This window comes from Acartia tonsa, chromosome 6 (genome assembly GCF_053477335.1).
Source record: "Acartia tonsa isolate MP-2025a chromosome 6, ASM5347733v1, whole genome shotgun sequence".
NCBI classification, from domain to species: Eukaryota; Metazoa; Arthropoda; class Copepoda; order Calanoida; family Acartiidae; genus Acartia; species Acartia tonsa.
The window spans coordinates 13,792,390-14,080,747 of record NC_137265.1 but is presented as its reverse complement, the minus strand read 5'-3'; the positions used below and the strand labels follow the sequence as shown (position 1 = coordinate 14,080,747).

The following is a 288,358-nucleotide window of genomic DNA, read 5'->3' as shown; positions in this document are numbered from 1 at the left end:
GTCCAAAAACAAAAAATCATCAAGTTTAAAATTGGCTTATAGACTTTCTGATTAGTAATATTGAGTCACTACTCTTTTAAAGTTATACCTAACTGCTACAGGAATCATCATGTAAAGTTTTAAAACTACAGGATGATGCTACCATTTTAAATTGACGACAAGAATATCCGTTATGGAATAACGCACCAACCCTGAATTTAGAAAAGCTTCGCTTTTAAAATCAAAATATGGTTATTAAGTGGGCAAAAAAATAATTGCTAAAGCTGCCCTTCGCGTCGAAACAAGGACACTTTGGTAAATAGTAGAGAATAATAATTTAATGGCAGGGATTAATGTGGCATTGGACTGTAAATTATACTGGTAACCAAGGTTTTTTTTAATAAAAATGCTCCTTTATTTGTTGGCTCAAAAATTTGGGTAATTCTTTATTATATTTAAACTTGATTGGTTAGTTCAAACTAGCAGTTTAATGACCATTGTCTTTTTTTATTTTTCAGTCACTATAAGGATTCTATATTTAAATGAGACTCGTCCACTGATGAACTATCTGACATACATTCATTTACACTTAAGGAGTAGCTAGAAATGTTAAAACTAACAAGGATGACAACATCCATAAAAGCGAAGCTCTGAAACGGTAGGACAAACGGACATTTAACACTTGTATAGTGTCAGAACTGAATAATCAGAATATAAATGAATAAGAGTCAAAGCAAAATTGTGAGTAAATATGTTGAAATACTTCTTGATACAGGATAATGTTTATGGACATACTTACATCTTAAGGACTTGATTATAGAGTTAGTTTTCTTATAATATTGTACTTTGTTGTCCCAGGAATCAGTATACCAAAAATCAGAATGATCGGATAATTAGATCACATAAAATTTGTTGTTAAATGTTTAAAATAGACGTACGGACATTCTGTTAATGAATATAGAGTTGCTACGCTTTCTCAATCGTACCTAACTACTACAGAAATAACCATGCACAGTTTGAAATTGATAGAACTATTCTAACATGCGTAAATTAACGAAAAAAGCTATCCGTCTCGAACGTACGGACGGACCGACCCTAATTATAAGAAAGCTTTGCTTTTAAAAATTATGGCTTTACTCATCGCCTTAAACCAAATCTGGCGTATAACAGTATAAACTGGTACAGACTAACACTGCATTTTTATTTAGTTTTTTAAATCGAAGATTTTCTTTAATACGGACCAGGCCTAGCTATTCTAACAATCAATTCTACAAAAAATCACGAATCCTTTGGAAGTTAGATGGGGGTATATCTTGTTTTTTTTTTCATATAACTGAAGAGGGGTGGGTAAAAAGGGAAGGAAAAGGGGAAGGGGGTGTGGGGAAATTTTCCTTTAGAATTGTTTGTTAGAATATCATTCCCTTTTCCCTGAATACGGACAAATTGTTGTTTGTATTTCACTGTTTGGTATCTTCATTGAATAAAAATCAAATATGAATAACAAATATATATTACAAATTTCATTATTCTAGAAATGTAACTCAATAAAACAGCCCATTGAGAAACTGCGTTTGGAAATTCAACTAAACAGAGAGAAATTCGATGAAACTCCTGGTAACGTTGTATATGTCGTTTTTTATTGTTAAGTTTGTGATACAATTTAAAGCCGATTGTCTCCTCTCAAAAAAATGACAATCGTTTTTTAATTGATTATGTAAGACACAGTTTCATTTTCAAAGTAGAAGACAATTGACAAGGGCGTCCATCCAAGCTTTTTCATTTGGGGGGAGAGGGGGGGAGTTCAAAATTCATTTTGGAGGGGGGGTGTATCTTTGTAACATATAGACAAGGACGTCCAAGCTTTTAATTTTTTTGGGGGGGTAATCAAATTCACTTGGGATGGGGTAATCACCCCTTTACCCCTCCCCCTATTGGACATCCTTGACAATTGACGTACATACCCAATTACGATAAAGAAAATTAAATTACCCCTTGGGTAGATTAAAATTATTTGTTGAAAAGTTTGGACATTGATAGTTTGAACCAACCAATCAAGAATTAATAAAAACTCCCAGAGTACTTTCAGCCATGGAATCAGAGGGCATATTAATAAAAATTTGGGTTACCAAAATAATTTATAATGCAATAATGCCCTCTCTGAGTTGTTGTCTTCTAAGAATTTCTATGTAGGATTAGGTTATGTAGACTTATCATGGAGGGAGGAAACTGTAAATTATACTGGTACCCAAAATTTTAAAAGCATGATCCGATATATTATTGGTTGTCTTTAAAACTTAGGGTACTTTTTATTAAATGTTGATTGGGTATAAAACTTTGAGTGTCTAAACTTTTCCACCAATGATTTTTATCTTCATAGGTAAGTTTATCTTAATTATGAGTGTCAATCCATTGTCTTATCCCTTTATGTCCCCTGAGTCTTACAAATAGTTATTTTCAACATCCATATAATCATAAGTGAACCATTTATACAGAATTTCTTAATTTATATCTAGACACTACCGGCTACGCCCCTAGAGGCCTCTAGGCGCACTTTTTAGATTTAAAAAGAAAAAAAGAAGAAACTAAATTTTGGGAGGTAATTTTTTCTAGGAGCGATTTCTCTTTGGAGGGTGGTGATACCTTCCCCAAAATAGTTAAAAACCTTCCGAGGACCTATGAGAAGCTAACCTGAAACGGAGAACCCTTTAGGTTCAGCGGTTAGCGAGATCCTTCCATACATACAACAAACAAACATATTGGCATACTGTAACTTTATTATAAGGATTTTGATTGTAAAATGTCATTTTTTAAACAGAGCTTAAATTTTCCATATATATAATTATACAGCAGACTTTAACTTGAAATGACAATTTTTTTTCTTTCTGGTTTGTTAATCTTTGCGTTTATGGATCATCCTTGTCTTGGTTAAATTATTAGTTTTACAAGTAGGGGAATATAAATTTAAAATTCTATTTTTGAGTTTCATTTTAAGACGTGATTATTGTGATGCTTCGCTTAAATATCTAGAAATCCACATTAATCCTGAGGTAAGAGTTGTCCACGCGTGAAATTAGAGATTTTACCGAAATTAGGATTCATAAAACTCCTTCATTAATAAAACATGAATTTAGGTTTCTTTGTAAGCCAAACTGCGCCCATTTTTTTAGTGGCGAAGCTACTCTATAAATCGAAATATCCGTTCGTCCGTCAATCCGTTGGAAATTTTTTGCTGGATACTTGATTTTCTCGGCTCCTATTTAAGATGGAAGGCTAAAAATTTTAGTTAAGACTCCAATTAACCTTCCCTACTCCTATACCTATAAAAAGCTTCACTATAAAGGAAAACCATATCGTTTTAGTTAATCGGTTAGAGAGCTTTAAAGCTACAGACATCCTCTTACTTTTATATGAGGATAATTTATGAAATAGCTACATTACCTATTATATAAAATTGTCTAAGAAATGATATATTTATCCAATTAAGTATGTGGTAATGGAAAAACCACACATAGAAAAGTATAAATAGATAAGATAAAAAGAAATATGGAAAAAAGGAGTAAGTACACTGACGAAAAAATATTTATCTATTTTTGAGGGAGGACATTGGATTGTAAATTTTATTAGATCTTCATTAGTTGATAAAAGCTAACATGTAGTGTCCAGTTCAAACTTCTCCATCAATAAGGGGGGGGGGGGGGGGTTAATGTAACCATCTCGTAATCAGTGAGCAAATGGCACTTTGAAGTCAAATTTTGATCTGGGATTTTGCATGAGTAATCCTTGGTAGGTCTATTTTCCCTAAATTGAACAAAAAGTTGGAAAAATAAGTAAAAATGTATTTTTTTTGTATCATTTCACATGATTTAAGGCAAAAATATGTTTGAAAAAGTCGATTCCTACATAATTTATGGCAGATTTGCCCTAAAAATAGCAAAAAAACGGCTAAACGGCTGAGCTGAGTCTATTTTCCCTAAATCGAACAAAAAGTTGAAAAAGTAACGGCTAACGGCTCAGCCGTTTAGCCGTTTTTTGGCTATTTTAGGGCAAATCTGCCATAAATTATGTAGGAATCAACTTTTTGAAACATATTTTTGCCTTAAATCATGTGAAATGATACAAAAAACATTTTTAGATTTCTAGTACCAGCAACTAGCCACTAGTGTCCTGGATAGGAAACAGTTTTTTTTTGACATACGTCTCACAAGACCTATGTAGTCATGACTGGGAGACAATGACGGTTCAGTACATGACTTTCGTTAAATCACAGCTGATCATTTTTGTGGCTTTTTTTGAAAATTACTTTTATACCCAAATTTTCATAGTTTTTCCTTCAAAAATCACAATTTTCTCACATTTTCAGCTTAGTTAACTAAAATTTACACAAGAAAAGTCTAATAAATACATTAATTATCATTAATAACAAAATCTTTAAGAATCTTGAATAATCTAAGATTTATAGTCTAGAAATGAAATAAGAGTTATTTGAAGTAAATATTTGAATTGATGTCTAAACAACTCTTGTAATTAACTTTTTAAAAAATATTTCATGTCCCTGTTGCATGCCTCATGACATATTATATTTTTAAAACAAGTTTCCTTGAAATATTAACAAGTTATCCTGCTCAATAATGATTCCTGGCTGATTTGGTGTCTCAACATCAAAACAATATCTGCTTAGAGTATAACATATATATCCACAACCACAGTTGCCATGTTTAAAGTCCTATATTACCATATATACCAGGCTACAATTAAATATACAACCAGTCCTTGGTTCAAAAGAGCTTAGTAGAAGGTTAATATTTTTAACAAGTGGAATTATCACTTGTAAGTGTTTGACATGAACTTGGAATCCGTGTAAAGACCAGTCTATAGCTGGTCTTGATTGAGTCTCTGCCTTTTGTACACACTGCTTGTCTTTACTACTGATTAAATGTCATAGTGAGAACCATGGAAAGTTTTACATAGGTGAACCTACAGAATGATTATAGATACATATTGGATTCTAAGCTGGATGAATAATTTGCAAGATAGTGTATTTAAGATAGTGTAAGAGCAGCTAACTGACAGGAAAGCACTTGGCTCATAGCTTGAAGAAAATAATAGTAGTTTATTACTAGAGTGAATGTGAATGCTGATTACATGATCATAACTGGATTTTATTCAAGTGTGATTTCCAATGGCGACTTTAAAATCCAATTTGAAAATAAACACAGGCAAGTTCTTTGTCCTAAGCAGATCAATACTACCCTTCCTAAAAGCTACCAGTAGTAAAGGGACCTAGGAAGGTGTTGAACAGGAAGACCAAAATGTAGGATTAGCAAAGCAAAAATAAAGGGCAGTTTGTCTATCAAGTGCTGTTAAATTTGGAATCATAGACCCACCTGACTTTCAATCAGCAGAGTAGGCGGAAACCATGGTGAATTTCTGAGTAATAGAGAATGAGAGGATATGAGCTCTTAGCTGAAGTAACTAAGGCAAGGGAGTCTTAAAGACCATGTAACTAGATGCATGGCAGTCTTGGCTTTCATTCATGGAAAGATCTCTCATGACAGTAGTTGGTTCATAGGAAACCAAAGGAAGTAAAAAGTAAGAATACTTGAAAGTTTATTCTGAATCTTGAGGTTATCCCTTTATATGGCAAAAGTCAAGCCACAAGTTCAATAGCAAACAAGTGCCATAAAGAAAGAGTCAAAAGTGTGTGAAATTGTTGAATAACAAACAAGGTCAGAATTCTAAACTGACTTCCATCAAGATTTATAGGCTGGGTGAAACATGTCAGCCGGCTAGAATAGAGGTCTGGCTATACCAGGGTGGAGAGAGGTACCCTGTTTAGTGGAAAGTATTATGAGGCATACTTATTTAAGTTGAAGGACAGGGACGGTAACTTTAACGTCTTTAAACAAGAAGTTTAACATGTGGATTGATAGGAGATAATGTTTTAGTGAAAGAAATTTGAGTGCAATACCTTTATGTTGTGGAGTTAAAGGCAAAGTCAGATAGATTGAATCATGTTAAAGCCAGGTGAAAGCCTATGGAGGCTAGAAGCAGTTCTGACAAGCAAATTTATTGTTGATCATTAATTCAAAATAATTAACTCTTACTCAATTTCTAGACTACAAATCTTATTCCATTGATTCTGAAAGATCTTGTTATAGGTGATAGCACAATCTTCAGTACAGCTGTTACTTATTATACTTTTCTTTCGTAAATTTAGGCTAACTAAGCAGCAAATGTGAGAAAATTGAGATTTTTTTGGGAAAAACTATGAAATTTTGGATAAAAAAGTAATTTTCAAAAAAATCCACAAAAATGATCAGCTGTGATTTAACGAAAGTCATGTACTGAACCGTCATTGTCTCCCGGTCATGACTACATAGGTCTTGTGAGACGTATGTCCAAAAAAACCTGTTTTCTATCCAGGACACCGGTGAGCGGCTAGAACCGTTTCAAAACGTTTTGGAGCAGCATAGAGTATTATGTGGAGATAGGTTTCGTGATGATTTCCCTTGAAAATAGTTTTAAAAATGGCTAAACTGCTGAGCCGCCAGCCGTTAGCCGTTACTTTTTTAACTTTTTGTTCGATTTAGGGAAAATAGACCTACCAAGGATTACTCATGCAAAATTTCAGATCTAAATTCGAATTGTAAGTGTCATTTGCTCACTGATTACGAGATGGTTGCATTAAACCCCCCCCCCCTTTAAATCTAGAAAAAGGTTAGTTTTGTCTATTATAATTGAGAGAGGATAAACATTAAGATTCCTGGTAAAAAATAAGTTTTAATTTGATTGCAGAACCTTTGTCTGAAAGTCTCAATACGGTAACTTCCTTTAGGCTAGGGCATTTCCTATAATCCTATTGTTAATGCCTTTATTATGTTGGAACCCAAGAGAAATGCTACATATCCAGGTATATTGGACAATAGACGATAAAATTACCCCTTTGAATTCGTGAAACAATTTGAACACTGCTAGTTTATATAACCCAATCATGATTTATTGAAATTCTCCTAATTTTTAAGCCACCAATAGAGATGATGTGTCTATAAAACATTGGGGACCAGTGTAATTTATCAGGGAGGAAATGAGGGGACAATGGATCTAAAATTCATATTTCTGACAGTCTTGGACTTTGGGTACCAGAACACATGCAACTTTGGGTACCAGCACAAAGAATGCCGCTAAAACAATTATTCCCAAAGCAGACGACTCTTACTGAACTAACTAATACAAATACTAGCAGACTATTTGAAAAAAGTTTATTTTGGTTTTTAAACAAAATAGTTTTCTTCTGAGAATAGGTGGGATACACCAGAAATTCTACTGTGATACTTCTGTATTCTAATCAACCCCTTATCAAATATGAAAACAAACCCCATTTATCTATAATACAAAGTAGAACGATGTCTGTCCGTCTGTCTGTCCGTCTGAAGCTTAAGATCTCAGTAACCACTGAACTGATTGGGCTCTACTCTTCAGGGAATATACCTACTAGTCCTGTAATGGTTTTAAGCTATTTTCTTGGGGGGTGGGACACCCCCAACCTCCCCAAAAAAATGAAAAGTACCCCCCCCCATAAAAAATTTTTTTTTACTTTTTCTTTTTGAATCTAAAATACGAAAAATTAGGTTGATCAAACCTCTTGGGGCAAGGCCCCTAGAGGCTAGGGGCGAAGCCGCTAGTGGTATTATATTGTAAGAAACTGCAAGTACTAAGGGCATACATTTTATGATAAATTACAGACTATTCACAGGAAAATAAGACAGGAAAACCTAATGTTAAATACTTTTCTTATACAAATCTAATCAAGATTGCTATATCTATATTTTTGGAATTTTCTAGATATATCTGGTTTTAAAGATATTGAGTTAGAACTCTAAAATTGAATTAATTGTCCCCTCCATTACTCCCTGGTAATTTATAGCCCAATGTCACCTCCCTCTATGTACAATCAGGGTGGGCATACAAAAAAACCACCCGAAAAAACCCACCCAGGGTTTTTTTTTAAAAAACCTAATAAAACCCCCATAAAAACCCTTAAAACCCTGGGTTTTCAAGGATTTTTGGGTTGGGTTTTTGGGTTGGGTTGGGCTGGGCTTTTTAAAAAAACCCTGGGTTTTTCCCCACCCTGTGTACAATACATACCTATCTCTATCTGCCTGGCATAAGATGGCTAAATTAGTAAATACACGTACTGTACTTGTCTTGAAGAAGCGTAGCACCTCTTTAACTAGGTTCTGTATGTACGTACGTCTCTTCCAATCTAGAAATGTACCGTTCTGTCAGCCACATAAAACTTTTAATATTTTTGGAAGGAGGGGTTATTGGACTTTAATTTATACTGGTACCCAAAGTTTAATAAACAACGAACATAACATTTATTATTTAACCTTGATTGGGTTGTTCAAACAAGCAGTGTCCAAACTTTTCAACCAAAAAAATTAATCTACAGAAGTTATAATTTTGTGTATCATTGGCGTTGTACATTAATTTATCGTTTATTGTCTTATACCTTAAATTAGATAGTATGAGCTTGTTATCGCTGCACTAATTATGAATATATTTGTCCTTGTGCATTATATGTGTAGAACATAAGTATTATTTATTTTATCTTAGATATAAGTATAAGTAATTTAATAATTTATTGTTTATACCCGTTTCTTTTAATCTCTTAAATTGCTGTACGAATTCAGTACAATTATTTTAATACTCTATATAAAGGAAATATAGTTTGTACAACCCAAGCAAGATTTGATATATTAGTACCCAAAGTTTTAAGCCAACGAATGAGAGCTTTTGATAAAACTTAGATAACCAGTAAAGTTTACCGTTTAATCTCTTCTTCCTCTCTGGATAATGTATATTAGGATACATAAGTTGGAAAGAATTTTAATGTTAGGAGGAGATTTTAAATCTGCATCAAATTTTAAGGATTTTTTTTTATAAAATTCGTTTTTTGTTTAATTCGTTATCTAAAAGCGGAAATACTTTTTAAGTTAATTATTTTGACCAATAGGATAGGAGGATTGGAAACTACCTGCGCTCTAATTGGGTGAATGATTTACGACACTTAAGCTTCTCCAATCAGAGCGCAGATTTTTTTAAATCCACCAATTACAGGTGTCAAAATTAGTTAACTTAAATTGTATTTCCGCTTTTAGATAAAAAATTATACAAAAAACAAATTTTATAAAAAATTCCTTAAAATTTGATGCAGATTTCAAATCTCCCCCTAATATTAAAATTCCTTCCAACTTATATATCCTAATGTACATATATCTTTGAAACTGCACACAGACAAACGAATTTGGTATTCACTTTTTTGCTTTCAGCAGGTTTAATTACTCAATTTTTATTGGTAGGATTGTCTTAGTTATTATTTAATTTGGTTCATTATTTACATATCCTTATTTACACTTTTGTTCTAAACAGGGAAGGGGGTGACATTGGTCTGTTTACTGGTTATCTTAGTTGTTGGCTCAAAACTTGTATTGAACTTGGATTAAAAGGGGTAGTTTCACGAAATGCATTTGAACTTAATTTAGTGAACCGCATATTTTATCCTGGTTAAATGGTTAAACTACATTTATATGGCATATATTTGAAATCGTCTTTTTAAATTACATATATCACAAAAATTTTCAGTTCTTGATATTTTAAAAACTACATGGTAGAAAATTGATTTTTTTCTCAAATATATGCTATATAAATGTAGTTTAACCCATTAACTAGGAAAAAATATGCGGTTCAATTAAATTAAGTTCAAATGCATTTCGTGAAACTACCCCTTTCAAACCAGTAATATTAATCTCTGCAGTGATAATTTTATTTATCGCGATAGGAATGTATTCTTTCGTCCATTATCTTATCCTTTAAGATTGCTGTATTTCTAAGATGTAATCTAATATTCATTCATTAAGATATTTTTAGTTAGGATATATAAAGAATTAATTATAATATTATCTTTTTATCCTTATTGGTTGTTTATTATACAAGGATGTATAAATTGCATATTAATCAATATCATGCCTTTTATAAAATTCTGTCTGTTAAAGGAAAGTGTAATCAATATTTTGTTCTATTACTGGTACTGTCGGCGTTTTCCTTCTTTCTTTGTGTTTTAGTTTTTTTTACTTTAGATTAGGTTAGATTGGGTGTATACAGGGTAGACTTGCACTGCAGGTATAGGCTCTGCAGGCCTTCCCTTCCCTTATTTCCAATATATAGAAAAAAGAAGGTGGGGAGGGGTGGTGCTTCTGTGCCCGTTAGTCACTGTTAGTGAAAGTACCAAACCGGCGGCCCTACACTCTAGGAATTCTGAGGAGGGAGTGCAGGTGGAGGTAAAAAGAATAAAACCACCCCACGACCAATAAGTAACTTTCCCAAAAATCCGTCATTAAAGAGATCTTTTGGTGCATATCTATTAATCTAATAAAGGAATTTTGTTATCTTTAAAGAAGCTTTGGTATTTTGTCGGGGATCCAAAGTTTTTAATTTACCTAACTCAACATAAAAAATAAGTTCAACGGTTGATATGCAATGGAAATTTTTCATTGTTCGATAAAACTGCATGAAATATTTGTTTTAATTAATGATTAATAATTAATTCATGTCCTTTGATTTTAGTGGCAAGAACAACTTCCTCCAAAGAAATTGAGACCTTCTAAATTACATAAATGTTTTATTAAACATACATAATAAGTCAAAAACCTTTTTAAAAAAATTTTTTTTTCACAAAACTATGGAGGGACAGGATATTGGAGTGTAAATTCCACATGTACCTACCGTTTTATCTTATTTGTAGGCTCAAAAGCTTTGATACTCTGATTAAATTATGGTTGGTTCTAACTATATAATATAAAAGTGTCAAAAGTTTTCAACCAATAATCTAATCTACAGAAAGGCAATTTTGTATATTATCATTCGGGATGTTTAACAATTTAATGTTTTCTCCCTAAAGATCCCCGCTCAAAGCATTAAGCATATAGAGAGATGGATAAACCCGAACTGTAAAGTCTTTTCGCAACTAATATTTTCTAATTTTAAATGTGTAAAATATTTTGTTTCAGACTTGACATTAAAATATGAAAAAATGTGAGCAAAAAGTGATACATTTTTATAATAATGGTGGACAAGTGATTTAAAAATAAATTAATATAACATAATTTTAATATACTGTCTTGGAAGTGAGAATATCAATTATGATAATAGGTTAGGATCCCTTAATTCTTTTGTTTAAGAATATTTATTAGTTTCAAAACTACAATAGTGTGTTCTATTAAGCTTAGCTTTCCTTACCATGGTCTGTATCTTTTGTGGATGTTGTTTTCTATAACACGGTTTGTGCATTGATGTTAAAGTTTTGAGACATGCATACTTTTTATTTGCATTAATTGTCAACCAAAAATAAAAGGGTACTATCCACGAATGAGAGCAAGTGATGCTAAGCACCTACCAGCATTGATCCATAGTATTTTTTTGGGAATATACTAGGTTTATGTTTAATATTTGGTTTATCACTAAAAAGTTGGGATTTACCATGGTTTTATATGAAAAAGCTTTGTTGAGTTCAAAGGACAAAATAAAATAACACGACAGAAAAGCATCAAATGTAAATTGCAAAAGTAGTTTAATTAAACTGTTTACAATAATACAATTTACCAACCCTTTTTCTAAATATACATTTTTAATAAAAATAATATACTTTTATGTCAAAGCTTTCGAAAAACAGTTTAAACTCATCAAAACAATTGATGATATTGCACTAAAAAATGCTTTACTTTTCAAAGTATTAAACATAAAACTAGTATATTCACTAAAAAAATTACTATAGATCAATGCTTGAAGGTGCTTATAATCACTTGCTCTCGTTCGTGGATAGTTCCCTTTATCCTTTTTTCATACAGTAAAGCTTGACTTCTAGGGAAGGAGAGGACAAAACAAAATCATCTTACTTCAATATCTACCTGCTACCAATGATAAAAGTTACTACATCATAATTAAGGGTTTATATATCATCCAAAAAGATTTAAGGGATCTTACCTCTTACAGTGAATTAACAAATACATGGAAGAAAACGATGGAATTCTATGGAACATTTGATTACATACAAGGAATAATATTATATCTTACTAAGCATATTCAAAACTAGACAGATTTTTTAAAGATGTTTGTTTTACTTTATTATTTACTTTTCTTCAATTTTGAGATTAACTTATTTAGTTAAGAAAAGACAGAAGAATATGGGTTCATATGAAATATGATTCTGTATTGCTTCAAATATTTTCTAACTGCATAAATGAATTGGTGTCTTTTTATGAAAGTTATTCTTTACCTACTTATATTATCTCAAAGAAGAAATATGTATACTTGTGATTATTTTGTAATTGTCTAAGCTCTATTGGTTATACTTCTGTTATTCCATCCATCTAATCAGACAGTCTTAATGTACTCATGCATCTGTAAAAATAAGGCAATTACTTCAATCAACACAAAACATACATTTTTTACAAAAAAATACATTACAAATGTAACATTAGGAACCATTTTGTATACAGATAAAAACAGGGATGACAACTTTAATATTCCATAAGTAGTAAAGCACTAAAATTTTCATGGAAGGACAAACAGACAAAATGAATTATAGGAAAAATGTGGAAAATAGTTGATAACATATGATAAAGTAATAGAAATACCGGAAAATATATAAAAAACATGGATATAAAAAATATTCAACAAATATTTCAGGAGTGTATATTCAATAGCAGATGATAAAATTGCATTTACCCTATCATTACGGACAGACAAACGGAATTATATATTAGCTTTGGTTTTTGATAATAATAAACATTTTTCTAGTTTGAACTGGGTTAATTATAGTTATTTCGTAACTATTATAAAAGATAAAGATGAATATTATTTATACAAAATTATAGTATCTTCACAGTGGAGATAAACAATAAAGCTAACAGAAGATATATAAATTAATGTGAAAACAGTTCTGAATTTATATGGTTATCAAAAGGCTTTCTGAAAATCAAATAATCCAGTGAAAATTAAAATTAAAAAGTAATTAATCAAGGGCCATCTTACAGGCTTTAACAGACAAAACTTTGGCTCTGAAATCATTTATATTGTTAAAATGTGTTAAATGGGTAAATCAAAATAATGAGATAGAATCATTTCTATGGCTTCAATTGCCAATTTGTGGGTATTACATGACCTCAAAGTAATGTTACAGATTAATATCTTAAAGTGATAAATGAAAGTGGTAGACATATTTTGGCTTATTTAGCCAATAATGTGGAGCTTTCAAAATTCTATATTAGATATTTTAAATCCTTTTTGAAAATAAATGAAGAAGAAAATTATGAAATAAAATTACAGTGAATAAAAGTGGATGAATAAGAATTACAAGTTTTGAAAGTTGTCAAGTATAATGAGCACACGCCAACAACAAAATGGAGAGGAAATACAATTTCTTGAACAAATACAAAATCAAAATGGTAAGCTTTTAAGTTCAATGCAGCTACTCTATAATTTTTGTGCATGTATGTGCTTTGTGATTTGATATGTAACATACACTTGTTTATTATTTCTTGTTGATTGATTGATTAGCCATAGTTTCTTAGGGTTTGGACCTAAGTAGTCATGGAGTAGGCTAAGAGACTTTTGTATATCAAGCCCAACATTCAAGCACATTATGACTTGACCTGTATATTAGGGTGGGTTCATATCGGAATTAGACAAAGCGGGGATATGCAACAGATAAAATTAACCTTAAAAACATTTCTGACCGAAAAAGAATTTTAAAAAATTGAGTTTAAGAACACGACCACTTAAAAATATAATTCATTACTTATTAGTATGCAAAGACGATATTCAAAAATTTTTTTGAATCAGAACTATGGATTCATGGTGCTCCCAGGAAAAGCCTTGAGGAGCTGAATCAGGAACTTTTGTCCGTTTCAAAATATCTCGTTCCTAGCCTTAGAAATCACTAAAAAACCAAAATAATTTAAGGTTTATTGAGAATTGTCCAATTTGTAGAGGTTTTTTAGATTTTCTCAGGCTAGGAACGAGATTTTTTGAAACGGACAAAAGTTCCTGACTCAGCTCCTCAAGGCCTTTCCAGGGAGCACCATGAAGCCATAGTTCTGATTCAATAAATTTTTGACTCCCGTTTAAAAATAGCTATACAATTGAATGTCTGGTCGTCAGCGGTTTTAAGACTTAGGATAAATTTTAAATCATCCAGAGGTGTATTATATCTATATAGATTGAGTGCAGATCCCCGCTTTGCCCTCAGAAAAAAAATGTCCAAAATCGACCCACCCTACTGTATATCATGAGAGCTACTCATTATTACCTCACCCTCGCCCAGTATGGCAGGTGTCCCAAATTAAGTCACCGTAATGAATGACGCTTACCACAGAGGAGCTTGGGATAAGGGTAGTATTGATATTATGTACGTGACTATTGAGTATCCAAACTTACTCAATAATCCCCTTCTTACACAACCAGGGGAAGTTGCGTGAATGTATTAAACTGAGAAATTAGAGTTGCCACACTGGGACTAGAACTCGAACTCTCATCACCGTAACTCAGTGCATTACCTCTGAGCTACGACGTCCCTTATTATTTCTTGTAATTCTGAAATTCTGAAAAGTTTGCTTGTTGTAATGTTTTGGCATATTTATACCTAAAGGGATAGTTCTACGAAGTGTATTTAAAGAGTTAAGGTACTTAGATTAGTGAACTTTTATATGTCTTAGTAGAATATATTAGGCATTGGATAGATATGATTATATGTTAAAGAATTTTTAACATTGACCAGACCAAATTTTTTTTATTTGACAATATCTAAAAAAGTTAAAGTGATTTGCCACATAAATTACATGAGAATGGTCTATTTTTTTCCAAATATGTATAGCCAAAACACCAATATGAGAGGATCTTTTTCCACATATTTCACAAGAGTTATAAAAAAATTGAACAGGGGTTCCCCTTGGGACAAGTTACTTAAAAAACATAAAAAATAACATCCGGTTCATTATAGGACAGGTTTTCTAGAGATTCTTTTTAAAAATATAAAGAAAACCGTCCGGTTTACTTACAATATACACATTATCTCACGCGGAAATACCAACTAACCATACAACAAATATATATATTTATATAAAAAGACCATTCTCATGTAATTTATGTAGCAAATCACTAACTTCTTTAGATATTGTCTAAAAAAAAGTTCGGTCAGGTCAATGTTAAAATTCTTTATCACAATCATATCTATCCAATGCCTGATATATTCTACTAAGACATATAAGAAGATCACTACTCTAAGTACTATACTAAATATTTTATTGGCAATTCTTTGTTGTTATGTGTATTTTGTTGTATAAAAAGTTTGAAGTTCTATTAACTAGTAAATGCTATCTAAAGTTGTATTTATGACAAAAAAGTTTTTGCCATATATAACATGCAACGAAGTTGAATATAGAAATGAAAAACTCATTTTTTAAGGAAAATCCCTGGTCAAATCTTTTAATTTTAATCAATAACTTTATATTATGCACTACTCAGTGGCGTGCGAACCGAAGGGGGCATTTGGGGCAATCGCCCCCCCCTAGCGACCAAAACGCCCCCCCCTAGCCACCGCCCCCCCTGCCCCCCCCTAAATGTTGAAAAATGCCCCATTTTGCCCCCCCCTGGTCAACAAAAATGCCCCTTTTTGCCCCCTACCCTACAAAAAGCAAAACTATCCCAGTTTCCAAAAAAAAGATCAAGAAATACTCAAAACAGACAGTTACTATTCATTTAACCTTACCAAATTTTTTAATTAGTGTAGAAATTAGGTTATAATCTTTTTTCACTGAACATAACAGACCAGGTAATAGGAAGTATTTTATTTTGTATATTATAAACTTTTTACCAAAGAAATTTTGTACATCCCCAATGATGATACACAAAATTACCCCTTATATAGATTACAATTAGTGGATGAAATGTATGGAAACTCGACTTAATTAACCAACCAATCAAAAGTCCCCAAAGTTGTTGAGCCAACAAATAAGAAAATTTTATATGAAATATTGGGGACTAGTGTAATAAATAGCCCAAAAACCCCTCCCTCCCTCCTATTTGAAGAAAAAAATTTGCGCTTCGCGCACTTCCAAATGGTTTCTGCTTTTTATCTTATTGTATATTTTGTTTTTATTTCTATAAAAACATTTGTAAACAACAAATATTTAATCAAAAAGTTATTTTATATAAAAAAGAAACAGCGTTGGTATTTATCTAAGCCTTTTTCTCAACACTGTATGTCTGTCTAAATGAATAAGTAATAACTATATATGATGTCATATTATTTTCAGGATAAGTTTATCATTTTTTTTGTGTACATTAAGAGATATAAGTTTTCCGGAATTTTAATGTAGGGAGTAGATTTGAAATCTGCATCAAATTTTAAGGATTTTTATAAAATTCGTTTTTTGTAAAATTCTTTATCTAAAAGCAAAAATACATTTTAAGTTAATTAATTTTGACCAATAGGATAGGTGGATTTTAAACTACCTGCGCTCTAATTGGTTGAATGATGTACGACATCCAATCAGAGCGCAGATTTTTTAAATCCACCAATCACAGATGCCAAAATTAATTAACTTAATTTGTATTTCCGCTTTTAGATAAAGAATTATACAAAAAACGAATTTTATAAAAAATCCTTAAAATTTGATGCAGATTTCAAATCTACTCCCTACATTACAATTCCGGAAAACTTATATCTCTTAGTGTACATACCCTTACAAAAAGACATGTTTTTTTATGGCAATTTTCATTAAAAACCCTTAAAACTAACTACACTCTATATTCCTAATTTGATAAAAATACGCCACTCTTGTTGTCTTTAATTGATTTTAGTTTAAAGGGGGAGTAAATATTTTTAGGTGCGCTTCACGCACCGCCCTTAAAAATCCTTGGAAACACCACAGAGTTAACAGAGTTTTAAAGTGCCATTTAAAGAGGGTAGGATATGTTGATATAACTTTTTAGCTTCTCTATAATTCACTATGGCTGTCAGTACGTAATGCTAAGGGGAAAATGTGATTTTTCAACTGCAATTAAAGATAGAAGGCTAAAACTTAATGTTAACATTCCCATCATTATGGAGTATAATTAACTATTAAAAATTCATGGATATCGGGCTGCTTTTCAGGACGTTTTTGGCTATTTTTGTATCTTTTAAATTTCGGGTATAGTCCCTTTTGTGACATTGCCTCTTAAGGTGCATTTCGTTGTATTTTCACAGTAGCTTTTTCCCTATTTATAGCTCCTGCGGGGCCAATTGCCTAACCCTGCGGGGAAATCACCTGACATAACTTAACCTAGAATAACCTATTAAAAGCTACTATGAAAATACAACGAAATGCCCCTTAAGAGGCGTTGCCACAAAAGAGACTATACCCCAAAGTTTTCCATATTTCTAAGAGCTTTTTATATCTGTAGATGAAAGGACAAGTAATTTTTTTTATTTTTTACATAGTTCTTTATATCTTTGGTTTTTATGGTACCTACGATAATTTTTTTTGTGGATTATAATATTAAAAAAAATATAATTTCTCGCTGTTTGGAGCATCCAGTATGTAATTTACTTTGACTGTCATCACACAACATACAGGAAAAAGGATTTGTGACTTTTTCTACCTAAAATATATATTTATTTCAACAGATGCTCTTTAAATCTACTTGTCTGTATTCTTATTAATGATTTTTTGAGCTTTGCTACTTAAAGATGTTGTCATCCATGTTGTCATACAATAAAGAAATATTTATAATCAGTTTTACATATTAATTTTTGGTAAATTATTTCCAAAATGAGTGTTTCTATCTCCCCCCCCCCCAAATTTTTTTTAATGGGGTTATTCATCCTTCCTGCAGAGATTTTATAACATCTCCTTCCACCCATAAAAAATGTTTTGTGGTGGGGGGGGGGGGGGGAAGGTTAACTTATCTTCTGTACTTTTTTTTCGAAGATGCTTTCTAGCTCCCTTCCCTTCGGTCATTGCAGGGTGGTGAGAAGGGATGGGGGAGAAGAGATGGGGGGGGGAAGAGATGGGGGATATAAATGGGAAATAGGGATGGGGAAGAAGGGATAAGGACTAGAAGGCCCATAATCAAATAATCCCACCCCTTAAAACGCCCTTATTTAAAATTAGTATATATAATCAAAATGCCCCCCCCTAAAGCAAAGTGCCCCCCCGGGGCACTTTGATTTAGGGGGGGGCAAAATTTTACAAAATCTTCAAAATGCCCCCCCCTAGACAAAGTGCTTCGCACGCCACTGGCACTACTACGTTAATTAAAATAGAAAAAACTTACAGTTCACTATTTTTTTTATAAATGCACTTCATGAAACTATCCCTTTACTCTAAAATTAGGGCCGATTAGCTGTCCATCATTGTATGTATAAGATATCAATATTTCTGTACTAAACTAACTATGAACATAAATGTCCTTGTCAATCAAGGATTGAAAATAATTTTATCATACTATTGTATTATATTTGAAAATTTAACATGAAAATGGATGAGATAAGCATATTTTGAGGATATTTTATAAGTATTTTAGCAAATATTAATAAAGGGGAATGATTTTTGTAGAGTTTCGTAATCTAGGATTAAGGGGGGGGGGGGAAGTTTTGACACATTTGCGTAAACAGGGAGTATAGGCTTTATCTTTGGACTGAGAGGATAGGTTATTAGGGATAAAATCATTCTTATATGATGAATTTTCCCAAGTTTTAAGATTTTTTGGATAGGCCTCCAGGTTCCGGAGCTCCAGGCCTCCAGGTCCTCTCTGTACGGGTAAAAATAAAAAAAATAATTTTTTTTGAACAGTTAGAAGTCAACCTATAAAACAAAATATGCATATTTTTGAATGTTATTCACATATTTGAAGAAAAAAATGCATATTTTGTTTCATAAGTTGACTTCTAACTCTTCAAAAAAAAATTTTTTTTTTCATTTTTACCTGTACAGAGAGGACCTGGGGGCCTGGAGCTCCGGAACCTGGAGGCCTATCCAAAAAATCTTAAAACTTGGGAAAATTATCATATAAGAATTATTTTATCCTTAATAACCTATACTCTCAGTCCAAAGATAAAGCCTATACTCCCTGTTTACGCAAATGTGTCAAAACTTCCCCCCCCCCCCCCCCTTAGAAACATTATATTGATATTAAAGCTTAATATTTAGTTTTCAATAAACCGGTTTTTGTGGCACATTTGAAATAAGAATTGATAATATTTCCCAGGAATTACATTGTAAAGAAGAGCCATATCGGTCCAGCTGTGATGAATATCCTTCAGTACATAAAGATACATAGATAGATATCCTGTTGCTTTAATATAAGAAAAAATATGAGAGCTTTCTGTGGTTTTTCAAAGTGCTCTAAATACCCTGATTACGAAATCTCTGCAAAAATGAGCTCCCCTACTTTAATATATTTTACATAAATATTAAATATGTATGTGTAACTAAATTAGCTTAACGAGATTTTGAGCTCAACATAAATTTACAAGAATATCATATATTCACAATTTTTATTTACATAACATCATCTTCACAAGAATTTGCTTTCTTTTTTTTACTCAAACCTTTATATCAGTGTTTCGAAGCCGGAGCCGGGATCCGTGAAGCTGCCATATTTTGCTGGAGCCGGAGCCGTAATTTTCGTTAAAAATTGCACCGGTTCCGGACTAGATAAATAAAGAGATTTTTTTTTTACAAATTATAATTTGTTAACTCTGTTTTGTCATGTACAAATGCCCTTTTTTTCAAGTCCATTTTATCAAAAATTGAACTTTTAAAGCCTTCAAAAGTCAAAAATAAAAAATATTTTTATGGGGAAAAAAATATGGCGAGTTTTTCTTGATTTTAGGTCGGAGCCGGAGCTGGAGCTGGACCCGGAGCCGCACCTAAATCAAACGGCTCCGAAACGCTGCTTTATATATATTTATACAATCTCATGTAATTGACACATCTTAACATTTTTATTAAAAGCTAGGTAATTTATGTATTTTCTAAGGATTATTTTTTTTCAAAGTGTCATACGGCAATTCCCCTTGATGTACCTTGTCTAGCACTGAAACCCCTATATTTTCAATTTTAGGAATACGGGTATTTTTTCCTTTTTTATTGCTTTAGTTCAGATCAGGTTAGGTTTTATTGTTTATTGAAAAGGCCTGCAGTGTATAGACAAATTTCAAGAATATAAGAGGGGGAAGGTTACAGGTTACATTTTGAGGGATAGCACATGTCGTACAAATTCGAACTGAGGTGGATTCTTAAAAAAATTTGCTCCACTAATCGCTTAGTGGGGCAAAATTGTTTTCGTGAAAAATCCTCCAAAATCACATCAAAAATCTACAAAAATTAAACAAAATCATAGAAGGGTTATTAACATAAGATTTTATTTAATTTTTGTAGATTTTTGATGTGATTTTGGTGGATTTTTCACGAAAACAATTTTGCCCAACTAAGCGATTAGGCAAATTTCTTTAAAGAATCCACCTCTGAAATGGATATTTTGTCCTTGTTTAGTGTATGTGTGTATATAGGTGTGTGTGTATGTGTGTATATAGGTGTGTGTATGTGTTTGTATGTGTATGTGTGTGTGTGTGTGTGTGTGTGTGTGTGTGTGTGTATTAATATGACCAAGTGTCCAAATATCTGTCTGTTTTGACATGAGAGCTGATTAAGGTACATGTTCATTAAAGATAATATTACCAAGGTACAATCTACAGTACTAATATTATATAAAAGAAGCAGGATGTTTGTCTGTCTATTTGTCTGTTTGTTTGTCTGTGTGTCCAGAAGGATCTCGCGAACCACTGAACCGATCGGGTGCTCCTTAACAGGGTAGCTTCTCATAGGTCCCGGGAAGGTTTATAACTATTTTCTTGGGGGGTGGGACACGCCCAACCACCCAAAAAATGAAAAATACCCCCCCAAAAAATTTTTTTTTTTAATTTTCTTTAAAATCTAAAACACGAAAATTTGGTTTGATAAAACCTCTTGGGGCAAAGCCCCTAGAGGCTAGGGGCGAAGCCGCTAGTATTATATAAAAGAAGCAGGATGTTTGTCTGTCTTTACCTTAAAAATCTTTTTTATTTATATAATTTCATGAAAAAAGTTCTCTTTAACAGATCTTTTTGCTTTTCAGTCGTCTAAACACTCCAAAAAATATAATAAATTGGTTTTTTTTTAGTTTACATAATATTATATTTCCCACAGATTTAAACAGGTTCTTACTGTGAAAAAAAAACATTTTCATATTTTTAAAAGATGAACAAAAATCTATGAAAATCATAGTAAATTATTTTTTATGCTCTTCAGTGCTAAAAATCCTGTATTTTATTTGCATATCTGCCTGTCTAAAAAAAATCATAATTATGATTTATATTCCTATATGTTTACTAATATATTCACATAATAGTAAGAGCTAGAACGGAAGGAAATATAAATTACAGAGTGGCTATATAATGATTTTATAAATGAAATTATGAATGCTTCACCTCAAAGATCCTTGCAAGCACATAACCCCCCCCCCCTCAAATTTTTTGGATAGATTAGTTTTTTTACCTTATCAGTTATCATACATGCAGTATACCATGGTTGGAATCTCGGGCCGACACCGCGTCATAAATAAAATGGTTCCTACTGCTACTATGTCAGGTGCGCGAAATAAATAGTAAGCGTAGGGGGAATTCCTTGGCCCTTAAACAGGCGCAACTCACTACCATGCACAGTTAGGACTTCTCAGACAAAAGTCGTGCAATCAAAGGGTTGGTTGTCTTATGGATGTTACTTAACCTAATATCCTTTGGTGTTAGAGTATCGCATTCCATTACATGTGGATGATGCTCTGGATTCTCTAAATTACTTAAATCGAAGGAGAATTCCGCCCTTACGATGTAATGGTAAATTACCATGTACCTAATATAATATAATCTAAATAAAAAAACTCCGCTAACTCGACCTCTTATATTCAATTTATATTGGCTGTTATAATGAGAAAGTTGGCCCAGTAGGTCTGCTGCGATACTTATGTAAATCATCATCTTTGTTTTTCATTATACACTTTATTATCATGACTACCTTATATACCTAAAATAAGATTAATATATAATAAATGTGCATATGGATGTGGTAATATTATTTTTCGTATTCATTCGAATCCGATTAATATCCGGTGGATTAGAACCGGTTCTGATCCATACGAAAAAACTATGTCTAGCATCGTAGTATATCCAGTTTTTCTACGAATATAAAAATGTACAATCATAAGGATAAAACCAGTTTTTTTTATCCCGTGCCTTCGGCATCACGGGGCTAAAAAAACTGGTTTTAACTTAAAATTGTACATTTTATATCCGCGGAGAGCTGTTTATAATACGATGCGAGAATAACTATTCTTTTACATTTATGTTATAAATATGATAATGATTCTGCACGCCACTTTTTGTATGTGATAATGTACGTATATTTACCTAATGATAAACATATCAAGATGTTGTCATATTTTTTTAGAGAATCAAACCACTCTACAAGCTATTCGTATTTATTTTATGATTAATGTGGAAGGGAAGGGTCATTGACTGTAATTTTTACTGGTACCCTAAGTTTTATAAACACTTTTTTACCATTTGTTGGCTTTATTATTTTAGGTACTTTTAGTTGAATCTTATTTCATTGATTCAAACTTGCAATGATTGTAATCCACTAAAGGGGTAATTTTGTTTGTTTTCATTGGGGATATACATCAATTTATCTTTGTAATTTATCATTTATTTTTTAATTTGTATCTCAATTCTTAATGGTTTTTGGACTTCACCTTCCTTGTTAATAATATTTTTTGTATTTACCTAATAAATATTGAATATTGAGAGATAATTACTTTTTTAGCTCCCACAGCTTTTATAAAATTTGCTCTGTTAGTTATATCAGAACGTAGATCTTAAGGGATAAGACAATGGTCGATAAATTAATATACATAAAATATGATAAAAATTACCCCTTTATAGAACAAAATTATTGGTTGAAACGTTTTAACCCTACCAATCAAAATACATTAATAAAAGTGCCCAAATCTATTAGTATCAACAATGTAATGCTACATCCTTCAAAAAATAAACCATTCAATGTCAAGACCTTTGTCTGAAGGCCCTAATATGTGATTTTTTGCTATTGCAAGATACACTTTTATCATATTAAGCTGTGCTGATGAGAATGTAAGTTGTTCTCATGTAAGAAATATTTTGTAATTATTATTGTAATATTACATTTGTAATTACATTTTCATTTTTTTTCTTTAAGAGAAAACTAATGACAAATGAATAATATATGTATATTTTTAAAAGTGAAGCTTTTCTATAATTAGGGTCGGTCCGTACGTCCGTCCGTCCGTAACGGATAGCTTTTTTAGTTAATTTAGGCATGTTAGAATTGTCCTATCGATTTCAAATTTTGCATGGTGATTCCTTTAGTAGTTAGGTACGAGTTAGAAAGCGTAGCAACTCTATAATCATTACAAAAATGTCCGTACGTCCATTTTAAATATGTTGATTTTTTTACTTTTTTAAACAAATTTTTATGTGATCTAATCATCTGGTTGATCTGATTTTCAGTATATTGATTCCTGGGAGAACAAAGTATAATGTTATAAGCGACGCAACTCTATAATCAAGTCCTAAAAATGTAAGTATGTCCATAAACATATCCTGTTTTAAAACAAATTTACTTACAATTTTGCTTCGACTCTTATACATTTATATTTTAATTATTCAGTTCTGACACTATATAAGTGTTAATGTCCGTTTGTCCTACCGTTTAGTGCTTCGCTTTTAGTAGCGAAGCTACTCTATAATTCACTTTGTCCGTCCGTCAGTCAGTCAGTCAGTCCGTCAGTCCGTCAGTCCGTAACGCTATGGGGGAAATGGAATTTACTCAGCTCCTATAAAAGATAGAATGCTGAAATTTTTTGACAACATTCCCATTCCTAAGGAGCACAATTGACTATAAAACATCGTTTGCGGTCGGATCGATTTTTAGCAGGTTTTAGGCTATTTTTATATTTTTCACATTTTTCTCCATATCTTCAGTGTTTATGGTCCGATTTTCAAAGATTTTTCAGTTAGAGATATCAAAATTAAATTTCCAGTCGTTTAAAGAAACAATCATGAAGGCCAGACTGCCTTTTTAGCAGGTTTTAGGCTATTTTTATATTTTTCACATTTTTCTCCATATCTTCAGTGTATGGTCCGATTTTCAAAATTTTTTCAGTTATAGATATCAAAATTAAATTTCCCGTCTTTTAAAGAAGACAACCATGACGGCCAGACTGCCTTTTCAGCAGGTTTTAGGCTGTTTTTTTTATATTTTTAACATTTTTCTCCATATCTTCAGTGTTTATAGTAAGATTTTCAAAATATTTTCAGTTGTAGATATCAAAATTAAATTTCCCGTCTATAAAGGAAATAACCATGACGGCCAGACTGCCTTTTTGGCAGGTTTTAGGCTATTTATAAATATATTTAACACTTTTTTCCATATCTTCAGTGTATATGGTCCGATTTTCCAAATTTTTAAAGTTTTTAAGGATTTAAAAATTTAATTTTTTGTCGTTTTAAGAAAACAACCATGGCGGCCAGACTGCCTTTTATCAGGTTTTTGGCTATTTTTATAAGTTTTACATATTTCGCAAGATCTTTGTTTATTTTGATCCAATTTTCAAACTTTTATGGGATATCTGTATCAAAATAATTTTTCCCATTGTTATAAGCATCTTTAATATAATTTACTTTGACCATCGTCATCATACAAAATAAAACAAGGTTTCATATTTATTTTATCCAATAAATCTATTCTTGATTTTAGTAAAAACCTTTTAAATCTACCTGTCCGTATTCCCATCTACGAATTTTTGTGCTTCGCTACTTATGGATGTTGTCATCCTTGTTCTGTATTTAAAGACAAATTCCTTTTTCTGTGTTTATACTGTCTTTTCTCAATTTTATAATTCGTTGATTCAAAAACTTTGATGACTTTAATAAAATCTTGATTGGTTGGTACATAATAGCAGTGTTCAAACTTTTCCACCAATATTTTTTTGCTACGGAGATTTAGTTTTTTATGTCATATTTGGTGGTATAAATTAATTGTCTTATCCCTTAAAATTACTCATTTTTATAGTCTATAGCATTTTTTATATTTCTTACAAAGAGTTATATATTACTTTGGCAGATTTTCTAATAAATAATTTTTATTCTTTAGATATATCTGTTGATGAAGCGGGTACGAGCACTGAAACCCTAGTCCCTGGAGCCTCGCTAAACCCTGCGGGGCACTCTCCTACCCCTGCGGGAGCCCCCAACCAGGAGAAGGATTCCAGAATCAAAGGGCCTAGCTACAACAAGGAACAAAACAAATTAGATTTATCCCAGCGCAGCTAGGGAGGGAGGAGACAATAGACTGTAAATAGCACTGGCATCCAAAGTTTTTTTACCACGTTTTTATTCGTTTTCTCATAACATTTGGGTACTTTGACTTTTGGAACCAACAAATTAAAATTCAAGTACTCAAAGATTTCGAGCTAACGAATAAGATAACTAGGTTATAAAACTTTGGGCACAGGTGTAATTCAAAGTCCATTGTCCCCTCCCTCGCTGAAAAATTTATAATTTGACATTGCTCTGCTTAATTAAAATTCTCTAAATAGTTAATGATATAAAATGATTAATTAGATCAAAATTTAACTAATTAGTAGGAATATATTTCAAGAACAGTTACCAAAATGAAATATTGATATATTTAAGCCTAAAAAGTTTCCATGTTCGTTAGCTCAAAACTTTGGGGATTTTCCTAAAATCTTCATTGATTGATTGGTTCAATCTGGTAGTGTTTAAAGTTTTCCCAAAATAATTTCAATATATTGAATGGCTAATTTTGTTTAACAGCAGAACAGTAAGGATGTGCATCAATTTACTCTCCATTGTATTATTCCTCAAGATCCCAGAGTAAATTATAGCAAAGAAATATTTAATCCACTTCAGATAAATTACCCATTATTTACTGGAAGGAAGGGGACATTGGGCTGTTTATTACTCTAGTCCTAAAAGTTTATAACAACGTTTTCTTATTAGTTTGCTTAAAACTTTGGAGACTTTTATAAGACCTTGATTGATTGGTTCAATTTAGTAGTGTCCAAACATTTCCGCCAATAAGTTTAATATGCTATATTAATGCGGGGTCCTATCCTTAAAGTTTGTTTTGTGACTTAGGGTGCAACAGCTTTATTTTTCAACGCCACCTCCATTGTAGCTGGCACTTCTTCTAAACAGGTAAACACAAAATATAAGAATCTCTGGTGGTTTCCTCCAAGTGCTTAGTCGAGCACCTAACACCCCCACCCCAACTTATTTTGAAATACATTTATTAAAGTTAGGGGAGGGGGAAGAGTAGTTTCTTTCCTGATGTTAATAGTTGCCTTAGTTAATTTAGGTTAGGTTAAATTGGTTAGCCCTGTATGCAGGGTTTTGGCACCACAGGGTTGGAGATAAATGCATAAAAAAATCCCCTCCCCATTTTTCAATTTATTTCAAAAGAAAGGTAATAAGGGGTTCTGTGCTTTGAAGAAAAGCACCGAATTTGTAGCTGCTAAAATGCTACACTATTAATAGAAAGGAAAATTTGTGACTATTACCTTAATATTTTTCCAAATGATTATTTGAATACCAATCCCTGTGTAAGTTTTTGCGTATGGAAAGCTCGAAAAAAGTACTGTTCTATATAAAGGCATTAAAAATGAGAAGCATAAAAGGATAAGGCTCATAAATGAAAATTATTATGCATTAAATGTTTCCGCCAGCAAAAATTTAGATCTAAATTTTCTCTGCACTAAATTAGGTTGTCAAATACTGTACCAAATAAGATCCCCAAAACAGCATGACCTATAGGTCTTCCATATCCTTCCATATATTTTTTTGAGGGAGGGGGGGGATTACACTATCTCTTTTTAAGATAATCTAAGAAAAAAGGTCGCACACCCTCTCCCAATCCCAATCCTTAAAAAATAAGAAAAATTAAAAAGAGTTTAACACTGTATACCTTATATTTCTGTTAAGGGATACATTTACTCTTGAGATTAGGCGGGCTGCCCTTTTCAAAATATGTTTATGTTTTCATGATATTTAACATATCTCTTTGTATGTGTGTTTTGGGGGGTGTGTGTGTGTGTGTGTGTGTGTGTGTGTGTGTGTGGGTAGGGATATTAAGGGATAAGACAATGAACTATAAATTGATTTACCTCCCTAAGGAAGATAATTAAATTTCAATTTGTCATTATTTAATTTCATACAGTTTTCATTTTATATAAGTGCCCAAGGTTTTTGAGCCTGCGAATAAGAAAACATTAAACATTGTTATAAAACTCTGTGTACCAGTGTAATTTATAGTCCAATGTCCCCTCCCTCCCTGGTATATGTTCGTAGGTGTTTATGTACTTTACATGCAAAATAGTATAAATTAGAGCAATATTGAAATTACAAGGACACTTCTCCAAAGTAGTAATAAAACAGAGTTTACTAACGAATAAGAATGACAAGCGAAGCTGGCACCATCCTAGTTCATAAGTGAGACTGACACTCCTCCTATTAGGAAAATGAACGAGTTCAAGGTAGACCCGCAGAGTTAGGGCCATCCGCAGGGATTAATTAAGGTTAGGTTAGGATAGATAGGGTTAGGTTGGGTAATATTGGATACTGGATAACTCTACTGGTTTGGGGCACTGCAGGTTTAGGCCCACAGGGGTAAGGCAAAGGAAAAAAACGCTCCCCTCCAGAGGAGAGGGTTATTTCGACCTATGGGGTTCAATCACGCTCCTCAATCAAAAGGTCCCCGCGAAGCTTAAAAATCAGATGGTCAGAAAAACGTACAGAAAAAAAGTCGTTGTGGCTTCTAAATAATGTTTGATATTAAATATTAAATTACTTTACATTTTTTAACGTTCGAATGTCTGACCGTCTGATTCGTTGTCTTTCTTGTTTTTGTAGTTTTAATAGCAATGTTCTTTTTGATCTAGCTTTGTGCACTTTAATTTGATTTATTCAAATATAAGATTTCCTATGAAAATAAATACATAACTAATATTTATTGTATTCTAAAAACTTCTCTATAATCAGGGTATATGTATATGAAATGTATGTTGTTTCTTAGTAATGGTCAGTTTTTTTTATGGTCAGCGTGATGATTCCTGTAACAGTTAGGTATAATATAGAAAGTAAAACATCTCATAATCAATCATACCAGAAATTCCATTTATTTCAAAACATTTTTAATACGATATGATTATCCTTTTCATCTGACATTCGGAATTCGACAATTCGCGATTAGTAACTATTTAGTCTTTAGATGCAAGTATGTCCGTATTAAGTATATTATTAACTAAAAAAAACTCAAATTAAATAAAAAATAAAATATAAGTTTAAGAAATATTAAAAAACATAATGTAATGTTAAGTCGCAATATTTGTAATTAGATAATACTTTCTTTAACTTGGTAGGTTTCACATTCACATACCTAGAAGTCTGATCATTAAATATATTTTTCAAAGGGAAAGTTTGACTGCATGCACAAGTTAAAAGAATACCATCTAACATATATAATTTTGTATTACCATAAATAGCCATCCATTAGGCACCACCAAAATAGTCATGACGCTGTTTTTATGAAAACAGGACAGCCATATAAGTTGCAAATATCAAAAAAACATGATTTTCAAGTCTTGATATTTTGGAAACTACCTGGTGTAAATTTTAAATCTTTCAAATATATGTCCTATAGATGTAGTTTTAATTATTTAACAGAAAAAAATATGCAGTTCACTAAATTCAAGTTTAAATGCACTTCGTGCATCTACCCCTTTATTAAAAGAAGGAAATGAATGATTTCAAGTATGCCATTTTTTAAGTTACTCAAAAATGTGTCATCCGTGATTGTTAAAGTTACCATTTAATAAAAACGTTGTTTATATAACTACAATAATATATCAATGTTTTATCAAAATTACATTCAATTGAAATAGTCTTCAATTTGATTAGGTTAAAAATGAGTATTTTAAAATTGCATTACACAAAAACAATATTTCAAGTATGACTTTGCAAAGGATTAATATCCGCTATTACCTGTTCTGAGCCATACTAGATTATCTGCTAGAACCTGTTCTGAGCCATACTAGATTATCCACTAGTACCTGTTCTGAGCCATACTAGATTATCCACTAGTACCTGTTCTGAGCCATACTAGATTATCCACTAGTACCTGTTCTGAGCCATACTAGATTATCCGCTAGAACCTGTTCTGAGCCATACTAGATTATCTGCTAGAACCTGTTCTGAGCCATACTAGATTATCCACTAGTACCTGTTCTGAGCCATACTAGATTATCCGCTAGAACCTGTTCTGTGCAATACTAGATTATCCGCTAGTACCTGTTCTGAGCCATACTAGATTATCTGCTAGAACCTGTTCTGAGCCTTACTAGATTATCCGCTAGAACCTGTTCTGAGCCAAACTAGATTATCCACTAGTACCATAGGGGCGTCGTAGCTCAGTGGTAACGCACTGAGTTACGGTGATGAGAGTTCGAGTTCTAGTCCCCATGTGGAAACTCGAATTTCTCAGTTGAATACATTCACACAACTTCCCCTGGTTGTGTAAGAAGGGGATTATTGAGTAAGTTTGGATACTTGATAGTCAAGTACATAATATCAGTACTATCCTTATCCCAAGCTCCTCTTCGGAGAGCGTCATTCATTACGGTGACTTAATTTGGGACACCTGCCATACTCGGCGAGGGTGAGGTAATAATGAGTAGCTCTCATGAGATAGCGGGTCAAGTCATAATGTGCTTGAACGTGGAGCTTGATAGTCCTAGTGGCTATATAAAAGTGTCTCAGCCTACTCCATGACTACTTAGGTCCAAACCCTAAGAGACTATGGCTAATCAAGAACAAGATCCACTAGTACCTGTTCTGAGCCATACTAGATTATCCACTAGTACCTGTTCTGAGCCATACTAGATTATCCGCTAGAACCTGTTCTGAGCCATACTAGATTATCTGCTAGAACCTGTTCTGAGCCATACTAGATTATCCACTAGTACCTATTCTGAGCCATACTAGATTATCCACTAGTACCTGTTCTGAGCCATACTAGATTATCCGCTAGAACCTGTTCTGAGCCATACTAGATTATCCACTAGTACCTGTTCTGAGCCATACTAGATTATCCGCTAGAACCTGTTCTGAGCCATACTATGTAGGTTATCCGCTAGAACCTGTAAAAATCACGAATTGTATAATGTATTTATGGAATACTAGAATATTATTAATAACGAGTTATGAACGCCCGGGCCTGCGGCTCTTGGGTCTCGGGAACAACAAAATTGAAATTAATCTAATAAATTTTTCATTTATGTTCGTGAAAGCTGTCTATAAAACAATGACATAAATAACTTATTCCCTAATTGATATTTTACAACTAGAAAATCTTGTTAAAATTATCTTTCTTTCATTTGTTAACAATATTAAATTTTTTTTGAGAATTAGACTCTGAGAACTTCAAGAAGTGACGTAATTCTTTTTATTCTTCTTTTTTCTCACAGTATATAATCAAAGTAAACTAGAATAATTATTTATCACATTGTTTCGTATTATATACAGTTTGCCGCGGATATTAAAAAAAAATGTAAGATTTTTACCAGCGTTGATAGTCCCGTGGGGCCGAAAGCCCGGGCTAACAAAACTAAAATTAATTTCATTATAATATTCATAGAAAATTTTCAGTAATACTGCTTTACATGATTTTTTAGTATAGCTGAAAACCGGTTCTAATCCAGCGGATAATAATCGGTTTCGAAGCAATTCTGGAAAAGTAATTAGAAATTTGATATTCAAATATTTAGATAATCTATGCAACTTTTATTGGGAAATAAAAATGTTAATTGGATTGTTACCATGCATTTTACAGGATAAGACAATGGATGATAGATTTATGTACATCCCCTGTGTCGATAAAACCCATTTTTTGCGGTTTTTGGGCCGTCACGCCCAAACGGTTTGAGATAATCTCACGGGACCTTTTGCCCGACCTAAGTCTGGTTATTTGTGAGGTCTAGGAAAAAAAACAGACTTACGCAAAAGATTATAATTATAATCTTTACACAGAAAAATGGCACGAGGTGAGGGTTTGAGGGGGCAAAATGAGCCGACCAGCGATTTTTGACGGCATGCAGCGACGTCGTGCTTCATCCAATCCGGGATTTTTTTTTTCCTAGACCTTACAAATAACCAGGCTTAGGTTGGGCAAAAGGTCCCGTGAGATTATCTCAAACCGTTTGGGCGTGGCGGGCCGAAAACAGCAAAAAATGCCCTAAAAATTGACCAGCCTGTCATTTCATCAAAGAAATCCATCAAAAAATCACAATTTGAAATTTTAATTAATTAATAACTTTTTTCTCATAAGAGATAATGACACAAGACTTTCACTTGGTGAAAATTCAGCATTGTGGGCCGCCTAGACTTTATATTTGGTGACCCTGGGGTGACGGGTTCAGTGCCCCCCACACCCACAAAGTGGGCATACTTTTGAAAATCACGTTTTTTCAGTTTTCCCCCTTAAAGGAGGGGAAGGAGTCGTTTCAGAGACTTCAAGCATCTCTTTGATGTTGAACAACTTTTTGAGGCAGACATTTCTTTAGTTATGTTTCATTCGCCTCCGGCTGACCGTTTAGCCGTTATTTGCCGCCGAAGGCGTGATTTTTGGCGATTTTTGCCGTTTCCGAGGTTTTAATGGACATTTAGGAGGGGAAAGAGTTGTCCAATCAAGTTGATGATGAAGTACATTTTTGTAGGCAATTGCATTGGCTAAATTTCATGTGAAGTTAAATTTTTTGTACCTCTAACCGGTTTTGCTCCAGCTGAATCGATTTACAGATACCCCCTAAAAACCGGAAAAAATCGGTTTTTCATAAAATTCACGGCCGGTTTTGGCCGGATCCGGCTCAAATTTTGCATGGAGTCATCCTTTGATATTCCCAACAGTTGATACTTGACTCAGCAAGATCCCAGAAAAGTGTGGTATATCTAGGGTAGGGGTACATTTTTTGGGGTAAATATTCTTTGGAGTGTGGTGATATCCTCCCCAAAATAGTAATAAACCTTTCCTGACTCTATGAGAAGCCTCACTATAAAGGAGAAACATATCGGTTCAGCGGTTAGTGATATCTTTTACTAAACAGACAGATAGGCAGACATCCTGTTACTTTTATATCAGGATAAGAATAATAAAACTGGCATATATTCTAAAAGGATGTAAGCAAATATGAAAGGAATTCAGGACGTGCAGCTTGGGAGGGGGAAGGGGTTAGTGGGGAATTAACAACCCCATTAGAAAGAAAATTGGAGATACTTGTAGTCCCTTTTTTATCCGCTAAGGTTAATCATTTTGTACTCCACTATTTCGCCCCCCCCCCCCTCATTATCACTTTATACTGTGCACGCGACTGAATGGATTATGTGTTTAAATTTGCTAGGTGTCAAAATATGTAAAATCTGTTTGATTTATTGTATTTGGTCTTTTAATATATACAAATATTATTTATTTCTTCCTTCGCATATCTTTATAATACAAAGTATAGTAATGTTTATCTGATTGTCTGTCTGAAGCACAAGATCTCAGCTACTTAAAAAACCGCAAATATTTTGGATATATTAAATGCTTTATAAATATCAAACCTACATAAAAGTTGCTTTTTTATTTAATTTTTCCGGGAAGGATATAGAGTATTGGAGTATAAATTATACTGGTACCCAAAAATAATCACTGATATAAACAATTAATGTGTGTGTAGCCATTGTTTTTTAGTGTTTTGACCTAAGAAGTCACGTTGAAGGACAAGACACTTTTGTATAGCCACTAAGGCCAGCTCAAGCTCCACGCTGAAGTACATTATAACTTGACCCGCTGTCTCAAAGAAGCAATTCGTTATTACCTAACCCTCGCCGAAATTGGCAGGTATCCCAAATTAAGTCACCGTTATGAATGACGCTCTCCGCAGAGGAGCTTGGGATAAGGGTTGTACTAACCACTCAATAATCTCCCTTCTTACACAACTGGGGGAATGTACTACGACTGAGAAATTCGGGTTACCACATGGAGACTTGAACTTGAACTCTCGACACCGTAACTCAGTTCGTTACCACTAAGCTACGACGCCCTTTCTAAACAATTGATGATTATATTATATGCTTCATTATTAATAATAAAACTAATATTAAAATTCTATTTTCTGGGTATAACTTTGAAAGCATTTGTGTTTAAGAATAATAGGGAAAACCAAATTGTTTAAAAGCTTGAATGGATAAAATTTTATTTATATAGGTATTTATTGTAAAAAAATGTGAAAATAGGATTTAAAGGTTTTAAGTATTATATGTTTTCTATAAGACTAAAACTTTTTGGCAAATGGTCGTTTATACTTTTTACAAAAGATGACATAACTTTATTGTCAATTTTTGTTGTTACTATACTTTTGAACATAATTATTCTTGTTATTTAGTAGCGTTTTTAGTAACGAAGCTACTCTATAATACACTTAATCCGTCTGTCGGTCCATAACGTTATTGCGGTAAATATTGTTTTATCGGCTACCATTTGAGATAGACTGCTGCTTTTTTTAATTCTAGCGGCTACGCCCCTAGAGGCCTCTTGTGGCACTCTAAATGTTTTTGTTTGTTAAAGTCTCTACGCTACTTCTTTCTCTTTATGTTACGTTGAAGTCTCCCATATATTTTTAAAGATTCGATTTTTTTGTCGTTTCTCTTGGGAGGGTGGTTGTACCCTCCCACAAAATAGTTATAAACCTTCCCAGAACCCATGAGAATCTACCCTGTCAAGGAGAACCCGATCGGTTCAGCGGTTAGCGAAATCCTTCGGTACAGACACAGAGACACACAGACACAAAGACAAACAAACATCCTGTTACTTTAGTATAAGGATACACCTTACTAAAAAGCAAAAACATCCTTTAATTTTCTCCACCTCTTATGAAAACTGAACAAATGCTCTAAAGCTTATTTCATCCGTTTTATGATTTCATGATTTTTTGGCGCTACGCTTCTTATGGATATTGTCATTCTTGTTACACTTTGTTCAGATATTGGATGATTGATTTACACCATCTAATTAGCTTATTTTTTGCTTTGAAATTTAATATGATACACTTAGCAAAATATTTTTTATTTTCCAAGTTATTACATTTGAGATCAAAGTAACCCTTAATTTGTTTTTAAATGTGTATTTTACAGACCAAATTATATTTAATACTACGAGAATATTTATTGGATTAATGACAACTATCCGTGGATATTAAAATGAGAAATTATGAGATTACAGTTAAAAAATCAAGATTGGTTTGTAAAAACTAGCAGCATCAATTTAAGGGGTGTACATTTTAATGTTAATCCTTTAACTTATCCCTCAAGATCTCTGATTTAGATTTGAATTTAAAGGGGGGGGGGGAGTAGACTTCTAGGGGTCAAAATAATATTCATAGAAATTGTTAGAGCAAATGTATTGCTTTGAAAGCAAGATTTTAATCAAAATATTTGAGAATTGTTTGTTTTCAAAAGTGTAAACAAAAATTTTCAATTTAGCAGCGCAGCAATAACTGATTAACTCCACAATATGGGGCAAAATCCAGGGCGGAAATTGCACCTCCCTCCTATTTTCCACCCCTCACAATGCTTTTAAATAAATATTGGTTTGTATATTGTTGCGCTTCTAGCCGTTCTATGGATATTATTGTTTCATAACAATTAGGAACAATTTTTCCTCTTAATACCCACTTACTCTGGTCTACATCCCCAAAACCAGTTTTACCCCCTAGTGTGCCCCTATATTAAGAGTAATAATCCATTTGAAGAGTAGTTGCGACACTTAGAAGGAAAATTAAAACTGTTGGCTGTATAAAAGGTTTAGAGTAATCCTTTTTTACAAGTTAATACAATGGTGAGTAGAATCTCTTAAATTGAATTTGGAATGTGGAATGTGGATCACCAATTTAAGTACCTTTTTAATGCCTTAAAAGAAACATTCTAACAATCAATGTAAACCCCCGGGGTAATTTTTTTTATATTTTCTCCAAACTATGCCATAACCAAGATGTTAAAAAGATCTTACAATTGGTGTTATGTAAAGAGACAAAAATAGTTAAAATAGGTATAAAACATGCATTACACAACTTATTACCAAGTACAGATAGGACTTACTCACAATTACAATTTATAAAAAAAAGTTGAATGTCTTCTTTAGTTGGGGTAAATTCTAATGGGTATAAAAGATCTTTAAAAATAGATTGGTTGGAATTTTGAAAATAATTAGATTTTCATATGTCTATCCTTCTATTGGTTCAAAGGAATGTTTTCCTCTGAAGTTTAAATAGAATTTAATTTTGCAAACTATATATACTTCTAAATAGAGATATATCACATAAATTAAAATTTTATGTACTAAGTTTTAACTTCTAATGTGTCACTTTGAAGAAACGGCGGTTCAAAATCGCCACTGCTGCCTAAAACCGTTACCTTACATGATTGAAATATTAAGAGCAAAGTGTCAAATGCAAATAAAATAAATCTCATTAAAGCAACTGTTAAGTCAATGTAAGCATTCCAATCCCATTTTTTGATCTTAGAAATCTTAAAGGTCGAAACGCAAAGTATCTACCTAAACTCTTTTAATGCATAGAAATTACTTTTAAAATCCACTTAAACGAAGGATAAACTGAGAGCCCATTTTAACCTACGTTTAAGCTCACATTGGAATGTATAATTACACTGGTACCGAACAACGTTATCTTATTTGTTGGATCATAAACTTTTGCATTTTTATGAAATTTTGTTCCATTAGTTTTAATCTACAAAACGGGTAATTTTGTGTTTAATCCTTGGGTACGAACATCAATTTCTTGTCCATTGTCTTATCCCTTAAGATCCCTGTGTACGTTTCTAATATATTAGAGTTGCAAGTGACAATATTGAGAAAGAAAAGATGCAAAAAAGAGGAAGAATATCAGGGACACAGGGATATGAAAATGGTGGATAAATAAATGCTCTACCAATAAAGGGGGGGGATAATGCAACCATCTCGTAATCAATGATGAAATGGCACTTAGAATTCGAATTTCGATCTATATTCTGCTTTTCAATGAAGCCCACTGCGTCATCAGCAAAGAGATTGATTAGGATCTCTTCACTGCATGAAACAAGGTCATTGATGAAAATTAAAAAAAGAATTGGTCCCAGGACTGACCCCTGGAGTACGCCAATGATAATGAATTCAATAGTAGAGGAGAAAAGGCCCTTAAAAAATACACGCTGCTTTCTATTTGCATAATAACTACGGAACCACTCGAGTGCAACCCCCCTTATCCCTGAATTCTCAAGTTTGCTAAAAAGGATGTCCCTATTTATCATGTCGAAACACTTCCTTATGTCCAAAAATATGGCCATACAGGAAGCGCTTCGACTGAGTGCTTGGGTGATCATTGTACTTAAGTTCAATACATTATGAAAGGTTGAGATCCCTTTCATGAAGCCAAACTGGCGATTGCTAAAAAAAGACCGATCCTCTAGAAACTTAACCAGCGTATCACAGACATATTTTTCGATGGGTTTGGAAAAGTTATCAATGAGACTAATGCCTCGATGATTATCTGCCTCGCTGAGTGAACCTGATTTGTGAAGGACAACTATTTTGGAAGTTTTCATTTTTTCAGGAAAAGTGCCATTTTGAAGTGATAAATTATAAACATGTGTTAGGGGAGTGGCAATGGTATCAGCACAGCGAGACAGAACATACATCGAGACATCATTGATGTCTGTGGAACGCTTAGGTTTGATGCTACGGATAATATTAATAACCTTGAAGGGGTACAACGGTTCAAAAAAGAGGGAGTCTTGACATGGGGGTGGTAAATATTCAAAAAAATTTTTGGGGGTGGAAGGAATTTCAGGCCTTAGGGAAGACCCAATCTGACTAAAATAACGATTGAATTCGTTAGCTATTTCTTGGTCATTTTCAATTTTGTTTGGGCCTACTTGAAGGTAAGTGCACTCAGGGGAAGATTTATTAAAACCAATGACTTCTTTAAGAGTTTTCCAAAGTTTTTTCCCATCCCCATTTGCATCTCTTATTTGTTTTCTATAATAATCAATCTTTGCTCTTCTCACTTGCCTATTATAATTATTCCTATAGACATTGTAAATACTTTCATTTTCAATTGTTTTGTCTTTTAAAAAGTTGCTGTACAATATATCTCTATGCAATCTACAACGCAATAAGTAATCTGACATGAAGGGTTGCTGGGGCTGGGTGCGTTTGTTTTTTCGTTTTTTTCTAACTGGGCACTTTTCATTATAAAGTTTCAAAAAGGTTAAAATAAAGTTATCATAAGCAATGTTTGTGTTGTCTTGACTTAAAACATGATTCCAGTTAGTGTGGTAGAGTGCATAGTTTAAGGCATCAAAGTTTTCATCATTCAATTCTCTTTTTTCAAAAAAATCTGGAAGTTTGGGTTTATTTACTTTGTCTATTCGGAATGAATTAATAATTGGCAAGTGATCGGAGATTTTTGAAGTTAAAACAAAAGATGACATTAGGTTTTGAATAAAATTCCCTACCCCGAATAAATCAAGAAGGGTTGCTGTGGTTCTAGTAACTCTAGTGGCTCTGGTAACAGTATTTATAATACCGTTAAAAGAAAAGGACTCAATAATTCTCATGGAATTGCTGTTTATATTACTTATTTTGAAAAGGTCAAAATTGAAATCTCCTACAATGAAGTATGGTATGTTTAGTGCTGCTATTCTATCAATTAAATCCAAGAAAAGTTCAAAAAATTCTTCGATTTCAGCATTACTTTGATTGGGTGGGCGGTAGCAGTTTAATAAACAAAACTTTAAGCCATTGTAGGAAATTTTTAAGCAAATAGATTCAAGAATATTTTCTTTAAATGAGAACTTATCAAATAATTTATCTACTTTATAATATCTGCTTACTAGAATACCCACCCCTCCCCCCCTATTATTTGCTCTGAGTTTGACATGCCAATCATAATTATTAATCCCATAGCAATCCATATTTGCATCCTTATTTAGCCATAATTCTTGGAAGCACAGAACATTTAAGTGGATATCTTGCTGCCTGAAGAAGTCTACAGTGGAGACAATATCGTTATATTTAGAGTGTAATGACTGACAATTAATACTAAAAATATTGAGAAGGTTTTCGTTGAATGTTTTCAATTTCTGTACAATTCCTTGTTCACTTGAAAAGACACAATTTATTCCGAATTCATTTTCGAAATCATTAAAGTAGTCACCGTAAATCGGGTTCATAAGGTTTAGACCAACGTTATCGTTCAAGTTACCGTTATCCTGGTTAATTTGTTCGTTAGGGAGGTTTGTCATAGTAGAGTTGGTCCAGGAGCACCGCAGGAGGAATCGTTTTAACGTCAAGTATGGACATCTGAAACACAGTAGATATTAATGGACAAATAAAGATAGTTAATATACAAAATATTATCGTTGAAACGAAAAAAATTACTATATTTACTATATTTATTCCGATTGCGTTTAGTTTATGTGTGTGTTGGGGGTGGCAACACATTTAAAAGCTAGTTTAGTTCCCCCTGCTCATTTTCATTCAAGTTCCATATATTTTATATGCTAATCAACAAAAACAGAGATATGATTGAGAACATAGTTTAAGTAAGAACATTAGTTTAATTCAATTCATTCAATTTTGAATAATAATCATTAATCTTTAATACACAGGTTATATAGTATTTCAACAGAAAATGATTAATTGAGAATGATTAATAGGCGATATTGACGTACGAACAATTATAAGTTAATTATAAGTTAAGTAGTATATATAATATTATAGAGTTCACGTCATATGGATCAAAATTAACTCAAAAGTCTTTAAAATATTCCGAAAATAATAAACTATGCTGAATGTCTTATGTTAGGTACCTTTTTTCGCCGTCTAAGATACTTAACTTCATGATGAGATTACCGCCTTTGTTGCTGTATGCTTAGTTTTATTGGCGGTGTCTCTCACTTCCTTGATTTCTCTGGATTTGGCCCTCGTGGCAACAGGATCAGAAGGTGCTGAGTCGACGGTAAATGTAGAAGATACAGAAGATGCAGGAGGTGCAGAGCATGCGGCGGCAGATGCGGCGGCAGGCGTGGCGGCGAGTGCGGCGGCGTGTGCGGCGGTAGGTGCGGCAGTAAATGCGGCAGGTACGGCGGCAGACGCGGCGGCAAGTGCGGCAGTAGATGCAGATGCGGCGGCGGTCACGGCGGCAGGTGCGGCGGTGAGCGCGGCGGCAGGAGCGGCAGTGAACTCAGCGGCAGCGGCGGCGGCGGGTGCGGCGGCGGGTGCGGCAGATGCAGACTGTGCGGCGGCGGCAGGTGCAACGGCGGCCTGTGCGGCACTAGGTGCGGCGGTTGCGGCGGTTGCAGTTGCGGCATTACGTGCGGCAGAGTCAATTGGAGGGAACACAGCCAGGTCCTTGAGAGCTGGGGCAGGGGCAGACGTTGAATTATGTTGAGCCGTGCTGGCTGGATGGGCAGTGATTGTACTAAACTGTCTGGGGAAGTCATCCTCTGTTAAATCAGCTTGGTTCGAAAAGAATGTTTTCCTTTCCTCAGGCGTTAGTTTGTTGAAACGGAGGATCGGCGGTGCTTCAGACAGAAAAAAATCCTCGCTTCCAGGTATGGGCAGAGCCATTTCCTTCAGGTCTTTGCCGAACGGGTTAAGGCAGCGTATCCAGCGGCTGCCGTTCTTGAGCTGAAATTGCACATATTGGCCAGCGACTTTGGCCCTTGAGATCTGGTTGGTGGCATATACGAAGGTCATTGTCTTCCTGTTGAGGTCTGACATATCTTGCTTGGCCTGTACAAATCTGTTGGGAAAGAACGGGACCGGTGACGCGTTAACTCTGGGGTTGAACCTCTTGATCTCGGCGTTGTAGCGGTCGAGCACAGCCTTCTTATTGTTCATCCACGCGTCGAGGTAGGATCTAGACATAAAACGAAAGATAAAAACAGGGATCTGGCCCTTTGTATATGGGAGCATATGAGCACGCTCAACGATATCACTAAAATGTGAAGGGATATATTCTAATTCCCCTCGTTTAACGGCGGTTTCAAGGGTGGGCCTTATAATGTTTCTGAATATAACAAACTCTGTGATATTTTCACGGCTCCATGGCTGCTGAAAGTTCACTATTCTACAACTCCAATCGCGACATCTTTGCTCTCTTATCGAGTTTTGTAGAAGTTGATACTTTACAAAATTTTCCCTCGACGACTCGACAGAGTTTAAATAGTCCTTTTGTTGTGTAATCGTAGTCCTAATCGCTTTTTGCTCACTTGCGACTAATTTAGCGTTGACGAAATTTTCAATACCTTCGATAGATTGTAACTTAACGTTTAAATCTGAGACTCTCGATTTAATATCATTTATTTCGGTTTTATGACTGGCAAAAGTACTATGGATAAGCTCGTCCCTTACCTTGGCTATATTCGCATCGTATTCACTAAACTTAACATCCAAAGCTGCGTCCAAATTTGTTTTAAATTTTGACCAATATTCTGGGTTGTCACACGTACTACAGGCCATGATGAAGTGAAGATGGCGGATCCGAGGGTGCTGAATGAGTGTGGGTAGGCTGACCAATAGTGGGACGCGTGAAAATGTTAGCCAATGGGAGAGCTTATTTGTCGGGAGTACTTTGCGCCGGTAGAATGTTGCCAGACCGATAAATTATCAAAAAGTTTTAGAGAGTGTTTTCACTATAAATTGTTCAGTAAAGCGATTAGGTTACACATAAATTCAGATTTTTTTAAAATTAATTCATTTAATGTTTTATTTTCACTTTTTTGTGTTAACAATTGACCGATACGTTAACACAAACACATTGCCAGGCCTAAATACGAGGTGCCCTCTGGCTACAGTGTCTTCCCTTTCCTCCAACTGCGGAGTGACCACGGGCAGTGGGGAGAGGGGAACCAGTTGAGAGAGAGGGGGAAGGTAGAACTGAGCTTAACACATGGGGTAGGGCGGGGAGAGCTTGCAAAATGCGTGTTCTCAGCCCGACTCTCTGAACTAAACTAGAACTAAATAAGATGGTTGGGGGGTGAGTTTGCTCTTAATTGTCCTAAAATCATTTAATGGACTGACATGGTTGCTGTTCGACAACATATACTTGTATTTTTGAAACTTTAAAATCAGATAATAAACAAAAGAATAAATTTCAATAACTTCTGGAGAATTTTAAAAATCTTTACATAAACAAAAAAATCATGTTATTATTGCTTTTCCCCTGTGACGGATGCATTTGCATATATACTTCCCGGGCCTGAGCTTTTATATAGTCTAATACTTAAATATTTACAAATTTTCTTATAGTTTTGAGCTTTTATATAGTAAAATACTTAAATAGCAACATATATACTTCCAGGCCTGAGCTTTTATATAGTCCAATACTTAAATAGTTGCATATATACTCTTAGGACTGAGCATTTATATAGTCTAATTAATAAATATCTACTTATATACTTTTATACTTGGGCTTTTATTTAGTTCAATACTTAATTATTTATCCAAGTCTAAATAACATATGTAATACAATATCTATCCCAAAATAAAACAACAATCAGATATTAGTCCAAGCTATGAATAAAACACGCAAACTGAAAATATCAAACAAATCATACAAAACATAACCAAAGACTTAAAAACCTGTATTTCAGGGATAAATATTGCATAACAGAATAAGATTTACATATATACTTCCAGGCCAGAGCTTTTATTAGTCTAATGCTTAAATATTTACAAATTTTATTATAGTTCTAAGCTTTTATATAGTTCAATACTTAAATATACTAGTCCTGAGCTTTTTTATTATCCAATTCTTAAATATCGAATCTGGCAAGACTGTCTAAAATCTAAATTTTTATGAATCTAATTTGGAATAATTCATTTATTATTGTATTAAATTGCAGAATTTAAGAATTGAACCTTGAGGTGAATATTAAAGAATCAATCAAAACTAAAAGGACTATGTTGTGAGTTTATGCATTTTTTAAGAATCAAACCTAGAAGGATTATATTGATAGTCCATGCATTTTTTTCTCTTAAGAATCGAACCTAGAATGACTATTTTGGTAGTGCATGCAAATATTGTGAAGAAGTTGCTTCAGGTTTTACACAATATTTATTCTACAGTTATTAAATTAGTTGATTGCAAGGAGGGGATATTACAACTTGAGAAAGATTTGTTTTGCATTTTTTAGCTTAAGATTATTATAAGAGAATGTAGAAAGGATTCTAAACTGTCTCAATGATCTTTATTTTGAAAGACATAAGCCCAGTTCACAAAAGACAAAGGTCAACCTCTGGAAATTCTAGGTCGACCTATAGAAGCTCTAGATTGACCGATTTTATAAAGGTATTTGTGGGTTGTACTTGTTTAGGTTGACCTACAGAAAAAATCGGTCGACCTTTAAAAGTTATTTGAGAACTGGGCTATAAATTTTGAGATATATAAATCTGTATGTGATAAAAACATTTTTATCCGTATGAAAAATTACTTCGCATTATCTGGGATTTGCCATGTCCGATCCCATTTACATCATATTTACTCAAATAGTGGTTTGTCTAGCGGTTTGTGTTTGTGTTCAATAAGATCTTAGAAACAAATATCTGCTTCGCCCCTAGCATCTAGGACCTCTTTTTTTCCAAGAGAGATATATAAAGCATAACAATCATAAAACAAATAAGAAGCTCGACTAAAAAGGGAAAGTTTATTGGTCTGCGAGATCTTAATCTTATATTATACTAGTGGCAACGCCAATAGAGGTCTCTAGGGGTAATTGAGGGAAGTGGAGAGGAGAAGTCGACCCTTCACTTTAATTTTTTTAAAAGAAAAAGTAAAACAATATTTATAAGTAATGGGTTTCCGTTGGCGATTTGTTTTAGTTATAAACCTTTGCTTGACATATAAGAAGCTTTACTGTAAAGATTCAGCAGTTTACAAAATCTTGATCTACACAAAGTCGAACATACATACAGATAGACATACAGTAAGATAGACATTCATACAGATAGACATATAGTTAGATAGACATACAGACAGATAGACATACAGTTAGATAGACATTCATACAGATAGACATATAGTTAGATAGACATACAGACAGATAGACATACAGTTAGATAGACATTCATACAGATAGACATATATTTAGATAGACATACAGACAGATAGACATACAGTTAGATAGACATACATGCAGATAGACATACATACAGACATCTTGACACTTTTTATCAAGTTTTACTTATTTTAGGAGAACAAAGAGGATGATATTTACAATGAAAAATTCAACAGAAAAATTATAATTTCTCAAACTAAGGTCAGTAGTTTATGATATCCGCAGGATTAGGACTGGTTCTAAGCCATATTGAAAAATTGTGTATCATATTATATTATATACATTTTTTTACGATTAATAATAAAAATATTGATACCAGTTTTGTTAGACCTGAATTGCCGAATGAGTAAATCTTATAGATTTTAATTTTACTATCCTTGGAATGCTGTTTATTAAACTAATGCGATAACTATTGCCAACATTTAAGTGGTCGGATGTTCATCTATGCATAAATTAAGGCCTCCAAAACTGGTATCACCATCATAATTTGATTATTTGAGATGCTCCAGCTTTAGGCAGTCTTAAGACTATTTTCCAAACATATCTTTTAAGTTTCTTTTACTTTTGCAGCTAGCAAATATTGGGGGGGGGGGGGCCCGGGGGGGGGCGGTGGTGTTAGGTTTGAAGATTAATTTAAAGGAATATTGATATTTAATCCAAAGATCTTATGGGATAATACAACGGATGGTAAATTAATATACACTCCCATTGATGCCAAACAAAATAATACCTTTTGTAGTTTAGTTATTGATTGAAAAGTTTGAAAACTATTAGTTTGTAACCAACTCATTACTATTTTAAAGAAGTCTCCCAGTTTTTAGCCAACAAATAAGATAACATGGTTATAAACCTTAGTTACCAGTGTATTTTAAAGTCCATTGATCCCTCCCTCCCTGTATTTAATCTGTATAGTTTAAATTCCAAAGTCAGCAAAGTGTATTTGCTTCCAAGTAGGAATAAATTATTTCCTTTTGTGTGTGTGGGTGTGTGTGTGTGTGTGTGTGTGTGTGTGTGTACGTGTGTGTGTATGTGTATGGGGTGTGTGTGTGTGAAATGTTTTATATTTCTTTATGAGTAAAATATCCTTTTTAGATAAAAGTTGTGTAATTTAATGTAATACGGTTTTATGTTTATTTAATTTAAGTAAGATCTCAATAATCTCATTTTAGAGCAGGTTCCAACTTCCATAAAATAAGTAGTTATAAGATATATTTTGCCAATTGGTCCGTATGTCCATATAAACTTTTAACTTTTGGAATAATGATTTCTAGAAAACAAGGTAAACTTTTTATGTAAAGCATCCTGAGGTGGATTCTTTAAAAAAAAGTTAGGATTGCTTAGTGAGGCAAAATTTAATTTGTTAAAAATCCTCCAAAATCACATAAAAATCTACAAAATTTAAACAAAATCTTATGTTAATAGCCCTTTTATGATTTTATTTAATTTTTGTACATTTTTTATGCAATTTTGAAGGTTTTTTCACACTAAAATTCAAAAAAAATTAGGGATGATTTTTTTGTTTTAATTAATATAAATTGATATCAAATGAGTTGCTACTCTATATTTGTTAATTTTCGTTTGTCCTTCCGTCTGGTATGAAAACTTTATATTTCTAAGGATATTGTGATCCTTGTCTGTAATGTAATTTTGTCCTAATTACTGTTATCTCCCAGAGCTAAATTTGTATTAATTGCTTTGTTTACTTAATTAGCCCTCAAAACAAACAATATATTTATTTACTTGCACGAGTTTTTTCTTGTAAAAAAAGAAATTATATTAAATTCAACTTAATGTTTTTAAAACTTGCAAGTAGCGAAGCTACTCTATAATTCCCTCTGTCATCGGTCTGTTGGTTATGCTAAATAAGACATTAATATAATAAACAATTCGTGATTTTACATTGATTATTAAATTCATTGGTGCTTGTTTACATGTGAAGACCGGAGCACCCAAACCCCCCCCCCCCCGCTTAGTTTTGACAAAAATCAAAAATAAGGGGGGGGGGGGGTAGTTTTTTAATGTCTGGAAAACGGCAAGGAGGAAAAAAGCAAGGCAAGGCAAGTGCTTGCTTACATGTGAAGACCGGAGCACCGAAACCCCCCCCCCCCCTCTTAATTTTGAAGAAAATCAAAAATAAGGGGAGGTAGTTTTTTCACTGTACAACACGCCAGAAAGTTGAGTGAGGTAAATCAAGAAAATCCAGTATACCAGAGGGGAAACCTTATAACAGGGATATTCATGTTTTGGAGCATAATTTCCTTATTTATTGACTGATTTTAGTAATTGATGTATCCCTGAACAGGTAGTCTTAAGGAGAATATATCAGAAGTTGTTAAGTTTGGATGGAAGAATTTTGTAATGAAAGCAAAAGTGGGGTAGAGGATAAGGGATGGGGTAGGAACCGGTTACAATAAATCCTAGAACTCTTGTCAGTGGATCAAATTCCACCGAAAAGTAAAGAAATTGTCCCCTTCCTTCCCTTTTTCCCCCTTTCCCCCTCAGTCCCCATGAAAACACTTCTGATATATTCTCCTTACCTGTTCAGGGATACATCAATTACTAAAATCAGTCAATAAATAAGGAAATTATGCCCCAAAACATGAATATCCCTGTAATAAGGTTTCCCCTCTGGCATACTGGATTTACTTGATTTACCTCATTCAACTTTCTGGCGTGTTGTACAGTGAAAAAACTACCCCCCCCCCCCCCCTTATTTTTGATTTTCTTCAAAATCAAGGGGGGGGGTTAAGTCTTTGCCTTGCCTTGCTTTTTTCCTCCTTGCCGTTTTCCAGACATTAAAAAACTACCCCCCCCCCCCTTATTTTTGATTTTTGTCAAAACTAAGCGGGGGGTGCTCCAGTCTACCACATGTAAGCAAGTACCAATTCATTTTTTTCTGATTTGTTGTGCTTCGCTTTTATGAATGTTGTCATTCTTTTTTTAATCAATATTCTGCTAATCCATTTCAACATAAGCAAGTAAAAGCCCTAATATTTTAGTCGCCATTGCTGCGCTATAAATGCAAGCTTTCATATTTGACTAATTAAGATTATATTGATGTATTTTAATTTAAGCAAATAAAGGGCCAAATTCAAATTATATATTATTGTTGTTATGCTACTAATTTATATTCTCAACCTAGTTTAATTAAGATTCTGCTAATGAATTTGAATATATGCAAGTGAAGGCCTTTATCTTAAGTTTATTCCCGAGATCTTGAGGGATAAGACAATGGATGATAATTTGTTATACAATATACATGCCCATTAATGATAAACAAAATTATTCCATCTTTAGATTAAAATTATTAATTAAAAAGATTTGTTACTTACAGTTTAAAACCATCTAATTACAAATGCAACAAAAATACCCAAAGTTTTGAGCTAAGGAAAAAGATAACGTGGTTATAAAACTTTGGATACCATTATAACTTGCAGTCCAATGTCTCCTTCCTCCCTGAGTTTATTCCCAATTTTCACTATGTATCGGTTTAACTTCCAACCTTATTCCACCTAACCCTTAGAAAAGGGATCATTAGGATGACTTTGTTTGTGTTTTGGATGTGTTTGTCTTTATACAGCAGAGCTGATTATTGGTCTTTGGTTCCACATATTACTTCTTTCTTGCCCCTCTTCACTCACATGACAAAAACAAAATATACCACCAGATATTCAATAAGGTTTCGTGATTTTTTGTAGAATTTTTGGTTAGACTGGCTACCCCTGCCCAAAACCCATTTTTAAAAATTTAGATTTTAAAAAAAGTAAACAAAATTTTTTTGGGATGGTTTTTTTTCTAGGGGCGATTTCTCTTCGGAGGGTGGTGATACCCTCCCCAAAAAAAGTTTTAAACCTTCCCGGGATCTATGAGAAACAACCCTGTTAAGTAGAACCCGATCAGTTCAGCGGTTAGCGAGATCCTTCGGTACAGGCAAACAAACAGACAAATATACAAACATCCTTTTACTTTTTTTAAAAAGGATTATGTTATATTCTTCCACAAAATATAAATAATTTTATTGCAGGCAAAATAGTTTTTCTTTCAAAATTACATACCCCTTTATCCATCTAAATTATCGAAAACCATAGTTCATTTTAGCTTTCATCTATTTAATAAACCTATATGTAATATTCCATTAGACTGTCAAAACCAATTTTTGATTAAACTATGGAATATTTCACAGATAGCGTAAAGTTACTATTTCTATCTATGAATGGAGGATGCCTAACAGAAATTCAAAATTAGATTGATCAGAATCGTCTGTCAGTTGATTGAGCTATCTTTGATTAACTCTATTCTTAGGAGGGGGGAGGGGGGCCTCTGAAACTCTTATTTTGATCTCGGAAACAATAAGAGATATAAAGCAAACCTTAATATCAAAGATGCACAAAATCCAAATAATGAAAATTTAAATTAATTTTATCGCTCATCAGAACACTGCCATTCTTAAAACTTTTACATGAATATTATATATGGTATAATAATTTGTAACTGCTTTTGTATAAACATTCCCTGGAACTATGAGAAGCTTCACTGCATTTGAGGACCTTATCGGTTCAGCGATTAGCGATATCCATTGGTTCAGACAAACACAGAAAGATCCTTTGACTATTTACAAGGCTACCTAAATGTAGAAAAGCTCCGATGTTTTTATAAGTAACTGAAATTGCTAAAATAATCAATCTTGTGAAGAAAAGTGAAAAGAATGTTTCTTTTTCTTTGAAGGAGCTTGATATTATTTTATACCCACAGATTTTAAGATATTAGCTCATAAAAACAAGGATGGTAATATCCACAAATAACGAAGCACTTAAAAGCATGGAACAATCAATCTCATATTCTTTCTATATATATCGCAAACTAGATTTTAAAGTAACTGACTTTTTTAACTAGTGGTAAAAATAAATTACTAAATCTTTAAAGTGGCTTGTATGTTCATAGATTTATTTTATATTTTTTAGTTAAATTAGTCAAAATGTAATATTAACTCGCGGAAAAAAGGGGAGGGGGATTTTCCCTCCACTTAACATTTTTTAAATAAAAAAAGTTTTTCTTTTGGAGGGGTCTTTTTTTCCTAGGGATAATTAATCTTGGGATGAGATAGGAGACCTCCCATAAAATAGGAAGAGACCCTCCACGGACCTATGAGAAGCCTTTTTGTAAAGAAGAACCGTATCGGTCCAGCAAGTAGCGAGATTCTTTGCTACAAACCCACAGAAAGATAGACATCCTGTTACTTTTATTCAAGGATTACATAATGATATTTATTTACATTTGTTGGCTTATTTTGCACTTCATGGATCTAATTTTGTTTATTTGCAACAATTCTTTTTACTGCAGCATATTATTTACTCATAATTTTTACCCCAGTTCTCAACTTTTCAATGCAAAAAAATAATCATCTTTATTCTCAGGCATTTAATGGATTGATTTTTATAAAAACAAATCAAGGATGATAAGATCAATAAAAACGAATCTCTCAAATCAGACGGTAGGACAATCGAACAGTATCACTTTTAGAGTATCATTTGCAGAATTTGAAATTGGTAATAGAGATGCTTTGCATATAATATTTTACCTGGTTGCCCTTGGAATCATTATTCCAAAAATCATGTGAACAGATGTATTGATTATAGAGTTGTAACGCTTTCTAAATCATACCCAACTGTTAAAGGAGTCATTATGCAAAGTTCAAACATGCCGAAATGAACGATAAGTGTTACATGTTTCAGACGGAGAGACGTACAGGCCGACCATAATTCTAGGAAAGCTTTGCTATATAAAGGGATATAGGGATTATTTTGGTATATTTTTATGAACACAGCATCTATTTTTGTAACCGTAGTTATTTTCCATAAGACACATGATCTTTTTTTTCACTAAGCCAAAAAAATTATAATGTTAAAAATGGACAAACTGAATTTCTAATAATAATCATGGGGTATTACTCTATTTGTAGATTATACTCAATTGTTATAGAAATCATCATGCAAAGTTTGAAATAGATAGGACAATTCGAACATGTCTACATTAATGACTAGAGTTGGGCTCGATATAATTATCTCGCTATTCAATGTTTTATTCACTTTCTTTTGGTTATCTGAATTCTGACTATTGACCTTATTCTTCCATTATCTTCTCCCTGACGATTTCTTTCTTAAAACTATTTTAGGATCTTAAAATTTATTATTTCAAAATATCGTCCTGAAAGGGTTAAAATGTTTAGTTAACTGTTAAATTTTAGTTCAATTTCTGACCACATTACGCACGTATTGCTAGTATCAAATCATTTAAAAACTAAGTTTTATTTTATTTACTATATTATAAATTTAAATTTTCTGTTTTATGGATAGAAATTTAATACTTCAATATAATTCAAATAGCAACATAAAATAAAATATATTTATTCTTCATACAGTAAAATAATGGGTCTTATCGTTCTGGTCAATGAGAGTTTATTACGGATTATTGGAGCACTGTGAGGTTTAAACATTTATCATTTGGAAAACTTGAGCTCAATTATAGACATTTATTTCCTATATAGATCTGTCATGGATCTTGATGCAATAAAGCAGGCTGTTTTGTAAATGTTAAAAATTGGAAGATTTCATTAAACAAAAGTTACCGCAAATATAATATTAACGATAAGAGCTATCTGTTACGGACTGACCCTAAATGTAGAAAAGCATTAACTTTCTTTTTAGAATTTCATTATATCATCAAGAATGGATTTTTTTGCTGCTCTAGTTACTTTTCTTTGTTAAGATTAGTTTAGAATTAAAGTTGACTTTTCTAAATTTAAAGTCTTGTATTATAAATTGTGAAACATAAATAGAAATACAGAATGTAATTTAGGTGTGGGGAAAAGTATTCTTTAGAATGTCAAAGGAAAATTATCAAATCCTTACAGTAAATAACAGGATGTCTATCTGTCTGAGTGTACAGAAGGATCTTGCTAATTGCTGCATCAGTATTGCTGCATCAGTATGCATCAGTGTAGCTTCTCATAGGTCGTGGCAATGTTTATAACTTTTTGGCGGTAGGGTTACCTTCAAACTCCCAAGAATATCACCCTAGAAAAAAGTTACACCCCACCCCCACCATTTTTTTTTATTTTGAAAAATAAAACTGAAATTGGGGCAGTCCACTTATCCCTGCTTCCTCCCTCTAGTGTCCCAAGAGTAGCCATCAGTATAATATAGAGTAGTAAGAAATTTTTGTCTGAAGCTTAAGATATCGGAAAGTGATAGTCCAAATAGGTTGTACTTTTTAGAGATTTTTTAAAGGATACAATCATTAATCACGGTACTAGCAATGTCCATTCTTTTCAACCGAAAATTTTAATCTACAGAAGTGGTAATTTTGTTGTATATCTATTTATCGTATATTCTCTTATACCTTAAGATCCATGCGTTGTTCTAAAGAGGAGTATGCATAAACGAGAGCAAGTGATTCTGGGCACCTTCCAGCAGTGATTCCAAATGTTTTTTTGATGAATATACTAGGGTTATGATTAATATCGTTATATCACTTTTTAAAAATAAGTTTCCCCATGGTCCTATATGAAATAAAAATTTTAAATGTTAGGCATTTTTTGACCATATATCATCACATGTTTTGTTGAGTTCAAACTGCTGTGACAAAAAAAGTAAACTTTAGCAATGATATTTGAAAAAAAGAGTTGGTAACTTGTAATTTTGTAAACAGTTTTATTAGTGTACTTTCGTAATTTACAGCATTTGATTATGTTTTGGAGTGTTATTTTATTTGAACCTTTGAACTCAACAAAACATTTGATGATATTTCATCCAAAAATGCTTAACATATCAAAGTTTTATTCGTAGAAAACCATTGGGAAACTTTTTTTCAGTTGGTATAACTATATCAAACATAACCCTAGTATATTCAGCAAAAAAAAATTTTGAACCACGGCTGGAAGGTGCTTAGAATCACTTGCTCTCGTTCGTGCATAGTCCCCTTAATTTTGAACATACCTATCCCTGTCTGGCACGCAAAGTAACTTGTCACATATCTAAAATTGAATCAAAAAAGTTGAGAATTTTGCGACAGAATATGTCTAGTTCAAGATTAGATATAAATCAGAGAGGGAGGGGACATTGGATAGTAAATTATGCTGGTATCCAAAGTTTTCTTAACATGATCTCTAAGTTCATTAGCTTGAAATCTTTAGATACCTTTATCAAATCTTGATTGGTTTGTTCAAACTAGCATTGTCCAAACTTTTCAATCAAGAATTATAATTTTGTTTATCATTACTGGGGATATGTACATCAATTTATTATCGTCCATTGTCTAATCCCAGAAGAGAAATTTTTTATTTTATTTTTTCTTCAATATTGAAGCACTGACATATATATTTTTTCGATGACTTGTTGTTGAGCTTGTACGGATGTTGTCATACCTGTTGCATTTAAAACGCATTACTTCAAAAAAATCATTCAGTGTAATAGCTAAAAGAATAATTTGAACACGCTATAATTGTTTGAAATATAACACTTTTGTAGTATGATTAATGCGTCGAATAATGAGTAGAAAAGCTACTCTGTGATTTAAACATGTCCGTCAGTGTCTTTCTGTTTTACTTACAGTTAATGGACACCCACCCCCACACCCCTCCTCTATTTCCATATGATTTATCATGCGTTTTGGAGGAACTTTTTTTTATAATGCGATACAGCTTCTGATTATTCAAAAAAACTTTTTTTCTGCTATTGGATGAAATCATTTATGTTGTCCTTATATAAAAGTAACAGGATGTCTGCCGGTAGCTTTTAAACTTTTATTAGGTCTATGGAAGTTATATAACTTTTTGGGGAACATCCAACCTCCCAAGAGAATTCAACCCCCTCCCCTAAAGGAAGAGTTTTGTTTACTTTTTTATTTCAAATCTAAAATATCAAATTGGAGGTTCGATTCCCCTAACAAAACCTTCCAACAAGTGGACATAAAGGTCTCTAGGGGCTTAGCCGCTAGTAATTTTTAAATTATTTTTATTTTTCAGGATGAGGAGCTTAAGGCAAATGAAAGAAGGCGACAAGAAAATAGACTTTGTCCATCGAGCTGGTTCATCTGTCCACATGAGCAGTAAGAATTTGTTAATCTGTCTATCTAATTGTCCATCTAGATGGTTCATCTGTCCATATGAACAGTATGTATTTGTCTATCATATGTCTATCTCTATGGTTTATCTGTCTATCTAAATGTCCATATAGCTGATTTATCTGTCCACATGAGCAGTAAGTATTTGTTAATATGTCTATATGTCTGGTCTTTCTGTCTATCTAATTGTCCATCTAGTTGGTTCATCTGTCCACATGAGCAGTGAGTAGTTGTCTATTATGTGTCTATCTAATTGTCCATCGAGCTGGTTCATCTGTCCACATGAGCAGTAATAGTTGTCTATCATATGTCTATATTTCTAGATTATATGTCTATCTAAATGTCTATATAGCTGGTTCATCTGTCCACATGAGCAGTAAGTATTATCTGATAAGTCTTTTTGTCAGTTTTATTTGTCTATTTAGCCGATTTATCCTTTTTACTCTTTTAAATATTTAGCTTTTTAGAAATCTAGTCGGTTTTGTTTCATGTCCATCTATTTGTGTTTTACATTAAAATAATTCTAGTTTTATTAAGCAGAATATTCCAGATGTCCAAGGGGGCAAGACTTTGGCCAATAGATTGATTTACTGTACATCCTCAATTATAATACACAAAATATTCCCTTCTGTATATTAAAATTAGTGGTTGAAATGTTTGTATTCTCCACTTGATTAACCAACCACTCAAAATTCAATGAAAACTCCCCAAAGTTGTTAAGCTAACGAATAAGAACAAGTTATTATAAAACTTTGCGGACTAATGTAATAAACAGACCAATGCCCCTCCCTCCCTAAGAATGTTCCCTTTTATTCTTACGTTTTTTAATAGCGAAGCTACTCTATAATTCCGAATGTCCGTCCGTCCGTAATTAATGAATTAAGGGAAACGTGATTTTCTCGGCTCCTATTCAAGATAGACAGCTGAAATTTTTAGTGAAGATTCCCACTATATATGCCCATCTAATATATACATTGTTTTGTCCGTCTGTTTGTTATTTGGGGTGCTAGATCGATTCCTATATTTTTACATTTTCGTGATTTTCTCAACTCCTTTTCAAGATAAAGAGCTGAAATTTAGGGATTAATAATTTTATATTCTACATATTTTCACCAAGTTTTATTAATATTTAATTATTAATTGGGGTGCTAGATCGATTCCTAGATTTTTTAGGTTTTCATGGTTTCTCAATTCCTATTCTGGATTGACGGTTGAAATTATCAGGGATTGAATACCTATGCTCATGTTCTACATATTTCCATCAAGTTTCATTAAGATTTGTCTATTAATTGCGATGCTAGATCGATTCCTAGAATTTTAACTTTTCATAATTATAAGGTTGCGTGATTTTAAAGGTGTGATGATTTCCATATTTTACCAATATTAATATTTATTATATGACACTGCTTTATAGTATTTACCGACCAGTATAATTTACAGTCCAATGCCCCCTCCCTCCCTTCAAATTTATTAAAATAAGGGGGGGGGGAAGTTCTGACACTTTTGCGTAAACGGTGAGTATAGGCTTTATCTTTGGACTGAGAGGATAGGTTATTAGGGATAAAATCATTCTTATATGATGAATTTCCCCCAGATTTAAGATTTTTTGGATAGGCCTCCAGGTTCCGGAGCTCCAGGCCTCCTGGTGGTCTCTGTACAGGTAAAATTGAAAAAAAAAATTTTTTTTTTTTAAGTTACAGGTCAACTTATAAAACAAAATATGCATCTTTTTTAATATTATTCACATATTTGAAGAAAAAATATGCATATTTTGTTTTATAAGTTGATTTTTAACTTTAAAATTTTTTATTTTTTTTTTCATTTTTACCTGTACAGAGACCACCTGGAGGCCTGGAGCTCTGGAACCTGGAGGCCTATCCAAAAAATCTTAAATCTGGGGGAAATTCATCATATAAGAATGATTTTATCCCTAATAACCTATCCTCTCAGTCCAAAGATAAAGCCTATACTCACCGTTTACGCAAATGTGTCAGAACTTCCCCCCCCCCCCCCTTGATCCTTAAGTTCCCACCAACTTAATAACAAGATAAGATTATTATTTACTAAAATATTATCTTTAAGAGAGAGAGAGAGATAGAGAGAAAAAAGGATGACAACGTCCATGACCACCAGTAGCGATGCACAAAAAAATTTAGGGAATGGCCAAAGTGAGTTATACAGCAGATCCTCAGTTGACATAACAAAGAAAAAACGAGATAAAAACTCAAAGAAAATCACGAAACCTTTAAAAAATAAGATTTATGTCAGATGGACAAAACAATCAGAAAATCACATTTCCTTACAGTCTTACGGTCTAACGTACTGACGCACATTCATACAACATGAATTATAGAGTAGCTTCGCTACTAAAAAATAAATAACGTCATTGCATTAATGAGAAAAATATTTTGATAAGAATTGTAAATAACAAATAATTGAAAAATATGTTTGGTATTTCAAGAATTATTGAAAATCAGAGAGGGAGGGTAGATATTGGACTGTAAATTACACCAGTACCCAAATTTTTAATACCCTCTCATTCGCTGGATTAAAAGTTTAATGACTTTAAAAGTTTATAAATGCGTGAAATTGCTACGCTTTCTAAGACGTACCCAACCATTGCAGGAATCACCATAAACCTTTATGAACACCTGACGTTTTAAAGGAATTAATAAATGTACTTAATTTAGGAAATGCGAGAGAATAAGTTGGAAATTATGCTTTTTGTGCTGCTGTCTTCCTCTTTGCTATCCATGCTATCTTACTAGGATACTAAGGTAATGTTATTAGATTTCTTTGCTATCCTTGCTATCTTACTAGGATACTCCGGTAATGTTATTAGATATCTCTGCTATCCTTGCTATCTTACTAGGATACTCAGGTAATGTTATTAGATATCTCTGCTATCCTTGCTATCTTACTAGGATACTCAGGTAATGTTATTAGATATCTCTGCTATCCTTGCTATCTTACTAGGATACTCAGGTAATGTTATTAGATATCTCTGCTATCCTTGCTATCTTACTAGGATACTCAGGTAATGTTATTAGATATCTCTGCTATCCTTGCTATCTTACTAGGATACTCAGGTAATGTTATTAGATATCTCTGCTATCCTTGCTATCTTACTAGGATACTCAGGTAATGTTATTAGATATCTCTGCTATCCTTGCTATCTTACTAGGATACTCCGGTAATGTTATTAGATATCTCTGCTATCCTTGCTCTCTTACCAGTATACTCAGGTAATGTTATTAGATATCTCTCCTATCCTTGCTATCTTACCAGGATACTCAGGTAAAATTATTAGATATCTTTGCTATTTTTGCTATCTTGCCAGGATACTCAGGTATAATTATTAGATATCTTTGCTATGTTACTAGGATACTCATGTATAATTATTAGATATCTTTGCTATCCTTGCTATCTTACTAGGATACTCAGGTAAAGTTATTAGATGTCTTAGCTATCTTAAAAGTATCAAGACATGTTGCTAAATAACATAGCTTAGGGAGGGATGGGAAATCATAGTGTAAATTACACTAGTACCAAAAGTTTATAACCTTCTTATATTATTAATATTATTTTCAGTAAACTTTTATTGGTTGATTACAAACTTGTAGTGTCCAAACTTTTCTACCAATAATTTAAATCTATAGAAGGGGTTTTTTCTTTCATCATCAAATATCATCCTATTGGCTTATCCTAAGATCACTGGATTTTGTTTCCAAAAACCTTGTATACATTTTATATCATAGAATGGGTTGGCTTTGAATGCAGTTTTGATATGCTTGAAATAAAGTTTCACTTTAAATATGTAATCTACATTCTTTATTGCCAACTCTAACAATATGTGCATTTTTTTCTTTTTATATTAAGAAAAAACATAGATTTTATTAAAAATGTATTTTGCTTTTCATTCCACTATAATCATGATCACTTTCATAATCAAAATTCATCTGTTATGACATTTGTCGCATTTTTAACCTCATTGCGATTTTTGAGTTTACATATTTTGCTCTTTGTTAAGTGTTTTCGGTGCGTTCCCCCAAAGTGCCTATCGAGCACTATTCCCCCGCCCCCTTTATGAGTAACCAATATAACCTAACCTAAACTGACCTAAAGTAATAAACAAACCAAACAAAAAAACCACCTCTTAGTTTTGATCTTAAAAATAAAACAAGGGGGGTTCAGTGCTCGAAAAGGAAATTGCTGTTTTCTCATTAAAATTTAAAAGTTTATCCCATTTTTGTTGAGATTATATTCATAATAGGATAATTATGTAAAAATACAAATTCTCGATCTTTACATCCTTTCATAAGGGTAACAGGATTTCCCATTTTTGATTTTTTATTTCCGTTTTCATACTTTTCCTTCTAAATTGTACCTTCATATGCTATATCAGATACAAACAGTAATATTAGCAGTAGGAAGAATTTCGTGGACAATTGCGCAACTCAATACCATGCACAGCTAGGACATCCAGATAAAGGTCATACAATCAAAGATTTTGATGCCTTCAATAGTTGAGATGTTTGTGTCTTTCATAGGTCTCGCTGTTAGCGACTGTTAAACAGCTAGGTGCAAGTTGATCTTTTTATTCTATTAAATGCTTTGATTATGTCAAAGAAGCATTATACATATTACTGTATATTTGGTGTAGTGTGAATACTTTATTAGGAGTTAAAAAAGAAGCTTTACTGTAAAAGAGAACTATATCGGATTAGCGAATTAACAAAATAATTTGCTACAGACAGCCACACAGAGAGACACACAGATATCCTAATATTTTATTAAAACAAACATGATTAATCAAACTTAAATGACAAAAATTTTTAATCCTTTTATGAAACTATTTATTTTTACAGTGACAGTAAAAGTTTTATGACTCAATAAAATGGTTGTTGCAAAAATTAACTGTTTATTGAAATATCTTTTAGTTCGAATCTACTCGATAATTGTTACCTTTTTAATCGGTCAGTATGTCCATTATATTTGATCGAATGTTAAAAATAAGGCTTGAAAATTTATCCATGTATAAGATTAACAGAATGTGAGTCTGTCTATCTGTCTGAGTACCGAAGGATATTACTAACCGCTGGAGTGAATTGGATCTCCTTTAAAAAATATTTTTTTTCTTTTTAATTTAAAATTAAAAGTGGAGGGTCCCCCTCTCCCCACCCACCCATTTCTTCAAGTGCCCCTAGAGGCCTTTAGGGGCATAGCAGCTTGTAAAAAAAGTGTTTAAATGTTTTTGTAGTTTTTTAAACTCTCATTAACCAAAAAATTGAGCTTGTTTTTCCAGTAATGGATATATGTTCTTGTTTTCATGGTTTTATGTTTTATTACTTTTATTAAACGTCAACTTTAAATTAAAACTTGTAAAATAATTTAAAAGTTGTTTCAGTTCAAATAAAAAGAATAAACTTTTCTTTTTATGCCTACTATATAAAACTGTTTATAGTCTTATTAATAGAATAAAACCTGCCAAACGATTTGTTGATTAAACATTATATCACATCTTGTTTTGTCATGTTCAAACTATTTTTGTGGAAATCTTCCAACATGTTTTATGACTTAAATATACATTATACATAAGTTACTATCAGGAAGGGAGGAGAAATTGGATTATAAATTATACTGGTACCCAAAGTTTTAAAGTTATGTTCACTCATTTGTTGTCTTAAAGAATATGTAGGTACAAGTTAACAGTGACCAAACTTTTCAACCTATAATTATAAACCACAGAAAGGGTATTTTATTATGGTAGGAGGTGTAAAGAGATTCTTCATTCATAGTTTTATCCATTATAACACTACATTTCATAAATAGCATACATCTTTATTTGGAGGACTCAAAATTATACAATTTGGTAAATAAGATAGATAGTTCTATAGCGCTTTTTAAATTGTAGGTTATTCTTGTTCAAATAATTTAAAACAACTCCCTCTCCTCAAAAATTACTAGCTACCTAAGTTAAAACTCCACACATAACACTTTGTGGTAAGATTGATGATAATAATCATCTATTGGCCTATACCCGTGACACTGTTTTGACTTGAGTCTTAAGGGGCATTGCAGAAAAATAGCTTTGAATCATCACAAGATATAAATATATACAAAGCTTAAAAGACTTTTCATTTGCTTTATACAATAAAATATTGCTATCTTACTTTTTAGATAATTTTTGCAATATTTTGTGGCCACACTGCAAATATAGTTTATACTTGATACCGTATGCAAATTATATGCAGATATTCTTTCCCCTCTAGCCTCTCTGTCACATTTATTCCAGGCATGAAATGGATATTTTATCCCTTGTGTAATATTGTATCCCTATTATAAGGTATATTCATCCCCCTCTAGCCTCTCTGTCACATTTATTCCAGGGATGAAATGGATATTCTATCCCTTGTGTAATATTGTATCCCTATTATAAGGGATATTCATCCCCCTCTAGCCTCTGTCACATTTATTCCAGGGGTGAAATGGATATTTTATCCCTTGTGTAATATTGTATCCCTATTATAAGGGATATTCATCCCCCTCTAGCCTCTGTCACATTTATTCCAGGGGTGAAATGGATATTTTATCCCTTGTGTAATATTGTATCCCTATTATAAGGTATATTCATCCCCCTCTAGCCTCTGTCACATTTATTCCAGGGGTGAAATGGATATTTTATCCCTTGTGTAATATTGTATCCCTATTATAAGGGATATTCATCCCCCTCTAGCCTCTGTCACATTTATTCCAGGGGTGAAATGGATATTTTATCCCTTGTGTAATATTGTATCCCTATTATAAGGGATATTCATCCCCCTCTAGCCTCTGTCACATTTATTCCAGGGGTGAAATGGATATTTTATCCCTTGTGTAATATTGTATCACTATTATAAGGGATACTCTTTCCCTTACAGCCTCTGTCACATTTATTCCAGTGATGAAATGGATATTCAATCCCTTGTGTAATATTGTATCACTATTATAAGGGATATTTTTTCCCCTCTAGAATATCTTTCACATGGCATTAGAATGTAAAATTAGTATGGGACCCTTTGAATAACGCTTTCTGGATTGCTGGCATAAAACTTGTAATACTTAGATTAAAGCTTGATTGGTTGGTTCAAATAGACATTATCCAAACTTTCCAACCAATAATCTTGGTTTTTTTCTGCGTCAATTCTTTATACTTATCCCTTACAGTCTTGTATTTTATGACTGTGACATATTAGAGGATAAAAAGGATTAAATATAGTACGTGCAGCGCAACCAGGAATTCAAGGAAAGAAACCCTGTAGAATTTTTGAATCTCGGTCCGACACCGCGTCATAACTAAAGACGTTAAAAATGGTCCCCACTGCTGCTATGTCAGATGCACGACGTAAATAGTTAGAGTGGGGGGAATGCCTTGGCCTAAAACAGGCGCAACTCGTTACCATGCACTGTTGGACCTTCTCAGGCAAAGGTCGTGCATCTCAGAGAGTTGGTTGTCTGATGGGCGAAATGATGCTTTACACCACAATCATAAACGGAGTATGTTTTAAGGTGCGCGGAGAGAGGTCTGGTACCCGAAGTGACACCAACCCCCTAGAGTCTCAACTCATAACTTTTACTTCTAACTATCGAAACTATTCAATTAATAAAATTAAACTCTTGAAATTTTAATTTTGTTTATCATTATTGGGGATGTACACCAATATACTTTCCAACTAAACTAATAAAATGATAATTTCTGCAGGAATTTTAAGATTCAGTAGATACATAGTAGAGACTTTATGTCAAAGGCCATGCAATTAAAGGATTGGTTGTTAAAATGCTAGATAAAGAGTAATTAAGTCTACATAGGAAATGCTTTAATTTCAAAGCTATTTATAAGATCTTAAGGGATATATATGCAAACATAGTTCATTTAATATAATCTTATTATTTTTTTCATGATTTACGTTATCCCTTTGTATTCCAGATTGCATCTCATACATCATCTTCTTTACTACATTAGTTTTTAGTAGCGAAGCTACTCTACAATTTACTTTGTCCGTCAGTCCGAAACGCTATGGGGGAAACGCGATTTTCAAGATAGACAGCTGAAATTTTTAGTGAAGATTCCTATGACATATGCCCATATAATCTATACATTGTTTTGTCCATCTGTCTGTTACTTGGGGTGCTAGATTTCTAGATTTTTAAGTTTTTGTGATTTTCTCAATTCTTATTCAAGGTAGATGGCTGAAACTTACTCCACTTATTTCAATCTGGTTTCATTAAGATTTGTCTATTAATTGCGTTGCTAGATCGATCTCTAGATTTTTAAGTTTCCTTGATTTTAGGTTGCGTGATTTAAAGGCTTCGTGATTTCCCTATTTTTATCAAGTTTAATGAATATTGTATGACACGGGTTTACAGTGATTTTTTTCCAGATATTTATTTATAATTTTTAAGCTTCGCTACTTGTCATCTTTGTTTTACTCTTTAATTATTCTGCATTAATCTGTTTTTTACAATTTTAGCAGACATTCCTAATAATTAAATCTAGGGGAGGGGGAAGGGGCATTGGGCTTAAAATTATACTGGTGAACAAATTAAATAAAAGCACTCTTACAATCATGCATTGGCTTAAACACTTTTTGTTAAATTTAAAATAGGTAATACAATCCTTATGCGTCCAACCTTTGGGAGTTACATAATCATTGTTGATTGTCTTATTCCTTAAGATCTCTGGTAAAATTAATCAGTATCTATTTGTTACTTTGGTCATTATTATCCTTGTTAAAACTCTTCTTAGGGCCATAAATATTTCATAAAATGGGGATGCAACTTTTTTCATATTCAAAAATAGATCAATGAAGATTAATTATGTGTCTTTCTCAAAAATTCTTTTAGAAAAATAAATTATTTTCGGAGATTATTGGATTTGATAAACATATTAATTACATGATTTAGTTGAACTTATTTTGGTTGCTTTTCCTCAATTTGCCTATCGAGTACTGAACCCCCACCCCTCTAGTTTTTCTTTCCCACACCTGCGAGGGACAAAACCCTGCGGTGATACCCATTACCCTGAGTGATAACAATTCACCTATACCTTACATCCCTTAATTTCAAACATTGAATAAATCCTAAAACATAAAATAAGTGGGAGTTAGAGGTTAGCCCACTAGTGAAATAAGTAATTTTTCCTAAATATGTTGTAAACTTTGTATACCTGTATAATTTACAGGTCAAAGTCTCTTCCCTCCATGAATATTCTTGTCTTTGCTTGAGACCTAATATATTTCCCTCCAGGGATTTTCCAGGCAGGGAAAGGACAATAGGAGTTAATTTAATCTTAACTCCAATCTTTCTTTCTATATTTAGGGCTCTAATAAGTATGCTGCACACAATGTTCTGGTGAATATTAATTTATCATTCATTGTCCTATTCCTGAACTCTCAAGGGAATTCACACTAGCACCATAATCTTTGACACAAAATTAAAGATTTTTCAAATTTTCTTCATTTAGTTTTCTTTTTGTTAAAAGAAAAAGTTTACCAAAATTCTTACTCCCAATATTCAATTTATTTGTAGGTCAGTATAAAAATTTTGTATTCATAGAATTGTTAGACAATATAGGATAAATTGATTATGAAAAGCTTGAACCAAACAATTATAATAAAAGAACATGAGAACCTGTTTCTAAAACTCAATATTTTTCAAGCCTTATAGTTTTTCTTAAGGATCTGTTAGGACAATGGGCAATAAATTGAAGTACATCCCCAACAATGTTGAACAAAATTACACCTCCGCAGAGTAAGATTATTGGTTGAAAAGTACCCAAAGTTTTTAAGCAAAGAAATAAAAGGAATTGTTTATAAAATTTTGGGTACGACTGTTATTTTCAGTCCAATCACCCCCCCCCCCCCTCCAGAATGTCCGTACGTCCATTTTAAACATGTTGATTTTTCTACTTTTTTAACAAAAAATTTTCAAGCAGTTTTTCAACAAATTTACTTACAATTTTGCTTCGACTCTTATACTTTTATATTCTGATTATTCAGTTCAGACACTATACAAATGTTAAAGTCCGTTTGTACTACCGTTTCAGTCCTTCGCTTTTATGGATGATGTCATCCTTGTTTTAAAGAAAACTTGTCTTAGCACCTTATTGCGCAATAAAGTTTGGTTATGTGGCTGAAATAGATAGCTTTCACGTGTGAAGGGATTCAGAAGAAAAAATAAGAAATAACTTAACCTGAAACTAAAACCACTCAGGGATCTTAAGGGATAAGACAATTTATGACAACAACAACCCCCCCCCTCTCCTTCACTAAGAGGGATATTTAAGCCTACAAATAGCAGAACGCGTTTATAATCTTTTGTGATCAGTATAATGTCTCCTACCCTTTACCACTAGAATTAATTTAATCTAACCTTCTTTTGTAAGTAATAGTTGCCTCGCCTCTAATCTCTCAGAGCGGAGCGGAAAGTCAGTAAAATAGCCTAAAACCACCCCAAGTCAATCATAAAGATCTCCTGAAAAGTACAACCTGGTTGGTCTAGTTTTTTTTGAGATTTTTAGCTTCAGACAAAAATACATTTAAACTTTATATTTTTTGATTTAAGAAATTTTTCAAAAACATTATTCCCCTTTTTTTAAAAAGAAAGACAACAACTATGTAACAAATTGAATATCAAAAAAAGGCTTTACTTTTTTCAATATTGTTTCTATTTGTAATTTTAATGAAATCCTTTTTAAAAGCGAAGCTTTTCTATAATTAGGGTCGGTCCGTCCGTCCGTCCGTCCGTACGTCCGTCCGTCCGTCCGTCCGTCCGTAACGGATAGCTTTTTTCGTTAATTTAGACATGTTAGAATTGTCCTATCGATTTCAAATTTTGCATGGTGATTCCTTTAGTAGTTAGGTACGATTTAGAAAGCGTAGCAACTCTATAATCATTACCAAAATGTCCGTACGTCCATTTTAAACATGTTGATTTTTTAACTTTTTTAAATAGCTTTTTTCGTTAATTTAGGAATGTTATAATTGTCCTATCGATTTAAAATTTTGCATGGTGATTCCTGTAATAGTTAGGTACGATTTAGAAAGCGTAGCAACTCTATAATCATTACCAAAATGTCCGTACGTCCATTTTAAACATGTTGATTTTTTTACTTTTTTAAATAGCTTTTTTCGTTAATTTAGGCATGTTATAATTGTCCTATCGATTTCAAATTTTGCATGGTGATTCCTGTAATAGATAGGTACGAGTTAGAAAGCGTAGCAACTCTAGAATCATTACCAGAATGTCCGTACGTCCATTTTAAACATGTTGATTTTTTTACATTTTTAACAACAAATTTGTATGTGACCTAATTATCTGATTGGTCTGATTTTTGGTATACTGATTCCTAGGACATCAAAGTACAATATTAAAAGCGAAGCAACTCTATAATCAAGTCCTAAAAATGTAAGTATGTCCATAATCATTATCCTGTATCAAGCAGTTTTTCAACAAATTTACTTACAATTTTGCTTTGACTCTTATACATTCGCATTCTGATTATTCAGTTCTGACATTATACAAGTCTTAATGTCCGTTTGTCCTTCCATTTCAGAGCTTCGCTTTTATGGATGTTGTCATCCTTGTTATCTGATGATTGTGAGTGGGCAAAGTAAACTATAAACTTGATAAGGTGTTCTTTTAGAAGAATAAAATAAATTACTGTTATCGCATCATTTTATAGACAGCTTTACGCGGATGTTAAAATGAAAAAATGTGAGATTAAAACTGTTATTAATATCATAATTTTTATTTTCTAATTGGTGAAAAATAGTCTGTAATTCGATGGTATACAAGATTTTTCGGGTATTGTCCTATCCACGACATCCCTCCATAAGGAGCGATTAGTCGTATTTTTAAAATGGCTTTTTATAGGTTATTTTAGGTTAGGTTAGGTTATAGTGTGTTAGGTGATTGCCCAACAGGGTTAGGTAATTGGCCCCGCAGGGTTAGAGCCCCCCGCAGGGGCTAGAAATAGGAGAAAAGCTACTGTGTAAAATACGAAGAATCGCTCCTTATGGAGGGATGTCGTGGAAAGGACTATACCCGATTTTTCAGTATGACTAAGAACAGGTTCTAATCCAGCTGATATCAATCGGTTTCGAAGCCATACTGGTAAAATAATTCAATCATAGTTTTCTTTCGTTCTATTTTATGGCTATTCCTGGTTGTTTTGATGAAACTCCACTTGAGATAGAACTTCATTTGAAATTGAAATCGGCACCAACATTATTCCTACACATTCAATAGGGGCGTGTACAGGGTTTTATCTAGGGTATTGATTGCACTTTTTGGTATGGCGTTTGATTAAACAATGAACGATATATTGATGTACATCCCAATTCCTGAACAACAAAATTGTAAATTAGAATTGTTGTTGAAAAGTTTGGAGAATACTAGTTTCAAACTAACTAATCAAAATTCATTAAAAAATTGATCCAATGAATAAAATAACGTGGTTATAAACTTTTGCCATTGGTATGATTTAAATTTCAATATCCCTCTCTGCTATTTATAGAAAACTACAGTCGACACAGAAAAATTTAAGATTAGTGCAAAAAGCATAAAAATAACAATATTCTACATCATAAAGAGACTCGCGATTACATCACTACATGCATCTAAAGACTCTTGAGACTTTTGAAATAACCAAAAAAGTATTATTATTATTCTATTGGAAGGGTGGTAGTACCTCCTCTAAAATAGCTGTAATACTTCAAAAATAATCATTTTGATGTTATTTTTTAGGAAAAAAAGTTCTAAAGAGCAAGAGTTAGAGAACCGAGATCTTGAGATCGGTAATGCTTCCAGAACTTCCAATGATTGTATCATATCACAGAACAGGGTGAGCAAATATTTTTTATCCTATTTAAAAATTGTAATATAATTTAATAATAAACTGAAAAGCTTACGTGCTTTTTGTGTCATACAGACGCATTTACATACCCTAATTGTTGAGCAGCTGCAATTGATATATTTTAACTTGGATGTTGCACCAGATTTTCATGTACTGGAATAAAGTGATACTCCAAGCTGGCTTAAATAACGTTACCTTCCATCCACCCTCCTCACCTCCTACTGAACGAACTAAATGACCCATAAGTAAAGTCCATGTTAGCAACCTACACTGTTAAAAATAATTTTTTTTTAGCATCAGATAATACTATATATTCTTCAAATTAATGTATAGTATCAATCCGTACGTTATAGGAAAAAAACCTTATTACAATACAAGGAAGATTCCAATACTGTATTGAGCAATACTTAGTGTTCTACGGAGTAACATGTAGTACTAAATAATGTATTTGTCTGTATAGTATTATCCAATACGCTCTTTGGAATAATATTCAATATGGTAGAAGTAAGTTTTTAATACTCTCCTTTGCAATTTTTGATATCCTCTATCATAATTTTTGATACTCTGTAGAGTATGAAACTTTTTTACTTTGGATGAAAGATCAGTTTATAATATATGATTATTATATGTACATATACATTTTGTTATATCAACAAACATGCCAAGCAGAGCAATAAAACATTAATTTAAATGTAAATTTAGTAAAAAAAATGACTTTAAAGATGTTTAGGACTAAACATGATCCTTAAAAATAAAAACTATGGTCAGTCATAATTACAAAAATCAAAACTATAAATCTGAGCATAAATAGTAACATTTCATCTTTGTCTAAAACGACCAAGCAAAAACACTTCCATGAGAGGTGTGCACCAATGGTGTCTGTTTCAATTATTCTTTACAGTACGGATTCGTACCCTAGAACGTATGAATAGTTACTATTTTAATAAACTATTCTCTTGCGTATTGTCTGATACGCTACAGCGTATGAAATAGTACTAAATTAAAAAACATTTCTACAGCGTATTTTCCAGTACACTAGAGTCTATCAAATAGTACTATTTTAATAAACATTTCTGTACCGTATTTTCCAGTATTCTAGAGCGTATCAATCGATACTAAAAAATGTATGGGTTCTGTATAGTAATAATTATTGTGTTATATAGTATTACATAGTGTTATATATTAATTATATAGTTGTAGCGTACTTACGGTTCCAATACTCTCCAGAGTATCAATTGATACTAAATAAAAAAATTATTTTTAACAGTGTATATTAAAAATAAATTTTTCCTGTCAATATATCCACGTATTCTATATCCGTCGTAGCTGCGCTACTAAAATGGAACTCATTGTAGTAGAATTTTGCTATACAATCCACATAACCTGCGCAGTTTCTTTTTTTATATGTTTCTGATTTACTTTTGTTATCTGGAATATGAAATTTCTTTTATATTTTTAGTTTGGTCAACTATGGGAGGAAGGCTCCAAAAATAACACTCCCAGGTAAATACTTCTTTTAAAGATTAAAATAGAGTTACAGACATTTTAATATAAACACGGTATGAGGGAAGTAATCTTTTATGAATAACAAGCGGGTTTCAATTTGGGTTTCCCTACCTCTTTTGATTTCAGTTTTGTTTAAAATAAAATTATCCTAGGCCCTAATAAAATAGCTTTAAACCATGGTATGGCTAGTAAGTGTTTTCCCTAAAAAGCAGATCCCAATCAGTTTAGCAGTTACCGAGAATTTAAGCTACAGACAGACATCGTAATTATCTAAATTACAAATTAAATATTTGATTCTCTTCAATACATTTCTATTTAATTTGCTGAAAATCAATTTTTGATTGAGAATTTATAAAAAAAAATTTATTTTATAATTTACAATGTACATATAAAATATGTAAAGTATAGGGGAGAAATTAGTACAAATCTCGTTTTTAAGATTTTTTATGCTCGTAAGAAATTTTCAAAAATTTCCAATTTTTTTCCTTTTTTTATGAGATATTTATCAATTTGTGAAGAAAAAAGTTTTAGCATTAAATAAATAATTAAAAATCGTCGAAATATTTTGTAGAAATACATCAAATGCTCTGTTATGAAAATAAAAGATTCATTAAAGTCTTGGTTAGATTTAAAAATAGTATTTGACAGAAATTTAATGTATGTTCTTCAGTAATTATTATATTACGAATTCTTTAACGAGTGTTGAGCACTCGGATTACGAGATTTTATAGGCCAACCCCCCCCCCCCACCCCCCTTTTCTCAAATGAATTCAATTACACAATTGTACCAAGTTAAAGAGAGAGAGCGAGCAAATTGCTGAATTATCAATAAATTTTTACAATTTTTAAATTTTAAGTAAAATTCATATTTTAAAATTCCAATATCTACATACAGGGAGGGAATTGATATTGGACTGAAAATTTTACTTGTACCTAAATTTCTTTTATTGGTTGAATTCTATTAAATCTCAATCTAGAAGTGTCCGAACTTTTTAACCAATATTTTTAATCTATAGAAGGCGTAATTTTGTTTATGATCTTTTGGGATGTAAATATACCTAAAGGTCTCTGAAAATCTACGTCTACACAGACAGGATGAAAATTGATTTAGAATTCTTATGTTAAAATAATGTTATATGTGGTTGTTTGTATGTACTTAAAACTCTTTCTAACGGCTCTTTCTTTGTTTCAAAACAATTCTTTAAAAAAAATTATATCCCAGGCATGAAATTTCTTTTTTGAAATATCATATAAAATTTTTACATGCTTCTTGACATAAGAATATTGGAATTCACATTATTTACCAAAAAATTTTACATTTTTATTCCAAACAAAAGTAATTATGAAGTTCCAATAATTACCACGTATATGTAAATTAAACTTAAACCTAAACACTGATAAAAAAAATGTAAGTCAACGAATTAAACCTTGTTTATCAACACTTTGGTTACCAGTATAATTTACAGTCCACATTGCCTTATTTCTAGAATAGTAAAGTCCCTGTGTGTAAATCTAAATATTACTATATTATCTTTGACAACTCCTTCAGCGAAGATAAAATAAAATTGGATGTGTCTACAAAATAACACAAAGTATAATATACCCCAGGAATCTTAAAGGATAAGTCAATGTGTGATAAAGTGATATACAATGTACTATACATACCCAATGATTAAAAACAAAATAACTGTAAATTATCATTGATTGAAAAGTTTGTACAATACTAGTTAAAAACCAACTAATCAAAGTCAATAAAAGTAACCAATTTTATTAAGTCAAAAAATATAATAGCGTCTTAAACTTCTGAGTTATTATGACGGGTTCATATTATTAAGATATGCCTTGGCCTAGAATATGCAAACTGAAGGTTTCGATAGTTCAAATAATATTTCCTTGCTTGCTGGCTAAAACAAAAATGTGTTCTAATGTAGAAACACTTGAAATTGGTTAGCTCAAGGCTTCTCACATTACAAAATGTTTCAAAGAAGAAGATAATCTTTAAATTTTTTATTACTCCTATTACTTTTATAGCATTAATGAAAGAAAATCGACCTATTGAATTTTGAGTGGTTAGCACAAACTTGCAGTGACTAGCAAGTTTAATTTACAGATGGGTAATTTTTGGTAATTTACAATGTACATCAATTTACCTCCATTTCCTATCCCTTAATATCCCTTAAAACTATTCTCAACAAAAGCTAATTTCTAGAAGTATCTTCAAAATATTGGTATCTCTAGAAGCCAAAATCTACCAAATTAACAAGGATGAAAACGTCATGTAGTAGCGAAGTGCAAAGAATCTTGGATTTACAAACGGACAAAATGAATTATAGAGCTACTGTTCATTGGTCAAAAAGAAAAGAAAAAGAAGATGTAACTTAAATTTGTATGTCTTGTTATATGACCAACATACAAAGTACTTAAGTTGTATAATGGATGCTCTTTAAAATGTGGCATTTTCAACAGAGAAATTAGGCATTCTTTCTTTAATAGCTTTACCGTTTGACAAACACTCGGACAGACAAGATAAATTATAGAGTAGCTTTGCTGCTAAAAATGAATGTACATAACTTTCTATGAAATAAAAAGAATGTTCTGATATATGGCTGGGAAATTATTAGATATTAGAAAATATTTACAAAATTTATCGGCGGTTCCTTTCATACAATATTGGTTATCTTTACCTAGGAATTCCATGGATCTTAAGGGATAGAACCATGGCAGATAAATTAATGTACATCCCAAATGTTAAGAATCAAAATTATCCCTTCTTTAGATCAAAATATTGGTTGAAAACTTTTGACCGTACTAGTTTGGAACTAACTAATCACAGTTCAATAAAAGTACCCAACGAATTAGATATGTGATTTTAAAACTTTGGGTACCAGCCCATTTAAGAGTCCAAATTCCACTTACTTCCTGAGGCATTCAGAGATAGGACAATAGAAGAAAAAAAAATCTTCCACCTAATGATTAGAAGTCATTTGAACATAACAATTTATTGGCCTATGCTATATACAAAATTTGTAATCTTTACCTAGAAATACAAGGGATTTTGAATTATAGGATAATACAAAATAAATTATTGTACATACATACCCAATGTTGAGAATCAGAATTACCCTTTCCTACAAAATAATTGTTTGAACAGTTTGGAACTAAACAAACACAGTTAAATGAATGTACCCAACGAATAAGATATAATACCGTGGTTTAAATCTTTGGGTAATAGTTTAATCTACAGTCCCCTTCCTCCCTGAGGAAACAAGGATGGCAACATCCATAAACGCGAAGCTCTGAAATGGAAGGACAAACGAACATTAACACTTGTAGATTGTCAAAACTGAATTAGCAGAATATTTATGCATCAGTACAAACAATTTTGTAAGTAAATTTGTTGCAAAACTACATAAATAGATGATACTGTTTAAGGACATACTTACATTTTTGGGACTTGTTTTTAGAGATGCTTCGCTTAACATTGTACCTTGTTGTAATAGGAATCGGTTTTCAAAAAATCAGAAGAATCGGATAATTTTAACATACAAAAATTTGTTGTCAAAAAAGTTAAAAATCGACATGTTTAAAATGGACATACGGACATTCTGTTAATGATTATAGAGTTGTTACGCTTTCTAAATTGTACCTAACTACTACAGGAATCATCATGCAAAGTTTGGAATCGATAGGACAATTCTAACCTGTTTGAATAACCGAAAAGAGCTAACTGTGACGTACGGACGGACCGACCCTAATTATAGAAAAGCTTCGCTTTTAAAAGGACATCCTTCTACTTTAAATAATGAAGAAAAATATAAAATGAAATGAAAAAGACCAACCTTAGGTATATTTGACTGTAAATAAAATAAATTACTTTTTCTCTTGTAAGAAAGATAAAGTAAATACAGTGGTTCTTTACTTTTACACATATATCACATATCTCCAGCAGAACAACTCTACAATAATCGACATATTATTACTTGGATGTTGTACTAGATTTTAATATAGTAATAATCGCAAATAGCTAAAACAACGTTTCCACAATCCACCTACTTAACCCATCCCCTCCCCTTCTACTGCATGCACGAACTGACCAATAAATGAGGTTTATATTAGCAAGCTATTGATGACAAATTATTGTAATCCACGAATATCCTATATCAATTTCTTCAGTTTTGCAGCAAAACAACTCTACAATGCCCACGTGTGTAGAGCATAAGCTTTCCAATGATAAGCGTATCATCGTTCTCCGATTTCTAGGTGTTTGGTATGTTTGTTATTTTAGAAGACTTGTTTTATCTAAAATCATTTTTTCCGCCTTTTCTTCGGATTTTGTTTTTATTAGATTTTTAAGCAGCATATATATGTATGAATCTGTAGGTATCTAAAAAGCTTTAAAGAGGGTGGTTCAAAAACTGCTTTCTTCTACCCGAAACCAGTGATATTAATGTCGTCTTATTTCTAGGAAGGGTGACCGGCCTGATTTACCTGACCACAGTATTGATGTTGTCTTCACCCAATCAGAAATTAATAAATTGGTAAGTTATTTTCTTTATCAATATAACTTGGAATGTTATTTGTTCAGTGCTAATCTGTCTGTTTGGTAATACACGTTTAATAATTTCATTCTACATACTTTTTTTTAATATTCTTGTCCTGGCCAGGTTTAAGCTTTTTATTTTGCTTATCGTTAAATACTTTGGTTGTTTAGTATTATACCTTTATTTGGTTTTAAACTAAAGTGTCAAAAATTATCCACCAAAAATTATCCTTAATCTATATAAGGGGTAATTTTATTTCTCTAATTAGAGGTGTACAGTTATAGTTCACTGAATATTAATCTTAAGCTTTTAATTACATAACTTATGTTAATTATTATGTTTTCTTAAGGTGCTAGATAAGTTAGAGAGGTGCTCTGGCTTTGACAACCTTAAAAATCCAAGTAAGTAATATCTTAGTAAGGATGCCAACATACAAAAGTAGCAAAGCACAAAACATATCAGTTTATCAATTATGTTTTTTAGCATAACTAAAAGACTGACGAAAATGTTGTATACTGATGCTATTTTGAAAGGGGTATCTTTACAAAAATAAGCAATCCATCTCAAATATTAGACGAGAAAATCACATGTCCTACTTAACGTTTCGTTGACGTATACAAAATTAATTATAAAGTAGTTTTACTTCTATAAAGTAGATACTTAAAAAATCCTTCTGTTGCTAAAAACTCTTGGGAACTTATATATATTTCAAGTGTGCAATTTTGTAACAGTTTGACTAAAGAATGGCGTTTAATACAAAAATAATACATGAAGTAATCTTATATCTTTTTATTGCTAATTTTAAGTTTATAAATTGCACTCTGGCTTAAACATTTTTTCAATGTACCCGAAACACTTTAATGCTTTATCTTAAAAATACAGAAATTTTTTTTTTTTTGGTGTAGAAAATATCGTATAGAAAAGCTACTTTAGTTATAAGTATTCCAATCGAAACCGATTAATATCCGCTGGATTCAAACCGTATCTAAAAAATCATTTATTGTTTCGTATTATAGACAATTTCAACGAATAATAAAATTGAAAGTCCTAAGATTTATATTGACCTGGTCTCTCGGCCCCTAGGGTTTACAAAACTGGAATTAATATTATCATTTTCATTTTACTAGCCTCGGAAATCTGTCTGTAATACAATGTGATAAATAAGTATTACAAAGCTTTTAATGACTGAATCGTTTTTGTTGGCAACTTACAAACAGTCGTTAGCAAAAATTAATGGGTTCTACTTCAGCATATTCAGGGATAAGACACTGGATAATAATTTATACACAGCAAATTATTTTAAACAAAATAACACCTAAGATTTAAATCATTGATGGAGAAATTGTAAAGCTGCTATTTTGTATTTACTAATCAAAATTTAAAAGGTGTTTTTAAAATTTTGGGTACCGGTATAATTTACAGTCAAATATTACCGTCCTCCCTGAGTCTTACTTAATACCAGGGATATAGAGATAGGACAATGGAATATGAATTAATCTTCCTAGCTTCCTCTTGAATTTTGTCTTTTTATCTTATAAACATATCCTCTTATGGAGAGAAATTGGTGTAGATTTATTTTAGACCATTTGTCCTATGGCACCCTGACTTACAAACATTAGTTTAATCTTTATACCTTTTATTTAAGGAGAGATCGAACATTGGATTGTAAATTATACTGGTACCCAAAGTTACTATAAAACACGTTCTCTCATTTGTTTGCTCAAAGACTTTACTAACTTGATTAGTTAATACAAATAAGCTGTGTTCATGATTTTTGGTTTCATCAATTAATTGTCCACTGTCTTATCCTTTATGATCCCTAGATTGTTAATATTCTTAGCTCTTTCCTGCTATCCTACTTTGCAGATTAATGTTCTGTTTAAAATTTGATTATTCAAGATATTCTTTTGATTCATTTAACCATTTCAATTTTAAAAATGGATTTATTTATACTTGGATCTTATGTGGTATTCGGCAGCCGTGAGCCATGTCTATGGCAACCCTGACCTGGGTTCGGAGAAGGGCCGAGGGCCCTCCCCCGAGTACTGGGGAAGGGGTCAGTCGACCCCCTTCCTATGCCTAAAATTAATGATAGATTTTGACAGCCTTATTATGGTTAAGCTGTATTGTTAATTCCCCCCACCCTTTCCAGGGATGGGGGATCATTATTGCCCAAACTGATTATTGTATATGTATTTATATAGTTTCTGTTTATGATTACTTATTCCAATCTGTGTATTTATTGTTTGTTGTATATAACTTTAGTAAACCTTAGACCCTGAATAAAGGAACAACTGAATAGACTCTGTTTGTTACTTAGTGATTGCTAGAGAAGCATAGCTTCTCTATAATATATGTGTCCACGTCTGTTCGCACTGCCGTAGTCATTTGAACTCGGGTGTCTGCCATTTTACCGAGGCGGATACCACAACTTTTGGTGACAGCTGTGTGAGATTACGGCAAACCACAAGTGTAGAGCAGACGCGCAGCTGAGGCTAAGGTACTCCCAGCAGTGAAACTGGCAAAACTGACACAAGCAACCTGAATTACCCACCCTGGATAGCAAGGTCTAACTCTGTATCCGGCAGTTGTGGAAGCGAAACCTAGCGAAAGACCACTAAGTGTGGCGGAACCCGAGCTGCGGAGAGTAGCGAAATCGGACGAGAGACTGCGGAGAGCAGCGAAACTTGACGGAGAACCGCGAGAAGCGCCGACATCTAACGGAGGATTGAGCGCTCAAGGGCTGAAACAGGCCTGCGGACGGGCTGAAACAGGCCAAATAAGTGCAAACAGCTGAAAATAGGCCAACATTTACTGCAAGAGATAGCAGGATCCGAACCAGCGGCGCTGCAGGAAGGGACATTCCCTGCCGCCACCAGCCGGATTCGGATACACGGCGCTGCAGGACGGGACATTCCCTGCCGCCGACGGGCTGAAACAAGCCAAATAGCTGCGAGCTGTGAGCGAAAATACGAGTGTAGTGTACCAAGCAGAAGAAAAACTACGTTAACTCCAAGTATCCTGAGAGGCTACAGCGCAGCCACCCATCTAGAAAAACAGATATTATATCAGATTTTAGGGATTACAACCCTGGTGTGAAAGCTGAACAATAGATTTATGGGCAAGGCTTGGTAAACAAATTTGTTGTGTATTGTGATAAAGCCAAAAATAGAACCTAGATGTAATATAACAATGCATTGGTAAACAATCTGACCCCAAGCCTTCAGCACGACAAATACACCCCCTTATCCCATCGGAAGGGGAGGGGCCCACCATAAATTGAAGCAAATACAATTAAGGTGACATAACAATAAGCCCAGGATTAAGGAAAAGGCACAATTACCTCACCACCCAGTTACTTCAAACCTGCAGCACCCCCCTCCCCATAGGGGGGAACAGACGGTTTTACCCCATCCCCTCACGCACTCCCCTTTCTACCCACACTTGAATAAGTCCGTCCACGGTGCGGAGATAGCGACCGGGAGAACAGAGCGCCATTTACGGGTCGCGCAGCGGAGCTTGGGACGCAACAAAAATTCAACGGACGAAGGAGATAAAGCGGACCAATGAGAGAGCAGATTGAGGGATAGATGCGCGTTTTACCTGTGTGCGCAATCTGACGGCGCGTAGGCGCATTGCAAGAAAAAAGAGATTCCACGCACGCACACACACCCCCACACACACACAGGAGCTGAGCTACTCCATAGCATACAACAGAGATATTTTCAGAAAAAAAGGGACATGCAAGCTCCTCCCTCCTATCTATAGTGTGATAAGGAAAACCAGCAGTTCAGACCCTCAACAACTATCTACACCTACCAGCCTACCTTACAGCTCAGAAGCTAGTGACAAGTATTCTAGTGTACACCTATTTTAGATCTTTGTAGTTTAAACTACCAACCTAGTGATAAACAGTGTTGGCTGCTAGGCTAGAAAGCCATAAGTGTAAACCACCTATAGTATTGACTTAAAACTTAGTGTCCCGCCGCTGAACCTTTGACCCGATGGAGCAGCCACAAGCGCAAGGAGGCGACCAGCTCCAAGGATGGCTCCAGGACGATCCCCAGCCGGCTCCAGCCGAGTACCGCAAGCTGATGCTGAGTAACCTGCCGGAGTACCGAGGACCGCCCAAGCAATCCTGGAATTCCCACATCCGGAGACTAGAAATGTCATGGGCGGCTTACCGTGTGCCCCCCCATGACACACTGAATCGCCGCAACGCCCTCTTACTATCCCTGGCGGGGCAAGCGGCGGAGATGGCCTCTCATCTGTTTGGAGAGGCAGGCCAAGCCTTGACATACGAACAAGTCAAGGCCGAGTGTGAAATGTTATTTCGTCCAGCCTATGAGTCTCAGACCCTGAAGCAAGCCTTCAGAGACTACAGGCAGCACTCGATAGAGCCTATACAAGCCTACATATCCACAAAGTGTGCGCTGTACCGGGAGGCCTACAGCCACGAAGACCTGGAGTTATTGATAGATGAACTAAATCGCGGCATTCGTAACGCTAATGTGAAACGCGTTATGATGGGTCATGAGATCGCCTCGGTACCTGAGTACACAAGGCGAGCCATGTTTACCGTGACCATGATCACCAAGCAGCTGAAGGAGGGTGTGTGCCTAGTGGACGCCACCGACGGGCTCACGGGATTGGCCAGCGTCCAGTTGCCCCAATACGATGAGTCGGAGCCAATGGAGATTGGTGCCTTGGCCTGGGCTTCAGCCTCAACCACTTGGGACCGGGGTTCGTGCAGCCAACCAACATTGCGGAGCCAGAAGTCCTGAGGCCTCAACCCTTCAGCCTCAACATGATGGGGCCTGCCAGACCGAGTCTACCCAGCAAGAGCGGAGGGGCGCTACCCAGCGCCACCGAGACAGTGTACGGGGAGGCCCTGGCGGCCGCTGAGCGAGAGAGGCGAGAGGCGCTAGCCAGCGCATCGGAGTCGATGTATGGGGCGCCATCCGGCGTCGCCACGTGGGAAGGACGAGAGGTGCGCCCCCGCACCCCCAAGCTGATGTCTGGGGCGGCAACCGCCGCCGCCACCTGCGAGGACTGGGGGGTGCTATCCAGCGCCCCCACACTGGTGCCTGTGGCGACAACCGTCGCCGCCACCGAGATACCTGGACCCTGGAATGAGCCAGCAGCCCCAGAGGGAGGGGTGACATCCGTCACCCCCAGTCAGCCCGCGCCACCAGCCAGCAGGGAGAGTCCAGCTATCCATCATCCAGCGCCACCAGCCAGCAGGGAGAGTCCAGCTATACACCATCCAGCGCCCCCTGCCAGCAGAGAGAGTCCAGCTGTCCACCATCCTCAACTGAGCCAGGATAAATTAAAATTGACAAATGTATTGTATCCAAAGTATTGTAACCCTCCAGCCTTGCCTGTGCCTCCCGCACCAGAGGCTGGGGAGATTGAGATTTGGGGTTATCAGGACTTGCCTGTGCCACATGCACCTGAGTTCCTAGGGCAGGGGAGGGATGTAATACAGGGCGAGCCTGTGCCACACGCACTCCAGCCCCATGCCACTGGGCATGCCATGGACAAGGGAAGGGACCCCTTGGGGCTAGGGGAGCCGACACCCAGGCAGGCACCAGTCGCCTGTCAGTCTGTCATTGGGGAGGGTATCGGGACGCCCCGGGCGTCCAAAGATAACACTCAATGGAAATTTATATCTAGCCAGGAGCAGCCCAGCAGTGTCCAGCCCCAAGAAGCAGTTGTGGCCCGAGCTGAGGATCCCCAGATGCGTGCGCGAGGTCGATGGCTGTCTGGTAGATTCTCACACTGGTGGATGGTCCTGTGGGGCCTACTGCTAGCAGCTGTGTGGCCTAAAACTAGCTATGTCTTGGTAGGGTGGGACTGTGCCAACCCCACCCATGTCACCGCCTACAACAAGGAGCAGATGTGTAGCAAGGAGCCGCTACACCAGGAGGTGCCCTTGGGCCATGAGATACATGTCCTGCAGCAAGTCAAGATTCGGGAGACCACGGGATATAGCTGTCAACTCGCAGTGTCCCAGTGGACATTTAGGTGTGGAGTCTGGGGCCACCTAAAGGTGACCTCAGTCCCCACCCTCATGCGGCCAACCAAGATTGACCCAGAAATGTGCCGAGACCTGGCCAGGAACCGAGTCTACACTCTGCCAGGCAAGACCCAGCCATTGACGTTTCAGCTGAACCACCCCCTGTTCTTTACCCTCGATATGGTGGGCGCATTGGTCAACAGCCCCGAGGGGGTGGGTTGTGAAGGGGAGGACGTCCATTTCGAAGGCCAGCTGTACCGCAATGAATTAGTGCTCCAGGAGCGACGGCTGCTGGTCAAGGAAGAGACCTACGTAGTCGAGAATGGACGGTGGAGTCCCAGTCTAACCACCTGACCCTAGAGTGTCCCCATTCCGAGCTGTCCTGTATCACTGGAGAGGCCACATACGTGTGGGACCACCTGGGGAGAGATTGCCCCTTGAGGCTGATCCGCAGCCTCCAGCCCAGCCTGGTGATGGATGCGTTCCTGGTTGACCATCAAGCCCAATTCTTCATCAACATGACTACCCCCACCTCAATAGTGAACTGCGACTTTGAGGCCCATGCCACCAACCACCCAGCATTGTTCGTGGCAGCCGACCCGGCCGCGGCAGCGTTGCCCAGAGTATCGGCCAGGGACGTGGATGTCCCCCTCCAGGCCCAGATACATGCAGGTTACATCGGATTTACCCTGGAAACTCGAATGAGAAGCGCAGCAGCAGAAGAAGTAGCGGCCAATTGCTGGAAGCTCCAGCAGCTAGACCCGGCCCATCCGGTGCGCGTCCAGGGGAGCACGTTCTCTGTTTTGAGGGGAGATGTATTGCTCCAGCTTACCTGCCAACGTAATAAGTACGTGGTCAGGGAGAGCAATGAATGTTGGGACAAGGTGCCGATGGAGCCCACAGGATTTGTAGATGCCGTGACAAAGGTGTATAGCAGCCATGCCACCAAAATTCCCTGCTCCTCCACCTACCCCCTAACTGTACACGCTGAGGAAGGATGGATAGAGCTAACTCCCGCACCTAAGAAGAGGCCGCCCCCGCTGGATACACCCAAGCAGCTGCTGACCGAGCCCTTGGATGACTTCAGCTCGGGAGGATTGTTTTTGCAGGCCGAGCTGAACGACTGGCAGCAGCTACTAGCGTTTCCAGCGTATAAGGCCGCCATGCTGACCGGCCTGTCGTATGGCTCATGCGTCCAGCAAGGTAGCTGTTCAGCCACCGGAGACCATGGGATCGTGTCCTACGATATTGACCGACTGGCGGAGGAAGGAGAAGCAACCCTGGATGTCTGGGCTGGGTTCAGACAGGCTATTCACGAGTGGGGAGATGGCGCAGCCATACTGTGTCTGCTGTTGTTGATCGTCAAGCTGCTGGGAGACTTAACTATCATTTCCCTGGCAGCCGCACAAGGAGGTGTACGAGCCGCCATGAACGCGATGTCACAAGTATTCCTGTACCACCCAACCTTGTATCGCAAGGCCTTGGCCAGAGCCAGGCTCACCCATGCCAATTCCGGGACTTTTCAGTGGACTGGGATGCCATTCCTATTGGCCGGGAAGCAGCCAAGGAGATGGTATCCATGCAATCAGCCGATAGTGGAAATGACCGCCCAGGCAGGCCTGGGCCACACTCTGGAAAGCCCCGCGGCCCCTCGGGAGGCCAGGCTGTCGCCCAGACGGTCAACCTGGTAGCCAGTGCCCCAGCCGCTGCCAACAACAACCAGAATGCCCCGTTGCTGACCGGTCCCGCAGCGGCTGCGCCCCATGCCAACCTGACACCCGCTGGCGCCGAGCTACGTGTCCAACAAAAGCCAGCCTCTACCTTCTATCCCACGTTGGGGGCCCATCAGCCCTGAAAATCACCACTAGGATTCCATTGAATCATTATCGCTTGTATATAATAGCCCCTAAGGAGCGGGCCGAAGGCCTCAACCACTGTCGGAAGTCTGGCAGGGAAACCCCCTCCCAGCCTTCCGAGGGGAGAGTTGTGGTATTCGGCAGCCGTGAGCCATATCTATGGCAACCCTGACCTGGGTTCGGAGAAGGGCCGAGGGCCCTCCCCCGAGTACTGGGGAAGGGGTCAGCCGACCCCCTCCCTATGCCTAAAATTAATGATAGATTTTGACAGCCTTATTATGGTTAAGCTGTATTGTTAATTCCCCCCACCCTTTCCAGGGATGGGGGATCATTATTGCCCAAACTGATTATTGTATATGTATTTATATTGATTCTGTTTATGATTACTTATTCCAATCTGTGTATTTATTGTTTGTTGTATATAACTTTAGTAAACCTTAGACCCTGAATAAAGGAACAACTGAATAGACTCTGTTTGTTACTTAGTGATTGCTAGAGAAGCATAGCTTCTCTATAATATATGTGTCCACGTCTGTTCGCACTGCCGTAGTCATTTGAACTCGGGTGTCTGCCATTTAACCGAGGCGGATACCACACTTACACCACAATTTCATGTTCGCTAATAAAGTGAACAACGCAGCTGGCTCAAATCACTATCTCCCCCTTTCACCCCAATTACCCTTTCCCATCCCCTCCTACTGGATTAATGAACTGACAAATAAATAACAGGGTAAATAGCAACCTAAATTGACTACAATTTCCCCCTGACATAATATCCACGCATATTTTACATCTATTAATGAAAATGTTAAATAATGGAATATAATGAAATTTAGAATTGAAAAGCAGAACAAAACTTATTTAATATTCAAAAGAAAAATGAAATTATCAAATGTAAAATGAAATGTACAAGAATTTCATATTCCTACAATTGAATAAGATTATATTTTTTATTTTGTTTTTTATAAATTTTGAAATTCTTTTAAGTTTCTTAAAATGATTATGCAAAATCTTTGTTTATTGGCTGATTAAAAAATATTGAGGCAAAAAATTTCTTAATTTCACTTATTAGCTTTTAAAATTTGGGAATTTAATCTTCATGAGGTTTTAATGCATGTAGTTATAAAAAACGTTTAGCTCCCAAAATTTGTATCTAAAAATATTATTCGGGGTTTACATCAATTTATTCTCTATTGTCATATCCCTTAAGATCCTTTTTTTCTTATGATTTATTTTTCTAGAAGTGGTGGAGAATAGTTTTGGTGTGACTGGAGTGGACAGTAGTGCTAATATCAAACAGAATAATTCATCCAGTTCATTACTTAATGTAAGTATTTTAATCATTTGTAAGTATTGAATTTGCCTGATATCTATATTTTTGGGAGGGGGTGTGATTTTTAGGGCTTAGGTCCCAATAGCCTAAAACCTTCCCTAGAATTATTTTAAATTTTCTTTCCTTGTAAATGTACGATTTTATATTTTACTACAAAATCCTCAAAGTTTTCCAATTAAATGTAAAATTAAGTTCTAACCCTTTCATTCAATTTAAATTCAACAATCTTCTGAAAAGCTGAAAGTTATCCCATTCACAAAACATCAGTTTAAATCTTTTTTCATACTTCTTCCTTTTATTAAAAATGTTATTTAATTTTAAGAGTTCTCCTGTGACCTTGCGACGAAGTGGGCAGCAGGTTCGAGTCCCCATCCATCCTTCTCCATCTGCAGTGGCTGTCCATCCTTCTGGAGCTATACCTGTCCATCCCTCGCCTGGAGGTACTCTGCAAGAACATGAAGTCTTCCAACAAGGTTGTAATTATTTTGCCTTAACTTCTTTGTGTAAACAAGGGCAATTTATTTAATAGCAGCATGTCTCTACATAGAAAAGACTGTAAGGCTTGATTTCTGTTTGTGCTTCTCCTAATTATCTTAACAAGCCATGATTTAAAACCCAACAAAAGTTTTAAATCTTAATTTTTAGGTGACTCACAGGCTGTCTGTAGTCAACCAGGAGCAGCCACCAGCAGTCACCCTGGGCACGCTAGCAGCTACCCTGGAACTGCTGGCAGTCCTGTGGACGCTTCCATGTTGGAACAACTACCTGGATCCTACACTATTCAATCAAGGAAACTATATTGTTTTACAAAAAAAGTGATTTATTTCAATAAGGATATCCTTTATTTCTTGTAATATTTTAGACATATGTATATTACATAGAGGCTTGTTTTATATTTGATACTGGGTAGTCCCGCATGTTTAAAGCACCGCACGTATTGGCCAGGGTATGGCATAGGAAAAAACATAGGAAAACCACCTACATATATATTCCAGCGCGCGGTAGGTACTTTAAGGGAATGCACCAACAAGTGTATTTATTAAAAACTTAAAAAACAATTAAAATATGTTCAGATCATCTTCTAGTGGTAACAGAGACTCAGACAAATACTTCAGCTGTGGTTAGTAGTATTTAGTGGTAGCAAAGCTACTCTATGAATAGAGTATGTTCGTACGTCTTATTTTTAATCAGTCTTGTTAACTGAATAATTTGTTATACTGTTCGTCCTTCTGTCTACTAAATCCAGTTTGATATTTGGAATAATACTGTGATGATTTTTTTGTAGCGATGATATTTAATAATTAGAGTTCTAGAGGCTTCTAAGGGCACTTAAGAGGAAAAAAGGGGGAGGAAGGTTAGCCTACCCTTTGATTTTAGTTTTGAAAATAAAGTGAGAGAAAAAATCTCTTTGGAGACACCCCTCCCAGTGCAAATTAAAGTTCTAAAATGCTATTGACGGAGTTGTAGAAAAACGATTTTCTATTTCTATTTAGATTCCTTAGATAACATATCAACCCTGACAAGTGGACAATATTTCTCTGCGCACCAGTCGGGCAAAAATCTGCCTGACAATTATTCCCCGACATATCAGGATAAACCCAGGGGACAACGGTTCAACAGCCTGCCTAATGACACAGGTTAGAATTTTTCTTCCTATGATCTTTGTGGATAAGACAATTGCCATTGACATAAAAACTATTCTGTTGACTAAAATTATTAGGGAAACATTAGGGATCAAAAAGATAAGACAATGGGCGATAAATTGTATACCCCTGATTACGATTGACAGTATTACCCCTTCTGTTGACTAGAATTATTGATGAACATTGAAGGTTTGAATTACCAAATCAAGACCCCAAAGTATATTAATGCAACGAATGAGAGAAAGTGGGAACTAGTACAATTTATAGTTCAACGTCCTCTCCTTTCTACCCTCCTTTCTGAAAAGAAGAAACATATCGGTTCATCGGTACACACAGACATCCTGTTACTTTTATATAATTACTAGCGGCTTCGCCCCTAGCCTCTAGGGGCGTTGCCCCAAGATGTTTAATTACATCTTCTATTACCTACCCCGCGGAAAAAAAGCGAACGGATCGTTACCTACCCAGCGAAAAAAAATGCGAACGGATCGCAATTTTTCGCGAATTAGCAAAATTCGTAAAAAAAAAATAGGGGAGGATTTTTTTCATTTTTGGGGTGGTTGGGGGTGTCCCACCCCCAAAGAAAATAGCTTAAACCACCACAGGACCAGTAGGTATAGTAAGAGTATAATCCGATCGGTTCATCAGTTACCGAGATCTTAAGGGACGGACAGACATCAAGCTACTTTCTATTATTGATATTTATTATTTTTAAGATTATCAAAAGAAAAGTTTGAACAATAAATTATTTCTCACATCGTATTATAAACAGCTTTCCACGGATGTAAAATGCACAATTATAGGATTAAAACAAGTTTTTTAGCTCCTAAATGGCGAAGGCACAGGCCAAAAAATTGGTTTTAATCTTATTGGTGTACATTTTTATATTCGTAGAAAACTGGATACAATAGACATAGTTTTTTCGTATGGATGAGAACCGGTTCTAATCCAACGGATATTAATCGGTTTCGAATAATTACGAGAAAATAACTTAATTGAATTCCCCTTCGCAAATATAATAAAAAACAAGGATGACAACATCCATAAAAGCGAAGCTCTGAAACGGTAGGACAAACGGTCATTAACACTTGTATAATGTCAGAACTGAATAATCAGAATGCGAATGTATAAGAGTCGAAGCAAAATTGTAAGTAAATTTGTTGAAAAACTGCTTGATACAGGATAATGATTATGGACATACTTACATTTGTAGGACTTGATTATAGAGTAAATTCGCTTATAATATTGTACTTTGTTGTTCCAGGAATCAGTATACCAAAAATCGGCCAATCGGATAATTAGGTCACATACAAATTTGTTGTTAAAAATGTAAAAAAAATCAACATGTTTAAAATGGACGAACGGACATTCTGGTAATGATTATAGAGTTGCTACGCTTTCTTACTCGTACCTAACTATTACAGGAATCACTATGCAAAATTTGAAATCGATAGAACAATTCTAACATGCCTAAATTAACGAAAAAAGCTATTTAAAAAAGTAAAAAAATCAACATGTTTCAAATGAACGTACGGACGTTTTGGTAATGATTATAGAGTTGCTACGCTTTCTAAATCGTACCTAACTACTAAAGGAATCACCATGCAAAATTTGAAATCGTTAGGACAATTTTAACATGTCTAAATTAACGAAAAAAGCTATCCGTGACGGACGGACGTACGGACGGACCGACCCTAATTATAGAAAAGCTTCGCTTTTAAAAAACTTTTATTCATTATTGTTGTGTAATATTAATACAAATACTAGAATTGTTTACATTATGCGGTACAACTTAATATTCCAACAAGGATGACAACATCCATAAAAGCGAAGCTCTGAAACGGTAGGACAAACGGACATTAACACTTGTATAATGTCAGAACTGAATAATCAGAATGCGAATGTATAAGAGTCAAAGCAAAATTGTAAGTAAATTTGTTGAAAAACTGCTTGATACAGAATAATGTTTATGGACATACTTACATTTTTAGGACTTTATTATAGAGTTGCTTCGCTTATGATATTGTACTTTGTTGTTCCATGAATCAGTATACAAAAAATCAGATCAATCAGATAATTAGTTCATATAAAAATTTGTTGTTAAAAAGTAAAAAAATCAACATGTTTAAAATGGACGTACGGACATTTTGGTAATGATTATAGAGTTGCTACGCTTTCTAAATCGTACCTAACTACTGCAGGAATCACCATGCAAAGTTTGAAATCGGTAGGACAATTCTAACATGCCTAAATTAACGAAAAAAGCTATCCGTTACGGACGGACGGATCGACCCTAATTATAGAAAAGGTTCGCTTTTAAAAATAAACATAGACCAAGGGATCAACTGTTTTCATATAACTACAATTTTTTCAGCGAAAAAATATATAACAACTTATATATTTCAATTATACTGTTGGAAAGTGAGGGGTTGCAACTTTTGTTAAGATACTCTGCATCTCAGAATTGCATTTTACTCAACCTTATTTCCTTACTTCTCTTTTCCTTCTTTTTAACAAAGCATTCTGCTGAAATAGAGTTTTCAATTGGATTTAATGTATGTATGTATAATTTAACAAGGATGACAACATCCATAAAAGCGAAGCACAGAAACGGTAAGACAAACGGACATTAATACTTGTATAGTGTCAGAACTGAATAATCAGAATATAAATGTATAAGAGTCAACGCAAAATTGCAAGTAAATTTGTTGAAAAACAGCTTGATTCAGGATAATGTTTATGGACATACTTACATTTTTAGGACTTGATTATAAAGTTGCTTCACTTATTACATTATACTTTGTTGTCCCAGGAATCAATACACCAAAAATCAGATCAATCGGATGATCAGATCACATAAAAATTTGTTGTTAAAAAAGTAAAAAAATCAACATGTTTAAAATGGACGTACGGACATTTTGGTGATGATTATAGAGTTGCTACGCTTTCTAAATCGTACCTAACTATTAAAGGAATCACCTTGCAAAATTTGAAATCGATAGGACAATTCTAACACGCCTAAATTAACGAAAAAAGCTATCCGTTACGGACGTACGGACGGACGTACGGACGTTCGGACGTACGGACGTACGGACGGACCGACCCTAATTATAGAAAAGCTTAGCTTTTAAAAATAGTTATTTATCTCATCTTACTATTGGACAACTTTCCGCGGATATTAGAATTTAAAATTATAAGATTGAAAACCACTTTAGTGCCGAAGGCCCCGGTTTAACAAAACTGGTATTAATATTCTGATTTATATTTTAAAATTTATAGAAAACTGGCTACAATACGATACGATACATGATTTTTCATTATGGCATTATGGTTCTAAACGAGCGGATATTAATCCATACAATCGACTTCCTTGCGATTTACAAATTTCCATGATTTTTGTTATTCCATAAAGTATCACATTTTTCATAACTGTTTGCCAAAAAATATCAGAAAGGGGACCTGAAACTGTAAATTAAACTGGTACTCAAAGTTTTATGGCAAGTTTTATCATTGACTTTGGGTACTTTTGTTGAATTTTCATAGGTTTGTTCCAAAATTGTTGTGTTTAAACTCTTCAAACAATAACTAAATCTATAAGAATGGTAACAATTGGGTATTTATTATGTATCAATTTATCGTCCATTGTCATATCCCTTTAAATCCCCGATTAAAGATGTGGGCTTGTTTTTTTATACGTTTTTTGGTTATTAGAAGTTTGAATAGAACAATAATTAGACAATTTAGTTTTATATAATTTCTTACAGCAAAGTTTACCTTAACTCGTTTAGATAAAATTTCCTCAATCAATCTTATTTTATAGTTTGTAAGACATAAGGCAAAGTAAAGTCAAATTAGTTAAAGATACATTGGTGCTTTTCCCCGAAGTACTTTTTGAGCAATGAAACCTCTCCCACTTATTTTTAAAACAAATTGAAAATAAACGGTGGGTAGTTTTATCCATGCCGATTATTAACTACCTATCCTTAAGTATTGAGAAATAAACGAAAAATTAACCCTCTCCCCCCCCCCCATCCCTCCTCAGAATTTATTTGTTTCCATGGGGAGAGGGTTTCAGTGTTCAACATTAACTTTAAGTGAAAACTCCGATTCATTTAAAGAAATGATAACATTTACTCATTTAACCAAATTTCTGGCTATTCTCCTTTCCCTGAACCTTCCTCCTATGATTTTAAGCTAGTTGCACGAATGCAAGATAACTTTTAACTTTTTTTCGAGATGGTTCGGAGATCTACTGATTCCAAATTCACAAAATGATTTTAAGCAGATAAATTTGAATCTTTACTGTGATTCTTAATAAGCTTGGAGGACTTGGGACCCGTCAATAGATTAAGGCCAACTGCTTTAAGATTGAAAGCACAATGGGAAATATCTGGTTTTTCCAGTCCATTGGACTGTAAATATCACTGGCACCCAAAGTTTTATAACCTCGTTACCTTGTTTATTGGCTTGGTTGAAAGTCGAACATGTTAAAAGCTGTGAATGCTAGATTATATCAGAACTTCTAATTTAGAGTTGAAATTCGAAAGCAAAACCTTTTTTCAAATTCCACTTTTTTTTACAACTGTTAAAAGTTCTCAAAGGATTTCTTAAGGCCCTAGGACATTCACCAATAAGATGAAGAGTTCATTTAATGTAGAGTATTTTTTAAAATATACTTTTTTACAGTGCTATTATAACAGACATTCAATTCTTAAAAAATAACGACTCGACCAGTAATCTAAAATTCCTATTTGTTTATGAAGATAAGCTACGCCATCTTCTTTGCTAAGGCATTTCCCCTGATATAACCATATATAATTGTGGATAGAGTTTATAAGTTGCTAAATAACATGTTTTGCTGGTTTTGTTGTAGGCTAAAAAAAGTTGTAAAAATATTATCTCTTCCATCTGTTTCCTGCTGCACTTGTCATAACACTAGACCCATTATTTCTGAAATAACATCAACAAACGGACGGACAAAATTAGTTACAGAGTAGATACTGATTGGTCACTAGAAAAGTCTCTTCTATCTATATGTCATATGTCAAAAATAAGTATTGGGGGAATAGTTCTGTATTCGCTAGACACTGAACCATGTTGGTCATGGGAATGTTTAATCTGATTGCATCCCTCATTGGCATGAGACAAACGACCACTAGCGGCTTTCATAGTGATCTAAATATTAGATTTTTTCTTATTTTTCTAGAAGGGCTTAAACACTCTAGCTTACGTCTAATATTGAAACCCTATAAAAGTGATTCTAGTTCTTCTCGTTCTTGCAGGGAGAAAAGGGGGCCATTGGATTGTAAATTATACTGGTATCTAAAGTTTTAAGAACACATTTACTATATTTGCTGACTTAACAACTTTGAGGAACTTTATCATATATTCTCGTATTTATAAATCCTAATATAGATTTACAAAAGTGGTAATATTGGATGGACATCAATTTTTTGGCAACTGTCCTATCCCTTTAGATACTGAGTTCGACTTTTATATTCGCCACATTTCCTTAAGATTTACTGTGAGGTTTAAGTCTTAAAGAACCCTTATTTTTAGATGTGATATTACTGTAGATAGATGTTTTTAGGAGTAACTTTGAGTGCACTTTCACTTTTCTTTCAATACTTTTATCATTCACACACTTGCACTTACATACACACACACACATGCGCTCACACACACACACCCTTACACACACACACACATATATGAAGAATCTATTCATACCTTTAAGAATGTATACCATTTAAAAATTTTCAAATTTTAACTAGTTCAAATTCCTCATTTTCCTTCACCAAAATGAAAAGCTTGACGTTCTTGGTCCCTGGATTTAAGTGAATTTTTAATCTATTGATCAAAGGCCTTGTAAAAGTCAAAGTGTCATAAATTGTTTGTTTTTAGAAATTGGTGACTCAAGTACAAGCTATGGCACACCACTTCGTAAAGATCATACCAAGTCAAATCAGGTAGCATTTTGATTAATCCTTTGCTGGGGGTGGGGGGGGGGGTATGTTGACCCTCGCCCCCTCCCTGCCTAGGTTTTATTACTTCTCATTCCAGTTGTGTGTGAGGAATGGATATAGGATATACGTGGATGTATTGACAGGGGAAAATTTATTGTCAATTTAGCTTGCTAATATGGACATCACTTATTGGTCATGTCATTCATTTAGTAGGAGGGGGGGGTGGAGGGGGTGGTAGGGAGGTTATCGTTAATTTAGGAAACTGCGAGCATCAATTTATAAGAGTACATGAAAATCCGGTGCAACATCCAAGTAATAATATATCGATTGTGTGAGGTAAAGTTAAAAAAATTCTTTTTTAGATTATTTTTATATTTCGTTTGGTTAACAGTTAGGCTCCCCCCCCCCCCCCTCCGGTATATAGTTAAATGAATACTACTCTACTACAATTAAAATAAATTTGTAGGTGTTGACGAGCTCTGTTTCGAGTCCCAGCAAATATTTCAGTGCCATGGACAGCAGATCTTCACAAAATACTCTTTTTGGCGCAGGTTTCATATTTACTTTTTTCACAATTACATCGTTTATGTGTCTATCTGTACGTCCGTAACAGCTACAGTGTGTTTTTTTTATGAGAACTTTTTTAAAAACAATTTTACCCCACTTGTAGTTATCAGAATTTAATGATTAATGGATTATTTTCTTCGAAATTTAAGGCAATTAATAGAACAACAAAAAAATATTTCAGTTTTTATTTAAAAAGTACAGTGAAATCTAAATTTCAAAACTTAGGTGTCAACATATAAAAATGGTTTTAGCGCATTTTTCTGAAAAAAATGGATTTTCTGTAGTCGACTTTGGGGGGCCAGTACTCCCTCCCTGGTTGAGATATGACCTTCAAACTTTGATATGTTCTAGTACATGTCCCTAATAGTATCTGTATACATTTTCAGCTCTATATCTCAACTTTGAAGTGTTTAGCTAAAAGGTTGATTATTTGAGCATAAGAAAAATGCGCTAAAACCATTTTTAGATGTTGACACCTAAGTTTTGAATTTTAGATTTTACTGTACTTTTTAAATAAAAACTGAAATATTTTTATTTCTATTAATTGCCTTAAAAAACGAAGAAAATAAGCCATTAATCATTAAATTCTTATAACCTTAAGTGGAATAAAATTGCTTTCAAAAAAGTTCTCATAAAAAAAAAACACTGTAGTTCTGTTAATTAATTTTGACATATTTGATCGATTTGAATACAGGTTTTTCTACGATAAGGTAGAATTTTTAAGCTTAGCATATTCTTTACGATTGTCTGTTTGTTAAAGCTTCGCTTTTATGGATTTTAACATCCTTATATCTGTATTTTTCAGTGACTTCGCTTGACATTTATAAGTTTCGAGGGAAGGGGGTGGGGGAGTTGTTGGGTTGTAAAACGAAAAGACCCATTTGACTTTTACATCTACATAAATCTGCTATCTTTCCTTCAGTCCTAACAGGGATATTTATTTGACACCTGAAGAAAAAAATTGTCCACTTCTTTCAAGTCGGACAAATTTTGAATGTCCATTTGTGATAAATTCACTTAGTGAAAAAGTCCCTGATACTTCTTAGTTATTTATTGAAATATATTACTTAACCTTATAGAATATTACTTAAAAGCTGTGTTTTCTATTTACATCTTGAAAATTAAATTACATTAAATTACACTAGTACCCAAAGTTTTATAATCAAGATATCTAAGTCAATTAATCCATAGTTATGAACTTTTAGAGGGTAATTATATTTATCATTATTGGGAGAGACATCAATTTATCGCCCGTTGTCCTATCCTTTTCAATTCCTGGTTGCAGAGAACATTTGATGCGGCGCTCTCAATTGCCATAATTGTCCTTGTTTGAATAATCACGTATTAAGATGTGCTGAAAATGGATTGCCTATTTCTTCAATAATTTCCAAATGTGTACAGCAGTAACCCAATTATTGCAAACGCTATTTTCAGCTACTCCGGCCAAAAGGAAAAGCGATATAATGTATAAACGATTTATGCATTATATATTCAAAATGTTTATTTTTAAATTTTTAATTTTTTGGGGAAGTTTGAAGCTTTTTTAGCTAGTAGCAAATATTGAGATAGGACGCGGATGTACACTTTCGGAAACTAAATTTCAGTACATCCGTATTGTGTGTAGAAACTTTTTGCAAAGTAGACACCATAAGAAAAAAGTATAAGAGGTTAACAACCACCCAAATTTCATTCTAGAAATTTCCCATCTTAAAATGTATATGCAGGAAGGAAGTATTTTTTTGACTATATGCAAATCGATCATAACCTATTCTTAAATGTAAATGTGAATAAAAAATACCTTGAATGTTTTTTTTCTCTATGGCAGACACAGAGACTGCTTCCGGTACAGAAACCAAACAGGAAATTAGCAACAACATCAGGGTTTTAAAGGGATAAGACAATTGGCGTTAATTTGATATACATTACCGAAGATAAGCAAATTATCCCTTCTGCAGATTAACGTTATTGGTTGAAAAGTTTGGTACCAACTATCAAAATTCATTTAAAGTACACAAAATTTCGGGTCAAATAAATACTTATTGTTCATAACTTTTTTATAATTTACAAGAAAAAACGAAATGAAAAATATAAAAAAGACAATTATCACTAGAATCTGAATATAATTTTTTCATCTTGTTGTTCAACATTATATTAGTAATAAAAAATGAAAATTAAGTACAGACAAAAACAAAAACCTTTGATCCTGTTTATTAAAATTTATTTATGCAGTTTGATGTCAAAACAAATAATCATCAAATATACATGGTGTTTGAAAATAAACTGCGTTTTCCGGTTTTGAGAAACAACCAGATGGAATATGAAAAAAAGGATTATAGGTCCATATTCTATGTAAAAATGTACATTGGATTTACTTAAGGTGTTTTTTGATATCTATAAAAATGCTGCTGCTGTACTGATTGGTACATGTAGGGGAAAAATGCTTGATGTTGAATATGAGATATCAATTAGATTGAAATAACTTGTATATTTTGCAACATATTGTTTCAAAAGTACAATATCAAAGTAGTAAAAGGTTGAATCAATGTCCCCTTATGAAATTTTTTACATATTTTCTTTTTTGACTCCATGCAAAGACCGTTTATGTTCTTCAGAATTTAGTTTTTTCTATTTCTCTATGGCAAAGTCATTTTTAGAAAAAAATCTCTAATAATACTGTGTGCATTGACAAATATAACTAATCACTTTTTTCATTTTTATATCTTTTAAAATAAGCAAGGTATCATGGTTTAAAATTGTTAGTAAAAAGTACGTTTTCTTTAATTACTCATGTTTTATAAGATGATTCTCTGTCAATCAAAATTAAGAGATAAAAGGGTGAGGGTCGAGGAACGAATATGAAGAATTTTGATACTAAGAACTAAAATCCAAGCAAAAAGAATATTGATTTTTTGTTTTTAAAAAAGGCATTTTAAATTAAGTTTTAATAGTTATTTCTCGCATCGTATTATAAACGGCTTTCCGCGGATATAGAATGTACAATTATGAGATTAAAAATTTTTTTTTAGTCCCGAGGTGCCGAAGGCACCGGCTAAAAAAACTGGTTTTAATCTTATGATTGTACATTTCTATATTCGTAGAAACCTGGATATAAATACGATGCTAGACATAGATTTTTCGTATGGATGAGAACCAGTTCCTATCCACCGGATTCGAATGAATACGAGAAATGTAATTATTACACTATTTTGATGTTTATGTTATAATGTTGTTTTCAAGTAAAAAAAAGATTTTAATTCAACGTTATAGCATAAAATTCTTTAAGAATACAATAACACACACACCTATTGAATTCTTTGGGCTCTAAAATGCGCTGTTGTTTTAAGAGATATTAAAAACACCTGTAACAAATTTGATGCATATTTTTATAGAGAATATGGACATATAATTATTTTTTTGTACTCCTAATGGTTGTTTCCCAAATCTAGAAAACGCAGATTTCTCTGAAACACCCTGTACAATAGTTTGATCATAATCCTTAAACATGTTTTAGCTAGTTTGATATCATAAAATATTTTAGTCAATTCGATGTGTAAAAGCGGATACTCCTACAGACATATACACAAAAGTTTGAACCTAATCCTTAAATTTTATTTAGGAAGTTTGATGTCTGAACAGATTGACAATCCAACAATTTCATACCCAAAAGATTGACCCTAATCCTTAGAAATAATTTAGAAAGTTTGATGTGTAAAAGTGGATACTCCTACAGACAATGACATATACACAAAAGTTTGAACCTAATTCTTAAAAATAAATTAGGTAGTTTGATGTCTTAACAGATTGATACGCAAAGATATGAACCTAATCCTTAAAAATAGTTTAAGGAGTTGATGTTCGAACAAATGGATACACCTACAGTTACATACCCAAAAGCTTGACCCTAATCCTTAAAATTTATTTAGGAAGTTTGATGTCTGAGCAGATTGATACGCCAAGAGATAGATACACATATCAGGGATGGATACTTAAAATTGTTATTCTCTTCTTTTGAATGGTTTTTTTCATCTCTTTTCTTAATTTTATTAAACCCTATAAAAATCAGAGAGGGAGGAACATTGAGCTGTACATTATACTTGTCCCCAAAGTTTTATAAACACTTTCTCCAATTAGTTAGATGTAAACTTTTCAGGCTTTTATTAAATTTTGATTGTTTTCTACAAAGTTGCAGTGTCCACACTTATTAATTTACTGGAAGAATATTTTTAAATAATTTTGGCTGTACAGCAATTTCTATTCAGCAACCTTAGAGCTAAGCTGTTAAATGGCTTTTTGTATAAATTTGATTAAACTTAAGTATCTGCACCAGGACAAAACAAACTGTGATATATTAATTGACAACCATGATAACACAATTCTGAATGAAGCTTCTGATACCAAACACCTGAATGGTGATGTTAGAAGTAATATTGGTGAAATAGATGCTTTCCTAACAGAGAAGCAAGATGAGGGAGAAGGATTGTGGATGAAACTAAAAGGTAAGATGTTACAAGATATGCAGTTACTCTTAAATTTGTAATAATATTGCAAATGGATAGTTGCAAGAAGTGCCTTTAATTAGTTTGATTACAAGAACAAGTTATATGAATGCTATGTAACATATATATGTTTGTAGTACAATAAATATCAATCAATTAGGCATAACCAAAATAGATACCATGCTGGTATTGTGAAAAGAGGAAAGCCATTTGTATTGCATATATACAAAAAAAAGGGATTTTAGCTTGTTATTGATGCGCTACTTATGAAACCAATAATTATTAGGTATCTTTGTAATAAAAAGAGAGTTCACTTTTATTTTTATTTTGAGTACTTTTAAACAAAACAAAAAAGTTAAAAGTTTTCTAATATAAATCATGTAAAAAGATTTCCATACATTCGAAACAAAGTTCTTAAAGTTTTTATCTCTCTAAATTAGATTAAAATGGAGAAGAAAAATTTTGGCACACACTGCTTGACTTGGGGGGAATATTGGCATACTCTGCTTTACTTGTCATAATATGCTTTTCCAAAATTTTTAAAAATGATTTATGTATATTATATATACAGGGGCACTTGAGGGAAGGAAAGAGCTGAACATCTACTTTACAATTAAGTTTTAAAAAGAAAAACTTGTTTAAAAAATCAGGGAACCTTTACAGTCCAGCGATTAGTTAGATCATTTATTTTGAAATTTATTTTGATATAGATGACATTAAAAAGTAATAAAACCTTTATAATAAATGTTAGACTTAAATGAATATTCTCAAATCCTGAGTCATGATCATATTAGTAGCGAAGCTACTTTATAGTTAATTTTTTCTGATCGTCAATCTGTCATTTTAAACTTTTTTGTCCAAAATATTGGCATACTCTGCTTTACTTGATAAAATATTGGCATACTCTGCTTTACTTGATGAAATATTGACATACTATGTTTTACTTGGGGAAATATTGGCACACTCTATTTTACTTGTTGTGTTTGGCACACTCTGCTTGACTTAATCCGTATATTTTGATAAATTTTTTATTATTCCAAGGAGAGAAAAGGAGACAGGGGAATGTAATTCACCCAAGTACCCAAAGTTTTATAACCACTTGATCTTTTTTCAATTGGTCATCCATTATCTTATCCCTTAAGATATCTGCATATAATTCCCTTCGAAAATTGGTGTAAATATATACTCTATACTTTTATTTTTTTAGAAGAGAAGATGACTTCTGAAGTTGTAGATGCTTGCAATACTCATGAGATGGATAATACTGATAATAGTGCTGCTAGTCATGACAATAGTAATAAAGAATTAGAGCTCACCTGTGATAATACAACAATAACAAGTCCTAGAATAATTATACACAATAGTGATAACCATGAGAATAATAATCATATTGATTGTGGTGGTAATCATGTTACAACTAAGATCAACAGCAATCATAAGTTCACCAACAGAATAGAAGAACTGTCAACAGCTGCTGGACAATATGAAAGGCTGTTGGATGGCAACAGCAGTGGTGAGTTTAGTGCTGTTGATGGCCATAGTGATCATAGTGTTGATGATTTAAATGACCAAACAACCATTCAATGCGATGATTTTATCCAAAGTGATCACGTTAAAAGCCAAGTTGGTCAGCAGAGCAATAATCACGTGACCAACAGCTGTCTCCACCACGTGGCAGAAAATTGCGCGGGAAAATTATTAAGCTGTGATACACCGGATATTGTCTGTGATAGTGGCGAGCAAACATTACATCTCAACCAGGAAAAAAAATAACAATAACATGTACAATTTGATTGATTGGTTATAATTAGTAAGATGAAACCATGTTAAGGAAAATAACTATCATGTGATTGTAACATTGGATATATTTTCATCTAAGTTATATTATTTTGAGGGATACGACAACTAACGATAAATTGCTTTACATCCCCAATGACCGTAAACAAAATTGCAACTTTTATAGATTTAAATTATTGGTTGAATATAATAGAAACTGTTAGTTTGTAACAACCAATCATGCCGACAAATGAGATATTATGTTTTTAAAACTTTGGGTAATTGTATAAATATCAGTGTAATATTCCCTCCTTTTCTGAAAATAATGGTGTCTTTCGGTTTATCTGAAGTTAGATATCTCAGAAATAGTTAAACCAACTGAAGAGTTCTGAGGTGAATTCTTAAAAAAAATTTGCCTCACTAAAATCAGTTTGCCCCACTAAAATCAGTGAGGCTCACTAATAATTTAGAGGGGATAATTTTGCCTCACTAAATTTTAGTGGGGCAAACTGATTTTTTTGAGGCAAAATTTTTTTTAAGAATTCACCTCTGTTTTAAATAACTTAATATTTTTTTATGTTGAGGGAACCCCAATCCCCTGGAAACTATGGGTTAAGCCATTAGTGGATTTTAAACCAGGTCATGTAAGAAGAAAATAAGGATGACAAAATCCATATGTAGCAGAGCTCAAAAGGCATAGATGGACAAACGGACAGAGATATTTAAAGATCTAATGTTCAGTTCTCATAATTAAAATAAATATAGAGAAATCATTTGAAATTTATATCTTAAATAGCAGTCGAGAAAATCACAATTCCCCCATAGCGTTAGTCAGACAGAAGGACAAACAGACTAAGTTGATAATGGATTACCTTCGCTACCAAGAAGAAATATATCTGTGCAAGATCCACTATAAATTTTCATCAAGTATAAAAAGCCTCAATTAATCTTGTTCTTTGGATTCCGGAGCAAGGGATATAGGGATAGGACAATGTGTGGATATCTTTGCTACTTGCAGGGAGGGTGGGGACATTGTTCTGGTCCCCAAAGTTTTATAAACATGATCTTTCATTAATTGACTTTGTTATATCTTGTTTGGGTTGTGCAAATTATTAGTCTCCAAAGTTTTACTCCAATAATTCGAATCATAGAAGGGGTAATTGTGTTTATCATAATTTTATCATTTAGTTTATCTTCAATTGTCCTATACCATTGGCGTTACAGATTTATGGGCTAATGGACAGGCAAACCGAATTTTAGAGTAGATTTGCTACTAAACACACATATATTAGATGAATTAATTGTCCATTACCCTATCTCTTTTTCCCTGTTATAAAGGAAATATGTTACACGGATATTTTGTGTTTTGACCTTTTTGCTGCCACCAAACCATTTTTATATTCGCTTTTATCTTTTTACACATTATATCAGAGATTTGTTTTTTTAGTTTCGCACAGAGTGGGAGTAAACTGTAAATTAAACTAGTACCCAAAGTTTTATAAACACGTTATCTTATTCTTTGGGTATTTTATTCAATTTCAATTGGTTGAATCCAAACTACCAGTTTTTAAACTGTTTAACTAATGATTTTAAAATACAGATGGGTTAATTTTGTTTATCATCATCAATGATTTGCTCAGCTACTATGTGTCTACGCTTAAACTTTGTTCTATACAGTTTAGCTTTCCTTACTTTATAACTATGCAACTTTTAGAAGGTTAAAATTCTTTATCACATAGATCGACGAAAATATTTGTTTAAATTGGTAGTTATGGTCTGATTTGAATATTTATTTGTATCTTAATTAAAACTTCCATTTCTGAGTCTTAAAGGAGAATTGTTTATTGTAATCTTTTGTTTTCTAATATTATTTTTTACCTTGCGATAGTATACAACCTTGTTAGTTTACTACCAACCTCAAAATTGTTTACATATTTTTATTAACACTAAAAGTTTGTGCAAAAACATAATTTCATTTTTATTTTATTGATATTGGTATTTACCATAAACTCATAGTATGGTTAGGTTTAACAGTACACGGTGGGATAAAATGGATGGATATAGAACATACAGGGATGTTATGACAGGGGAAAAATTGTCGTCAATTTAGGTTGCTAACATGGAGATTATTTATTGGTCTGTGCGTTCTTCCTGTAGGAGGGGACGGTATGACTTAAGGGGGTGGATGGGGGAATCTTTATTTAAGCCAGCTACAAGTTTCACTTCATTATAGTGCATCTGAGTAATAATAAATCAATTTTTGTGGGGTTAATTAAATAAAAAATAAGATGAAATAAAGCAAAAATAGGTTTTTTTTTGGTAAGGACCTCATTTTTCCAACTATTTAGAAACTTAAATGATTTTCATGACTCGGAGCTTCTCAATAAAGCACGTTTTCTGTAAATTGAAATAAATATTGTCTAGTGTATTTAGTCCATAAATCAAGATATAAGATAAATTGATGTTTCTTTAATATGAAAACATCCACAATTTTGTTTTGATGTTTATGTTATTGTGCTTATTAATAGTCGGTTCCTGGTTCAAATTCAAACAGTACTTTCAATAGAAACAGGTAAGGTTTTTTGAGTAATATGAAGATAATGAAAATGCTGGTTAATTTTGTGAGAAGCTTTATATATTCTTGGGGTGGATTTTGGCTATTTTCCTGAAATTCTTGAAGCAATTAGTACATTTAAAAGTATCAAGGGATAGGTTAGGGTTTAGAATGATATACTATGAAAAAGATTTCATGATTCTATACTTATGTATTTTTATGCCCTCTAAACTATAACTGTCGGTTTGTCCTACAAGTTTTTTGCTTCGCTACTTATAGATGATGTCATCCTTGTTTAAATTATAAATATTTTTTTAAGGGAAAAAGACAAGAACGTAGTCAGTGGAAGGCAGGACAGCCAACAGGATACATTAAAAGCTGCGGCACCCAGACATACAGACTGCTCCATTATTGTGGAGACAGCCAGTTTGGAGGGGGATGGGGGCATGGGCAGTCAGGATGGAGGCTCTTCTATACACAGGTAGATAGATAGATATAATATACAGGTTGATAGATAGATAGGTAGTTTGGAGGGAGTTGGGGGCATTGGCGGTCAGGATGGTGGCTCTTCTATACACAGGTACATAGATAGATATGATATACAGGAAGGTAGATAGATAGTTTGAAGATGGACGGGGGCATAGGCAGTCAGGATGGAGGCTCTTCTATACACAGGTAGATAGGTAGATATAAAATACAGGTATATAGATAGTTTGGAGGGAGATGGGGACATGGGTAGTCAGGATGGAGGCTCTTCTATACATAGGTAGATAGATAGATATACAGTCAGATAGATAGATAGATAGTTTGAAGATGGATGGGGGCATAGGTAGATATAATATACAGGTTGATAGATAGTTTGGAGGGAGATGGGGACATGGGTAGTCAGGATGGAGGCTCTTCTATACACAGGTAGATAGATAGAAATAATATACATGCATTGCAGATTGATAGGTAAATAGTTTGGAGGGGGGCGGGGACATGGGCGGTCAGGATGTAGGCTTTTCTATACACAGATATAATATACAGATAGATAGATAAATTACCTAAGTTCCCTAATGATGAAAAACAAAATTAATCTTTCTTTTGATTAAGATTATTACTTGTTTTACTTAAAATCATCACTTTATTTTGTTTTTCAGATTTGACAAACTGTATTGGCATCCGAAGAAAGTGGGTTCCATAACTAGAAAGGTAATATTTACTTTTAATTTTACCTGATAAACCTTTTGATAATTTTGAGGTTTCCCTTAAAGTGCCTTGTCGAACACAAAAACAACCAACTATATTTAGATAAATTATAAAAATAATGCAGTGGGGGGTTTCTTTTGTATGTTTTTTACCTTAGGTCAGGTTAGGGTAAGTTACACTAGATACTTTATAGGCCCTCAGGGTTAGGACAGCACCCTCAGTTGTTAGGCATATTGATAAATTAACTACTCCCCCTTATCTTAAACGGGGGTATGGGGTCATTTTTCAAAAGACATTTTGAGAAAGGTAAAGCATATAAATGCCTCTAAATTTACTTTTGCTCTATTTGGGAGGAAAACTACAAGTTTTTGGCGGTAGTTGCGTGTTCAATTTCTCTGTCATTACAATGCTATGCTGTGCTCTAACTCTGAATTTTAGGGTTTTTTCCCAAGTACAGGGAACCCCCCCCACCCTTCTCCCGTATTATGTAACAAAGCCTCTACTTTTCAGGGTAATTATCAAGTTTCGAAAGTAAATCTCAATATTTTTTATTGGTTGCTAAAAAGAAAAACTTTTGCCACAAAAAAAACCTTATTTTTTTTGCAGAAAAAAAGCAGGCCACAACTGCAATTATTGATTGCTTAGTTGTGCATGCAAGGTGGATAGGGAGGGGCGATATGATATGTTTATACCGCTGGATTTAAACAGGGTGTGGGGGGAGGGGGGCATTGGACTGTAAATTTTACTGTTACTATCATTCGTTGCCTTTAGAATTTGGGTCCTTTGATTGGTCCAAGCTTTTCGACTCTTAATCTTAATCTACAAAAAGTGTAATTTATCGTCCATTGTCTTATCCCTGAATATAAAATCATAACATTAAAAAAAATTCGTTCTTCAGGAAGATATCCAGAAGAGCAAAGTATAATAAAAAATCTAAACTCTAAATGGTCTTACAGACGAAAGTTCAGTCATTGTTCTACTATGTATTATTGATGGCTTAAGATAAGACTTTTAGGATAAGACAATAGATGATAAATTGATATACAACCCCAAGGAGAAAAAAATTACCTTTTCTACATTATTTTTTTTAAGTTTGTACACAGCAAGTGCTAGTTTCGAACCATCCAAACAAATTATAATAAGAGTACCGATAGTTTTAGACCTAACGAATAAGATAAAGTTGTTATAAAACTAGGTACTAATGCAATTTACAATCCGATGTCCTTTCCATCCCTGGAAATATCATTAAATTGACTGCCACTACTTAAAATACTAATAAAGTTTGCAAACAACTACTAGACCAAATTACAGATTCTAATCAAGTTAAATTGGACCATTTTTTCAACCTCCTTAAATTGAAAGATATTTTTTACGCCAAGAATGATGGACGTACTAACCTTTGTTCTTAGAGTTGTTACGCATCTTATGCTATACCCAATCATATTAGGATTCTTCATACAAGGATTGAATATGTTATAACATTTGTAGCAGGTTTAACATGCAATAATTATATTGATATACCTATTCCCGGCCTTACAAAAACTATTTGATGATAACCTTTGTCAAATGCTTTCCTAAGTCCAAAGTACATACAATGAGCCTTATTAACCAATTACAATTAACAATAATACCCCTTCATTAATAGATTAATATTACTGGTGGTTGAACAATTGTTCAAATCAAAATAAAAAGAAAATGAGGACAAGGGACGTCCAAGTTCTTTATTCTGAGGGGGTATAAAATTTAAAAAGTCATATTTGAGGATATACATAAGACAAATTTTCTTAATTCATAAAAACCATAGCGCAAAGATCCCCCCAAAAATGAAGAGGTTTCACAAGTTTTTGTTATAATACGACCCCCCCCCCCCCAACCCTCCTCCGTCAAAAAATATGATTTTTTGGTGGGGAGGTCAGGAGGAGGGGTTTAATCACCACTTAACTCCCTTTCCACCCTTGGACGTCTTTGGGGACACACTGTAGCACCTAATCTACACTTACACAACAAAACTTAGCACATTTATTTAACTCAAACTACACCACAAACTTTTCCAACACAAAATAACTTTTCTTTGTTTTAAAAGATACAATCTTTAAAAGGGGGGTGGGTTGTAATCTAGCCATTTCGTAAACCATTTAATTGGTATATTTAGTATATGGAAACTGTTCAGTTGGTTCCCTACTTTATAACTAGGTCGGGCATGTCCGACATTTTTCTAACCTTACAAGGACGTACTGCCGTGGGGGGGGGGATAATGGGGAAACGAATTATATTTTTCATTTTAACCCTCCCATTTAAAATTTACCCCTACCTTGGGCACTCCCAACCATTTAGGAGGGGGTATTTCCCCCCCTCCAAACAATTTTAGGGGGGGAAATACCCCCCCCCCCAAAAAAAAAAAAAAAAAAAATCCTTAACAAAAAAAATTTTGGCGCGCTTCGCGCGCATTTTTAATACTAAATATTAATACATTATCAATTTACACCCCCAAAAAATTTTACCCTGGGGGTACATTTTGGGGGGGGGGGTAAACAAAATTTACCCCTGCTAACAGATTTCAGGGGGGGTAATTACCCCCCTCAAGCAAATTTTACCCCCCCCCCCCAAATAAAAAAGCTTGGACGCCCCTGGGGGGGTAATGGGTTATTACTCCTCCCTCCCTGAAAAAACCAAAAAAAAACGAAAAAATGTTTTATTAAATTAGTATCACCAGACGAGAAAAGTAAAAATCTTAGACGTCTTATTTAACTAGCGAGATTTCGCGATTATTTAAAACTCTTTTTTGTATGGTTCCATAATTTGTAAATTGTCTGTTTATTTCAGTTTGAGAATCAATCCTTTCTGATCAACTTTTACCAGGTAATTTATTGTAGCAAATCTTCACTACATTCTCATAAATTGGTCAGTTTGTCAGTAAGCTTCTTAGTAGCTATAACAAGGAAAAGTCAAAAGTGACTTATCATTAAAGCTCGTAATTTACCAAGGAATCTTAAAAGATAATATAATTGAGGATAAGTTTATATACACCCCAAATTATGATAAACAAATAGGTTTTGAAGGTTAACATTATTATACACTTAAAGTTTGGTTTAATTAAGGTTTTAGAAAATGTACTAAATTTCTTTAAAGCAGCGATTGAGATTGTAATTTTCAGTCCGGTGTTCCCTCCCTCCCTAAATTAACAAGGAAAAGAACAATAGAAAAGTCATTATACCTAACTGAAAGTCAGAAAAAGACAGACAGTCAGACATCCTACTACTTTAATATGTTGTATTTGTATATATTATGTTATGATAATTTATAATACAGAATTTATAGCAATCATTAAAACTTTTCCAATCTCATAAACAAACAGGGTATACTTGTAAACAAAAAAATCTCCCTACTATTTGTAATGCAAAATTTGGCCTTTGATAGCTGGTCAAGGGTTAAGAAAAGAATGGGTTACCGGTTGTAGTTTTAACTTTTGATTTAGGGAGGGGAATTTTATCTAGGGCGATTTCTTTTTGGAGGATTATGTAACCCTACCATAAAAACATTTTGCAACTTCCCAAGATCTAAAGAAAGCTTCACTGTAAAGAAGAAACATATCGGTTCAGCGTTTAGCGAGGGCCTTAGCTACACTTTGACAAAAACTTTTATATTAGCATTATCCTATTATATAAAGTAGTAAGGTTTTTTTTGTTTTAAACTCAAGATTTCTATATACACTAAATGAAATGATTGAGTTTTCCTTTTTAGGGAAGCTTGATACAGGTCCTGAGATGGGTTTAGGCTATTTTTATGCCCTTTTGACCCTTTGAATGCAGAGCGCCTAAATGCTAGGTGCGCAACCGCTAGTATATTTGTATCAGTAATCATTGTTTAGGACGTAACCGAAAAAGACAGTGAAGTAAATGACAGTGTGTTTGATAGTTCAGCCCATAGGTAAGTTATAGATTTTTTTAGAGGTTTAGCTACTCAATACAATAGATATATTTTCCCAGATAGCCAATGAGAATTGATATTCTGTCCCAAAAAAAGAATTTCTAGCAGACAAAAATTTATATATATACCTTTAGTTACATATGATTCAGTAAAGAAAAGTTAACTCATTAAATGGTGGAAATAAAAAATTTTTTGCCCGTTCTTACCAATAATGTGGTTAGATATTTCCTATTCAGTGTTACTATTGGACCAACTAAGGCATTGATCATCTACATTTTCTATATTTAAAATTATTATCTAATCTAACTGGGTAAATTTTGTACCTTGATGTATGAGGTTCAAAATCTTGCAAAAAATATAGCATGTTTCTTTTTTTATTTCAAACAATCTACTTTTATTTCCATTTTACTGAAAACAAAACATATTTTTATATTTTAGTGAAGATCTACCTTGTATAAATACAATAATCGCTGTATACTGTAATTCAACCCAGCTCAATCAATCAATAAATCAGGTAGTTTTTTTTAAATTCTAGTATTGGGATGATTGATTGTGTGTGTGTGGGTGTGTGTTATTTTAGTTAATTCCCTCAGCTTCTGACCTTACTGTTTGTTTGTTACCTTACGTTTGGTTGGGTTAGGATTTGGTACTTGGACCCCGCAGGATTATTGCACCACAAATATAGGCCCCACAGGGTTAGGAATTAAATACCTATAGAGAGATAATCCCCCCCTTATTTTCAATTTTTGTCCAAAAAGGAGAGGGGTTCATTGCTCGATAACTACTGTGAGGGGAAAACACAACTATCTTTTAATCAACTATTTTTTGTCAATTTCTTTTCCCTACTAAAAATTTTACTTAAATTTAATTCTACATAAATTACATATATGTAATCCTTTTACTAAATTAATTAGATAGAAATTCAAATAATAGTCAACTTTAAATAGTTTTGATTAATTTAAAATATGCTAATTAACAGCGGTAAAGGATCTAAAGGGATAAGACAATGGCTAATAAATTTATGTACATCCCAGATAATCTTATACAAAATTCCTTCTGTGGATGACTATTAGTGGTTGAAACGTATGGACACTCAACTCAATGAACCAACCAATTAAAATTCAATAAAAAAGTCCCCAAAGTTATTTAGTCAACGAATAAGAAAACGTTATAATAAAACTTGGGGACTAGTGTAATAAACAGCCCAATGAACCCTCGATCTATGGCAGGGGGAGAGTAATAGTAATAAGTTGGTGGCTAACCAAACTGACCAATAAATCAGGTTTATATTAACAACCTAAATTGGTGACAAATTTTTTCATGTTAATATATCTAAGTATTTTGTACCCATATTCATATTTCAGTTGTTCGATAAATCTATATTATTATAGAATAATTCTGGAGTGTTAGCTTTTATTGAAGAATATTGGCATGGCTATCATCCTTTACTCCTACTTAGGCTTCATCATTTTATGGTAAGTTTTTTTTTGAGTTATGCAATTTTAGACAATCAACCATGGCTCGGCAGCTGACTGTAGGCCTTTGGGAAATCAACCTTTTACAATCTTAAAAATCAGCTTCAAATCTAAACCTTGCCCAAATATTATGATAATCTATATTTTCAAAGAAAGCCTATAAAATCTTTTTAAAAATGCAGACAGTCAAACAAAATGACGAATCATTTCAAATTATGGAGTAGCTATTAGTTTATTATTAATCCCCTAATATTTTTAAGGATAATGACTCAAATTCTGCGCGGGAATCAGAGGCGCCAACTGGGTCCAACTCAAAATTAGGCATCAAGCTTTCTGTGCTCCAACACTTTACAAAGTCTTTCAGAAAAAGTGCTTCCGACCCATCAGCTGCTACACCAAAGATAAATGTGACTGATAAAGACGAGTTAGATACAAATACTCAAGCTAATGATTTGTCAAATAATACAAAATTACCTGTCTTACCAAGTGTTTCATCTATAAATAATACTGAAGTTGCAAAGAGTCAACTTCACTATGATCCAAAGAGTCCATTTTTATCCAATAATCTTCCAAAGAGCTCACCATTTACATTAAAGGATGCAAAGAGTTCACCTTTTTTTGTAAACCAAACAATTACAGAGAATCCAAAGAGTACAAACTTATTGCATCCACAGAAGGTATCTCCATGGGTGAACTCTATAAACAAGGCAAAATTGACCACAAGCATATCAAGTCCCCCAGACACTTCACCATCCAAAGAGCCTAGACCACCGAGAGTATCATTGGCAAGATCAATCAGCAGTCAACAACCATCAACACAAACACGAAAAGGTTCGCAGTGGTCAAGATTGTTTTCACATATGAAGGATAAAGATAAGACGGATAAAGGATCAACTGCTGCTAGTAGTGGCAAACAAAAGGTTTTTCATTATATATGGACATAGTTTTAATGTACTGTTGTAAAGTAAAATTTATCCACAGAAATAACAATGATTTAATGTTGGAAGATAGCAAAAAATAGCACAAATTAGATTTATTATAAGATGTAAACTTTAGTTAAGAAAAACAAAAACAAAATTTATTTTTCTATATTTATGATTATAAGGAAATTATCCCTCCTGAAGATTAAAATTACAGGTTGAAAAGTTTGGACTCAACTAGTTCGAACCGACCAATTAAGATTGAATGAACGGTTTTGAGTCAATGAATGAAAGAGAATGTTTGTTTATTAAAATTTTGAGCACTAATTTAATTTTCAGTCCAATGTCTCTTCAATATTTTTAGATCATTTTTTAGAGTAATCCAAATATGATGAAAAAAATTCAAAAAGGTGAAAATGGTGGGACTGAACCTTGGTAACCTATTGAAACAACAGCAACAACCTGCAGGACTAGAACCTAGTGACCCATGGGATAAGGACAAAGTTAAAAATCCAGAAAGGTTTTCGGATCTCCATAGAATCATCTGTGAAAAGGTAATTTTTGTGGATGCAGCAAAATTTAAAAGTTCATACTGAAAAATAATGTATCGTATCGTGTTATAGACACTTTTCTACGAAAAATAAAACCCTGTTTTATTAACCCGGGGCAAAAATAAAACTAGAAATTGTCAAATATACTGATTCCCAAAGTTTTCTAATGAATAAACTCGTTTTCTCATTGATTGGCTTAAAACTTGATGTTTTAAAAACAATTTTGGTTAACAAGGACGTCCAAAGGGGGGGGGTAAAGGGGTGATTGCTCCCCCCCCCCCTCCAAATGAAAAAGCTTGGACGCCCTTGTAAGCTAACACCTGACAAAAAATTCAATAACTTCAAAGATCAATTTAAACTTTAAAACTTTTATAAGACAGGCTATAAAAGTTGTCAGTATTGATAGGAATAAAATATATGTCAAAATGTATGTTGAAATTCCGAAGGAAAATAAAAGGTTTAATACTTTATATTGAAACAAGGATACGAAACGCCATAAAAATTATGGAGCGACGTATGGATAAAGTGAGTTACATAGCAGATATTTTACAAAAATAGATGTAAGCCAATAAATTAGAGAACGTATTCATAAAACTTTGATGGATATTTTAAATTATAGTGCTGAGTCCTCTCCCTTTTTCCATACTCTAAAAGATATGTCACAAATATAATTTTGATTTTATTATGAGAAATTTGAAAAATTTTATTTGTATGGTCCTAGAGATCTCAAAAACAATGGTATTCAAAAATATTATCTGTGTGGCACATTTTTGTATATATAGCCCTGCTCTTTTGTCCTATCTAAACCGATTTTCATGTTTGGGGGGATTGATTGTTTCACACAAAATATTTTTTCATATCTAACCTTTTTGTTTCATTGATTTAATATAATTTTAAATTTGAAAATATGTATACAATTATTTCAGTAATATATGAGATATTAGATAGATAACATTAAATGTTATTCGAGTCCTTTTACATAAAGCATCATTTTAAATAAAGATGGGTGGTTTAGGATGGCCTGCAATGGGAATATAGGAATTTTCCAAATAAAAAGTTTTCCGACAATAATTTGAACATGAGAAAGTTTGCACAAATATTGCTATAGATATTTCATATCAAATATTTAGCAAAGTTTTACAATTTATATTTAGAAATAAAGCTGCTCACTGAATGTACAGGGTGTTTTTTTATAGGACAACATTAAATATTCTAACTTACAGAAGTAAATAAACTATATCTTATTTTCTTCATTGGGTTAGGGAGTTTTGTATAAGAAAAAGATATTTACCGATTAGAAAACACGGTTTTCAAGGTATAATTTGTTGAAAATCGTTAAAACTTTAACAAATGTTTTGCCAAGGTCTAGGTGCCTGTAATTAAGTTAATTATTTAGGATTTAGAAATTGCAAGTTTTGTTAAAATCCTAGAGTATGATACTAATAGAATATTATTTAGGATTTAGATGGTGAGTTTTTACTGGAGAGTATAGCAAGATATCATCTACATACAACTGTTTATCAATGCACTCAGGGATATATACACTCACGAAAAATAATGTCGGGTTGTTTCCCTTAAAGTGCCTTGCAAGCACAGAAAATCCCGCCCAATATTTTGAAATAGAATAAAAATGTAGGAGAATCAGTTTTTCGTGTGTTAATGTTTTACATTAGATTATATTGGGTAGATGTTAGGGACCCCCGCATAAAAATAAAGATCGAAAATACCTTCTCACCCTTCCCCCCGCCCTAATATTTCAATGTATTTGAACAATAGGGGATATTAACGGTTTTTTTGCATGCTAAGCTCTCTGAGAGAAAGTACCGAATTAGTAATCAATTAACCTTAAGATCAATTGGGCCAATAAAGTAAAAAAGTAGAGGGGACATGAACTTCTGTATTTCTGCCGACATGGCAGGGACTCTGTCCCGATTTTTTCATCTATATTTGTGCATTCATTATTAGTCCTATAATGTTTTAATTTCTAGAAGTTCTGTCAAATTAGACTCAAATGCTATAGAAAGTCCAACTGTATATAATTACCAGAGGTACGGTGGAACAGAAACAACCCAGGGAACTGTTGGATTACAGGTGAATGGTGCTGTCAGTACAGATACCTTGACATACAGACCTCCAGCAATAAATCCTCCAGAGTGGGTGTGTCCAGTACTCTGCCATTTAACATCCAGGTATAATTTTATATTCAACTTTGGGCGTTTTAATAAGTATATTATTTTTAAGGGATTTGACAATCGATGATAAATTGATGCATATCCCGAATATTATTGCAATAAATAATGAATTTATTGGTTGAAAAGTTTACACATAGAATCAATCAACCAAGATTAAATCAGCAGACGAATAAGAGAACGTGTTCATAAAACTTATAAAAAAAATTATACCCTTAGTAAGTTACAAATCTATCATTTTAATTATTCTTAAGTTAATATAAAGTATTAATGTTTTTTGCCTAAGCTAAATTCTCGGAAATAACTTGTTTTAGCATTTAAATTACTTAATGTGGTTTTAGTCTGTTTTCTTGATCTCTCCGCCCTCCGCCCGCAACAAGTTTTTTTTTGTATAAATTGAGGATAATCCTTATCTACTTTTAACATTTCTGTTAGAAATCAAAGTTTGTTTCAAAGTTGAACTTTAACCCGACAAAAGTCTTGAATATATGGTCGGTAAAATAGGGTGCCACCTATTTTAAAATGAAACTTTTTACTTTATTTTTTTCGTAATAGTATTGGACGTAAATAAGTCAGTTATTAAAATTTCACAGAAAATGTGCATTTATGGATATATTATTACTTGAATCTTACCCCAGATTTTTTATGTTCTCCAATAAAATGAAACTTGCAGCGTGCTAAAAAAATTATTCTCCTCTTTCAACCCCCTTCACCCTATCCTCTCCCCTCCTACTGGAGTTTTCCCTGTCATAATATCCACGTATTTTCTAAATCCACAATGTTAAGCTTCGCCTTTTTTTATTTTACTGATAAAACAAGCAGTTCAAGTTGATAGCCTAGGGGACGAACAAACATACAGTCAACAAAAAATTGTCATTAAAAAAGTGACACCCTAGTCAAGGCCGGTGTTAAAAAGTTTTCATTGAAATGTAAATGGGAAAAGAATTTTACTAGAATTTAACTCAAATACATTTTACATGTAGAGCTCAAATGTTTATTAGCGTTCACATTGGGTGGCAACAATGATCAATAAGATCCCTGAAAATATGAAATCTTGCTCAACAAGATCTCTACCTAAAGCATCATATTGTCAAGAACCCTTTTGATTGCATATCCTTTTTCATAGAATCATCAAAAGTTGCGCCTGTCATAGGCTTTAGAAAAAAAGCTGTAATGTCTAGTATAAATCCCCCCCCTCCCTCTCCCACAAAATTTATAGGAAATATAACACTGTTCTAAAGCTATTGCACAGAGCTCCATATTCTACAAATATAAAACTTACTTCACCTACTTCCCCTCCCATCCCCTCTGGAAAATGCTATCTACACCTCTTCTAATGTCTATTATAATATCTATAAATATAGCTCCCCCCATCCCCCTCCCTCTATAAAATGCTAGCCACACCCCAGCTATATATATTCTAAAACTATTGCACAAAAGCTTTTCACACAGAAAGTACAATAGCATATGTACATTGCAAGGTATAGGGATAGGACATCTGTAGAAATATCTTAAATGAAAACTTTAGGTTAATGGAATTAGATCATTGATCAGGGGATTTTTTTAAATCTACCACAAAATACATCCAAATAATTCCCCAGTGTTAAAGACTGATTGACTTTAAGTAAATCCTAGAGAAGCTTTCTAATAACAGAAAAAAAGAGAAATATTTTTCCAGTATGGCTTCGAAACCGATTAATATCCCTTGGATAACAACCGGTTCTCAGCCATACCGAAAAATTATGTATAACATTATAGTTCTTTGTTTTAATATCCACGGAAAGCTGTCTATAATACGATGTAATAATGAATATTCTTCATATTTATATCCTTGAGCACTATGTAGAATGTATATTGTAGAATTGCCACATTTTCATACAATGAATAGGTAAAGTTGGAAAAAGTATTACAGTTTAAGGCCAGGGATAATGGGACTTTTTTTAAATATATCTTTCTATTTTATTGACATTCATGGATCTTAAGGGATAAGACAATCGAGGATAAATTTTATTTTATTCCCTACTTTATACCTTTTTTTAGATTATTAGATGGTTATAAAGTTTTAAGATTCAGTACCCAAAGTTTTTAAGCCCACGAATGAGAGAGCTTGTCTATAAAACTTTGGGTACCAAATAAATATCAGAGCTATTGTTATTAACAAATGAAAAAAAATTAATGTTAGGTATTATTTGGATATTAAACAAGGTTTATTCAGATGAAAATGCCTGTTTTGCTATTAATCATACGAGTGTATTCTCTTTAAATTACATTAGTGTCAAAATTTTAATATTTATTACCCACCTCTGGATATTTATAGCTAGGATATATGTAGTATACACAACAAGGATGATAATATCTATAGAGGTGGAGCTTGTTTATTTATTTAATATTTATTACCCACCTCTGGATATTTATAGCTAGGATACAGTAAACACAATAAGGATGATCATCAACATCGCTGCTAACAATGTGTGTTAGATTAAGGGTTTATATTTCCATCATGAAAAAGGGAATGTGATTCTGACAAACAACTCTAAATGTAAATTTCTTCACAACCCCCTTCACTTTTTTCTCCCCATTCTTACCAACTTCCCTTCAGTTACACCAAAAAACAAGTTTTACGCCAACTCGACGCCAACAAATAATTAATTTTTGGTAATTTTAAATGGAAGTCATTGGCTGAATAGCAGCCCTTGTATTAACATATATCTGTAATAATACAATTATATTTATTACAAACTAGGGTTGTGCTCTTTGCCCAAATCCTTTACCACATCTCCTCCTGGTTGAACGATCTGACCAATAAATGATGTCCATGTTAGCAACCTAAATTAACGACAATTTTTCCCCTGTCATAATATCCACATATATTCTATATCCATTATTACACTCTTTGTTTCAGGAAACAAATGAAGGAGACAGCCAAATCTGGGAGAAGTGGATTCCTAAGTACTGTACGGAAAACTATGCTCATCAGACGTATGGCCAGTCAGCCTAGTAATGATAACAGCTAAGACAGGGATATTAAGGGATAGGACAATGATGTTAGTTGCAAAGTTTGAACTCTTTTACCAAAAAAATAATATAAAGTATCCAAAGTTTTTGAGCCATAGAATAAATAACACAGTTATATCAGTATAATTTACAGCCCAATGTCACCTCCCTCCTTATAACTTTAACCTGAAACAGATTTAATGAACTTCCAGATAAAAGAACGACAATAAAAGGGTTAGTTATCAAAACTTTTTATTTTATCATTTTTTTTTAAATTTCTCATGTGTGGAGGAGACATTGGACTGTAAAATAAAACTGGTTCCCAAAGTTTCCCTAAAGAGAAATTGTACTTTTGTTAATTATCATAGGAATGTATATCAATTTATCGTTCATTGTTGTCTTATCCCTTAAGATCTCTGTAAAGTCCTATTTGTGACTTCAAATTAATCAAAATAATTATTACTCATCGAAAAAAAATATAAATCTACATGTAAATTTATTATATTGACAAAATTTCTAATAAATTTATTCTTTCATTAATTGGAAAATCAGCTTTCTGATAATCAAAATTCAGCAATTTTTGTATTCGTTAATTTCTTTTTCAGTATAGCTTCGAAACCGATTAATATCCGCTGTATTAGAACCGGTTATAAGCCAGTCAAATTTCAAATTATCTAAGGCTTTCTTTGAACATATACATGTTAAAATAAATGTTGTTTTAGATGTTAGATTTTATTAAGAAATTAAATTTTTTAAGGAGTGTTATATGTTTTTCTAATAAGTAGCGACGATTTTTTTATAAAATGAGAAAAAAATAATGTGTCTAATTCAGGGAGGGAGTGGTCACTGGACTGTAAAGTGTAAATTATACTAACTTTAGGTTATAAAAGCACGATTTCTTATTTTAAGACTTTTGCTAATTCTTGATTGGGTTGTAAAAACTAACAGTGTACAAACTTTTTCTCCATTAATCTTAAACTAATTGTGTTCATCGTAATTAAATTATAGGTCAAAAATAAGACACTTTTTGGCAACATTGACAGAACATGTAAAAATATTAGAGTAGCTACGATCAGGGAGTAAGGGAGGGGACAATGGATCGAATATTCAATTTTTAAGAGTCTCAGACTTTAGGTACTGGCTTAAAGGGAATGTGCAAGTGCAAGAAGTGGCATTTAAAATCTAGGAACATGGGTTGAACAGGTTCCCCGGAGATTTTTCTAGTAATTAATTACAGAATGGTTACTGGTAATCTAATTTTCAAATGAATGCTTTTTTTTATTTATAGTTTTCAAAATTTTATTAACACACCCTTTACAATTTCCTTCACATTTTCTAGATAAATCTGGATTTCATGGCCTGTAAGCGAAAACTCTTAAATTGAATTAATTGCCCATTTTCCCCTCCCTTACTCCCTGAGGTACGATACTAAATATCAAATAAATAAAAACAATACTTATAATTAATCTTTCTGTGATAATAAAGCATTTTATTCTTTTTATTACTAATAATAGTTTATATAATGTTAAAATTTTATTATTATAATTATATCATGTTGACTCAATGATTGTTTAGATTCATTCAATAATAAATAAATTATTATAGTGTTTTTCCTTCTTTTTAAAAATTAATCATTTAAAAACAATTTTCTGTCACATTGTGTGGGGCTTTTTATTAATATCAAAATTAAAAAGTCTGGCGAATTTTATTCTGAAGATTATAAAACCAAACACTAAGTACAATTACGAGAAGACAAACGAACATTTTGTATCAACTAGTAACTAGTAAAAAAGAAGGAAATTTAATTAATAATTTAGTAATTACAGGTTACATGATTCAAAATTTAAAATATCGTAAATTTATGTTAAATATTAAAGGAACATTGCAAGTAAAACAACGTTTTAATTGCTGAAGACCCAATACCCCAAATTTGAAGCCTTCAGCTTCAATAACAAAAAAGTTCTAGGCATTTCAAAATTACACTTTATCTACAATGTAAATTTTGAAAGATTTCCATTGCTTATAAAAGAAATTACAATATTAAATAATAACCTTATCTTTGTCAGAAACTTAGATTGCCGGTAACACACCCTATTTTACAACAAAAACACCACTTTTCATAGTCAAAATCTCTGAAAAAAATTTGGTTTAATTTGCGTAAAATCACAGCGGAAACAAATGAAACTAAAATGAGCTCAGCTGTGATTGGTCATCGAGCTGATTCAGCCTTCCGATTACGACGTAAGTTAAACTTAATTTTATTAACAATTTTGACTAAAAATAGGTATTTTTATTTTAAAAATATAATTAGTTACTGGCAACCTAAATTTATGACAAAAATAAGCTTATAACATGAGCATTGAAAATCTTTCAAAATTTTCATTGTACATAAAATGTCATTTTAAAATGCCAACAACTTTTTTGTTATTAAAGCTGAAGGCTTCAAATTTGAGTTATTGGATCTACTTGTGGCAGTCTTTCAGCAGTTAAAGTGTGGTATTTCTTGTAGGCTTCCCACACCCTGCCTTAACCAAATAAAGGATAAACAAAAATTACCATGAAAACGGACAATGCAGCATTCAAATAGGACCTAGTGACAAGTAGAATCCATTGAGAATGAAATCCTAGCTGTTCCTTCTTGGCAGATATTTCAGTTTTAAGATTTAAGGTGAAAATCACTAAATTTGCCTAATATACAAGGCAAATCTACCTTTGATACAGGGAGATTAGATTCAATTTTTCTGTAAATTGCGCTTAGGAGGACACTTTTTAAATCAAATAATATCTTAGTCATGTAAAATCAATGAAGCAGTTGTGATATGACTCAGATCTGGTTAACTTGTCTATGTGTCTTACTTGTTTTCTTAATAATCTTCAACATTAGAGCATAGAATTCTTTACACAATGTGTATACACTTAGAATAGAGACATCTAAAGAACACCTCTGTCAATCAGCCAATAGGATAACACTGGAAGAACAATCTGGCTATGTTTTTGGTAGAGATGTGTACAGATTTTGACTCAAAAGAGCAAAAAGGTTTTCATTTTGTTTGCATAATGAGTCAGCTATAAAAAGTTGCATATCTAAGGATAAAGCTTTGCTTGGTAAAATCATATCCTTTAAAAATGTATTTCCGCATATAAAGTAAAATATAGACAAAGGATATATAATAATATGTCAACTGTGAATATTGTATTATTGTTGTATTTCTTAGGATAGATAAATCAGATTATGGGTTCAGTTTGACCATCTAGATATATTATACTGTTTGGTACAAACCCCTCTTCCTAATCCTTGCTTATAGGGAGGCTTAGGATTTGGCAATATGTTTAGCAAGCTTGAAATCTTCAGTAAACTTAATGTAACAGACCAAAAGTTCTTGGCTTATATTCATCAACCTTAAGGAGTTAATCTTCAAAATCTCTGATTGGTACCAAACAGTTAGAACAAGGAAATAGATTTTTGGATGTCTGAAGAACTAAGATAAGAAGAATCCTTCTCCTCCATCAATAGTTATGATCATATTCCCACTCAGCACAAACCTTAGGTTCCACCAAGGCAGCAAGTTTTTATTAAGTATAAAGCTTTACAAGAGCCTAAAGCAGAAGAGAAAATGAAAGAAGAAACAATAACTTGAAGGAAACCTTACCACAACAGAGTAGTAGACATACTTTAATTCATAGTGAGTAAAGGTACATTTGGTACAAATAGAATTAGACTTCCATTATATTAAACAAATTTAATTTAGAAAAGCTTCTAAAAGAAACAGATTGATTACAAATTATCATATAGCACTTTTATATTTTAGAAATACTTCAAAACACAATATTAAATCAATGAAGCCTGGATTATAATACAGACAAGGAATGAATTAACCTGTATAATCTTATCTTAGACCAATAGATATAGTATATCTAGAAGGCCAAACTGGACCCATAATCTGTTAAACTAAACAAAATTATAACATACAAACACCAGGTTTCTTTTGTTATGTACAATCAAATCATATAATACAGCAACGAAATATTTCCACAAAATAATTTATAGAAAGCTAACTTTATCCAAAGAAATTCAATTATTCATAGTTGACATACTGTATATGTTTTATCATATGTTATCTTATGATAATACATTTTTAGAAGATATGTTTTACCCAAGCAAAGCTTTGTCCTATGAAATGCAACTATTTATAGGTGACTCATTATGCAAACAGAGTAAAAACATTTTGCCCTTTTGAGCCAAAATCTATACACATTTCTACCAATAACATAGCCAGATTGTTCTTCCAGCATTATCCTATTGGCTGATTGACAGAGGTGTTCTCTAGATGTCTCTATTCTAAGTGTATACACATTGTGTAAAGAATTCTATGCTCTAATGTTGAAGATTATTAAGAAAACAAGTAAGACACAAAGACAAGTTAACCAGATTCGAGTCAAATCACAACTGCTTCATTGATTTTACACGACTAAGATATTATTTGATGAACACCGTAATAGTGTTTGACTGATTATGACGTAACAAAAAAAATTAGCCAATGAGAGGCCACTATAAATTTTACCATTGGTCAATAACGGCCTCTCATTGGCTAATTTTTTTTTGTTACGTCATAACACTATTACTGTGTTCTTATTTGATTTAAAAAGTGATCTCATTAGCGATTTACAGAAAAAAAGTATCTAATCTCCCTGTATTAAAGGTAGATTTGGCTTGTATATTAGGCAAATTTAGTGATTTTCACCTTAAATTTTAAAATTGAAATATCTGCCAAGAAGGAACAGCTAGGATTTCATTCTCAATGGATTCTACTTGGCACTAGGTCCTATTTGAACGCTGCATTGTCCGTTTTCATGGTAATTTTTGTTTATCCTTTATTTGGTTAAGGCAGGGTGTGTTCCTTTAAGTAATTAAAAGAAAATGAAATTACAAATATGTCGCCCACAAAAATATTGATTAATAAATACCTGGAAATCGCGCAAAATCGTTTTACATATTAGTGTTTTGCTGCAAGACTGACGGGAACAAACTTTATTTTCTAGATTTACAGACATTTACAATCATAGAGTAGCTTCACTACCAAAAAACAAAGCAATTTAAACAATAATTTATTTAGATTATACAGGTAACATAATTCAAATAAAGATTTTTAAGTTACAATTTGTTATGATACTAAAAATACTAGAAGCTGTGCCCCAAGCATCTAGAGACTCTGTATTAAAATGGGTAAAAAAAAGCAGAAAGATAGCCCCCAAATCGTCTCAAGACCTAAAAGGTAAATTAGCCTAAAACCTTCCCTGTACCTATAGAAGCTTCCTTGAACTGGAGAACTCAATTTAATCAGGAATTATCGGAATCTTAAACTACAAACAAAACAAAAAACGTACTACTTTATGTAATGAATTGGGCCAAACCTTATTAAATTGTCTAGGCTAGCCTAAGAGTTGGGATCTCCTAAGTCTTATATTCCTTTACATCTAGGCAGCACAGGAAATTTTATAAGAGTTATACCTTTAATACAAATATTCGTTAATAAATATTAAGCATTGAAAAAAAAATGATCAAATTATGAATATTTTGTGACATGCATGATAATGGAATAATAGGAGTGGGGACAAAACACCTAATTTAAAAATGCCTAATTTTATAAATGTATAATGTGACAAAACACCCAATTTATAAATACCTAATTTAAAAATGTGTAATTTAAAAATGCCTAATTTTAAAAATGCCTAATGTGACAAAACACCTAAGTATAAAAATACCTGATATAAAAAAAACTAATTTTAAGCATATCTTAAAACTGTTGTTGAATATATTAAACCGGCGCCTATGCCCCCTAGAGTCCTCTAGGGGCGATTGCAGTACGGAGGGGAATTCAATTAGCCGGGGGGGGGGGGGGGGTGGTCTACGAACCCTTCCAAAATTTCAAAATATAGTTTGAAATAGAAAACTGGATGGAGGTACGAACGGACCGACCCTAATTATAGAAAAGCTTCGCCTTTAAAGATAAAATTTTATGATTAGTTTGTGGCACCTCACATGAGAAATAAATTAATTAGTAAAATCAAAGGTTGAAGGACAAAGAAAATTAATTTTAATTTTTATTGGTTTCTTCCCTAACCTAAGTAGCTGTATCGTCGCTTTCTTGAGGGGGTGATAGTTGACCATCCCCCATTTTAGTTCTAGTTTTATAAAGAAATATAAAAAAAAAACGGGGGGAGGGAGGGGGGATTTTTTCAAAGGGCGATTTCTCGTTGGAAGGTGTTGGTAACCTCCTCAAAAGCGTTATAAACCTTCCCATGACTTACGGGAAGCTTCATTGTAAAGATGAACCATATTGGTTCAATGACTAGCGAGATCCTTCAGCAAGAACAATCAGCCAATTGGATTAATGTTATCAAAATTTTAAGTATTTTAGTGAAAAAAATAGAAATTTTAGAATTAGGCATTGTAAAATTAGGCGTTTAGATAGTTTAGAATTAGGTATTTTTAAATTAGGCGTTTTTAAAATTAGACATTTTTAAAATTAGGTACTTTTAGTTCGGCATTTTTAGTTAGGCGTTTTTAAATTAGCCATTTATAAATTAGGCGTTTTTAACATTAGGTATTTTTAAACTTAGGTGTTTTTAGTTAGGCATTTTTAGTTAGGCATTTTTAAATTAGGTGTTGTCCCCACTCCGAATAATAATGTTAATAAATAACTGTCATAGGTCTTTTGGTGAATATATATATAGTTATTTATCGCTTCGTATTAATTAGGATTGTTTCACCATAATACAATAGAATACATGATTTTTTATTAAGGCTCAGAACCGGTTTTAATCCAGCGGAACCATACTTTAAATACAGTTTTATTAATTTAGGGAAAATTATTAAGAATTATGTGTATCTTCTTCCAGACAAAAATTTTCTTTCCTGAAATTAAAGACATTTTAAGATTAAAACGGTAAAGATGTAATTCGAGATATGGTGTATATAAAGTCCAAGGGAAAGGACAATGAACCACTAATTATAATGTAGATTCAAAAAGTAAAAAAGATTGGACACTTTTTTCAACTTTCCAATCAAGATTTAAAGTTTTTAGGCTAACAAATAAAGGAACATGTTTATCAAACTTTTAAGACTCATTGAAGATTAGTAACCTAGAAACCTAAACATATAAATATGCAAATGTAGCATGACCGACAAACTGACGGATCAAGTAAGTTATATACTGTATGCTTAATGGTACAGGGAATCTACACAAAAAATTTTAGTTTTTTATCTTAAATAGCAGCCGACAAAATTACATTTTCAACATGGCGTTACGGACGGGCAACTTGACTTTATATGTTATTGTTTACCTGTATGAGGTTGCTGGTCTCTCCAACCTGTTTCCCCTTAGTTTCTGGCAGTGCCACCCAGGTAAAGATCCAGAAAATGACGAGCAGGACAGCGAATGGCAGGAAGGAATACTCGTTCAACTCGGTAACTAACACGTTCGGGAACAGCAGGGAGACCTAAACAAAATTAAATTGTAGAACTTTTGCATAGGTTAGAGTTAGGAACACCATTTTTCCTTCTAGTGCCTAGGGATCTTAAAACCCAACTCCCAGCCCCTATTTTTTTTTAATAAATTGAAAATTGGGAGGGGGAAATCTTTATGCCTCTTCCTTGCTTAGGACCATTTACCCAGCGGCATTACCCAATATAATAACCTAACCTGACCTAAAGTAAAGCACAAACAAACAAAAAACTAAACCTCTCTTTCTCCTTATTAAAAATTTATTTCATTGTTTAATAAGGTATGTAATGGCTCCATGTTAACTTAACTTATCAGGGCACTGTGAAAAGGTATGACACAAACAGACAAAAAAAAAATTTATGTCAAAAGTACCATACAAATGCATTTTTTCAACAAAATTAAAAGATAGTTATTGTGGTATCCGCCGAGGATAAATGGCAGACACCGGAGTTCAATTAGATTACGGCAGTGTGACAGACGTGGACACCTGACTATAGAGAAGCTACGCTTCTCTAGCATTCACCAAATAATAATCAACATCTATTTCAGTTGTCACTTTATTGCAGGTCTAAAGGGTACTAAAGCTATATACAACAAACAATAACTACACAGATAGGAATAAATAATCATAACATAAAAGCATTATAATACATACACAATAGTCAGTTTGGGCAATAATGATCCCCCATCCCTGGAAAGGGTGGGGGGAATTAACAATACAGTTAACCATAATAAAACTTGGCAGATTCAATCATTAATTTTAGGCATAGGGAGGGGGTCGTCAGACCCCTTCCCCAGGACTCGGGGGAGGGCCATTGACCCTCCACCGAACCCCGGTCAGGGGTGCCATGGGCATGGCTCACGGTTGCCGAATACCACATTATATCGATTAGAAAATGATCTATTCCAGTATGGACTCGAAACCGATTAATATCCGCTGGATTAGAACCAGTTCTCAGCCACATTGAAAAATCATGTACAGCATCGTAAGTAACAAAACTGGTCTTAATTAATGTTTATAATACGATGCAGAAAAAACTAATACCAATAGATTAGCAGACCAGTTGACAAGAACACAAATACTAGCAGCTGCACCACGAGGTCCTAAAGTAGAAAAAAAGATTTAATCAAATGCTTTCATTAAATCTAAAAAAAAAAACTTAAAATATATACTTAATGAGTTAATACAATAAGTTTTAGCCTGGTTTTAGCATATTGGAGGTTACATCCTTAACATTTTATTAAGAACTAGTCATTCAAAACTCTAGAAAACTAGCCTAAAACCACCCCAAGGCTTCCCTAAAAAGTTATTCATTCTTTGTTTTCTTCTTATATTCTTATTTCATTTATATTAAAATACGAGAAGAAAGGTGTTTGAAGCTTGCTAGGTGTTTAAAGGAAAAGCACCGATTAACTGACCTTGTGTAAATAATTCTCCAGTGATCATCCAGGGAATAGAACCAGGTCCAACTGAAAACAAATTATTTTAGTGAAAAAAAAGAAGATCATGTTTGCAATAATTTTGTTCGTACAGCAAACGTGGCAATAGTTGAATGGACCATGTATAAATAAATGCATTAGTTTATATACGTTGTTTTGTCCGTGTGCCTGTAGTTCATGCTTAAAAAGGTTTTCTAGCACATTCTCTTCATTTATTTTCTTTGTTATGACAACTAGGAATCTGCTCTATAACTCACTTTGTCCATTTGCCTCTTTCTTGATTTGTGCTTCACTACTAATGGATATTGTTATTCTAGTTAAATATCACCTTCAAAGTAGGCAACAAATCCCAGAGTCTGTCAGTCTGTCTGTCTGTATGTCTGTCTGTCTGTATGTATGTATGTCTGTCTGTCTGTCTGTCTGTCTGTATGTATGTCTGTATGTCTGTATGTCTGTATGTCTGTATGTCTGTATGTCTGTATGTCTGTATGTCTGTATGTCTGTCTGTCTGTATGTCTGTCTATCTATCTGTCTGTCTGTCACTCTGTCTATCTATCTGTCAATCTGTCTATCTATCTGTCTGTCTGTCTATACGTATGTCTGTCTGTCTGTTTGTCTATGTTACCAGCAAAGAAGACAACAAATCCCAAAATAACAACAATGAGGAATATTTTAGCACCATCAGAATCAAAGTTGTCTGTCTGTCTGTCTGTCTGTCTGTCCGTCTGTCTGTCTGTCTGTCTGTCTGTCTGGCTGTCTGTCTGTCTGTCTGTCTGTCTGTCTGTCTGTCCGTCTGTCTGTCTGTCTGTCTAACTATGTTACCTGCAAAGAAGACAACAAATCCCAGAGTGACAACAATGAGGAATATTTTAGCACCATCAGAATCAAGATTGTCTTTCTGTCTGTTTGTCTGTCTGTCTGTCTGTCTGTCTGTCTGTCTGTCTGTCTGTCTGTCTGTCTGTCTAACTATGTTACCTGCAAAGAAGACAACAAATCCCAGAGTGACAACAATGAGGAATATCTTAGCCCCATCAGAATCAAGATTGGCTGCCACAACTAAAAATAAAATCATACAAAATATCAATTTCCAAAATGACAAGTCAAGCACTTTTGTTTGAAATAAATTATATATTACCATTTAACAATAAAACGACATACAAACTTTTTTGAAGAAAAGCTTTACATTTGAAATTAAAAAGTGTTTAAACTTACCTATGAGAACCGCCATTATGGCCATACCAGCCAAACCAGTCAAATGCAGAATACGTCTTCCCAACCTTTATATTAAGAAAAGACGTTATTTATGATTTCTATTTTAATTTTCCACGTATGTATTTATCTATCTATCCAACTAATGATCTACCTTTCCATAAGAGGAACCGTAGAGATGGCCATAGCTCAAACTATCTACCTACCTTTCTATCTTAGTATCTACCTATCCAACTATCTATCCACCTATCTATTTTACCATCTATCTACCTGTCCATAAGAGGACTTGTAACAAGAGTCATAGAAACCAGTGGCGTGCGAAGCACTTTGTCTAGGGGGGGGGCATTTTGAAGATTTTGTAAAATTTTGCCCCCCCCCCCCCTAAAACAAAGTGCCCCGGGGGGGCACTTGGCTTTAGGGGGGGGCATTTTGATTATATATAATAATTTTAAATAAGGGCGTTTTAAGGGGTGGGATTATTTGATTATGGGCCTTCTAGTTCTTATCCCTTCTTCCCCATCCCTATTTCCCATTTATATCCCACATCTCTTCACCCCCCACCCCATCTCTTCTCCCCACCCTGCAATGACCGAAGGGAAGGGAGCTTGAAAGCATCTTTGAAAAAAATACAGAAGATAAAAACACTCATTTTGGAAATAATTTACCAAAAATTAACCGAATATGTAAAACTGATTTTAAATATTTCTTTATTGTATGAAAACAAGGATGACAACATCTTTAAGTAGCAAAGCACAAAAAATTATTAATAAGAATACAGACAAGTAGATTTAAAGAGCATCTGTTGAAATAAATATATATTTTAGGTAGAAAAAGTCACAAATCCTTTTTCCTGTATGTTGTGTGATGACAGTCAAAGTAAATTACATACTGGATGCTCGAAACAGCGAGAAATTTTATTTTTTTTAATATTATAAAAAAATTATCGTACCATAAAAACCAAAGATATAAAGAACTATGTAAAAAATTACTTGTCCTTTCATCTACAGATATAAAAATATCTTAGAAATATGGAAAACTTTGGGGTATAGTCTCATTTGTGGCAACGCCTCTTAAGGGGCATATTGTCGTATTTTCATAGTAGCTTTCAATAGGTTATTCTAGGTTAAGTTAGGTCAGGTGATTCCCCCACAGGGGTAGGCAATTGGCCCCGCAGGAGCTATAAATAGGTGAAAAGCTACTGTTAAAATACGACAAAATGCACCTTAAGAGACAATGTCACAAAAGAGACTATACCCAAAATTTAAAAGATACAAAAATAGCCAAAAACGTCCTGAAAAGCAGTCTGACCTCCATGAATTTTTAATAGTTAATTATATTCCATAATGATGGGAATGTTAACATTAAGTTTTAGCCTTCTATCTTTAATTGCAGATGAAAAAATCACATTTCCCCTTAGTACTGACAGCCATAGTGAATTATAGAGAAGCTAAAAAATAATATCAACATATCCTACCCTCTTTAAATGGCACTTTAAAATTCTGTTAATTTTTGATTAAGTGGTGTTTCCAAAGAATTTATAAGGGCGGTGCGTGAAGCGCACCTAAAAATATTTACTCCCCCTTTGAACTAAAATTAATTAAAGACAATAAGAGTGGCGTATTTTATCAAGTTAGGAATATAGAATGTAGTTAGTTTTAAGGGTTTTTAATAAAAATTGCCATAAAAAAAACATGTCTTTTTGTAGGGGTAGGTACACAAAAAAATGATAAACTTATCCTGAAAATAAAATGACATCATATATAGTTATTCATTTAGACAGACATACAGTGTTGAGAAAAAGGCTTAGATAAAAATCAACGCTGTTTCTTTTTTATATAAAATAACTTTTTGATTAAATATTTGTTGTTTACGCATGTTTTTATAGAAATAAAAACAAAATATACAATGTGATAAAAAGCAGAAACCATTTGGAAGGGCACAAAGCGCAAATTTTTTTCTTCAAATATGCAGGGAGGGAGGGGTTTTGGGGCTATTTATTACACTAGTCCCCAATATTTCATAAAAAATTTTCTTATTCGTTGGCTCAACAACTTTGGGGACTTTAATGGAATTTTAATTGGTTGGTTAATTAAGTCTAGTTTCCATACATTTCATCTACTAATTGTAATCTATATAAGGGGTAATTTTGTGTATCATCATTGGGGATGTACAAAAGTTTATATTATACAAAATAAAATACTTCCTATTACCTGGTTTGTTATGTTCAGTGAAAAAAGATTATAACCTAATTTCTACACTAATTAAAAATTTGGTAGGGTTAAATGAATAATAACTGTCTGTTTGGCGCGAAGCGCCAAAATTTTTTTTTTTTGAGTATTTCTTGATCTTTTTTTTGGAAACTGGGATAGTTTTGCTTTTTGTAGGGTAGGGGGCAAAAAGGGGCATTTTTGTTGACCAGGGGGGGGGGCAAAATGGGGCATTTTTCAACATTTAGGGGGGGGCAGGGGGGCGGTGGCTAGGGGGGGCAGGGGGGGGCGTTTTGGTCGTTAGGGGGGGGCGATTGCCCCAAATGCCCCCTTCGGTTCGCACGCCACTGATAGAAACCATAATAGCTCCAACTAAACTTATCTATCTATATATCCAAGTATCTAACTAACTATCTACCTGTCCATAAGAGGAATTGGAACAAGAGTCATATAAACCATGATAGCTCTAACTATACTTATCTATCTATATATCTAACTATCTAACTGTCCATAAGAGGAACTGTAACAAGAGTCATATAAACCATGATAACTCCGACTATCTGCCGTTAATCTATCTATCTTACTAACTATATACCTCTCAATTAGAGAAACCATAAAAGCTCCAACTATCTATCTATCTAAATATCTTAGTATCTGTAGTATGTATCTATTTATCTATCTATCGAACATCTAACAATCTACCTGTCCATAAGAGGAACTGTAACAAGAGTCATAGAAACCATAATAGCTCCAACTATACTTATCTATCTATATATCCAACTATCTAACTATCTACCTGTCCATAAGAGGAACTGTAACAAGAGTCATAGAAACCATAATAGCTCCAACTATACTTATCTATCTATATATCCAACTATCTATCTATCTACCTGTCCATAAGAGGAACTGTAACAAGAGTCATAGAAACCATAATAGCTCCAACTATCTACCTATCTATCTTAATATCTAACTATCTATCTACTTGTCCATAAGAGAAACTGTAACAAGAGTCATAGAAACCATAGTAGCTCCAACTATCTACCTATCTATATATCCAACTATCTATCTATCTATCCAACTATCTACCGTCCATAAGAGAAACTGTAAGAAGAGTCATAGAAACCATAATAGCTCCAACTATCTACCTATCTATTTATCCAACTATCAAACTACCTACCTGTCCATAAGAGGAACCGTAACAACATGATACCTTTAGCTATCTACCTATATTGTTTCTCTATCTATCTATCTTAGTAGCTATAGTATGTATCTATCTACCTACCTATCCAACTATCTATCTACTTGTCCATGAGAGGAACTGTAATATAAGAGTCATATAAACCATGATAACTCCAACTATCTGCTGTTAATCTATCTACCTGTCAATTAGAGAAACCATAAAAGCTCCAACTATTTATCTACAGGGTGAGTCAGAAAAAACTGAGTTTTCCGATTTTCTGATACAACCAGTAGGAATATGGAAAAAACAATTATAGGTTCTTGTTCTCTTTAAAAATATACATTAAACTTAGAAAAGGTGTTTTTGAATATCTCTGAAAACAACGGCGCTTTTTAGAGCATAAAGATTTCAAAAAGTGTGTGTGATGACTTTTTCGGCCATTATTTTGTACTTTTTAGGTAGATTTATGAATAATAAAAAATGTCTACCATTATAAAAAGATAACCAAACATATTTTTTTATTATTAAAATTTGTATTCAACAGATCGTAAATATTTAACATCTTAAAAATACATTTATTTAAATTAAGTTATCACATTATAAATCAAACATTTTGTTGTAATCTATTGTTAAGATTTAATACTCCATGAACGGAAAACCAGCTCATTACCGGAAATATTTCATCTTGTTACCTAAATTCTTACCCCCTCCCCCTGAATTTCCTCTATATTTGGTGCAAGACTGGATTTAATCTCCAAAATCTCCGCCCCCTTTTGACAAATGATACTTGTGTGTTATAATTCATCATAATAACTTCATTTAAATAGGGTAGGGTTTCTAAAAGGCATTTTCATTTTAAAAATTGAAACCTTGATAACTTTTTTATCTTAAGAGATTTTTTTGTCAAATAAAAAGGTTTTTTTTTCTTTTTACTATAAGCTACGTTATTATAGAAGATTCTTTTAAACCACATGCATCACAATCAAGAAATATGAAAAAATGACAAATTGCAGTATTCTAAAAATGCTTTTCTGAGGAGCCAAAAAGCATTTCACCTTTAAAACTTATTAAAGTACTTTTCTTAGACCTTTTTCTAAATAAATATTAAAATTTTAAGATTTTTTTTATACAAAATAGATGAGTTATTTTAATTTTTCTTGATCAACATTTTTCACACAAGGCATTTTATGACACCATACACCTATCATAGAGGCCGCATTTTAAGAGATAATGAAAAACACCTTTTACAAGTTTGATGTGCTTTTGTACAGAGAACAAGGATATATAATCATTTTTTCTGTATTCCTTCTGGTTGTTTCTGAAAATCGAAAAACTCAGTTTTTTCTGACTCACTCTTTATATAAATATCTTAGTATCTGTAGTATGTATCTATTTATCTATCTATCTATCTACCTGTCCATAAGAGGAACTGTAACAAGAGTCATAGAAACCATGATAGCTCCAACTCCAAGATTGGCATACTAAATAAAATACATAAAGACAATTTAACCATTTCAGGGATATAAAGGGATGAGACAAATGATAGATTAATGTACAGGGTTTTTTATTGCTCCTTCTGTAGATTATTGGTTGAAAAATTTGGACATAACTAGTTTTTAAACTATTGTATCCAAAATCAACTCCCTTCTTGATATGACCGCATTGAATATATACAAGTTTTAGAGTTGGTACTTTGACTGTCTTTTTACTTATTTTTAATAGCAAAGCTTCTCTATAATTCACTTTGTCTGTCAGTCAGTCCTGAAGTTCTCGCGAAGATTCCCTATACCAATATACCAGTTTATAATTTACTTTGTCTGTCGAACTAACTGTCATGCTTACAGATATAAATATAAAAAATCTAGAATTTAAGGTTTCGTGATTACCTTGGCTTGTGAAGTTTCAATTCCAGCAGATTCAAAAAAGTTGACAGCATAGTAGAAAATGGCATTTATACCTAAAAATCAATAGAATATTAATTTGTTGGTGCTTTAACTAAATAAGAGGAGAAAAATTGAAAATAAGAGGGGAAGGGGTATTTTTTCATATGCATAACCCCGTTGGGGGCCCTAACCATGCATGGCATCCCAGAACCAAATATAACAAGGCCTAAAACGAAAAACTACCCCTCCTTCTTATTTTGTTTTTAAAACTTTGCATGTTGAAGAAAAATCAAGACAAAAATTCTACATTTTAAACAAAACGTGGCGTACACTATCAAATGCTCTCTGTTAGTCAAAGTTTGTAACTTAGATTTTATTCACTTGCTTCGTCATCAAATAATGCTTAGTTGCTATTAATGGATTTAGAATACTTGAATATTGTGATATGGGAATTTTTGTCGTCAATTTGGGTTGCTATTATAGTTCTCAGATATTGGTCAATACCTTAGCTTCCTCATTGTCAGGGTTAGAGATAATGTAAAGTCATAATGAGTGTATAGTTATACATATAAGCCAGCTGGGAGAAACTTTAACCAGAGAATGCGAGAATGTCTCACAATATCCAGCAAGTCTATATCCATATTGCTGTATTAATATCTTATTATCCTATTTTACAAAAATTTTAGTAAATTGAAAATGAGACCTGATAACTGCTGAGACAGATGCATCATGATACCAATAACCAGAGCTGGCATTAGACTGCGGGATCTAATTAAATAAAATAAAATTTAAATTAAGAAAAGGTGTCATTTTTAATATGCCTAACCCCTGCGGGATCTTTTTTATACCTTCGGATGTCTTTACCCTGCGGAGCTACCCAATAAAAATTACCTAACATGACCAAAGTAATATACAACCCTTTATATTTAATTCAAATTAGTTCGAATAGGCATTTAAGGGAAACCATCCTAATTTTCAAAAACTAAAGTTAACTAACACAAATTTTTTCGACTTCCTTTTCTGTATTTCTTTCTAGCAATATAATTTGCTGCCTTACGCTATTTCTTTACATTCAGTCTGTAAACAAAACAAAAACAGTGTTTAACGATTAATTTTTTACCTTAAAAGATCTAGGAGGGACATGTTTGGTTCTGTTTCAGCCTGTTTCTCGCCCTCCATCTCTTTCATTTCAAAATCAACTTCTTCATCATTACCACGGAGGCTGTACAGGCCAGCCCTAGCCTCTGTAGGCTCATCCAGGCTGATATACACATACCTAGACATATATAGATAGATATACAGTCTAGCTCTAGCCTCTGTAGGCTCATCCAGGCTGATATACACATACCTAGACATACATAGATAGATATATATATAGTCTAGCTCTAGCCTCTGTAGGCTCATCCAGGCTGATATACACATACCTAGATATATATAGATAGATAGATAGATACATAGTCTAGCTCTAGCCTCTGTAGACTCATACAGGCTTATATACGCATACCATACATATATAGGTAGTTATACAGTCTAGCTCTAGCCTCTGTAGGCTCATATAGGCTGATATACGCATACCTTAATATACATAGATAGATGGATATATAGTCTAGCTCTAGCCTCTGTAGGCTCATCTAGGCTTATATACACACTAGCGGCTACACCCCTAGCATTTATGGGATAGAGAAATAGTCTAAAACCATCACAGGACCTATGTGAAACTTGTCTAAAAAAGTGAACACAATCGGTTCAGCGGTTAGCGAGATCCTACACTACAGGTAAAATAACCTTACTTCTTTATATAATAGGATACCTAGATATACATAGATAGATAGATATATAGTCTAGCTCTAGCCTCTGGAGGCTTATATAGGCTGATATACACATAACTTAATATAGATAGATAGATAGATAGATATATAGTCTAGCTCTAGCCTCTGTTGGCTTATACAGGCTGATATACACATACCTTAATATACATAGAAAGATAAATATATAGTCTAGCTCTAGCCTCTGTTAGCTTATTCAGGCTGATATACACATACCTTAATATACATAGAAAGATAGATATATAGTCTAGCTCTAGCCTCTGTTAGCTTATACAGGCTGATATACACATACCTTAATATACATAGAAAGATAGATATATAGTCTAGCTCTAGCCTCTGTTAGCTTATACAGGCTGATATACACATACCTTAATATACATAGAAAGATAGATATATAGTCTAGCTCTAGCCTCTGTTAGCTTATACAGGCTGATATACACATACCTAGATATACATAGATAGATAGATATATAGTCTAGCTCTAGCCTCTGTTAGCTTATACAGGCTGTTATACACATACCTTAATATACATAGATAGATAGATATATAGTCTAGCTCTAGCCTCTGTTAGCTTATACAGGCTGTTATACACATACCTAGATATACATAGATAGATAGATATATAGTCTAGCTCTAGCCTCTGTTAGCTTATACAGGCTGTTATACACATACCTTAATATACATAGAAAGATAGATATATAGTCTAGCTCTAGCCTCTGTAGCCTCATCCAGACTGATATACATACACATTAATAGATATAGATAGATAGATATATAGTCTAGCTCTAGCCTCTGTAGGCTCATCCAGGCTGATATACACATACCTAGATATACATAGATAGATAGATATATAGTATAGCTCTAGCCTCTGTAGGCTCATCCAGGCTGATATACACATTTGATTTTAACTGTTTTCTAATAATTTGCTCTTATTAGCAGGGCTAGGCGGCTGCAACTAAGCCTCATATTTAAACCCGTTTGGATGTCTTGAAATGAGGGATTGTAATTTGCCATGTTGGGGTTTAGACTTCTCTAGGATTTTTAAAATTATATAAGTTAAATTTTCTAAGACTTGCAGGCGGCTGCCGAGCCCAGCTTATTATTCAGCTGAATTTAGAGTTTTAGCTTTCTTTTCTTTGAGAAACACCTTGACAGTGGAAACTAAATAAAAAACGAAATTGAAAATTCTGTCGCAAAATCCTTTAATCTTAAATCGAGTAATAAACCCCCCCCCCCCTCCCTTACTTTCCACTAAAAGATAGTATAAGGCTTCTTGGCAAACTAATTTAATCCAGGGAGGGCGGGGTCATTAGACTGTAAATAATCATGGTACCCACACATGGTATAAACACGCTTTTTCATAAGAGGAATGAATGTTTTATTGAATCAAAAAAGCAGCTTTTATAATTTCTAACCAATATAGTTTTATACTAAGAAAAGGTAATTTTGTTTATCATCATTGAAAATGTACGTTTATCATGCATTATCTTATCCCTTAACATCCCTGGGGTGTCGTATGCTCCACATGCAAAATATGGAATTTTGAACCTAATGAAAACCACTTGTGTCAAGTAAATTAAATTAAAAGCAAGCACAATTATGTGCATGAGTAGCGCAGCAATGGGAAGTTAACAATATGATTTTATTCAACATGGACAATTATGTCTATAAGTAACTTTTAAAGTTAGCAGCTTGGATAAAAAAAATTTCAAAAACAAAATGTTTTAAAAATACTTACAAGGATGTGTGCCTGTCTAGAGGCCTCTAGGGGCGCATCCGCTATCAATAGACAATGAAGACTTATTACGGAAATCTTACAGGCGTTGTGAAAGAGTGACAAGCGGACGGACAAACATATTCTAGTTATAGAGTAGCTGAGCTACTAAAAAAAAATGTAAGAACCCTTGAATAGATAGATAAACTTACTTGGGTGATCTAGGGCAGAAAACAAGGATGATAACTTGTATAATAGGAGGTATAGCAGTGATTCCCAGCAGATATGGCCAGCCATCAGTATTACCCAACAACTCACTCAGTCCAAGGATCTTAAAATGAAAATAGTTTTGGTGTTTTTACTCAAAGGTCCTGTCGAACATTGCCTCCCCCCTCTCCACTGATTTTTAAAATAAAAGGAATTAATTACCTTACCTATGCGTAACCCTTGCAGGGCTTCTTAACCCTACAGGGATACTCAGAACCTTATATAATCAAACCTGACCTAAAGTAATAATTATAAGTAAACCACCCCCCTTCTTCTTTATATATAAATTATCTTATTTGTTGGCTCAAAAACTTTTGGTACATAAATTATATTGGATTTGGATTGATTGGTTTCTAACTGGTAATGTCAAAACTTTTCAATCAACCATTTTAATCTACAGAAGGGGTAATTTTATTTGTAATCAATAGGGATGAATATTAATTTATCGTCCATTGTCTTATCCCTTAAAATCCATGATTGGACTTGTGTTTTATACCTGTGAAAGAAAGATTCCAGTTGTTACAGAAAGCTGATTCAACACTCCGATTCCTCCCCTGGAATTAAATAGTTATACACTCGTTTAATAGTAAATAAACTAGTCTCAAATAAGAGGTCCCAGATGTAAAAAATATAATAAGACTTTTATTAGCTGATTTTATGTAGAGGTAATATATATAGAAAGTCTAGATGATCAATCTCTTTATTAGACCAATGGTAACACATGCAGCGTAAGGTACATTACGACCAATTTATCGGTTAGGAAGTTTACACATTTTAGTACAAAAGGGCAATTTTTATTTATTTTTAATTAGTCTAAAAAAAGTTTAATTTTGTCGATTGGTTATTGGCTATCTAGGTTAATAAATCTATTGTATAGATTGTTATTGCTTAAATATGATATTTACCTCCATTTTACTGGAGCTATTTCAGACAGGTACATAGGGGCAGCTACAGTGTATAGGCCTGAGGAAAATCCAACCAGTAATCTAGATATATATATAGGTAGATAGATAGATAGACTGATAGATAGATAGAATGTCAGACAGGTACATAAAGGCAGCTACAGTGTAGAGGCCAGAGGAAAATCCAACTAATAATCTAAATGGACAGATAGATAGATATAAATAGATAGATAGATAGATAGAATTTCAGAAAGGTACATAGGGGCAGCTACAGTGTATAGGCCAGAGGAAAATCCAACCAGTAATCTAGGTAGATAGATAGATAGGTATATAGATAGACATATAGATATATATAATTTTAGACAGATACATAGGGGCAGCTACAGTGTATAGGCCAGAGGAAAATCCAACCAGTAATCTAGGTAGAAAGATAGATAGAAATAATCTCAGACAGGTACATAGGGGCAGCTACAGTGTATAGGCCAGCCAGAGGAAAATCCTACCAGTAATCTAGGTAGATAGATAGATAGAAATAATTTCAGACAGGTACATAGGAGCAGCTACAGTGTAGAGGCCAGAGGAAAATCCAACCAGTAATCTAGGTAGATAGATAGACAGATAGAAATAATTTCAGAAAGGTACATAGGGGCAGCTACAGTGTTGAGGCCAGAGGAAAATCCAACCAGTAATCTAGAGAGATAGATAGATAGGTAAATAGATAGACAGATTGATAAGATAGAATTTCAGACAGGTACATAGGGGCAGCTAAAGTGTATAGGCCTGAGGAAAATCCAACCAATAATCTAGATAGATAGATAAATATAAATAGATAGAGATAGATAGACGCCAGTAAGCCTCAGGGAAATCAACCTTTTACAATTTTAAAAATAATTACATTAAAACATTATAATATTAATACAAGTTTTATTAGATCATGACTTCGGCCCCTTGGCACCAACAAACCTTGAATTAATCTTATAATTTTACTATCCGCGGTAAGCTGTCTGTTTATATTTTAGCCATCCAAACAATGTTTGCGAGAATCATTAAAGCTTAATGGATATATATCTGAGAACTCGATCATAATATGACTTTGTATTCTCCTTCATAAAATTCGCCAAAAATGGCGGAGCTATGAACGTATTAACTGAAAAAGGCGCTAACTAAAAACTTACAATATTTGAATCAGATTAAATTAGCAATAGAACAAGCATTACCTTTGTAAATACAATAAAAGTCTTCTTCAATTTTATTATTTTAGAATTATGAATTTTAAAAAAGTACAAATCAGCTAAGAATTGTTATTTTTCCGTAGATGTCTTAATCATTATTTCAAAATAAAAAAAAATTATTTGAGTCCCCTAGCGGCCATTTTAAAAACTACATATAATAAAAAATTTCAATGGTTTTTATGGTTTTATAATAAAGGATTTTTAAAGAAAGTGTTTAGTCTAACACAGATTTAACATTCAAGGCATTGGCATTTTGTAGTGCGGCTACTCTAAAAATCCCTATACTAAAGTAACAGGGTGTCTGTTTGTGTGTCTGTACCGAAGGATCTCGCTAACCGCTGAACCGATCGGGTTCTCCTTAACAGGGTAGCTTCTCATAGGACCCGGGAAGGTTTATAACTATTTTGGGGGAGGGTACCACCACCCTCCAAAGAGAATTAAAAATGTCGATAAAAATTTAAATATTTGAGAGACTTGATCGAAACATAAAGAGGTATAATAGAATTTGAAAGCAATAAAGAGGTATCGTATAGACTTGAACAAAAAAAACATTTAAAGTGACACTAGAGGCCTCTAGGGGCGTAGCCGCTAGTAATAATTAAACTACATAAAATACGTTTTCATGAAGGTTACATTTAATTAGAAGGACAGAAAGATAGTTAAATATCAGGAAATAGATAGAAAATAGATATGACGTAGAAGGTTGGACAAATAGATAGATAAGATTAAAGTCAGTTAGTCGTATAAGACAGTTAGATAGATCTATTTTACCTAACCCCTGTGGGATTCATTTACCTAGCAACTAGAAGAACTTCCCAAGAGTCGAATGGTTGAGACAGGGCACTGAATAAACCTCCAAGAAATCCAATCAATGCACTCAAAATTAATCCTCTATTTCAAAATAAATGATTTTATTTTGTGATACTGATAATGTAATATTAATCGATATATTATTACTTGGATGTTGAACCATATTTTTATGTACTCTGATAAAGTGATGCTCTCGCAGCTGGCTAAAATGACGATAACCCCTATAACGATAACACATCCAATATACATTGTAATAATAGAAGTTGTATAATTCTAAATATATATAAAGACAAATTGTTTAGAAGTGAAATATATTTTTAAGGTCCCTAAATTCTTGATTAAAAGCAGTGGCGTGCGAACCGAAGGGGGCACTTGGGGCAATCGCCCCCCATAGCGCCCAAAACGCCCCCCCCCCCTCCTCTGTTTCCCCTTAGCCAACGCCCCCCCTGCCCCCCCCCCCCAAATGTTGAAAAATGCCCCTTTTTGCCCCCCCCCCCTGGTGAACAAAAATGCCCCATTTTACCCCCTCCCATCTCCATAAAGCAAAACTGTTCCAATGTTTCCAAAAGATCAAGAATAACCTAAAAATATTTTGACGCTTCGGGCCAATTATAAACTTATTATTCAATTAATCATACCATATTTGGAAATTCCCAATAATGACCAATAACTTTTTTAACTAGTGATTTTCTCCGCTTCTATAAGAGATAGATGGCAACTTTTTGACAACATTCCTATAATCAAGGAGCATAACCAACTATAAATTATAACTTATATTAGGGATTAGGGGCACTTTGTTTTAGGGGGGGCAAAATTTTGCAAACTGTTTAAAATGCCCCCCCCCCCTAGACAAAGTGCTTCACACGCCACTGATTAAAAGATGTTTATTGTTATTCAAGAAATGTTGTTTATTCTAGCAGGGATCTTAAGGGGGGTTACGACTATGGTCAAAAAATGTATAAAAATCCCCAGTCATGTCGAACAAAATTACTCCTTTTCTAGATTATTTGTTAAAAAGTTTTGACACTACTAGTTCAAAAATTAGGATATTTTAGTCAATGAATAAGATAACGTATTACTAAAACTTTGGGTACCAATCTAAGTCCCTCCCTCCTTGAATTATAGAGAAAAGATATATATAAAAAAATTTAATTACATTAAATTGAAAATCATTTCCTTTTGCGTCCAATTTTCTCTGTAATTGTTCCTCCTAAAATCAAAAGTTTTGATACATTTTAATAATATGTTTTGGATTAACATTGTATAAATGTAAGGGATAATGAGAAAGGACTATAAATTGAAATATATCACCAATTAAGATTAATGAAATTACACATTCTGCAGAAAAAAAATTATTAATTAAAAAGTTTGCAGACTAATCAGGATTTAATTAAAGTACTAAAAAATTGCCAAACTACCTAAAGAGAGGGCTAATTTTGAAACTTTGAATATTAGCCAGCGTAATTTAAAATCCATTATCCCCCCTCTCTCTGATAAAAGTTACATTTCTAATATTCTTAAATTAAATTTCAATGACAATTAAAATTACCACTTCTATAGAATAAATTATAGGTTAAAAAAATGATCCATTCTAGTTCGGATCCAACATTTAATAAAAAATACCCAAAGTTTTTAACCAACAAATAAGATAACTTTATTTTTAAAAATTGGGTACCAGTGTAATTTATAGTCCAATGTCCCCTCCCTCCCTGACCTATAAAAGACATACCTGAGAGGGCCCCAATCATACCACCAACCACAAAAACAGACACAATGATGGAGAAGAGTAGATTTACTTGGTCCTCATTCAATATTATGTCATAGTGAACCTAAAACAAAATCCTACATATATATATAAAACTAACAGGATGTCTCTATTTGTGTGTGTCTGTCTGTAGATTAAGATCTCGCTAACAACGTAACAGACAACAAATTAACTTGGTCCTCTTCAATATAATGTCATAGTGAACCTAAAACAAAATCCTATTTACATACATATACAGTGTGTTTTTTTTTATGAGAACTTTTTGTAAGCAATTTTACCCCACTTATAGTTATCAGAATTTAATGATTAATGGCTTATTTTCTTCGTTTTTTAATGCAATTAATAGAACAAAAAAATATTTCAGTTTTTATTTAAAAAGTACAGTAAAATCTATAATTCAAAACTTAGGTGTGAACATTTAAAAATGGTTTTAGCGCATTGTTCTTATGCCTAAATATTCTACCCTTTGCAAGAAAAAAATTGGATTTTCTGTAGTCAACTTTGGGGGGCCAGTACTCCCTCCCTGGTTGAGATATGACCTTCAAAATTTGATATGTTCTAGTACATGTCCCTAATAGTATCTGTATACATTTTTAGCTCTATATCTCAACTTTGAAGTGTTTAGCAGCCATACTTGCAAAAGGTTGAATATTTGAGCATAAGAAAAATGCGCTAAAACCATTTTTAGATGTTCACACCTAAGTTTTGAATTTTAGATTTTACTGTTCATTTAAGTAAAAACTGAAATATTTTTTTTTGTTGTTCTATTAATTGCATTAAAAAACGCAGAAAATAAGCCATTAATCATAAAATTCTGATAACTATAAGTGGGGTAAAATTGCTTTCAAAAAAGTTCTCATAAAAAAAACACACTGTATAAAGTAACAGAATGTCTTGCTGTCTATATGTGTGTCAGTTTGGGTTAACCACTGGACCGATATCGTTCCTCTTTATCGTGAATCTTCTCATAGGTCCCAGGAATGTTTTTTAACTGTTTTTGGGAAGGGTATATTCACCCTCTTAAGATAAATCTCCCTGGAAAAAAAATCCTTTCCTCCCCTCCCTCCAAAAAAAAATACTGTTTCTTTTTAAAACTTTTACGATTGGATGTATGTACATATGTAATATGTATGTAAAAAAAATATTATTAAATATTTTTGTTAAGAGCCAAAAAAATACTAATTACTCAGAGCAATTAATTTCTCTCCATAGATAATTATTTTAAGCAATTACTTTGACAATTACTTGGTCATGGTCGAGCTTTTAATCCAAGAATATTATAAGACTACATTAACATATATATATTAAGATATATAAGTTTTCCGGAATTTTAAAGTTAGGGGGAGATTTGAAATCTGCATCAAATTTTGATGATTTTTTATAAAATTCGTTTTTTTATAATTCTTTATCTAAAAGCGGAAATGCATTTTAAGTTAATAAATTTTGGCATCTGTGATTGGTGGATTTAAAAAATCTGCGCTCTGATTGGATGGCGTACATCATTCAACCAATTAGAGCGCAGGTAGTTTAAAATCCACCTATCCTATTGGTCAAAATTAATTAACTTAAAATGCATTTCCGCTTTCAGATAAAGAATTATACAAAAAACGAATTTTATAAAAAATGCTTAAGATTTGATGCAGATTTCAAATCTCCCCCTAACATTAAAATTCCGGAAAACTTATATATCTTAATATATATATCATCTATACATAAAATTATAACTTTGCGCAAGGTTCTTTTAAAAATTGTGTACATATTAATAAAAATTATTGAAATTAAACTCTACCTTATGTGATTGTGCTACAAAAGCTTTGACAGATTTCTCGGGGGCATTGATAACTCCTAAATTAAAACAAAACAGTCAATAAATGTAGAAAGTCTAGATCTCCAATTTCATAATTGGACAATTAGTAAAACAGTGTAGAAACAATCCGACCACATTATTGGTCAGAAAGTGATCATAGCAGACATACTTTCTAGTTAATTTAGTAAATACTAGTGGCCTCTATTGGTCTTGGTGTAGGGGAGGGGGTGTTGGTATTTTTTCCAAGGGTGATTTATCTTGGGAGGATGGTGGTACCCTCCCCCATAATATTTCTAAACCTCCATGAACAATTGAACATACAATTCATTGAACATACGAAAAGCTACACTATAAAGGAAAACCATATCGGTCCGGCGGTAAGCGAGATCCTTTTGTACAGACAGACACACTCACATACATCCTGTTACTTTAGTATATAGGATTGTACCTGTATTAAATCCAAAGTAGAACATGCCAGTGACGGCGCCAAGGATGGCCAGCACCAAAACTGTTGTCAAAGCCATTTTTTTATTCAATACTTATTTCTTTTTTTACAAATACTTTTTAGGTCTCAAAATAGATAATATAATTATAATTTACTTGTCATATTTCTGAAAAATTATTTAAACATTTACAAGAAGTCAAAAAGAACAAAATTAAAGTAAAATAAAGTATACATAAGGCAGTGATTTAAAGGGATAAGACAATTGACAATTAATAGATAAACATCCGAAATGATAATAAAAAAAGAGTCACCTCTTATGTAAATAAAAATTATTGGTTGAAAACTTTGGATACTTTTAGCATGAATTCAAGATTAAATTTAAGCATCCAAAGGTTTTAATCCAATCAATGAGATAAACTTTGGATACCAGTCTAATTTACAGTCCAATGTCTCCTCCCTGCCTGACAAAGTGAAAAATGCAACTGATAACATGGGGGACTGCCATTTACACATCCAGCAAATTTACAGTGGATGTGTTTTCGCCAATGCAATGACAAACTGAAATTTTACCATATAAATTACAGTAAAATCAATTCTCATGCCATAAATACATCCAACACTGGCAAAAATAATCCAATATTTTTATACATATGTCAAAAATACATCTGACACTGGCATTTATACATCTATAGAAATTCAATGTAAATAAAACTGTTGGGTCTTGGAGGTCCTGTCCCTTGAATCCCTTTAATTTATATCAAAACATGAAATTTCAGTATCAAATAATGTAGCTTCTACATTTGACTGCTCTCTGACTGGTGTAAATGGACAACTGGTCATATGTATCTTAAGATACTAATTACTGTAGTCTTTTTGATTGAATAAACTTTTTGATCGGACAAATTGAGATTCAAAGATTTAAAGGGATAAGGTAAGGGCCAATAAATTTATGTACATGTAAATAAAACAACCAATGTACCCTGGATAGATTACAACTTACCAAAAATAATGGCTCTGTCACAATAAAACAATGAACTAACAATAAGTATCTAAATTATCATATTATATAGCAATAATTTGACCAACTGCGCAAATGTATTGATGTTTTGTAGGGAGCATTCTGAGAAAAAGGGAAGTAAATAGGGAGAGAGTAACTAAAATAAGGTAAAAAGTTTAAAACCTATACATACTGTACAAAATCTAATTAATTGTAAATATTCATATAAATAAATCTATATGTATACTTTCCAGTGTTGGATGTATTTATGACATATAATTGAAAAATTATGGATGTGTAAATGCCAGTGTCAGATGTATTTATGGCATGAGAAAAAGGAAGAAAACGTTTTGCTAAAAATACATCAACTGTAAATTTGCTGGATGAGTAAGTGCTATATCCCCGATAACATTACACAATTGCAACTTGAAACGATTGTCCAATGTTTTAAATTAAGACAACGATTCAATCATATCAAAATTTATAAAATGAGATAAAATAATTACACATACAGTGGGGCACATAAATCCGGACTTTTCTTAAAAGTCCATAGCATCAAGACTACTTGACTGATCAGGACGTTTGACCCCACTATAAAAAGCTTAGATAATGACCTTTTTACCCATAAAAATCTTTGGACGATGTAGGACGTGTACTCCAAGCTGACCGCGCATATGTTCAACTAGGCAAATTCGAAATGCGCCCGTTGTTCATGAAACTTGCAGAAGGTACTGTTAGATACATAAGTTAGGTACTAGAAATTACTAATGCTCTTTATCCAAGTTAGCTTGGCCGTAGTACTTTGGAAAATTGACACATAGCAGATTGTGAGATGTCAAAAACAATTCACGATTCTCCTCTTCAGGGGCCCATATGGAACCTTGATTCTCGTTTTAGACTATAGATTGCGTTGACAACCCTAGCTAAATCTTCATGCCATTTCCAAAAAGGTATAAAACGTTGTTCTAGCTCAACTATGGCCTAAATAAGAGCCGCCGTGTCAATGAACTTTTGGGCCTGGGGCTACTTTGAGGCATGCACCCATAGAGGTGCTCATACCACAAAGAGCTCCCTCATTGCCACTATCAAGGAGATCTTCGCCAGCTTGGACAGGTACATTTTGACCTAGGCCTGCCGGCGGTTGAGGAGGCGGGTAGAGGCGGCGATTGATCCTGGCGGCCCTTTTTTGAATAATCTAATAGTCATACACCTATCCTGCCTCCCAGTCTTTAAAATTCAATAAAATCTTTAAAATTGCCGATTTATGTTCATTTGTTTAAAAATTAGAAAAAGTCCGGATTTATGTGCCACACCCTGTATATGTAAACTTATATTTCACAGTAGTAGAAATTTTTTTTTAAACGAAGCTTTTCTATAGTTATAGTCCTATCGATTTCAAACTTTGCTTGGTGATTTCTATAAGAGTTAGGTACAACTAAGAAAGAGCAGCAATTTTATAATCGTTACCAGAAAGTCCGTATGTCTATATTTAAAACATACTGATTCCTATAACTAGGTACAATAATTTAAGCGAAGCATCTCTATAATCAAGTCCTAAAAAGTAAGTATTCATTTTCACAAAATAGCTCTTTAAAATCACCACAATTGAATATTTTTGATAAAGAAAGTTGAATTCCTTTACACGAATACTAATGATTGAATAAATAATAATCTAGAGACCTCATAAAAAATGTATAAAAAGATAAGAAGTGATTATGACAGTTAGATAGATGAATGGACTATAGTGTGCTTGACGGAATATACTATTTTTAGAAGGAGTGTTAATTATACTGATAATAAAAGTTTTTAAACACATTAGGTACCTCTTTTTTGTTGACTTAAAAACTTTGAGTACTTTTATTATCTACATACTGATTGATTCCTCCAATAATTTCAACCGATAACTTTGATCAAAAAAGGGGTTTATGTAGGATGTACATCAAGTTTACCCTAGAAACATTTAGTGTGCCAATAGAATAGAAAGATTCCACTGTAATTAGTTCATTGTAATCCACTCATATACCATACTATACAAGTAATGATATCTGAATTACATAAATATGAATACCAAGGACTTAGGAATAAGTAAATGGGATTAAAAATTAGTGGGAAAAACAAAAAAATATTGCGGGTTGTTTTCTCAAGATGCTGTATTTTATGGGACGGCACATGTTCCCCCTCCCAAAATAAACATTCCCAGGACTTATGAGAATCTTTACTGCAAATGAAAACCATATTGGTCCAGCAGTTAGCGAGATCTTAAGCTACAGACAGACAGAAAGACTTCGTGTTTCTTGTACAATTACATAAGGATTGGCACTTTTACTGGTCCAAATAACTCTATTTTTGTTATTAATAACAAATTGAATAATTTCTTGATTACAAAATTTAAGCAAAATATTTAAATTATGTAAGTTGGCATTTTATATTAACGTCAATTATTTATCAATTCAGTATCTTATTTTATCTATAATACAAAGTAGCTTAATGTCTGTCCGTCTGAAGCTTAAGATCTCAGTAATACTAAACCGATCGGATTCTACTCTTCAAGGTATATAACTATTGGTCCTGTGGTGGTTTTAAGCTATTTTCTTGGGGGGTGGGACACACCCAACCCCCTCCCCCCCCAAAAAAAATGAAAATCCCCCCCCCCCAAAAAAAAAAATGTTTTATGGGGAAACTACTTTACATAAAATTAGCAGCACCAAAAAAAAATTTAAAATTTTTTTTAAAATTACCTCTTGAGGCAAAGCCTTAGAGGCTAGTATCTCTATAAAATGAGATACTGAATTGATTTTATTATTTATTTATATTTATTTCTTTGGGTATTAAATTTTGATTAGCTGGTTCAAACTAGCAGTGTACAAAATTATAAGCTCTATTTTTATCTACATAAAAGGCCATTGTGTTAATCATTATTGAGGTTGTACATCAATTTATCGTCTATTGTCTTATCCCTTAAGATCCATGATCCACGAACATATTTCTATATCGTCGGAATTTGTAAAACTTTATAATTATACTAGTAGCTGCGCCCCTATTATCTAGGGTCTATATATCAAAAGGAATGTTATAAGGCTAAAAATAGCCTAAAACCATCTAAGGACCGATAAGAAGCTTCACTGTAAAAAAGAACCATATTGGTTTAGCGGTTAGTGAGATCCTTTGCTACAGACCTAAAAAGCTTATTACTTTATATAATAGGATTGACCATAATGTTTTCAAGGTGACAGAAACCAAGTAGGCCTAGAATGTACAAAAAAGTATAAGGACAAATATACTTAAAAACTCCCTCTGAAGGTTTAATATTGATTTTTAACTTTGATAGCTAATTTCTTTGTTTTGTACATGTTAGTAAACACTCTTTTCTAAAATAATAGTAATTCTCGAGCAGATACATGATATGTAAAGCAGTACATGATATGTAAAGTTCAAAATCGGACTCTGAATTTGCCAGTCATCGTATTAATAAATGTATATTGTATTGAAGGTTAAGATTAATAGATCGATTAATGTATTAACCCTGGGCAATAAAATTTAAACAGAATTTTAGGCTACATCAAAACTTACGCCTATCTTTAATATGAAGTAGAGTTATTTACTAAGTATATTTGCGATAACTTTTATTTAATAGATTCTTCCAATTTTTAACATTTACAAAACAGCCTGCTTTATTGCTTCAAGATCCATGTCAGATCTATATAGGAAATAAATGTCTATATATGAGCTCAAGTTTTCCAAGGAGTAAATGTTTAAAACTCATAGTGCTCCAATAATCCATAATAAACTCCCATTGACCAGAAAGATATGACCTATTATTTTACTGCATGAAGAATAAATTCTTTTTTTTATTTCATGTTGCTATTTAAATTATATTGAAGTATTAAATTTGGATCTACTGAAGTTCATGGTAAAATATTGCTGGTAACGAATGCTTCCTGGTACCTGGCAATATTACAAGATTCCTGGATCCAGCAGCACGCAGATTCCCCTAAATCCTGGGTTCCTGTTAGCTGGCAATATGCAAATTTTCCAAGTTACCAGCAATGACAGAAGATTACTGGCTTACAGGAGTTTTTACCCCATACCCTTTTTCAGAATTTCTTAAGGGGTAAACAGCAATAGTTAATAAGGGACAGTAATTTTTATTGTTGTTTTATGTGCATTCCTAAAAGAGGTAGGGGAAGGGTTTAGGAGAGTTGGAATTTACCTTTAAATTTAACTGTTTCTATCTTAATATAAACTTTCGCGCTAAAATTTGGGCGCGCTTATTTATTTTTATAATACATTGAAAAGTGGGGGAGATATATTTATAATTATAATCGTATTAGTAAACTGATTTTTTTCTAAGTAAGGCTCTGAATTTTAACAGTAAAACCAACGAACGTGAACAACTGTAGAATTTAAATACTTAAAACCTATTAATTTAAAAAAAGGCAGTATGAAAAAAATTCTGTAGGTATAAACTTATTGAAAATTACGTAAATTAATATAGGATTCAGTTTAAAGGGCATTCTTGGACTGTTTGGTAACGGTTTTATAGTTTCTACGCTTTTTCAATCAAGGAAATTTTCCAAGAATCATCATCCAAAGTTTGAAAATGATAGAACAATTCTAACATGTCTAATTTAACAAAAAGAGTTAACTGTGACGTACAGAACATGCTTATAGAAAAGCTTCACTCTTATAAATCCATTAGTAGGAAGTTTATTTGAGTGAAGCCATGTAGGTGAGTAATTAGCTTATGGCGGGAGATTTTTATTTCAAATTATTCTATACCCTCCCCTTTTTAGGCTTTCAAATCTTTAATCAATAAACCTTTTCACACATAAAATTAAATTAGCGCCAAAATTTTGTAACTATACCTGAAGCCCCCTAGTGACCTCAGTGGTGAGCGAGATCCTTCGATACAAACAAAAAAAGCTAAGTACTTTATATTATAGGATACCTACCCAAATTCTTAATATTTAACTTGCATGCTAAATGGAAGCCATACATGTTCTATAAAGCCTCTCATATTTTTATTATTGTACATTTGTCCGGGCCATTTTCTTGGTGTACCAATCAATAGTAAATTTCTAATCATACTGTTTATAAGTAACAGAATTCTGCAATATTTATACTAACTCCCCCCTCCCCTTTCCCTTCAATCTCTCCAATTATTGTTGGTGTGCATGCATGTATACAACGTGCCCATTTATATGGAATTTTTGGGGTCCAATCTTTAAACTTTGGGGTAAGTTTAATAAAAGGGAAATGGGAATTAAAAAGGGAAATATTGCTTTTGAACAGGAATGTTTCAAACATGGCAGTGGCCAGGAATATTCATAAATTGCTAGCAACCAGGAATAAATTGCTAGCAACCAGAAATATTTCTTGTTATGCTAGATCCAGGAATCTTCTAACATTGCTAGGAAATAGGAAGCATTCGTTACCAGCAATATTTTACCATGAACTGCAGTAGATCCTTAAATTTATATTCATAAAACAGAAAATTTAAATCCTTATACTAAAGTAACAGGATGTCTGTGTGTCTGTCTGTGTGTCTGTACCGAAGGATCTCGCTAACCGCTGAACCGATCGGGTTCTCCTTAACAGGGTAGCTTCTCATAAGTCCCGGGAAGGTTTATAACTATTTTGGGGGAGGGTACCACCACCCTCCCAAGAGAAATGACAAAAAAATCAAAAATTTTTCAAATTTAGAGGAGACTTCAATGTCAAATAAGGTGGTATCGTACATAAAAAATTAACTTTAACAAACAACAACATTTAAAGTGCCACTAGAGGCCTCTAGGGGCGTAGCCGCTAGTTTATAATATAGTAAATAAAAGAAAACTTAGTTTTAAAATAATTTGATACTAGCGATACGTGCGTAATGTGGTCAGATATTGAACTAAAATTTAACATTTAACTATACATTTTAACCCTTTCAGGACGATAGTTTGAAATAAAAAATATTAGGATCCTAAAATATTTTAAAGAAAGAGGAAATACTTTAATACTTTAAACAGGGATAAGACAATGGAAGAAAAAGATTAATATTCAATCTAGCTAATAGCGGAATAATTTTAGAACACCACCTCTAGTCCTTATATAAAAGTAACAGGACGTTCGTGTGTTAGTGTGTGTAGCAAAGGATCTCGCTAACCGCTAAACCGACAAGGTTCTCCTTTTTAGAGGTCCAGGGAAAGTTTATGGCTATTATAAAAAAATCACCCCAATATTAAAGAATTCAACCGGTCCAATGCAGTGCAGTGGTTAGCGAGATCTTAAATAACAAACAAACTATTTTATACAATAAAATAAATACTTGTTTTGAATTTTAACTTGTAAAAATTATTTTGTGTTAAAGCTATGAAATTCGACTTTCTTTGTACATGGTAATAATAATATTATACAAATTATGGGTTATTCTGAACAAAATTACATAACCTGTTCTATTATATATGTTTTTTCCGTTATATACATTCAAAGCCTATTTATTTTAAAATTTTCACATATTATAAATTAAACTTATTTCACAACCCTTAAATGTCATAATATTTTCAGCTAGAATTAGAAAAATAAACAGTAAATCATATGATTAACTTAACTTAGGATAACAATCACTGTATGAACATAACAAATTATTACTATATGCTTGGCCTTTAGCGTCTTGTTATTGGCGCAATAGGCAACGCTCAACTGCAGTGGCGAGTTAAGACGGACTATTAACCAATTCCAAGGATAAAGGGAGGGGACAATGGCAGCTGAATAAATCCAAACCCTTTCATCCACACATAAGGTTACCAGCCACTAAGGGCAATTAATTTCACACATAGACTTTGGGGGTATGGTTTATTTACCATCCATTATGCCTTCCCTGAAAGCCACTGACCAATTTTCTTGTTTGGGTAACGCGAATTCAGGGAGGGAGGGACTGTTGTTTATTACACTAGTCCCCAAAGTTTTATTATAACGTTTTCTTAGTCGTTGACGTAACAATTTTGGGGTTGGTTCATTAATTTAAGTGTCCAAACGTTTCAACCACTAATCTTATTCTAAAGAAGTGGCATTTTTGTGTATCATCTTTGAGGATTTACATCAATTTATCAGCCATTGTCATATCCCTTTAGATCCCTAATGATAATTACTAAGAATTGATTAATATCTCTGTGGATGGTCCCAACAATTGCAGATAACCAACCCTTTGATTGCACGACCTTGTGTAGAAGTTCGTGGTAATGAGTTGCACCTGTTTCGGGTAAACAAATAACAAGTACGGGGGAAAAGTCGCTCAAAAAATCAGCATGTGACCTCATAAAAATGAGGGAGATGAGAAGTGGGAAAGAAAACCCCTAAAAAAGAGATGAATGGATAATCCCCCCAAAATATAAAAAAAATGGCAACAAATAGCAGCTAACCCCATAGCGTTAAGAACGGACTGACAGACAGAATGAATAATAGAGTAGCATCGCTACTAATAAATTTGTAAAGGTATATTTCTCAATTTATTTTAGTTATTTATGTGTTTTGGTTACATTTTTTCAGTATAGCTTTGAAACCGATTGATATCTGCTGAAATCTACTGAAAAAGCATGTAAAACATCCCATTTCAGACAATATTCCACGAATGTTAAAATAAAAAAAACATAAAATAATACCAGTTTTGATAGTCCAGACCTGCGGCCCATCGGGTATAACAAAACTGGTTTTAATCTTATAATTTTCTATTTTTTATCCGCAGAAAGCTGTCTATAATACGATGCGATAAATAACCATTATAAAACTTTTCATAACACTCTTACTGTTTAAAAAGTGTTTACAATGCCTATCCTCTTTCTATACGGGTCTTGAGGGATAAGACAATAAAATATAAATTGATGCATTCCCCAAATTACAATAAACAAAGTTACCCCTACTGTATATTAAAATCATTGGTGGAAAAGTTTCGACACCGAAGGTTTTTGATGAGTCTTCTACAAAGTTTTTGAAACCAACGAATGAGAGATCATTTCTTTAAAGTCAAACCTCCCCTCCCTCCTTACCTTGTTTAACTCTAACTGCCAGGTTTGAATATAATAGGACAATTCTGACAGGCCTATACTTACAGTCATAGCTACAACAGACGTACTATACAATAAGTCTTAACAATAGAAAAGAAAATTAATGTTTTCTCAAAAAGCTTCGTCATTTCGTGACGAAATTATTTTCTTACTTCTGCAGGGATAATATAATGGACGATAAATTCATATACATCACCTTCTGTATATTAAAATTATTGGTGAAAAGTTTGGAACTAACCAATCAAAATTCAATAAAAGTATCCTCAGTTTTTTTAGCCAACTAATAAGAAAAATGGTTATAAAGCTTATGGTACCAGTGACATTTTACAGTCCAATGTCCCCTCCCTCCCTCCCTCCCTCCCTCCATGTTGTTTTGGGTTTGTTGACTTTTTCATTCAGTTTGTACATTTAATACAATGATTTTCACCATCTAGAAGGTTCCAAATTCAGGGATATAAAGGTATAAGACAATTGCTGATAAATTGATGTACATCTATAATGATGATAATTACAATTATCCCCTTTACAGATTAGAACTACTGGTTGAAAATTTTGGACACTTAACTTAATGAATTAACCAATCAAAATTCCATAAAAGCCTCAAAAGCTGTTAACCCAACGAATTAGAACACGTTACCATAAAACTTTGGAAACTGGTGTAATAAACACCAAATTGTCCCCTCCCTCCCTGTGTTCTTTTTAACCCAAACCGTATTGCGTCCAAGCCCATGTGTAGGACTTAACCTTGCGGTGGCCTAACAATTTCATGTTAGGAACCTAACCTAACTGTCATAAAGCTAAAAAAATTATCCAACTTAACCTATCCTATTTCTGAAATTTGTGCAACCCATTTTGGGTGCAATATGTATGTCTAAATTAACGATAAGAGCTATCCGTAACGGAGGAACCTACCCTAAGTATAAAAAAGGTTTGCTTTTAACAATTTTGGTTATACGTGGCATAGCAACAGAAGAAACATAGAAGGTAATAATCGATATATTATTAAAGGATGTTGCCCCAGATATTCATGTACTCGGATAAATTGATACTCGCAGCTGGCTAACATAACGGTCTCCCAATCCCTCCACTCCTACTGAATGAACGAACTGGCCATTAAATGAGGTCCATGTTATTGTTAGCAAGCTAAATTGACAACATGTTTTCCACTGTCAATATGGATATCTATTGTTGTCAAAGTGAGTACTGAACATAGAGAAAAATGAAACCGTGTGCCAGGGGAGATGTTGCATTAATTATTGTCAGACATATATACCACAGTTATATAGAAGTTGCACTGATAACCAGGGGATCTTAAAATATAATACAATGGATGATAAATTAATATAAATATACATATCCATATACATTCAACTTCTGTAAATTATTGGTTGAAATGTTTGGACACTCATGGTTTGGAGCCAACATATAAATTTAAAGAAAGTACCCATCGTTTTTAAGTTACCGAAAAGAATTCTCTGCTTATGCCTATAAAACTATGGGTACCAATATGATTCACAGTCCAATATGTCGCCTCCTTCCCTGACTGAAAAATAAACTTAGCAATGGATATATGATATCCTTATAATAAATTAACAGGCTGTGTGTTTGTCCGTGTGTCTGTACCGAAGGATCTCGCTAACCTCTGAACCAAAAGGGTTCTCCTTAACAGGGTAGCTTCTCATAAGTCCCAGGAAGGTTTAAAACTTTTTTGGGGGAGGGTACAACCACCCTCCCCAGAGAAATCGACAAAAATGAAAAACGTCGCCCTGCGGACAAATTTGCAATTAGTTAAAAACTATAATAACAATCCATCGGCAAAAAAAAAATATTTTTGGTAAATATCTGATTTTAAAATAGATTGAAAAGAAACAATATTACGTATCCCTAGAGGCCTCTAGGGGCGTAGCCGCTAGTACATAGATATATTGTCAAGGGAAAATTTGTCTGCAATTTACCTTGCTAATATGGACCTCATTTAGTGGTCTGTTCTTTCATCCAGATGAGGGAAGGGAATGGGTTTAAGAGGGTGGATAGGGGTATCGTTATCTTAGCCAGCTGTGTGTATTACTTTATCAGAGTACATAAATTTCTGTTTCAAGATCCAAGTAATAATATATCGATTAACTTAGCACAACAAGTGTTAAGTTTCACTACAAGTTAACTACTACTACATAACTCTTCTAAGAAAACAGTAATAGGTTAATCTGTATACAAAAGTAACCGGATGTCTATCTGTTTATGTAAGCCTAAGAGTAACGCTAACCACTGAACCTTTATGGTTCTACTTTCCAGTAAATCTTCATACAGGTCCGGGGAAGGTTCATATGTAATTTATGTTTTTTACTTTTTCTTTTTAAATTATAATCAAAGGTGGCGTGCGACATACACCCACCAACCCCCTATCCATTTATTCCTGAAATGCTAAAAACATCTTTGGATTCTTAATAGTTTTATTATCCTAGATGGCACATCAGACACAATAATTCGTTTAACGTTAAATGCAAGCGAAGACTTTTGTTTTTAATTGGTTAATAGTTATTCTAAAACAAGGATGACAACATCCATAAAAGCGAAGCTCTGAAACGATATGACAGACGAACATTAACTTTTGTTGAGTGTCAGAACTGAATATAAGGTTTGACAAAATTATACGTAAATTTGTTGCAAAACTTCTTAAATACAGAATTCTGTTTAAGGACATACTTACATTTTTAATACTTGATTATAGAGATGCTTTGCTCATAATATTGTACCTTATTGTAATAGGAATCAGTAATCAAAAAATCAGATCAATCGGATGTTTTTATCACATAAAAAATGGTTATTAAAAAAGTAAAAAAATCAACATGTTTAAAATGGACGTACGGACATTCTGGTAACGATTATAGAGTTGCTACGCTTTCTAAATCGTACCTAACTACTAGAGGAATCACCATGCAAAGTTTGAAATCGATAGGACAATTCTAACATGCCTAAATTAACGAATAAAAGCTAACTATCTCGGACGGACGTACCCTAATTATAGAAAAGCTTCGCTTTTAAAAATCAATTTCAAATGGATGAAATGAAAACAAGAATGACCATTTGGTGCAGAAAATCTTCACCAGAAATTTCAGTCTTCTATTTCAAACTACAGCAGAGATATACATATAATTATATTCATGTTACCTAGGGTGGGTCGATTTTAGAATTGGAATGTATATTATATACGAAACCTAAAAAGGAAAAAATAATCATTTTCGCCCATAAAGGAGCCGCGCCAATGCATCTAAAAATTTGGTGTTTCTTAGGTAGAGGAGGGGGGGCAATTCTTTTTAAAAGCGAAGCTTTTCTATAATTAGGGTCGGTCCGTCCGTACGTCCGAGATAGATAGCTTTTATTCGTTAATTTAGGCATGTTAGAATTGTCCTATCGATTTCAAACTTTGCATGATGATTCCTGTAGTAGTTAGGTACGATTTAGAAAGCGTAGCAACTCTATAATCATTACCAAAATGTCCGTTCATCCATTTTAAACATGTTGATTTTTCTACTTTTTTAACAACAAATATTTTTGTGATCTAATTATCTGTTTGATCTGATTTTTGGTATATTAATTCCTGGGACAACAAAGAACAATAGTAGAAACCAGGCAACTCTATAATCAAGTCCTAAAAATGTAAGTATGTCCATAAACATTATCCTGTATCAAGCAGAATTGCAACAAATTTACTTACAATTTTGCTTCGACTCTTATACTTTTATATTCTTATTATTCAGTTCAGACACTATACAAGTGTTAATGTCCGTTTGTCCTACCGTTTCAGTGCTTCGCTTTTATGGATGTTGTCATCCTTGTTTAAATTAATACTATTGTACAAAATATGAATACAAGATATACAATGAGGAAAATGGTATTTGTACAAAAATAGAAAAAAAGTGTACAACATATACAAAAAAATATATACTAATTAATAAAAAAAAACATAAAAGTACTATTGTATACAAAATTTGGTACTTGCTTACATGTGGTAGACTGGAGCACCGAAAACCCCCCCCCCCCCCCGCTTAGTTTTGACAAAAATCAAAAATAAGGGGGGGGGGGGTAGTTTTTTAATGTCTGGAAAACGGCAAGGAGGAAAAGTGCTCAGCAAGGCAAAGACTTAACCCCCCCCTTAATTTTGAAGAAAATCAAAAATAAGGGGGGGGGGGGGTAGTTTTTTCACTGTACAACACGCCAGAAAGTTGAGTGAGGTAAATCAAGAAAATCCAGTATACCAGAGGGGAAACCTTATTACAGGGATATTCATGTTTTGGGGCATAATTTCCTTATTTATTAACTGATTGATGTATCCCTGAACAGAAAATAAGGAGGAGGGGGGCCAGTAAAAGGTTTTAATTTTGCGCAAAATTAAAACCTTTTACTGGCCCCCCTCCTCCTTATTTTCTGTTCAGGGATACATCAATTACTAAAATCAGTCAATAAATAAGGAAATTATGCCCCAAAACATGAATATCCCTGTAATAAGGTTTCCCCTCTGGTATACTGGATTTACTTGATTTACCTCACTTAACTTTCTGGCGTGTTGTACAGTGAAAAAACTACCCCCCCCCTTATTTTTGATTTTCTTCGAAATTAAGGGGGGGGGGGTAAAAACTACCCCCCCCCCCCTTATTTTTGATTTTTGTCAAAACTAAGCGGGGGGTTAAAAAACTACCCCCCCCTTATTTTTGATTTTTGTCAAAACTAAGCGGGGGGGGGGGGGGGTTTCGGTGCTCCGGTCTTCACATGTAAGCAAGCACCCAAAATTGATACAACATGTACGAGGGGACTTTGCCAAAAAAATGTACTGTACAAATTTTAAAAAAAAAATGATACAATAGTACTTTTGTATGTTTTGTATAATTTTTATAACACAAAAAAATTCTACCTATACTAAAAACAACCTGGGTACTTTATTATTCACTTTGTCCGACAGTCAGTCCTTAAAGCTGTATTGGTGTAAATGTGATTTTCTCGGCTGCTTATAGTGAAGAGAGATAGGTGGCATGATTCTTATGATATATTGCTTTTGGTCATATATACTTATCTGTGCGCCTGTCGGATATCCTTTAAGACAAAATAATTATCTTTTATAGATTTTGCGATTTTTAAAAAGCGTTTATTTATTAACTTTTTTTCTTTATTATACCACCTGAATATCTGCTCTATAACTCTCTTTGTCTGTTTGTCCATTCCAAGATTTTTTTGCTACGCTACTTATATGGATTTTGTCAACATTGTTTTCTCTATTTTGGCTATTTATGGATTCTCCTCGAGTGCTATAAATTTTACTCATGGCAAATTTAAAACTTCCCTGAAAATTACAGATCCTTAGATCATGAATCTCGCCGTTTCTGAGATGTCTAAAGACAAACAGTCTTCTCTTTTTGTTGGTACAAAATCGTTAGCTACTTCAGCAAAATTTTGATTGTTTAATTTAAAACAATTAATGTCCAACCGTGTCAACCAATATTTTTAATCTACAGATGTAGTAATCACTAATTTATCCTTCATTATATAATCCCTGTTTTTTTTCATAAAACTTTTTATTCCCAAAATGTCTTATGTGATTTTGTAACTTGTTCACAATGAGACGCGGCATCCGTACGCAGTTGCAAAGTTCGCAGATAAAAAGTTGAAAAATCAGCGATACCTAAAATACATATTGTGATACTTTAAAAAATTAAAAATACATTTTTTGTAATAAACAGTTTTTTTTTTAACTCATACGCTTTTTAAAAAGAAGCAAACCTTTTCAATGATATATTTTGCCAAAAAAAGAGAGAAAAGGTCAACCTTGAATATTTAATTTAATTCTTTATAAATATCAAGAAAAATAAACAATATATTTATTTTTTCTTCTTTATTTTATGATATAAAAATTGAATAATTTATTAATTCTCATCGTTTATTATGAAAATATGTATTATAATATATAGTTGTCATCTGTGTTGTGTTGTTTTGATTCTATTATTTTCTAGAATAAATATTTTCGAACTTTCCAGATATTTATCTAAACTGAAAATTTCATCATATAGCCTTCTAATTTTATATTTTGATAAATATACTTTTCTTTTTACTTACAGTGTTGTAGCAGATACAACTATTTCGTGAGTTAAAAAAAAGAACTTAAATTTATCGCAATGTATATAATATATACAACTTTCTGCGGATATCAAAATGAAACTAGTATTGTTTGCCCCTCTAATGTATCGGGTTAACAAAAAATGATTTATAGGTATTAATTTTATGATTTTTAGTTTAATGTTCGTGAAATCCACTCTGTACTTTTTAAAACTTTTATAAAGAAAACTAACTGCGCTTTAAACAAAAAATTAGATTTTCTTGTTTCTTTCAGATCTGTAATGCTTGATTGTAATGTATAGTTGGGGCGCATCAAGTAACGGGGAGCTGGGGTTGGGGGGGCTAGAGGATCCCCATGTGTCCATACCAAGTTCTGTCAAGATTCATGATATCAAAGTAAGTATTAGTTGTCATAACACTTTACGGAATGTATACTGTTTAGAAAGATAAAAAACACTAACGGCTTCGCCCCTAGAAACTTCTGGGGCACTTAAGGTTTTAGCGAGATCCTTTGGCACAGACAGACGCACACACAGACCCTGTTACTTTAGTATAAGGATATTACATGTACCCGTATTACTCTATCCGGATTTTTAAAAAAATTCCTGACTGAGTAATTAAAGCAGATGTCCGACATTAATCAACCCTCAAATAATTATGAAATTACTATAAAATTGCAGTTAAAATTTAAACTTGTTCAGTTATGGCCTTGCTGGTAGTAGACCCTATTACCTTTCATTAACTAAATCATTCTGTCTATTTTCCAATTAGATTTTCTCGAATATCCATAAAGATGAAATATTGATAGCAAAATATCTATTTATGATAGGTAATGGAATAAATTTTTCTTTTTTTTAGCCCTCCAGTATTGCTATTGGAGGTCGGCACACTCTTGTGTTGACAGAGAGCGGTCAGGTTTACAGTTGTGGCTGTAATGAATTTGGCCAGCTAGGAAGGGAGGGCGGTCAAACAAGGCTAGAACAGGTAAAATATTTTACAGTGATTTTCTCATTATTTATTTATCTTAAGAAATTTTAAGCTAACTAACAATCCATACTGAATTTAACCTTCTTCTCACCCTTGCTTTTGAACTGAAAATAGGGAGTTAGTTTTTTCCTATGCCTAACTCCTACGGGGCTATACCTGCGCTGCCCTATAACAGTAGTGCTACCCAGTACTTAGATATATAAGCTAACCTAACCTAAACAACGTAATTTACAGACAAACGAAAAACAAACCCAGCCACCGTTATTTCATTTTTTTCAAAATACAAAGAGGGGGATGCTTTGCTTGACTAGGGTAACCGCCCAAACAAAGTTCAAATGTAAAAAGAGATTATCAGTAGGTATCTCATATTTAGATTGTTGACCTTTCCTCCTACACAATCAAATCCATTGCCTGTGGGCTAAACCATTCCCTGGCAGTGGACGAATGGGGCACCCTATTCAGCTGGGGCAGCGACGAATTCGGTCAACTGGGTCACAACCTGGGGGGTGGGGAGGAGGAGTGTGTGAGGAAGCCTAAACAAGTCAAATCTATGGCCACGCTAAAGGAATGTTTTTTGTTATTTAATATCAGCTATGTCAACATATACAATGTAGGTATGCTTACGTAAATTCGCTCCCCTTTAGAATTCTTTTTAAAACAAATACTTTGGCATGTAGGCTAGTTTTTTTTAGAGTATTTGATTTAATAAATAATTAAAATATAAATGTGACCTACCGATTACCACTATCTTTTCTGAAAGTAACCGATTTGCCTAAAATAATGCTTTTACCTCGATTTTAAGTATGAATTAACCTTACCTAATATTTATTTTTGCTCATTTCACCGTAACCTCCTAGTTATTTAAAATAATACTCTAAAACATAGGTAAGACATGTGTCAGCTGGTAATCAACACAGTCTAGCTCTAACAGGTGACAGTCACGTAATTTTAATTTTTTATTCTAAAACTGATTCAAGTTCTTCATTGTGCCATACCCGTGGTAGGTACAAAGATTTAAATATGTCGTAGATTAACAAAGTTAATTATGTTAATATTTCTGTAGCAATGCAAAGCCAAGCTACCAATATTATAATGACAAAGCCTAGTTCTTGAACAAATATTAACACTATATAGAGTATTTTTGCTGCTTGTGTGCGTGTATAATATTGGTGTTTAAACATATTCTTGTTGTATTATCTGTGCTACTAGAAATATCCTATAGGTATTTTTTATTGAACCTTTTAAAAATCCAATCTTATTTTTCAGCCAATGGTCAGTTATACACATGGGGCAGTAATACCAAGGGACAGCTGGGGCTGGGACCACAGCGCCGCTCTGCGCCTCTACCCGTCCTTGTCGAATCTTTGGAAGGGATTCCGCTGGCCTACGCTGTATGTGGAGGTATTACAGTTTTTTTTTGTCAGTGGCGATGCTTCTTTTTAACTTTAGTTTAAAAGTTGTTTGTGGATTATTGATTGATTCTGTTACATCCTTCGAAAATGTCAGATTTAGTTACTTTTATAAATACCTGCAATAAAATACTATTATAGAGTTATTTACTTGTACTTGTTTGTTGATTGGATAACTAATAAAATATAAGTTTTTGTTTTTAATTTTAATTACATTTAGGTTTTCATTCGATGGTCTCAACCCTGAGTGGTGCAATCTTTGCCTTCGGTGCCAACTCAAATGGACAACTTGGTATTACAAAAACAGAAGACAGATTTTTCCCTACTGAGATCAAGTCACTGCGGAAACAGCGGATAGCACCGGCGGGACTCGCCGCCGGATCAGAACACAGTCTGGCTCTGACCGAGGAGGGTGGAGTTTTTAGCTGGGGCAGCAATAGGTACGGTCAGCTGGGCAGGCGGTCAGCACAGGAGGAGTTTGATGCAACACCAACCAGGTATATGTCATGGAGGGAGTGGACATTGAACTATTAATGCCTTGCCACTAGTTTAAAAGTTTTATAACCACGTAATCTTATTGCTTGGCTCAAAAACTTTGAGTACTTTTACTAAAAATTGATTGGTTGTTAGAAACCTTGAGAATTTAAACTTTTTCAATAATAATTCTTATCTACAAAAGGTGTAGGTAATTTTGTTTATCGTTCTTGAGTTTGTACATCAATTTATCATTTATTGTCTTATCCCTTAAGATCTCTTGGGTAAATTGAAAGAGTCTTTTGTTATTAGAACTGTAAAGAATTAGCTTTAAAAATTGGTAATATTTTTGTATTTTAGAATTGTTGAACTGATGGGCACAACAGTGACCCAAATAGCCGGGGGTGGAAGACACTCCCTTGCTCTGGTACCAAGTGGCAATAAGTTGTATGCTTTCGGTTATTCAATCCAAGGACAACTAGGCAGACAAACTTACAAAACTTCCGACATTCCACAGGTATTGTTCAACATAAATTCACCTTCCAAAAACAGGCTAATAAGGAATGTAAAACTTTAAGCATTTAACCTTTCTGTCATTCAAAATCTTTATGTTGACGGAGGGCTTCTTTTATTTCAAATTAGTTGCTTCGCCCTTTGCCTCTAAATACATAAAATCGCCTAAATCCACCCTTAGCCAATTAACCTAAAAATTTAATTTTTAGCTTAAAAAAAACTCTTACTATTTTATATACTTTTTTGCCTCTCGTATCCTATCACTCCTAAGACAAAGCCTATAATCACAGTTTACGTATATCTTATTTCCATTTTTTTAGGTTATAGAAGGCAAGTTTAATGGTGATATAAATCTTCTGGCAGCTGGTGCTAATTCTAACTGGCTGGCAGTTAATGGAAAGGTACTTATTACTTCAGATCTGGTTAAGTAAGGTCATATCAGGTACTTGTTGCCCCGCAGGGTAAGAACAACCTAGGCTTAAGCCCCATAGGGGTAAGGCATAGGGGAAAAATAACAAACTCTGCCATTTTATTTTCTGTTTATGTAGGTATAAAACAAGGGAGTTATTAGTGATCAACAGGCACTCTGTGTGAAATCACTTCTAAGCTATTAAAATTGATTCATCTGATGCGTTGAATTTTTCTAAAGGGAAATATACCCTTTTCAAAAATTGATATCCATCTCTTATGAGGGGGGGAAGTTTTGACACATTTGCGTAAACCGTATGTGTATAGGCTTTATCTTTAGACTGAGAGGATAGGTTATTAGGGATAAAATCATTCTTATATGATAAGTTTTCCCAATTTTTAAAATTCGGTTAGGCCTCCAGGTTCATTTTTTGAAGAGTTAGAAGTCAACTTATAAATCAAAATATGCATCTTTTATCTTCAAATATGTAAATAACATTAAAGAATATTTTGTTTTTGAGTTGACCTCTAACTCTTAAAAAAAAAATTCACCTGTCCAGAGACCACCTGGGGGCCTCCAGTACCTGAACCTGGAGGCCTATTCAAAACATCTTAAAACTTAAGAAAATTTATCATTAAAAAAATGATTTTATCCCTAAGAACCTATCCTCTCAGTCCAAAGATTATGTCCAAACTACCCCCCCCTCTTATCCCTCGAAAACTTCACAATTGCAAACAACAGGTATAATATTACTTGTATTTTATTACTTTTTAGTCTTGTTCACCTAGAGATTAAAGATACTCATTTTGTAGAATTACAGTCAGTTAACCCGGGAGCCAGCTATAAAAGTTCTGGATACAAGAGTACTCAAACTTATCAAGAATATTGGACCTGATGAACCATTATGTCAGGTTAGTAGAATTACTTGGGTCATGGAAAGCAGGGTTGGCATAAAAAACCCAAGTAAAAAACCCAAGTTGGGTTTTATTGTTTTTTTTAACTCAAAAAAACCCAAAAAAACCCGGGTTTTTCAAAAAATGTACCTTTGTCGATAATGTTAACTCTATTTTGACTCATAAGGAGTACTATTTTCAAACAAATAATTGATATTATAAAAACATTTTATTTTAATTATTGTATAACTGCATTACAACTGCTTATTTTTATATATAAGTAACGGAATGTCTGTCCCTATGTACCAAAACAACTCCCTAACCACTGAACCGATATGGTTCTCAATTACTATTAGCTTCTCACGGGTCCGTTGAAGATTTTTAATTACTTTTTTTTTGGGGGGGGGGGGGGAGGGGCAGATATCTCTTGGGAGATTTGTGGTGCCCTCCCCCAAAATTAAAATAAACCTTCTCTGGACCTATGAAAAGCTACCCTGTACAGGAGAACCATACCGATTCAGCGGTTTGCGAGATCCTATGGTACAGACAAACATCCTGTTACTTTATAAAAATGATTTAACCTTATATCTTAAAATTTCTAGGTAATAATCTTTAGAAAACAATCAAACCCAAAAAACCCGAAATTTAATAATAAAACCCAATGGGTTGGGTTATTTTTAAAAAACCCGGGTTTTTACCAACCCTGATGGAAAGAAAACGAAGTCGCGGGTTTCGTCGCATTTTTACAATAAGTTTTGAAAGGTTATTTTAGGTTAGGTTAGATTAGGTAAGTGTTAATGATTGCCCCGCAGGGTTAGAGCCCCCCGCAGGGGCTAGAAATAGGAGAAAAGCTACTGTGAAAATGCGATAAAACCCGAAATTTCGTTTTCTTTCCATGATCTAATTACTTACATATACAGCATGACCCTCGAAAAAGTTTTTTTAAGCATCTGCAGCCTATATTTCTCAATAAAATATTAAAAGATTCATATGTACTTGTTCTCTATAATTTTCTACATCAATGGATATCAAAATATTTTTTTACATCAATTAACAGCCGAGATTTTTAAAGCCAAAGTTTGGAAAAAGTGCTTGAGAAACTGGATATTGCTAAATATTTCTTAGTTTTTTATTAGTTATATTACTTTTTATCAACCAGTTAAAAAACAAATAAGAAAGAAGAGCAAGTTTACAATTGATACCTTTTTTATTGCATTAAAAAATGTTAGTTTTACATATAAAAACTTACTTTTCAAAATTTCATTAAATGCATTTTTTCTAATAACCATTTACCCATAAACCTTATAATATCCCCTTCTTAACATGACCTTAAATGAACCCCTCCCCAATTTATCCTTATGACCGGAAGGGATTAGCGCAAATTTGACCTAATAAATTAACACCCACTTATACAAACTACTTAAAGACACATAAAAACCTTTTAAATTGTTAAATGTTTAATAAAAGTTTGTAGCTGTAACTTTTTTGTTTTTTAACTTTTGATAAAATAAAAAGTGTTTGATTTCTGTTTATGTAAACTTTCAATTTGCTACTATTTTTTATAGGATTTCTTTCTGTAAGAGTGTTTTTGCAATTTACACTAATCTAAAAATGCCTTTTAGAGCAAGTGAAAAAAGTGCTTTCAGCATGAAATAAATTTCTTGGAAACATCTTTATATAAGTTTTATAAAAAGTATTGAAATTATGAGGAAAACACGTCATTTCACTTTAAAAAAACATTTTTCTTGAAAAGTTACTTTTTCCTCAGCCACTTTTTCAAAACTTTGGCTCTAAAAATCTCAGCTGTTAATTGATGTAAAAAAAATATTTTTATATCTACTTATGTGGAAATCTACAGAGAACAAGGACATATACATTTTTTGATAATTCATTGAGAAATATCGGCTGCAGATGCTTAAAAAAAACTTTTTCGAGGGTCATGCTGTAGAATTCACTTAAATAGCAGCGCAGTGAACTGCACATTTATGACAGGTGTCCCAATTATTAAATAGTAACCTATAACACACACATATCTTGTCAAACATAACCAGCCTTGATGTAATTTACAATCACAATTAAGATTTAACCTCAGAATATCAACTCTAGAATTAAGAACTAATTTAGAAGTAAAAATAACTTAAAAATAAACAACATACTTGATGTAGTTTAACCTAAATAGGTTACAGATTAAATTATTAATTCAACAGATTAGGTAGGTAACCAATTTTGGTTAAATTTTTTTTTTTGAGATATTCAATATTACCATAGGTATGTAGGTAATCGTACCCTCATTCACTATTTTAAATTAATTAAGCATAGGTATATTATTTTTATTCAGGATTTGATAGAAGAATTGGAGCTGATATTTAGCTCCTTATCCTGTTTAAATGGTTCTCTACTTTTGCCCACACATTCGGGTTGCAGGTAAATTAAAGAATATGATAGTAACGCAGCAATAACAAGTTCATTGTATTTTTTAAATGGTTCTAGTATAGATAAGTTCATTTTTGTACCTAGCTGGTTACAAATAAAAAGACGTACACATTGTTAAAGACTAAAGAGTAGCAGAAAGTAACAAGGAAAGAAAGTAAAAGATATCCTGAAAGGTGGACTAACTACCTAACAGACTGGCCGATACTGAAAATAATAGAGGAGGGTCGCTACCGTAAATAAATATTTTGTTAATAATTTCAGTGGTAACAATAATGGAGTAGATTTTAGTGGTTGGATGGAAGCATTCACAATTATACGAGACTGTCCAAATGACACAATTCAGACTGTAGTCATGTCAGGTAAAAAAAACACGTAATTGCCGTCGGGAAGGAATCGAGTTCGAGTCTGAACCATTTCGCGTAATAATAGAGATGTTAATATGGTACCTACTCCTGTTACTATGTCCTGTACGTGTCACTAGCTTTAAGTGCAGAGGGGGCGGCGAGGGGGGGGGGTTAAATTGACCAATTGCCATCCTTAGTTTTAGACAAGGGACGTGCAATCAAAGGGTTGGTTTTCAAATCTGTTACAATTAAGCTTCATACATTCATGTTATTAGAAAGCTAATAGTTTTTTAGGTAGGCAGGGTATTTCTAATTGTACGTACACTTTGCATTATGGGAATTCTAAGTAGATCCCTTCTCCGTTGACGAAAGGTAGTGATATATTACAATGAACTGAATAGGTACCTTACCTATATTATTAGATTTTATAATATTAATACCTATTGATATTGATATTTAAATTTAGGTTTATTAAGTGCTCTGGGACAGTTAAAGCCCAGTCCACCTGATTTAGAAACATTAAGGTACCTAAAGTTTATAATTTTCACAAAATTGTACCGATTTAAAATTAATGATATGTACCTAGGTATACTTTTAAAATTTCATTATAGAATAGAGAAATTCTTTCGAATATTGTCCTTCATGGGTGTATATTCTGCACAAGATTTATTTTTTTCCCCGGCTACAAAAAATTCCCCCCCCCATAGCTTTTTCTCACCAAGTAGGGGGGAAAATGAAATAATATTTAAATAATTCTATATTTTTTTTATTTTATCCCTCCTACCAACCACACATTTTTTTAGTTTTTTTCAACAAGGAGGGGGGGGGGATGGAAAAAATGTTTTCAGTTTTCTTAATTTTTACAATTTATTTTTCCTCCAACCACTTATTTGTTATTCCCCCCCCCCCTGAGCAGGGGATCCCATGTAGAATATACACCCCTATGTCCTTTTAAATGTTAGGTAAGTATCTTTTAACTGAAAATGATATCTGGGCTTTACTCCTTACGCCTTTAAGGTCCAGAACTACCCCCACGATAAGAATTATCATAAGTTTATTTGTATAGATTTTACCTGATCATGCCAATGCACAGTAGCTTCTTAAGTCCCACCAATACTGACGAGTTCCAGCTACCTTATGCCAGCTCAATTCTTACGCTTCCAGAACCAGCTGGAAAGGTAAGATTTCATCTTGATAGTTTATCTGTAGTAATAGTGTAAAGTCCATTTAGGGCTTGCTTAGTCAATTTTATTTTCTATCGGTAAGTCGGTCAGTCTGTAACTATGGGGGAAATGTCATTTTCTCGGCTGCTATTTACGATAGACAGGACTTCCAGACAAAGGTCTTGCAATCATAGCGTGGTTGTCTGCAAAAGTCGGAATGTTAGTGCCTTGGGACTTACTGTAGAGATCTGGACTTACGCTGTTAACTGAATGCACATAGTTTTAAGAATTTAAAAAAAACTATTTTATTTTAGGCTATAGAGAAATGGTTTGGTAAAGCGCCTGTTGAGTGGCTGTCACAACTTATTAAAACTTATCTGAAGGTAAAACGTTATTAAAAATCTAGTACCTAACTGTAAAGAAATGTTGAAATATCCATCTAATAGTATGACTAAGAGCTTATACCTACTAAAAACATTTTTTACTTGCATTTTTACCCAATACATTATAACACAATATTCAACTCAAAAACGGGATAATGCCATTTCTATAGTTCTAGCAAAATCACAGCTACTGTGTTTTTTTGAAAAAAGTGAGTGTGATTTTGTCAATTTTAATATTTGCTGTATAGTTCAAATTGTAAATATTTTTACCTAACAGGAAAAAAATACACTTTTAAAACACTGGTATTAAAAGTAAAAACAGTAATTTTGCACCCAAAAAATTCATTCAGAGACTTAAAATTACAGTTTTCGTGACAAAAAAAATAAAATTTCAGGTAGTAGATCCGTACCTGCAAATCTTAAAGTCTGACCGCAATGATCCTCTCATCTACAGAGCTCTGCAAACAGCACTTATCTTTCTAACATTGCTCAAAAGGTAACATCGTAATATAGCGTAAATACTAGTAAATGGGTGCTTTCCCTCAAAGTGTTTATCGAGCACTAAAATCCCCTTCCCTAATATTAATTGATAATACACTTTTTGAAAGATTACGAATCGCACATCGACCTCAAACGATTGTTTTAAAGATAAAAAACATGTAATAATATTTTAGATAATATTAAGTAAAGGTTAGAAGAACCTCACAGAGTTAGGTATCCTTAGGACCCTAGTTCTCTGCATGATTTTGACCATTTATTGTTTAATCAGAGTGAATGCAGAGAATGGATCTCGAGTGAGCATAGAAACATTCTACTTAACCAACCTTCATCAATACTATGATATCAAGAAATCATACTTCAACTGGAAAATGGCAAGGTATAGTTTTAGTGCATAGACTCTAGTTTAGGATATGGCCAGGCCATTCGTCCTTTTGTCCTTAAAACATAAGGATGTAGGTACGTATATACCTACTCGATAATGTCTATTTAAAATGATTTTATTTTCCTGTTATCAAATTTAAATAAAAACAGTGGGGTGTCTGACTGTCTGTCCCGAACCGCTGCGTTCTCCTTTGCAGAATAGCTTCCCAGAGGTCCTGAGAAGTGTTATGCCTCCCAAGTTAATTCACCACTTAAAAAATGACTTACCCCATCCCCAAAGTATTTTCTTTTCAAAACTAAAATTGAAAGGTCTTGAGGGCATAGCCGCTAGTAATATTACACCACATCTACTTTATTTTTTAGAATGCAGGGAAAAGACATCACAACAGAATTCTATATTTGTAACTTTCCATTCATTTTCGACCCAATTGCTAAGGTTAGTATATCATGTCTTTCATACATATTGTGATTGGATGTGTAGTCTGTCCGTCTGTTTTTTACAATCTCAAATAAAGTTGTCCAAAAGAGAAGTATGCACGTACGAGAGCAAGTGATTCTAAGCACCTTCCAGCAGCGATTCTAAATGTTTTTTTTTGTGAATATACTAGAGTAATGTGTAATACCGTTTTATCGATTGAAAAAAAGAAGTTTCACCATGGTTATATATGAAAAAACCTTGAAATGTTAGTTTTTTTTGGCTATATATGATCAAATGTTTTGTTGAGTTCAAACTGCTGTGACACAAAAGTGAACTTTTTAATGAAAAAAAGTAAAGGGGTAGTTTCACGAAATGCATTTGAACTTAATTCAGTGAACCGCATAATTTATCCTGGTTAAATGGTTAAACTACATTTATATGGCATATATTTGAAAGAATTTCAATTTTCTACCACGTAGTTTTTAAAATATCAAGACTTGAAAATTGTCTTTTTGTGATATATGCAATTTAAAAAGACGATTTTCAAGTCTTGATATTTTAAAAACTACGTGGTAGAAAATTGAATTTATTTCAAATATATGCTATATAAATGTAGTTTAACCCATTAACTAGGAAAAAATATGCGGTTCACTAAATTAAGTTCAAATGCATTTCGTGAAACTACCCTTTTAGAAAAAGGAATGGTAACTTGTAATAATGTAAACAGTTTTATTGGTGTACTTTTGTGATTAACAGCATTTGATTATGTTTTGCGTTCTATTTTATTTGAACATTTGAACTCAACAAAACATTGGATGATATTTCATCAAAAATGCTTAACATTTCAAAGTTTTATTCACTCACAGAAATCTTATAACTATATCAAACATAAATTCATAAAAAAATGTTTACTATCTTTGCTGGAAGGTGATTAGAATCTCTTGCAATCGTTCATGCATAGTCCCTATCCTGATGAAAATTTATCTGAATTAGTGTTAAGATTTTTTCAGGAGGGTATGTTCTGCAAATTTGACCCTGCTGAGGGGGAGGGGAGGGGTAAAAAATATGTGGTTGGAAAAAAATGTATAAATGAAAGTATTTTTCTCCATTTTTCTCCCCTCTCTGTGGTGAAAAAAACTAAAATAATATGTGTGTGTGTGGGGGGGGGGGGGGGGGATAATATGAATATAATAAAGAGTTTTGAAAATATTTTTCCATTTTATCCCCTTCCTTGCTGGAAAAAACTAGGAGGGAAAAAAATAAAAATTTTTGCAGCAGGGGAAAAAAATATTCTTGTGCAGAATATACACCCCTGGATTTTTTTGAGTTTAAAGCGAGGCTTCTTACATTTACGTCTGTCTGTCCGTACGTCATGAAATAACGGAAAGCTCTCATCGATTTTAAACTTTAAAAAAATGTTCAATATTAGATGCGTCGTTAGTCTCCATTTCTTAATGTTTGTTTGTCTAAATTTCTAATTAGATCAGCTTCTCTTAATAGATTTTGTCATCCTTGTTAAAAAAGTAGTTAAGTTACTGTTGTGTTATCTATGTTATCCTCCTGTTATATAAAGTATTAAGGCCTTTGTCTGTAGAGTAAGATTTCCAAAACTACTGAACAGATTGTGCTCTCCAATTTAGGGAATTTAAACATGTGTTTTGGGGTGGTATTAGGCTATTCTATTTTTAAAATTTAACTGTATAGATGTATGATATCAGGCTTTTTTTCTGCTTTTTCTTAACCCTTGGAATGCATGGTTTCAAGATCGGACCTAGAGGCCCAGTGTATAAATAAACTTATTATTCCAGGAAATGATTCTTATGGCTGATCAGGAGTACAGCCAACAAATGGCTCAACAATCAGAATTTCAGGTAAACAACAAATTCAACACTTCTATCTATTGGCAAGCTCTCGGTAAATTAACAGAAGTCATACTAAAAATGTATCTTTTAATTATCAAAACCAGTTTTTATGAGGGATAAGACAATTGACGATCGATGGATTAAATCCCCAATACTAATAAACAAAATTATGTAATTTAAATTTATTGGTTGAAATGTTTGGACTAGTTTGGCAACGATTTATCACAATTCATTAAAAGTACCCAAAGTTTTTCTAACCAACGAATAAGATAACGTGGTAATAAAACTATGGGTACCAGTGTTATTTATAGTCCTATGTCTCCTTCTCCCTGAATTTAACTGCTTTATTTAGAATTAATACCCTTTAAAATTATATACAACTTTTATACTTTTAGAATGCAGTATTCCAGTTTATGACAAGTGGGGCAAATCAAGTTGTCCATCCTTTCCTACAGATTATTGTATCCAGAGATAACATTGTTCAGGTAATTATCAGGGATCTTTAGAGATAAGACAATGCAATGGATGATAGATTTATACATATCCCAAATGAAAATAAACACAACTATCCCTTCTGTAGATTAGAATAACGGTTGAAAAGTTTAGACACTGCTGATTTAAACCTATTAATTTAGATTTTATAAATATACTCAAATTTTTAAAGCCTATGTATAAAACCTTTGGTACCAGTGTAATTTACAGTCCAAGGTCTCCTCTATCTCCCTGTTTATATGACACATAAGAACTTTTATAGAACTAGTTTTAAGTTGAAACTTGTTATATTTAGGATACTATAACCCAGCTACAATTTTATTATGCCACCTACCCAAATACATTCAAGAAACCGCTCAAAGTAACTTTTGCAGGTATTTTTTAATTTAGAAATTAAATATTATATATCAATTTTCTGGCGGTTTCCCTCAAAGTACCTGTAGAGCACTGAAACCCCACATCAGTTACTGACATTCTAACTTTGTGCCCAAATAATCTATAATTTTGCTTTTAGCTGGTGTAATTTAATATTCAAATTTCTTATAAGAGGACTGGAAAAATTTGGAAAGATTTTTAACTTTTTAAAATTGTCTTTCCAAGATGCCTTCAACTTTTTTGTTATTGAAGCAGGAGTCTTTTAATAGCTAATTTTGACAGTCTTTCCGCAATTATAGTCGTGTATTTCCTGCAGGCTTCCTTTAATAATTATTAATGCACTCCTATTTACTTAGGGGAAGAAGCAGAGGATGAGGGAGGTGTTACCAAAGAATTTTTCCTACTTCTCATCAAGGTATTATTAATTCTTTCAGTTAATATTGGTTGATAAGAATGGACAATAATAGTTTTGAACCAACAAATTAAAATTTAATAAAAGTACCAAAATATTTTAAGCCTATCAATGAGAAAATATACCTGTAAAAGTTTGGGTACCAGTGTAATTTACAGTCCAATGTCTCTCTCTGTAACTTTGTGTAGGAATGTTAAAACTCTGATTACGAATTGTTGAATGATAATTGATTTATTATTACTTGGATGTTACACCAGATTTTCATTTTCTCTAATCAAGTGAAACTAGTTGCTGGCTATAACAAAGCTTCCCCCCCATCCAACCCTTTAACCCTAACCCTCCCCTCCTAATGGATGAACGAACTGACAAATAAATAAGGTCTATATAAGAAGCTAAATTGACTACAAATTTTCTCCTGTCAAAAATATCCACTTACATATGATATCCATTTTTACAGGAAATATTGAACCCTGATTACGGGATGTTCAAAGAATATGAAGAGTCTCGAACTGTCTGGTTTAACCCCGCCTCCTTCGAAGCTTCAGAATTGTTTAATATGATTGGTAAGTTTTACTTAGTTAACGACTCTGGGTCCATTTCAATTCCACTAGAAACAACCCGGTTTTGCTGCCTCATAGTGGAAAATGTATTTACTAGGTATGTTTTCTTTTCCATATTTTTCAATACTTATCCTATTGTATAAAGTAGCATTTGTTTTGTCTGTAGCTTAAGATTTCAATAACTACACTGAACTGATTGAGTTCTCCATTCTAAGGAAGCTTCACAAAGGTCTAAAGATGGTTTTAGGCTGTGTTATTTATAGATTGATTTATGCCTTTGTGATATATGATATAAACTATTTTTCTGCCAGCTTCCTACACCTTTGTGTACAAAGTCCCTAGTTTCTAGGGGAGCAGCCGCTAGTCTATAAAAAATAGTACCTACTAGAAACGTATTTAACATTGATTTTAAGAATTCTCAAATATTATGCTTAATGTTTTTAATAAATTTTTTTAGGAATAGTTTGTGGACTTGCCATTTATAACTTCACAATTATCAACCTACCCTTTCCTCTAACTCTTTATAAGAAGATATTGGGAGAAGATACAGAAGGTAAGATTAATTTTGCATGCCTTCTCATATAGTCATGTGTTGTTTTTTTTCCACCGATTTAAAATATACTTTTTAACGCTATCTCGTGATTTAAATGGTCCCAAAAAAGTGTACGCTAAAACAATCCTATTTTATTTCAAGTTTTTATACATTTTAACCGTTTAAAATATTTATAGGAATCATTTTTAAAGTAGAAAGGTTTTTTTTCTTTTGAATCTTAAGATCTCAATAACTACTGAGCCGATTGGGTTCCCTATTTTAGAAAAGCTTCACATAGGTCCAGTGAGGGTTTTAGGCTTGTTTGTTTTAGAATACAGATGGTTTTAAGCTATTTTTCTAACATTTTTCTGCCCCTTAGAATACAGAGCCACTAGTTGCCTGAGGCGTAGCCGCTACTATCATATAATATACATGTATTTTGTGTATATATTGCTCCGCTGTTTAAATAATAGTGATGGCAATCCGTCGAATTTTTGGGCCGGATTCGGATTCCGGATTCTTAAAAGAATCCGTCAAAAAAAGTGGCGGATTCCTTGCGGATTCCGGATTCTTATTTTTGGCGGATTCCGGATTCTAGCAGTATTTTAAAAGGGTTTTTATTTTTTTTTATAAAAATTAAGTGCTACATATGTCCTAAAAATTAATGTTCTTGGTGTTCTCTGTAATTCACTTCCGAGAATCGAACCAGATTTTAAAAGATATTATATATAATGATGATAATCTTTGCCTTCAAAAAGCGAGAGTTGAAAGAAAAAACTCAAGACGTTAATTTTAGCATACCAATTAAGAATCCAGAATCCGCTATTAAAAAACGGATTCCGGATTCGGATTCCAAAATTAGCCCAAAATTGGGCGGATTCCGGATCCGGATTGCCAACCCTATTAAATACATAATTATTCTTGTTTAGATATTAGTGATCTTGCCGAGCTTTCACCTTTAACTGCCAAATCTTTACAGGTTAGAATTTTTTAGGGTATCCTCTCAAAAAGCGCTCATCTCATAAAACGCACATAAAAGATGCATATCTTTTTTGCCGATCAATAATACCCATTACCCAGTTATCTTGAGAACAATACAATACGATAAATTGATGTACATCTTTAATGATGACAAGCAAAATTACCAGTTCTGTAGAATGAAATTAATGATTGAAGTACCCAAAGTTTTTGAGCCAACGAATAAGATCACGTGATGTTGAAAAAATTGGGAACCAGTGGCATTTACAGTTCAATGTCCCCTTCCACCCTAATGATATCAGTTTTTCTAGGACACGTTATTAGAAAAACATTGATCCAACTTACAGAATTGATTATTGTTTCAGAAATTTTATAGATTTTCTTTTAAAAAAACCACTTGTCAAGTCACTTAATTACAATATCTTTTTTTCATTCAATTTTAAAATACATTTTTATTACAAAATTTGGCAGTAGTCTCCAAGTTATGGCACCGCAGGTATATTCCTTGCAGGGGATAGTCATGAAATAAAAACTTTCTGCACCCGCCCCCCCCCCCTTATTTTTAATTTATTTTTAAAAGTAAGGGAGTGTTACTGTGGTATTCGGCAACCGTGAGCCATGCCTATGGCAACCCTGACCGGGGTTCGGGGAAGGGCCAAAGGCCCTCCCCCGAGTCCTGGGGAAGGGGTCTGCCGACCCCCTCCCTATGCCTAAAATTAATGATTGATTCTGACAGCCTTATTATGGTTAAGCTGTATTGTTAATTCCCCCCACCCTTTCCAGGGATGGGGGATCATTATTGCCCAAACTGATTATTGTATATGTATTATATTGCTTTTATTTATGATTATTTATTCCTATCTGTGTAGCTATTGTTTGTTGTATATAACTTTAGTAATCCTTAGACCTTCAATAAAGGAACAACTGAATAGATTCTGTTTATTATTTAGTGATTGCTAGAGAAGCGTAGCTTCTCTATAGTATAGGTGTCCACGTCTGTTCACACTGCCGTAGTCATTTGAACTCTGGTGTCTGCCGTTTATCCTAGGCGGATACCACAACTTTTGGTGACAGCTGTGTGAGATTACGGCAAACCACAAGTGTAGAGCAGACGCGCAGCTGAGGCTAAGGTACTCCCAGCAGTGAAACTGGCAAAACTGACACAAGCAACCTGAATTACCCACCCTGGATAGCAAGGTCTAACTCTGCATCCGGCAGTTGTGGAAGCGAAATCTAGCGAGATCGGATGAGAGACTGCGGAGAGCAGCGAAACTTGACGGAGAACCGCGAGAAGCGCCGACATCTAACGGAGAATTGAGCGCTCAAGGGCTGAAACAGGCCTGCGGACGGGCTGAAACAGGCCAACTAAGTGTAAACGGCTGAAAATAGGCCAACATTTACTGCAAGAGATAGCAGGATTTGAACCAGCGGCGCTGCAGGACGGGACATTCCCTGCCGCCACCAGCCGGATTCGGATACACGGCGCTGCAGGACGGGACATTCCCTGCCGCCGACAGACTGAAACAAGCCAAGGATTCGAACCAGCGGCGCTGCAGGACGGGACATTCCCTGCCGCCACCAGCTGGATTTGGATATACGGCGCTGCAGGACGGGACATTCCCTGCCGCCGACAGGCTGAAACACGCCAAATAGCTGCGAGCTGCGAGCCAACATACGAGTGTAGTGTACCAAGCAGAGGAAACTACGTCAACTCCAAGTATCCTGAGAGGCTACAGCGCAGCCACCCATCTAGAAAAGCAGATATTATATCACATTGTAGGGATTACCACCCTAGTGTGAAGGCTGAACAATAGATTTATGAGCAAGGATTGGTAAACAATTTGTTGTGTATTGTGATAAAACTAAAAATAGAACAGGCTTGGTAAGCAAATCTGTGGTGTATTGTGATAAGGCCAAAAATAGAATCTAGATGTAATATAACAATGCATTGATAAACAATCTAACCACCCAAGCCTCCAGCACAACAAATACACCCCTTATTCCAGAGGAAAGGGAGGGGCCCACCATCCATTTAAGAAAATACAATCAAGGTGACATAACAATAAGCCCAGGATTAAGGAAAAAGGGCACAATTACCTCACCACACAGTTACCTCAAACCCACAGCACTCCCCCTTCTCCACAGGGGGAACGGACGGTTTTACCCCGTCCCCTCACGCGCTTCCCCCCTCCTACCCACACTTGAATAAGTCCGCCCACGGTGTGGAGATAGCGACCGGGAGAACAGAGCGCCATTTACGGGTCGCGCAGCAGAGTTCGGGACGTATCACAAAATTCAACGGACAAAGCGGACCAATGAGAGAGCGGGTTGAGGGATAAGTGCGCGTTTTACCTGTGTGCGCGGATTTGACGGTGCGTAAGCGCGTTGCAAGGAAAGGATATTTCACGCACACACACACACACAGGAGCGGAGCTACTCCATAGCATCTAACAGAGATATTTTTAGAAAACAAGACTTACAAGCTTCTCCCTCCTATCTATAGTGTGATAAAGGAAAACCCAATCAGTTCCTGACAGCAGTTCAGACCCTCAACAGCTATCTACCCCTACCAGCCTACTCTACAACTCAGAAAACCTAGTGACAAGTACATCTAAGTTACATCTTTGTAGTTAAACTACCAACCTAGTGATAAACAGTGTTGGCTGCTAGGCTAGAAAGCCTCAAGTGTAAACCATTTATAGTATTGACTTAAAACTTTGTGTCCCGCCGCTGAACCGTTGACCCGATGGAGCAGCCGCAAGCGCCAGGAGGCGACCAAGCCCAAGGATGGCTCCAGGATGACCCCCAACCGGCTCCAGCCGAGTACCGCAAGCTGATGCTGAGTAACCTGCCGGAGTATAGAGGACCGCCCAAGCAATCCTGGAGTTCCCACATCCGCAGACTCGAGATGTCATGGGCGGCTTACCGCGTGCCGTCCCATGACACACTAAACCGCCGCAACGCCCTTTTACTGTCACTGGTGGGGCAAGCAGCGGAGATGGCCTCTCATCTGTTTGGCGAGGCAGGCCAAGCCTTGACATACGAACAAGTCAAGGCCGAGTGTGAAATGTTATTTCGTCCAGCCTTTGAATCCCAGACTTTGAAGCAAGCCTTCAGGGATTACAGGCAACACTCGACAGAACCTATACAAGCATACATATCCACAAAGTGTGCCTTGTATAGGGAGGCCTACAGCCATGAGGACCTTGAATTGTTGATAGACGAATTAAATCGTGGCATTCGTAACGCTAATGTGAAACGTGAAATGATGAGTCATGAGATTGCCTCTGTACCTGAGTACACGAGGCGAGCCATGTTCACCGTCACAATGATTACCAAGCAGCTGAAGGAGGGTGTCAGTGTCCAGTGTCCAGTTGCCCCACTACGACGAGTCGGAGCCAATGGAGATTGGCGCCTTGGCTCCGGGTCTCCACCAGATGGGGAAGGTCGCCCCAGATGACAAGACTTCAGGCCGCTGTTACTGCTGCCAAGGGAAAGGCCACCGAGCCCGAGACTGTCCGACGCCTATGGAAGTCAGCCTAGAGGAGAGACGCACCCAGCCACGCCGTGACCGTCCTGCCAAGTGCGAGCGTTGCCACTATGCCGGCCATACGGCGGCCGAGTGCAGAGCTGACTGGGACCAGGTAGCTGGCCGGAGGCGCACTGCAGACAAGGGCGCTCCCCCAGGAAAGCCCAGCAGAGTAGCCAACATGGAAGGGAGCGCGCCCCCAGCAACACTGCAGCAAGCAGCCGCCCCCAACGCAGCGGGCCGAGCCGACGGAATGCCGCAGTTTGGAACCGTCCCAGCTAGAATCAACGTACTGGGAGGAGCGGCTGAACCCAACCGGGTTGGCCTGGGCTTCAGCCTCAACCACCTGGGGCCGGAGTTTGTGCAGCCCAACAACATTGCCGAGCCAGAAGTCCTGAGGCCCCAGCCCTTCAGCCTAAACATGATGGGGCCTGCCCGACCGAGCCTACCCAGCAAGAGTGGAGGGGCGCTACCCAGCGTCACTGAGACGGTGTACGGAGAGGCCCTGGCGGCCGTTGAACGAGAGAGGCAGGAGGCGCTAGCCAGCGCATCAGAGTCGATGTATGGGGCGCCACCTGCGATGACTGGGGGGTGCTATCCAGCGCCCCCACCCTGGTGCCTGGGGCGACAACCGTCGCCGCCACCGAGATACCTGGATCCTGGAACGAGCCAGCAGTCCCAGAGGAAGGGGTGACACCCGTCACCCCCAGTCAGCCAGCGCCACCAGCCCGTAGGGAGAGCCCAGCCATACACCATCCAGCGCCCCCTGCCAGCCGAGGGAACCCAGCTGCCCATCACTTCCAGTCGAGCCAGGATAAGTTAAATTTGACAAATGTATTGTATCCAAATTATTGTAACTCCCCAACCTTGCCTGTGCCTCCGGCACCAGAGGCTGGGGAGATTGAAATTTGGGGATATAAGGACTTGCCTGTGCCACATGCACCTGAGTTCCTAGGGCAGGGGAGGGACGTGATTCAGGGCGAGCCTGTGCCACACGCACTTCAGCCCCATGCCACTGGGCATGCCATGGACAAGGGAAGGGACCCCTTGGGGCTAGGGGAGCTGACACCCAGGCAGGCGCCAGTCGCCTGTCAGTCTGTCATTGGGGAGGGTATCGGGATGCCCCGGGCACACAAAGATAACGCTCAATGGAAATTTGTATCTAGCCAGGAGCAACCCAGCCGTGTCCAGTCCCAAGAAGCAGCCGTGACCCGAGCCGAAGATCCCCAGCCGCGTGTGCGAGGTAGATGGCTGTCTGGTAGCTTCTCACATTGGTGGATGGTTCTGTGGGGACTACTGCTCGCAGCCGTGTGGCCTACAACTAGCTACGTCCTGGTAGGGTGGGACTGCGCCAACCCCACCCACGTCACAGCCTACAATAAGGAGAAGATGTGTAGCACGGAACCGCTACACCAGGAGGTGCCCCTGGGCCACGAGGTACATGTCCTGCAGCAAGTCAAGATTAGGGAAACAACAGGATACAGTTGTCAGCTCACCGTGTCCCAGTGGACATTTAGGTGTGGGGTATGGGGTCACCTCAAGGTGACCTCGGTCCCCACCCTCATGAGGCCAACCAAGATTGATCCAGAAACGTGCCGAGACCTGGCCAGGAACCGAGTCTACACGCTGCCAGGCAAGACCCAGCCACTGACGTTCCAGCTGAACCATCCCCTGTTCTTCACCCTCGACATGGTGGGCGCCTTGGTCAACAGCCCCGAGGGGGTGGGTTGTGAAGGGGAGGACGTCCATTTTGAGGGCCAGCTGTACCGCAACGAATTAGTGCTCCAGGAACGACGGCTGCTGGTCAAGGAAGAGACCTACGTAGTAGAGGATGGACGGGTGGAGTCCCAATCTGACCACCTGACCCTAGAATGTCCCCATTCTGAGCTGTCTTGCATCACTGGGGAAGCCACCTACGTGTGGGACCACCTGGGGAGAGATTGCCCCTTGAGGCTGATCCGCAGCCTCCAGCCTAGCCTAGTGATGGATGCGTTCCTGGTTGACCATCAAGCCCAGTTCTTCATCAACATGACCACCCCCACCTCAATAGTGAACTGCGACTTTGAGGCCCATGCCACCAACCACCCAGCATTGTTCGTGGCAGCTGACCCGGCCGCGGCAGCGCTGCCCAGAGTATCGGCCAGGGATGTGGATGTCCCCCTGCAGGCCCAGATACATGCAGGCTACATTGGATCTACCCTGGAGACACGCATGAAAAGCACAGCTGCAGAAGAAGTAGCGGCCAATTGCTGGAAGCTCCAGCAACTAGACCCGGCCCACCCGGTGCGTGTCCAGGGGAGCACGTTCTCTGTGCTGAGGGGAGATGTCCTGCTCCAGCTTACCTGCCAACGAAACAAATATGTTGTCCGTGAGAGCAATGAATGTTGGGACAAAGTACCAGTGGAACCCACAGGATTCAATAGACGCCGTGACAAGGGTGTATAGCGGCCACGCCACCAAGATTCCCTGCTCCTCCACCTACCCCCTAACTGTGCACGCGGAGGAAGGCTGGATAGAGTTAACCCCCGCACCTAAGAAGAGGCCACCCCCGCTGGATACGCCCAAGCAGCTGCTGACAGAACCCTTGGATGACTTTAGTTCGGGAGGCTTGTATTCGCAGGCTGAGCTGAACGACTGGCAGCAGCTGCTAGCGTTCCCAGCGTATAAAGCCGCCATGCTGACCGGCCTGTCTTATGGCTCATGCGTTCAGCAAGGTAGCTGTTCGGCCACCGGAGACCATGGGATCGTGTCCTACAATATCGACCGACTGGCAGAGGAAGGAGAGGCCGCCCTGGATGTCTGGGCTGGGTTCAGACAAGCTATTCACGAGTGGGGAGATGGCGCAGCCATACTGTGTTTGCTGTTGTTGATCCTCAAACTGCTGGGGGATTTAACCATCATTTCCCTGGCAGCCGCACAAGGAGGTGTACGGGCAGCCATGAATGCGATGTCACAAGTGTTCCTGTACCATCCAACCTTGTACAGGAAGGCCTTGGCCAGAGCCCGGCTAACCCATGCCAAGTCCCGGGACTTTTCAGTAGACTGGGATGCCATTCCTATCGGCCGGGAAGCAGCCGAGGAAATGGTGTCCATGCAATCAGCTGATAGCGGGCATGACCGCCCAGGCAGGCCTGGACCACCCTCTGGAAAGCCCCGCGGCCCCTTGGGAGGCCAGGCTGTCGCTCAGACGGTCAATTTGGTAGCCAGTGCCCCAGCCGCTGCCAACAACAACCAGAATGCCCCGTTACTGACCTGCCCCGCAGCGGCTGTGCCCCACGCCAACCTGACACCTGCTGGCGTCGAGCTACGTGTCCAACCAAAGCCAGCCTCTACCTTCTATCCCACGTTGGGAGCCCATCAGCCCTGAAAATCACCACTAGGATTCCATTGAATCATTATCGTTTGTATATATATCTTAGCCCTAAGGAGCGGGCCGAAGGCCTCAACCACTGTCGGAAGTCTGGCAGGGAGACCCCCTCCCAGCCTTCCGAGGGGAGAGTTGTGGTATTCGGCAACCGTGAGCCATGCCTATGGCAACCCTGACCGGGGTTCGGGGAAGGGCCAAAGGCCCTCCCCCGAGTCCTGGGGAATGGGTCTGCCGACCCCCTCCCTATGCCTAAAATTAATGATTGATTCTGACAGCCTTATTATGGTTAAGCTGTATTGTTAATTCCCCCCACCCTTTCCAGGGATGGGGGATCATTATTGCCCAAACTGATTATTGTATATGTATTATATTGCTTTTATTTATGATTATTTATTCCTATCTGTGTAGCTATTGTTTGATGTATATAACTTTAGTAATCCTTAGACCTTCAATAAAGGAACAACTGAATAGATTCTGTTTATTATTTAGTGATTGCTAGAGAAGCGTAGCTTCTCTATAGTATAGGTGTCCACGTCTGTTCACACTGCCGTAGTCATTTGAACTCTGGTGTCTGCCGTTTATCATAGGCGGATACCACATTACTTTGAGGGAAAACCAGGGAGTAAGGGAGGGGACAATGGGCAGTTAATTCAATTTTATAGTTGTGACCCTTTAAGGTTGAAAACCCAGATATTTCCAGATAAAACAAGTATTTGCAATATAGCAACCTTTAGTGGAAATTTTTGACTTTTTGAATTGTTTTTAATTCGAAATGCACCATCCTTAAACTGATGCTTTACTACAAGCCTTGATTCTAGAGATCAAAACACTTGTTTACAATTCATTTCCATAATTGTTATTATTTTAACTTCGGAAAATTAAGGAACCATACCATTTTACTTTTACAACTTCTTTTACCCAAATTTTTTTATTGTATTTATTAAAAAGCTTAGACATGAAAAAGCCTTTAAATAATTATATTACAAAACTTACTAAAACAATTACCTTCCTACAGAACTTTTAACACAAGTTATTTCATTTAACGAAATAAAAATGAGATACCTTGCGTCAAAATTTCATACTACATAAATAAAATGAGAATATAAGTACATCTTAATTTTAAAGATCTTAAGGTTTAAGTAACATATCTTAGGATAACTGGTAGCTGCGCTCCTAGCATCCAGGACAGAAAAATAAGATAACACCATCTTGAGATTTTAATGATAAACAAACCTTGAACAACTCAGGACTTCGTGAATTTTCCCTAAAATTTTGAAATTAATCGGATCATTAATTACAGAAATATTAAGCTAAAGACAAAAAACTTTTGCCTTTACATTAAATCAATAAGAAACATCTAACATGTCTAAAGTAACGAAAAGAGCTAACCGTTACGGACGTACAAATGTGCGGGACCTAATTATAGGAAGGCTTTGCTCATAATAACTAATAATCTTAATATAATTTCTTTCTACAACGCACTAATCGGAATGAATTAACATTAAACAAGAATTAGATATAACAAGGATGACAACATCCATAAAAGCGAAGCTCTGAAATGGAAGGACAAACGAATATTAACACTTGTATAATGTCAGAACTGAATAATCAGAATGCGAATGTATAAGAGTCAAAGCAAACTTGTAAGTAAATTCGTTGAAAAACTACTTTATACATGATAATGATTATGGACATATTTACATTTTTAGGACTCGATTATAGAGTTGCTTCGCTTATAATATTGTACTTTGTTGTCCTAGGAATCAGTATACCAAAAATCAGACCAATCGGATAATTAGGTCACATACAAATTTGTTGTTAAAAATGTAAAAAAATCAACATGTTTAAAATGGACGTACGGATATTCTGGTAATGATTATAGAGTTGCTACGCTTACTAACTCGTACCTAACTATTACAGGAATCACCATGCAAAATTTTAAATCGATAGGACAATTCTAACATGCCTAAATTAACGAAAAAAGCTATTTAAAAAAGTAAAAAAAATCAACATGTTTAAAATGAACGTACGGACATTTTGGTAATGATTATAGAGTTGCTACGCTTTCTAAATCGTACCTAACTATTACAGGAATCACCATGCAAAATTTTAAATCGAAAGGACAATTCTAACATGCCTAAATTAACGAAAAAAGTAAAAAAAATCAATATGTTTAAAATGGACGTACGGACATTTTGGTAATGATTAAAGAGTTGCTACGCTTTCTAAATCGTACCTAACTACTAAAAGAATCACAATGCAAAATTTGAAATCGATAGGACAATTCTAACATGTCTAAATTAACGAAAAAAGCTATCCGTTACGGACGGACGGACCGACCCTAATTATAGAAAAGCTTCGCTTTTAAAAAATGTAATGATTCAATTTACAAAATAATTTTCAAAATCAAAATATTCTGTCTGCTTGTTATTGTTTATCTTTTTGTTGACGCGCTAGTTTGCCGCGAGATTATGCATGATTTTGCGTGACGTCATTCATAATTGGTCCCCAAGATTGGTTAGAAACTGCTGAATTCTTGCATGTTCCCTTTAAGCCAGTCCCCAAAGTCTGAGACTCCTAAAAATTGAATATTCGATCCATTGTCCCCTCCCTTACTCACTGGGGAAAACACATAAATTTTATTTTTAAACAATTGTATTAATTTTTAGAACCTTCTTGATTACAAAGAAGACGACTTTGCTGAAGTATTTAGTCTCAACTTTACCATCAGTGAATCTTATTTCGGAGAGGTTGTCAGCAAACCATTAAAACCAGGTGAAGTTCTTATGCCTATTGTAGATTAGTAATCAATAAATTAGATTTTAATAATTCTCCATCTTATTACTTAAAGGGGGGGGGGGAGTTTTGACACTTTTGCATAAACAGTGTGCTTAGGCTTTATCTTTGGACTGAGAGGGTAGGTTATAAAAGAAAAAAATCATTATTACATGATGAATTTTCTAAGTTTTAAGATTTTTTGGATAGGCCTACAGGTTCAGGAGCTAAAGCCTCCAGGTGTTCTCTGGACTAATAAAAATAAAAATTTAATTTTTTTTGAAAAGTTATTGGTCAACTTATAAAGTAAAATTTTCAAATAGATGCATATTTTGTTTTATAATTTTACCTTTCACTCTTAAAAACAATTTTTAAAAAATTACCTTTCTAGAGACCATCTGGAGGCTTGAAACTCCTGAACCTGAAGCCCTACCCAGAACATCTTAAAACTTAGGAAAATTTATCATATAAGAATTATTTTATCCCTATAAGTTACTACTAATACTAACTTATATTATTGGATATCATATGATATTATTATACCTTAAAACTATTTAAATTAAATAAATATCAACGTAAAAGTTAGTTTTACACCTATTCTTATTTTAGATGGAGAGAATATAGAAGTAACACAGGAGAACAAAGAAGAATATGTCAAATTATACATCAACTATATTCTAAATTCTTCATGCAAATCTCATTTTGATGCTTTCAAGGATGGTTTTCTCAAGGTTGTCAATAAACAGGTTCTTCAGCTGTTCCAGGCAAAGGTAATAAATGCACAATTTCAATATAGTTAATATCATATGGTGTCTTTTTAAGAAATAAGATTATTATAAATATAGTAGATTGATGAAATTCAAAAATTTTCGAACTTTTTCTTTTGGGTATCTACTTTTTTATCTATAATACAAAGTAGCTTGATGTCTGTCCGTCTGTCCGTCTGTCTGTCTGTCTGTCTGTCCCTTAAGATCTCGGTAACCGCTGAACCAATTGGATTCTACTCTTCAGGGTATATACCTATTGGTCCTGTGGTGGTTTTAAGCTATTTTCTTGGGGGGTGGGACACCCCCAACCCCCCCAAAAACAAAAAAAATTCCCCCCATTTTTTTATTATTTTTTTTTTTTTTTTTTTTTTTTTTTTTTTTTGTAGAAGAATTCTTTTGTAGAAATATTCTTTTGTAGAAAATTTCTTTTGTAGAAAATTTCTTTTGTAGAAGATTTCTTTAGTTCTTCTTATTTTTTTTTTATTTTTTTTGTTGTCATCTCTTGGGGCAAAGCCCCTAGAGGCTAGGGGCGAAGCCGCTAGTATATATATATATACAAAGTAGCTTGATGTCTGTCCGTCTGTCTGTCCGTCTGTCTGTCTGTCCCTTAAGATCTCGGTAACCACTGAACCGATCGGATTCTACTCTTCAGGGAATATACTTACTGGTCCTGTGGTGGTTTTAGGCTGTTTTCTTGGGGGGTGGGACACCCCCAACCCCCCAAAAATAAAAAAAATCCAACCCCCCAAATTTTTTTTTTTCATTTTTTGTAAAATCTCAGTAACTGCTGATCAAATTGGGCTCTACCCTTCTAGGAATATACCTACTGGTCCTCTGGTGGTTTTAAGCTATTTTCTTGGGGGTTGGGACACCCCAACCCCCCAAAAAATAAAAAAATCCCCACTTCCAAAAATTTTTTTTAAAATTTTTTTTAAACAAAAACCATTAATGGGGGTGTGGGAACCCCACTGCAACATGGGGCGACGCCCCCATGAATCCCCCCCCCCCGAAAAAAAAAATCAAAATATTTTTTTTTTAATTTTAATTTTTGTGTATGCGAACAACCTAGGTCTAATTTTTACGAATTGAAATTTTTGTGTATACGGCAAACAACCTGGGTTTAATTTGTACAAATTAAAATTTTTGTGCATAAAGCATACAACCTGGGTTTAATTTTACCACAGAGTAATTAACAAAGAATAATTTTTTGAATATTTCTATTAAGGAGGGTTGACTTCCCAAAACTATATAGGGCGAAGCCCCTAGAGGCTAGGGGCAAAGCCGCTAGTAATGATATAACCAATCAAGCCTTGACTTGGAACCCCCACGTAGGAAAGAGGAAACCAGGTAGACCAAAAACAACCTGGAGGAGGAAACTCTTAAGTGAACTGAAAGATAAGAAAATTCCATCTTTCAGCAATGCCTCAAAACGTGCCCAAACAAAGGAAGATTGGAGAACCATTGTGTGTGCATGGCCTACGTTCTGCCGAGAACTAAAAGGCAATGATGATGATCTACTTTTCCAAATATATTTCTCATATTTAGGAATTAATGGCTCTAGTGATTGGTAACGAGAATTACAACTGGGATGAGTTTAGAGAGAACTGTGAATATAAAGAACCTTATCACAAGGATCATGAAGTTATACTCATGTTCTGGAGGGCATTCAAGTAAGTACCTAGCATAGTATTTTATAATGATTATCAGGGCGACCACTGCATACTATATATACTATTTATACTATATAGGATGAGTTTGAATACTATATCATACTATATGACCAAAATTTACTATATAATCTATATATTATTACCTTTACTTAACCAAAATTTACTATATATACTATATGATATTACATTTATATAACAAAAAACGAATATTGTCAGTTTTGTGACAATGCCCCTTAAGGAGCGTTTTGTCTTATTTTCACAGTAGCTTTTCTCCTATTTATAGCCCCTGCGGGGGGCTCAAAAGATACTGTGATACGACAAAAATGCATAAAGCTCTACAGTAAGAAAGAGATGAAGAAAATCCTTTAATATATTTTAGTTTGTGATTATGATTTAAATATCAGTTATTTTTCATAGAATTAACTTAAGGGTGAGGGAAAAGTTTTGCCACTTTCACTTACAATTTACTTCATGATTAAATATTAGGCTAGGTATTAATGTGAGACTATGGGTTATTTGGGATAAAAGTTTACTTTTGGGTAGTACTTCACTTATATTCAATAATTTTTTGGATAAGTTTCCAGGTTCTGCAGGCTAAAAGGTGGTTTCTGGACAGGTAAAAAAATTGTAAAATTTAGAGATCAACTTATTAAACAAAATATGCATCTTTCAGGATGTTATTAACATATCTTAAGAAAAAAAATAAAATTGGCCTCCAAGTTCTGGTCCTGCAGGCCAACAGGTCCACTCTGGACAGGTAAAAATTCAAATTATTTGTTTGAAGAGTTAGAGGTCAACAACCTATAAAACAGAATATGCATCTTTTTTAAATGTTATTAATATATCTGAAAAAAAATTGAAAATTAGCCCCCAGGGTCAAGCCCTGCAGGCCTCCAGGTCCACTCTGGACAGGTAAAAAAAAAACAAATTTCTTATTTGAAGAGTTAGAGGTCAACTTATAAAACAGAATATGTAATTTTTTGGAAAATATTAACATATTGGGATCCAAGTTCAGGTTCATTCAGGACAGGTAAAAGACTCAAATTTCTTATTTGAAGAGTTCAAGTTCAGGCCTCCAGGTTTTCTCTGAACAGGTATACAATCATTTTTTTTATATGAAGAGTTAGAGGTCTATTTATATACCTAACAGAATATGCATTTATTTAGAAAATATTAACATATTGGGATCCAAGTTCAGGTTCATTCAGGACAGGTAAAAGACTTAAAGGGGACTATCCACGAACGAGAGCACACGATTCTAAGTACGTTCCAGCATTGATCCTAAGTATTTTCTTTCAGAATATAATAGGTCACCATATATCATAAATGTATTGACGAGAAAATTTATGTTTCACCATGTTTTTTTTTTAGGTATTTTAATTGATTTTGAAAACTTTTATGAAGCTAATTCTGTTAAGAAATGGATATATGATGATACATATGCGAATACTCGTGTTATATAGATTGTAAATTAATCCATATTAGCATTATCTAAACATACATATGAGATATAGTAAATGTGCTTTTGACTTTTTTTAATTTTTATCATTTGACAACATGGACAATTAAAGACTCAACAAAACGTTTGATATAATTTTGACTAAAAATGCTGGACATTTTTTTACTTTTCTTCAATCTGAAGTGGTGAAACATAAATTTTCTCGTCAATATAATAATTATTCATAGTGACCTATTATATTCTGAAAGAAAATACTCAGGATCAATGCTGGAAGGTACTTAGAATCTCGTGCTCTTGTTCGTGGATAGTCCCCTTTCTTATTTGAAGAGTTCAAGTTCAGGCCTCCAGGTTTTCTCTGAACAGAGTCTACATGGAAGCCTTCAGCACCTAGACCTGGAGGTCAATTGTATTTTTTCTTTAGATATGTAAATAACATATAAAAAGATGCTTATGGTATTTTATAAACTAACCTCTATCTCTATAAATAAGAAATTTTTATTTTTACCTGTCCCTGCAGCATCAAAAACTGGAGGTCGATTGTCATTTTTTCTTAATATATAACATATAAATAGCATCTATAAAGATGCTTATGTTGTAAAAAAAACTAACCTCTTAACTCCTTAAATTTAAAATTTTTATTTTTTTTGTGTCCCGAATCCACCTTGAGGCCTGCAGCACCTAAACCTGAAGGCCAATTTTATTTTTTCCTTCAAATATATAAAGAACATCCAAATATAAGCTCATTTTTTTTACAAATATACCATTAACTGTTCAATTAAGGGAAGTTTGATTTTTACCTGTCCAGAGTCTGCAGGACCACAACTTAGAGGTCGATTTTAATTTTTTTCTTCAGTTATGTTAATAAGATCCAAAAAGATGCATATTCTTTTTTATAAGTTGACCTCTAACTCTTCAAATAAGAAATTTTTATTTTTTACCTGTCCAGAGTGGACATGGAGTCCTACAGGACTAGAACTTGGAGGCCGATTTTAATTTTTTCTTCAGATATGTTAATAGCATTCAAAAAGATGCATATTCTGTTTTAATAGTTGGCCTCTAACTCTTCAAATAAAAAATATCTATAACCTGTCCAGAGTAGACCTGGAGGCCTGCTAGACCAGAACTTAGAGGCCTATTTTAATTTTTTCTTCATTTATGTTATTTAATAACATCCAAAAAGATGAATTTTTTGTTTTATAAGTTGATCTCTAACTCTTTAAACAGAAATTTTTTTTTTTACTTGTCCAGAAACCATCTTCCATATAGCCTGCAGCACCTGAACCTGAGACCTATCCAAAAAATGATTAAATAAATGTGAAATACTAACCAAAAGTAAACTTTTATCCTAAATAACCTATAGTCTCACATTAATACCTAGCCTAATAATCACAGAGTAAGCCCATTATATGTGAAATTGCTTTGATAATAGCTATGCTTTGAGTTATTATTGATAATGTATTACGGTACTTGCTTACATGTGGTAGACTGGAGCACCGAAAACCCAACCCCCCCCGCTTAGTTTTGACAAAAATCAAAAATAAGGGGGGGTTAGTTTTTTAATGTCTGGAAAACGGCAAGGAGGAAAAAAGCTCAGCAAGGCAAAGACTTAACCACCCCCTTAATTTTGAAGAAAATCAAAAATAAGGGGGGGGTAGTTTTTTCACTGTACAACACGCCAGAAAGTTGAGTGAGGTAAATCAAGAAAATCCAGTATACCAGAGGGGAAACCTTATTACAGGGACATTCATGTTTTGGGGCATAATTTCCTTATTTATTGACTGATTTTAGTGATTGATGTATCCCTGAACAGAAAATGAAAATAAGGAGGAGGGGGGCCAGTAAAAGGTTTTAATTTTGCGCAAAATTAAAACCTTTTACTGGCCCCCCTCCTCCTTATTTTCATTTTCTGTTCAGGGATACATCAAGGGGGGGGGAAGTTTGTACACTTATAGGAAATGAAATTCAGTACCAAAGTTTGGGAGGGTCTTATGGGCTTGTTTTTAAAGTTATCAACCTAATTCTTTTTGTAGGCTCTCTTATATGACTTGATATACACGTATTTCTTTGAAAATTGAATTTCGGTAATTTCCTTCTAGGGGCTTGTGGAGCAAAAGACCCCCCAAAACACTAAAAATATGAGTTCTGACCTTATTTTTAAAGATATCGACCTGATTTTTTCTATATAATACTTTTTTAACATACCCGAATCAACGAACCATTACAGATTTCATTTTGGGACTTTCCTTCTAGGGGCTTGTGGAGCAAGAGACCCCAAAAACACAAAAATATGAGTACTGGGCTTATTTTTGAAGGTATCAACCTGATTTTTTTTATATTACCTTTTTAACTTAACCGAATTAACGAACCATTACAGATTTCATTTTGGGACTTTCCTTCTAGGGGCTTTTGGAGCAAGAGACCCCCAAAACACAAAAATATGAGTACTGGGCTTATTTTTGAAGATATCAACCTGCTTTTTTTATATAAAAATAATATTTAAACATAACCGAATCTACGAACCATTACAGATTTCATTTTGGGACTTTCCTTCTAGGGGCTTGTGGAGCAAGAGACCCCCAAAAATCATAAAAATATGAGTTTGGGCTTCTCTTTTAAGATATCAACCTTATTTTTTTATATAATAAAAAAATACTATTTTAACATAACCGAATCTACGAACCATTACAGATTTCATTTTGGGACTTTCCTACTACGGGCTTGTGGAGCAAAAGACCCCAAAAACACTAAAAATATGAGTTCTGAGCTTATTTTTAAAGATATCAACCTGATTTTTTATATAAAAATACTATTTTAATATAACCGAATCTACGAACCATTATAGATTTCATTTTGGGACTTTCCTTCTAGAGGCTTGTGGAGCAAAAGACCCCAAAAACACTAAAAATATGAGTTCTGACCTTATTTTTAAATATATCAACCTGATTTGTTTAGGAACACTTTTTTTAACATAACCGAACTAAGAAACCATTACAGATTTCATTTTGGGACTTTCCTTCTAGAAGCTAGTGGGGCAAAAGACCCCCAATAAATATTTTTAGAGATATTGAGCTGATTTTTTTCATGAAAACTTTTTTCACATGTTTGAACTAGGTAGCCACTAATGATTTTATTTTTGCACTTTCCTTTTAGGGGAAAGTAGGGTAAAACACCTCCAAAACAAAATAAATTGAGTTCTCAGGTTATCTTTAAAAATAAGCTCAGAACTCATATTTTTAGTGTTTTGGGGGTCTTTTGCTCCACAAGCCCCTAGAAGGAAAGTCCCAAAATGAAATCCTTAATGGTTTCTTAGTTCGGTTATGTTAAAAAAGTATTATTTTAAAAAGATCAGGTTGATATCTTTAAAAATAAGCTCAGAACTCATATTTTTAGTGGTTTTGGAATCTTTGCTCTACTAGCCCCTAGAAGGAAAGTCCCAAAATGAAATCTGTAATGTTTTCTTAATTTGGTTCTGTTAAAACAGTATGATTTTTTAAAAACAAGTTTGATATCTTAAAAAATAAGCTCAGAACTCATATTTTTAGTGTTTTTGGGGTCTTATGCTCCACAAGCCCGTAGAAGGAAAGTCCCAAAATGAAATCTGTAATGGTTCGTAGATTCGGTTATGTTAAAATAGTATTTTTATATAAAAAATCAGGTTGATATCTTAAAAAAGAAGCCCACAACTCATATTTTTATGATTTTTGGAGTCTCTTGCTCCACAAGCCTCTAGAAGGAAAGTCCCAAAATGAAATCTGTAATGGTTCGTAGATTCGGTTATGTTTAAATATTATTTTTATATAAAAAAAAGCAGGTTGATATCTTCAAAAATAAGCCCAGTACTCATATTTTTGTGTTTTGGGGGGCTCTTGCTCCAAAAGCCCCTAAGAGGAAAGTCCCAAAATGAAATCTGTAATGGTTCGTTAATTCGGTTAAGTTATAAAAGTATTATAAAAAAAATCAGGTCGATATCTTCAAAAATAAGCCCAGTACTCATATTTTTGTGTTTTGGGGGTCTCTTGCTCCACAAGCCCCTAGAAGGAAAGTTCCAAAATAAAATCTGTAATGGTTCGTTGATTCGGGTATGTTAAAAAAGTATTATAAAGAAAAAATCAGGTCGATATCTTTAAAAATAAGGTCAGAACTCATATTTTTAGTGTTTTGGGGGGTCTTTTGCTCCACAAGCCCCTAGAAGGAAAGTACCGAAATTAAATTTTTAAAGAAATACGTGTATATCAAGTCATATAAGAGAGCCTACAAAAAGAATTAGGTTGATAACTTTAAAAACAAGCCCATACGACCCTCCCAAACTTTGGTACTGAATTTCATTTCCTATAAGTGTACAAACTCCCCCCCCCCTTACTAAAATCAGTCAATAAATAAGGAAATTATGCCCCAAAACATGAATATCCCTGTAATAAGGTTTCCCCTCTGGTATACTGGATTTACTTGATTTACCTCACTCAACTTTCTGGCGTGTTGTACAGTGTAAAAACTACCCCCCCCTTATTTTTGATTTTCTTCAAAATTAAGGGGGGGGTTAAAAACTACCCCCCCCTTATTTTTGATTTTTGTCAAAACTAAGCGGGGGGTTAAAAAACTACCCCCCCCTTATTTTTGATTTTTGTCAAAACTAAGCGGGGGGGGGGGGGTTTTCGGTGCTCCGGTCTTCACATGTAAGCAAGCACCTGTATTACTAAATAATTCTAAGTCCGATACTATATCATACTATATGAGTTTTAAAAAATATACTATATATACTATATGGATTAAAAAAATATACTATAAAAATACTATATGGATTAAAAAAATATACTATAAAAATACTATATTTTTTTTGTTTTGGAGTGGTCGCCCTGGATTATGTAGAAATAATTTAGTTTTTAAAGATATTTTTTACTTAATACGCTTGAACTAAAATCTAAGGAAAATGGAAATACTTTGTTTAGAGAGCTTACAGAGGAGCAGAAGAGAAAATTTTTATTATTTCTGACTGGGTCGGACAGGATCCCTGCCAGGGGCATGGACAGTGTCACTATGACTATTCAGGAAACCCAATCATGGTGAACAAAAGTACCCCTGAGATAGATTAGTTGACAAGTTTAATCTTTACTTGGTTAAAACTAACCAATTACAGTTCGATGAAAGTAGGTACCCAAGATTTTTGGGCCTACGAATAAGATAAAGTGGTTATAAAACTTTGGGTACCAAAGTTCAATGTCCCCTCAATTTTTTCTTTTAATTAAATGATCAGGTACACTATATCATTATAGCACCTATAGATAAGCTTTTGTCATGAACTTTTCTTGTCGAGTGTATTTTGCATTTCTTAAAAAAAACTAATAAAGAAGACATTTGAACAATGACACGCAGAAAAAAAAACATTCATATGTTTACAATTATAATAATTTAATCTAAATTAAAAGTTAAACGCCCGTCTCCTTGAAACTAGGGTTTAAGCCACTAATTTCGTCTAAAGCCTAAAGTTGAAAGATGTTATTTGAATAAAAATAATCACATTGGTTGCCCATGTAGAGAACTGGTGATCCCAACTTTTTGCCTGTAGCCCACACATGCTTCAATCTTCTAGATCTGCCGGAGTATAGCACAAAGGTAAATACATCCGATTGATATCCGGTTAATTAAAACCGGTTCTCATCCATACTAAAAAATTAAGGATAGCATCGTATTATATTCAGTTTTCTTCGAATAAAAAAATTATATTCGCGGAAAGCTGTTTATAATACGATGCGAGAAATGACGATTATAACCCTAGATAGTCAATCATAACAAAAATTTGTGTGTGGAAATCTAGAGGTGCTGTATATAAAGGTGGCAGAAAATTTCATTTATCCTTCTCAATAAATAAAATAGCATAGCACCAATCCAAGACCTATGTGAATCTTCCCCCCAAAAAAGGGAATTCAGTTTAGTATTCTAACTAAAACTTAAGCTTAGCGATATCCTTCGGTACTGACAGACAGACAAACACACACAGATTCTGTTACTTTCATATTCTTATTTATTCCTTTTTAGTTATTTTAGTGATAGTGCATCATTATTCAATATTTTAGTACCGAATAAATTACTTTGCTCATATTTTTTTTATTTTATGACAACTCAACATGTTTTTATATTTCGCTACTTGTGGATGTTGTCATCCTTGTTTCTTAAATTTCAATCATTAAAATGTTTATATATTTTTTAGGAAAAGTTGAAGTTCAAATTGGTCCAGGTAAAAAAGTCTTTTTTGAGATTTCAGAGCAAAGCAACTCTACAAGTGTTTATTTTATGAAGTGTTTTTTTTAAAGAAGTGATCAAAGATTTATTTTCGTATTCGCAGACAACTTTATATGTATTTAACTGATATAAATTATGAAGCTGTAATTATCTTTATTAAATTTTAATTTGTTTTCCAACCTTTTCAACCGAATATTTAAATCTTCAAAGGTATAATTTTGTTAATCATCATTGGTGATTTTTATTATTTATCGTCTATTGCCATATCCTTTTAGATCCCTGAGAAAAATAGATTATATTCTACGTTTTTAATACAGACTCTGAAAAAAATCAAGAAATCATTATTAATAAAGAATCCACAAATATATTTTGTCTCTTCAAATTTACATATTTTTTCAGGCTATTCAACAAACAGAAGGATTTGGAATTGTTTAAAAATCGACCAAAATTGAGAAGAGAAAAATAACTTTTTTTTTATAAAATATATTTTTGTTATTTGGTAGTCAAAATTTACCAGTAATATCAACTAATAAAATCTTGGTTTCCATTATGGCTTCGAAACCGATCAATATCCGCTGGATTAGAACCGGTTCTCAGCCATATTGAAAAATCATGTTTAACATCGTATTACAGGCAATTTTCCGCGAAGATTAAAATAGAAACCATAATTGAATACCAGGCTTTGGGTCCCTCTCGGCCAACGAAACTGGTTCTAGTCTTATGATTTTTTTATTTTAATATCCGCGGAAAGCTGTCTATAATACGATGCTATACATATCTTTCATTAATTTGCTTTTTTATTTAATTTAAGTGCCTTAACATTAACCATATTACTGTGTTTTTAGTAATTAAATAAGAAAATTTAACAGATTGTGTTAAAAGGTGAGCCAAAAAAAACATATCAAAGCTTTTAAAGAATAAAATTGACCAAACTTGTATATTATTGTGAGTAGATATTTAACCCATCCGTCCAGCCAAGTAGAAATTTTTTTACTATTCTTTCAAAACCGATTAATATCCGGTGGATTAGAACCGGTTCTCCAGCCAAGTAGAAATATTCTCGTATTCATTCGAAACCGATTAATATCCGGTGGATTAGAACCGGTTCTCATCCATACGAAAAAACTATGTCTAGCATCGTATTATATACACAGTTTTTTAGGAATATAAAGTGTGCATCTTCGGCATCTCGGGGCTAAAAGAACTGGTTGTAATCTTATTATTGTACATTTTATATCCGCGGAAAGCTGTTTATAATACGATGCGAGAAATGACTATTATTTCATGACCACAAAAAAAAAGATATTTAATATATAAGAAAAATATAAGAAACTATAATTAATGGTTACTCTATAACTTACAAAGAATCTTTTAGGCCTGTTGTCTTTTATTTGTTCGCTAATTCACCCGTCTATTTCATAGTTTTGATAATTAGAAGCTTCGCAAACTAGGAATATTGTCATTCTTATTTCATCCTAATAGTTATAAAATTTTCTAAAATGCTCTCAAATTCTATTGTTGAAATATATCTTACAGATTAATCTCGTATCAATCTATGAATTGTTTAAATGCAATAGAAATTGAAACGGCTTCTTTATCTGATACGGTGTTCATATCATACAACAAAAAATTCTAATATTTTAATAAGTTCATATGTAAGTTGACTATCCTACTAATGTAGAGAAGGCTCAATGAGTCAATATTGGTTGGATAATTTGACTGATTTAAAATCCTATGTACCCAAAAAAAAATTCAAAGCTGTTAATTAATTATCATCACATGATATTTCCCTGAATATTCAATTTTTGAGTATATTTTAGCTATTTTTAATTAGCTGTTTTGCTAGAATATTGCTGAATCTGATATTAGATAAGAAACTCTCTGTACGATAATAATAAACTTAATAGATTTTGGCCAGTAGTTATAAAAGATTATTTTTTATGTGACAAATGTTGTTATTGTTATCTCAAGTTTAAAATCAATTTTTTCTTTGAAATTAAAAAGTTAGTAGGATTTTGATTTTTCCTACAATATGATGAGTTCTACCTTTTATCTTCACAACTCTCTTGGTTGTTTTTTGGGGGGCTGTGTAGATGGCTGGGACCCAAGGGGATTATCTAACCCCCTTAGTTTTGCAAGGAGGGGTGGTTGGTTGCACCCTATTACACTTCCCTTCGGCATGCTATTGCTTGAAAGAGCTAATATAAGGATTATTCCAATAATCAGTGATCTATAATTACTCTTTAAAATAACAAAGATACACGGGACTTTAAAAAAATGTTTCTCTAATCTATGTCTGTCCTACCAAATTTATATTTATATCAGGGCTCTGCAGTTGCTTTTAAGACCGATAAATTAAACCCACTTAAATTTTAGCAAATGGACAAATTGCCATATTGGGAATGAGTTTAGACCTTGCCTTATTGGCTGCCGAGCCTTGATTTTTACCATTACCACTAAAATTTATAAAAATCATAAATAATATAACATAAAAATATATAGGTACAAAAGAATGAAAATCTCTCAATTTTTTAAATAAAAAATCTATGTGATTTTATGATATTTTTTCTTGCCCATCTATCTTAAAAATAGCTCAATTTATGATAATTAAAAGCTAGTCTTTTTTTTTTTGTAATACCGGAAATATATATATAGTTTTTATTAATGTATTATTACGGTGCTTTTACATAAAGTGCATGTTGCACTGATAACCCCTCCCTCCCTCTTTCCCCTCAACTTATTTTAGAACTAAATTGAGAATAGGGGTGGTAGGAGTTTTGTTTCTATTCCTAACTCTGCTGGGCCTGTGCCTATTTCTTTTTTTTTAAGATAAGAGGGGCGGGGGGGGGGGGGTCAGTGCTCAACAAGGTAATTTGTGTAAAAACACCATTATTACTTGTTAATGATTGGTTTATGTGTATTAAAATATTTTTTTTTTATGATTTGTTACAATTTTCTTTAGCAATAGTTTACTTTTTTATATTTTGAATAATTCATTCTCAATTACAATTTTAAGCTTTTAATGTTACCTCATTCTTAAGAAGGAGATTTTTTATATAAGGAATAACTATTCTGCCTCCTACTTCTCTACCAGTTAAAGATTCATTTAGATATTATATTGGTTGCTTCATTCTTAATGATAAGACAATGGACGACGGAAACTAAAATTCCCCAATGATGTTAAACAAAATTTCCCCTTAATGTATGGCGAGAAAAGGTAAAAAAAATTTCGGCGGGGAGCGGCGGTTCTGCTGTTGTTTCTTCCCAGTTCCACATTGTACCTCTTTAAAGAATATGCCATGCCAAATCTCAGAGCTGTAACTCTTTATTTAGTTGAGTTCATTTGACTTTTAGTTTTGGTCTCAAAAAGTGTCACTTTCGCTTTCTCCCTTTCAATAGAGTTGAGGCAACAAATAAGAAAAGGAGATAAAACTTTGGGTATCAATGGTATGTCAACTTCTTCCCTTTCTTAAAAAGTATTCAAATTGGTGGATAAGTCGGAGACGGAGACAGTTGATCTTCAGAAGATATATCCCTCACTGCCTCAATTTAAGTTAGCAAACAAAAAAAATAATTCATATCATAAATCTATTAACAAATAAGGGAACAAATTACTAACATAAGATAATGAAAATTATTAACATCATAAAATATAAATGTTTATTCTTTACCATGTAAAATGTATGACAAAAATTACGATATTTCAGATAATTAAAAAGTTTTTTTAAAAATGATGTCTGAAAGCGAGGAGGTGGGTGTTGGGGTGGGGGAGAGCCCCCAAGTTCCTTCTAAAGTTGAAACAGGTAGGAATGTGCCTTTCCTGTTAGGGTGGGGAAATGTTTTTCTTGTTCTAATGCTTAATCCCTAAGGGCCTATACATGCGCCGGTGGTGCCCAACCCCGAGGTTCTACCTAATATAACATAACCGAATCTGTTAAGTAACAAACACGAGAAACTACCCAACCTACTTATACTTTCCTGGGGGGGTGAAATTGTGTTTCCCACTTAAATTCGCCAGGAGGTAGAAAACTTCTATCTTAGATTATATGCATCAGATACAGGGTTGGCAATCCGAATCTGGAATCCGTCCAAATTTTGGACAATTTTGGAATCCGGAATCCGTTATCTTAATAGCTAATGAAGGTTCTTAATTGTTAGGCTATAATTAGCGTCTTGAGTTTTTTTTGTTCGGATATTTCACAGTAGTTTTTCATGCTTATTTTAGGTTAGGTTAGGATGAGTAAGGGTATTAAAATGGACGCTGTAGGGTCTAGAAATAGGAGAAAAGCTACTGTGAAAATATGAACAAAACGCAGCTTTAGATTCTTCCCAGTACCCACTAAAATTCAATCCCTTAATATTAAAAAAGGCCTTTTAAAATATTGCTAGAATCCGTCAAAAATAAGAATCCGGAATCAACGGATTAATTCGGGTTTTTCAGCGGATATTTTTAGAATTCGAATCTAGCCCTAAAATTGGACGGATTGCCAACCCTAAGTAATGGAGTTTTTGCGTAAGAGACAAAAACCCTACAGCAATCAATCTTTTTTAACCACACGACCATGGTGAATCACTTGTTTCTATATGGATGAAATCACTGGTTCAAAAATGAAGAAATATATTTTTATCTAAATATGATTATTTTATGTATTTTATAGTTGGAAATACAAGTAACGTAGCAGAAGAAGCAACTAATCTAGATATTACGGATGAAATAGGTAATCTTTTATTGTAGAAATGTATCTGTAGTTTTTAACAGGGATATAGGGGACCTGGGATTTTAAAATAAATTTCACATATTTCTTTAGCTTGCAACTTTTGGTACTTTATAAAGATCTTGATTGGTTGTTTCAACAGGGTGTGCCTTGGTGCTCGCAAGGAACTTTGAAGCAAAACACCTAGTTTCTGTAAAAGTAATTTTATTTACTGAATCAGTGATTTTACTGTAGGTAATTCTAATGATTTAAATGACTCGACTCTAGAAGAAGAGGAAGGTGTTGGTGGTGTGGTGGGTGAAAATGATGATGATCAACATAATGCCAGCACTGACGCTGTTGCCAGTGATCCAGGTAGGTTTCTGTTAGGCTTTTTTTAGCGATGCAACTAAAGACCTAATCCGATAAAAGGCCTAATTTTAAAAGACCTAATCTAAAAAGACATAACTCGACAAAAGTTAGGTAAGTTTAAGTTATTTGTAGGATTAGGATTAAGATTTTTCTGTTTTTGTGCTAACTAGGTTTAGTGTTAAGTCATGTTTAGCCTAGTCGCATCGTATTACAGTCAATTTTCCACGAATATTAATTTAAAATTCATAGGATTAATACCAGTTTTGTTGCTTTTAATGTTATATTTTTTTATTTTAATATCCGGGGAATGCTGTCTATAATACAATTTGATAAACAACTACACTCAATTACTCATTGATTTTAATAGGAACTGTAGAGGAAGACCTGGAGGTTGGCAGCGAATCTCCAGAAATAAGAAATTCAAGTCTCAGAATTCAACAGGTACAAATACCTTAGTGTATTTAAAAATATTGTTAGGTACTAAGGGCATGTTTAAAAATTATAATCTAGTGAAAATGATATAAAACTTAGTTCTTTCATTAAAAAGGTTACCTACCTAACAAAGATGATATAAAATAGATCAAAACTCTTTATTTTGTACCAAGCAGAGTTACTCTTTGATTCAAAATGTCTCAGCATGATTGTGTGGAAACTCCCTAGGGATGAAAATTGACCTTGAATTTTCCCACTTAATTTTCTCAAAATTAAAGATTTCGTTGGATTAGTTTAAAATAATAACTAAGCATTTTGATCAAAGTAAACGTTTGTAGGAAAATGGAAATGGAGAAAACGGACATGAAGAAGCTACACAAAAATCTTTGAATAATGTTCAGGTTATTACATTTAACTTTTTGTGTGGAGATTTTCTATTGGTATTAAGTATTGCTTTTTTTTTTTAATAGCGATTTAAAAAAAAAGACGAATAGGCACCAGGCCATAGAGTCCAAGGGTGGAGGAAAAGGTCACGGTTTGTTAACCTCCCTCAAACTTTGAAACTCTCAAAATTTTCCGCCCTCTAATTTTAGACTAATAAACTCCCATCAGACGGACATCACAACATCATATTACTTTAAATTATAAATTAACCCATAAATTTCAGGCTGATGTTTCAAAGATGAGCTTGAACGACCAGAACAACAGTAGTTTACCCAGGAAACCTGTGGAGATACGACCTGTACACATTGGAGATATGAAAATAAGGCATAATTCATCACAATTATTTAGAATATATGATTTCTAGGTATTGAACGTCCAAAAGGTTGGATAAAGGTGTGTCCCCACCCCCATTAAACTTTGAAATCCATCAATTTAACCCCCCCCCCCCTCATAATTTTAGACATTAATAGTTTAGAGTTAACCAATCATAATTAAATAAAAGTACCCAAAGTTTAGAGCCAACGAATTTTATTAAACCGTTGTGTATCAGTGAAATTTACAGTAAAATTTCTTCCACCTTCCTGAACAATAAAACAGAATTTGTTGTGCATAAATGATGAATTATGATTGAAAATTAGATCAAAGCTGAAGTTTGAAGTTGTAACTGCTAAAGTGATGGAGGAAGGTGGCAAGAAGTTTGTGGTAAGTTATTTTAATAAGAGTGTTGCTTCTCGGTATTTTAATTTATCTGTAGTAAGGGGGGGGGAAGTTTGTACAGTTATAGGAAATGAAATTCAGTACCAAATTTTGCCCTGGCCGTTTGGGCTTGTTTTTATAGTTATCAACCTAATTCTTTTTGTAAGCGCTCTCATATGATTGGATCTACCTGTAAAACTTTAAAAATTGAATTTTGGGACTTTCCCCTAAAGGGGCTAGTGGAGCAAAAGACCCCCCAAACTCTAAAATTTTAAGTTCTGAGTCTATTTTCTGAGATATTGAGACGATTTTTTAAATGAAAACACTTTTTAACAAAACCGAACTAAATAGCCAATACAAATTTCATTTTGGGACTTTCCTTCTAGGGGCTAGTGGAGCAAAAGGCCCCCCAAACACTAAAATTTTAAGTTCTGAGCCTATTTTCAGAGATATTGAGACGATTTTTTTAATGCAAACTTTTTTCACAAAAACGAACTAAGTAGCAATTACAAATTTCATTTTGGGACTTTCCTTCTAGGGGCTAGTGGAGCAAAAGGCCCCCCAAACACTAAAATTTTAAGTTCTGAGCCTATTTTCAGAGATATTGAGATGATTTTTTTTATGAAAACTTTTTTCACAAAACCGAACTAAGTAGCCATTACAAATTTCATTTTGGGACTTTCCCTTAAAGGGGCTAGTGGAGCAAAAGACCCCCTAACACTAAAATCTTAAGTTCTGAGCCTATTTTCAGAGATATTGAGACGAGTTTTTTTAATGAAAACACTTTTTAACCAAACCGAACTAAGTAGCCAATACAAATTTCATTTTGGGACTTTCCTTCTAGGGGCCAGTGGAGCAAAAGACCCCCAAACACTAAAATTTTAAGTTCTGAGCCCATTTTTAGAGATATTGAGACGATTTTTTTTAATAAAAGCATTTTTAACAAAACCGAACTAAGTCGCCATTACAAATTTCATTTTGGGACTTTCCTTCTAAGGAATAGGGGAGCAAAAGACCCCAAAACACTAAAATTTTAAGTTCTGAGCCTACTTTCAGAGATATTGAGATGATTTTTTTAATGAAAACATTTTTAACAAAACCGAACTAAGTAGCCAATACAAATTTCATTTTGGAACTTTCCTTCCAGGGGCTAGTGGAGCAAAAGACCCCCAAACACTAAAATTTTATCTTCTGATTATGTATTTCAGTTATTTGAAAAAAATCAGCCATAATATCTTTAAAAACAAGCTCAGAACTTAAAATTTTAGTGTTTGGGGGTCTTTTGCTCCACTAGTCCCTAGAAGGAAAGTCCCAAAATAAAATTTGCAATGGCTACTTAGTTCGGTTTTGTTAAAAATATTTTTATTTAAAAAAATAATCTCAATATTTCTAAAAACAGGCTCAGAACTTAAAATTTTAGTGTTTGGGGGCCTTTTGCTCCACTAGCCCATAGAAGGAAAGTCCCAAAATGAAATTTGTAATGGCTACTTAGTTTGGCTTCTTTAAAAATATTTTTATTAAAAAAAATCGTCTCAATATCTCTAAAAATAGGCTCACACCTTAAAATTTCAGTGTTTGGGGGGCCTTTTGCTCCACTAGTCCCTAGAAGGAAAGTCCCAAAATAAAATCTGTAATGGTTCCTTAATTCGGTTCTGTTAAAAATGTTTTCATTAAAAAAATCATCTCATATCTCAAAAAATAGGCTCAGAACTTAAAATTTCAGTGTTTAGGGGGCCTTTTGCTCCACTAGTCCCTAGAAGGAAAGTCCCAAAATAAAATCTGTAATGGTTCCTTAATTCGGTTTTGTTAAAAATGTTTTCATTAAAGAAATCATCTCATATCTCAAAAAATAGGCTCAGAACTTAAAATTTTAGTGTTTGGGGGTCTTTTGCTCCACTGGCCCCTAGAAGGAACGTCCCAAAATGAAATTTGTATTGGCTACTTAGTTCGGTTTGGTTAAAAATATTTTCATTTTAAAAAATCATCTAAATATCTCTAAAAATAGGCTCAGAACTTAAAATTTTAGTGTTTGGGGGGCCTTTTGCTCCACTAGCCCCTAGAAGGAAAGTCCCAAAATGAAATTTGTATTGGCTACTTAGTTCGGTTTTGTTAAAAAGTGTTTTCATTAAAAAAATCGTCTCAATATCTCTGAAAATAGGCTCAGAATTTAAAATTTTAGTGTTTGGGGGTCTTTTGCTCCACTAGCCCCTTTAAGGGAAAGTCACAAAATGAAATTTGTAATGGCTACTTAGTTTGGTTTTGTGAAAAAAGTTTTCATAAAAAAAATCATCTCAATATCTCTGAAAATAGGCTCAGAACTTAAAAATTTTATTGTTTGGGGGGCCTTTTGCTCCACTAGCCCCTAGAAGGAAAGTCCCAAAATGAAATTTGTATTGGCTACTTAGTTCGGTTTTGTTAAAAAGTGTTTTCATTAAAAAAAATCATCACAATATCTCTAAAAATAGGCTCAGAACTTAAAATTTTAGTGTTAGGGGGTCTTTTGCTCCACTAGCCCCTTTAATTGAAAGTCCCAAAATTCAAGTTTTAAAGTTTTACAGGTAGATCCAATCATATAAGAGCGCTTACAAAAAGAATTAGGTTGATAACTATAAAAACAAGCCCAAACGGCCAGAGCAAAATTTGGTACTGAATTTCATTTCCTATAACTGTACAAACTTCCCCCCCCCTTATAAGAAGAATTTGACATTTTTTCTGTTTATATGATTGTGTCAAATATTGCGCCATTTCCTTTTTTTAATTACATACCTAGTACAAATCAATACACTTTGTCTTAACAATGATTATTGTTTAATGGTGCCTCACTACTTAATTATGGATATTATTGTCATCCTATTTTACTCGAAAGATCAAATCCCTATCCAACATAAAATCTATTAAAATAATAATTAAGAATTTAAAGTACATTGTTTATTTAGGCATATACAATAATGTTAAAGCGTGCCAGCGGAGATCCCCATCCTGCGCTTATTCACAGGAAAACCAAATATTCCCTTTTTTATGTTACAGTATAGCTTTGAATCCGATTGATTTCAGCAAGATTAGAACCGACTTTGAGTCACTTTTGAAAATCATTGATATTTTAACTAAAAATTGAAAAAGATCATAGGATTAATCCCTTCTTCTATACTAGAAATTGATCCTAATTTGTCCAATGTATTATCCGTGGATATCTGTTGATGATATGATGTGATAAATAACTAGGTATTAGTATTATGCATGGGCTGCTATTCAGCCATTTAATTGCATTTCAAATTGCTGAAAATTAAATATTTGTTGGAGTAAAGTTTGAGTAAAATTTGTTTTTTGGCGTAACTGAAAGGGAAGTGGGTAAAAAGGGGGGAGAAAAAAGAATGGGGGTTGAGGGGAAATTTTTACTTAAAATTGTTTGTCAAAATCACCTTCCCTTATCCCTGGTATTATGTGTTATGCTTGTTTATGTTGTATTTTCGTTTTCCATTATACCTATTAACTTTGCCATTCAAACAAGAAATTTATTAAACTTTGATGTATTATTGTTTTACCGGATATTGAAGTCCTTTTCTAATTTTTGTATCATTTACAATTGTTATATTATTTTCTTATGTCTAGTACATAAATGTAATATTAACTAAAATTGCACTTATAAATAGGACAAACTATGCATTAATACGGTAAACTCTTTGCTAGCCTTTCCCAAAATTATTCTAGGGTTCGATAGAAAAGGCGGTGCTTGCTTACATGTGAAGACCGGAGCACCGAAAACCCCCCCCCCCCCCCGCTTAGTTTTGACAAAAATAAAAAATAAGGGGGGGGTAGTTTTTTAACCCCCCGCTTAGTTTTGACAAAAATCAAAAATAAGGGGGGGGTAGTTTTTAACCCCCCCCTTAATTTTGAAGAAAATCAAAAATAAGGGGGGGGTAGTTTTTTCACTGTACAACACGCCAGAAAGTTGAGTGAGGTAAATCAAGTAAATTCAGTATACCAGAGGGGAAACCTTATTACAGGGATATTCATGTTTTGGGGCATAATTTCCTTATTTATTGACTTTGGCCAGTAAAAGGTTTTAATTTCCCAAAACATGAATATCCCTGTAATAAGGTTTCCCCTCTGGTATACTGGATTTTCTTGATTTACCTCACTCAACTTTCTGGCGTGTTGTACAGTGAAAAAACTACCCCCCCCCTTATTTTTGGTTTTCTTCAAAATTAAGGGGGGGGGTTAAGTCTTTGCCTTGCTGAGCACTTTGCCTCCTTGCCGTTTTCCAGACATTAAAAAACTACCCCCCCCTTATTTTTGATTTTTGTCAAAACTAAGCGGGGGGGGGGGGGGGTTTTCGGTGCTCCAGTCTACCACATGTAAGCAAGTACCGAAAAGGCTGTTTAAGGAAGTTAATACATTTGAAACACTTTTGATAAGTCAAAATATTGCAATTTGCTTAAAGATCATTGGTAAAATAAAATATTGTGCAGTAAGATGCTTTGAAATTTTTGCCTTTCAAAAAGTATGACATGTGCAAAATAGTTTGTTTCTTTAGATGCATTACCGTAGTACATTTCTCCCTTCTTGTCTTTTAAACCTAAGCAAACGTGGGTTTAACCCCCCCCCCCCCCCCCCAAACGTTGAAACCCGTATTTTTTTTTTAAATACATTAGATTACACCTCTCAAACCTTTGAAACCCCTCCTTTTATCCCACTCAAAAAAAAAAGCTTGAACGTCAATGGATTGGGATAGACCAGAGATAAAACATGCAAGTAAGGGACATGTGTCCCTGGGGACATGGAACGGTTGGCATTGCAGACGCACTTTACTACTTATTCATGTAGATATAAAGTGGCTTCGCTACTTTGGACCTGCTTCCTGGGACATTCTAATGTTTAAAGTAATATGATATACATTATCTTTATCGATACATTCTTAAATTCTAGTAATGTACTAGTACTGCTATACAGCTTATGAAATAATAAGTTATTATACTTGTAAGCAAAGCTTCTCTAAAACAAGGATATATACCGTGGATCTTAAGGGATAAGACAATAGACGAGAAATCCATGAATGAATACCCACATTTTAATCACAGTTTAATCCCTTCTGTAGATTTAATTTAATGGTGGTATATTTGGCAGTCCAATGTCCCCTTCCTCCGTGTTATAACCAGGTCTCAATTCCAAAATTAATCTTTAAAAAAAAAGACAATAGATAATGTCTTTCCAAACCTCAGATTTTATCAAGTCTTGTTTTCAGTTCACTTTTTTTCTTGTAATTTGTTATTAATTTGTACATAATTGTCCACATTATGAAATCGTCACATTATTTAAAACTATGAATATTTGTTATGACAGGAGATACAATGATTTCTGTAAGCTATACGAAAGGTAAGAAACGTTATTTAATTCATAATTACGGAACCCACCAACCCATTTTTTTACGGGGGGTGGAATGTTTTTTTTTAGAAGGGGGTACGGTGTCACTCATCCCTCATGGAAAGAGTTGCTTCATATGACCAGTAGATGATATATTAAATGGAATCATATGTGACAAAATATTCATTTTTTTAAGGTGGACGGATTATTTTTTCTGATTGACAATCTAGAGTAATACATGTAGTGTTAGCCTTAATATAAATTAAATTCATGTTTTTTATTTAGAATTTTGTGCACATTTCACAAATCAGTGCTGGGAGATTTCCAGTTTCCACAGAAAGTTATAATTAGAAATTTTAAGGTAAACTTTTAGTAAAAAGCGTGAGCTATATACTTTGGTTCCCTCTCTGTTAATAACTTAAAATATTCTTTCATTTTGAACTTTATTGTCTGCAAATGCTTTTGTTGACTTTTTAGTAAGTTTGGTCTGCTAGAAAATCAACTATTTAGTGGCATTTTGCGATAGTAACTCAAAATATGAAAAGTTGCTTTGGTTCTAGTAACTAAAGTCCACGCAAAATTTTAAATTTTTTCCCTTTATTTTTGGGTCTGTATGACTATGATTATAAATATTTCTTTCCATGCTAAGCCTTTGAAAACCTATACTTGTCACACTTTTCATATGTTTGGGGTTGTACTAATAATTCTTTTGCTAGATCTATATTTTGTTAGAACCCTTATAATTTAGTTATAACCCTTATAATTTAGTTATCATGAAAACTAATCTTGCTTTGATTATCATTTTAGGCTGAGGTTATCAGTGAGAGAACAGATGCTTTCCATAGATTTCTCAATCTTATTGCTAACAATGACAAGGAAACTTTACTTATCTTTACTTATGGACTTAATTGTTCTTGTTTACTCTTGTTGCTTTAATTAATCTAAATAAAAAAAAATAGTTTCTGTTTCACGCGACAAACGGCGTAATTGGTAACATGTCGGGGGTTTGAGTCTGGACCACACTGTATCATACAAAAGACGTTAAAAATGGTAAGTACTTACTGATACGATGTTGGACTTCCAGACAAAGGTCGTGTAATTAAGGGGTTGTTTGTCTGTTCAGTAACGCTTTACACCACAATAATAAGCCTCAGAATATGTTTCAAGGTGGTAGAAACAGAGATGGAAAAAAACCAGAGGTGGATTCTTAAAAAAAATTTGCCCCACTAATCGCTTAGTGGGGTAAAATTGTTTTCGTGAAAAATCCTCCAAAATCACATAAAAAATCTACAAAAATTAAATAAAATCTTATGTTAATAACCCTTCTATCATTTTGTTTAATTTTTGTAGATTTTTAATGTGATTTTGGTGGATTTCCACGAAAAAAATTTTCCCCACTAAGCGATTAGTGGGGCAATTTTTTTTTAAGAATCCACCTCAGGTTTTTTAAAAAAAAGAACAAACCAGTTTTTTTTTGGTTTAAATCTTTTTTTTTATAAAAACCAGGTTTTTTTGGGGTTTTTTAATAATATCCAAATTATAGGCCTGCCCCCTTTTTCACCCCATCCCCCTTTTTCTCACCCCCCAAACGGGGGGTGCCCAAATCTGCCCAAAAGGACCCGAAAAAGGTCAGCCCAAAACCGCCCGCGCAAAAGCGCCCTCCCGATTATTTGACAACCCTGGCTGATAATTTAGGTTTTTGACAGTTATTTACTGTATTATTTACGTTATGAAAAGATATAACTGGAAAGATAGGCCTTTGTATAATTTTTTTCAAAAAAACCATCCCCACCTTGTTTTGTTTTTTAAGCTTGGTTTTTTGGTTTAAATTAAGTGGTTTTTATATGCCATCTCTGGGTAGAAAGATAGAACCCGAAATGAGACCTACGCATTCATAAAGAGCCACATCAAAGTAAGGTTACTTGACTAGTTGTTGTACTCTGACTACTTCCACGCCTTCATGTGCACGGAGGAGCAGAACGAGGCCGTGTCCTACATCAAGCTTGGCAGATATCATGAGGCTGCACCACTACTTGAAGTTATATTCTATATTAGGTATGTCGTAATCATTTGTAGGATAGCTACTCTATGAATATATGTCCGTTCGTTCGTCCGTCTGTCACTTAACTTAGTACCTTACACTCAAAAAACATTGATTAGTATGTCTTTTCAATTACTATGAAGATTAATTAAAAAAGATATTTTAATATCTTTAGGAACAAATGTTCGAACAAGAAAAAAAATCTACGAATTTCTAAATTATTTTTTGATAATATACAATGTCAAATTAAAGTAATAAATCCTCCAATGATGATAAACAAACGACTTATATTTTTAACCTAAATAGTTTTAAGTTACACAATATTATTTATTTAGAGAGAAAATGTTCACCCTATCCCATATATCTGTTCTGGAATGTGTGATTGAACTAGTGGCGTGCCTAGCTGCTGTCAAGGTGAGATCTATTAAACGGCTTATTTTAAAATTTACAGGTGTAGATTTTATCCAAAGGAAAACAATTAAGTAATTGTCTTGAAAAGAAATGTGTTGGTTTTTTCAGCTCCTTTATTAAAGTCTAGATAAATGGTTTAAAGTACCCAGGCATAATCAATTTAAAAACCATATTATGAGTAGTACTGCTGCTCTGTAACTAGGGTAGGAATGTTCTTGTCCGTTCTTATATCTGCTTGTAGAAAATGTGGACAAAATGATAATTACTGCATAATTCTATTGTATCCATCTAATGTTTTCAAAAATTATCTTGCCATATTTTCCATAAATAGGACAATTCTAACATAACTAAATTAACGATTAGAGCTGTCCGTTATGGACGGAATACTTTTAATGCATAAAAGCCTCACTTTAAAAAAAGTAAATACGATTTTATTTTCATTGTCATGGCTTCGCTATATATTGAAATAATTATATTCCTCCTTGTTTTAGTCTGACGAGACGGCATACAGGTACGCCCTGATAGCCAGCCAATGTATCCAGCTGTCCGCTGGTCATCCATACCTGGCGGTCATCACTGTACCTTTCCTTAAGCTAGCAGAATCTTTAGCAGGTGAGAAGACGGGGTTAGGACAGTGGAGATTGATCCTAGTGCTGTAACTCTTTTTTTTGGTTGAGTTCCTATGTTGCATTATTTCTGCCATTTTTTATTTTAACGGCGGTTTTGTGAAATAATCTTGTTATTTTGTATAAACAAAGAAAAGAAGTCTAGAAGATTCCCAATCTCTTAATAAAAGTTCCAGAATCGTAAGTGAACACAGTTTTTTTCTCATTTCACTCCTTTAAATAGTTATATTTCTTGGGATAAAGCTTTCCTTGGGAAAATCAATGATATAGTAAAAAAATTTCGTCGTTTGTATTCAATCTTATATAACTAAAGGGGACTATGTACGAATGAGAGCAAGTGATTCTAAGCACCTTCCAGCAATGATTATAAGTATTTTTTTGTGAATATGCTAGGATTATGTTTTATATAGTTATACGAACTAAAAGACTAAGTTTCACCATGGTTTTCTATGAATAAAACTTTGAAATATTAGGCATTTTTTAATGAAATATCATCAAATGTTTTGTTTGTAAATTAACATTTTTCATTGAAAAAAATTACTTTTGTGTCACAGCAGTTTGAACTCTACAAAACATTTGATTATATCTTCTAGCAAAAAAATTGCTAATATTTCGAAGTTTTTTTTATAAAACGATGGTGAAACTTATTTTTTAAATTGATATAACAATATTACCTAAACATAACCCTAGTATATTCACACAAAAAAAACATTTAGAATCCCTGCTGGAAGGTGCTTAGAATCACTTGCTCTTGTTCGTGCATACTCCTCTAAAGAAAAATCTTAGTCCGCTTTGATAGAGTAATTTGTCAGATTGGCCATCTAGGTTATTAAATCTATTCTTTTTTAGAATCTGTAGGACATGACCCGAAGCCTTACAAGAAACAGATTTCTGAACTAAGATATTCTGGAGTCAAAACAGACAGAGTTCCTACGTTATTAGAGGTTATTAGGTAAGCAATATCATTTAGATGGAATATATATTTAGTAGCACAGATACTCTAAAATTTACTTTGTCCGTCCCTCAATCCGTCATTCGCTAACGCTATATGGTGGGAAAGTAATACCTCTTTCCAAAGTGCATCCACGACTTATTTTACCTGGTCCGTCGGTCTGTCGGTCATGCTACAAAAAAAGGGTAATTTTGTAATCTTTAACATCAGTTTTTATCTATTTTTATTACCATTGCACCTCTACTTTATAACATTACTTCGCCCTTTCGTACATACATGCTTTTTGGGGGCTTCGCTAGTTTTCTTACGGATATTGTTATCCTTGTTCCAGTGTAGCGGAGCCGGGAGCCGTAGAGCCGCCATATTTAGCCGGAGCTGGAGCCGTAATTTTCTTTAAAAACGGCTCCGCTAGATAAATAGATTTTATATAAATTATAATTTGGTAACTCTGTTTGTCATGTGCAAATGCCCCTTTTAAGTTTTTCAAGTCCATTTTAATCACAAATTGAACTTTTAAAACCTTCAAAAGTCAAACATAGACGTGGAAAAAAAATATGTCTAGTTTTCTTGATATTAGGTCGGAGCCGGAGCCAAATTTGGAGCCGCCATCATCACAGACGGCTCCGCGGAGCCGGAATCGGAGCCGCACCAAAATCAAACGGCTCCGCATCGCTGCGTTGTTACTAATAACAACTGTCGCCCTATTATCAAATGAAACATAAATGAAAGAAAGCATAATCTAAAAAAATAATTTCTTTAAATTGCCAGCCTTCAGCTTGCAGCAGTATCTTTATATTTTAAAAGAGTTGGCCCCGATAAAAAATATAACTACTGTACATTTTTTTAGGGATAAGTACATTCACACAGCTACAAAGACAGCTCGAGCTTATTAAATCAACCGCCGCCGATTTCATCAAAGTGGACTCTGAACGTTTAACTGTCATGATGAGATTCAAACCCATCACTGTCGCGAGAGTGTAAATTGTTGTAAGTAACCAAATTTAGTCTGTGTGAGTTTTTTTTTATTACTAAAAGATTTGGGTCATGGAAAGAAAACGAAGTTGCGGATTTCATCGTATTTTCACAGTAGCTTTTAAAATGTTGTTTTAGGTTATGTTAAGTTAATGTTAATGATTGTCCCGCAGGGTTAGAAAATATGCCCCGCAGGGCTAGAGCTCCCCGCAGTGGCTAGAAATAAGAGAAAAGCTACTGTGAAAATACGACGAAACTCGTAACTTCTTTTTCTTTCCATGATCCAAAGATTTTTTATTATTAGGTTGAAATAAAACTAAAGAAGGAAATCCTTTGGTTAATTTGATTTGACTCATTTTTAAGACTTTAAATTTGTGCGTTTTTAACTTAAAAGTATTTTTGAAATCTCATTTTATTATTATTTACAATGGTAGCTCATAGTTATATTCTAATATTTTAGAAATGGAAGATACTATTTTATTATATTATTATTGTGATTAAAAACGTGATTATTTTAGTATTTAGGTATATATGATTAATATTGTTGTGTCTAGATTATATTTTCTTCTACATAGTTTCCTCGGGGAGGGAGGGAACATTGGACTGTAAATTTCACTGATAACTAAAGTTTGTTTTCGTATTTGTTGGCTCTGTAACATTGGATATTTTTTATTGGTTGATATGCAATAATTTTAATATACTTAAGGACTAATTTTGTTTATCATCATTAGGGAAGAATATCAAATTAATGTCATTTGTCTTATCCCTTAAGATCCATGAGTTTCCTAGATATTTAGAAATTACCCCTTCTGTAAAGAAATTATTGTTTGAAAAGTTTCGACACATTAATGTAAACTAATGAATTAAGGTTAAATAGAGGTACTTGAAGTTTTGATGTTGATAAATAAAAAAGCCTGTTTTTAAAAAAGAATTTACCATCCATTGTCCTCTCCCTCCCTGGAAACTCTGGAAACTTGTGGTTAACCAAATTGGTGTTAAGTTATGTGTGGGCTCTGTTGTATACTCATTCAAATTTAAAAGAAATAGAAAACATCAAAATTAAAGTTTACCAAGAAGGGGGATGGCAAAGGTGTTGTTAAAAGTCCATTTTTTTTCTGTAAATATTACTTCGAACTTTATATAATCTATTTTATTAGGTTGTCTATAGAAACTCCCAGTCCGCAGAGCTTTTTATAAATGTAGATAAAGGGCTAAAAAATAGCCTAAAACCGCACCTAGACTTAAATCTAAAAATAAATTAGCTTAAAATTATGCTGGGATATATGTGAAGCTTTTCTAAAATGGAGAACTCAATCGGGTCTCTAGTTATGATCTTATACTACAGACAGAATACCCTTACTACTTCATATAATAGGATATTTGTTTGGCCAAAAATAGGTTAGTCTACACAAAAAAATGAAAATTTGGCCTTGAATTTATAAAAATTCATGAGTTTCTCTAATTTTTGTCATAATATTGTATGACATGAAATATATAAAGGTGTTTGATAACTTCCGCTCAGGTTTTATTAAATTAATAGCAGTCCTTATTTGCCAAAAACACATTTTAGCAACTTAAACTAATTTTAACACAAAAATGCAACCCCAACCCCCAATAGAAAGAATCAAGTAGTCCATTTTGGTTAAATGAGTTTTAAAAAAATCTGCGGATGCTATAGAACCCCTAGATATTTATATGTGCACACTACTCACTTTTTATTCATGTTTAAAATAACTCATTTTTCCTGCAATTTTTTTTCTCAAGTATCAATCAAAATTAGATATTTTAAATTCATAGGGTTGATACATTTTTTTATGGCGTCACAGAAGTTTGTATTTAAGGCATCTGCGAATTTTATGCTTCCTGATAAGTTTTTTTTTGTTTTTTTATAAAATAATAGTTCATACACCTCAAAAAGGTCTTTAGGGACACTTTAGGTAGCGGGGGGGGGGGGGTTGTCGACCCTACATTTTCCAATTTAGTTTTTTTTTGTGTGTGGGGAGGGGGGATTTTATTCATGGGTGATTTCTACTGATAATTGTAAGAAGCATGTCGGTCCAATGTTTAGCAAGATCCTTTGCTACAGACAGACATACACACAGAAAGATAGACACCCTTTTACTTTGATATACGGACCAAGAAGACATACGCCCTTTGGGGTCTAAATGTAGTAATTAAATGTATTACACCCTCCCTATTTTACTGTAATATTTATCATCATTGGGGATGTATATCATCGTCTAATGTCTTATCTCTAAAGATCCCTAAATATATATTTACAATATACTTTTTCTTTAGTCATTGAAGATTGAATTAAATGGAACAAACATACATGTTAAATAACTTATAAAAATGCATGCGAAAAACATGGCTTATTTATGTTTTACTTATGTTAGGCTATCAGTTACTTCAAGACCTTTAATATCTTTGCATGTTATTACAAATATAAGGATTCTTAGCAGTGATCATGTGAGCAAGCAATATGTAAAGAAGTGTTTAAAAAATGGCTAAAATGAGTGACTTTTCATAAAGGGAATCTTTAGTTGATCAGATAATACACAATGAATTAGTTTTTATCCCCAATGACAATAAACTAAATTACTACTTCTGTAGATTAAAATTATTTGATGTAATTTTTTTATTACTGCTAGTTTGGAACCAATCAATTAAAAATTCATTAAAAGTACCCACTCAAAAAAATATTGTCAAGACGAAATAGATAATTTGGTTATAAAACTTTATGTGCCAGTTTAAACAGCCCAATGTCCACACTCTCACTTCAAGTTATTTTTCTTAATTATAGATTATGAAATTTAGAAGCAATAAATCTAGGCAATTTCTCTATACTTTCTATATAAATTGTTATTATTGTTTGATTGATCTGCGCTTAATTTTTTTTTATCTTACTAATATAGATATAAATTAATTTTCAGTAACTTAAATTTTCCTTTCTCACAACTTGTGACACTTTTCCTATTTGTACACACTTACAAACACATTTGGTGTTCAATAAAAACCACAAGGTTTTTATATTAGCTAAAAGGTGAAACTAGTTTCTAATTAGATTAGATGTGTAATTTATGCAAGGCATTTAAACAAAAAAAATTTTCCTATTCTTGAGATTTGATTTCTTTAGAAAATTAGATCTTCTAGGTATAAAATTTCTTTTGCAGATATTACAGAAGCATTACGGGAAATCTAAAGGAGGGTGCAATCACATCCTCATAATTATTCATATTTTGATATGACATAATGTCAAATGAATTATAGGGGTTGTTAAAGTATTTTAATGATAGTTAGAAAATAAAATAGTTTAGGGATCTAAAGGGATAAGACAATGGAATTTATATACGTAACATCTCTAATAATGTTAAACAAAATGCCCCTTCTGTAGATTTAAATTATATGTTAACAAAATTTAGACACCACCTACTAATTTTGAATTAATCAATCCAAATACTATACGAGTACTTAAAGTTTATGAGCCTACAAATGAGATAGTTGAAAAACTTTGGGTTACAGTGTAATTTTCAGTCCAATGTCCACTACCTCCCTATAATTTATAATAAAAGTGTTGCGGAAAAGAATGGACACCCGAGATGTAAATAAGGTGCAGCATGTTTTTATGTCAACAAATTATGTTTCAACTCATTAGTTTTACATTAATTTTCATTTGCTGGCAAATTGTACTTTAATTAAAAACAGAAATGGGCAACAGAATTTTTTTTCATAAAGGGGGAGGTAGGTTGTGATGAAATTCCGTAAAGGTGTGAGTTTTAAGGCTTATAGACAGTAGTAGAACGATAATATTCACTAAATATGTGTATTTCTTATTGAAAAGAACTATAGACAAATTTTTCTTTTAAGTTAACTTAAATTTTATCGTTCTACTACTGTTTTTAAGCCTTTAAACTCACACCTTTACGGAATTTTAGCACAACCTACCTCCCCCTTAAATCTAGGGACGTCAATAGCTGTTTGGTAAATATCATGGGAGCGATCTTAAGGAAAAGAACCAACCAATCAAAGGGGGATATTGTGGCGTATCGTGTAACAACATACCAGCAATTTTATTTTGGGTGCTACTCCCTTAGTTTTAGAGATAAGTGGGTAAAACCTTTTTAAATGAGTCAATAATAACCCCAAGTTTTGGAATCTTTCATAACTACAATATTTTGTAAGCTTACGAATGAGAAGCTCGGGAATGTGTTCATAAAACATTGAGCACTATAATAATCCAATGTCCACTCCCTCCCTGAATGTTAGTTACTCTCCTAATGAAATTTTAATACATCCCTTCCCGCACACCGTTTAGTTTATTTTGTCCTTTTCAGTCATCGGTTGTTAATCCTATTATATAAAGTAATAAGCTTTTTTTCTCTGTAACGAAGGATTTCACTAACCGCTGAACCGATTTAGTTCTCCTTTTCAAGGAATCTTCAAATATGTCCCAGGATGGTTTTAGGCTATTTTGTTTCCGGATTTATGTCTTGGGATGGTTTCAGGCCTTTTTTTGCCATTTCCTAGCTCTTGAAATACAGAGCCCCAAGATGCTAGGGGCGCAGCCGCTAGTGTTTTATAAAGTTTCTGACTATTTTAAAGACATAAAAGCTATATGTTTATTGTAATAATTTCTTGTTAGAATAAGGTCTTCAAACTTAGTGTTACAAAGTCTATGTTTCTATTTCTATTATTTTAGATTGCCCATAATTTCATGAATATAATTGTTGAAAACCCCTTCAAGATAAAACTTTATTTATTAAAAATTATAAAGAGAGAGGTCATTTTCTAGTAAATCCCGTAAAGGTGTGTGTTATAAGGCCTAAAAATAGTAGTAGAACGATAAGGTGCTCTATATATTTGTATTCCCTATTGAATAGAACAATAGGGAATTTTTTTTTTTTTTTGATAACCGTACCTGGAATATCTTTAAAAAATACGAAATTTCTATCAAACGCTTTGTTTGGCTCAAACTGACAAAAATTTAAAAAAAATATAATTATAATAATAATGTTTTCTATAGGTACAATGTAAAGGTTAAGAACAATCTATACCATTAAACTAAGGAAGAAGCCATTCTTTACAGGTTGATTTATTATAATTATATTTTTTTTTATTTTTGTCAGCTTGAGCCAAACAAAGCGTTTGATAGAAATTTCCAGATATTCCAGGTACGGCTATCAAAAAAAAAAAAAAAATTTCTTCCCTATTGTTCTATTCAATAGGGAATACAAATATATAGAGCACCTTATCGTTCTACTACTATTTTTAGGCCTTATAACACACACCTTTACGGGATTTACTAGAAAATGACCTCCCTCTTTGTCGTGTGTAAATTTTTTGGTTGTATCAACTATTTGTAATTGTAATGGCTTAGCCCAAAAGATTTAAAAAAGAATAATTTTAGACTTCTTTTAAATGGGTTGTTTTGTTGTAAATTATTCCTTTATCATCACAAACTTAATGTTTATTTTGATTAAAATTATGATGTTAAGAGTTCATTCCTTCAAAAATAAAAGTTTTTGTAGGAATATTATGTTTGATTTGTTAAAAAAAAAATTATTACTCAATCCAAATGATGTTAATAGGATTATTTAATATTAAAAATTACTCTATTATTGGTAAGTAAACTGGTGTAGGAAAGTAAAATTACAAATTTGTTTTTCTCAAGGTAAAATATCCTTTATTACTGATTATGTTGCCTGGTGATATGTAAATTATCATTTAATTTATTTTTAATGCATTTTCTTATTGTTTATTGATCAAAAATAGTCTTAGATTTAGAACTTGATATATTTTTATCTTTATTTTGTTCACCTATAATTTACAATAATGTTAAAAATAGTATAAAACTTAATTAAATTGATTATACTTATGGACAGTTATATGGCACCCAAATTAACATATTTTGCTTTGAACCTTTCCACCAATCAAAAATTATTATATTTAAGACGAGGCATATTTTTCTAACCATTGAAAGAGTTTTAGGGGTAAAACAATTTCTTTGGATGCTGTATTGCTGTTTCTAATTTTTTAACATGTTGGCGTTTTCCCTCAAAGTCGAGCACTGAAACCTTTCGCCTTAATTCAAAATAAGGGCAGAGGGGTTCATGTTTTAGTTCTAATGGTTTCTGTACTCGCAAGGTAATTTGAGGGAAAGCACCCAAATATTAATAAAAATTAACAAGATAAAATCCCCCTGATAATTGTGTGATACTGATAATTATATTATAATTATAAGCTTAATTAGTTTAAGTGATTTCATTTACTAATTGTATTTATATTGTATACCTATGTATGTAATTATTTCTGATCATTTATTTTATTTATCAAATTAAAACTTACTCATTATAGTTCTAGATATGTTTTAAAAATATTATAGAATAAGGTTGACAAAGAATAAAGCAAAAAATCTTAAAATCTAGCAATTATTAAATACTTCTTCGGGTATCGTCCCTTTCGTGACAACGCCTCTTAAGGGGCGTTTCGTTGTATTTTCACAATATCTTTTGATAGAAGGTTTTTTTAGGTTAGGTTATATTAGGTTAGGTGATTGCCCAGCATGGTTAGAGCATGGGTTATAAATGGAAGAAAACCTATTTACAAATAAACGCCCCTTAAGAGTCGTTGCCACGAAAGGGACTATACCCAATACTTCTTGTCTTGCTTAAATTAACATATGTCCGCGGATACGAAAATACATTTATGGACAAGCAAAAAAGAGAAAAAAGAGAGCAAATGTTCATTGGTAATACAAAAAGAAAGAAAGAGAAAGAAAAGGATATAAATTAGAAAAAATATATATAAATTTCGCTCGACCGAAGAACCAAGTAAATTGTATACTTGATACTCTTAGAAATTAATCAGCTTTTTATCCTAAATAGCAGCCGTAAAATTCATATTTTCTCCTATTTAACCTTTGGGGATTGTTTGCCTTTGCTTACTTCCTCTCCGCGTCAAATATATTTGATTGGATTTTATTTCTGTATCCGCGGAAAACAGTCTATGAAATTTGTACTTGCTTAGTAAATTCTTTGTCTTCCTAATTCTAGTTTAAGAAGAAATAAACTTGATTGTGTATAATTTATTTTAAGAAAGTATGAGATGTATGGATAGACGGGAGTTGGAGAATAATTTTCAGTTTTGCCTCACAAGGTCTAAGAACATATCTGACTTAAAGATTGTTTGTAAGGTAAGGGAATGTTGTTTTGACTTAAAAAATATATGAGATATCGGAGGGAGGGGACATAGGAGTGTAAATTAAACTGGCACCCAAAGTATTAGAAACATGTTATCTTATTTGTTAGCTAATAAACTTTTGGCACACTCATTGTAAAACTTTTTTTGTGCAAAATATCCAAGAAAAGTGTAATCAGTCCTTCTATTAAGTAAGTAGAATACAAACAGTTCCTTTTTTTTATAAAAAGAGAGTAATTTTTCTTCGTGTAATTCAATAAAGTTGGATGTGGGGTTGTAGTCAAATGCGCTTATAAGGTCAGACTGTTCCTAAATATGGACCATTTTATATCAAGAACAGTTTGACTTAATAGTAGCATTTGACTACAACCCAACACCCAACTTTTGGGAATTACGCGAAAAAAATGACCGTTTTTATTTTGATTTTAGGATGGCGAAATTGTATACGGGCACCAATGCGTTCTTTCCATGCACAGTAAATTTATCAGGTAAAATTACCTATATCAAGCATAGCAGATAACACATCCTTTGCTTTCTCAAAAATTTTGTGAAAGTTCCAATTCTTAAAAGGTTGTATCTAGATATGGCATTCGCTCCATGATATTTTTTTATTGCTTTGCTTAACATAGCAACAGTAGGAATCATAATATAATCATAATATACGGACAGACGAACATCATTTCAAATTATAGAGTAGCTTCGCTACTAAAAAAATAGAGTGCTTAAAGAAAAAGTTCAATTAGATGTTATAGGCTTTCTAAGTCATAGAGTTATTGAGAATAGTGCCTAATTCAGGGACCTGTTTGAAAGCAGTCAGAGTGTGGTGTCAGTTTCTGTTGATATGCCAGAAATTCCTGGGTGTCCTCCTATAGTTAAGGTAAGCTATTAGGATAGAACAATGAATGATAAATCTTCCTTCCAACCTCACTTTATTTGATGTTTTTCTTCTATAAAACTCTTCATATTACTAAAATATCTATTTTGCAGGTTTTGAGATCTTGTGAGACACAAACTCTGCATATTCCAGATTTTGATGCAAATCAGGTAAAGAACTCTGGTCTGTCAGTCAAGCAACAAAAAATAAATAGAAATGTCCAAACATTTCGACCAATAATTTAAATCTAAAATTGGAGTAATTTGTCGGATCCCTTAAAATCCTTGACAGTACATTTTGGTGCGTTTGGTTTTTATTATTGTCCTATTATACTCAAAAAGAACGCCACCGTAAACACGTCATTTTAAAAAATGATTTTTTTTTGCGGTGGCGTTTTTACCAGAAATCTAAATAAAGGGATAAAAAAGACAATGGCCGATAAATTGATATCAATCCCAAATGACGATACACAAAATTACTTCTTCTGTAGACTACAGTTAGTGGTTGAAACTTTTGGACAATCAACCTCATGAATCAACTAATCAAAAAACGTAAGTCCCCAAAGTTGTTAAGCCAACGAATAAGAAAATGTTATCACAAAACTCTTGGGACTAGTGTATTTGATATCACAATGTCCTTTCCCTCTATTGTTCTTACGATGGTATTTTTTGAGACATGTTTGTCTTATTTATTAGAATATTGTTTATTTTAGGTTGAAAGTTATTTAACCCTGCTGTACACAGGAACATCAGAACAAATATCTACAGCAAATATTGATTCGGTTAACAAAAGGTAAATACTGGAACTTACCTAGTTTTTTTTATAGAGAGGAGCTTTGCTACATTTTAAGGTTATCTCCGCTTGTTCATAATGAATGGATTTACTAGTTAGTTTAGACATGTCCAATCCTTTGCATGGGATTCTTGTATTAATGTGGTACAATTTTGTAAGCTTAGCTACTCTATAAAAAAAGTAGCAAGTCCATGCATCTATTCTAAAGATGTTTTTAAATTTTTTTTTACGAAAAAATTGTGGTCTTAAAATTATTCTATCAACTTGATTTTTGTATCCAATGCAAAGATGTTTAGCGTTCGTTTATATAAATAAAGCTAAAATACAAAATTCACTTTTTATTTCAGGTTAATACTATGGAACCTACAGAAATTGCTACAAATAGACAACTCAAGTGGTCTACCAAAAATTGAACAACTGAAAAAAGTTACGCCTTCGACAACTATTTCAACTCCTTCATTACCTCCCCAATCAAATCTTGTTGAAGGTAAAAACGAAAACTTGATTGTTTAATGAGATTTATTAAAAACTTAACCATCATTTCCTCGGTTGTCAAGAAATAATAATCTTTTTAAATTATAGTGTCAAAACTATGATATTTTTATATTTCAGATAATGGTTATACCTCAACATTTACCTCAAATATCAAAGTAAGATTTTTAGCACAGTAATTTTTCTATAATTATGAAACATTTTTATTACATAAAAAGGATATATGTTCTACTATAAATTTGGGGGAAAGATGGAAACTGGGAAGTAAGGATATAATTTAGAATAGATAAATAAATTAAGAAAATAAACACCCATGGTTTAAAATCAATTCATTTTAGGAAGAAAAAAATGAGAAACCTAATGATGATGAAAGTGCATTAGATAGTCCATTGTCAATATCTCCAAATGTATCTAGCACTCCAAAACCCGGTCCCGCAGATACACAATATAATGAATCAAACTCAAACAAGTCTAGTCCAAAGAAAGGCATTGAAGATGCATCAAGTAAGAAGAAAAGGGAGGAGCATTCTAGACATAATATTGTTGTAGATATACAAGAAGATTCAATTGACATAGCAACACCTGGCTCGAGTGGTGATATTGACATTTCTATTGAAGCAGCTAAAGAAATTTCTGTGCCAAAAAAATCCGCCAGCAGAGCCACAGAAAAAATTACATCAACTGCAAAGGTTATTTCTAGTAAAGAAAACACAAAACAAGATTTTTCAAAGATAGTAACAGCACAAAAAGAATCAGAATCTAAAGATAAATCTGTCGTTATTACATCTAAGAATAAAGCTTCTTCCAAAGAAAAAGAAGCAGAAGTGGCTTCTGAGAAGACTGTTGATGTTGACAAAGAAGATACCACAAAGCTAGAGGATTCAGACAAAGAGATTACAGCAGATCAAGCAAGTAAAGAAAATCATCAAACAAAGAAAACATCGAAAGAGAAGAAGAAAAGAAAAGAATCAAAATCAAAAAAAGTTTTAGATGACAAAGAAGAAATACTAGAAGACATTCTAGAGAAAGTTGAAACGCCTGAAAAATCCTTTAAAACCGAAGCAATTTGTGAAAACACAACCGAAACAGAAAATATTGATGATGGAAAATTTATTGAAAATACAACTGAATCCCAAATTAACATAATAGGAACAGAAAAATCCGCCAACATTACTACAGGAAAAAACTTGGTGGTTGAAAGTAACACAGGCAAAGTTGAGGGAACAATAGATCTTGAAATAGAGTCTAGAGTTCATGAACTTTTGGAGGGGGATGATGATGAACTTAGCCAACAGGAAGACCAAGATTCCCAGCAGAAAGGCATGGATAGATAAATTAATTCTTATGCTTCAGTATGGATTAAACAAATTTTTTAGTTTTGTCACGGTTTCGCTAAGTAACTTTTCTCTGGAATTAAAATTCCCTTTTCAATATCAAATTATTATATTTGTTGATTACAATACAGACAAACGAAAGGGATGTATTTTATCCAGGTAAAACTGTAAATTTGATTGGTACCCTCAGTTTTATAACCACGTTATCTTATTCATTGGCTTAAAAATTTTATTGAATTTTTATTATTTGGTTAAAAACTAGTGTGAAAACCTTTTCCAATAATTTGATTTATTGGTTGCAGGGGAAATTTTGTTTATCATCATTGGAGATGTATAGTTATATCTATAAATTTACCATTCATTGTATATTAATATCCCTGATTTCATCTAATTATGATTACTTTGCTTAATCGATGTAATATTACTTGAATGTTGTACCAGATTTTCATATACTCTAATAAAGAGATTATCACAGCTGGCTAAAATAGCATCCATTCCCTTTACCCCATCCCCTCTCCTACTAGATGAAGTAAGTGACCAATAAATGAGGTCCATGTTAGCAACCTAAATCCATCACAAATTTTTCCCTGGTAATATATCCACGTTTATTCTATATCCATTATCAATTAAACTTTGTTTATGCAACCTTTAACTAAACTAATAAAAATCATTTTTATCCATTTTTCTTGCCAGAGAAAAGTGTAGAACAAATTGACAAGGATGAAGATAAAGAAAAAAGTAATATTTGCATAGAAGTTGGCGAACATATTGCAGATTCTCACCAAGTTGTAACAGCTGAAATTGATAAAAAATCTTCAAAGCGAAAATCGTCGAGTACAATATTGCCTTCTGAGAGAAAGCTTAAACGTATAAGGTATTATTTTTTGTTTATTTTATTGTATAATGTAAAATGATAACACCTTTTAATTTTGAAATTTTATGTATCTGTCTATTTTATGGTATACTCCTACCAGGGTGTGATGGGACATTGTGCTGTTTATTATTCCAGTCCTCAAAGTTTTATAATTACATTTTCTATTCGTTAACAACTTAGGAGACTTTTTATTGAATTTTGATTGGTTGGTTCATTAAGGTAAGTGTCCAAACGTTTCAACCACTAATTGTAATCTACAGAAGGGATATATTTGTAAATCATCATTGGGGAAGTACATCCTTTTAAATTCCTGAGCTCATACCTTATTTCTAATGGAACTAATACCTTCTATTTTTAATTAAGAGAGTCCCGTTCAGATCAGAATTTAAAAGAAGATAAGCATACTGAGGTAATGGTTTAATAAAAGCAGCTGCAAAGTGTTAACTGTCAAATGCTTCCTAAAAGTCTAAAATTAATCCTTATTTAAAAGTTAAAGTAACAGGATGTTTAACTTTGTGTCTGTCCGAGTTGGCAGCATGTCAAGGGCACTTGTAAACACTGAACTAATGTATTACGTCCTTTTAGTAAAACTTTATACAGTTCCAAAGAAGACTTGTTATTATTTGGGGGAGAGTATATGCCTCTACCCTACTAAAATAAATCGCTTCTAGTAAAATTACCCTTCTCCCCCCCCCCCTCCCCTTTTCCCACCCCCTCCGACAAAATGGGCTTTTGACTATTTTAAGAATAGTTCTTCCCTGCTAATTGTTTTATTAGTCTTTTATATTGCTATAATTTAAAACAAAAAACTAATATTAATTGACTGAAAAAAAAACTAAAAGCTCCAAGAATAAAATCTTCTTCCCAGTCGAGCACAGAACCAAAAAAATAGTGGGGATTTTATGTGCTTATTATGCACTCTGAGGGAAATCACCAAATTTATGTTTTATATTGTGATATAGGTAATCTTTCTAATTTAGATAATGGATGCAGATTCCGACAGTGACAGTCTTGAGATACTAGAAGAGCACCTTGTGAATACTGGTGAGACCAATGATGATCAATATTATGATGATTTAGAAGAAGATGATGAAACACAGGGTATTTATTACTTAACTTTTTAACCATTTTACCTCTTTGTTACGTCGCCTTCAATACTTCCCTTGTCTACTTTAAAAAAAAAACAATCCACTCCTTTCTATAAAATTACCCCTACTTTCATTTATTGTGACTTTTTCTTACATAAATAAGGCATAAACTCAATTATTTAGGTATTGTGATTTCGGTAAAGATTTATTCATTTATTGTTTTTTTGACTTTCTTGAGGCCTTGAATTGATGGTTCTTCTTAGTTATCTAATAGTCTCATAGGGTGGTTGTTTACAAAATCAAAATCAATAATTTGGTTAATTGCTATTAAAGAAATTAATCCTACAATATTTATTTCACCATTTATATAGATTTTTATATAGATTTAGATTTTGAAGATGATGAAGAGAAAGATGAAAGTTATGAGCCCCATAAAAAGAAAAATAAATCAGGGAAATCTAAATTAAAAAATACTTCAATGACCAGACGAAAATCAGAGGACAAAGCGAAGGAGTTGGTTGGGGTCACTATCAAAAAAGCCTATATTCAGGTTAGTACATGGAGATAGGGGACAATGGACTGTAAATTACGCTAGTACCCAAAGTTTTATAACCACATTATCCTATGCATTTTCTTTAAAATCTTTTTTATCTACATAAGTGATAATTTGTTTATCATCATTGTGACTGTATTTCAATTTATTGTCCAGTCTTATCCCTTAAGATCCCTGGGTTAGTAGGTAGCAATTTGGGATAAGATTGTTTCACCTATTGTCTTATCCCAGTCAGAGTTGGAAAAAAACAGGTTTTTTAAAAAAGAACAAAAACCAGTTTTTTTTTTTTTTGGTTTAAACCGGTTTTTTTTAATAATATTTAAATTATAGGCCTGCCCCCCCCCTCTTTTTTCACTCCCTCCCCCTTTTTCTCACCCCCGAAACGGGGGGTGCCCAAATCTGCCCAGAAGGACCCGAAAAAGGGCAGCCCAAAACCGCCCGCCCAAAGGACAACCCTAGCAACCCTGGCTGACAGTTATTTACTGTATTATTTACGTTATGAAAAGATATAACTGGAAAGATAGGCCTTTGTATAAATATTTTTAAAAAAAAACAGCCCCACCTTGTTTTTTTTGTTTTTTTAAACTTGTTTTTTTTTTGTTTTAAACCAAGTGGTTTTTTTATGCCATCTCTGATCCCAGTTATACGGGGGATTTGGTTATCACCCAATATTCGAGCATTTTAGTTTTAAAATTAAGATCTAAAGCTTATCAATGAATCTTGTTGTACTGACTAATTATTCAGGTGTCTAACCTGAAATCGCAGCGCTACATGACAAGAAGAACCTCATCTGACCAGGAGAAGGACAAAGATGACCAGAATGAACAAATTTTAAATGCTGACACTGCTTCAGAACATTCAAAATCTGAAAATTCAGAATCCTCAATCAGTTTATCCTGTCAATTATGCCATACTTCATTTACTTCTAAAGAAAACCTAAATAATCACAATTGCAAAAAGCAAAAGAAGTCGGTGGGTCGTAGAAGTTCTGACCATAAGAGGCACTTAAGTACAATGAAACCATGTGAAGACATTCCCCCTGTGATTAATGAAAGTACAAATAATGTTGATGTTAACAATAAATCCATAGAGGAAACATTTATAGGTAAGTTGTTTTTCGTTGGACAGAGGTTTTAAATAGCATTAACTTATTGTAAAAGGAAATGTAAATATTGAATATTCGTAAATGGACGGTCAGGGCTCCGCATGCATTACGCAGAAAGAAAAATCCCATTTGCTTCCAATTTAAAAGATAAGGGGGTGGAATGTTTTTTGCTTGCTAGGCTTATATAATGAAGGCACCCCATAAATGTAATTCTTGACACAAAAAGCATAATTTTCTTTACATGCGAAATTTTCACAAAATGTCGAGATTTTATAGAATTAAATATAAGTCTTTAATAAATAAATCTAAGCTTTTAGCTGAAATAAGAATGGACTTTGTTAATACTGTATTCATTCAGACTTTTAAAAAAATTTTTTTTATAAATCTTTGTCCTATCTTTTTAAAATTACTCCTTATTTATACTTAATGGTAGGCATCATAATTGTAGGGAAGAAAAAAAATAAACTTGATAAACACAAATAAAATTAAAGTTTTCACTGACATATGATATTTATACTTATTAAACTTTATTTTTATTACTAGGAGATCCAAATCCTGAAGCAACTCCCAACAATAAAGATAAAAAAGACCCCCAGAAGATTTGTCCTCTGAGCCCTTGTTATGCCAAGAAAAAAATCAGGGAAAATTCTCCTCCCATGGATGTTGTTCTCCACTTTGTCCAGCATCTAAGGTAAGGATTAACCAATTTTTTTTTTTTTTGTATGGCTCTACAGACCTCGAAAACAATGGTCTCCAATCTTTAACATATCTTGGCCAACGTAAGACTTTAATTCTCTTTAAGGCCTAAAATCTTCCTTAAAGCAATTTAGAGAACCAACCTGAACATTGTTAACGAGATGTTAGCGGACAGGCATACATCATCTTACTTTAGTATGTAAGATTGTCCTTGATGCCAGCTGTTTTATTATGTTTTGCCCCTTTAGAGAAGAGTCAAGTTTTTATGTGAAATACAAGAGCAAGCATGGAGCCAGACTGTGCACTGAATGTTCCTATTACCTGTCTGGTACCAGCAGTTACCTGGCACACAAAGCTCTGTTACATGGGCATCTTGATAAACATCAAGTAGAAAAACTTAGTGAGGTAATGAATTCATTTCTTAAGCCTCTGGGGGCACTTAGGGTAAGGAAGAAGTGGAGATTCGACCCTCCACGTTGAATTTTATTTTTTAAATGAAAAGTAAAAAAAAATTGGAGGTCAGGATTGAGGTACCCTCAAACGAAATAGGATAGATCCATTTGCTGGGTTGGTGAAAAGCTTTATCTCGTATTCCATTTTTATTTTGTGTTTGTGATTACTGTTTATGAACTTAATTTAACAATTGTCCAAGTTTTATTTAAAGCTTATAATGTTTTTGAACTAGGCTGAAGCACTGTTGGTTACGAGCCTACGGGACTACATATCCTCAAGCAAGACTGATTATTCAGACAGCAAGTATGGTTGCTTCTGTAGGAGCACGTATAAGAGTTATCTGGCACTCAGAGATCATTTTATAAAAGAACATTTTAAAGGTACAACTTTTAATACTTTATGCTATATTTTACATTGTATTGATTTGATGTTTAAGGGGGGTGAAATCCCAGGGGGTCTAACCATCCTCCCTTAATTTTTCCTGGGGGTTGGATACTACCCCCCTCTTCTTCAGCATTTGTTTACCTGTACTGTTTTATGGTCACAATTTGTGCAGTTATGACTTTGATAAAACATTTGATTTATCGTAATTTTAGGCATTTTTAATATGCTCTACTAATATGATATTTTATACTAGGATTCCAAATGAATTCCTCAGGAAATGCGGGTAAACCAGACATTGACACTACCAGATCCAAGTGTCCTGTACCTGGCTGTTCATTTAAGTCTAAAGCAAGTTTGCAGAATCATTACCTGGAAAGCCATGAAGAGGTTAATATAGAGGATTTTATGCTTTTTAAAATTAAATTATTTGTGATTAAAACTCTTTCTATGGTACCTAAGCTTCTCAATAACTAACATTGTTTGTTCGTTAGTCCGTACTTTTATGGGGAAATTAAATTAGCTAATCTTTTATTATGTATGATTTCATTAATCCAAACTAAAATACCCTTTTTTCTTCTACATAAAAAATGCCTTAAATTCTGTATTAATGTCCTTATTTACAAACATTTTCGAATAAAAATATTTTTAGATTGTCAAAGAGCTTATTGAGAAAACGTGTAAACTAGTCAATGCAAAGCCAGTCAAAGAAGAGGTTAACAAAACAAGTGATGCTGCAACTGTCCTAAAACCTGCTACAAGTGACGACACTGAAAAAGAGAATACGGATTTTCAGAGAGTTATCAAAGAAGAGAAACTAATTGATAATGTGAAACAAGAAGAACATCAGGAGATACAAGAATCACAATCATCAAGTAGCTTGGAAGGTCTTAGAATTAAAGGGCCTTTTGCAATTGTACATTTACACAATGATGATATTAAATCAGAAGATTCCCAAGAAGCAACTACAATTATTCATGATGATCTAGTGAAAACTGAAAATGATGCTCTTGATGAAACTGCTAAAGATTTTAGTATGACTGATGTATTATCTGATATTAATGACAAGATCGACAAGGATCAACCTCAGGATGAAGATTTTGATATGTTCATAACACGTAAAGATGCCACTGAAAATATTACCAACCCTGCTGATGCCAATGAATCAGCTAGAACTCCGCCAAAATGTGACTCTGCTAATCTTCAGTGGAGATGTAAATCCTGTGATTATATTTACAAAGATAATGTTCGCCTGAAAACTCATATTTTTGAAAATCACCAGAAAGATTATCCCAAGTAAGTTAATATAAAGTTTATATTTCTTATTCTGACATCAATTCAAAAATTAGTTTTTTGCTTTCTCGTCATTTGTATTGCCCTAGGGAAGGGACCTACAAAACATGGGTTTCTAAAAAGTTTGTGTTTTACACTTCCAAAAGAACAATTTATAGGCCATCTATAAGATGTTTATGTCTTTAGACGATATGACAGTAATCTTTTTTATTTATAAAAGGCATCTGTTTTTATGAAACTAATCTTGTTATAGTTAAGCTCTCTCCTTTAAGTGTACCCATACGTCCGTCCATAACGAAGATTTTATTCAATTTTAGTAAAGTTAGATTCTTCACTTTTAAAAGATTTTAAGCATAGCAACACCGTTATACATAAATAACGTTTTAAATCTCTAAAGCTTAAGTTTATTTTGGATCTACTGCAGTTCACGGTAAAATATTGCTGTTAAGCAATATTTCCAAAAATCTAAGAATTTTAAAGGCTGCTAGCTGCCAAACGGCTGAACGTACCCGCACACCATTTTAAGCGCTATAAAAAGCCCTACAAATAATCTGGAATAGCCAAGATCCAATTATGCACAGGGAAAGCTTCACTGAAGAAAAAACGCGTAAAATAATTATGCATTATTGATTTATGGCTATTCCAGATTATTTGTAGGCCTTCTTAAGCTTTCTTAAAATATTGCTGGTAAGCAATATTTTACTGTGAACTGCAGTAGATCCTTTATTTTTATGACTACTACTTTAATAATCTTAGGATACTTTTCTTTACACGATTCTGTATTTTTATGAATATTGCTACGAAAAATAAAATAGGGTATATGATTATGTAAGTGAAAATTATTTATCACATGATCGTATTATAGACAACTTTCCCTGGATATTAAAATGAAAAATTTTAGGATTAAAAATAGTTTTGTTAGCCCCGAGGAGCCGGACGACATGGGTAACAAAACTGGTACTAATTTTTATGATTTTGATTTTAATATTCGTGGAAAATTTATGTAATCCGATGTTATACATGTTTTTTCAGTATGGCTCAGAACTGAGTCTAATCCAACGGATATTAATCGGTTTCAAAGCCATACGGGAAAAGTATTTTTGATACCTAAATACTAAGGTTGGGCCGGATAACCGATTAAGCCGGATATCTGGCTATTTTCAATACCTGGCCGGATGCCGAATATTGAAACTATTCGGATATCCGGTTATACGGCCGTATATCCGGTAATTTGCCGGATATCGAACGTTGGCCAGATATCCGGCCGATACTGGATATCCGGCATTAAAAATCAGCCGAATATCCGGTATCCGGCCCAACCATACTAAATACTTATTTTTAAGGATACCTCAGTTGTTGGGCGGGGAAAAGTGGTTTGAATGTGAAGATTGCCCATACAAGAACTCCAAGGAAATTATGTTTATCCATCATCTGTTCAATGATCATGGCAAAATCACAACAAACCTCATCTCTGATACGGTAAGGATACGTTTAAAGAAGCGCAGCTACTTTGTTGCTGAGGTATGTTCGTCCTTCTAGCAGTCTAAATTCTAGAAGGACGGTCAGTGTCCTGGACGTTTTCTTATTATTTATTTTTGTCAGGAATCTTAAGGGATTTGATATTGGACAATAAATTGATATTCTTGTAATAATTGTACATCCCACAATGATGATAAACAAAATTACTCTTTCTGCAGATAAATTTATTGGTGAATAAGTTTAGACACTGCTATTGTTTTACCAACCATTCAATATATAATTGAAATCCTCTTTAAACCAACGAATTATAAAACTTTGGGTTTATTTTGTAGGACTCCTGGACAACTAATGGGTTCCTTAGCCGCGAACTTTTCTGCATTCAATTTGATGCAAATGAGAACCTGGATATCGATCTTGATATTTTTCCTGCAATGGAAGGAATTTTCGACAATCCCAAAAGTGATCTCACCACCTGTGATAGTTCATATCAGCCACCATCATTTTATAGAACTCCAAAAAGAACCAGGTCTGGTGGTGAAACAAGTGATACTTCGCCGCTTGGAACACACAAAGGTCTTCCCGATATTCTGGAAAAGAGACCAAGGATGACCCTCCAGTCACAGGCTGATATCTCACTGCAGAGCCAATCACAAACAAGTAGATCGTTTTTTAGCCTATTGCAGTCAAGCAAGTCACCGGTATGCCAATCACAAACAAGCCAGTCAGATTTCAGCCAATCACAGTCAAGCAAACCACTGCGTAGATCTTCACATTCGAGCCAATCACAATCAAGGAAATCCACGCCAGAACAGTTAACAGAAACAATTTCCTTTGAGCCAGTTGCAGAAGCGTCGAAATCATCAGTAAAAGAAAAGGCAAACATAATACAATAATTTTAATAACAGCTTTATTTATATGTTTTTGATTAATCAAACTAGTATATTTTTCGGCATTGAGGGGAAATTGGACTATAAATACACTGATACCATAGACGTCCAAGGGGGGGGGGGAAGGGGTGATTTACCCCCCCCCCCCATTTAAAATTTACCCCTTCCCTAGGGGTGCCGTAGGCACTCCCAAACATTAAGGAGGGGGTATTTACCCCCCCCCCCCCCAAACAATTTTGGGGGGATAAATACCCCCAAAAAAATAAAAAATTTGTAACAAAAAAAAAAAATTTTTGGGGGGGGGGGTAAACAAAATTTACCCCTGCCATCAGATTTCAGGGGGGGTAATTACCCCCCGTAAGCAAATTTTACCCCCGGGGTAAAAATTTTGGGGGGGGGGTAAAAAAAATGTTTACCTTCCCCCAAAATAAAAAGCTTGGACACCCCTGACTGATACCCAAATTTTCATACTACTTTTAACTTATATTTTAGCTCAGAAATTTTCGGTACTTGTATTGAATTTGGATTGGTTGGTCTCAAAAGAGCAGTGTTCAAAATTTTCTAGGAGTTTTATTAATTTATCATTCATTTTCACATCCCATAAGGTCCCTGAATTGAAAGAAAGCAAGAAATATGATAAAATTAAATGTATGTATTATGAAAGGACCAGGAAAGAAAATCAGATGTTTCTTCTGCAGATCTTATAAGAAAAATAAAAAGAGAACCCAAAGATAAACAGGAACCAGCCGATATTGAACAAGAAGAATATCTTGAGGAAAACCCTCTTGTTGTCCTTGAAGAAGAGGAGGGGGAAGTTTTGTCAGATTTTGATGAGGAGAAATGTCAGTTTTGTGACAAGAGCTTCACAACTGGGAAGGAGAACACTGCGCATGTCCTGCTGGAACATTTTGTGCCGGTTGACAAGCTATGGGAGAATTTGATTAGTACAGGTAGTAAAAAATTCAACTTTTATATCAGTTTCCATTGGTTGTGGGATAATTACACCCCCTAAAATATTGTAGTTTCCTTTTTTTTTGGGGGGGGGGGGTAAAAATACACATTTTGGGTGTTAAATGTAAAATTTTTACCTGATTTGTAAAACCAATGCAATGGGGGGGGGGGGGGGGGTTGGCAGTTTGATACCCCGAAATTGGAGAAAAACATTTAATGGGGGGAATGGTAAAATCTAATATATTTTTAGAATTATTGGGCATCCAAAAATTTATCCAGGGGTGTTTAACCTGTTACTCTACCACCTTGGACGTCATATTTCATATCTCTCTTTTTTATCACATTCTCGCTATTTTTACCTTTAACTTATTTCAGAAATTAACTTTACTTTGTATGTTTATTTAAGCATATTTTTTTAGAAGATAAGAGGTGCCTGTTATGCGACCACCAAAAGGAGATTGATATTATTTCTGTGAAACTCCACTGTTACAATACACATCTCAAGCAACTTAAAAAAGAGGTTAGTTGTCTTTTTATACCTATTGGAAATCTATTTTAATTTAAAGGATTATTATTGAATTATATATATTAAATTCCCTCTTTTAGATATTTCTACAAAAACCATTCTGAAAAACTTACTACATAAAAAGTAACAGGTTGTCTGAATGTCGTTGTATCCTGGTGTCTGGAGCAAAGGATCTCGGTCTTCGCTGCACCTATGTAATGCTCGCTTACATTGAATCTTTTTGGGGGGAGGGACGAGGGTACCTCTAACCTTTCAAGAGAAATCACCTCTTTATACCTCCCCTGAATATTTTTTTCTGATTACAACTACTATTAAAAGGAGAGGTCAACTTATTTTAGATTAGTTTAAAGAAATTATACTAGCGCACTGCATGACTAAAATCTTTAACTATTTGACCGTGCCAATAGTTCTCTAATGGATACAAGATATACGTGGAAATAATGACAAAGCAAAATATTTTCGTCAATTTAGATTGCTAACATGGACATCATTTATTTGTCAGTTCGTCGTCCAGTAGTAAGGGAGGTGATGGGGTAAAGGGAATGGAAGAGCCAGCTACGAGTTTTACTTTAATAGAGATCATAATAATCTGGTGTAACATCCAAGTAATAATATATCCATTGGTATTCTTTGTGCTTAGATATGGACACAAATGAAAAAGAACTGGAAGTTGAAGACAGCTGACCACATAGAGTTCTCATTCCTGAAGAACAAGTTTGTCCGCAGTGGCGAGGGCAGCCTTCTGGAGCCTAACTTTTTCAGATGTGCTCACCAGGTTAATAAGTTTTTTTTCTCTTATTATTTATTACAATTTACTTCAGTTTTTTTGGCCGACCTAGTTGAATTCCTTTACCCCCTGTCAAGATTACCCTGACAATACTAAGGAAGTGGATAAACCCCATAGACGTCACTACATCTAAATCCTCTAAAATAGTCAAGTGGGGTAGTGACACCTCCCTTAAATTTAAGGGTTGATCTGAAAAGATTTCAAACAATTTTGTCCCTCAAGTATCCTGATTGTCTAGATGGTGAATACCTAGAGGGTTTATCTAACCCCTACCCCCCTCCCCCATAGCTCGGCCCTCTACAACCTCGTACAAATCGAGGGGAGCAAAACCCTGTGCACGCCACTTCAAGTAAGCTTTACAGATAAGCGCTAAGGGGGGGGGGGGTTAATGCAACCATCTCGTAATTAATGTATAAATGGCACTTAGAATTCGAATTTCGATCTGAAATTTTTCATTAGTAATCCTTGGTAGGTCTATTTTCCCTAAATCGAACAAAAAGTTGGAAAAATATCGGCTAACAGCTGGCGGCTCAGCAGTTTAGCCATTTTTTGGGCTATTTTCAATGCAAATCATCACGAAACCTATCTCCACATAATACCATTTTCTGCTGTTTTCAAACGGTTCTAGCCGGTAGTTGCTGGTACTGGCTGAGCCGTTAGCCGTTACTTTTTCAACTTTTTTGTTCGATTTAGGGAAAATAGACCTACCAAGGATTACTCATGCAGAATTTTAGATCGAAATTCGAAGTGCCATTTATACATTGATTACGAGGTGGTTGCATTAACCCCCCCCCCCCCCCCCTTTATATGTTTTTCTCTTATGATTGGTGTGCTGCCACTTCTACGACTATCAAAAGAACAATTAATGTTTTTTTTTACAAAAATTGGGTATTTTTTGTCAATTTAATTATTTTTAATTGTTTATAGAGAAGCAACTGCCCCAAGGAATTTGAGAATGTGAAGGATATGCATATACATGCCAGAGTTTGTCAATACAGACCAAAAACTTACAAAGCCTGCAAGCAACACGGAAAGAAGTAAGAATTTTAAACTTATTATTGTAGCGAAGCTATTCTATAATTCCGAATGCTGTTTAGTCTGTACATAACCTTTGTTAAATTAAGCCTAAAAGAAAATAGTTTCTTGGCTGCTATTAAAGGTAGATGTCAGAATTTCTATTGAAGAAGCTACTCTATAATTCACTGGTATGTCTGATTGTCCCTCCGTAAAGCTATGGGGAAAGAATGATTTTATTGGCTGTCCTTCCAGATGTCTAGCAGTATATTCATTCCAATATGATTAGGTAAAATTAGTTTTTTTTTTATACTTAATAGGTACTTTTTTGTTTTAGATTTTACTATGATGATGATTATGAAGAACACATGCTGAAAAAGCACAAGTAAATTATAAAAAGAAAACTACAGGAAAAATATTTTTTTTTCATAAATTTTCGACAAATTTGGCATTTAAACGTTTTTCAAGCTTTGTTCGTGTACATATTTTTCATGTATGTTAAAAGTATCATCTATGAAAACCAGTGTTGTGGATACGCATTGATTGTATGCGGATCCAGATCCTCAAATTTTGGTCAGTGCGGATCCGGATCCGGATCCTTGACAATAAAAATAAAATCACCAAATTTTTCAAAAAATATTTATTCCTTAATCTCGAAGTCAAAAATACTTTTAATTTTTAAGTCTGAACCTAAACCTTAAAGATTGGCTCTCATCACGAGAATGTCTTTGTAAGTTACTATTTTATCGGATCCGGATCCTTGGACTCAAAAAAATGCGGATTCTTGCGGATCCGGATCCACAACTCTGATGAAAACTTTATACTTTTTATGTATTTTCATATTACTAATTTGCCTGCATACATATTTGACAGGAAAATGAAAGGGGGGGGGGGCGGATGTGCCACTTTTTGAAACCAAAAGTAAAACACGCATGATCTCAGCCCATAAAAGAGTTACAGCTCTAAAGTTTGGCACATCAATTGCTTTTGTGGAGAACAATATGGAACTGTGAAGAAACGGCGGCGGAACCGCCGCTCCCGCCGAAAACCGCCGTTTTCCTGTCGATTTTTTTTTGCCTTTTCTCGCCATAATAGACAATTATTATTTTGAATCATCTGAGATAAACTTTTTTTTTCATAAAAAAAATCCCTTATATTTTCACGTGACACTTGTAATATTTCAAACATGTCAATATTTTAAAATATTTAAAAGTGTAAAATCTTTTAAGTGTCAAGTGAAAATATAAGGAAAATTTTTATGAAAAAAAAGTTTATCTCAGATGATTGAAAATTGTCTATTATGGCGAGAAAAGGAAAAAAAAATTTCGGCGGGAAATCGGCGGTTTTCGGCGGGAGCGGCAGTTCCGCCGCCGTTTCTTCACAGTTCCATATTGTTCTCCACAAAAGCAACTGCTGTGCCAAATTTTAGAGCTGTAACTCTTTTATGGGCTGAGATCATGCGCGTTTTACTTTTGGTTTCAAAAAGTGGCACATCCGCCCCCCCCCCCCCCCCCTTTAAAAGAACGAAAAATCATCTTTTATGTATTTCTTGGAAGTTTTAAGAGCTAAAAATTATTAATAATGACCCTTTTTTGTTTTCTTTTGTTGTTTTTATTTTTAAATTTACTTTATTTCAATGTATTAAAAGTTGCTTAAAACCTCCAAAAATGAGATTATCAACAAATTCTTAAAATGTTTTTATTCTTATATTCAACAAGTTTGCTCTTTTCCTAATCACTTCAAATTTTGTTGTTCTAAAATTATTTAGTTTGTTTCAAATGCTGTGCTAAATTTAAACCTATATTAATTTAACAGTAATATCCACACAGGAAATTGACAGTCATATTTTAGGTATTAAAAGTTTATTTTTTTAATCACGAAAATTCTAGTATTATTATCAATGTTGAAGCTTTTATTTATCATCAGGGAAAGGGGGATATCCATTTTCCACGGGCGAACACAGTAAGGTTTTCAGTGGGATATTTTTTTTTGGGGGGGGGGGGGGTGTTGTCATATGTTACAAATTTTAATGAATTTCTATAACAACTGGTTTTAAAATGGGATCTAAGTTAAAAAAGAAATAATATTAGAATTTTGTATTTAAATTACAAACATTGAAACTAAATACTGTGCACGCCACCGGATGTGTAAACTGAAGAAAAATCATTTGCCATAACAATTTATCAAGATTTCTACCAGCTAAAATATTTTGAAATTTTGAGACAATTATAAAATTGCAGTTAAACCGTATGGCAAAATATATTTTTTTATCATGTGCCTTATCCCTTCCCTGAAAGTTATTCGAGTACCTTAAAGTATAATACACTTACATTGTGATATAATTTTTACTTTCAGATTGTAGAAATGAAAATTTTAGGGTTGATTAGATAGCCGTGTGTCTGCATATTATATTCAGGAATTTGTTAGAATTTATTCATTGTGCATGTTCGTCTGTCTGTCCTATTGTAAATAGGAAGGTATTGACTTTAAATTATACTGGTACCTAATATACCTCATTAGCAGGCTCAAAAGTTTGGGTACTTTTATTTAAGCTTAATTGGTTGTTTAAAAATTCAACCAAGGGGGGGGGGGAAGTTCTGACACTTTCGCGTAAACGGTGAGTATAGGCTTTATCTTTGGACTGAGAGGATAGGTTATTAGGGATAAAATCATTCTTATATGATGAATTTCCCCCAGATTTAAGATTTTTTGGATAGGCCTCCAGGTTCCGGAGCTCCAGGCCTCCAGGTGGTCTCTGGACAGGTAAAAAAATAAAAAAATTCTTATTTGAACAGTTAGAGGTAAGTTTATAAAACAACATAAGCTTCTTTATATATATTATTCATATATTTGAAGAAAAAATTACAATCGGCCTCCAGGTTCAGGTGCTGCAGGCCTCCAGGTGGCCTCTGGACAGGTAAAAAATCAAAATTTCTTATTTGAACAGTTAGAGGTAAGTTTATAAAACAACATAAGCTTCTTTATATATATTATTCATATATTTGAAGAAAAAATTACAATCGGCCTCCAGGTTCAGGTGCTGCAGGCCTCCAGGTGGCCTCTGGACAGGTAAAAAATCTAAATTTCTTATTTGAACAGTTAGAGGTAAGTTTATAAAACAACATAAGCTTCTTTTTATATATTATTCATATATTTGAAGAAAAAATTACAATCGGCCTCCAGGTTCAGGTGCTGCAGGCCTCCAGGTGGCCTCTGGACAGGTAAAAAATCTAAATTTCTTATTTGAACAGTTAGAGGTAAGTTTATAAAACAACATAAGCTTCTTTTTATATGTATATTATTCATATATTTGAAGAAAAAATTACAATCGGCCTCCAGGTTCAGGTGCTGCGACCTCCAGGTGGCCTCTGGACAGGTAAAAAATCTAAATTTCTTATTTGAACAGTTAGAGGTCAAGTTTACTTAAAAAACAAAATGAGCTTATTTTTAGATGCTTTAAAGATATTTGAAGAATAATTTACAATTAGCCTCCAGGTTTAGGTGATGCAGGCCTCCAGGTGTACTCTGGACAGGTAAAATATCAATATTTCTTATTTCAACAGATGGCGGTAAACTTATAAAAAAATTAGCTTTTATGTTATTTATATATTTGAAGACAATATTACAAATAGCCTTTAAAATAATATTATAATAAGTACAATTTTAAATTACAATCGGCCTCCAGGCTCAGGAGCTTCGGGCTTTGAACAGGTAAAAATAAAAAAAAGAGAATATCATTAACTCCTACAATTTAAACCTTTGAAGTCTCAATGTGTAGGACCTAATAATATTATATGTTGGCGTTATCCTCTTAAATTTTTTTTTCAATTTTGAAAATTTTGCTATCCCCCAACTAAACTATAAAACCTGGCAGCGGCACTTTTTTACAATTAGGTTTGGTTAGATTATAGGCCGATTGTAATTTTTTCTTCAAATATATGAATAATATATAAAAAGAAGCTTATGTTGTTTTATAAACTTACCTCTAACTGTTCAAATAAGAAATTTTGATTTTTTACCTGTCCAGAGGCCACCTGGAGGCCTGCAGCACCTGAACCTGGAGGCCGATTGTAATTTTTTCTTCAAATATATGAATAATATATAAAAAGAAGCTTATGTTGTTTTATAAACTTACCTCTAACTGTTCAAATAAGAAATTTAGATTTTTTACCTGTCCAGAGGCCACCTGGAGGTCGCAGCACCTGAACCTGGAGGCCGATTGTAATTTTTTCTTCAAATATATGAATAATATATATAAAGAAGCTTATGTTGTTTTCTAAACTTACCTCTAACTGTTCAAATAAGAAATTTAGATTTTTTACCTGTCCAGAGGCCACCTGGAGGCCTGCAGCACCTGAACCTGGAGGCCGATTGTAATTTTTTCTTTAAATATATGAATAATATATATAAAGAAGCTTATGTTGTTTTATAAACTTACCTCTAACTGTTCAAATAAGAAATTTTGATTTTTACCTGTCCAGAGGCCACCTGGAGGCCTGCAGCACCTGAACCTGGAGGCCGATTGAAATTTTTTCTTCAAATATATGAATAATATATAAAAAGAAGCTTATGTTGTTTTATAAACTTACCTCTAACTGTTCAAATAAGAAATTTAGATTTTTTACCTGTTCAGAGGCCACCTGGAGGCCTGCAGCACCTGAACCTGGAGGCCGATTGTAATTTTTTTTTCCAATATATGAAAAATATATAAAAAGAAGCTTATGTTGTTTTATAAACTTACCTCTAACTGTTCAAATAAGAAATTTAGATTTTTTACCTGTTCAGAGGCCACCTGGAGGCCTGCAGCACCTGAACCTGGAGGCCGATTGTAATTTTTTTTTCAAATATATGAAAAATATATAAAAAGAAGCTTATGTTGTTTTATAAACTTACCTCTAACTGTTCAAATAAGAAATTTAGATTTTTACCTGTTCAGAGGCCACCTGGAGGCCTGCAGCACCTGAACCTGGAGGCCGATTGTAATTTTTTCTTCAAATATATGAATAATATATAAAAAGAAGCTTATGTTGTTTAATAAACTTACCTCTAACTGTTCAAATAAGAAATTTTTTATTTTTTTACCTGTCCAGAGACCACCTGGAGGCCTGGAGCTCCGGAACCTGGAGGCCTATCCAAAAAATCTTAAATCTGGGGGAAATTCATCATATAAGAATGATTTTATCCCTAATAACCTATCCTCTCAGTCCAAAGATAAAGCCTATACTCACCGTTTACGCGAAAGTGTCAGAACTTCCCCCCCCCCCTTATTATAATCTATAGAAGAGGTTCTTTTGTTCATTATCATTAGGAGTGTAAATCAATTTATCGTCTATTGTCTTATCCCTGAAGATTCCTGATAATCCCACCCCTTTAAGAAAAACTGTAACAATTCTAACTTATCCAAATTGTAGTTAATTTTGATTCAAGACAATCCATTTTATTTAAAGACAATCTTTAGGAATGATACAATTTAATATATTTTGCTTATTTTTCACTGTTGAATTATGAAGCAAGTCCAAGCTTAATTTGGTGGGGGGGGGGTGGGGGGGAGTTTAATGGCGCTGCAAATTATTTTAATTACCCTCTCCCCCCCTTTAAATGTTTGGGAACGGTGGAGTAAAAACCCACACTTTTGGTTTAAAATATTTGTAAAGTCACTTAATTTGTATAAGCTTGAGGTATTTTGTGGGGGGGATGGAGGAGGATGAAAAAACCTAATATATTTTTAATACATTACTCCTTGAATTTTTATTAGCATAAAGAAGTGGCTCACCTTTGCGGTATAACAGGCTTGATCACTCTGAAACAATCATCCAATTAGATCCAGTCATGCATCATCAATAAACATAAATCTGACAACATTGCATTAACGACATATTAATCTTGGCAGCTGCTGATTCTTCTTATATTGGCAGCTGGCTATAGTCTTGATAAATCTAAGCTCTTGCAGCTTATTGTCTTCATTAGATACATTATAAGGGTCATCATCTTGTCCATTAAGATCTTCTTCTTCTTAGTCTAAAAGTAGGAAGAATATAGATCTGCGTAGTACCTACCTGATAATTGTATGATATGAGTATAGGAGCAAGAACAAGGCCGACAAGATGTCAGAGGTCGACGTAGAGAAACAACCCCTCCTTGCCCCTGAACAGCGGGGAGATCAGGCACATATCCTATAAGAAACAATAATTCCAAAAATTAGCTACATTGAATATTAATAATTCTAGGGGTTTTGTTCCCAGAGGCCTCTGGAGAATAATCACCATAATTTTAATTTTTACTGGGCTAAATGAATGTCATTTTGAGTTTTAATAATGTTTCTTTGTTTGTAAGCTTGACACCTTTGGGGATTTTATTGGTTTTTTTTATTATGTTGAGTTTCCAAACGTTTCAACCTTAATAGTATTATACAGATGGGGTAATTTTTGTGTATCATAATTGTGGTTGTACATCAATTTATCAGTCATTGTCTTATCCCTTTAGATCCCTAAAATGGAAATATTTTTTTAATGATGTGCCTTGTAATTCAGAGAAACGGAAGTGTAAGCAGCGCAGGTCAACCTGTGACCGCCGGTCCACATGAACTTCCGCCGCCCTACCCGTCCATCAATGGCGGGGTGCCTATGGTTGCATGCAAGGTGATTTTACTCATAAGAATGTATGTCTGTTGCTAAGGATCTCGCTAACCTCTGAACCAATATGGTTCTTCTTTGCAGTGGAGCTTCTCATAGATCAAGGGAAGGTTTTTAACTAGGGGTCCGATACCTACACTTTTTCAAAAGAATAGGTAATATCCTTCTGGATTTAAAAAAAGATTTCTACGAATAACAAGGACCCGGCCTACATTTATCTTTTATAATTAAGATATTCAATTGGCTGCTATGTGAAATAGGTTTATGAAAATTCTCAAATATTTTAGGTGTGCCAGAATATGATCGACATATCTGGTAAGAAGGACCAGCACGTGGTTAAGTGCACCCAATGCAACGAGGCCACCCCAATCCGTAACGCGCCGCCCGGCCGCAAATACGTCCGCTGTCCCTGCAATTGTCTGCTCATCTGCAAGGGAACATCCCAGCGGATCGCGTGTCCGCGGCCCAACTGCAAGCGCATCATCAACCTGGCGCCAAGCCCGAGCACGCCAGCCGGCGGCGGCGGCCCTGTGGCGCCAAATAATGTGCCGGGAATGTGTCGGGTGACATGCGCACATTGCCACGATACTTTTCTGTTTAATACGTTGAACAACGCGCTCGCCAGGTGTCCTCATTGTCGCAAGGTAATTTTATAATTCAGGGATAGGACAAAACAAGATTACTGAATCTTAGCACATTCAAGTTTTATAAAGAATATGATACAAAAAAAATCACGGTCAACTTCAAGAATGTGCAGAGATCTTGAGGGATAAGACAATGGGCAAAAAACTGATTATACATTCCCTATGTGTATAATGATAAACAAAATTACCCTCACTGTAGGATAAAATATTGGTTGAAAAGTTTGGTCACAATTATTAAGGAATGAAGCAATTAAAATCCAATAAAAGTTTTTGAGCTATGGAATAAGATAATGTGGTCATATAATTTTGAGTACCAGTGTAATTTACAGTCCATTGTCCCCTCCCTCTCCCTAAGGCTTAAGTAAAAATAAAATCTATTTAGGTTACAAGTGTTGGACCAGAATTTGCCAGGACTCGAGCCATCATCTTCTTAATACTTGGCCTTATCGTTCTGGGAGTAGCCATTGGTATGACCTGCGGCACCTACACAATAGCCCAGGAGAAAGCGGGCATGTATGTGGTGTACGTGGCTGCCTTCATTGTCGCTGTGGCGTTCTTGTTGAGAAGTATTTATTACTGCTTTATGAAGATTAGCTTTATTGAGGGTCCTATCTGATAACTACGTGGTATAAAATGATACTTTTTATACAATTTGACTTGATTACATTTTGTGATTATATTTGTTTATTCGTTTGAGGAGGAGGTGGGAGTTTTGACACATTTGCGTAAACAATGAATTAAGAGGCTTTATATTATTATTTAAGAGTGGCTTCTGTGTCGTATGACCTTAGCCCTTCTTAATAGTTGTATGATTCTAAATTATAATACTCACTGTTTTCGCAAATGTGTAACCACCCCCCTCACCCCTTTATTTTTTCATGATTCATTAATTGATTTATACCTAATTGTGTAAGTAATACCAAAACAAATTTGCAATAAAAAGTAACAAAGTTATCTATTAAGAATGTTATTTAAATCAACACTAATCGTCAGATTTACATGTGATTTTTCTACTAAATTGTCATTAAATTGTTTTTTGAGCTTAAAGAGAGAAATTTTATTAATTATAAAGTATTGTGTTTAAAAAAGATTAAGAAAAAATATGACAATTGAAATAATTGACTGGTTGTTAAAACTGATTTACAGTATTTTTATCTAAAAAATTATTAAGTAACTCATTTGACACATTTATGATCAATTTAAATCTTATTTAAAATGATTTTTTACAAACATATATAACTATTTTACGGGCTTAATAATGCATGACTATATTTTATTTACAGATTTATTTTTGTATAATGTTTTATAGTTTGAAATGGCAAGATTAGGTAAGTAAAGGGGTAGTTTCACGAAATGCATTTGAACTTAATTTAGTGAACTGCATATTTTTTCCTAGTTATTGGGTTAAACTACATTTCTATAGCATATATTTGAAATAAATTCAATTTTCTACCACGTAGTTTTTAAAATATCAAGACTTGAAAATTGTCTTTTTTTTGTGATATATGCAATTTAAAAAGACGATTTTCAAGTCATGATATTTTAAAAACTACCTACGTGGTAGAAAATGGAAATTCTTTCAAATATATGCCATATAAAAATAACCAGGATAAAATATGCGGTTTACTAAATTAATTAAGTTCAAATGCATTTCGTGCAATAACCCCTTTGGTGCTTTACCTCTTAAGTGCATATTGAGCACAGAACGCCCGCCCCCTTTATTTTGAAATAAATTGAAAATAAGGATTCCTGTCGGGCTTTTAAAATTAAGTGCTCTAAATCTGTTGAACTACCCCTCTATTTGTATTCTAGATTTCTTTCCAAATATGGAGAAGAGTGTTTTGTGCTCAACTTGACACTTTGAGGGAAACCGCCGTAAAATGAAATGTTTTATGAAATCCAATAGATATTAAAAGTCTGTATTAATCAGAGGAAGATGGATAAATCTTTTCTGTGTCATAAATAATATTCATCACTTTCTTTATAAAACGCAAAAATTGATTCACCTCTCTCAAATAAACTATGACTGCAAGATCCTGCATTTTCTTTGCAACCATCATTTTCTCCGTACAAAATAGTTAACAGACCAAATAAATTCTAGAAATCGCCTCTTCTGGGCTAAAAGAAAACACCTTATATAACAATATGCGACCAACTGTCTATAATACAAGACATTAAGTAACTACTATTTTTTTGCAGGACCAACTTTGACTCTAGGCCAGTTTATGCTTAGAAACCAAGTTATTAAGCAATACAGGTAAAGATTTAGAGAGATATACAACGTTTTTCTAAAACAGTTAATCTATGAATAAAGTACCTAGGTATGTCTTTTATAAAGTAACTACATGTGGCAACAAATGCTTTAAAGTTAGTTATTTAAACTAATTAAAATGTTTACCAGGACATCCAAAGGTGTACAAAATCTTAATTGGTGTTATAATTCAGTTTTTGGTAGGGATGGTGGGAGAGAATAGCTCGTTAAAAAAATTACCCCCCACCCCCCCCCCCTTCCCTAACCCAAAAAATACCCATTTTTTGTGAAGTGTAAAAAAGTTGCATGACTCTTAAAGACTAAGGGCTTTAAACAAAGGCGCGCCATACAATAAACCTAATTTTATTTTTACCAGAGAATTTCTACGTACAGCTAAACGTTTACCCGACAAGAAACAATCTCAAGAAATCATCGAGTGGGCAAGTCTCAATTTCAATTAATTCAAAAGGAAATATTTAAGACTTTAATATTATTGGTGTTAAACATTTATTGAATATTATTTTATTTTGAATCGGATCAAAAACGAACTATACCTTTAGGCACAGAACCATATCTTTTATTTACATGAGCATATTTTAAAATTAAGATCAGTTGTTTTTAAATAACAGCGGATAACAGGACTTAGAATGCATACTAAAAATCCCTCTTGACTCTGAACTAGTGGATAGTGGTGTGCCTCAAGGTAGCATTATAGGACCAATCTTTTTAGAGTGAGAACACAATAGTGAACACAACAACAACAACAAAAGTAATGTGAAAACTAAGGATGGATAGTGTTGGTATTATATTTATTGCTACAGCCGCAATTCTTTGGGGTGCCACGGACGCGCTCATCAAACTCTGCACCCCGCCAAAGTTTAACAAGGAAGATCGGATTCCCAAGGTTAAAGCTAATTCTCGTTTGGTAGCAAGAATAAAGTTGATTATTGTCAAACTGTTTGCGGATTTTCTGGTGCTGATTAAGTCTCCTGGATATATTATTTGTCAGGTATTGTTTCTTATTTTTCAAATCTAATAGAAAAGCTCCTCTATAGGTAAGTGAACGGTAGCTATTTGTAAGAATGAATGGATAGAGAATATCACTTATTACTGAAGTATTTGTTATTTATATTTATTTAGAATTTTGTAATATTTTACTTGTGTTATTTTGTTTTGCTAATAGAATGTATGTGTGTTTCTGTCAATATGAAACCTATCTTGATCATTTTCATTGGAGTTTAATTGGTCTAACCATATTTTCATTTCAAAAAGGCTTAAGTTTTTATGAAAACTGTCCTTGTTTTAGATATTGAATCAGTGTGGTAGTTTGTTGTACTACTATTGTCTGTCATTTGCTCCCCTCACTGTGGTTTCTCCCCTGGTTAATTCTTGTAAAATCATTACTCATATCATAGGTGAGATTTTTAACTTTATCTCGTTTTTAGAAGCGAAGATACTCTACAATTCTTTGGTCCGGCTTTTGGGACAAAGATTTTCTATTGATTTCTCCAAAAGTCCCCTGAAACACCTCCCTCTCTCCTTTTTATAATTACTTGAAAATAAGGAGTAGTTTTGTTTTTCTATGCCTAACCCTTTCGGGGGACCTGACTAACCTAATACCCTATATAACCTCCTGACTTAACATGACCAAAAAAAACAAATAAACGAAAAAATACCTTTTCCCCTTATTTTCAGTTTATTTTAAAGATAAGGATTATGTTTCTGTGCTCAAAGAGACACTTTGAGAAAAAGCAGATTTTCTGGGCTGTTATTAAATATAGTCAGCAATTTTTTTTGTAAAGATTCCCCCTACTTAAGAGCATACAGTATGTGATTATTTTGTCGGTTGGTCTGTCGGTCCTGTTACAAAAGATGTTTTAATATATAAAAAGGTTTAGTGATTAAAATACTTTAATTTAGTTGGCTACTCATTCTGTGGAGAAAAGTTAAGCCAGAGAAGTCTTTTTGGCATCATACTTATGTCAACTGGTATAGTACTGCAGATTTATCCAAGAAAATAAACAGTTAACTTACAATAATCATTAACTCATATATTAATCAATCAATCAACAAATTATCCAGCAACGTTTTCAATCAATCAATCATTAAAATAATCAACTATCCTAGAAGTATTCAAGTATTTAAATTGATCATCAACCAATCAATTTAGTACTTTAATTGACAATCAATCAATCAAATCCAAGATGGCTGCCAGTGATGAATTAATCTGCTCGGAAGTGCACACATTTACTGAAAGTACAGAATCTGATTCTTCTGCGACAAGAGTGTCTCATTTCACATTTTCAAATCCGTTGAGAATAAGCAGTCATAATGATCAGGTAAGCTTAAGTTATTTTATTATTATTTTTTCAGTGAAGCAGTTACCTTTTAACTAAAAAATTTCAATGGTACCTAACCTTTGATAAACAAGCTATCTTTTCCGAAGGCCTAAAAAGATTTGGAATTTTTAACTTTTATAGAATTGTAAATAATTTAATCTACAAAAGGGGGTAATTTTGTTTATCATCATTGAGGATGTATAACAATTGTCTTATCCCTTAAGATCCCTGTGCTTTGTAGGAAATTAATTACGACAGTGACGGGGATGCTGTAGTTGTTAGAAAAGAAGATTACCCCGAGGATGCTCTTGTTATTCAACATGATCTGGCCACTAATTTAGCCAGTGTCGGCAGGTGCGTTTAGTTTTTTACCTTATTGAAAAAAATTAGACAGAGGGTGAGAAAATCCTTTTGGAAATATGCACTCTTATTAGAAGCACATGATTCATAAATTAAAATGCATCCAAACCTAAATTAGGGAACACAGTTTTTTTTTGCTTTTTATAATGCATAAAGATGAAAGTTTTTTACCATTTAGTTTTTAAAACAGATTTTAGGTTTATTTCTAAAATAAGATCGTAAAAGTTAAGTATTTATTAAATAATATATTCTACAAAAAAAATATTTTAAGGTTCAATACTCTAAATTCGTTAAATGTCCCCCCCCCCCCTCCATGTAACTATCTCTTTAAAAGAAAGTTTATAAATGCTTTTGTGCTTACGGTTTAAAATCTCAGGAACTTCTTGAAATAATATATATTTTTGCTTGCAGGCAAGTCTGGAGAGGCAGCCTTCTGCTGGCGGATTATATTCTACATAATCACAAACAGGTAGTCAAATTAATTTATCCCTGTGGGCGCAACTATCCTGTATGGCTTTATATTAGCAAGGTTTGTGTTTGTAGCTTAAGAATTCGATGACTGCTGAACAGATTGTGAGTTCTCCATTTTAGAGAAGCTTCAGTAAGGTTTTAGGCTATTTGACTTTTTAAAAAAAGATTTGATTATGGGCTCTTCCTTCCCCTAGTTGATTTAAAAGTTTCTAACTAAAAAGGCTAAAATTCCAAAAAATATCCTAACCATACAGTTGTACCTACTCATTATTGATATAGTTTTTCTTGTTTAGATGGTGGGTTTAAATATTCTGGAACTTGGATCTGGCACAGGATTAGCCTCCATTGTTGCTGCTTTATGTGGGTCCAGGTATGACATTATACTTTAGGGGGAAGATATAATTCTACATTACACTTTTTAAACTGTTAAGTAAGCATGGGATAAAGATGTGGCATTTAAAGATAAAAGAAATTCGGAATCAACACTCAAGAGGGGTTAAAAGATAAATTCTTCTTTGTGTGAATAAAACCTATAAATACAGTGATAGGACTATTGAAAACAAAGTAATCTTTGGTAGCTTTTAGATATAGGGGAAAAAATTAAGATTATTTAAGTGTCATAGTCTTTTCCCTACCTAGCATAATGTATATTATTTTGATTTTTTTAGTGTTGTAGCTACAGACATACCTGACCAAAACATCCTAGAAATCATCAAAGCTAACATAGAACTCAACAAAGACATACTCAACACCACAGAAAGTATAACTGTCAAAGCACTTGATTTAAAGACTGATGAATGCAATGATACCTTTGATTATATCCTTGCTGGTGATCTTGTATATGATGATTCTATCACTGATGCACTTGTTAGCTTTATAGAGAAAACTTTGGCAGAACATAAATCCACCAAATTTCTAGTCAGCCTAGAGAAAAGATATGTCTTTACAGTGAAGGATTTGGACACTGTGGCGCCTGCTTATCAATATTTTATTCAGAAATTAAGCAAAGCCTTTGTGAAATTTGTGTTATTAGACACAATGTTTAAACAATATTTTTGTTATGATAGATCAAAAGATATGGTTCTAATGCTTATTAGTAATTAAAGGTATTTTCGATGATTAAAGTGTCATAAAAAAAAATATTTTTATAGTTTTCTTTTAACTTTGAAGATTTAAAATAAGTCAAGTATTCTGTAAAATATATATCTAGTAGAACAGTAAAGACCAATATTCTAAAACTATTTATTATTTTTTATCTTAATCTATAACTATTAACCATTCCTTTTTTTAAAGTTAGGATAGCACCCACAAAGAAAACTATTTGCAAATTTTTTAAGGAATTTAAAAAAGCAGATGATAAGGAGAATAAACATATGACAAATAAGAGAAAAGTTATATATATAGAAACAAACAAGCAGAATCTGTTCTAGGGGTAGAAACGTGTTAGAATTTTAATTTTAACAGATTCTGATACTTTTATTGAAGTACTAAGGTTTTCTATTCAAGTTCTACTTATCTTTAACTTTATTTGTCTTAAAGAACATAATATTTAGTTACCTATTTTCTTTACTGTTCTACTATATGGTGCACTAGTATTTTCTAAGATCTTTAGCTTCAGACAAAACACCTTGTTATTTTATACAATAGGATTATTTGCCAAATGTACCACTTTTCTGCACTACCTCTCCGATTTTTTTAATACTTTATATTTTGGTCCGTTGGGTGATTCAAGGATGCTGGATGGCCAAAAAAAAGTTTCAGAGTCCCTGGATGTCTAGATATCTAGCTATCTATGAAGGTAGGTAACAAAAATTTAAAAAACACCCATTTTTTCACAATTTTAAAAATTAATTTTTTCATCAATCTTACATCCAACCTATACATTTTATACACCAAAATGATCGTTTATTCATGTAAAAAGCGCACATAATGCTATTTTGGCCAAAACTCTAATTTTACAGGGTGTCCAACAAAAAGTGTATTTTGGATATCTAGCGTAATACCCAAAATACCTATCCGAAAAAAATCTTTTTTTTGGCTTAAATCCTGTGTTTTATCTGTGGGCATATGTGGTATATAATGGTTCGGAGGACCCGGGACTATAAGGTTGTCAAATTTCATTTTGGAACACCCTGTAAATGTGATTTTTGTGTCTGTAGAGCTAAAACTTGGTCCAAATTGGCTATTTTTTTCAAATTACTCTAATATGTGTCTTAGTATGTTTGGCCATAGTGTTTTCTGACCAGATCAATATTTTCCTATTTTTTGGACACCCTGTATTTTCAAAAAAAGAGAAAATTTTTTTTTGTTTTTTTTAAATTTTTTTTTCTATTTTTAAGTTACTTAAAACTGTCATATAGATGCAGATTTTGATTAATAACAATAATATTTGCCTATTTTACAAATTTTTACACTTTTGGGACACCCTGTGCATGTTTTTGAAAAATGATGGTTTTTGCCCATTTTTGGGAGGAAGGAGTCGTTTTAAGGCCATAGACTATTTCTTCATTTTTGTAGAACTTTTCAAGATACATCATTTGTTATTTATGCAAAAAGCGCAAAAACCGAACCGTTTTGCCGTTATTCACTGCAAAAGGCGGAATTTTTTACGTTTTGTGCCGTTCCCGAGGATTTAATGCGCATTTTAGGTAGGAAGACGTTGATTTTTCAAGATTACTCTGAAATACTTTTATTTAGGAAATTTAATTTTCTAAAATTCATATAAAGTAAAATTTTTTGTGCAGCTAACCGTTTTTCGTCGAGATGGATTTCAATTGTTAAAACAAGAAAATTAAATGTATATAATATAAATAATTGCTATAACATAAGTAATAAAAGAAACATAAACCATGTGCATTTGAAATTCCTTTTGACAAAAATTAGTTGGACATACAAAAATTTTTACTTCACATGAAATTTAGTAAAATAAAATGCCTAAATAAAAGTATTTCACAGTTATCTTGAAAAATCAACGTCTTCCTACCTAAACTGCGCATTAAATCCTCGGGAACGGCAAAAACGTAAAAAATTCCGCCTTTGACAGTGAATAACGGCAAAACGGTTCGGTTTTTGCGCTTTTTGCATAAATAACAAATGATGTATCTTGAAAAGTTCTACAAAAATGAAGAAATAGTCTATGGCCTTAAAACGACTCCTTCCTCCCAAAAATGGGCAAAAACCATCATTTTTCAAAAACATGCACAGGGTGTCCCAAAAGTGTAAAAATTTGTAAAATAGGCAAATATTATTGTTATTAATCAAAATCTGCATCTATATGACAGTTTTAAGTAACTTAAAAATAGAAAAAAACATACTAAGACACATATTAGAGTAATTTGAAAAAAATAGCCAATTTGGACCAAGTTTTAGCTCTACAGACACAAAAATCACATTTACAGGGTGTTCCAAAATGAAATTTGACAACCTTATAGTCCCGGGTCCTCCAAACCGTTATATACCACATATGCCTACAGATAAAACACAGGATTTAAGCCAAAAAAAAAGATTTTTTTCGGATAGGTATTTTGGGTATTACGCTAGATATCCAAAATACACTTTTTGTTGGACACCCTGTAAAATTAGAGTTTTGGCCAAAATAGCATTATGTGCGCTTTTTACATGAATAAACGATCATTTTGGTGTATAAAATGTATAGGTTGGATGTAAGATTGATGAAAAAATTAATTTTTAAAATTGTGAAAAAATGGGTGTTTTTTAAATTTTTGTTACCTACCTTCATAGATAGCTAGATATCTAGACATCCAGGGACTCTGAAACTTTTTTTTGGCCATCCAGCATCCTTGAATCACCCAACGGACCAAAATATAGAGTATTAACAAAATCGGAGAGGTAGTGCAGAAAAGTGGTACATTTGGCAAATAATGCACCATATATATGTTTTTCAGAATACTAGCTTTTTTAAAAATAATGAAATTGAGACCTTGGCCCTACGGGGCTCCTCCAGGTGAGGTCTGATTATAAACAGAATAGAAGTATTCCCAACTCTGAAGAGGAACAGATAAAAGCTCTCCTGTATCAGGTGTGTATGTTCTAATATTCAAGTATCGAAGCTACTTTATAATTAGTAACGGTATTCCCGTCTCTATAGGATAGCTCTTGTGTTTATAGACATGTTAGAACCGTCCTATTTATAACAAATTTTACAATATGATTTTTAAACAGTTACATTTTCGGAAGTGTGACAACTCTATTAACTGTAGCAAAAAATCTGTGAGTTAGTTGTCCATGAATTCATGAATTTAGAATTTAACCCAAGTCTAGAAACTTTTTGCGTCGATTTGGTGAACTTCGCTTAATTACTTTTATGGTTCTTGTCATTCATTTTCCATGAGTTCTTGAAAGGTACCATAACCATTTTATTCCTAACCTTTCTTCACAAAGGGGGGGGGGGGTTAATGAAACCATCTCGTAATCAGTGAGCAAATGGTACTTAGAATTCGAATTTCGATCTGAACTTTTGCATGAGTAATCCTTGGAAGGTCCATTTTCCCTAAATCGAACAAAAAGTTGGAAAAGTAACGGTTGGCGGCTCATCCGTTTAGCCGTTCTTTGCCTATTTTCAGGGTAAATCCATCATCAATTACGTAGGAATCAACTTTTTAAAACATATTTTTGGTTTAAATCATGTTAAATGATAGCAATAACCATTTTTAAAACTTCTAGTACCAACAGCTACCGTCTAGAACCGTTTAAAAGCGTTTTGGAGAGGAAAAGAATATTATGTGGAGATAGGTTTCGTGAATAATTTGCAATGTAGATATAAAAAAAATGGCAAAACGGCTGAGCCGTTAGCCGTTACTTTTCCAACTTTTTGTTCGATTTAAGGATAATAGACCTAACAAGGATTACTCATGTAAAATTTCAGATGGAAATTCGAATTCTAAGTGCTATTTGCTCACTGATTATGAGATAGTTGCATTAAACCCCTCCCCCCCCCCCCCCCCCCTTAAAGTAAATATATCTATTTCTTCGTCTTGTACGGAATTATATTTTTTGTACCTATTCGTGTAGAACTGTAAATTTGTTTCCTATTTAATAACAATTCAAAACTTTGTTATTTAAATACTGTAGCATACCTATAACTTTATTAATATTTTCCAGTGTACAAAATAATAGAGGATATATTTTAGGGAGAGAAAATGCTCAAAGAATTAAAACAGAACGTTGATTTAGCCCTTGCTTAGTCTCTATTCTGTATTAGGTAATAATTTTGAATTTTCTAAAACAATGGCGTACACAGCAATTTACCGTAGGGGGGGGGGAGTGAATACAAATAGAGATAGTAAGAACTTTTTTCTAAAGCTTCAGATTTTAAATTGCTGGTTTGTATGGGTTAAACTTTCCAGGAAAGCTTAATAAATATCTTAGAATGATTAGGCTAATTTACTGCGCCTCACCTAGAGTCCAGGGGAGAGGCAACCCAATAGTAGTTTTTCTGTATGTATTGGTAATAATCAGGTAGGGAGGGAACAATGGACTGTAAATTACACTGGTACCCAAATATAATCTAATTCGTTAGCTTAAAGGCTTTTATGCTTTTATTGAATTTTGATTGGTTACTTCCATAACTAGCAGTATTAAAACTATTTAAAACATCCAGTTAAACAAGGTTGATCATATTATTAAAAAAAATTCCTTTTCAAACAACATTTTCTGTCTTTATAGTTTTACAAATTTCTTTATCTTTAATAATCTTTTGATATGTAAATTATATTCATATGATTTATGTCATTAAGACTGAAGATGGTGCAATGTTCACCGAAATATATTTCAATAAATAACTAAGAAGTACCAGAGACTTTTTCACTCAGTGAATTTATCATAAAACTTTTTAACCAAATGTCTTACCCCTTAAGGTCCCAAAGTAATTTTTATAAATATGTTTTATTGTTTTGGATAAATTAGTTCTTGAATGTTACACCAAATTTTCTTGTTTTCTCTAATTAAGTAAAACTCGCAGGAGGCCAAAATAACAAAATCACCCCATTTACCTCATTCCCTCCCCTCCTACTGGACTAAAAAGTAAGCTTCATGTTAGCAACCTAAATTGACGACAATTTTTCCCCTGTCATAATATCCACGTACACTTTATATCCATTATTATTTTTAGTTTTAGAATGTTGTGTAGAAGAAGTTTAGCCCTGAGATCCCAACTTAAGTCGTGTATATATCGCCCCTGCCAAACATCAGCCCCTAGACAGGATGATAATCTGTATCCTGGCCACATTGATACCTCCGGCTTCCAGGTTTAATTCTAGATTTTTTTTATATCAATGGCGTTTTTTGGTAGGTACTATTATAATCAGTGAATGAACAATAAGGTATCAAATGCCTTTGTCAAGTCTAAAATACTTAAATTATTTTTTTAGGTAGAATTGTAACATAAAGCATTTTTTATACCCAATTATTATAAGAGCTCTTGAAATGAAGCTGCTGGTAAACGAAAAATGAGATTTATAGTTTTGACCATAAAAAACCACGTGTTAATATAACTTTAAATTCAATTATTAATGAAACATATAGACAAAAGGCTAGTATCTTATATTATCTAAGAGCTATGTATTCCAAGGAGTAAAGAAAGTATGAAAACAGCCTATAACCAAACTTAGATATAAGAACTAAATAGCCTAAAACCATCCAGGAACCTATTAGAAGCTTTCATAAAATATAGAACTCAATCGGCTCAATGGTTATTGAAATCTTAAGCTATAGACAAACAAAACCTTAATACTTTACATAATAGGATTATAATATTTTACTGTTTTAGAAAATGTTGTTGGCTGGAGGGTCAGCTCTGGCCGCTCTGTCCAACCCCTGGCGTGCGGATATGGTAGCCGTCAATGGGGAGGTCACTGGCACACCTGCACTCAAGTAAGATTAAATCAGGGATCTTAAGGGATAAAACAATTGACGAAAAATTTTTTTTACATCTAAAATGACGATAAACAAAAAAACCTCTTATGTAAATTGAAATTAGTTGAAAAGTTCTACTGAACAATCAAAAACCTATAAAAGTACCAGCCAACGAATAAGATGATATGTTTGTCAAACTTTGCGTGCTAGTGTATTTTTATTTACAGTAGAATGCCCCCTTCCTCCCTTATACAAAATTGATAGGATGTATGTTTTTTGTCGTGTCTTTAAGATCTTGAAATCTCGTTGTTGTAGTAAGCTTGATTCTGATGCACACGAAGATTGGTCAATTGTTAGATTGGTAAGCTTCGCGCACAGCTAATGTAATACATGTTACATTTCAAGCTGACCCACAATTCTCGTTGAAGAAACTCCATTTTTACATCACCCTGGCATTAACCTAGAATAGAATAAGCCCTATTAGGATATTCTGTCCTCTCTTATTAATTTTCTAAAGCTTTATCTCAACCCCCACTTACCCTTTAGAGTAAAGTCTCTAATTTTAGGAAATATTTAATTAATGGTAAATCATTCTAGCTTTAATTCAAAGGTATATGATAACAAGATTTGAAGAAACGCCCGAAGGACAGAAGATCTTATTTGAAAAGCCGAGAATTACAAAGGAAACCTTGGATTCCCTGGCAAATTATCCATCTGATACTGTTGGTGGCACTTATTATGCTTTCATGAACAAGTAAGTCACTACAATTTCATCATATATTGTCCATTTTAAAAGTTTAGTTGGTTTACATTTAGGATATTTTCTCGTCCATTACTACGAATAAGTAGTAAGTTTTGTAAATTACTATTTGATTTCCTTAAAAATTCTAAAACAAATTAAAGTAGCCACAAATAAAACATTATACAGTGACACTTCTAAATTTTATTTTGTTAAAAGCAGTGTTACAAATGCTAAGTATCCGTAAGGTTATGTGGTCTAAAATTTGAACACGATATTAGAACGGTGAAATTAGCTTTTAATCAATATAAAACTGGTAAAAAACCAGCACTGAAAACCAATATCTCTTTCCGATTACCATGCCCAATTTTAGCGTTTAAATCATGTTATCAAACAAGCATAAATATCCTCCTTTTTATTTGGCAAAAAATGTTGAGCATTAAATTTCTAGGTAGGGGGTACTCTTTAAATGTTTACTTTTTTTATTCAGATATAATCTGAATCCTGATGACAGAGATAAAGTTCAGTTTGTTGATGATCCTCAACTTGCATATGTCATGACCAGGTAATTATTATATTAAAGTAACTGGATGTGTGCGTCTCTCTTAGTGTACCAAAGGAACCCCATAACCGCTGAACCGATATGGTTTTCCTTTACAGTGAAGCTTCTCATAGGTCCAGGGAAGGTTATAACTATTTTGGGGTAGGGTACCACCACTCTCCTTGGAAAAATCACCCCTAGAAATAAAATGATACCAACATCCCCCGAAATTCCAATAATTTGAAGCTACCAAAGGTTCAATTTTATCTTTTTTAGTATTATGCCTTTGTAAAGAAAAAAATGCTCATCATCCTTAAGATCATATTTTTCTATATTTTGATTTCCTATAATATACCTAATAGTTTAAATTATGTACCTAGGTAACTATTTCTAAAAACAAATGTTCATAAAAATAATATTCGTTTTTACTTTTGACTGGTAGAAAATAATCTTGGTTTATCCTGGGATCTAAAGGGATTAGACAATGGCCGATAAATTGATGTACATCCCCAATGGTAAAACACAAAATTATCCCTTCTGTAAATTACAATTAGTGGTTGAAACGTTTGGAAACTCAACTTAGTAAACAAACCAATCAAAATTTATTAAAAGTCCGTAAAGTTAACGAATAAAAGTGTTATTATAAAACTTTGGGAATTAGTGTAATAAACAGCCCATTTTCCCCACTCTCTCTGGGTTTATGTCTCTTTGTGGTGTGTCTTCAATTCTGTCATATCTACATATTTTTTACAACTGCTGCCATTACCTTTTATGTTTAAGTAAAACACTTGCGGATGTGATAACATGCTAAATTGAACAACACATTTTTTTGTCAGGTACAGGGAGACACATGACTTGACACACGCCGTGCTGGACATGCCGACCAATATGGTGGGCGAGGTGCTGGTCAAGTGGGTCGAGGCCATTCAAACAAGGTTACCCATGTGCATTGGCGGAGCTATCTTTGGACCCCTCAGGTTGTACATACATTGTTTAGCTAAAACTAGGGAGGGAGAGGATATTGAACTTTAGATTACATTGGTACCAAAAGTTTATATTGATTGGTTGGTTCTATAACTAGCAGCGTCTAAACCTTCCAACCAATAATTTTAATCTACAGAAGCAGCATCGTCATCATTTGCAAAATATTTCAATTTATCGTCCATTATCTTATCCATAGAAAACCCTAGATTTAATTGAAATAATACTTTTAACTTTTATTTAGGTTTAAAACCAAACAAAGAGTTAAATATCAAGAAACACTTCCTTGGGCTATAAGGTACTTGTTCTATTTCTATGACAACTTATATAACACATAGGCATCTAGGGGCATTTGAGTGATAGGGAAGGGGAGGGGGAAGTTGACCATGCACTTGTATGTTTGCTCACTAAAGGACAGTAATCTTAATTCATTGCGTAAAGGGAATGAGTTTTCTCGTATTCATACGAATCCGGTGGATAAGAACCGGTTCTCATACATACGAAAAAAAACTATGTCTAGCATCGTATTATATCCAGCTTTCTACGAATATAAAAATGTACAATTATAAGAATAAAACAAGTTTTTTTAGCCCGTGCCTACGGCACCTCGGAGCTTTACAAAACTGGTTTTAATCTTATAATTGTACTTTCTATATCCACGGAAAGCTGTTTATAATACGATGCGAGAAATAACTATTATTGAGAAAAAAAACTAATTATGTGTTATCTAGTGTTGGAACTAACGCCAAATTTTTGCCTGGTGTTTACTACGAGCAGCGCTGGGAACAAAATATCGAAGAATTCAGAACTGAAATGAGGATTCCGGATATTCCCAAACTTAGCTGAAATCCAGTAAGGGTATGGTGTAAATTACACTGGTACCCAAAGTTTTACAATCACGTTTTCTAATTTGTACTCTCAAAATCTTTGGGTACTTTTATTAGGACTTGATTAATTTGTTGCATACTATTAGTGTTCCAACTTTTCAACCAATAAGTGTAATCTTTAAAACATCTATTTAAATTAATTTACTTGCTCATAAAATTAAAAATGACATTCATTCAGTTTATATTGTATTGAAATTATTTCTATATTTTGTAGTCATATACATGTATATCATGTTAAACTTAAGAAAAATTAATTATTAAAAGTGGATAATAATAATAATAAGAGAGGGAGAGGACATTTTAGTTGGTTTTGTTGTAGAAAGTGTTTTAACTTTTGAACACACAATTTCATCTAAAAATTTGGTAATTTTGTTTAATATCATTGGGGATGTTTATTGTCCATTGTCTAAGACTTAATAATCTCAGGTCATTATTCTCTTCATCAAGAATATAAAATGCAAAATTTCAGAAACTACAAAATGGTGGAACCAGAAAAAAGCAAGAAAAAACTGCACAACAACAATAGTACAAATGGAAAACCTGAAGGAAAAACTATGAAAAGTCCACTCGGAGATAAAATTATCATCGACACTGTGGGAGCTAGATCTGGTACCTGTGTATTTCATAACTTTCTCTATGCACTGTTGTTCCTGTTTGGGGCCCTATATTTTGGGTACCTCTGTGATAAACCAACTTTCCAACATTATTCTGCTCAATACCCATATCTAGGTAATTATTTACTGGGGTTGGCAATCCGGAATCCGCCCCATTTTTGACTCAGAATCCGAAATTCCGAATCCGCAATTCAGATGTGGCAGACAAATTCCAAAAAAGTATTTTATTGTTTCTTAGCTACAAGTAAAATAGTTGGTAGCATACAAAGTTTTTTTGTATTTTATTTTCACAGTAGCTTTTCATGCTTAGTTTAGGTTAGGTTAAGTAAGGGTTAGAAAATGGCAGCTGTAGGCACTAAAAAAATTTATGTATAAAAAGACCTTAAAAAATATTTCTAGAATCCGCAATCCGTTATTCAAAAATTCCGCAATCCGCAAAAAAAAAAGAATCTGCAATCCATGGATTAATCCGCTTTATTTTTTGGCGAATTTTTGTAAGAATCCGAATCCGACCTAAAAATTCGGCGGAATGCCAACCCTATTATTTACAGTTATAGAAGCGAAGTTACTCTATAATTCATTCAGTCTAGCCGTCAGTCTGTTAAAATATTTTTTCAACTGTTATTTTAGATAGACTCCTAATACTCCTTACGAAAGAGAATCCAGTATAAAACTTATTTGGTGTGTCAGTTTGTCGGTTATGCTACTAAAGACATTTATATATTGATCTGTAAAAGTTTCGTGATTTTTTATATTTTATCTCATCTTTCTCTCTCTCTCCCCACCTTTTTTGTGATAATTGAGCATTTGTTCTATAACTCACTTTGCCCATTTATCATGTCCATCCATGATTTATTTTGTGCTTCACTACTTATGAATGTTGTCTGAATTCATTCATTTTTTAGACGAAATTTGAGTATTGTTATTTATCGCATCGTTTTATAGACAGCTTTCCGTAGATGTTAAAATGAAAAATTGTAAGTTTTATACCTGTTTTGTTAGCCCCAAGGAGCCGAAAAATTTGTTGAAAAATAATTTGTTTACCTAGGTCATTTAGAAAACTTATTTGTTGTGATAGAAGATTATTCTCCTTTTCATCAATTTATGCAATCTGATGAAGAATTCTTTGAGAGGTAAGTAAACTCGTAAACTGTGAGCAAATTGTACCAAATATTGTGCTAGATTTTTAAAACTTTTAGGCTATGTTAGTTAAGAAAAACCCTGCGGAAATTGTTTAGGCCTTTTTTTTGACTATTTTGATGTAGAAACATACTTTTAATTGCTTGTTTTTTGTAGGTTTTTTTCCTTGAATAGGTACACTGTGTCTATTCATTAGGACATTATTTTAAATGATTCAGCAAATCTGAGGCCAAACACAAGGGTTAAGTGCTTTTTTTTATAGTATGTGTTGTCATACATTTAATTATAGGATTTTAGGTCAAGAAACCCAAATTCAGAGATAAAATATGCATTAGACTAACCTGAAGCTAACTTCAGCGGGCATATACTGGCGTCCTCCAAATTTTTGAACACCTATTTATACCTATTCCAAACATAAAACATAATATTATTTTTTGATTTAGTATGAAACGCACCTCTCCAGAACAGGAAGAAAACTTGGATGCTCCTCCTCCCTTCAGAATATTTACTAAGGTTTGTCTTATGCAAAGAAAACTTTATTTCTAAAAAATTCTAGGAGTTGGGGCAGGGGATTTTAGGAAAAATTTAAGAAGGTGGGATTTTTACAGAATGATTTCTCTCGTATGGAACCCGTCCCCCTAAATATATCAATACCATAATTGGATCTATAATAAGCTTTACTGTAATAGCAAGACACACAGACTGATATCATATTTATTTAGGATGAATTATCTCGATATGATGGATCTGAAGGAAGTCCTGGCCTCTACCTGGCTTTTCTTGGAAAGGTAATATGGTAATTTCACTCTAAGTACCATGGCGAGCATCATTTTCCGTTGCTTGGTGATTACTTTAGGACAGATTACATACTTTTAGGGAAAGCAATTTTAACAAAATATCATTGATATTGATAGGGATAATAATATGGTAACTACTGACTTAAATATGATAAAATATTGTTTTCTGCTAATATTTATGGCTCTTAAGAGATAAGAAAATTTACAATAAATTGGTGGACGTCCCCAATAATGATAAACTACGTTACCAATTCTGTAGACTTAAATTATTGGTTGTAAAGTTAAAACACTGCTAGTTTGAACTATCTCTGTGCCTGTCATCCAATTAAGATTTTATTTACTTATCCAAGTTTTTAAGCCATCTATTAAGGGACCGTGTTTTTAAAGCTTTGGTACCTTAGTGGCAATTAGTTTTCATATAGTTAAAGGGGGAGGTAGGTTATGCTAAAATTCCGTAAAGTGTGAGTTTTAAGGCTTAAAAACAGTAGTAGAACGATAATATTCAGTAGATATGCGTATTCCTTACCTATTAAATAGAACCATAGACAAAAAAAAATTATATATTTATATTTAGTAAGTATTATCGTTCTACTACTGTATTTAAGCCTTAAAACTCACACCTTTAAGGAATTTTAGAACAACCTACCCCTCCCCCCTTTTTGTACGTATATAACAATCTTAGAGTGGCTTTGCTCCAATCTTTAATTTAAAATCAACAATTTATTTAGGTGTTTGATGTAAGCAAAGGAAAAGACTATTATGGGCCTGGCGGTGGCTATGCTTTCTTCAGGTATACACTTACACCAACCAATCATTCATTAATTGTGACGTTTCTGTATTGGATAACACGTCAGCTGATATTTACAATAAAAGAGGGAATACCATGGCCCAAGAACAGGCGCAGTTCATAATATTCAGATTTTTGAAAATCCCCTCGGATTGATTTTAGTTTTAGAAGGGAAAGGTGAAAAAAAATTCGTTTAACTATTTTTTCTGGGGGCTATTTCTCTTTGAAGGGGGAAGGCAGCTTCCACCAAAATGGATGCAAACCTTCTATGGTCATTGAGAACTTCGGCATAGCAAAATCCATAGCTAAAGACAGACTGACATCATGTTATTTACATATATGGATTTTTAATGCATTTTTTTAGTGCAAAAGATGGTAGTCGAGCCTTTGTTACCGGTCAGTTTGACGAGGCAGGTCTGACTGATGATCTGACCGGCCTAGCCACTTCTGATTATCTGGGCCTCAAGGAATGGTTAACATATTTTTGACAGTATATTGCAGCTTCTGTAGTTTGGGTATGAACGTCTTTAGTAGATGCGAAGGGTGTGAAGCGAATCCCTTCACTTTTAATTTTAGTTTTTTAAAAGAAGAAACATTTTTAATAGGCAAAGGTGTTTATTTTCCAAGGGTGATTTTTTTGAGAAGTTTCGTTCCTTAGGGAGATCCATAGGTAAAGACAGCTAGACCTCCTGCTGATACTTTTATATAAGTATAGCAACCACACTACTAGTAACAACACCAAAAATTGTTACACCCCTTTGCCTCAGGAGTGGGAGGAGTTCTATGGTAAAGATTATACACCAGTGGGTGTCCTACAAGGAAGATATTATAATCAACAGGGAGAGCCCACTCAGGAGTGGATACAAGTTCAGGTAATACATTTCTTCGGCTGATATTTGAGATAGATATATTTTTTTTATATTGTTTGTCTTTATGATTGACTGTTCTTTTTCTTTTCAAAGTAAATTAATTTTTTCTTTCTCTTTTTTAAGGAAAAGATAGCTATTGCAATTAAAGACAAGGATAAGAAGGATGTAGAAAAACAAACCTTCCCCCCGTGTAATATGGAATGGTCCAGTGAAAAAGGAACTAGGTAAGATCAACCTTCCTCCCACTTGTAATTTGGAATAGTCCAGTGAAAAAGGAACTAGGTAAGATCAACCTTCCTCCCACTTGTAATTTGGAATGGTCCAGTGAAAAAGAAACTAGGTAAGTTCAACCTTCCACATCTAGTAATATGGAATTATCAAGTTAAAAAGGAACTAGGTAAGTTCAACCTTCCTCCCACTTGTAATGTATGGAATTATCCATTGAAAAAGAAACTAGGTTAGTTCAACTTTCCTCCCACTTGTAATATGGAATTATCCAGTGAAAAAGGAACTAGGTAAGTTCAACCTTCTTTCAACTTGTAATATGGAATTATCCATTGAAAATGGAACTAGGTAAGTTCAACCTTCCCCATGGCCATATAGTAATATGGAATAGTCCAGGGACGTAACAACAAATATACTTAATTTTTATTGACTGAAAAAAGTCCATAAAGAAGATCGCATACCCTTAATTTTTCTGTATAAATAAAACTATGCCCTTATCCAAGACACTATCACAAGATGACAAATTGAAATTAGTGTTGTTTTTGGAACAGATTTATAGTGTGGATGTATATACAGATAACTACCTCCCTTCCTTTTTCAATGACCTTATTCGTCTGCTACCAAATAGTTTTCTGCTACTTTGCTGTGTTAATACACACCACACCATTGGTTGATTCAATTAGTGTGGGTTGAAATCTAAACCAAAGAAATTAAAATCGAATCATATTTACTTTTAGATTCTGGTGTACTGCCAAGTCAGGTGGTGTGAAGCGTAACTGGGTGGGAGTTCCCAGGCGCCTGTTCTATCCTGGCAGGGAGGAGAGGTGTGCTTGTATTAGAACAACTGGTCCACCATCAATAGATCCAGGTATTATCAAGTATTATTGTTAAAGAGTCCCAGGATGTCTGTCTGTCACGGATCTTCTTTACAATGAAGCTTCATTATAGGTCCCTGAATTTAAGGTTATAACTTTTTGGGGGGTTGGTATCTCCACCCTTACCCCAAGAGGAATCGCATCTATAAAAAATCCTCCTTTTCGCACCCCCACCCACCTCTTTAAAAAAATTCTTTAAAAACTAAAATTGAAAGTTTTACCGGCAGTATTCCTAAAGGCAAAAACTTTTACCTGCTATTTTATATCCTTAAATAAAAGTAACATTTCTGTAGCGAAGGATTTTGCTAACCACTGAACCGATACGGTTCTCCTTTAAACAATGTAGCTTCTTATAGTTTAGGGGAAGGGTTAGAACTATTTTAGAAGAGTATATCTTTCGCCCGTTCGTAAAGCTATGGGGGGAAAAGTAATTTTCTCGACTATGATTTATTTTACAAAGATTTTCTAATATTTTTAACGTATTCTCATATGTTGTTGTTGTTCTATTGTGCTTCGCTGCTTTGAATTTTGTCATTTTTGATAGGTACAATTGTAATTTCTTACTTCTAAAACAGTATTTTGTTTCAGCATCTAAAGAAAACCGCGGTGACTTGGACAACGCTCACTTGAAAGAATATGAGGGGTGTGCTCAGGATAGTTTTGAATGCTGGAAAGCTAAATAAAAACTCAGGGATAGATGGATAGGTTAATAGGAAAACATATGCAGAAGAAATACATAAAAAAGTTTGTGTTTGTAAAGTCCCTTTCGTGGCAACGCTCCTTAAGGGGCGTTTCTTAGTTTTTTTCACTATAGCTTTTCTCCAATTTCTAACCCCTGCTAAGGACTCTAACCCTGCGGGACAATCATCTAACCCAATATAACCTAACCTAAAATAACCTATCAAAAGCCATTTAAAAAATACAACGAATCACCCCTTAAGGGGCGTTGCAACGAATGGGTTGGACTATTCCCCAAATGTTCTTTTAATCTTGTTAAGCAAACAACAAACAAATTGCCTTTCAATAAGTTTTTTTTCTTAGCCCAGAAGATTTTGTTCAATTTCTTTAAATCTAATTTTATTGTTACATTGATTTAATGCTCCATTTTTTTATCATGATGTCACAAATTAGAAAGATACCACGTATTTATTTTATATTATTTTATGTTTGATATTAATTTTATAATTTTTAATAGTTTTTATTTTACAGTATTTTGTGATTAAATTTGCAACCCAACATTCCTATAATTCTTTATATTTACATTATTATATATTTTTTGTTGATATATTAAGTCCAGTGCATTTATTTGTTCTAATAGTTACTTTATTTACTTAAAAATTGTGATTTTCTACTTAATTCTAGAGAGGGATGGGATATTGGATTGTAAATTACTTTGGTACCCACAGTTGATTAACCATGCTATCTTATTTGTTAGCTCAAAATATTTGGCAATTATTAGGGTCGGGCCGGATATCCGGCCATTTTTAATATCCGGCCGGAATCCGGATATCAGGCTGATTTCTTGAACCGGACATCCGGTTATTCGGCCGGATATACGGTAATTTGCAGGATATCCGGCCCAAACCTAGTAATTATTATAACTTTGATTGGATGGTTCCAAACTACTAATGGCCAGACTTTTCATTTCATTTTACTGAAGGGAAATTTTTTTGGAATTGTTGGGAATGTATATTAATTTACCGTCCATTGTCTTATCCCTTAAGATCCCTGACTGGAAGTACCATAAAATGTGATTCCGTCCAGTTGAAATAATCAATACCCTACCTGAAGCAATAATGTGTGATTTTTTGTATTGTTAAGTTAATATTTTAATTAATAAATATCTCTTCTAAAACTCGTATTTTTAAACATACAGGGTGTTTTAGTAGGAAAGGCGCTCTATGTATTATAATTGTGAGTAAAGGGGGGGGGGGCGAAAGTGACACTTTTTGAAACCAAAACTAAAAGTCAAAGGAACTCAACTAAAAAAAGAGTTACAGGTCTGACATTTTGCATGGCTGTTGCTTTATAGGGGTACAATATGGAACTGTGAAAAAACGGCGGCGCATCCGTCGAAAACCGCCGAGAAAAGGCAAACAAAAATTCGGCTGGAAACGGCGGTTTTCGGCAGTTGCGCCGCCGTTTTTTCACAGTTCCATATGTACCCCTATAAAGCAACTGCCATGCAAAATCTTAGACCCGTAACTCTTTTTTTAGTTGAGTTCCTTTGTTGACTTTTAGTTTTGGTTACAAAAAGTGTCACTTTCGCCCCCCCCCCCCTTTATACCTGTCCTTGTAAAACGGTACAGGGGTAACAAGATTGGGTCTTTTCCAAAGATTTTTTTTATATTTTATATCTACCCATTAAATCGTTCAAAACCAGCCCTGAGCCTTAACTTCTTTGAAAGTTTTGGAATTATCGGTCCGGTCGTTTTTAAGATTTTATCGGACATATACACATCCTTTTAATCTAAGAGAGAGTTTTTTAATAATATTTAAATTTGCTGTAATGATGGAATACTTTTCCTAAATATGTTTTGATTCATAGAGGGAGGGGACATTGGACTGTAAATTATACATGTCTCACAAATCTGACAGTGTCTAAATTTCTCTGCATGTAATTTTAATCTAATGAAGGGAAAAATTATGTTTGTCATAAAATCATATTTGTTATCCATTGTCTTTTCCCTTTAAAATTCCTTGGTTTAGATTCGGTGGCGAGATAAAAACTATTTTTCATGTTTATTAAGGAGAAAATCAATTTTTTAAAGCCTTCTGTTAAATGAAAAATAGGCAGACAATTTGAAATAACAAGGATGATAATATTTCCATTGGTAGCAAAGCTTAGAGATGTAAAAAATGTACAAAATTTGTCATTTAAATCTTACTGGAAAATTCAAACATCTAGACATAATAGCATCCGAGAGAATCAACAATTTTCATAACAGAATAGCAGACAAATAGCACAGTACCGTATCGCCTTAGAACTATCCATTACTTGAGAGGCAGTGGCAAAAACTAATTATTATAATCCTGTTATTCAAAAATTTTATCTTTTGTGGGACACAATTGAACAAAGATGACAACATCCATAAAAGCAAAGCAAAGAAACGGTAGGACAAATGGACATTAACACTTGTATAGTGTCAGAACTAAATAATCATAATATAAATGTATAAGAGTCAAAGCAGAATTGTAAGTAAATTTGTTGAAAAACTGCTTGATACAGAATAATGTTTATGGAGATACTTACATTTTGTAGGACTTGTGTTGCTTCGCTTATAATATTGTACTTTGTTATCCCAGGAATCAGTATACCAAAAATCGGATAATTAGATCACATAAAAATTAGTTGTTAAAAAAGTAAAAGAATTAACATGTTTAAAATGGACGTATGGACATACTGCACAGTTATGGAATCTCGACCACAAAGAATTTTTTATCCAATCTTGACAAGTGAGGTATTTTTGGAAAGAGGAATATACATAGAAAACGCCTATGTAAATTAGAAAATCCGCAGAAATCATATTTGCAAGTTATTTGCAAAAATCTGCAATGTTAATTTGCAAAATTAATTTCATGCCTTAAATGACAGTTTTAGAAAAAAATTTTTATGAAATGTGTTTATCTGTAAGTTTAGAACATACTTAAGGCAAAAAATTTTCTTTAGTGTTACTTTTTTCACCTTATATATGGAAAAAGTAGTTTCTCACATTTTATGATAAAAAAAAGGTATAGGAACAAAAAAATAAGTTTTTTCTTGATGTAAACACAATAATTGGCATAAAATCTATCATCCTAAATGTAAAAATCAGATATAGAAACCTTTTTAGAGTCAATATAGTGCAAAAAGTAACCAAGACATTTTTGCAAAGTATGAAAATCTAAAGAAAATAGTTCTTTTTGCTTTTGATATACATATCAGATAAATGTATATAAAATTAGTGATCAAAAACTATAAAACATGTTATAAGTTTTTTCAACACTGTCATTGATTAAATTGCACTTTTAGGTTTAAGAATTACGGAAGTAGTGCATAAAAACTCTTTTTATGTAGTAATTAAACAAAATAAATGCCAAAAACCAACTACAAAATGGTCTACTGCATTATAAAAAACGCCTAATTGTTGATTTGAATTTATTGTGCAAAATAACTTAGTAAAAAGAGTTTTTATGTGCAACTTTGGTAATGAGTAAACCTAAAAGTGCATTTTAATCAATGATAGGGTTGAAAAAAGTTATAACTTGTTTTATAGTTTTTGATCACTAATTTTATATACATTTATCTGATATGTATGATGTGTAAACCTCTTGGAAATAAATCAAATCAGCTGAAAGTTGAAACCTGATCCATCTTTTTTTTTTAAAAGCATCAAATCGGGTTTAGATTTTAGGCTTTATCGCGGTTGATGGGATAGTTAAACGGACAACGTTAGTTATTAAGCAGATGTTAATTCGTGAAAAAAAGGGAAGAAAAGGATAAAGTAGAATAGATAACCATATCAATAAATATATAGTTATGTAGGATGAAAGACTGATGGACAGACAGACAAATTGAATTAGAGAGGCTTTGCTACTAAAAAATAAGTTTATCCATAAGAAGCTAAACTTAGCTTCTAAATATCAAAACACTTTTTAATAATAAATTCTCTTCTTTAAAGCTCGGTCTATTAATATAAATAAAGTATAAATCTGTGGCGTTCGCAGAGTTTTGCTACCCTCCTTAAACCAAAATCGAAGGGTGTAATTCAGTCAATGTAAAAAAGGAGGATGTGACTTTTTTTACCTTGCCATCCCCCTTGACTGTTTTAGGGGGTTGTAGACCCTTATCAAAGGAGGGGGGGGGGGGGGGTAGACACCTAGCTGGATGTATCTAACCCCTTTAATTTTGCATCAGTAACACACCAAAAATTAAATTTTATATTTTTACAACATCATATTTATATAACTTTAGCATGGTTAAATATGCATAAATAAACTATTAAAAATTGTAACACAAACATAGAGAAAAAAATAAAAGAGAGGAATCGAAGCAACTAGAAGACGAAAATAGGCAGTGGGCCTAGAGGCCTACTCAGCGCTGTTGCCGCGCTAAAATTTATTGCTATTCCACTACTTTTCAAATGGGAGGATTAAAAATTATTTAAAAAAATATTTTTTTACTTTTTACTATTTCCATATTTAGGGCAAGAATATTAGATCAGATATTTTCGTTTTAATGTTTTAATTAAAAATTACATAGAATTTTATTTTTATTTTAAAAAATTTGTTCATGAAAGATGAATCCTTCTATTTCTAAAAAGGGGGAAATTTTTTTCATAATGAACATTCAGCTGATTCTGACCGCCCACGGCTGTTTGCTAAATATCGCTTTTCTTTTTATTCACATTATTATTTATGATTGACTTACAAAAAGCCCTGGGCGGTTTTTGATTTTCGTCTGCTTCTAAATTTAGGGATGGGGAAGTAGTATTTTACCATGAAAAAGGGGTGAGTATTCATCCTCTTATCCTTTTTCCTTATGCTCCAGATCTAAAGGCACCGGCTAAAAAAACTGGTTTTAATTTTATGATTGTACATTTTTATATTCATAGAAAGCTGGATATAATACGATGCTAGACATAGTTTTTTCGTATGGAAGAGAACCGGTTCCTATCCACCGGATTCAAATGAATACGAGATAAAGATTTTTAAATTCTTGTGCAACAGTGTAGATATTGCTATAACAGAGGAGAAAGGGTAAGTTAATTTTACCAATGACTATAGAAAGAATAGATGTTCTATCACTGAATTAGACCAATAGTAAAATAGTTTAGGAACTATCCATTTAGATTATTGGTTAGAAAGTGTACATATTTCTGTACTTAACGGCATTTTTCTTTTCATTTTATTCATCTGATATTTTCGGTAGACTGTTAATTGGATTGTTTGTTAGTAAATATAAACAAAATTATTATATCACCCCTTTCAATAAAATCGCAAGGGTGTATTGAAGACAGCAAGTTGGGCGTTATTTAAGTGTCAGGGGGATGGATAGTACACCTTCCTAGGTGTCAAGACTCCAAAATAATCTACATTCACAAATGTTCCAAAAGCGTTCTTTGATTGGTATTTTGATGCGCAAAGCGTCAAATATTTTTTTCACGCGCCTCTTAGATTTAAGAGGGGTGTTTAGCCGGTGTTTACAAGGTGGGGATATCCAACCCTTCTAATTTTGTAATGGATCTTATCATAACCCCTTCTGCACGTCTCTAATTTCTAAGATAAAATAAATTGGATATGTTATTATTTTATTTTAGAGTTTTCCAGATAAATTGTCAGGTCTACTTCTAGAGTATGAAGAAACTGAAAGGTAAAATTGGCAGGGAGATAGGGGACAGTGGGCTGTTTATTACGCACTATATCCTTAAGTTTTATTGAAACGTTTTCTTATTCTTTGGCTTCACATCTTTGGGGACTTTTATTGAGTTTTGATTGGTCATTAGGCCATACGTTCCATACATTTCAACCAATAGTTGTAATTTACAGAAGGGAAAATTTGTGTATCATCATGGGGGGGGGGGGGGTATATCATTTTAACGGGCAATGTCTCATCCCTTGATATCCCTGAAAAAGTGCATATTCCCGAAATACAAAGCACGACGTTTTTAAGATGATGAAGAGATTACAATTATGAATTTATTATTTCCAAGGAGGGAGGAGACATTGAACTATTAAATACACTAGTACGCAAACTTTTATAACTATGTTATCTTATTCGTTGGCTCAAAAACTGTTTGAACTTTTATTGGATTGGATAGTTGCATACTGAGGTGTCCAAATTTTCCAACCAATTATTTTAATTAAAACTATTGGGGGATATATATAAATTCATAGTCCATTGTCTTATCCCTTAAAGTCCCTGATCATATATTAATGCATAGAGACTTTGGTAAAACAATTCAAATACAAATCTTTATATAAAAGTAACAGGATCTGTGTCTGTCTGTGTGTACCAAAGGATATTGCTAACCGATGAACCGATATGGTTTTCCTTTACATTCAATCTTTTTATAGGTCATTAGAAGGTCAATAACTATTGATGTCCCCTCCCTCTATGCTAATTAAATTATTAATATGATGCTCATTTATATCAATTGAAATATATACATTATACAATACATACAAGGATAGAACTATGGAAGATACAGAAATCTTCCACTTCTATCTCTAGTAGCAGATCACTGTGGGCTAGAATTGAATCAAGACAAAAGTAAGTGCCGAGCCCTGGGACCTATGTATGGTGAAAATAGACATAAAACCATGATTATTCCAGGTAAAACCAAAATATTTCAGCGGGGGCTTTTTGAGAAAATTAGATTTGAAAATTTCAAGTTCAATTTTCACCCCCTAGGAGTTGCCGCAAAATCATGAGAAAAAAAGGAAATATTATTTATTTTAAATTTTGAACAACTTTGCTTTTATAAAGTTCTTCCTAAAACCAATCCTGAAGGGAGTTAATTAATGGTCATTTTTATCAATTGCTTTGCAAAGGTCACGAAAATTCAGCCTAAAATAAATCATATATAGAGAGGTTTTATAAAAGACTTCATAAAAGCAAAGTTGTTCAAAATCTAAAATAAATAATGTTTGCTTTTCTTGTCATGATTATGCGGCAACTCCTAGGGGATGAAAATTAAACTTGAAATTTTCAAATCTAATTTTCTCAAAAAGCCCCCGTTGAAATATTTTGGTTTTACCTGAATTATACTGGTATCCAAAATTTAATAAACAGATACAGGTCGTCTCATTTGACCATTCATATTAAATCTTGATTGGTTGGTAAATACTAGCAGTTATGAATTTTTCTATCAATTATTATAATCTATAGAAAGTGAAACTTTATTTATTATCACTAGGGATGCATTGCACAGTATGAAGATCAATTTATCATATATTGTCTAATCCCTTTAAATCCCCCAGGGGGTCAGGTTTATGCAGAACTTTCTTTGGCACATTGAATATGAAAACAAATGATTTTGCATTTCTCTCAGGAATAGCAGTTATGGCAAATAGAATATTTTCTCTAAAATATTGATTTTGATAATCATAAAAAAGATAATGGCATGAAAAATAAATAGCGGTTACGCCCCTAGAGTCCATTATGGAACTAGAAAAAAAAAATGTTTTTGGGAAGGTAATTTTTTCTATGGGCAATTTCTCTTGAAAGTGTGTTGGTACCCTTCCCCCCCCCCCCAAAAAAAAAGGTAGAAACCTTCCTTATAACTTTGAGAACTGTAAAGACAAACATACCTGTTCAGCGGACAGACAGATATACAGACACAGATCCTCTTACTTGTATACATTACTTATACATGTATAAGGATAAATTCTATCAAAATCTATAAATCTATCAATAAACAAGTAAGAAAGGAAGGGAGGAGACATTGGGCTGTAAATTACACTGGAACCCAAAATTTTGCAACCATGTCATGTTTTTCGTTGGCTCAAAATCTTTGTGTACTGTTATTGAACTTTGATTGGTTGGTTCTATAATAGTAGTGTTCAATGAATTTAATCTACTGAAGGGGTGTTTTGTAATCATCGTTGATGATAGATTTATCGTCCATTGTCTTATCCCTAATAAACCAATATACCATTAGCCCACCCAAACATAATTTAATTTTCATAGATTAAAATCTATATCCAGGAATCTTATGGGATAAGACAATAGCCGATAAAATTATGTACAACCCCAATGATGTTACACAAAATTAACCCTTCTGCAGATCGCAATTAGTGGTTTCAACGTATGGACACTCAACTTAATGAACTAACCAATCAAAATTTATTAAAAGTCTCCAAAAGTTATTAAGCCTACGAACCAGAAAACGTTATTTTATAAAGAAGGTGTATTAACTTTTTTGCTTTTTATTTAAGATAGCTAGCCGGTGCTTTTAGTAAGTAGTAGATGTAAAATTTTTCATAAAATTCAGATATGCAATCGGTTTTTTTGTAGACCTCTTATTTTTTAAGTAATTTAAGTTTTTTAGAAAATAATTAAGTCGGTTTTAAGGTACTAAAACGCAACAAAATAAAAGAAAAAAATGGCCAGTATGAACAAAAATAGTAAGATCTTTGATTTGATACCTTACTTTAAAAATTCTGTTGAGTAATTATTGAAAAAAATCTATTTTTTTAACCGCAGTTTAATAAAAACTTTAAACCTTAATATTTTCTCAAACAGACATAAAAACATGGGTTTATATATACCTTTAGAATCAGAAAAATATTACGAATCCATTCTAAGCAAAATTGAAAAAAAGTAAAAACTTTAAAAAATAAAAATGGCCTAAAATATTATATTTTTACAGGCAACACTTAATTGTAACTATTAAACTAGCCAATCAAAAATCTCTAAAATTGACGAATCAAGAAGCTTCACCTCAAAACTTAACCAATAGAATTGACAAAAAAAAAGGATAATGTTCAAACAATATAAACAATAGATACTACAATAAAAATAGTGATACTTACATAACATGTAAAGAATGAAAAATTATGAACAAGTATGCTTCAGTCTGTTTATAAACTTCAAAACAATGCAGTTAAAAATGCATTATTGTTTCTTGTGTTTAAAAAATATCTGTTACAGTGTATGTACATTTGTTTAGGTTTTGTTCAGGTTTTGTTCAAGTCAACCCTTTAAAGCCAAAAATTATGATTCTTAAAATAAATTCTTATTTTTTTTGTTATAGTTTTATAAAACTTTTTCAATTTTGCTTAGAATAGATTTGTAATATTTTTCTGATTCTAAAGGTATATATGAACCCATATTTTTTATGTCTGTTTGAGAAAATATTTAGGTTTAAAGTTTTTATTAAACCGAAGTTAAAAAAATAGATTTTTTCAATAATTACTCAACAGAATTTTAAAAGTAAGGTGTCAAATTAAAGATCTTACTATTTTTGTTCATACTGGCCATTTTCTTCTTTTATTTTGTTGCGTTTTAGTACCTTAAAACCGACTTAATTATTTTTGTAAAAAACTTAAATTACTTTAAAAATAAGAGGTCTACAAAAAAACCGATTACATATCTGAATTCTATGAAAAATTTTACATCTACTACTTACTAAAAGCACCTGCTAGCTATCTTAAATAAAAAGCAAAAAAGTTAATACACCTTCTTTGGGGACTAGTGTAATAAACAGCCCAATATCCACTACCTCCCTGTTAAATATCATAGGTTGTCCTTGATGTAAAATTAATCTTCCCCAATAATTATTTGTCATTTGTCACAAAATAAACAATGCAATATTGTCGTCAATTGTTTGACTTCTAACTCATTTTAGGGGATAATGCAATGGACTATAAATTGATATCATCCGCATTGATAATAAACAAAAGAACCCCTTTGTAAATTAAAAACATTTGTGCAAACTTTAGACTACATTTTTGCACATCACATTTAATATCTGATAATAGTCCCCAACAACAATTGTAAGCTAAAGAAATAAAAAAATTTCATTGTCTCCTCCCTCCTGGCCTATAAGTCATGCTATTCTCTCTGTTCAAATTATTTAAACTGTTCTAAAAAATCACCCCTGAAAAAAGCCTAACTTGCATGATTGTTATCATGTAAGTTATGACACTAACACCATTTAGGTCTAAAGAATTATAAACATAAATTATATTTGTCACAGAGTCCCTTGAATGGGATGCTGTACGTATTGGTGCAAAAAATGGGGACAAATTTCAAATTGTTTTGGCGTGTGACGTCATACCCCCATCTCTTTTCTAGGGGGTTTCTTTCCTCCTTCCCTTTTCTTTCCCCTCACTTGTGACGTAAATAAACAGCCCCGTCAAATCAATTTAAAAATTGTCCCCATTTTTTGCCCCAATACGTACAGCATCCTTGAATGGATTTAGTTATTTGTCCTTATACACACATATATATTATGCCTCTATGTAAAACACTAGCGGATATGTCTCTAGAGGGGAGGGGGGTTGATTTCGACAACCCAATTTTAGTTTTAAAAAGAAAAAAATATTATTTTGGTCAATCAACCCCCTCCCCCCTCCCGTATTTAATTTTAGTTTTAGAAAGAAATATGAAAAAAATTTCTTGGAGAGGTGATTTTTTCCAGGCGCGATTTCTCTTGGGAGGTTGGTGGACATATATGAAAAGTTACCCTATTAAGGAGAACCATATCGTTTTAGCGGTTAGCGAGGTCCTTCGGTACAGACAGACAAACAAACAGATATAGATCCTTTTTTTTTATCTGTCTATCTTTTTAGGAACTTCAACCCAACCTTTCTGTTTCCCTGTTGTCCCAAGTGCAGAGGTTTAATTTTTATTCGTAGCGAAGCTATAATTCAATTTGTCTGTCCGTCCGTAACGCTTTAGATGAAATTTGATTTTCCCGGCTGTTGTTGAAGAATTTTCGTGTACTAACATGCAGTGTATTATATACTTGGTTAGTCGGTCTTTCTGTCATGCTTGTTTTGAAGAAGGTTTCGTGATTTTTCTATAATTTATTGCTAGATCGCATACTATCTTTCTTTGCAATAAAATCTTGTATTTATACTTATTGTACAAAAGAGTTTTTTAAATTTATGAGAATTGTTCCTAAATAGAGGGGGCTCTCCCTCAAAGTGCATATTGAGAACTGAACACATTCCTCTCCCACTATTGTGCTCGACCAGAAACTTTGAGGGAAACCACTAAATGATAATTATTTAAGTAGAGCTTGGCATCCGCGCGTCAGAAAATTTAGCTGGGTGTCTAAACTTTTATCTAAACAGACAATCTATCTTTTCGAATTTTTTTGCACAAAAGCTGGTTTAAATTTGAGTCTTATGCGCGAATGAGGCGCGGCAGGCGAGCCCTGATAAATTTTTAGGAACCGGTGACACGTCAGGCATTAAGAACACCAAATGTGGAATAAAGAATACAAGGTAATGGATATACTATTACTTGGATGTAGCACCAGATTTTCATCTACTCTGATGAAGTGAGGCTTTCAGGGGGCTGGAATAAAAATACCCCGCACGATCCCCCCTTTACCACATCCCCTCCCCTCCTACTAGACAAACTGACAAATAAATGAGGTTCATATTAGCAAGCTAAATTGACGACAAATTGTCCCCTGTCAATATATCCACGTGAATCATATATCCATTAACAAGGAGGAGGAAAAGAAGTAAGAAAGGAGGAAAAAATAAGAACAAAAGGAAAAATGCTGTCATCAAATCCAATTCCTCAAATGATGAGAAGATTGTTGGAGGACAGGAAACTGGGGTAAAGTATTTTTCTCCAGGAAGGGAGAGGACATTGGACTGTAAATTAAACTGATACCCAAAGTTCTAATACCTCAAAAACTTTGGGTACTCTTATTGAAATTGTTTGTTTGGTTCCAAACTAGCAGGTTTCAAACTTTCAATCTTTTTTGAGGGGTAAATTTGTGAGGGTGGTTGTACCCTCCAACAAGACAGATGCAAACCTTTCAAGGACCTATAAACAGCTACAATGTAAAGAAGAATCATATCGGTTCAGTGGTTAGCCATTTCCAGACTAACAAAACTAGTTTTGATTCATCATTTTCATTTTTATATTCGTGGAAAATTGTCTGTAATACAAGGCTATACATGATTTTTCGGTATGGCTGATAACCTGTTCCAATCCAACGGATATCAATCGGTTTCAAAGCCACTGTGGAAAATAATTACATTTATTGCAGGTTTTAGAGTACCCGTGGATGGCTGCCATTAAGTTTCCTTATAAACAATGTAAAGTATTTTTTAAAGCAAAACATTTCCATAATTAGGGTCGGTCCGTAACGATTAATTTAGACATGTTAGAATTGTCCTTTCTAATTCAAACTTTGCATGAATATTCCTATAACAATTAGATACGATTTAGGAAGCGTACCAACTCTATCATCGTTAATGATTATCCCTAGGACAACATTAAATTAAAGTTCTGCTAATTAAGTTCTGACACTCTACATCAGTTATTGTTAGGGTTTTATGGCTGTTGTCATCTTTGTTTTTTAATGTGCGATTGATTTTTGGCAATGTCTGAATTCTCTCACCTTGAACACCTTCTATTTCTTAATTTTGCCTTCTTATTTCCTTAACTTTAATTAGAAACTACATTTTTCTGGTTTCTAAAACACATACTGACACAAACGCTTATTCATTTCGTTGGTAGCTGGACAAAGTGTCTAAAAAATCAGCCTTGTGACGTCATAAAAATTATGGATTATCTAACTTTTTTTTAGGGGTTTTCTTTCCCACTTTTCCTCTCATCTCCCTCATTTTTATGATGTCACATGGCTGATTTTTACGACACTTTGTCCAGCTACTTTTGTTGCTAACAAGGATGACAACATCCATAAAAGCGAAGCTCTGAAACGGTAGGACAAACTGACATTAACACTTGTATAATGTCAGAACTGAATAATCAGACTGCGAATGTATAAGAGTCAAAGCAAAATTGTAAGTAAATTTGTTGAAAAACTGCTTGATACAGGATAATGATTATGGACATAGTTACATTTTTAGGACTTGATTATAGAGTTGCTTATAATATTGTACTTTGTTGTCCCAGGAATCAGTATATCAAAAATCGGAAAATTAGGTCACATACAAATTTGTTTAAAATGGACGTACGGACATTCTGGTAATGATTATAGAGTTGCTACGCTTTCTAACTAGTACCTAACTATTACAGGAATCACTATGCAAAATTTGAAATCGATAGGACAATTTTAACATGCCTAAATTAACGAAAAAAGCTATTTAAAAATGTTAAAAAATCAACATGTTTAAAATGCGAATGTATAAGAGTCAAAGCAAAATTGTAAGTAAATTTGTTGAAAAACTGCTTGATACAGGATAATGATTATGGACATAGTTATATTTTTAGGACTTGATTATAGAGTTGCTTATAATATTGTACTTTGTTGTCCCAGGAATCAGTATATCAAAAATCAGACCAATCGGAAAATTAGGTCACATACAAATTTGTTTAAAATGGACGTACGGACATTTTGGTAATGATTATAGAGTTGATACGCTTTCTAACTTGTATCTAACTACTAAAGAAATCACCATGCAAAATTTGAAATCGATAGGACAATTCTAACATGTCTAAATTAACGAAAAAAGCTATCCGTGACGGACCGACCCTAATTATAGAAAAGCTTCGCTTTTAAAAACTACCTAACTATTTCAGTGCCCTTCTGTGGTGGTAGCTTGATAGCATCTAGATGGATAATGACAGCTGCACATTGTATGTATAATCATGATTGCTTTAAAAAACCTTGCTGGAACGTAAGTATAGTTTATTTGTCTATCTTTTTTTCTGAAGGTTTCGTGATTTTCTATAATTTTTCTATTTCTATCCTTATATCCTTTTTGTTTGTCATAATAATAATGTCAATTGTCATATCCCTTGAGATCTATGGGGTAAATGAATTTCATGCACATGAAACTATAGTCTCTGTAATAATTAATGATAATAATGATATTTCGGATCTACTGCAGTTCACGGTAAAATATTGCTGGTAACGAATATTGCCAAAAATTTATGAATTTTAAAGGCTGCTAGCTGCCAAACGGCTGAACGTACAGATCATGCCCGCACACTGTTTTAGGCGGCATAGGAAGGCCTACAAATAATCTGGAATAGCCATAAATCAATAATGCATAATTATCTCGCAGTGCAGAGAAATGCGCGAAAAATATGCGTTTTTCTTTAGTGAAGCTTTCCCTGTACATCATTGGATCTTGTCTATTCCAGATTATTTGTAGGCCTTCTTATACCGCTTAAAATGGTGTGCGGGTATGATCTGTACGTTCAGGCAGATTTTTGGCAATATTCGTTACCAGCAATATTTTACCGTGAACTGCAGTAGATCCGATTTTTACATTATGGTTTCGAAACTGATTAATATCCGCTGGACTTGAACCGGATCTCAGCCATACTGATAAATCATGTAAAGCATTGTATTACAGACAGTCTTCCACGTACATTAGAATAAAAATAAGAAAGTTATACTAGTTTTGTTAGTCTGGGCCTTCGGCCCCCTCCTAGATAACAAAACTGGTTTTAATTTTATAATTTTTCATTTTAATATCCGCGGAAAGCTGTCTTTAATACGATGAGATAAATATCTATTCCAGTTAGAGATTGTAGTTATTCTTGGAGAACATGATTTTGATGATCCTAACGATGCCAACAGGTAACTCTTTTCTTGCTGTTCGCGTGATCTAAATGGAAGAAACCCCTATTACTTTATAGTTTATCCGCAAATACGCCCCTTGATTTCTCTAGGGTAACTTGAGGTGGGGTGGTGAAAGTCGACCCCACTTTTTATTTATATAGCTATTATAGCTATTAATATTCCCTGGATTCATGAGATGTTTTAATGTAAAAATAACCGTATATTAGTGTAACAGCGAGATCCCTCATTATACACAGACAGACATCCTGTTACAATTATGTAAGGATTCAATAATGGATTTTTGGTTAAAATATATGAAGCAAAAAATAATGGAAAGGAAAGGTTGATGAATCATAAGATTGACTTTTAAAAACGCTTTGATTTTAAAATTTTTCTCTCAGTTTAGTATTTTAAACGAATCATTTTAGTACTTCTAAAATGTATATCCTTAAACAGAATCCTGTATTTATGCAACTTTGCACCAATTTTTTTTAGACTTATACATATACATAGATAAAATGCTATATATTAAGTTCTGACACTCTACATGTTCGTTTGTCCTTGACTGATTGACTGATGTTAGAGCTATGCTTTTATAGATGTTTTCATTCTTGTTGTTAACTGATTTTTAACTTTTTTGACAAAACTTTTTTTTTATTCATCTGACAGAATCCTGCATTTACTCAATTTACAAAAAGTTTACATACAATTTTGTTTAGACTTATTCACAGTTATATGTGCTATTTGTCAAGTACTGACACTCTACCTGTGTTAATGTTCGTTTTTCCTTATTGTCTAGTTTTACATCTTCGTTTTTAAGGATGTTGTCACCATCCTTGTTTTATTGTAGAATTAATGTTTTCGCCAAATCAATCCACATTCATCCCAGCTATGTTGATGGTTCAGCAAACTTTGAACATGATGTTGCTCTTATTGAACTGCTTTTTGAGGTAAATTTAAATCATTATTATTCTTAAAAGCGAAGCTTTTCTATAATTAGGGTCGGTCCATCCGTACGTCACAAACAAATAGCTCTTTTCATTAATTTAAACAGGTTAGAATGTCCTTTCGAATCCAAACTTTGCATAATAATTCCTGTAGTAGTTAGGTACAATTAAGAAATCGTATCAATTCTATAATCTTTACTAGATTGTCCGTACGTCCATTTTAAACATGTGGCTTTTTAACCTTTTTAACAACAAACTTTTCTGTGATGAAATTTTCAGCTTGATCAATTTTTTTGACGTACTGATTCCTAGGACAATAGAGTACAATATGCGAAGCATCTCTATAAGCAACTCCTAAAAATTTAAGTATGTCCTTAAACTATATCCTGTATTTAAGCAGTTTTTCAACAAATTTACTCACAATTTTGCTTCGACTTTTATACATTTATGTTCTGATTATTCAGTGTTAATGTTCGTTTGTCCTACCGTTTCAGATCTTCTCTTTTATGGATGTTGTCATCCTTGTTTATTAACACATACACAGCTAAACATAATACACACTCCTTATAATCAGATAATGGATATAGGATATACGTGGATATATTGACAGGGGAAAATTTGTCGTCAATTTAAATTATTAATATGGACCTCATCTATTGGTCAGTTCGTTAATCCAGTAGAATGGGAAGGGATGGGGTAGTAGGATGGGTGGAGGTAGAGTTATTTTAGCCAGTGTAAGCATCACTTTATTAGATTACATAAAAATCTGATGCAACATCCAAGTAACAATATAACAATTAATCACATGAAAAATGGAAAATACTTTGTAAATCATTCCCCATTATAAAACTCGTTCCCGCGTTAGGTCCAAACTTTTCCTCCAATACCAAACTTCCAGAGGAAGAATTTCATTCATAGTAATCGGGTTGAATATTAATTGTCCTTGATGGTTATTTATTTATGCACCCGCATGTTGATCTGAATGTCTTTACTCCAATTTGTTTACCAGAGGCTGGAAAAAAATATGTTGGACAAACGGCTACAGTTACAGGTAAGAATCTTAATCAACCTTAATTGAACTTTAAAATATTTCATTTTCTAAGAAAAAATATTTTGGTGCATATTTGATGCGATTAGAATGATAGGAGGATGCCTGTTTTGTTGACCAGTAACTTCGGCCCATTGAGGCGAATAGACAGATTGAGATGTAATATATTTTAGAATTAATAAAACAGCTGTTTATAAAACAGTGCAGGATGATAAATATATGCCTATAGAGCATAGACCTCCAAGGGGGGGGGGGGTAAAGTGTGGATTCCCCCCCCCCCCCCATTTAAAATTTACCCCTACCCTGGGGGTGCCGTAGGCATCCCCAACCATTTAGGAGGGGGTTTCCCCCCTCCCCCCCCAAAAAAAAAATTAAGAATCTCTAACAAAAAAAATTGAATCAGATTTTAGGGGGGGGGGGTAATTACCCCCCCCCCCCCCAAAGCAAATTTTACCCCCGGGGTAAATATTTAAGGGGGGGGGGGGTAAAAAAATTGTGGCGCGCTTAGTGCGCCATTTTACCCCCTACAAAAAAAAAGCTTGGAGGCCCCTGCTATAGAGCCTAAACTTTTCCATTTTTTTTAATTAAAAAGAATGGAGGTACCAAAAATAGTTAAAAACCTTCATAGAACACTTTACTATGAAAGAGAACCATATGAGTCTAGCAGTCCTAGATATCCTACGCTATAGACAGAAAGACAACTTGTTACTTTTGAATGAGTATATGTAAATTTGAATTTAAAGGTTGGGGTCTCCTATCTACTGAGGGACCACAGTCCAACACTCTCCAAGAGGTTGACCTTAATGTTACAGACTCAAATACTTGTCCTACAAACAGCTTTGAGGTAATATGTCCTTTTACACATTTATGCTGGGCTCAGCAGCCATATAAAAAGAGCAACTAAGTCTCAAATTTAAACCAGTTTGGATGATTTTTTAAAAGAGGGATTGCCATATTTGGGTCAGGTTTAGACTTCCAGTTGAATTTTAAAGTTTTTAAAAAGATTGATTTCCCTAAGGCTTACAGGCTGACACGCGGCTGCCGAGCCCCGATTTATGCTGATTTTGGCACGATATAAGTCTGCATAACTCTGCGTAAAATGCATTTATAATGTAAGTTGAAAAGTAAAGATTAAAAAAGCAGCATCTTGTTATTTTTATATGAGAAAATATCTTTGTCTTGTTTTAGATTGTACCAGATGCTATGATATGTGCTGGAGGTGATGGTATCACTGACTCTTGTAATGTAAGTGTAGTAATTTCTCCCATCGTATTTTAAACAGCTTTCCGCGGATATAGAATGTACAATTATGAGATTAAAACTAGTTTTATTAGCCCCAAGGTGCCGAAGGCATCGGCTTAAAAAACTGGTTTTATTCTTATGATTATACATTTTTATATTCGTAGAAAGCTGGATATAATATAATGCTAGACATAGTTTTTTCGTATGCATGAGAACCGGTTTCTATCCACTGGATTCGAATGAATTCGAGAAAAGTATATTAAGTGCTCAAATCAAATAGCCCTACTTTTTTGGGGGATTATGAATATTCCCCTGCCTGTACGAATTTTCTAAATTTATGCTCTCTAGAAAGAATCTCTCACGAAAATAATACCGTTAATTGTATCATAATTAAGTTGCTTCTAAGTAAAAAACATTTAAGCTTTTACCTTATCTTATGGTAAAAACTGGAACATGAAAACTAATATTGAGAAGGAGATTTTGTTTAAATCAAGAATGGATATATTAGAAAAAATTCACGCAACCTTTCATCACAAAATATTACATATTAATTTTTTTAGCATTACTGTCAGACCAACGAACAAAGTAAATTACACACTGGATGCTCATTTGAGATCTTAACTAAACAGCAGTTCATCTTTCTTGAATAGCAACCAAGAAAATCACATTTTCCCCATGGGGTCATGGACTGATGGAGGGATTTAGAGACAATGTGAATTATAGAGTAGCATTAGTATCCGCTACTAATAAAGCTTTTTTTTTCTAGGGGGATAGTGGCGGGCCTTTATCAGTTGAGGAGAACGGTCAACACTTTCAGATAGGAATTGTCAGCTTTGGTCCACCAGATTGTGCTCAGGTAACAGGATCACTAAACTCTGAACCATTAAGTCCTGGGAAGGTTTAAACTATTTTTTGAGGGTACCAGCAACTTCAAGGAGAAATCGCCTTAGAAAAAATTACCCTTCCCAAAGTTTGTAATTACTTTTCTTTCCAAAATTAGATTTGAAAATGTGGGGGGGGGGGACTTCAAAAGCCTCTAGGAGCCTAGCTGCTAGTATTAGATAAAGTAACTGGATGCGTGTCTGTAAGTTGATACAGGTCAATGTCATGCCATCATAGTTTTAGGCTATTTGAGAGGGTTAGAACATAACCCTTAAAAGGATGCACCCCCTGGCCTCCACCCCTCACACAAAATTATAAAAATATAATTACTTTGAAGGAATGGAAGGGGGGGGATATTTTTTTGTGACATGAGTGTATTTCACCCCTCAAACAAGTAAATAATAATATATTAAATTTGTTATCAGGCGAGATTTCCAGGAGTATATACAGACGTCTCTCGTTACAGGAATAATGGCATTTCAAATAATAAAAAACATCTATGGTTAAAATGACTAAATGAAGGGGGGTGGTTAAGTTGACCTTCCCCTTTCTATATTAGTTTTGTCAAAAATATTTTTTAGGGAGGTGATCTTTTCCAAGGGAGATATCTTTTGGAAGGGTAAAGGTGCCCTCCCCAAATATATTTAAAGTAAAGGAGAGGCAAATTCGGTAATAGCGAGATCTCAAGACAAGAGACAGACAGATAGACATCCTTTTACTTTTACTTTTGTATATAAGGAGAAATTATGAAATGCTTTATTTACCAGAGAATGGATTGAGTGTAAAATTAAAGAAAATGGGGGAGGAGTTTTCTTTCTCCCATAAACATTCCCTGCCATATTCCAGGAAGGCTAAGGGATAAGGCAATCAATACATAACCTCCAATTATGATAAGCAAAATTATCCCTTCTGTAGATTAGAATTACTGAAAAATCTTGTATAGCATATTATTATAGACAATTTTTCACAAAAAAATAAAGAAAAATTATAGAATTAATAACTATATTGCTGGCCAGGCTCTCTGACTCGTAGGGTCAATAAAAAAAGAAGAAAAATGTACATTTTATCAACGACAAGCTGTCTTTAATTTGATGCAATAAATAACTGTTCTATGAATTGTTTTTACTTGTTGTTTTATATTGAATCTCAAATTATTGTTATTGGCCCAAATCCTAAAAATTTCTTAGGCTAACCTTAGAATTTCCTAACATATAAATTTTCCATTATGTAATGCTATGCCTGGCTAGCCTAGTAAATTTCATAGGATTTGGTTTATTGTTATTTTCACTTTATTTATTGGTAATTGTTATAATATGTAATACAATTAATTGTTTAGAATAAGATTACAAAATTTAAAAAAGAAATAAGACAAAGATGACAAAATGATATCTATAATACAAAGTAGAACGATGTCTGTCTGTCTGTCTGTCCGTCTGTCTGTCCGTCTGAAGCTTAAGATCTCAGTAACCGCTGAACCAATTAGGCTCTACTTTTTAGGGATTATACCTACTGGTCCTGTGATGGTTTTAAGCCATTTTCTTGGGGGGTGGGACACCCCCAACCCCCCCTCTCAAAAAATTTTTTTAAAAAAACTTTTCTTTTAAATCTAAAATACGAAAAATTGGTTTGATTAAACCTCTTGTGGCAAAGCCCCTAGAGGCTAGGGGCGAAGCCGCTAGTCTTAATATAAAAAGTTAGTTATTAAGCATATGTTCAGTTGTTAAAAAAAGAGAGGAAGGAAGAGATAAAATAAAAAACACACGAAACCTTTACACATTAATAAAATTTGTATATTGAATGCTATGAGTGAAAAACACGAAACCTATTTGTTAAACAATGATGCAGCAGTGATATAAATCTTAATCTTGGTTAGTAGGACAGACATACCACTGCTATAAAGCAGCTGCGCAACCAAAAATGGATGCTTTCTAAAAATGAGTGCTTTTAAGTAGGAAGGGGACATTGGGCTGTTAATTACAATGGTCCCTAATATGTTTTATAGTAATTTTTTCTTATTTGTTGGCTAATAACTTTTGGGAATTTTATTAAATTTTGTTTGGTTGGTTCAATAAGTTGAGTGTTTAGACGTTTCAACCATTAATTGTATTTCACAGAAGGGGGTAAATTTTGTGTATCATCAACGGTAATGTTTATCAATTTATGAGCCATTGTCTTATCCTTTTATATCCCTGGTAAAAATGAGTGCTTTTAAGTCTGGTTTCTAATATTACCATATTGAACAAAAGCAGTGTGAATGCAATGCGGAATTTTCATTTAATTTTTGTTCTTTGCTTAAAGTTCAAAGGGAGGGGGTAAACGGGTTGGATGGATTGTGTCGTTATTTTATCCAGCTGCGAGTATCAGAGATGAAAATCTGGTGCATCATCCAAAAAAAAAATATATCGATTGTTTTTAGGACACCCAAGCTTTTTTGGGGTTTAGGAAGGTGTTCAACCATATTTTGTAAATGTAAAGCCTAATCCCTCCCCCCTTGGTCCTTGGTAAAAATAGTCGAAGCTTTTTATTTTGAGAGGGGGCAAAATGAGGGGTTTTAAGGTTTGAAGGGGGATAATCTAATATATTTTTCAAAATAAATTTTAGGGCTTAAATGTGGGGGTTTCCGTTTGAGGGGGGAAAACAACCCTTTGTCCCCACTCTTGGACGTCCATGTCCTTGGTATTCTTGTCCAGCAAGATCTGGCACACATTGTGACTGTTTACCCTTAACAGGTTTTACGCTGATATAACGTATTATCACCCACCCCATCCTTTATGAAAACCAAAAAGATTCAATCTAAAACTGGTTTGTAAGAACATAAGCAAATTATTTCAAATTTGCACATTTTACGATTTCCATTTGATTTCATATCATCCCCCCCACCCCCCCCCCCCCTATCCTTTTGTTCACTATAGGCTTTCTCAAAACAAAATTTTGTTTTGTACAAAAATCATCGTATACAGACAATTTTCCACGAATATGAAAATAGATATAATAAATTAATACCAGTTTTGTTGGACCGGACCCTCTGTCCCTCGGGTCTAATAAAACTGGTTGTAATCTTACAATTTTTCATTTTGACATCCTCGGAAAGCTGTCTATAATAATATGCGATAATTAACTATTAACAATTTTTGTTCTATTAGGGGAGTGGTGGTGATAGGTCCAATTTAAACAAAAAGGAAAATGCCCAAATTTTACTCTTTAGCCAAAATTTGGTGAATTAAAATAAAGAACTGACTTGAAAAATAAAAATTTCTCAGAAATTTTCTAAAATATTCATTCAAATTTGCTAATTAGAAAACATTAAATTTTCAATGTTACGAATTCAATATAACCTTCTTAGCAAAATTAATAAAAGCTTGGGGCAAAATAATTTTGTTTTCAGTATGGCTTCGAAACCGATTAGTATCCGCTGGATTAGAACAGGTTATCAGCCATAATGAAAAATCATGTATAGCATCAACAAGTTTCCACTAATATTAAATGAAAATCATAAATTTTATACCAGTTATGAAGGTTTTAATCTTGTAAGTTTTTATTTTAATATTCGCGGAAAGCTATCTATAATACCATTCGGTAAATAACTATTCTGTCTTTGTTTAATTGATGCACTAATGACGTTTTGTAGGGATGTTTTGACGTATTGCTCCAATTATAGAAAAGCATCACTTTGATAAATCAGGGAGTGAGGGAATATTGTAAATTACACTATAATTAAGACAAATAAAGAATCAAATAATAATAGTAAATTACACTGGTACCCAATTTTTTTTTGTAACCAAGTCCCTTATACAATTTTATACACAAGGGGTAATTTTGTCAATATCATGAGGATGTGTATTAATTCATATTCCATTGTCCTATCGTTTATATATTCAGGAATCAAAAGTGACAAGATAAATTGATGAATATGATACACATTATACAATATACATACATCCCCAGTGATGATAAAAAAGTCAATCTTTACTGGTTAAAAAGTTTTAAAAATCTTCATACTAGTTGAAACCAAAATTATTAAAAGTAACCAAAGTTTTTATGCCAACATTAGGTACCAGTTTAATTATTGTAAAGTCCATTGTCCCCTCCCTCCCTGAAAAATTGCAGTTTATAGCCACAGCAACATTTTAAATGGACAAATATTTTGACACTACTAATTTAAAATTTACAATCTTATCATGGACAAGGGATAATTACCCATAATTTTTAATACTCATCAAAGACGCTCAAGCTTATTTCATTACAATATCGTTAGTGTTGCCTTGTGGATATAGGTTTCTTTCGAGGTTTATTGTCGACAATTTGGTATTAACTTAAAGTGGTCATAAGTGACACATTGTCGATATCGTGATATTTGATGACATTGAAATGTTGGTGTAATGATACCAGTGTCAGTATTATGCCTCCTGATTCAACAGAGAATATTTTGAAAAAGTTATTTCAGTAGGGCTTCAAAATAGACCAATATCCACTGGATTATAACCAGTTCTCAGCCATCCTTAAAATCATGTATAGCATCATATTACAAACTTTTCTCCATGATTATTAAAATTAAAAGCATGAAATTAATACACGTTTGGTTAGCCCGAGCCTTCGGCTTCTCGGGGCTAACATAACTGCTTTGAATCTTAAATTTTTTTCATTTTAATATTCGCAGAAAGCTGTCTACAATACGATTCGATAAACAACTATCCCCTCATCCTTGATATACCAATAAGAATATTGTAATGATATTTTATTATTCCATTAACAATTTTGATAGCGTTCCTCACAAAACACACTGGGTCAAAAATATTGGTAAGGTCAAAAATATTGTTAAGGTCAAAAAAAATTGTTCACAACATATAAAAGATGGATTTATGTCCCAACCAAGCGGGACCACCAAGTACACAATATAACCTAACCTAACCTTACCTAAAAACAATCAAACAAAAACTGTCCTCTTTTATTTTGTTTATCTATTTACATTCATTTTATTTATTGAATTCTGATTGGTTGATTCTTAAACAATAGTATCCAAACTTTTCAATCAATAATCTTTATTATAGGGTAATATTATTTTTTAACTTTTCTTGGACCTTTGAGAAGCTACGCTTTAAAGGAGAACCCTATCGGTACAATGTTTAGCGATATCCTTTGGTACAAACAGACAAAGATATCTTATTGTTTTCTGATAAGGATTGTCTTACCCCCTTTTTTGTTAAATTTTTGTAAAGTTTTAGTCCAATGTGTGTATTAGTAAACGTAAACGTTTAAATCGTGAAAATATATTAAAACAGAAAATCAGGGTATAGGGAAAACAATTGTTATATAACCCTAAGTTTCAGGGACGTCCAAGCTCTTTTATTTTGAGGGGGTTAAAGGAAAGGTTTCAAAGGATTGAGAGGGTGGTCTAATGTATTTTAAAAATGTAGATGAGTCAAATGAAGGGTTTAAAAATTTTACCTCTTACCCACAACCTTTGGACATCAATAATAATAATTTCATAATATTATCAGTATGTAAATAATATTCAAGCAATGACTACTTGTAACTAAGTTTTATAATAAGTTGACATAACTTATAGTCAACGAAATAACAGATATAGTCACTTTTTATTAAAGCCCCAGTCGACGTAAATGAATGTAAAATATCATATCTATATTAGTTAGAATCGTATTATAGACAGTTATTAAAATGAAACAAGAATGGTTTTAAACTTATAATTTTTCATTTTAATATTCGTGGAAAATTGTCTCTAATACCGGTTATAACCTATCTGTTTTAAAGCCATACTGGAAAGAGGAATCTCTATTCTCCCTGACCAAAGTAAAATAAACATTTATGTAGCTTTGCTTGGGGCAAAACTTATTTGTCTGTCAGTCCTATAATACAGGGAGGGAGGGGACATTGGGCTGTTATTTACACTAGTCCCCAAAGTTTTATAATAACGTTTTCTTATTCGTTGGCTTACCAACTTTGGGGAAATTTATTAAATATTTATTGGTTGGTACATTAAGTTGAGTGACCAAAAGTTTCAAGAACTAAATAATTTCAGTCTGAAGAGGTAATTTTGTGTCTCATCATTTGGAATGTACATCAATTTATCGACCATTGTCTTATCCCTTTAGATCCCTGCCTAAAATATGTAATATTTACAGGGATCCTAAGGGATATGACAATGGAAAATATTTTTTTGTACACCCCCTCCCCGTTATAATAAACAAAATTACCGATTTTGTAGATAAGAAGTATTGGTCAAATGCTAATGCTAACTGCTTGTTTGTACAACATCTAATAAAAATTTAGTTAAAGTCCCCAAAGTTTTTAATTCAACAAATAAAAAAAACTTTACTGAACTTTGGAGACCATTGTAGTTTAAAATCCAGGTATTCCTTCCCTTCCTCCCTGAATACTAAATAATATTAGCAAATAATTATTTTATGTAATGGAAACTAAAGGGTGTGCAAAAAAATACGGACATTTTTAAAATTGAAATTGCGCGGCTTGTGTTAATAGTAGAAAAATGTTACGCATACTGTTAGAACCACTAAGAAGTCTTTTTTTGGAAATATAAGAACGATTCCTCTGCTACGTATAGTTAAGGGGCTACGTGTTAAAATGTCTCCACTGATGTAAAACTTGACTTGCGAGTAAATTTTAAAATATAACTAAAAATTAGATAAGATATTTTGCAAAAAGAGATGCCTACATTTTTTAATTTCAAATTGCGCGGCTTGTGTTAACAGTAGAAAAATGTTACACATACCGTTAGAACCGCTATGAACTGTATTTTTTGGAAATATAAGTACGGTTCCTGTGCTACAAATAATCTATATAGGAGCTATGTGGTAAAATGTCCCAAAATTTACTTGCAAATCAAGTTTTAAGTCAGTTGGGACATTTTAACACGTAGCTCCTAAACTAAACGTAGCACAGGAATCGTTTTTATATTTCCTAAAAATAGACTTCTTAGCGGTTTTAATGGTATGCGTAGTATTTTTCTATTATTAACACAAGCCGCGCAATTTCAATTTTAAAAATGTCCGCATTTTTTTGCACACCCTTTATATAATTAACAACTGTTTGAACGTCTGCTCATTTTAGTTCCACCAGCACAGGATAGGTAAAGGAATACGGTGAAAACTACCCAATAAATTATCGTAACATTAATTGAGCAAATACATGAATTGACAAAGGAAGAATGAATAAGACTTTTTCAATATTCAAAAGTTTTAATGCGCCAGGGCTAAATACTGGTAAACATAATTCGTATCTTTGATAAAAATTTAAGTAAGACCCCAGGTATACAGTTGCACCCATCAAAAGCTTTAAATGTATACTTATTGGACAATCGTACTAATTTTCCGCAAGCTCTAGGAAAAAATGGTTATTTTTACTTAAAATTGGTTATTCGTATCTAAAGTATATTTGTATCTTTATATACAATTTGGCACTATCTTTCTATACAATCCTTATAATAAAGTAACAAAATGTCTGCTTGTCTGTCTGTGTGTACCGAAGGATCTCGCTAACTGCTGAATCGATAGGGTTTTCCTTAACAGGGTAGCTTCTCATAGGTCTCGGGAAGGTTTATAACTATTTTGGGGGGAGGGTACCATAACCCTCCCCAGAGAAATCGACAAAAATAAATTAAATAAAAAAAACACTGCCCTGAGGACATTTTTGCAATTAGCTAATAACATAACTAACACTGTCTATCGTCAAAAAAAAATATTTTTGGTAAATAGCTGAATTTGAAAAAAACAAAACAATTTTATGTGTCCCTAGAGGCCTCTTGGGGCGTCACAGCTAGTACTAAATAATTTACCTATCCAATTTAGGCCAGGTACAAATAATAGGATTAAAGAACTTTACCTTTTGATGTATTTTTGGGGAGGTCTCTGTTTACAAATGGTCATAGGCTTTTTCATGGGAGCACAGCTACTCCTTTTTATGTCTGTTCACTTCATTATTACTCATTTTTCTCCCATTGCATTGTACCATAAATTAGTAAATAAAAATTACAATGTAATCATAAGTGCGATCATACTAATCAAATATATATGAATAGTGTTTTTAAATGGTCTGAATGGGTTGCTGAAAAATTTCAAATGAGTGAATATTTATCCTCAAGAAATAAATATATACCTTTAAACATGTCCTGAGTATAGTATAGGAATGTTTATGAGGTTCACACAATTTTAAAATGGAAAAGCAAAAAATATTTGTAGGATTATTCCTACTTGTTGCATTTTTTGTTTTTATTTATCAAATGAAATTTTCTGTTATCAAATATATGCAAAAACCTGTATCTCAGAGTTTATCAACTGTAGGACTTGATCAAGTAAAAGAGCCCCTTATTTATGTTTGTGAAACTGGTCAGTTTGATGATAGAATCTCACAGCAATTTGGTTATGATAGAGATATACATTTTTTAATTGGCAAGGTAGAAGGTCTTGGTATTTCTTCTTGGAGTGGAAAACAAGGAGATAAATCATTTTCACTACTCCAACAGATGTTCTATCAACATGACTATACCCACTTTAGATCAAAATATTATCGTACAGCAAAAATTGTTGAAGATTTGGATAATGAGAAGGTGTACATGAACACTCGTGGATTTTGTTTGAAGCTAAGCAAAGTATACAACGGCACAGTTTCTATTTCTACAAGAAAGCAGTCTACACTTTATTTAGTTGATCCTTACCATGCAGACTCAATTAGATTGCTGGGAAGAGAAAATTTGATGCTTGAAATTGGTAATCAAGTAAATGGTTTATTTCAAGGTTCTCATTGCGATTTAAAAATAAATCTGCATGACTTTTCTATTAAGGATGGTACAACCTGCAAAGATTACAATAAACTAGGCAAAAGTTATGGTGAATGCATAGAAAATGGAATGAAAGATTTAATGCTTAAGTGGTTTGGTTGCTTTTTACCCTGGATGCATGAAACACTACATCCTGTATGTAAAGCTGTTGAACAAACTGAAACCAACTTTCAAGTATTGAATGATATTCTAAGATTTTTGTTTGGTTTTCAAACTGATCTTTTTCAAACCTGCTTACCCCCTTGTCATAGAATGAGTTTCAACCTAGAGAAGGTAGACAAATGGGTTTTGTCAACTAAGGCCAAACTTGATATTAACATAGCAGAAAAGGTGACAGTACAAACTGATTATTATGCTTATGATGAGTTTAGTTTCATTGTTGATCTTGGATCTGCACTTGGATTATGGTTGGGACTCAGTGCTGTCAGCTTTTTTGAAGCAATTCTTCATATTGTCAATGCCATAAGAAATGTTTTTAATCAATGGCGTGTGGTAGGTGGTGGTCAACACCTACCTTAAATTAAGAAGATAAAAAGGGAGATTTTTTTAATATTCAGAAAGACTTAAGCACCCTGTGGAAACATCTAATAATCCTAATGTTAAACTTACAATTACTATGTGAAGGAATGAGTAATCCAATCTATATCATAAGTTAGCTAACAAACCAATGTTCATTGTATAACTTTTTAAAAGCGAAGCTTTTCTATAATTAGGGTCGGTCCGTCCGTCCGTACGTCCGTAACGGATACTTTTTTCGTTAATTTAGGCATGTTAGAATTGTCCTATCGATTTCAAATTCCTTTAATTCCTTTAATAGTTAGGTACGATTTAGAAAGCGTAGCAACTCTATAATCATCACCAAAATGTCCGTACGTCCATTTAAAACATGTTGATTTTTAAAATTTTTTTAACATCAAATTTTTATGTGATCTAATCATCCGATTGATCTGATTTTTGGTATATTGATTCCTGGGACAACAAAGTATAATGTAATAAGCGAAGTAACTCTATAATCAAGTCCTAAAAACTTAAGTATGTCCATAAAAATTATCCTAAATCAAGCAGTTTTTCAACAAATTTACTTACAATTTTGCTTTGACTCTTATACATTTATATTATGATTATTCAGTTCTGACACTATACAATTGTTAATGTCCGTTTGTCCTACCGTTTCAGTGCTTCGCTTTTATGGATGTTGTCATCCTTGTATATTAATGATTTTCTACAATATTAATAAGAAGCTTTTAATGTTTTCTTAATGGATTTAACCTTAGACCCCAGAAGGTGTTTTAAAAATGTGTCAAGTAAATATTTTAGAATTTAAACTTTACTATTTTACTAATTTTTAAAAGCGAAGCTCTTCTATAATTTGGGGTCGGTCCGTCCGTAAGTCCGTCCGTACGTCTGTAACGGATAGCTTTTTTCGTTAATTTAGGCATGTTAGAATTGTCCTATTGATTTCAAACTTTGCATGGTGATTCCTGTAATAGTTATGTACGATTTAGAAAGCGTAGCAACTCTATAACCGTTACTAGAATGTCCGTACGCCCATTTTAAACATGTTGATTTTCAACTTTTTAACGACAGAAATTTGTTTCAGATGAAATTATCCGATTGATCTGATTTTTTAAATAATGATTCCTAGGACAACAAAGTACAATTTTATAAGCGAAGCATCTCTATAATCAAGTCCTAAAATTGTAAGTATGTCCATAAACATTATCCTGTATCTAGCAGTTTTTTAACAAATTTACTTATAATTTTGCTTCGACTCTTATATATTTATATTCTGATTATTCAGTTCTGATACTATACAAGTGTTAAAGTCCGTTTGTCCTACCGTTTCAGTGCTTCGCTTTTATGGATGTTGTCATCCTTGTTTACTACAGAATTATAAATGCTCAGTCATGTCAATTAAACAAAGGTAAGTATAAAATTCACATTGGGAAATAAATCTAAATTAAAAGTACTTAAAAAGTTCTAAAAATGTTAAATCCAAAGCAACAGTGTGTTATTAGCTTTAAGTTGGATAAGTTCATTTGAAACATGAAACATGGTAGCCCTGCAATGGCTTTAATAATCAAAATTTAAGGGTCCGACAGACAACTTGGGTAAAAATCTGAACACTCTATTCATAGGCGTCCAAGGGGGGGGGGTAATGGGGCGATTACCCCCCCCCAAACGATTTTGGGGGTGCCGTAGGCACCCCCAATTTTTTTTTTCATTTTACCCCCCCCCCATTCAAAATTTACCCCTACCCTGGGGGTGCCGCAGGCACCCCCAACCATTTAGGAGGGGGTATTTACCCCCCCCAAACAATTTGGCGGGGGTAAATACCCCCCCAAAATAAAAAATCTCTAATAAAAAAATTTTTGCGCGCTTCGCGCGGATTTTTAACACGATATATTTAATAAAATTTAAATTACCCCCCCCAAAAAATTCTACCCCGGGGGTAAATTTTTGGGGGGGTAAACTAAATTTACCCCTGCCAACAGATTTTAGGGGGGGTAATTACCCCCCCCAAGCAAATTTTACCCCCGGGGTAAAAATTTTGGGGGGGGGTAAAAAAAATTTGGCACCCCCAAACACGAATTACCCCCCCCTTAAAAAATTTTTACCCCCCCCCCCCAAAATAAAAAGCTTGGACGCCCCTGACTCTATTGTACAACTAAACTATTTTGAACCTTGTGATCATTTATTGAAAAAGGAACATTATACAAAAATAGTGACTTATTAGTATTTAGTGAATTGTGAACGCATGTAATTGAAAACTAAATTTTTTTGATTAAATGGCTGGGTTTTCAAAATTAATATAGTTTTAAATCTCTTTGACTTCTCTATGTATGTTATGTTTTGTTATGTCAAAAATAACCAAATAAAATTATTTTTAAAGCATATTTTAAACAAGGATGGCAACATCCATAAAAGCAAAGCACTAAAATTAGACTGTGTGACAAACGAACATAACTTCTAAGAACTTAATAAGCAAAATATTAATTTTTAAGTCCGAACAAAGTTGTATATAAATGCAAAGTTTAAAGATGCGTGTAATGATGTGTTTCTTGTGCTAAGTTGGATATAAAATATTTTTTCTTTTATAAAGCGAAGCTTTTCTATAATTAGGGTTGGTTCGTCCTTCCGTACGCCCGTCCGTCCGTACATAACGGATAGCTCTTAATTTAGGCATGTTAGAATTGTCCTATCGATTTCAAACTTTGCATGATGATTCCTATAGGAGTTAGGTACGAGTTAGAAAGCGAAGCAACTCTATGATCGTTACCAGAAAGTCCGTACGTCCAATTTTAAACATGTTGCTTTTTAACTTCTTTAACATCAAAATTATCCGATTGGTCCGATTTTTGAAATACTGATTCCTAGGACAACAAAGTACATTGTTATAAGCAAGTCCTAAAAATGTAAGTATGTCATTTAACAAAATCCTGTATTTAACCAGTTTTTCAGCAGATTTACTTACAATTTTGTTTCATTCGACTTTCATACTTTTATATTCTTATTATTCAGTTCTGACACTATACAAGTGTTAGTGTTCGTTTGTCCTAAAGTGTCAAGTGTTCGCTTTTATGAGTGTTGTCATCCTTGTTTTTTGATTGATTTCTACCCAAGTAAGAATGCTTCTTCTACCCATTGATGTTAAACAAAATTACTACTTCTGTGGATTACAATTTTTTTGTTAATAAGTTTCGACACTTCAAGTTTGAAACAAACCAATTATAATTAAAGCCATGTCCCCTCCCTCCCAGCTGTTAGCTAATCCAATCCTTTTCCTTATTTAACTGCTTTATTGACGAAGCTACTCTAAAGGTCTTTTTGTCAATCGTTGTTTTTGTCAGTAACAATACCCTTAATAATATTTATAATTCAAAAGAATCTAGTCCTAAAATCATAAAAAAGAAATCATTGAAAACGCCTTACTTATCCACTAAGGTGGTTTTAATATTTTATTAGCTGTACTACTTACGGATAAAAACATCTTTGTATACTATTATATTGCACAAACAATAGAATAATTATATTTTACTAGCTTAATTATGTACTGAAATATGTATTATTGTAATGCGAAATTTCGCAACTTTAACCAGGGAGGAGGGGACCTTTGACTGAAAATTAAACTATACTGGTATATACCCAAAATTTTATAAGAGCAATCTCTCGTTCGTTAAATTAAAAACTTAAATGGGTACCTCTTTCCATATTTTCAGATGGTGTACATTTGTTTACCATCATTGAGGTGCACATCAATATCTTGATCATTGTCTCGTACTGTTAGAAATAATAGTTAATAATTTTACATAACCTAACACTGGCAGAATTTTACACGTCTTACGTGGAAAGTAAGATTAATTTTGCAGTGGCCTATCCTTGAATTCCTTGCAACATCTACTCTAGCCCTTGACATTGCAATAGTAAAGAAACTCAGGGATCTTAAGGGATAAGACCATGATCGATATAATGCTATACATCCACAATGATGACATAATTACTCATTAAAATTATTGGTTGAAAAGTTTTAACATTACTAGTTTTGAATCAGAATAAAAGTACCCAAGGCTTAAAGAACGAATACTAATTGGTTACTGTAGTGTTATTTACAGTCCATTGGCCCCTTCCTCCCTGAAAAAAAACGACGTGCTATCAATTTTTAGTAACTAAGCTACTCAATAATTCATTTTGTCTGTCGGTCAGTATTGGGGAATTTTTTCTCGGGTTCTATTTAAGATAGATTGCCGATTTTTTGTAGAGATACTTGGTCTTTTCCATATAGCATCTAATATATGATTTTCTTAGCCAGGCTACAAAACTGTATTTTACATATTGTAAATATTTTTATGA

At 33.6% G+C, this 288,358-nt stretch overlaps 12 protein-coding genes and 2 long non-coding RNA genes across 23 annotated transcripts; 13 read left to right on the top strand and 1 right to left on the bottom strand.

The window, feature by feature from the left end:
• The first annotated feature begins 12,915 nt into the window (after positions 1-12,915).
• Positions 12,916-111,058, top strand: LOC145321917 (uncharacterized). 3 transcript variants are annotated; one of them, XM_080163580.1, is made up of 33 exons: positions 12,916-13,484; positions 25,311-25,454; positions 26,319-26,377; positions 43,520-43,585; positions 52,407-52,489; positions 55,195-55,257; positions 55,925-55,948; positions 65,291-65,387; positions 66,859-66,902; positions 71,371-71,443; positions 71,796-71,847; positions 80,563-80,648; positions 80,977-81,127; positions 81,300-81,444; positions 81,728-81,774; positions 82,148-82,291; positions 88,202-88,266; positions 88,730-88,814; positions 92,754-92,807; positions 93,159-93,326; positions 94,534-95,087; positions 97,631-97,674; positions 97,976-98,137; positions 98,799-98,850; positions 101,671-101,706; positions 102,716-102,774; positions 103,213-103,288; positions 104,166-104,249; positions 104,510-105,169; positions 105,580-105,723; positions 107,179-107,253; positions 107,767-107,909; positions 110,812-111,058. In XM_080163580.1, the coding sequence occupies exons 1-33, from the start codon at positions 13,418-13,420 to the stop codon at positions 110,921-110,923; spliced, it is 3,918 nt and encodes a 1,305-aa protein (XP_080019706.1). In that variant the 5' UTR covers positions 12,916-13,417; the 3' UTR covers positions 110,924-111,058. The 3 variants fall into 3 exon arrangements, with proteins under 3 accessions (XP_080019706.1, XP_080019707.1, XP_080019705.1); XM_080163581.1 differs by lacking the exon at positions 55,925-55,948 and having other exon boundaries at positions 55,195-55,281; positions 80,566-80,648; XM_080163579.1 differs by lacking the exon at positions 55,925-55,948 and having other exon boundaries at positions 55,195-55,281.
• A 6,629-nt stretch (positions 111,059-117,687) lies between these two features.
• LOC145321916 (glucose transporter type 1-like) lies at positions 117,688-137,288 on the bottom strand. Of its 2 annotated transcripts, XM_080163578.1 has the most exons (19): positions 137,099-137,288; positions 136,633-136,688; positions 134,808-134,907; positions 134,257-134,288; positions 133,068-133,161; positions 131,291-131,346; positions 131,040-131,068; positions 130,631-130,688; positions 130,080-130,198; positions 127,448-127,603; positions 127,031-127,095; positions 126,331-126,401; positions 125,858-125,925; positions 121,061-121,125; positions 120,824-120,904; positions 119,828-119,878; positions 119,454-119,512; positions 118,248-118,403; positions 117,688-117,819 (listed from the first exon to the last, which is right to left on the bottom strand). In XM_080163578.1, exons 1-19 carry the CDS (start codon positions 137,172-137,174, stop codon positions 117,784-117,786), a joined length of 1,428 nt encoding a protein of 475 aa, XP_080019704.1. In that variant the 5' UTR covers positions 137,175-137,288; the 3' UTR covers positions 117,688-117,783. The 2 variants fall into 2 exon arrangements, with proteins under 2 accessions (XP_080019704.1, XP_080019703.1); XM_080163577.1 differs by lacking the exon at positions 131,291-131,346 and having other exon boundaries at positions 131,040-131,120; positions 133,064-133,161; positions 137,099-137,287.
• A 15,206-nt stretch (positions 137,289-152,494) lies between these two features.
• On the top strand, positions 152,495-186,428 carry Herc4 (HECT and RLD domain containing E3 ubiquitin ligase 4). The gene is made up of 28 exons (XM_080163573.1): positions 152,495-152,638; positions 153,101-153,226; positions 153,603-153,795; positions 154,116-154,160; positions 154,496-154,630; positions 154,859-155,135; positions 155,473-155,629; positions 155,946-156,026; positions 156,847-156,945; positions 159,266-159,351; positions 159,622-159,719; positions 160,171-160,228; positions 160,771-160,882; positions 161,182-161,250; positions 161,646-161,746; positions 162,020-162,127; positions 162,496-162,568; positions 164,359-164,421; positions 164,808-164,897; positions 165,200-165,278; positions 165,636-165,694; positions 166,149-166,254; positions 166,709-166,804; positions 167,713-167,762; positions 177,327-177,432; positions 178,042-178,202; positions 179,745-179,869; positions 186,275-186,428. Exons 1-28 carry the CDS (start codon positions 152,537-152,539, stop codon positions 186,390-186,392), a joined length of 2,973 nt encoding a protein of 990 aa, XP_080019699.1. The 5' UTR covers positions 152,495-152,536; the 3' UTR covers positions 186,393-186,428.
• A 405-nt stretch (positions 186,429-186,833) lies between these two features.
• On the top strand, positions 186,834-188,040 carry LOC145321914 (uncharacterized). The gene is made up of 3 exons (XR_013880449.1): positions 186,834-186,938; positions 187,534-187,560; positions 187,965-188,040. It is a non-coding gene; the product is annotated as an uncharacterized LOC145321914 (long non-coding RNA).
• A 380-nt stretch (positions 188,041-188,420) lies between these two features.
• LOC145321915 (uncharacterized) lies at positions 188,421-190,284 on the top strand. Of its 2 annotated transcripts, none has more exons than XR_013880451.1 (2): positions 188,421-188,500; positions 190,068-190,284. It is a non-coding gene; the product is annotated as an uncharacterized LOC145321915 (long non-coding RNA). The 2 variants fall into 2 exon arrangements; XR_013880450.1 differs by having other exon boundaries at positions 188,434-188,510.
• Positions 190,285-191,269: 985 nt separating this feature from the next.
• Snx21 (Sorting nexin 21) lies at positions 191,270-204,638 on the top strand. Of its 2 annotated transcripts, none has more exons than XM_080163576.1 (16): positions 191,270-191,368; positions 192,224-192,283; positions 192,548-192,634; positions 192,999-193,072; positions 193,402-193,464; positions 193,731-193,831; positions 194,146-194,209; positions 197,140-197,200; positions 199,546-199,576; positions 199,850-199,925; positions 200,372-200,440; positions 201,495-201,619; positions 201,941-202,019; positions 202,508-202,628; positions 203,492-203,594; positions 204,442-204,638. In XM_080163576.1, exons 1-16 carry the CDS (start codon positions 191,296-191,298, stop codon positions 204,485-204,487), a joined length of 1,233 nt encoding a protein of 410 aa, XP_080019702.1. In that variant the 5' UTR covers positions 191,270-191,295; the 3' UTR covers positions 204,488-204,638. The 2 variants fall into 2 exon arrangements, with proteins under 2 accessions (XP_080019702.1, XP_080019700.1); XM_080163574.1 differs by having other exon boundaries at positions 192,515-192,634.
• A 7,011-nt stretch (positions 204,639-211,649) lies between these two features.
• LOC145321910 (uncharacterized) lies at positions 211,650-227,839 on the top strand. Of its 4 annotated transcripts, none has more exons than XM_080163572.1 (25): positions 211,650-211,758; positions 212,193-212,251; positions 212,559-212,640; positions 212,751-212,807; positions 213,350-213,429; positions 213,777-213,916; positions 214,042-214,079; positions 214,260-215,241; positions 215,949-216,129; positions 216,493-216,513; positions 217,112-217,230; positions 217,607-217,767; positions 218,515-218,875; positions 219,419-219,566; positions 219,820-219,976; positions 220,257-220,404; positions 220,662-220,795; positions 221,058-221,701; positions 223,042-223,177; positions 223,510-224,052; positions 224,729-225,014; positions 225,435-225,535; positions 226,182-226,316; positions 227,256-227,365; positions 227,680-227,839. In XM_080163572.1, exons 1-25 carry the CDS (start codon positions 211,666-211,668, stop codon positions 227,729-227,731), a joined length of 4,968 nt encoding a protein of 1,655 aa, XP_080019698.1. In that variant the 5' UTR covers positions 211,650-211,665; the 3' UTR covers positions 227,732-227,839. The 4 variants fall into 4 exon arrangements, with proteins under 4 accessions (XP_080019698.1, XP_080019697.1, XP_080019696.1 ...); XM_080163571.1 differs by having other exon boundaries at positions 217,601-217,767; XM_080163570.1 differs by having other exon boundaries at positions 216,493-216,538; positions 217,110-217,230.
• Positions 227,840-229,685: 1,846 nt separating this feature from the next.
• LOC145321908 (type 1 phosphatidylinositol 4,5-bisphosphate 4-phosphatase-like) lies at positions 229,686-235,902 on the top strand. The gene is made up of 6 exons (XM_080163567.1): positions 229,686-229,758; positions 232,754-232,802; positions 233,427-233,506; positions 233,873-233,980; positions 234,262-234,618; positions 235,001-235,902. The coding sequence occupies exons 3-6, from the start codon at positions 233,447-233,449 to the stop codon at positions 235,232-235,234; spliced, it is 759 nt and encodes a 252-aa protein (XP_080019693.1). The 5' UTR covers positions 229,686-229,758; positions 232,754-232,802; positions 233,427-233,446; the 3' UTR covers positions 235,235-235,902.
• LOC145321909 (uncharacterized) lies at positions 235,833-237,787 on the top strand. Its single transcript, XM_080163568.1, has 4 exons — positions 235,833-235,946; positions 236,818-236,875; positions 237,246-237,309; positions 237,600-237,787. Exons 1-4 carry the CDS (start codon positions 235,934-235,936, stop codon positions 237,645-237,647), a joined length of 183 nt encoding a protein of 60 aa, XP_080019694.1. The 5' UTR covers positions 235,833-235,933; the 3' UTR covers positions 237,648-237,787.
• Positions 237,739-241,388, top strand: LOC145321906 (methyltransferase-like protein 22). Its single transcript, XM_080163564.1, has 7 exons — positions 237,739-237,878; positions 238,176-238,284; positions 238,790-239,208; positions 239,450-239,562; positions 239,980-240,037; positions 240,333-240,409; positions 240,708-241,388. Exons 3-7 carry the CDS (start codon positions 239,074-239,076, stop codon positions 241,141-241,143), a joined length of 819 nt encoding a protein of 272 aa, XP_080019690.1. The 5' UTR covers positions 237,739-237,878; positions 238,176-238,284; positions 238,790-239,073; the 3' UTR covers positions 241,144-241,388.
• Positions 241,389-244,008: 2,620 nt separating this feature from the next.
• Coq4 (Coenzyme Q4) lies at positions 244,009-250,371 on the top strand. Of its 2 annotated transcripts, none has more exons than XM_080163566.1 (9): positions 244,009-244,078; positions 245,190-245,260; positions 246,176-246,305; positions 246,827-246,930; positions 247,523-247,666; positions 248,142-248,216; positions 249,029-249,169; positions 249,418-249,471; positions 249,905-250,371. In XM_080163566.1, the coding sequence occupies exons 3-9, from the start codon at positions 246,177-246,179 to the stop codon at positions 250,017-250,019; spliced, it is 762 nt and encodes a 253-aa protein (XP_080019692.1). In that variant the 5' UTR covers positions 244,009-244,078; positions 245,190-245,260; position 246,176; the 3' UTR covers positions 250,020-250,371. The 2 variants fall into 2 exon arrangements, with proteins under 2 accessions (XP_080019692.1, XP_080019691.1); XM_080163565.1 differs by having other exon boundaries at positions 244,010-244,078; positions 246,170-246,305.
• A 136-nt stretch (positions 250,372-250,507) lies between these two features.
• Positions 250,508-256,061, top strand: LOC145321905 (neuferricin). The gene is made up of 10 exons (XM_080163563.1): positions 250,508-250,789; positions 251,723-251,807; positions 252,258-252,327; positions 252,537-252,602; positions 253,340-253,401; positions 253,763-253,867; positions 254,168-254,270; positions 254,391-254,491; positions 255,230-255,360; positions 255,956-256,061. The coding sequence occupies exons 1-10, from the start codon at positions 250,516-250,518 to the stop codon at positions 256,048-256,050; spliced, it is 1,092 nt and encodes a 363-aa protein (XP_080019689.1). The 5' UTR covers positions 250,508-250,515; the 3' UTR covers positions 256,051-256,061.
• A 10,587-nt stretch (positions 256,062-266,648) lies between these two features.
• Positions 266,649-271,553, top strand: LOC145322977 (serine protease SSP1-like). Its single transcript, XM_080165365.1, has 7 exons — positions 266,649-266,691; positions 267,250-267,304; positions 267,536-267,647; positions 268,087-268,135; positions 269,586-269,683; positions 270,536-270,594; positions 271,427-271,553. Exons 4-7 carry the CDS (start codon positions 268,105-268,107, stop codon positions 271,551-271,553), a joined length of 315 nt encoding a protein of 104 aa, XP_080021491.1. The 5' UTR covers positions 266,649-266,691; positions 267,250-267,304; positions 267,536-267,647; positions 268,087-268,104.
• A 930-nt stretch (positions 271,554-272,483) lies between these two features.
• LOC145322976 (chymotrypsin-like elastase family member 2A) lies at positions 272,484-275,207 on the top strand. The gene is made up of 5 exons (XM_080165364.1): positions 272,484-272,574; positions 273,315-273,415; positions 273,760-273,816; positions 274,580-274,669; positions 275,121-275,207. The coding sequence occupies exons 1-5, from the start codon at positions 272,484-272,486 to the stop codon at positions 275,205-275,207; spliced, it is 426 nt and encodes a 141-aa protein (XP_080021490.1).
• The last annotated feature ends 13,151 nt before the right edge of the window (positions 275,208-288,358 follow it).

What these genes read in the sequence shown, in the direction of transcription:
- LOC145321905 (XM_080163563.1), top strand. Translation starts at nt 250,516, where the DNA reads ATGCAAAATTTCAGAAACTACAAAATGGTGGAACCAGAAAAAAGCAAG. An exon ending in GATTATCTGGGCCTCAAGGA is followed by an intron (nt 253,868 to 254,167) that starts ATGGTTAACATA and finishes TTTGCCTCAGGA; the next exon opens with GTGGGAGGAGTTCTATGGTA. An exon ending in TCCACCATCAATAGATCCAG is followed by an intron (nt 255,361 to 255,955) that starts GTATTATCAAGT and finishes ATTTTGTTTCAG; the next exon opens with CATCTAAAGAAAACCGCGGT.
- LOC145321909 (XM_080163568.1), top strand. An exon ending in CAAGTTATTAAGCAATACAG is followed by an intron (nt 236,876 to 237,245) that starts GTAAAGATTTAG and finishes TATTTTTACCAG; the next exon opens with AGAATTTCTACGTACAGCTA. An exon ending in CTCAAGAAATCATCGAGTGG is followed by an intron (nt 237,310 to 237,599) that starts GCAAGTCTCAAT and finishes CAATCTTTTTAG; the next exon opens with AGTGAGAACACAATAGTGAA.
- Snx21 (XM_080163574.1), top strand. Translation starts at nt 191,296, where the DNA reads ATGATGTCTGAAAGCGAGGAGGTGGGTGTTGGGGTGGGGGAGAGCCCC. An exon ending in TTCTGTAAGCTATACGAAAG is followed by an intron (nt 199,577 to 199,849) that starts GTAAGAAACGTT and finishes TTTTTTATTTAG; the next exon opens with AATTTTGTGCACATTTCACA. An exon ending in TTATAATTAGAAATTTTAAG is followed by an intron (nt 199,926 to 200,371) that starts GTAAACTTTTAG and finishes TTATCATTTTAG; the next exon opens with GCTGAGGTTATCAGTGAGAG.
- Coq4 (XM_080163566.1), top strand. Translation starts at nt 246,177, where the DNA reads ATGTTGTGTAGAAGAAGTTTAGCCCTGAGATCCCAACTTAAGTCGTGT. An exon ending in CTTGCATATGTCATGACCAG is followed by an intron (nt 248,217 to 249,028) that starts GTAATTATTATA and finishes TTTTTTTGTCAG; the next exon opens with GTACAGGGAGACACATGACT. An exon ending in GCTATCTTTGGACCCCTCAG is followed by an intron (nt 249,170 to 249,417) that starts GTTGTACATACA and finishes ACTTTTATTTAG; the next exon opens with GTTTAAAACCAAACAAAGAG.
- LOC145321906 (XM_080163564.1), top strand. Translation starts at nt 239,074, where the DNA reads ATGGCTGCCAGTGATGAATTAATCTGCTCGGAAGTGCACACATTTACT. An exon ending in TAAGCAGTCATAATGATCAG is followed by an intron (nt 239,209 to 239,449) that starts GTAAGCTTAAGT and finishes TGTGCTTTGTAG; the next exon opens with GAAATTAATTACGACAGTGA. An exon ending in GCTGCTTTATGTGGGTCCAG is followed by an intron (nt 240,410 to 240,707) that starts GTATGACATTAT and finishes TGATTTTTTTAG; the next exon opens with TGTTGTAGCTACAGACATAC.
- LOC145321908 (XM_080163567.1), top strand. Translation starts at nt 233,447, where the DNA reads ATGTCAGAGGTCGACGTAGAGAAACAACCCCTCCTTGCCCCTGAACAG. An exon ending in CTGAACAGCGGGGAGATCAG is followed by an intron (nt 233,507 to 233,872) that starts GCACATATCCTA and finishes CTTGTAATTCAG; the next exon opens with AGAAACGGAAGTGTAAGCAG. An exon ending in TGCCTATGGTTGCATGCAAG is followed by an intron (nt 233,981 to 234,261) that starts GTGATTTTACTC and finishes CAAATATTTTAG; the next exon opens with GTGTGCCAGAATATGATCGA.
- LOC145322977 (XM_080165365.1), top strand. Translation starts at nt 268,105, where the DNA reads ATGGCTGCCATTAAGTTTCCTTATAAACAAT. An exon ending in TAAGTTTCCTTATAAACAAT is followed by an intron (nt 268,136 to 269,585) that starts GTAAAGTATTTT and finishes TAACTATTTCAG; the next exon opens with TGCCCTTCTGTGGTGGTAGC. An exon ending in GATCCTAACGATGCCAACAG is followed by an intron (nt 270,595 to 271,426) that starts GTAACTCTTTTC and finishes GTTTTATTGTAG; the next exon opens with AATTAATGTTTTCGCCAAAT.
- LOC145321917 (XM_080163580.1), top strand. Translation starts at nt 13,418, where the DNA reads ATGAGCACACGCCAACAACAAAATGGAGAGGAAATACAATTTCTTGAA. An exon ending in TGACAACCTTAAAAATCCAA is followed by an intron (nt 71,848 to 80,562) that starts GTAAGTAATATC and finishes TTATTTTTCTAG; the next exon opens with AAGTGGTGGAGAATAGTTTT. An exon ending in TCAATCAATCAATAAATCAG is followed by an intron (nt 103,289 to 104,165) that starts GTAGTTTTTTTT and finishes ATATTATTATAG; the next exon opens with AATAATTCTGGAGTGTTAGC.
- LOC145321910 (XM_080163569.1), top strand. Translation starts at nt 211,666, where the DNA reads ATGAGATGTATGGATAGACGGGAGTTGGAGAATAATTTTCAGTTTTGC. An exon ending in CCAAGATTCCCAGCAGAAAG is followed by an intron (nt 215,242 to 215,948) that starts GCATGGATAGAT and finishes TTTTCTTGCCAG; the next exon opens with AGAAAAGTGTAGAACAAATT. An exon ending in TATAAAAGAACATTTTAAAG is followed by an intron (nt 220,405 to 220,661) that starts GTACAACTTTTA and finishes ATTTTATACTAG; the next exon opens with GATTCCAAATGAATTCCTCA.
- Herc4 (XM_080163573.1), top strand. Translation starts at nt 152,537, where the DNA reads ATGTATAGTTGGGGCGCATCAAGTAACGGGGAGCTGGGGTTGGGGGGG. An exon ending in AAACTTCCGACATTCCACAG is followed by an intron (nt 155,630 to 155,945) that starts GTATTGTTCAAC and finishes CCATTTTTTTAG; the next exon opens with GTTATAGAAGGCAAGTTTAA. An exon ending in AGAATTGTTTAATATGATTG is followed by an intron (nt 166,255 to 166,708) that starts GTAAGTTTTACT and finishes AAATTTTTTTAG; the next exon opens with GAATAGTTTGTGGACTTGCC.
- LOC145321916 (XM_080163578.1), bottom strand. Translation starts at nt 137,174, where the DNA reads ATGGCTTTGACAACAGTTTTGGTGCTGGCCATCCTTGGCGCCGTCACT. An exon ending in ACTGGTCTGCTAATCTATTG is followed by an intron (nt 118,404 to 119,453) that starts GTATTAGTTTTT and finishes AATTTTGTTTAG; the next exon opens with GTCTCCCTGCTGTTCCCGAA. An exon ending in AGACCAGCAACCTCATACAG is followed by an intron (nt 117,820 to 118,247) that starts GTAAACAATAAC and finishes CTTTAATTTCAG; the next exon opens with GAAAGAAAATTTTTGTCTGG.
- LOC145322976 (XM_080165364.1), top strand. Translation starts at nt 272,484, where the DNA reads ATGCACCCGCATGTTGATCTGAATGTCTTTACTCCAATTTGTTTACCA. An exon ending in ACAAACGGCTACAGTTACAG is followed by an intron (nt 272,575 to 273,314) that starts GTAAGAATCTTA and finishes TTGAATTTAAAG; the next exon opens with GTTGGGGTCTCCTATCTACT. An exon ending in GTCCTACAAACAGCTTTGAG is followed by an intron (nt 273,416 to 273,759) that starts GTAATATGTCCT and finishes GTCTTGTTTTAG; the next exon opens with ATTGTACCAGATGCTATGAT.